The 271,882-nt window shown below is 43.2% G+C and overlaps 10 protein-coding genes and 1 non-coding gene across 24 annotated transcripts; 3 read left to right on the top strand and 8 right to left on the bottom strand.

The window, feature by feature from the left end:
* Positions 1–14,191: 14,191 nt before the first annotated feature.
* On the bottom strand, positions 14,192–19,844 carry LOC121543728 (phosphate carrier protein, mitochondrial-like). Of its 2 annotated transcripts, none has more exons than XM_041853878.1 (8): positions 19,737–19,844; positions 19,176–19,333; positions 16,967–17,097; positions 16,313–16,492; positions 15,919–16,100; positions 15,122–15,294; positions 14,706–14,816; positions 14,192–14,355 (listed from the first exon to the last, which is right to left on the bottom strand). In XM_041853878.1, the coding sequence occupies exons 1-8, from the start codon at positions 19,748–19,750 to the stop codon at positions 14,195–14,197; spliced, it is 1,110 nt and encodes a 369-aa protein (XP_041709812.1). In that variant the 5' UTR covers positions 19,751–19,844; the 3' UTR covers positions 14,192–14,194. The 2 variants fall into 2 exon arrangements, with proteins under 2 accessions (XP_041709812.1, XP_041709813.1); XM_041853879.1 differs by lacking the exon at positions 16,967–17,097 and adding an exon at positions 18,098–18,222.
* On the bottom strand, positions 15,433–15,673 carry LOC121543992. Its single transcript, XR_005996057.1, has one exon. It is a non-coding gene; the product is annotated as a small nucleolar RNA SNORA53 (small nucleolar RNA).
* Positions 19,845–23,837: 3,993 nt separating the features above from the next.
* LOC121543726 (lamina-associated polypeptide 2, isoforms beta/gamma) lies at positions 23,838–55,364 on the bottom strand. 2 transcript variants are annotated; one of them, XM_041853875.2, is made up of 6 exons: positions 54,758–55,351; positions 35,450–35,567; positions 34,863–35,012; positions 34,514–34,629; positions 25,226–25,329; positions 23,838–25,013 (listed from the first exon to the last, which is right to left on the bottom strand). In XM_041853875.2, exons 1-6 carry the CDS (start codon positions 54,986–54,988, stop codon positions 24,644–24,646), a joined length of 1,089 nt encoding a protein of 362 aa, XP_041709809.1. In that variant the 5' UTR covers positions 54,989–55,351; the 3' UTR covers positions 23,838–24,643. The 2 variants fall into 2 exon arrangements, with proteins under 2 accessions (XP_041709809.1, XP_041709810.1); XM_041853876.2 differs by lacking the exons at positions 23,838–25,013; positions 25,226–25,329 and adding an exon at positions 26,434–26,836 and having other exon boundaries at positions 54,758–55,364.
* A 261-nt stretch (positions 55,365–55,625) lies between these two features.
* Positions 55,626–62,799, bottom strand: LOC121543727 (serine-threonine kinase receptor-associated protein-like). Its single transcript, XM_041853877.2, has 9 exons — positions 62,263–62,799; positions 61,895–62,030; positions 60,059–60,140; positions 59,785–59,857; positions 59,602–59,701; positions 59,118–59,255; positions 58,714–58,850; positions 58,337–58,486; positions 55,626–56,388 (listed from the first exon to the last, which is right to left on the bottom strand). The coding sequence occupies exons 1-9, from the start codon at positions 62,372–62,374 to the stop codon at positions 56,321–56,323; spliced, it is 996 nt and encodes a 331-aa protein (XP_041709811.1). The 5' UTR covers positions 62,375–62,799; the 3' UTR covers positions 55,626–56,320.
* A 10,545-nt stretch (positions 62,800–73,344) lies between these two features.
* LOC121543725 (polycystic kidney disease protein 1-like 3) lies at positions 73,345–81,850 on the top strand. Its single transcript, XM_041853873.2, has 4 exons — positions 73,345–73,583; positions 74,523–74,719; positions 76,517–76,802; positions 77,116–81,850. Exons 2-4 carry the CDS (start codon positions 74,591–74,593, stop codon positions 79,050–79,052), a joined length of 2,352 nt encoding a protein of 783 aa, XP_041709807.1. The 5' UTR covers positions 73,345–73,583; positions 74,523–74,590; the 3' UTR covers positions 79,053–81,850.
* An 865-nt stretch (positions 81,851–82,715) lies between these two features.
* On the bottom strand, positions 82,716–103,136 carry LOC121543724 (regulator of nonsense transcripts 2-like). Of its 8 annotated transcripts, XM_045208959.1 has the most exons (24): positions 103,071–103,136; positions 101,832–102,200; positions 100,909–101,688; positions 100,569–100,729; positions 100,181–100,369; positions 99,935–100,090; positions 99,654–99,737; positions 99,339–99,442; positions 99,095–99,180; positions 98,701–98,809; positions 98,441–98,554; positions 95,021–95,137; positions 94,284–94,469; positions 92,741–92,944; positions 92,008–92,283; positions 91,622–91,805; positions 89,901–90,061; positions 89,415–89,573; positions 89,244–89,342; positions 88,955–89,128; positions 87,919–88,060; positions 84,738–84,858; positions 83,717–83,764; positions 82,716–83,544 (listed from the first exon to the last, which is right to left on the bottom strand). In XM_045208959.1, exons 2-23 carry the CDS (start codon positions 102,197–102,199, stop codon positions 83,758–83,760), a joined length of 3,981 nt encoding a protein of 1,326 aa, XP_045064894.1. In that variant the 5' UTR covers position 102,200; positions 103,071–103,136; the 3' UTR covers positions 82,716–83,544; positions 83,717–83,757. The 8 variants fall into 8 exon arrangements, with proteins under 8 accessions (XP_045064894.1, XP_045064893.1, XP_045064889.1 ...); XM_045208958.1 differs by having other exon boundaries at positions 82,716–83,764; XM_045208954.1 differs by lacking the exons at positions 82,716–83,544; positions 83,717–83,764 and adding an exon at positions 83,779–84,418 and having other exon boundaries at positions 99,947–100,090.
* Positions 103,137–110,358: 7,222 nt separating this feature from the next.
* Positions 110,359–120,637, top strand: LOC121543723 (calumenin-A). Of its 4 annotated transcripts, none has more exons than XM_041853868.1 (7): positions 110,359–110,464; positions 111,312–111,533; positions 115,905–116,098; positions 116,303–116,469; positions 116,577–116,637; positions 119,028–119,227; positions 119,356–120,637. In XM_041853868.1, the coding sequence occupies exons 2-7, from the start codon at positions 111,313–111,315 to the stop codon at positions 119,458–119,460; spliced, it is 948 nt and encodes a 315-aa protein (XP_041709802.1). In that variant the 5' UTR covers positions 110,359–110,464; position 111,312; the 3' UTR covers positions 119,461–120,637. The 4 variants fall into 4 exon arrangements, with proteins under 4 accessions (XP_041709802.1, XP_041709803.1, XP_041709804.1 ...); XM_041853869.1 differs by having other exon boundaries at positions 115,905–116,086; XM_041853870.1 differs by having other exon boundaries at positions 110,364–110,468.
* A 572-nt stretch (positions 120,638–121,209) lies between these two features.
* On the bottom strand, positions 121,210–124,541 carry LOC121543722 (putative violet-sensitive opsin). The gene is made up of 5 exons (XM_041853867.2): positions 124,137–124,541; positions 123,809–123,977; positions 122,043–122,208; positions 121,677–121,916; positions 121,210–121,507 (listed from the first exon to the last, which is right to left on the bottom strand). Exons 1-5 carry the CDS (start codon positions 124,492–124,494, stop codon positions 121,418–121,420), a joined length of 1,023 nt encoding a protein of 340 aa, XP_041709801.1. The 5' UTR covers positions 124,495–124,541; the 3' UTR covers positions 121,210–121,417.
* Positions 124,542–130,783: 6,242 nt separating this feature from the next.
* On the top strand, positions 130,784–149,688 carry LOC121543720 (transportin-3). The gene is made up of 23 exons (XM_041853864.2): positions 130,784–131,061; positions 133,942–134,142; positions 134,526–134,599; positions 134,839–134,995; positions 135,565–135,708; positions 136,001–136,176; positions 136,406–136,544; positions 136,639–136,785; positions 136,988–137,095; positions 137,198–137,289; positions 137,502–137,641; positions 137,949–138,140; positions 140,518–140,609; positions 140,766–140,842; positions 141,000–141,060; positions 141,319–141,459; positions 143,358–143,474; positions 143,588–143,682; positions 143,846–144,002; positions 147,599–147,766; positions 148,053–148,165; positions 148,857–148,948; positions 149,122–149,688. The coding sequence occupies exons 1-22, from the start codon at positions 130,948–130,950 to the stop codon at positions 148,915–148,917; spliced, it is 2,766 nt and encodes a 921-aa protein (XP_041709798.1). The 5' UTR covers positions 130,784–130,947; the 3' UTR covers positions 148,918–148,948; positions 149,122–149,688.
* Positions 149,689–150,664: 976 nt separating this feature from the next.
* Positions 150,665–159,251, bottom strand: LOC121543721 (interferon regulatory factor 6). The gene is made up of 9 exons (XM_041853866.1): positions 158,918–159,251; positions 155,692–155,925; positions 154,063–154,249; positions 153,884–153,909; positions 153,725–153,752; positions 153,103–153,582; positions 152,138–152,527; positions 151,596–151,717; positions 150,665–151,473 (listed from the first exon to the last, which is right to left on the bottom strand). The coding sequence occupies exons 2-9, from the start codon at positions 155,866–155,868 to the stop codon at positions 151,285–151,287; spliced, it is 1,599 nt and encodes a 532-aa protein (XP_041709800.1). The 5' UTR covers positions 155,869–155,925; positions 158,918–159,251; the 3' UTR covers positions 150,665–151,284.
* A 62,758-nt stretch (positions 159,252–222,009) lies between these two features.
* Positions 222,010–270,080, bottom strand: LOC121543717 (putative helicase mov-10-B.1). 2 transcript variants are annotated; one of them, XM_041853861.2, is made up of 23 exons: positions 269,806–270,079; positions 261,367–261,466; positions 260,566–260,798; positions 260,161–260,257; positions 257,587–257,731; positions 251,453–251,702; positions 250,994–251,119; positions 250,721–250,883; positions 250,388–250,542; positions 249,566–249,739; positions 249,290–249,402; positions 246,797–246,993; positions 246,589–246,686; positions 243,668–243,765; positions 243,080–243,178; positions 242,846–242,954; positions 241,400–241,517; positions 239,354–239,545; positions 236,499–236,570; positions 233,408–233,533; positions 231,392–231,480; positions 223,727–223,845; positions 222,010–223,562 (listed from the first exon to the last, which is right to left on the bottom strand). In XM_041853861.2, the coding sequence occupies exons 1-23, from the start codon at positions 269,928–269,930 to the stop codon at positions 223,501–223,503; spliced, it is 3,060 nt and encodes a 1,019-aa protein (XP_041709795.2). In that variant the 5' UTR covers positions 269,931–270,079; the 3' UTR covers positions 222,010–223,500. The 2 variants fall into 2 exon arrangements, with proteins under 2 accessions (XP_041709795.2, XP_045064896.1); XM_045208961.1 differs by lacking the exons at positions 222,010–223,562; positions 223,727–223,845; positions 231,392–231,480; positions 233,408–233,533 and adding an exon at positions 235,889–235,928 and having other exon boundaries at positions 269,806–270,080.
* Positions 270,081–271,882: the final 1,802 nt, after the last annotated feature.

The raw sequence follows: 271,882 nt of genomic DNA on the forward strand, positions 1-271,882 counted from the left end.
GAGTCTCCAGCTTCAGAGATTTTTGCAGTTCGTTCCAGTCATTGGCAGCAGAGAACTGGAAGGAATGGCGGCCAAAGGAGGTGTTGGCTTTGGGGATGACCAGTGAGATATACCTGCTGGAGCGCAGACTACGGGTGGGTGCTGCTATGGTGACCAATGAGCTAAGGTAAGACAGGGATTTGCCTAGCAGTGATTTATAGATGACCTGGAGCCAGTGGGTTTGGCGACGAGTATGTAGTGAGGGCCAGCCAACAAGAGCGTACTGGTCACAATGGTGGGTATTATATTGGGCTTTGGTGACAAAACAGATGGCACTGTGATAGACTACATCCAATTTGCTGAGTAGAGTGTTGGAGGCTATTTTGTAAATGATATCGCCGAAGTCAAGGATCGGTAGGATAGTCAGTTTTATGAGGGCATGTTTGGCAGCATGAGTGAAGGAGGCTTTGTTGCAAAATAGGAAGCTGATTCTAGATCTAACTTTTGATTGGAGATTCTTAATGTGAGTCTGGAAGGAGAGTTTGCAGTCTAACCAAACACCTAGGTATTTGTAGTTGTCCACATACTCTAGGTCAGACCCGCCGAGAGTAGTGATTCTAGTCGGGTGGGCGGGTGCAAGCAGCGTTCGGTTGAAGAGCATGCATTTAGTTTTACTAGTGTTTAAGAGCAGTTGGAGGCTACGGAAGGAGTGTTGTATGGCGTTGAAGCTCGTTTGGAGGTTTGTTAACACAGTGTCCAATGAAGGGCCAGATGCATACAAAATGGTGTCGTCCGCATAGAGGTGGATCCGAGCTTCACCAGCAGCAAGAGCAACATCATTGATACACACAGAGAATAGAGTCGGCCCGAGAATTGAACCCTGTGGCACCCCAATAGAGACAGCCAGAGGTCCAGACAACAGGCCCTCCGATTTGACACATTGAACTCTATCTGAGAAGTAGTTGGTGAACCAGGTGAGGCAGTCATTAGAGAAACCAAGGCTATTTAGTCTGCCAATAAGAATGCGGTGGTTGACAGAGTCTAAAGCCTTGGCCAGGTCGATGAAGACGGCTGCGCAGTACTGTCCTTTATCGATCGCGGTTATAATATCGTTTAGGACCTTGAGCGTGGCTGAGGTGCACCCATGACCAGCTCGGAAACCGGAATGCATAGCGGAGAAGGTACGGTGGGATTCGAAATGGTCGGTGATCTGTTTGTTAACTTGGCTTTCAAATACTTTCGAAAGGCAGGGCAGGATGGATATAGGTCTGTAACAGTTTGGATCTAGAGTGTCACCCCCTTTGAAGAGGGGGATGACCGCGGCAGCTTTCCAATCTCTGGGGATCTCAGACGTTACGAAAGAGAGGTTGAACAGGCTAGAAATAGGGGTTGCGACAATTTCGGCGGCTAATTTTAGAAAGAAAGGGTCCAGATTGTCTAGCCCAACTGATTTGTAGGGGTCCAGATTTTTCAGCTCTTTCAGAACATCAGCTGTCTGAATTTGTGTGAAGGAGAAGCGGGGGGGGCATGAGCAAGTTGCAGCGGAGGGTGCAGAGCTGGTGGCCGGGGTAGTGGTAGCCAGGTGGAACGCATGGCCAGCCGTAGCAAAATGCTTGTTGAAATTCTCGATTATTGTAGATTTATCGGTGGTGACAGTGTTTCCTAGCCTCAGTGCAGTGGGCAGTTGGGAGGAGGTGCTCTTATTTTCCATGGACTTTACTTTTTTGGAGTTAGTGCTACAGGATGCAAATTTCTGTTTGAAAAAGCTAGCCTTTGCTTTCCTAACTGATTGTGTATATTGGTTCCTGACTTCCCTGAAAAGTTGCATATCGCGGGGACTGTTCGATGCTAATGCAGTACGCCACAGGATGTTTTTGTGCTGGTCAAGGGCAGTCAAGTCTGAGGAGAACCAGGGGCTATATCTGTTCTTAGTTTTTTGAATGGGGCATGCTTATTTAAGATTGAGAGGCAAGCACTTTTAAAGATCAACCAGGCATCCTCTACTGATGGAATGAGGTCAATATCCATCCAGGATACCCGGGCCAGGTCAATTAGAAAGGCCTGCTCGCTAAAGTGTTTTAGGGAGCGTTTGACAGTGATGAGGGGACCCATTACGGACGCAGGCAATAAGGCAGTGTTGCTGAGATCCTGGTTGAAGACAGCGGAGGTGTGTTTAGAGGGTAAATTTGTCAGGATGATATCTATGAGGGTGCCCATGTTTACAGATTTAGGGTTGTACCTGGTAGGTTCGTTGATAATTTGTGTGAGATTGAGGGCATCTAGTTTAGATTGTAGGCCGGGGTGTTAAGCATATCCCAGTTTAGGTCACCAAGCAGTACGAACTCTGAGGATAGATGGGGGGCAATCAGTTCACATATGGTGTCCAGGGCACAGCTCGGGGCTGAGGGGGGTCTGTAGCAAGCGGCAACAGTGAGAGACTTATTTCTGGAAAGGTGGATTTTTAGAAGTAGGAGCTCAAACTGTTTGGGCACAGACCTGGATAGTACGATAGAGCTCTGCAGGCTATCTCTACAGTAGATTGCAACCCCACCCCCTTTGGCAGTTCTATCGAGATGGAAAATGTTGTAGTTGGGGATGGACATTTCTGAATTTTTGGTGGCCTTCCTAAGCCAGGATTCAGACACTGCTAGGACATCAGGGTTGGTGGAGTGTGCTAACGCAGTGAATAAACCAAACTTAGGGAGGAGGCTTCGGATGTTAACGTGCAAGAAACCAATGCTTTTACGGTTACAGAAGTCAACAAATGATAACGCCTGGGGAGTAGGAGTGATACTGGGGGCTACAGGGCCTGGGTTAGCCTCTACATCACCAGAGGAACAGAGGAGGAGTAGAACAAGGATACGGCTAAAGGCTTTAAGTACTGGTCTTCTAGTGCTTGGGGACAGAGAAAAAAAGGGGCAGGTTTCCGGGCGTTGTAGAATAGATTCAGGGCATTATGTACAGAAAAGGATATGGAAGGATATGAGTACAGTGGAGGTAAACCTAAGCGTTGGGTAACGATGAAAGAGATAGCATCACTGGAGGCACCGATTGAGTCGGTCTCCGCGTGTATGGGGGGTGGGACAAAGGAGCTATCTATGGCAGGTTGAGCTGGGCTGGGGGATCTACAGTGAAATAGTACAATAAGAAATAACCGAAACAGCAATAAGCAAGGCATATTGAAATGGGACAGAGGCATAAAGCAATCACAGGTGTTATTCGAGAGCTAAGACAACAGCTGGTAATGGCGACAAAGTTTGGGCTGAGGCTAAACATAAACAGAATGCGGTACCGTATAAAGGAACAGTCCAGCAGGCATCAGCTGTATAGCTGAGTTATCATAAGGTCCGGTGAACAGCAATAGGAGAGTTCGGAGGTAGTTCGGGGGCTGCTATAGCACTAGCGAGCAAGAGGCCACAGCTAGCAGATGGATCTTCGTGGTTGACGTCGTAACGGGAAACCTGTTGTAATCACATCAGACGATTTCGTCGGCAGACCAGTCGTGTTGGATCGGCGGGGCTCCGTGTCAACACTAGGAGGTCCCGTCCGGTTGACAGAGAGGTAGATAGCCGGGAGAAGGGCCTGGCTCGCGGCTAGCTCGAGGCTGATTAGCCAACAACAATGTCCATTTGATTGCAGCTATCTAGCTACGATGATCCGGTGTTAAAGGTCCAGTGATTCAGTGATTCCGGCAGATAAACCGATATGTTCTGGGTCGATAACGCGCTGTGCAGACTGGCCGATAATAGTCCAGGCTAGAGCTGGCTGGTAGGTAGTGCAGGCCACGGACAATGGTGATAAACCGCTAGCGGTGGCTAATGGCAAGTAGCTAGTTAGCTGGCTACTCCCGTCCGGTAGACAGAGAGGTAGATAGCCGGGATATGGGCCTGGCTCAAGGCTAACTGGTGCTTGCTTCAGGGGCAGTGGTGATTAGCCAAACAGCAACATCCAATTCGGTTGCAGCTAGCTAGTTGAGATCCGGTGTTAATGTCCAGTGATTCAGTTATTCCGGCAGAAAATCCGATGTTCTGGGTGAAAACCTCTAACGGTGGCTAATAGCAAGTAGCTAGTGTCGTAGTAAATATAATTTGTTATAGATTGGTCTGACTATAATGTTCTGTAAGACCCATTTGGAGCCTGTTTTCAATAAATGCTGTTCCAGGTCAGAGAACAAAAGGTCAGAGAACAAAAGGACAGAGAACACCTTATCTTCTCACCAGATGGCCTAGGAATGCGATAATAGGACAACACCCCCACCTCCGGCCATAGATCAACAGATACTCCTCAACGAGTTCCCTGGACACACACAGACATTTCACTGCACGCACACTCATTCTCAACTCCCCTGTCTACTGGTCGGGTGCCAAGGGCAGAGGACTCTGCCGTGCACCAATGGGGCTTCTACTCTGGACAGAGCAGACCCGCCTCCTACGCCTCGGGGAACCAATCAAGGGACTAGAAGAAGGACCCCTCCTTTTGTGTTACATTGTATAAAGTAATGCTGTAAACTCTGTTTAAGCATCCTTCTCAGCTGACACTAATAGAGTGCTATATGATTAGGTCCATGCATGTTAATTAGCAGGATCCCATGCATGTTAGCTAACAGTAACAGATATCTCTGTGTTTAATAAACTGCCTTTTGCTTAAGCAAATTCCTCTCTGTCTAGCGTCGTTGGTTTTGTACTTCCTCTCTTAATTATGGTTTCACCAACACTAGTTAGCTGGCTAGCTGGTATCAACTGGAGATTCTAGATAAAAGGTAATAATAATAATAATAATATGCCATTTAGCAGACGCTTTTATCCAAAGCGACTTACAGTCATGCGTGCATACATTTTTGTGTATGGGTAAGTCAATAATAGAATCCGTTCCACATTGAGTGAGGCGGGTTGCAGGAAAGTATATTTTGTAGAAGGATGAAAAGTGTGATAGGGAAATATGTTCAAAAAATACAAAAAACAGGCTATTTACACAGACACACAACAAAGAACACGACTGCACTGCTATGCCATCTTGGATTCTCCCCCGATTGCTAGGTTTGGCCAGGCGGCCAGCTCTAGGAAGAGTCTTGGTGGTTCCAAACTTCTTCCACTTAAGAATGATGGAGGCCACTGTGTTCTTGGGGACCTTCAATGCTGCAGAAATGTTTTGGTACCCTTCCCCAGATCTGTGCCTCGACACAATCCTGTCTCTGAGTTCTATGAACAATTCTTTCGACATGGCTTGGTTTTTGCACTGACATGCACTGTCAACTGTGGGTCCTTATATAGACAGGTGTGTGCCTCTCCAAATCATGTCCAATTAATTGAATTTACCACAGGTGGACTCCAAACAAGATGTAGAAACATATCAAGGATGATCAATGGAAACAGGATGCACCTGAGCTCAATTTGAGTCTCATAGCAAAGGGTCTGAATAATTATGTAAATAAACGTTTTATGTTTTAATTTGTTTATACGTTTGCAAACATTTCTAAAAACCTTTTTTCACTTTGTCATTATGCGGTATTGTGTATAGATTGATGAGGGAAAAAATCAATTTATTCCATTTTAGAATAAGGCTGTAACGTAACTAAATGTGGAAAAAGGCAAGGGCTCTGAATACTTTCCGAATGGACTGTATATTGTGAGCGGACAAATTATTCTATCTGTTGCTCTAAAGCAGAAATGTGGAATAAACGAGTCGGGAGCAGGTTTTTTGATATAGAACCAAGTTCTCTATTGAGGTATCTTTTCTTCTCACACATGCCACACAACCAAGGATGATCTCAAAAGGATAACACAAATCTTATTCTTTACAGGAATAAGGTCAAGAAGGTGAGTAACTTTTAACTATAACATAAATCACGTGTGTGTCACCGTCTTAACTATACGTTCGTGGAGGGCTCATTTCTGGTGGTGGTGAGAATCCGTTTTTGCCATTCCCAAGAGGTAGTCCGTTCCTTTCTTCTGTCAGGTAAGTAATCAGTTTGGAGAATCAACACGTCCTTTTTCCACCGAGCTCCTCCCCACTACTGGTTCTCCCATATCTTATGTAGGAGGAAGAGAATAGGTGATTTGCTTAACTTAATTCGCCGCCAGGTTTGCTTAACTGCCTCTGATCCCCTCTACTCACATGCCAGGCTGGGCTACTATCAGTGGTCCTTCCACAATATATATATATATATATATATATATAATTATATTTGTGTTTGTGGATGAATGCTAGATGCCTTTTATTAAGTTTTTGTGCTGAAGACCATTGCGCTACGCTTTTGCCAATTGAATACCATTCAAAAAGCCTACAAAAGTTCAAAAAACTACAAGGCTACTTCCTGAAAAACGACACGTCACTTTCATATGTATTTTCTAAAATCAATATTTTGTGGGTCAATGAGGCTGACCCATATGTAAAAAAATAAAAAATTGAGATACAGTCAAAATTAATTGTTTTATCTAGCCAAGTAAAAAAATAAATATTTAAATTGAGTTGACTTCAACTCACTCAAAATGTCAAAACGTATTAAATCAAGTTGAGTTAGCAAAACAACTATGTGTTTACTCAACTTAGAAATGTACAACCTTGAAGTCAAATCAACTGAAGCAACATAACAGTAGTGTTGACTGAAAATGTCATGTTCAGATGACTTCAACTGATTATGTGTTGTTGTTGTTGTTGTTGTTGTTGTTTTTTTGGGGGGGGGGCGGGGTACATTTACATTTACATTTTGGTCATTTAGCAGATGCTCTTATCCAGAGTGACTTCAGTTAGTGCATTCAACAAAGGTAGATAAACAACCACATGTAAAAAGTAACAAGTAAAACGTTTCTGTAACCGTTATTGAGAATGCCATTGTAGTTAAAATGGTCTGTTGTTTGACATCATTAAAGAGTGCACTGACAGTTTTGAAACTGGCGAAAAAGCTCACACATGAGCAAGAGACAGATGGGAGCATAATCTTCCCTACTGAAATCTCTGTGACATAATTTCAAAGATTTTGTCAGTTCTGAAATGTGTAATTCTCTAAGTAGTTGTTTCAACTGTATAGGAAGTTGACATAATTTAACATTTTAAGGTTACAAACTTCGGTAAGATAAAACAAATAAAAGTTGTGTTTTTCTGAGTATCAAATACTTCCTCTCCACTTCGTGATTTGTCAAAACAACTTGAGTAGCTTTGTTAGGACAACTAAAAAAATCAGTTGATTTGACTAAAAGTATAAAGTTCACTCAACAAGTTATTAAATCAAAATAGTCAGTTCCAGTTACTTTACTAGGTTGAAGTAACTTTAGATTGAGTTAACTCAACACGAAATCCAGATTGTACTTAACATTTTTAAGGCAGCCAGGTAACAAACTTTTCTAATTTGACTTAACTTTTTTTTTTTTTACTGTGACATACAGTCAACTGTTGCCATTCCCTCGCAGTGTGATGGGTTAAGGGCATAGTAAGATTATGTAATATTTAAAGGGTCTGAAGGTCTCTTATTGTAACTACTGCAACAGGTCCAACGGTCACTCGGTTAACTGGAGAGAGAGGGGTGATGATGTCAGGAACCCAGACAGTGCAAAGACAATAGACACTGGTTGTCTCCTGTATAGACCACGCCCTGCCGCTAGGATGTTTACTTTGGCTCAGTGCTACATTGTTTGTCTTCCCCTTTGTCATGTTTTAGTGTTCCCAGGTTTTGGGGATTATGTAGGTGGAGGAAAACATGTCTTTAAATCATGTCATGCATTTTTATGATGACATTTATTAACATTGACCATAGGCCTATCTACTACATTTCTACAGTCCTCTGTACTAGCCTAAGGTTTTGGCGTTCCATTTCACTGTGCTCCATTCCACTTTGCTATAATCTATTCCACTGTCCTCCAATAGATTCATTTAACTGAGGAGGTAAACTCATGTATCACATACTGTATTAGATGGCTATTCTCCCTCCCTCCTCTCCTGATGTTGCTGCAATCCTATGAATCTCACACATGAAGCCACGGCACCCAATAGGGTTTAAGTCACTCCTACTTTCTCAGCCAATGAGGTGAGAGGACACTGATCCTGTTAAAGACATCCAATCAGCTGCAGCAAGGGCATTGTTTGGTGAACATGCAAGCAGGGAGTGTGTAGTGTGGTGCACCAAGCTCTCTCCATTCCTCTCTCTCTGTCTGTCTTTATCTCTCTCTCCCACCTCTCTCACTCTTTGTCTCTATCCCTACGTCTCCCTCTCTCCCACCTTCTCGCTCACTCCCTCTCTCCCTGTCAAATATCCTTATCATCACATACAATGTGGGTACATTTGACTACAGGGCACAATGACACACGGAACAGTCCAGCCCACCATTAACAAGAAGGTCATGAGCGGTAGCAATGCTTGTTGTAATGTGAAGCACTTGAGATTCGGCTTCAATTTATCCCCCAAAAATATTTGTAATGAATTTCATGGGAACGGGCCATATGACAGAAAAGGCCAACCTCTGTATGGCAACCTCTGTATGGTAGAAATGCTTTATCTGCCTTCCCAATGAAAACTAGTTTGAAAATTCTAACATATTTTACGGAAAAGAGATGTATGTTTCTGGAAGATGCACCATGCTGCCTTGTTGACAACATGACCGAGCGGCGCAGATCACTGTTCGATTTGAGAAGGGCGCTCCTCCCTCACCACTTTTACCCGTTCACATAACGGGCCTGCATAATCCAATCCGCCCAATGATAGCTATTGTTCCTTTTATTAAAGGACACACGAGTCAAAACTGACCCTTCAAAACACAATAGATGTGCACAGTAACCAGATTTGATTTCCTTTAGTCTATGACTGTGTATGGTGAATATAGATGTTTTTAATGTAATGAAGGACAATTATTTTACATTCACATATTGAATAACTGACCTCTATCTTGGCCACAATCCCTGAATGTGTATCACACAACTATATCATCACGTGCCATGATCAATTAATCAATCAATCAATGATCAATGAAAAACACTAGTCACATGACACACCTCAAGTTTCCCACACAGTAACTCATTAAATTGTTAGCTACTGCTAAAGCTTTATACTACACATGACAGAGGCCCATGAGACTCTGGCCTGAGGTTGTTAATTACAGAGAGAATAGGGTGCCATTTTGGATACACAAGACTCAGGGTCATCCCACCCCCTAACTCAGCCCAGCTCTTGTGAAACAGGAGCACTGGCTACTGTTTTAGAGTGACCTCCACAAAACCAACACAAGGGCAGAAACACAATGGACCGCACACACGTTCACACATGTGCACACACAGAGGAAGGATATGAATAGAAACTGTTTCCTGTGCTGTGGTCAGCTGTGGTGCAGTCAAATCATGAAGAGATGGCAATAAGTGCCTGATAGAAAATAGTTCCAATATCACCAGGGCAGGCTTAGACTATTTACAATATCCTGTGTTTCAAATGTTTTTCCATAGTACTACCTTTTAAGTTTTTCAAGACTTCTCTCAAATATAGAAGTCTTCAGTTCCGCATTGGGTCTTCAGTTTTATCTTCAGTTGCAGTATTAAAATAACATGGAAGATAGAAGTGGAAAAACATTGGCAGGCCTGGTTCTCTGGGGATTGGGAGAACTGCCACTGATGGGCTGCAGCTGTCGTCACCTCAGTAGTCCACAGTGATATATATTAGGGACCAGGGTAAAAATAGCAAACCGAGCTTGTTCCCTCAGCAGCTATCCTTTTAGAGTTTACACCCCAGGACGATGTTATCTTCAGGAAATGTTTTATGTTTATTCTATTTTACTGAGCCATTATGTTCTTATTCTTATATTTTATTATTTACTATTGTGTATCCTGTACATAGGACTAATACAACTTGAAAGGATAGCTAGTTATCTATAGCAGTACTTAGCATCTCTGGAATGTTACGCTGCTTGAGGTGGTAGTTAGTACTTGTTATGTACTTCCCAGGACTAATGGATGAAAGACAAAGTGTAGAAATATGATACATTAGGCTACATAACACCACAAGTAATAGAGTTAAGAAATGAATCAATTACTGACTGAATGAATGAATCATACCATGATATCAGTATCTGTACAGAGCCATTTCTGAATTTCACACATTTTGGGAGTATATTCCATGCTGATCAACATCCCCCCACTTTAAATAAACCATGTTTTTTTTCAAACAGCAGTAGCAGCAGAGTACATCCGAGTCATTACTATTTAAAAGCACACAATTCTTACCACATTATACAGAGGTCACCAAGGGGTCACAGAGAAATCCATATCCCATGACCCCCCCCCCCCCTCCCCAGTCAGCAGACCTGAGCTCCAGGTACGCAAACACAACACACATCTCATTTCCTGGAAACTTCGCTTCTATTGTGTGTCTGCTTTCAGGGAAGGGAAATGTGAAAAACCCATTATTAAGAGCAACCAAATGGATTATAATGACATGGTTACTGAATCACAATGCGGTCCGATTAACATTGGGAGGCCGTCTTGGGTTCATTGTGACACATGCTAGATACACTAGTCCATTAGATTCCCCAGCGCCTCAGGCAGTTCTGCTCACCTCCTAGCCCTGCACCCAAATCACATACTATCAATGCTCATTGCTGAGGCCTCCATTTTACAAAGCAGAACGATGCAGGCAACTTTGATGTTCTGACAAGATGCATTTTTCATAAATGGGGTGATCCTCTATTCAGAGACATTCATCAGATAAGAGCATCACTAGGGACATATTTTTTTTTGTATATCACAAAGGAATACAAATGTAATATTCAGGTCATTGAGACCCAACTAAATTCCATTCTGACACACGCTGTACCTAGTATATAGCTCCCTCTAGAGTTTATGTAGAGAACAGAAACAAATCCTGCACCTGTTTCTATTTCTGAGGGTATATAGCCACACGGTGGAGGTGTCATAATAGCCACAAAACCTAGCTGTCAAACAAGGAAATGGTTCCAATCGTTTATCCACCATTCATTTTTCCCATAGGGAATTTTAGAAACACTTAAAATAAGGGCTGTGTTTCGTGTAGGCTTACCCTGACATGATGTTTTGATAACCATGTAAATCTCTCCTGGACAAGGTGACTTTTATCAATATATTCAGCTCTATTTACTCTCAGATCCGAAAATGCTAATTAGCATCAAAGTAGACATCATGCAAGACTACAAATCCCTGCAAGCTCCTGTGCGTCATCTATAGCTGACACATTTGCTAACAGGTATTGTGTCAATTTAAAACTTGCACAAGACAGTTAACAGAATTGTCCATTTAAAGAAATGTAGCCAATTTATTCATTACTACATTTAGCTAAACATTAGATAGTAAATCCAGCGATTTTTACCTTTGCCTCGATTCGGCAGTCTTGTCCTGATCATCATGGCATTTGTAGTTCTTTATGATAGCCACATTAGCATATCATTTTTTGGTGGGGTAAATACAAATATATTGACAGGTCACCTTGTCCTAGAGAGGTTTACACAGTTATCAAAACATCACACCAGGGTAAGCCTACACAAAACACAGCCCTTACCTGTTTCTAAAATCCCCTATGGGAAAAATGAATGGTGAGAAAACTATTGGAACCATTTCCTTGTTTGACCGCTAGGTTTTATGGGTATTACAACTCATACTGTGGTACTCTATTCAGTGGTTCCAGCTGTCTAGGGGAGGTGCTGTTTATAATTTTTTAAAGGAACTCTGTCTGTCTTCAAACTTACTCTTGACAGTTTTAGTAGAAAACACAAGGTGCAATTTCGAAATGGGATAGTGCATCATCAGTTCCTCGCCATGTAAGTCATTGCATACCTTAGAGCTATTCCCAACTTGTCAGAAATGTCCAGATCGACTAGCCCATGTCAGCTAACATTTTTATATTTAGGTTTTTTAGCACATATTGTAATTTCTTTCACTCAAATATCACATGAATACATATTAGACATGGCAAAATGTATAGAATTGCAATAAAATGTGCTTTAAAACAGCAAAGCTCTTTGCACCCCATGACAAAATGTGTAGAATTGCAGGAAATAAGCTTTAAACCTGCAAAATTCTCTCCACCAAGAGGGGTGTGAACAGTTTGTGTCATGAACAGTGCTTGTGCCCATAGAAATAGACGTGGCACGTGCAGGGGGGGCGCGGGATGTTCCCCAATGCTAGAAGTTGCCGCCCCCGAGTGAAAACGTTTAGGAAACCCTGCTCTATATCATGTGTCACTCAGTATTGCATGAACGTAATTTCAAGTATTGAAGGTAATGTAAGTAATTCAAAGCTATTGCCAACTCACATTTGACTATGACACCACCCTGGAACAGTCAGGCAGCTAAAAAATTTATACACTACCGGTCAATTTTTTTTACTATTTTCCACATTGTAGAATAATAGTGAAGACATCAAAACTATGAAATAATACATATGGAATCATATAGTAACCAAAAAAGTGTCAAACAAATCAAAACATATTTTATATTTGAGATTCTTCAAATAGCCACCCTTTGCCTTGATGACAGCTTCGAACACTCTTGGCATTCTCTCAACCAGCTTCATGAGGTAGTCACCTGGAATACATTTCAATTAACAGGTGTGCCTTCTTAAAAGTTAATTTGTGGAATTTCTTCCCTTCTTAATGCATTTGAGCCAATTAGTTGTGTTGTGACAAGGTAGGGGGGGGGGTATACAGAAGATAGCCCTATTTGGTAAAAGACCAAGTCCATATTATGGCAAGAACAGCTCAAAGAGAAACGACAGTCCATCATTACTTTAAGACATGAAGGTCAGTCAATACGGAACATTTCAAGAACTTAAAAAGTTTATTCAAGTGCAGTCACAAAAACCATCAAGCGCTACGATGAAACTGGATCTCATGAGGACCGCCACAGGAATGGAAGACCCAGAGTTACCTCTGCTGCAGAGGATAAGTTCATTAGTTACCAGCCTCAGAAATTGTAGCCCAAATAAATGCTTCACAGAGTTCAAATAACAGACACATCTCAACATCAACTGTTCAGAGGAGACTGTGTGAATCAGGCCTTCATGGTTGAATTGCTGCAAAGAACCCACTACTAAAGGACACCAATAAGAAGAGAGCAATGGACATTAGACCGGTGGAAATTTGTCCTTTGGTCTGGGGTCCAAATTGGAGATTTTTGGTTCCAACCGCTGTGTCTTTGTGAGACGCGGTGTGGGTGAATGGATGATCTCCGCATGTGTATTTCCCACCGTAAAGCATGGAGGTATTATGGTGTGGGGGTGCTTTTGCTGGTGACACTGTCTGTGATTTATTTAGAATTCAAGGCGCACTTAACCAGCATGGCTACCACAGCATTCTGCAGCGATACGCCATCCCATCTGGTTTGGGCTTAGTGGGACTATCATTTCTTTTTCAACAGGACAATGACCCAACACACCTCCAGGCTGTGTAAGGGCTATTTTACCAAGAAGGAGAGTGATGCATCAGATGACCTGGCCTCCACAATCCCCCGACCTCAACCAAATTGAGATGGTTTGGGTTGAGTCGGACCGCAGAGTGAAGGAAAAGCAGCCAACAAGTGCTCAGCATATGTGGGAACTCCTTCAAAACTGTTGGAAAAGCATTCCAGGTGAAGCATGTTGAGAGAACGCCAAGAGCGTGCAAAGCTGTCATCAAGGCAAAGTGTGGCTATTTGAAGAATCTCAAATATAAAATCCATTTTGATTTGTTTAGCACTTTTTTGGTTACTACATGATTCCATATGTGTTATTTCATAGTTTGGATGTCTTCATTATTATTCTACAATGTGGAAAATAGTAAAAATAAAGAAAAACCATTGAATGACCGGTAGTGTAGTATACCAATATACCAGTGTTTACCCTATTACCCAAATTATTTTAATTGCAGTGGAAAACTTCAAGAAATTAAAACAACCGGACATGTTTTAGAGGGAATAATTTATTTCAATAATTATATAATTTCCACATAACTAATGACATGATTCGATAAAACCAGACCATGTTTCTACAGTACGTATATTCTCCTGTACCTCAGTGCAGAGGGGGAATGAACATGGATCCCTCCCTTCCGGTCTCTCTTTCTCTTAAATATACATGGGAGGAACAACCCTGGGCCTGGAGAAGAGGAGCTGCTTTAGGAACATAAATATAGAAAACAGAGCTGTGTGCTGCAGCCAGGGCGGTGAGGTGTGAGTTGAGAGGGGCCCCTGGAGATGATGTTAGGGGGTTGGAGTGTAGTTGGGTTTTTTCCTTTTTACTCAGTGAGCCCCAGCTTCTTCTTGAGGGACTCTGGCATCTCAGGGGGAGGGGGACGGGGCAGGCGGAAGTAGACCTTCACGGAGTCGTAGATGAACCACTGCAGGGCGGTCAGGGTACCGATCATGATGATACGGGCAACCAGGCCCTTCCACACACCTTAAAAGGGGGAGAGAATGGGAGAAGGGATGTTTAGCTGAGGTGTTGGAAGTGTATCAATAAATTACATCTGCTTTTATGTTTCTTTGAGTGGGCCAAACACCCAATGTTGGGCAGTCATACAATGCAAGATTTAAAAGACCATACTCAGTAGACTGACTGTTACAGGACCCTATCCAAAGGGAGTAAAACAAGTGTTATCCACCCCCCAGCCTGGCTGCAATGGTGGAACTGAGGGTTGCCAGTGCAGCAGTGGTGCTGGGGGACAGGTAGACTGCTCGCACACACCAACGACTCAAGCACCTCCAACTGCACAGCCAGTAAGACAAGCCCTATGGTTGTCCACTCACCTTTAGGTCCGAGCTTCTTGAGCACTTGGGCGGCGGTGCTGCCACTCTCCTTGTTCAGTACAGACACCACTGAGTCCGCTGGGTGGGACACGATAGCACAGAACACACCAGCTGCAGGGGACAGACAAATCATCAGCACACACTCTTATATAGGTCCATTATATCCAATCAAACAGAAGCCTGGGTGATCTTTGTTCGTCACCAAATGGAAAACGGAGGGACAACTACCGTTGCAAAACATGAATACGACACAGGTTTCTCTGGGTAGAAGTTGCCATTGGGCACAGATCTAGGATCATATTACGCTTCCCCCAATCCTAACCTTAGTTATTACAAGGACAACACAATCCTGACTCTAGGTGAGCTCCTAAACCTAGGGCCACCTTCATCCTATTTCCTGTGGTACTACTACTCACCGATGTAGCCGGCCGTGAAGGTGACGATCAGCTGCTCGCCCTTGGTGCACTCAGCGCGGGGTTTGGGCACCACGTGTTTGTAGAGCAGCTCCACGGTCCTCTCAAAGCAGGCAAACTTCATCATGGTATAGGGGATCTGCCTCATCCACAGGGGAACCACACCCTTGTAGAACCTGAGAGAAAGGAGGGGGTGGGGAGAGAGAAGGAAGAGTGTCAGTTCCATACAGATCAGAGTTCTCGTCTCTCTGATCAGAAACCATAGGTGAAAGCAATACGGTGGTTACTAACAAGGCACTGACTTTCCCCAGTCATTTTTCCCCACACAAGAGTGTAAAGGAGATGAGAACAAACTATGGTAGACTGAGGGTTGCCAGGGCAGCTGGGGTGCTGGGAGGCAGGTAGACTGCTCTCACACGCCAATGACTCAAGCACCTCCAACTGTACAGCCAAAAAGCTGCTGAGGGCCTCCAAGCTGGAGCTGCAGCACTCAAGAGACAACAGCCCCAGCACAGGAGTGCCCTCCAGAGGCACTCAGGATCTAAGGAGCGTGTTTGTTTGGTAACCTCACAAATCAGCTATGGGGAGCAATAATTACTTTTGCAGGCTTATGTTCCATACCAGCCAAGAAACACCCAATTACTCTAATCAAGGCTACAAGTTGACGCAAATTTGTTCACCTAGTGTAGGAACAAAAGCATACACACCTGGTAGCTGTCCATGAGAAGGGTTGAATACTTTTACAGGTTATACAGCCTCCAAAACAAATACAAACCAAACCAAATACAATATCTACTCACGCCCATACTCCCTCCTCTGCGAACATCTTGGGAGCACACTGTCTGAGGTTGTTGGCGTAGCCAGGGCAGGTCTGGATACGCACTTTGCACGCCTCCATGGGGGCCAGGGCAATGTCAGCGAAGAACTCTGCACTGGCAGACGCAGCCAGGTACAGGGATGTCCTCCACAGGTATGTGTTCTCCTGTTAGATGAGAGGGGGCAAGGTCAGTTGTGGTCCTGTGTGGGCTAGCAACACCAATGTCATGGGTTCAAAGTCACACACGGATTAAAGCGCCTGCTAATTAGCATGCAATTTACAATTTTTGGTGGGCGAAGTGTCCCTTTAACACACTGTAAACCAGGGAATCCAACCTTGTTGGTTTCTACCCACATTGGTTCCTACCCCTGACTGACCTCTCCAAGCATGTCGCTGTAGAAGATCTTGAACATCTCATAGAAGCCAAACTTGCAGAGACCCTGCATGGAGTAGCCGATGAAGGTAGGGGCCCAGCCCTTAGCCAGCCCTCGGGCTCCATCCTCCTTCAATGTGAGGGAGAAGCCTTTGCCAATGCTCTTGTACTTGTCAGGGTCCACCTAAGGAAGAAAAACCAATCGATTAGTAGAGTCAAAGGAACAATGGGGGTAGCCTAGACTAGAGCCCTACGGGCTGAAATCTAGGTAATTTTATCTAAGGGTTCTAGGCCATGTTTATTAAAAAAAAAATACTAGCTAGGTTTCAGGTTGTGAACTAGGGGGTTATCCAGGTGAACATTAGTACTGTTAGCTAGTGATTTACCCGATGGCTGCTAATCTACAGGAAACGTCTGCCCAATCCCAAATCGAGTTTTCCGCCCAATTTCTTCCTCATCTATTCAATTGTATAATAATTAAGGGTAAATTTGGACTGCAAGGTCTTGACGGAATGTAAGGCCACAATTGTGTAACAATCCCTCTGGGACAATAACGTTTAAACTAACTTCTTAGGAGTAGATTTAGGATTGGGCACCTTTTCTTACAGGAGCTATGGAGGCCTTCACACAGCAGACAGCTACAGGGGGTACCACAAACCTGGATGCGGCACTTGACAAGGTCGAGGGGTACAACAGCTGTGTGTGTGAGGCCGCAGCTCAGGATACCCCCAAAGCCACACAGGGCATAGTACTTTGTTGAGCCAAACTCACAGCTCACATCTGCAGAGTCTGCAGCAAAAAAACACAACAATACGTGCCCAACATGCAGTCACGACACATGCAACACAGGACAATAATCACCAACAAACATGCCACCATTACATTAGAACACACCAGGGAATGAGTCAGTTCAAATTTCAAACACTTGTGAATCAGGGTTTAGGTCAATTCCTTTTCAATTCAGGAAGTAAACTGACATTCCAATGTATCTCAATGGTTCTCAATGATAATTGTTTACAATTTGAATCAGTTTACAATGTACTTCCTGAATTGAAATGGAACTGACCCCAACCCTGCTTGTGATTTTAAATTGACTAACTGATTGTGATTATATACCCATGATTTATTTCACTCATTGATCAAATAATCATAACATAGGGATAAAAATCATTGGTTAAAAAAATAAAAATAAACATTGAGAATTCTAACTTGACTCAAATGTCTAACAGCTTTTACTTAAATAAAACAATTGTGTTGAAGCATCAGCTGTATAGTTAGTTGAAATAATACATATAGCCTGCATAAATCGTTTATTCTTTATTCACTTTAAAGCTGGAAATAATTCCATTGAGGTGTAAATTACTTGGGCCTTTGGACCTACTTACAGTATAAAGCTATTGGCTACATTCTAGCAATGCATAGCTGCACTTTGATCATGTTATAAATAGCAGGGTGAACATTCTGAACACATTTTCCCATTGTCACTCCTGACCTTCCAGTGACCTACAAGTCCTTTAGCTGTGGATTGAGAAGGGGAATGGTAGCAGGCAGGGAGGTTCATTAAACAATAACACTGGTGATTGTGAATCACACACTTAACATGCGATGTGGGTCATTCTAAAACAATAAAATCAGGTGATCAAGTGGGATAAAACAGGAGGAACAACAATGACAAACACTCCACCACAAAACAGGGCTGCTTGATACATCCATTCTCCCATGCAAATGAATGCATAAATATAAAAAAAACAGTGTGTTGGGTTTTAAGTGGCACCAGGGATAGACAGACCTGCATTCTGCATTTGACCAGATCGAGGGGCACTAGGGCTGCGTGTGTGGTGCCACAGCTGATGATGCCACCAAACCCACACAGGAGTAAATACTTCCGTGAGCCGAACTCACAGCTGTCTCCCTCTGAAGAAAGAGTCAAGCAATACTTTCAAAAAGGGGACTTGGTGTTGATGTTAGAAAAGTGGCAGTAAGTAAGAGCAACCTGCATCTTTACTAGGCTAAAGGGCAAATGCAAGTGGAGCTTAATTGTGTGTGTAGAACATTTACTCCTTGTGAGGGCAGACTGTTGTGCAACAGGCGCTGTACCAGCAGAGAAGACTAGCTGTATAACTAATCAACCAACCAGCATACAGTGTTTAGGCTATAAAAAAAGGACACTGGCCAGCAAGCTCTAAAACGAACCAAAAGCCTTACTCAAATATCGTGGTTAAATAATAGCTAATGTCACCTTTAGAACTAGGCTGGCTAATCCGTAAAACCAAAAAATATTCCATAGAAAAATGTAAAGCAACAAAGAAATGTCAGAATATGACTGAGGGGTTGTTAAAGGCCATGCTTTAGGCTTCAAAAAGGATAGCGTTTCAAGTGATCCTAAATCTTGACAAAACTTGTCAAACTTATCTGAAATGAGAACCAATGAAATGCCCCAGTCTAGGGGTCAGACGCATATCTTTAGCTGGTTGGTGTGCTAGAAAGCAATATAGACATTCGCCTAACTTCTACTTTGCCCATTTAAAATCAGGGGCCTCTCGCCTTAGTTTTAAACAGCGATTGGGGGACGGCATGAATTCAGTTCAAACACCTGCAGCATATTTCAAAGTTTACATTTGCCCTTCCATGTCCTCCATAGACTAGGCCTAGCCTGTCTTTGACATTACACATTTCAGTGGCTAGATTGCTAGGTAGTGTTAAACGTTTGACCAACACACAACTGTCACATCTATTAAATAACACATGGTGAATAAAATCGGTATCTCGTCTCATCATTGTCATTGATTCAGCTGGCTGCGTACTTGTTCGCTTGCTAGTTAGCTACTTGCTAACTGCACTTGTTAGCATGCAGAACCTTGATTTACCAGCGATTGCTGCGGCAGCGAGGTTGCGGCTCAGTCCATTTGCGGGAAGGCTCTGTTTGGGCTCCTCGATTTCTTGGAGGGAGAAGAGCGGGGCGTTGAAGGGATTAGCCCGGGACAACTGCGTTAGCGTGGTCGGATACATGGTGTCCAAAACCGGGCTGTAGAATGAAAGCGAATGTTAGCAAGCTATGGAAACACGATCAGACAACAGTCAGACAGCTGACAGGCTAGGAAGGGGGTTGGAATGTCACGTGGGATGTAGTTATAGTTTGACATCCAGACAACATTGAATGGAAAGGCAAACCGTATTCAATCATGTTATTGTTGGTGCTAGCAGCTATTCCTCTCTGGTTTGTTAGGTAAGTTAATTTAGCTAACTCACACTAGTACTAGTTAGTTAGCGGCTGATTAACTTTAGCTAGCTTTCCCAAGGTGGAACGGTTGCGCAACACAAGCCAAGTTACCAAAATAAAACATTCTAAACGTCCTAAACACAGCATTACAGTAAAGACAAGCTTTCATATTCCATTCTACTCTAACAATGTAAAATCGAATTGTTACGTTAAATATGTCATAGAACTCCACTCAGTCGCTCGCTCGGTGTCTTAAAATGGCGCCTCCGCTCTACTGCAACTGGCGGCTCACAGGGGCCGAACGACCTCGCGGTAAATCAATTTGTCCTTCCCTCACGTTACCGGGAAAAGTGGGAGAGTCCTTCTGCATACTGTCCTATCAGGGACGATATACGGAATGACATTGAGTTTTAGGAGAAGTGACAGTGCCACCAACCACATGGAAGACTAAACACATTTGCTGTGCTTGTTGCTTTCTTGTGTTCAAAAACTGTTCAAATGATTTTAGCTGTATAACATGTGTATTCCTGACACTTTAGTTAATACATGATGGAGTGCAGTGTGTGCATGTGTGTGTGAGATTGAGAGGGAGTGAGGGGGAGAGAGAGAGGCAATGTAAACATATGTTTCCCATGCCAATAAATTCCTTTGAATTTAATTTAATTGAGAGGTTGAGAGAGGAGGGAGAGAGGCAGAGAGAGAGAGAGCGATACAGAGAGAGCACGTGGGAGAGAGAGAGAGGTCTGAGGTCTAAATAGATTACTATGCCCTGGCAGTCTATTCTTGTCCATGGTAGTAATCTAGGCCTGTGGAGCAGGGCAGTCTTCCATCCCTACAGGTCATCAGTGTCAGGGCAGTCTTGACTTTTGCTATGTTCACATGCTAGTCGGAACTAGGAAACGCTTATATTTCCAACTTGCTATGGTTATAGTTATACACGTGCCACAAACCAGTTAGCAAGTCAGAAATGTCAGAGTTCCGAGTAGCATGTGAACTCGGCATTACACCTTGCAGTACCTGATGTATCCATTGCAGTTTAGCTCAATATTCCTATGAGCTCTTATCAAGAGGACTTCTGAATGATTGGACCAGTTTAATAAATATCAAATCAGAGAGCAGAAACCACAGAGAATGCCTTCATGCCTATACTACAACCTATATTTAACAATCCTTTGGCAATGGGCAGTCAGTAGGTAGCTTAATCCTGCTTCTGACTTGACTGTGTGTAGGTGTCTGGGTGAAGTTCAAATTAGTGTCAGGGTCCTATATGAGTGCAATAGGTGAAACTATTCCTGGTTTCCACTCTGAGCTAATTAGAGGGTATTCAGTGGGGCCTGTATTTTATCATTGACCGGCTCAGCTCCCCCTCTGCAGCTAGAAAGTACTGCTGTAAGAAAAATACTGTAGCTATTTTGGACAGGCTGGTCCAAGGAGTGCCTCAAGGCTCCGTTCTCGAACCTCTGCTTTTCATTATCTACATGGTTCCCCTGGGCCAGATCATCCGCCACCATGGTCTCAACTTCCACTGCTATGCGGATGACACCCAGATTTACATCCACACCAAACCCACCTCTCATCTCTCTCCCCCGTCTCTGATCAACTGCCTCCAGGAAATCAAAACTGGATGACATCCAATCTACTCCAACTCAACAGTAATAAAACAGGTCATGCTGGTGGCTCCCAAGGCTCTCCTCAAGAAAGTGGGTCCATCGAGGGATGTTCCATCTGCCCATCATCTGAGATCAGAAACCTGGGTGTCATCCTGGACCCCACGCTCTCCTTTGAGCCCCACTTCAAATACATCACCAAATACGCCTTCTTCCACCATCAATTGTTACATCACGTCTGGACTAGAGGTCTTCTCGGGTCCAAAAAGGGGGACCCGGACCTGAACGGACCTGAGAAAAATCTGATCCGAACCCGAATGGACCCGACGACAACCAGACCTAGACCCGACCTGACCTTTATATGTTGGTTAGGCCTTCTATAAGTCAATAAATTCACCTTATTAGCGTAAATTAAATATGCTACAAGCTATGCAGAGCTGTGGTTACATAGAACCGAGATCCGATCACAATCAAACAGGACCCGACCCGGACCCAAGGAAAAAGTTAGAATTTCAGGTTCGGGTGGACCCGTGAAGACCTCTAGTCTGGACTACTGCGGCTCCAGTACGTCCAGAACTCTGCTGCCAGGGTCCTCACACACACCAAACCCTGGGAACACATCACCCCCCACTCTGCACCACCTTCACTGGCTCCCAGTCAAATTCTGCATTACCTACAAGATCTTACTCCTCACCTACAAGGCCCTCCATAGCCTTGGCCCCTCATACCTCTCCGACCTCCTCCATACACACACACCTTCCCGCTGTCTCCGAACTACTCACCATCCATCCCTAAAACAAGAATGGGGGACCGGGCATTCAGTACCGCTGCCTCCAAATTCTGGGACTCTCTCCCCCCAAGCCACCTGCAACTCTGACTCTTTCACCACCTTCAAAAGCTGACTAAAATTCCACCTGTTCAGTCTGGCTTTCCCCTCAGCTTATCTCAGCCCTAGCTTAAGATAAGTAGCTTTTATTTATATTTGAATTTTAATTAGGGTTCACAGAGAAGCTTTATATCTTATATATAAAAAAAGTATTGACATGGTCAAATAAATCAAGCATAGATTGGTAACTTTTATATAATTTGGCACAGAAACTAGAGGACATAAATAACTCGGTCAAAAAGAATGGCACAGATTGGCCAATAGGTGGTGCTGTTATAAGCAGTCTCACGTAAACCCTCATATCTGAAGCCCCGTTTGACCTAGAGACTTGAAACTTTGTATGTAGGTGTTTTTCTTCATGCTGAACAAATTTACCTCAAGGACCCATAAGATCTGTCAGGATAGATTTTCCTACATCTTGGAAATTTGGGAAAACCTTTGAAAACTACATCAGTGTAATGGCTTTGAGAATGATTAGTTGCTGCATTCATAGTCGGCCACACTAGATGGCATCATATCACACCAGGGCTATAAGAACTGAACCGATGGACATGGGGCAATGAAATTTGGTATGTAAACCTTATGTCCCTTAGAAGCTGTGTGAATATAAAGTCACTGCAACCTTAGATGGTTGCACCAGACCAATTGGTGACACTATAGATGTTATTGGCACTAGTGGCGCCATAGGATACTAGAGCAATAACTATTGATCAAGTGGTCTTGGTCTAATGCAAATTGTTACATTTAAATTATGCAGACGCACAATGTGAAATATCGTTATTAGTATATCTGTATAATCACATATTGTTGCCTATTACAGTGAGGGAAAAAAGTATTTGATCCCCTGCTGATTTTGTACGTTTGTCCACTGACAAAGACATGATCAGTCTATAATTTGATGGTAGGTTTATTTGAACAGTGAGAGACAGAATAATAACAACAAAAATCCAGAAAAACGCATGTCAAAAATGTTATAAATTGATTTGCATTTTAATGAGGGAAATAAGTATTAAAATGCTAATCAATTCATAACATTTTTGACATCCGTTTTTCTGGATTTTTGTTGTTGTTATTCTGTCTCTCAATGTTCAAATAAACCTACCATTAAAATTATAGACTGATCATGTCTTTGTCAGTGGGCAAACGTACAAAATCAGCAGGGGATCAAATAGGTTTTTCCCTCACTGTGTGGTCTAAACGTAGTGAAAAGTAGATCTATTTTGGAAAATTTGAAACTGGAAGTCCTGCCGCTTGCGCAGTCAGCATATTACAGCTGTGAGAGTGTATTGAAGTATTCTGGAACGCTAATGTGGAGTGTACCAACAGATTTAAATCATTTACACTAACAAATATTACACTAACGCTGAAAATATTTAACTAATCTTAACATCAGTCATTAGTCAAATTGACCCCAGAATTGGTATATAAACTCAATACATTAATTAATGACTTTAAGAATGATTACCTGCTGCACTCAAAGATAACCAACCTACAGCACTAGACTAAACTTCACTTGCGTCCTCCTTGTGGTATTGAGAGATAAACTTGGTAATGCTTTCACTGATTGCACATAAAGGAAGATTGTTTCTACGTGATAGTGCTTGCTTTGTTATCCAACTGATCTTATTTTCTTTCTTTAATGCTGTGAACCCCGTTCATTGCTGCTCGCAGCTATAGTCGTATTATCCTTGTTTTGTTTTACCCTCTTTGCTGTACAGGGTCCTTGGGTTTTAAATCCCATGCATTATTATCGTTTCAAGTTTAGTAACAGCAACAAAAGTCTGATCCACAATAGACAAATTATCCTTACATATTACAATATCAACAGTTTTATTGAGAGGACATGCCATTATTTATTACAATGAATACATACATTATTAATTCGGCTACATAGACCATTTCAATAAAATTAACGACAAAAACAAAAAAAACTGGGTGGGGGCATACAAGAGCTATATGTTTACAATCCCTGTCACACACACACACCCGCTGTACAGATGATTCGATCAAGAAAAAAACTGATTAAAATTGTTTGAAATTCCTTCAGTCTTTTCCAGACAGTTTTAGCTAATAACTGCATTAGGTTACATCTAACTTCATTAGATTACAGTGACAGCATTACAAAAGCAAACTGTGTGAAACACATACATGACACGCACACAGGCAATTATCTCACACAGACTCACGCAAATGCAATCATACGACTACACCATGCAGAGATATAAAACAAAAACAATAGACCATATAAAGCAAGTTCACATAATTTGGAAGTCACTGTTTCGGTGTATGTATGCTATCTGGAGATGAGTGGTGTGACTGGCTTTCTCTCAGCCTCACAGGCTCAGAGATGGGAAAAGGACAAACTGAAACAAACAGAAGACAGTATTGTCATTTCAGAATGAGAAGCGGTTGTCATCTTCAATGTTCAATATATCATATTGGACATTGTCGTCTTCATGAGGTGTTGATACAGATTTGGCTACCGTACCAGACTATTTAACCAATTATAAGTGACAGAAACAGGGGAAGAAAAAAACAATAATGCCAAGGAAGCGAGGGACAATGACGATGATGAAAATGGTGGCAGTAACATTATGCTGCCAGAGAACCGTCATCCAGGCTTCACTTGCTGACCTCATTGTCACTGGTCTGCGTGGAATCGGAGGACCCTCCAAAGGGGGCCATAGCATTGGTCTCCATGGTCTGGTAGACGAAGAATATGAAGCCAGCTACAACGCTGAGGAGCAGCAGCTTCAGCCAGAAAGGCAGGCCACAGGGTGGTACTACGGCCTTGCCAGCAGGCCTTGCCACTGACGTTACCAGCCTGGTGGAGGGGGGCAGGGTGGTGACTCTGTGGACGGTGGCGGTGCGACTCTCTGAGTAGGAAGAGTTAGAGGTGGAGGAGGAACGCAGGAGGGTCTCATCTGTCCACAGGTCACCAGACTTTAGGGGCCTGCCGGCTGCACCTCGGATGGGTCGCCGACAGGTGGCGCTAGAGGGACGGGAGAGGAAGAAAGTTGAGTTTCATTATGACATTCCACAAATGTAAGTTGCCATTAGGCAAGTATTACTATCAAGCTCTTAACAAATTAGTTACAGGACACTGCTTTATAGGAATGACAAGACTGTGGGTGGCAGTCTGCCAGATATAGCAAGGATTTATCAAAGTTTTTGTATGTTGATAGAATAACGTGTGTGTCTTACTTGATTCCTGTTGGAGTGTTGGTCTCGTAGGGGAACATCTCCTTGAGGACATCCTTCTCGTCCACTCTGCTGGGTGTCTGCTCACCAGTTGCTATCTTCTCCACCTGCAACACACTTATTTTAGTACACATTCTTTAAACGTTGAGGCCGACACGGAGCGATTAGGGTTAGGATGAGACATTGTTCCACTTGCGTGTTACAAAGTCATTGCCAAAACCGCCACATTCAGATAAGGGCTAGAGGGGTATTATTTTTGGAATAGGCTAGAGTGTGTTACACCTAAAGACCATTAGGTGGCCCTGTTGCAGTCCTATGCCCATGTGACCACACCACCAGTAAACCTAAGGCTTGTGACCAACCCATTTGACCACAAACACCATTACCTTGTCTTGTGAATAATACCGCCTTGACAAACGAACCAGCACAGACCCTGGGTGATACATGCATAAGGCATAGCAATGGATTACTTTTGTACCCATGGTGCTGGAGGTGACACTGCCCTGCCCCCTCACTGGGGTGACCGAGGAGAGGAAGGGGGTGTTTTTCTGCTGTTTCCACTTAGGTTGGAGTTTTTTAGGGGGGGGGGGCAGGGCAGTGTACTAGTACAGGCAGACAGATGTGTGCCACACACACTACAGTAGCCCCATTCATAATCATCACCCATATGTTTACAACTATACCATGTCTGAGGAAAAACAGTGAGATCACTTTCACTCCACAATTAAGTTCCAATTTCCAGGTGCCACCACAACAAACCATTGTGAGGAAAACAGACCTCTATACAGTGAGAGGTCTGTTTTCCTCACAATGGTTTGTTGTGGTGGCACCTGGAAATTGGAACCCCTCACTGAGTAAAGCGATTGGACAGCATGTCAAACTGCATGTCAAACTTGGCAGAGAGAGATGATAGGGATTCCAGTTGTTCCTTCAGGACTTGAGGAGATGGAGATGAGGGGGTGCGTGAGACGTAGCTTACAGGCCTGACGGTGAAGGAGGCAAAGGGGTCACTTACAGACAAACGAGGTAGAGAGGAAGGCTTGGCTACTAGGAGCGGGCAGACTTCCTGTAGTACCCCCTTTAACATGGAGATGGTAAGTAACACACTGGATCAGTATCCTATACTAGTAGAGTTTGGCCATCACCTAAACAGGTGCATTTAAAATCCAGTGAGCAATATTACAGTAGTGGGTATCCTAAGAGGACAGTGTGATTAAGATCCTATACCCACCAGAGGCCATTGATTCAGGGGTCTAATGCTCTGTCCTACTGGAGCATGGACACTTGTTGCAGGTTCCTGAGTTGACCAGAAATATGGATTAGAAATATCAGTTATAGAAGAGGTTGGTTGATATCCATACAGACCCAGGAGAGAGACTGACAGCAAGGGAGTGAGACCAAAACGAATAGACAGTGATCAGAGCATTGAGCAAATTGTGAACAGATCAAAATCATACAAAACACCCAATACAGAGTGATGTCCCAAGTACAAAAGCAGGGGAGAGAGATGTCCCAAACCTCCATAAGAGCTGTATTGAGTAGGGAGGTTGGCTCATGACTGGGAGCTTTAGTAGTCAGAGTGAGAGGAAGACCACCATCCTCCTCACAGCACAGCTAGAAGTAGAATAGAAGAGAATGGCTTTATTTTTTCACAGAGGGGAAAGACCAGTTGTGGATTTCGGATTAGATAAACAATACACACACAAGACTGATACAAACATTATACAAGTCACGAGAATAGATTTTCGAAGTGGATGAAAAGGTCTTTGGTCTTGGTGGCAGAAAAATCTTCCAGGAAGTTCTCCTTACACCAGAGGTCAAACTTGTCCATCGAATTGAAACAGTCGAGGTGTTTTGCTTTGTGCTGCACTCGCCATTTACACATGGTAGGTATTGTTCCGAACTCATCCAAACTCAGTTCGAAGACAATCAATTCAACCAACCATGTTCAGTAAACCAAATCAGGCTGGCGTCAAGGTATGCCCATTGGAACGGAACTAGCTAGCTAGAACTATAAAAGGGAGCGGTGGGAATACCTTCCATAGTTCCTTAAGTTGACTCTCAGTCCCCCCTACTTCCTCTCTTCTTTTTTGGTTTCCGCTGTATCTCTTGCCACACCCCTCATTTGGCTTCCTCTAGGGCAGGACTGCCCAACCCTGTTCCTGGGTTGGGTAACCCTGCTCTAGGGTGTCCACCCACTCCGCCCAGAGTGAGTGAAAACACGGTTTGGTGATGAACTTTCACTTCCTTATTTTATAAAATGCATTTTACCAAGACAGATATGATTCTTCATGTTCTGAATCGTTCAGTGGGGTCTTTCTCTAACGTGACATCTAACATTATATCCAAAAAGTTGGATTTCGTAACCTAATACATCCGATAAGCACCGAGCTCCGTTGACAGAGCGGTGCCGCTTTCTCGCAGGAACTTTTGAGGATTTTACACGTTGTAGTGTTTGTCTGCAAAGATGTTTCTGCGGGTCGCAAAAAGCTAAATTAGCATGAAACGATACATTTAAAAGGCATTGAAAATAAAATTCATTTCACAGAGATATGCTTGTTTTTGTGAGATCTTCTGTCATGTCTCAAAAATGATATCCATCTCTATATTGTTTTATGTCCTCCAGATTCGGGAAGAAAGATGAGTTCAACAGCGAACCTGTTCAGTTTAGCTTCAATTCTCGCACAGCAACCAGCCTAGCTGACTCAATGCTATTTTCCTGGTTATGACCACTTTTTTCTCTGGCCTCCATTGATTTAGTCACCCTAATTTGGGCCATCCGACAATAACTTTTGAACAGATTATGATAGAGACATGAGGTTTGAACTATGAGTATCAACAATTACCATATTAATTTACCAATTGGTCAAAATATGCGTTTTTGATTGGACACCCTACTTCCTCCATCTGCCTGTTAGCAGGCAGAGAAGATAAATCGGTGACCCAAGCCATGGCCTGTTCTCCCCGCTTCCTTCACCCACCCACAGGACATTTATCATTGTTACAGCGTATATATATACAGTGGGGAGAACAAGTATTTGATACACTGCCGATTTTGCAGGTTTTCATACTTACAAAGCATGTAGAGGTCTGTAATTTTTATCATAGGTAAACTTCAACTGTGAGAGACGGAATCTAAAACAAAAATCCAGAAAATCACATTGTATGATTTTTAAGTAATTAATTTGCATTTTATTGCATGACATAAGTATTTGATACATCAGAAAAGCAGAACTTAATATTTGGTACAGAAACCTTTGTTTTCAATTACAGAGATCATACGTTTCCTGTAGGTCTTGACCAGGTTTGCACACACTGCAGCAGGGATTTTGGCCCACTCCTCCATACAGATCTTCTCCAGATCCTTCAGGTTTCGGGGCTGTCGCTGGGCAATACGGACTTTCAGCTCCCTCCAAAGATTTTCTATTGGGTTCAGGTCCGGAGACTGGCTAGGCCACTCCAGGACCTTGAGATGCTTCTTACGGAGCCACTCCTTAGATGCCCTGGCTGTGTGTTTGCGGTCGTTGTCATGCTGGAAGACCCAGCCACGACCCATCTTCAATGCTCTTACTGAGGGAAGGAGGTTGTTGGCCAAGATCTCGCGATACATGGCCCCATCCATCCTCCCCTCAATACGGTGCAGTCGTCCTGTCCCCTTTGCAGAAAAGCATCCCCAAAGAATGATGTTTCCACCTTCATGCTTCACGGTTGGGATGGTGTTCTTGGGGTTGTACTCATCCTTCTTCTTCCTCCAAACACGGCGAGTGGAGTTTAGACCAAAAAACTCAATTTTTGTCTCATCAGACCACATGACCTTCTCCCATTCCTCCTCTGGATCATCCAGATGGTCATTGGCAAACTTCAGACAGGCCTGGACATGCGCTGGCTTGAGCAGGGGGACCTTGCGTGTGCTGCAGGATTTTAATCCATGATGGCGTAGTGTGTTACTAATGGTTTTCTTTGAGACTGTGGTCCCAGCTCTCTTCAGGTCATTGACCAGGTCCTGCCGTGTAGTTCTGGGCTGAACCCTCACCTTCCTCATGATCATTAATGCCCCACGAGGTGAGATCTTGCATGGAGCCCCAGACCGAGGGTGATTGACCGTCATCTTGAACTTCTTCCATTTTCTAATAATTGCGCCAACAGTTGTTGCCTTCTCACCAAGCTGCTTGCCTATTGTCCTGTAGCCCATCCCAGCCTTGTGCAGGTCTACAATTTTATCCCTGATGTCCTTACACAGCTCTCTGGTCTTGGCCATTGTGGAGAGGTTGGAGTCTGTTTGATTGAGTGTGTGGACAGGTGTCTTTTATACAGGTAACGAGTTCAAACAGGTGCAGTTAATACAGGTAATGAGTGGAGAACAGGAGGGCTTCTTAAACAAAAACTAACAGGTCTGTGAGAGCCGGAATTCTTACTGGTTGGTAGGTGATCAAACACTTATGTCATGCAATAAAATGCAAATTAATTACTTAAAAATCATACAATGTGATTTTCTGGATTTTTGTTTTAGATTCCGTCTCTCACAGTTGAAGTGTACCTATGATAAAAATTACAGACCTCTACATGCTTTGTAAGTAGGAAAACCTGCAAAATCGGCAGTGTATCAAATACTTGTTCTCCCCACTGTATGTATGTATGTATGTATGTATGTATGTATGTATGTATGTATGTATGTATGTATGTATGTATATATGTATATATATATATATATATATATATATATATATATATATATATATACACACACACACAACCGTTCAAAAGTTTTGGGTCACTTAGAAATGTCCTTGTTTTCCATGAAAACATACATGAAATGAGTTTGAATAGGAAATATAGCAAAATGCATAGGAAATGTAGTCATTGACACGTTTAGAAATAATGATTTTTAATTGAAATAATAATTGTGTCCTTCAAACTTTGCTTTCGTCAAAGAATCCTCCATTTGCAGCAATTACAGCCTTGCAGACCTTTGGCATTCTAGTTGTCAATTTATTGTGGTAATCTGAAGAGATTTCACCCCATGCTTCCTGAAGCACCTCCCACAAGTTGGATTGGCTTGATGGGCACTTACATATGGTCAAGCTGCTCCCACAACAGCTCAATAGGGTTGAGATCCGGTGACTGTGCTGGCCACTCCATTATAGACAGAATACCAGCTGACTGCTTCTTCCCTAAATAGTTATTGCATAGTTTGGAGCATTGTCCTGTTGTAGGAGGAAATTGGCTCCAATCAAGCGCTGTCCACTGGGTATGGCATGGCGTTGCAAAATGGAGTGATAGCCTTCCTTCTTCAAGATCCCGTTTACCCTGTACAAATCTCCCACTTTACCACCAATAAAGCACCCCCAGACCATCACATTGCCTCCACCATGCTTGACAGATGGCATCAAGCACTCCTCCAGCATCTTTTCATTTGGTCTGCATCTCAAATGTTTTTCTTTGTGATCCGAACACCTCAAACTTCGATTCGTCTGTCCATAACACTTTTTCCAATCTTCCTCTGTCCAGTGTCTGTGTTCTTTTGCCCATCTTAATAGTTTCTTTTTATTGGCCAGTCTGAGATATGGCTTTTTCTTTGCAACTCTGCCTAGAAGGTCAGCATCCCGGAGTCGCCACTTCACTGTTGATGTTGAGACTGGTGTTTTGCAGGTACTATTTAATGAAGCTGCCAGTTGATGACCTGTGACGCGTCTGTTTCTCAAACTAGACACTAATGTATTTGTCCTCTTGCTCAGTTGTGCACCGAGGTCTCTCACTCCTCTTTCTATTCTGGTTAGAGACCGTTTGCGCTGTTCTGTGAAGGGAGTAGTACACAGCGTTGTACGAGATCTTCAGTTTCTTGGCAATTTCTCGCATGGAATAGGCTTCATTTTTCAGAACAAGAATAGACTGACGAGTTTCAGAAGAAAGTTATTTGTTTCTGGCCATTTTGAGCCTGTAATCGAACTCACAACTGCTGATGCTCCAGATACTCAACTAGTCTCAAGAATGCCAGTTTTATTGCTTCTTTAATCAGCTAAACAGTTTTCAGCTGTGCTAACATAATTGCAAAAGGGCTTTTTAATGATCAATTAGCCTTTTAAAATGATAAACTTGGATTAGCAAACACAACGTGCCATTGGAACACAGGACTGATGGTTGCTGATAATGGGCCTCTGTACGCCTATGGAGATATTCCATAAAAAATCAGCAGTTTCCAGCTACAATAGCCATTTACAACATTAACAATGTCTACACTGTATTTCTGATCAATTTGATGTTATTTTAAAATGGACCAAAAAAATGATTTTCTATCGAAAACAAGGACATTTCTAAGTGACCCCAAACTTTTGAACGGTAGTGTGTGTATATATATATATATATAAAATATATTACTGTTCCATTCACTTCTCACTCCCTCCCTGCTGCTCCCCCTTTGGACATTCCCCAACGGACTCTTCCCCTGCCCCCACCACCCAACGGTCATTTATCATTGCTACAGTTGTATATTATTATTGTGTATATTATTATCCATATTTTTCTTTTATTCACTTCTCTTTTATTTTTAATTTCTTTTGACCTGCACTGTTAGAGCCCAGAGCATGAGATTTCACTGTACCCTGCAATTACATCTGCGTCCCTGTACATGTGACTAATAAACTCAATCTAATCTAATGCCACACCTCACTTGAAACCCATTCCATCTTGGGACAGACATCCCGATTCTGAAGAAGCAGGCGCTCTCGACTATCTGATTACATTGTTTTGTTTCTCCGTAGTTAACGTTAAGTCGCACAGGCGAGAAGCACATCAAAACCAACAAAGTTAGTAAAGTATGCCCACACACAAATGTATACATAAAAATGTAGACTAACAAACCATTGTTAAAACGGAACAAATCATTTATATTTCCTAGTGATTGACCAAAAGGCTATTTCTATCTCCCAGTAAGTGAGGGAGGCAAGGAAAGCACCTTCCTACTAGTCTGCCAGGGAGTGAGGGAGCGGTGGCTCTCCGGACCTCTGTGGCCTTCAGGGACACCGTGCCTGGGGGTCTTGACTGGGGGGCTGCTGGGTTTGGCTTTGGGGACCCAGAGCACAGCAGCATTCACATTCAGGGAGAAGGCTCGTCAGGGACAGACTGAGGAGGGTCAGACACAGTAGAGACTTTAGAGTACTAGACTAAATAGCCAAAACATCAGGTGGGTGAGTGGCTCTTCAACATTAAGGTTTGGCAATAAGAAAACAAATATATCCAAAATGGCACAGTCCCACATATCTTACTATGACTATGAGACACCACTGTGACTATGTGCCTTGAACACAACAACCATTCATAGCACCAGTGAGTGACAAGTAACCATAGTGAACCCCACCACCTGAGCTGGGAACCTACAGGTACCTGAGTCTGTCTGGGTGAGGGAGACTCAGCCGTGGCTGTTAGAACAACCTCCTGATGGTAAGTCCTAGTGGACTGGGACTGGGCATGGGCTAGGCCCTGCAGTAAGGGAGAGGGCTTAGAGCTTGGCTTGTCTGTCAGTATAGGCTTAGGTTCCTTAGGGACTTCCTGGAACATGACAAACGGGGAGAGAGAGGCGAAGGGAAGTTAAATAGAGGACATCACAAACCCATGTCCATTGATGACAAACCCACCAGAAGCAGAGGTCCCTTGGTCTTTGCCTCTCTGGGAGGGGGAAGAACTACCTCACCAGCTGATAGCTCAGAGACATCCTGGAGCAGGAGGAGGATGATGAGGAGGCGGCGTAATACTGGAGGCAATCAGGCAGCTAGCCTTAAGGTGAGACATGCTATTCAATAGTGGTTGTAGAGAACCCAGTGAGTGAAGACATTGGTCTATGCCTTACTTTGTGAGACTGCTTAATGCTGCTTAACTAATCGTATACTACATCTAATTATTTTATTTACTTACTTAGGCCTATGTATGCTGCAATTCAGCTTTTAGCTGCAAATGTGTACAATTACAAATAAACCTTAAAATATATAACATGACTAACACCATCCACAAAAAATTGTAATTATCAAGCTAAACACTTCTCCAGTGCACCACAAACCCAGGGAGATGGATAGGTTCAGTGTATATTACAGTATCATCGCTGGCAGGGACCATCTGGTCGACTCCACGATACAACCTCCTCGATGGTCTCTATGTTTAACACAGGATGCTCTTCCTCAATATCATCATCATCATCATCATCATCGTCTGGAGCATAGATCTAAACACACACTTTTCTCAGAACACCCGACCTTCCAGCTCTTCACGAACACACCTTACAAAGCCAAGACCACAACTTCAGTGAGTAAAGTTGGCAGTGCACACACATGCTTTAAAGGGATAGTTTGAGATTTTGGCAATGAAGCCCATCGACTTCCCCAGAGTCAGATGAACTCTGGGATACCATTCTGTCTATGCGTCCAGTATGAAGGAAGTTAGAGGTGCGAGACAATGCTAACTAGAGTTAGCTCATGACTGGAAGCGCACAGCTAGCTTGGGGTAGTAGATACAGGGCTTCACTTACAAAATCTCAAACCATCCCTTTAATGTGGTTATAATATCCACAGCTTCAGTTGAGTAGGTTACCATCTGGAACGCTCTGGATTTCGACACCAGATGGCACCAACACCTCCCAGAGTATCAAGAAACCAGGAGGAGATAAGTAAAAGGGCTTGAAAATATAAAAACACTAAAACGCTAGGTTTTGCATAGTAGGAGTTGTGATTAAAAAAAAAAAATAAGCAAGGGCTTTAAGTATGTTCTTGTAAGGAAAGAATGAAAGAGGGATAGAGTGTGAAAGAGAGGGAAAATAAATAGTGGACTAGAGGCACCCAGTGGCCTTAGAGAAAACAAGCTAATCTAATTCATGTGGCCGGATCTGAAATCAAAGCCTGCTGCACTAACTCCCAGCAGACAGACACACAGAGACAGACACAGAGAGCGTCCTTCAGACAGACACATTCGGTGCTTCGTTTTCCACAGACATGTAATTTTCACCCCTATAGGCGTCTCATAAAGGACACACTTCCTCTCTCTCAAATAATATATTAGAGACAGGTTTAATCGACCCCAGATGTGCCGCTGCGCATCTTATAGCCTCTAATGTGACTACTAATCATTGCCAAATGTGTAGCACTTGGGGACAAATCACAGCTTGAGATATGCATGCTATTTAACTCAGATTTCAACACATTCTGTATGGCGAGCTTTGAAGGAATGCAAACCATGAGGTTGGCCTAGCGTGAGGATGTGCTTTTGTCCCCTGATTAAATAAAGATAATAAAATAAAGAGGGACTCACCCGGTTGTGCTGGCTGCTGCGGGTCCTGGTGGTGACTGGGGTCTTCCCTCTGCTTCTGACAGGTCTCTCCACCACGGGGACTGTGACTGGCTCTGGTTCTGGGACTGTCGTCACCTCTAAACACATACACACAATTTCCATCAATGTCATGCTCTGTCAGTCAGTCTATTAACCAACCAATCAATCCATGATTCGTATTATCCCAGAGGGCCAATTTGGTTTGCAAGTAGGCATCTCAGAAAAAAGGATATCATGTGTAATCTAATGTGCAACTGCCGAGATGAATCTGATTTGAATCTGTAATAAACCTGGTCTAAGAAAGAGGATGACTGAGTGTTACGTTTCTTACCTTCCTCCTTGTCGCTGTAGCGGTCTGAGTCAGATTTGCTGTTGTGGTTGCTGTCTACCTGAGTGATGACCACCGGTAGAGTCACGGTCTCAGGAGGACCCTGGTCCAACAGCTTCTGGAGCCTTCTCTCATACAGGTTACGGGTTGAGGCTGCCATGACAACAAGACATTCAAATAAATTCAATAGAACTATATTAATCCCTCTTCTCATACAGTTTATGGGTGGAGGCTGTCAAAAGTTCAGACATTTTTCAAATGAATTCAACACAACTTTATTAATAAACAAATTAAGACTGCAACAATAAATGGCCATTATTAAAATAAATTCAATACAACTCAATTAATTCCCTTCTGCAGAAATATAGAAGGCATTATATGTCTGGACCAAAGAAATTGAACCAATTAGTTGTATTTACATGGTCTGGACACAGGAGCACAGCAAAGTTACATACATATTCCACCTACCATACAATCAACATGTAATAACAGTCAATAACACAGATAACACTTGATAATAACACAGAATGAACCCAATGTTTTCTAAAAACAATGCCTTCAAAAAGGAACTAGCAGACTGACTGACTCACCCACGATGGGTCCTGCGTTGATTCCATACTTGAGCAGCTCGTCCTTCAGGCCCTCACTGGTCAGCTCAGTCACATCCAGGTCCTCCGGCCGAGGCTTGTCTGTTTTCCTCGTGGCTTTCTGTGAAAGAGGGATCACAGAGGTCAGATTGGTGTAACATGTGAAGTGATCTATAGTCACAGAATTAGCCTAACACCCATCACCGAACGATGACTTGAATGGGAATGCCCATTCTAGTAATTATATTTATTTGAGTTCCTTTAATGCACTTCAGATAAAAGGTTTGATTCGATTTGTGCTGAAGCTCGCCTAAACACAAATCCAAAGAAGCAAAGCAAAGAAATCCCTGTTGTGCTACTGAACATGCCTGAACATTACAGGGTTTAACATTTGAAATCCACAAACTGGAATGTCCAGATGACCTCTTTGTATTGGTTTTGTAAATCTGCAGTGTGTGTGTTTGTGTGTGTGCGTTGACTGATCTTTGGATTAGTGTATGCTTTACCCAGCTCCCTGGGCTGCTTTAGCAAGCAACACCACAGATGTTAAACCCCATAACAGGTTTCTAATCACACACTAATAATCAACAGAGCTAGTTTAAAAGCCATCTCCTGACCTAAACCATTGTGAGATTGATAAACTCTGTTCGTAAAGAAACAAGTCACTGCTTAGATTGAATCATCAGAAATATATGTTTGCTAACGCAAGACATGCATCATATACACTGAGTGTACAAAACATTAAGGACACCTGCTCTTTCAATGACAGACTGACCATGTGAAGGCTATGATCCCTTATCGATGTCACTTGTTAAATCCACTTCAAATCAGTGTAGATGAAGGGGAGGAGAAAGGTTAACAAAGGATTTTTAAGCCTTGAAACATGGATTGTGTATGTGTGCCATTCAGAGGGCTAATGGGCAAGACAAAATATTTAAGTGCCTTTGAACGGGGTATGGTAGTAGGTGTCAAGCACCGGTTTGTGTCAAGAACTGCAACGCTGCTGGGTTTTTCAAGCTGAACAGTTTCCCGTGTTTATCAAGAATGGTCCACCACGCAAAGGACATCCAGCCAACTTGACACAACTGTGGGAAGCATTGAAGTCAACATGGGCCAGCATTCCTGTGAAATGCTTGACACCTTGTAGAGTCCATGCCCAGACAAACTCAATATTAGGAAGGTGTCCTTAAATGTTTTGTTAGACACGATTGCCTCTATCCACGTAGTGTGTCCGCCTTGCCCTGAGGACGAAGGGATTTCCTCCTGTAGATATTCACAGAGATAACCTAAACAACAATACTCTCCACATTGTATGCTACATGCTGGCTGAACAACTCAACCATCAAAGGTGGTAAACAAAGAACCAGAGATCAAACAGTGGTATACTACGAAGCAAGCTAGATCTACCCAGGCTTTTATAAAGCAAGCCAGCTTCAGTTAGCGTCACATTCCAGGTCAGGCTTCATCCGTACTACTGCGGTGGATATTGTTCATCCACCTGCCGCTAACTCTAGCAGGCTTGTAACTACGCATGCATGTCACACATGGGTAGTCGAATGCAGAACTCTTAAATTGAGACAATGCTGAAACATCAATCAATGTGCAAGTCAGTGCCACATTTTCATTTGTGCCAAAATCAAAGAAAAGTGATCTTGCAAATTCAGCAGGCTTTGGTGTGAAATAGGCTTTTAGAAGTGCAGTCTTTATTTTATTACTTATCGTTAATGCCGTCTTTGGTGTGCTTATCAATGCACAAGCACTTTTTTCCTTCCATATGTGAAACAGCTTGTTGCATTGTGGGCATAGACATATAATCCATAGAAGGGTTTTGACTGTTAAACTCATGGGTACATTAGCAATGGCTGCCAGTCTTGACTAGAATGGGAACTCTCATCTATGGATTATATATCTATGGTTGGTTGCAGCTGCCAGTTTGCCTTTCTCAAATGTCAAAATAAAATTGTGCAAAAAACACAGTTTGGAAAGCGAATGCTGTCATTACTGAATGTGTAATGCGATAGACATTCCAAATAAATATTTGTCTTTCATTATTTTGTACGTCTTTTTACTTTTTTTTTGCTGAACAAAAATAAGTAAGGAGTATTTCTGTCTGTAATAAAGCCCTTTTGTGGGGATAAACTCATTCTGATTGGCTGGGCCTGGCTGCCAAGTAGGTAGGCCTATGCTCTCCAAGGCCCACCCATGGCTGCACCCCTGCCCAGTCATGTGAAATCCATAGAAAAGGGCCTAATGATTTTATTTCAATTGACTGATTACTTTATATAAAACAGTAACTCAGTAGAATCTCTGAAATTGTTGCATGTTGCGTTTATATTTATGTTCAGTGAAGCATTGTGGAGGAGGTGTGATGGTGCTTTGCTGGTGACACTGTCTGTGATTTATTTACAATTCAAGGCACACTTGTGGTCCTCTGTAGCTCAGCTGGTAGAGCACGGCGCTTGTAACGCCAAGGTAGTGGGTTCGATCCCCGGGACCACCCATACACAAAAATGTATGCACGCACGACTGTAAGTCGCTTTGGATAAAAGCGTCTGCTAAATGGCATATTATTATTATTATTATTATTATTACTTAACCAACATGGCTACCACAGCATTCTGCAGCGATACGTCATCCCATCTGGTTTGCGCTTAATGGGACTATCATTTGTTTTTCAACAGGACAATGACCCAAAACACACCTCCAGGCTGTGTAACAGCTATTTGACCAAGGAGAGTGATGGAGTGCTGCATAAGATGACCTGGCCTCCACAATCACCTGACCTCAACCCAATTGAGATGGTTTGGGATGAATTGGACCGCAGAGTGAAGGAAAAGCGGCCTACAAGTGCTCAGCATATGTGGGAACTCCTTCAAGACTGTTGGAAAAGCATTCCTCATGAAGCTGGTTGAGAGAATGCCAAGAGTGTGCAAAGCTGTCATCAAGACAAAGGGTGGCTATGTGAAGAACCTCAAATATATGTTGATTTGTTTAACACTTTTTTGGTTACTACATGATTCCATATGTGTTATTTCATAGTTGTGATGTCTTCATTATTATTATACAATGTAGAAAATAGTAAAAAGAAAGAAAAACCCTTGAATGAGTAGGTGTGTCCTAACTTTTGACTGGTACTGTATGTATGTACAGTGGGGAGAACAAGTATTTGATACACTGCCGATTTTGCAGGTTTTCCTACTTACAAAGCATGTAGAGGTCTGTAATTGTTATCATAGGTACACTTCAACGGTGAGAGACGGAATCTAAAACAAAAATCCAGAAAATCCCATTGTATGATTTTTAAGTAATTCATTTGCATTTTATTGCATACATAAGTATTTGATACATCAGAAAAGCAGAACTTAATATTTGGTACAGAAACCTTTGTTTGCAATTACAGAGATCATACGTTTCCTGTAGGTCTTGACCAGGTTTGCACACACTGCAGCAGGGATTTTGGCCCACTCCTCCATACAGACCTTCTCCAGATCATTCAGGTTTCGGGGCTGTTGCTGGGCAATACAGACTTTCAGCTCCCTCCAAAGATTTTCGATTGGGTTCAGGTCTGGAGACTGGCTAGGCCACTCCAGGACCTTGAGATGCTTCTTACGGAGCCACTCCTTAGTTGCCCTGGCTGTGTGTTTCGGGTTGTTGTCATGCTGGAAGACCCAGCCACGACCCATCTTCAATGCTCTTACTGAGGGAAGGAGGTTGTTGGCCAAGATCTCGCGATACATGGCCCCATCCATCCTCCCCTCAATACGGTGCAGTCGTCCTGTCCCCTTTGCAGAAAAGCATCCCCAAAGAATGATGTTTCCACCTCCATGCTTCACGGTTGGGATGGTGTTCTTGGGGTTGTACTCATCCTTCTTCTTCCTCCAAACACGGCGAGTGGAGTTTAGACCAAAAAGCTCTATTTTTGTCTCATCAGACCACATGACCTTCTCCCATTCCTCCTCTGGATCATCCAGATGGTCATTGGCAAACTTCAGACGGGCCTGGACATGCGCTGGCTTGAGCAGGGGGACCTTGCGTGTGCTGCAGGATTTTAATCCATGATGGCGTAGTGTGTTACTAATGGTTTTCTTTGAGACTGTGGTCCCAGCTCTCTTCAGGTCATTGACCAGGTCCTGCCGTGTAGTTCTGGGCTGATCCCTCACCTTCCTCATGATCATTGATGCCCCACGAGGTGAGATCTTGCATGGAACCCCAGACTGAGGGTGATTGACCGTCATCTTGAACTTCTTCCATTTTCTAATAATTGCGCCAACAGTTGTTGCCTTCTCACCAAGCTGCTTGCCTATTGTCCTGTAGCCCATCCCAGGCTTGTGCAGGTCTACAATTTTATCCCTGATGTCCTTACACAGCTCTCTGGTCTTGGCCATTGTGGAGAGGTTGGAGTCTGTTTGATTGAGTGTGTGTGGACAGGTGTCTTTTATACAGGTAACAAGTTCAAACAGGTGCAGCTAATACAGGTAATGAGTGGAGAACAGGAGGGCTTCTTAAAGAAAAACTAACAGGTCTGTGAGAGCCGGAATTCTTACTGGTTGGTAGGTGATCAAATACTTATGTCATGCAATAAAATGCAAATTAATTACTTAAAAATCATACAATGTGATTTTCTGGATTTTTGTTTTAGATTCCGTCTCTCACAGTTGAAGTGTACCTATGATAAAAATTACAGACCTCTACATGCTTTGTAAGTAGGAAAACCTGCAAAATCGGCAGTGTATCAAATACTTGTTCTCCCCACTGTATATCCACAGTAAAACGACATAACTTGAAAGGCCGCTCAGCAAGGAAGAAGCCACTGCTCCAAAACCGCCATAAAAAAAGACTTCAACTGTATATATATATATATATATATTTAAAAAACTTGTAGAGAGAATATATATACACACACACTACGCATTCGGAAAGTATTAAGACCCCTTGACTTTTTCCACATTGTTACTTTACAGCCTTATTCTAAAATGTATTAAATAAAAAAATTGTCCTCAATCTACACACAACACCCCATAATGACAAAGCAAAAACAGGTTTAGAAATGTTTACACATTTATTAAAAATACAAAAAACAGAAATACAGTGCTATGAAAAAGTATTTGCCCCCTTTCTAATTCTCTCTACTTTTGCATATTTGTGATACTGAATGTTATCAGATCTTCAACCAAAACCTAATATTAGATAAAGGGAACATAAGTGAACAAATAACAACAATTATATATTTATTTCATAAACAAAGTTATGCAACACCCAATTCCCCTGTGTGAAAAAGTAATTGCCCCCTTACACTCAATAACTGGTTGTGCCACCTTTAGCTGCAATGACTCCAACCAAATGCTTGCTGTAGTTGTTGATCAGTCTCTCATGTCGCTGTGGAGGAATTTTGGCCCACTCTTCCATGCAGAACTGCTTTAACTCAGTGACCTGTGGGTTTTCAAGCATGAACTGCTAGTTTCAAGTCCTGCCACAACATCTCAATTGGGATTAGGACTTTGACTAGGCCATTCCAAAACTTCCAATTAGTTGCTTTTTAGCTAATTTCATGTAGACTTGATTGTGTGTTTTGGATCATTGTCTTGCTGCATGACCCAGCTGCGCTTCAGCTTCAGCTCACAGACGGATGGTCTGACATTCTCCTGTAGAATTCTCTGATACAGAGCAGAATTCATGGTTCCTTCTATTAAGGCAAGTCGTCCAGGTCCTGAGGCAGCAAAGCATCCCCAAACCATCACACCACCACCACGCTTGACCTTTGGTATGATGTTCTTACTGTGGAATGCAGAGTTTGGTTTTCGCCAGACATAATGGGACCCATCTCGTCCAAAAAGTTGACTCAAGTTTGCCAAAAAGCACCTGGATGATCATCAAGACTCTTGGAAGAACGTTCTATGGACAGATGATTCAAAAGTATAACTTTTTGGACGACATGGTTCCAGTTTCTACAACTTGATTGAAGTCCACCTGTGGAAAATTCAATTGATTGGACATGATTTGGAAAGGCACACACCTGTCTATATAAAAAGGTCCCACAGTTGACAGTGCATGTCAGAGAAAAAACCAAGCCATGAGGTCGAAGGAATTATCCGTAGAGCTCCGAGACAGGATTGTGTCGAGGCACAGATCTGGGGAAGGGTACCAAACAATGTCTGCAGCATTGAAGGTCCCCAAGAACACAGTGGCCTCCATCATTCCTAAACGGAAGAAGTTTGGAATAACCAAGACTCTTCCTAGAGCTGGCCGCCCAGCCAAACTGAGCAATCGGGGAGAAGGGCCTTGGTCAGGGAGGTGACCAAGAACCCGATGGTCACTCTGACAGAGCTCCAGAGTTCCTCTGTGGTGATGTGAGAACCTTCCAGAAGGACAACCATCTCTGCAGCACTCCACCAATCAGGCCTTTATGGTAGAGTGGCCAGACGGAAGCCTCTCCTCAGTAAAAGGCACATGACAGCCCACATGGATGTTGGCCAAAAGGCACCTAAAGGACTCTCAGACCATGAGAAACAAGACTCTCTGGTCTGATGAAACCAAGATTGAACTCTTTGGCCTGAATGCCAAGCGTCACGTCTGGAGGAAACCTGGCACCATCCCTACGGTGAAGCATAGTGGTGGCAGCATCATGGTGTGGGGCTCTTTTTCAGCAGCAGGGAATGGGAGACTAGTCAGGATTGAGGGAAAGATGAACAGAGAGATCCCTGATGAAAACCTGGTCCAGAGTGCTAAGGACCTCAAGACAGGGGCAAAGGTTCACCTTCCAACAGGACAACGACCCTTACACACAGCCAAGACAACACAGGAGTGGCTTCGGGACAAGTCTCTGAATGTCCTTGTGTGGCCCAGCCAGAGCCCGGATTTGAACCCGATCTAACATCTCTGGACAGACCTGAAAATAGCTGTGCAGCGACGCTCCTCATCCAACCTGGCAGAGCTTGAGAGGATCTGCAGAGAAGAATGGGAGAAACTCCCCAAATACAGGTCTGCCAAGCTTGTAGCGTCATCCTCAAATAGACTTGAGGCTGTAGTCGCTGCCAAAAGGTCCTTCAACAAAGTACTGAGTAAAGGGTCTGAATAATATGTAAATGTGATAACGTTATTTATTTTTAATACATTTGCTAAAATGTGGAAAAAGTGAAGGGGTCTGAATACTTTCGGAATGCACTGTATGTATGTACAGTGGGGGAAAAAAGTATTTAGTCAGCCACCAATTGTGCAAGTTCTCCCACTTAAAAAGATGAGAGAGGCCTGTAATTTTCATCATAGGTACACGTCAACTATGACAGACAAAATGAGGAAAAAAAATCCAGAAAATCACATTGTAGGATTTTTTATGAATTTATTTGCAAATTATGGTGGAAAATAAGTATTTGGTCAATAACAAAAATGTCTCAATACTTTGTTATATACCCTTTGTTGGCAATGACACAGGTCAAACGTTTTCTGTAAGTCTTCACAAGGTTTTCACACACTGTTGCTGGTATTTTGGCCCATTCCTCCATGCAGATCTCCTCTAGAGCAGTGATGTTTTGGGGCTGTCGCTGGGCAACACAGACTTTCAACTCCCTCCAAAGATTTTCTATGGGGTTGAGATCTGGAGACTGGCTAGGCCACTCCAGGACCTTGAAATGCTTATTACGAAGCCACTCCTTCGTTGCCCGGGCGGTGTGTTTGGGATCATTGTCATGCTGAAAGACCCAGCCACGTTTCATCTTCAATGCCCTTGCTGATGGAAGGAGGTTTTCACTCAAAATCTCTTACATGGCCCCATTCATTCTTTCCTTTACACGGATCAGTCGTCCTGGTCCCTTTGCAGAAAAACAGCCCCAAAGCATGATGTTTCCACCCCCATGCTTCACAGTAGGTATGGTGTTCTTTGGATGCAACTCAGCATTCTTTGTCCTCCAAACACGACGAGTTGAGTTTTTACCAAAAGGTTCTATTTTGGTTTCATCTGACCATATGACACTCCCAATCCTCTTCTGGATCATCCAAATGCACTCTAGCAAACTTCAGACGGGCCTGGACATGTACTGGCTTAAGCAGGGGGACACGTCTGGCACTGCAGGATTTGAGTCCCTGGCGGCGTAGTGTGTTACTGATGGTAGGCTTTGTTACTTTGGTCCCAGCTCTCTGCAGGTCATTCACTAGGTCCCCCCGTGTGGTTCTGGGATTTTTGCTCACCGTTCTTGTGATCATTTTGACCCCACGGGGTGAGATCTTGCGTGGAGCCCCAGATCGAGGGAGATTATCAGTGGTCTTGTATGTCTTCCATTTCCTAATAATTGCTTGCACAGTTGATTTCTTCAAACCAAGCTGCATACCTATTGCAGATTCAGTCTTCCCAGCCTGGTGCAGGTCTACAATTTTGTTTCTGGTGTCCTTTGACAGCTCTTTGGTCTTGGCCATAGTGGCGTTTGGAGTGTGACTGTTTGAGGTTGTGGACAGGTGTCTTTTATACTGATAACAAGTTCAAACAGGTGCCATTAATACAGGTAACGAGTGGAGGACAGAGGAGCCTCTTAAAGAAGAAGTTACAGGTCTGTGAGAGCCAGAAATCTTGCTTGTTTGTAGGTGACCAAATACTTATTTTCCACCATAATTTGCAAATAAATTCATTAAAAATCCTACAATGTGATTTTCAGGATTTTCTTTTCTCAATTTGTCTGTCATAGTTGACATGTACCTATGATGAAAATTACAGGCCTCTCTCATCTTTTTAAGTGGGAGAACTTGCACAATTGGTGGCTGACTAAATACTTTTTCCCCCCACTGTATGTACAGTTGAAGTCGGAAGTTTACATACACCTTAGCCAAATACATTTAAACTCAGTTTTTCACAATTCCTGACATTTAATCCTAGTAAAAATTACCTGTCTTAGGTCAGTTAGGATCACCACTTTATTTTAAGAATGTGAAATGTCCGAATAAAAGTAGAGATAATTATTTCTTTCAGCTTCTATTTCTTTCATCACATTCCCAGTGGGTCAGAAGTTTACATATACTCAATTAGTATTTGGTAGCATTGCCTTTAAATTGTTTAACTTGGGTCAAACATTTCGGGTAGCCTTCCACAAGCTTCCCACAATAAGTTGGGTGAATTTTGGCCCATTCCTCCTGACAGAGCTGGTGTAACTGAGTCAGGTTAGTAGGCCTCCTTGCTCGCACACGCTTTTTCAGTTCTGCCCACACATTTTCTATAGGATTGAGGTCAGGGCTTTGTGATGGCCACTCCAATACCTTGACTTTGTTGTCCTTAAGCCATTTTGCCACTACTTTGGAAGTATGCTTGGGATCATTGTCCATTTGGAAGACCCATTTGCGACCAAGCTTTAACTTCCTGACTGATGTCTTGAGATGTTGCTTCAATATATCCACATAATTTTCCTTCCTCATGATGCCATCTATTTTGTGAAGTACACCAGTCCCTCCTGCAGCAAAGCATCCCCACAGCATGATGCTGCCACCCCCGTGCTTCACGGTTGGGATTGTGTTGTTCGTCTTGCAAGCTACCCTCTTTTTCCTCCAAACATAACGATGGTCATTATGGCCAAACAGTTCTATTATTGTTTCATTAGACCAGAGGACATTTCTCCAAAAAGTACGATCTTTGTCCCCATGTGCAGTTGCAAACCGTAGTCTGGCTTTTTATGGCTGTTTTGGAGCAGTGGCTTCTTCTTTGCTGAGCGGCCTTTCAGGTTATGTCGATATAGGACTCGTTTTACTGTGGATATAGATACTTTTGTACCTGTTTCATCCAGCATCTTCACAAGGTCCTTTGCTGTTGTTCTGGGATTGATTTGCACTTTTCGCAGCAAAGTACGTTCATCTCTAGGAGACAGAACGCGTCTCCTTCCTGAGCGGTATGATGGCTGCGTGGTCCCATGGTGTTTATACTTGCGTACTATTGTTTGTACAGATGAACGTGGTACCTTCAGGCATTTGGAAATTGCTCCCAAGGATGAATCAGACTTGTGGAGGTCTAAAATTTGTTTTCTGAGGTCTTGGCTGATTTCTTTTGATTTTCCCATGATGTCAAGCAAAGAGGCACTGAGTTTGAAGGTAGGCCTTGAAATACATCCACAGGTACACCTCCAATTGACTCCAATGATGTCAATTAGCCTATCAAAAGCTTCTAAAGCCATGACATTATTTTCTAGAATTTTCCAAGCTGTTTAAAGGCACAGTCAACTTAGTGTATGTAAACTTCTGACCCACTGGAATTGTGATACAGTGAATTACAAGTGAAATAATCTGTCTGTAAACAATTGTTGGAAAAATTATTTGTGTCATGCAAAGTAGATGTCCTAACCGACTTGACAAAACTATAGTTTGTTAACAAGAAATTTGTGGAGTGGTTGAAAAATGAGTTTTAATGACTCCAACCTAAGTGTACGTAAACTTCCGACTTCAACTGTATGAATGTATGAATACATATATACAGTGGGGAGAACAAGTATTTGATACACTGCCGATTTTGCAGGTTTTCCTACTTACAAAGCATGTAGAGGTCTGTAATTTTATTATAGGTACACTTCAACTGTGAGAGACAGAATCTAAAACAAAAATCCAGAAAATCACATTGTATGATTTTTAAGTAATTAATTTGCATTTTATTGCATGACATAAGTATTTGATCACCTACCAACCAGTAAGAATTCCGGCTCTGACAGACCTGTTAGTTTTTCTTTAAGAAGCCCTCCTGTTCTCCACTCATTACCTGTATTAACTGCACCTGTTTGAACTTGTTACCTGTATAAAAGACACCTGTCCACACACACTCAATCAAACAGACTCCAACCTCTCCACAATGGCCAAGACCAGAGAGCTGTGTAAGGACATCAGGGATAAAATTGTAGACCTGCACAAGCCTGGGATGGGCTACAGGACAATAGGCAAGCAGCTTGGTGAGAAGGCAACAACTGTTGGCGCAATTATTAGAAATGGAAGAAGTTCAAGATGACGGTCAATCACCCTCAGTCTGGGGCTCCATGCAAGATCTCACCTCGTAGGGCATCAATGATCATGAGGAAGGTGAGGGATCAGCCCAGAACTACACGGCAGGACCTGGTCAATGACCTGAAGAGAGCTGGGACCACAGTCTCAAAGAAAACCATTAGTAACACACTACGCCTTCATGGATTAAAATCCTGCAGCGCACGCAAGGTCCCCCTGCTCAAGCCAGCGCATGTCCAGGCCCGTCTGAAGTTTGCCAATGACCATCTGGATGATCCAGAGGAGGAATGGGAGAACGTCATGTGGTCTGATGAGACAAAAATAGAGCTTTTTGGTCTAAACTCCACTCGCCGTGTTTGGAGGAAGAAGAAGGATGAGTACAACCCCAAGAACACCATCCCAACCGTGAAGCATGGAGGTGGTAACATCATTCTTTGGGGATGCTTTTCTGCAAAAGGGGACAGGACGACTGCACCGTATTGAGGGGAGGATGGATGGGGCCATGTATCGCAAGATATTAGCCAACAACCTCCTTCCCTCAGTAAGAGCATTGAAGATGGGTCGTGGCTGGGTCTTCCAGCATGACAACGACCCGAAACACACAGCCAAGGCAACTAAGGAGTGGCTCCGTAAGAAGCATCTCAAGGTCCTGGAGTGGCCTAGCCAGTCTCCAGACCTGAACCCAATAGAAAATCTTTGGAGGGAGCTGAAAGTCTATATTGCCCAGCAACAGCCCCGAAACCTGAATGATCTGGAGAAGGTCTGTATGGAGGAGTGGGCCAAAATCCCTGCTGCAGTGTGTGCAAACCTGGTCAAGACCTACAGGAAACGTATGATCTCTGTAATTGAAAACAAAGGTTTCTGTACCAAATATTAAGTTCTGCTTTTCTGATGTATCAAATACTTATGTCATGCAATAAAATGCAAATTAATTACTTAAAAATCATACAATGTGATTTTCTGGATTTTTGTTTTAGATTCTGTCTCTCACAGTTGAAGTGTACCTATAATAAAATTACAGACCTCTACATGCTTTGTAAGTAGGAAAACCTGCAAAATCGGCAGTGTATCAAATACTTGTTCTCCCCACTGTATATAAAAATTGTAGGCTAATTTTGGATGACATGATAGACGTGTAGCTACAACTCTCTCCATTTGTTGTAACTAAGGATATTGCAGTAGCAAACATAAGCAGGATGCAGACAATCAATGTGGGGTAAACCAATTGCATTTAACCTATATGAAAACATAACATGCAGTCTAGCCCGGTTTACACATTGCATTGGGGGAACAAACCGTTTTAACCATAAATAACATAACTATTATTTAACTTTTCAATGATCATGCAACACCGCACGATTTGATAGACAGCACATCATTGAAATTTGCCAGAGTAGTCTGTTGTGCCTTGTACTTAAAGTAGCAAATGCGCATAAGGTACGGTTGTTTAGCTATCAGGAAGTCCAGAGAATCCGGTCACGCAGCTACTCAGTTGGCTCTTTAGTCTAGAATCTGTTTGGTTTGAAGCAAACACACCAGCCATGATAATATAGCACCATCCGATGAGTTTTGGATTCAACTCAATGTAAAAACGGTACTGACTGTAAGACATTTCATTTTATAAAGCACGTCGGCCTAATTTGTTTAGTAATACTCCCCCTCTGATAACAAATTAATTAAATTCCTTAACATCTCTGCCATGATCAGTTCAACCTGTAGGAGTTGGGAATAGTCTGGCTGACTGACTTATAATGATGCAAGCAAAAAAGTGGCAGGAATTGGGAAGTTCTAGCTTTTCCTATGGTTCTTGCCACATTCCATTGGAACTCTGCCATGGTTCTCCATTCCATGGAACATGTGATGGGGTGGGAGTAGTAAGGAGCGAGAGAGAAAGAACAGGAGAGAATCCCAGACAGACAGAGCGGGATTCAGCAGCTATCATTTTCCCACTAACCTATATGAGACTCCTCACTGTAGGCCTCAGTAAAGTTGGAGATGGATCTCAGCCCAGCTGAGCGCATTTCATTATCACAGCATTCCATAAGAAAAAAGTTCCAGCCTTCCAGTTTGTTTCCTCACTTTTCTTCCTCTCTGTGTCCACACACTCAGCTCATGGCTAGCCCCAAGGACCAGCCAATCCCTGTGCTTTATGTTTTGCGCTAGGCTACTTGCTGAAGGGTTGTAGACTAGAGGTTTAAATTACATGGAATTAACATTGCATCAATGCATTGCTGAACAATATGGATTAACATAGTCAGTCGCATGATCGCCTAGATTTTCATAATGCTCTCAGTCAGACTAAGTGGTTGTTTCTACTCAGACAGAAATCGTGGCTTGGTGATGTAATAGTGAAACTGACTATTTTGTTTGGCTTTAGGGGTAAACTATAACAAACTGCTAGGTTGTGAATAATGATGATGTGCATATGATTAATCACCGTTATGGATGGTTATGGCAGACATAACATTTACATTTTAGTCATTTAGCAGACGCTCTTATCCAGAGCGACTTAAGTGTTCATATCTGTGGTCCTCATGACCACTGCAAGCGAAAAACTCCTCCTAAACTCCCAATGACAATAAACCATTCAACCTTAGTTGAACTAAACTTGAGGAGAGAAAAACAGTACTGTTCTGAGTGTGCCAGTGGACGTTTGCCTCAAATGCTTCCTAAGCTTAATCAGTAAGCTATAATCACACAGACAGACATGCCTGGGAGTCAGGTGACTGTATGAAAACATCAGGAAGAGCACCGCTACGACATAATTTAAATCTAATGAAAAAAGTACTAGACTATACACCCCCACTCGTCGCACACGTCACACAGTTAACCAGACACATCTGTGCAGTGATAGTCTGTGCACACATTCCTCTCCCAGGGAAAGTATTTCCTCAATGAAGAGACCAAACCCAGTTGGAAAATGGCTACATCTGCCACATCAGGAGCCTCGATTTCCTTCAATCCCATTCCCTCTTCTTTAATCCCATTTACAGCACACTCAAAACTCCTTGAAGTTATTTTCCTCTTCATACATAGGCTACTCCCCCAACATAAACAAAACTTATCAGGTCCAGCTCCATCCCTTCTATGCATTCCACTTGACTCATTTTCAATACTATAGTGCTTTTAGCAACGCCGGTGTATTTGCATACACCATCGTTGCTTTCTATTGTATTGGGATGCACAAAAACAGTCCACGGGAAGTCAAATAAAATTCAATTTCAACTTACTGTATCGGTGGGCAGGACGGTTGGTCATTATAACAGGGAGAATGAGACAAAATATCTAAAAGAACGTATTATTCAAAATACTTTCCAAAAGTGGGTCTGTTGTCTTTTGTCTCAAATTCCCCCCTTCATAATGACAAACCGTCCTGCCCACCAGAACAATAACTTGAAATTGAATTTTATTTAACTTTGGCTTCCCACTGACTTATTTTGTGCAACCCAATACAATACAATAGGAAGCAACTCTAGAGTATGTAAATACCCCAGTGTTGCTAAAAGCAGCTACAGTGGGGGAAAAAAGTATTTAGTCAGCCACCAATTGTGCAAGTTCTCCCACTTAAAAAGATGAGAGAGGCCTGTAATTTTCATCATAGGTACACGTCAACTATGACAGACAAATTGAGGGGGAAAAATCCAGAAAATCACATTGTAGGATTTTTAATGAATTTATTTGCAAATTATGGTGGAAAATAAGTATTTGGTCACCTACAAACAAGCAAGATTTCTGGCTCTCACAGACCTGTAACTTCTTCTTTAAGAGGCTCCTCTGTCCTCCACTCGTTACCTGTATTAATGGCACCTGTTTGAACTTGTTATCAGTATAAAAGACACCTGTCCACAACCTCAAACAGTCACACTCCAAACGCCACTATGGCCAAGACCAAAGAGCTGTCAAAGGACACCAGAAACAAAATTGTAGACCTGCACCAGGCTGGGAAGACTGAATCTGCAATAGGTAAGCAGCTTGGTTTGAAGAAATCAACTGTGGGAGCAATTATTAGGAAATGGAAGACATACAAGACCACTGATAATCTCCCTCGATCTGGGGCTCCACGCAAGATCTCACCCGTGGGGTTAAAATGATCACAAGAACGGTGAGCAAAAATCCCAGAACCACACGGGGGGACCTAGTGAATGACCTGCAGAGAGCTGGGACCAAAGTAACAAAGCCTACCATCAGTAACACACTACGCCGCCAGGGACTCAAATCCTGCAGTGCCAGACGTGTCCCCCTGCTTAAGCCAGTACATGTCCAGGCCCGTCTGAAATTTGCTAGAGTGCATTTGGATGATCCAGAAGAGGATTGGGAGAATGTCATATGGTCAGATGAAACCAAAATAGAACCTTTTGGTAAAAACTCAACTCGGTCGTGTTTGGAGGACAAAGAATGCTGAGTTGCATCCAAAGAACACCATACCTACTGTGAAGCATGGGGGGTGGAAACATCATGCTTTGGGGCTGTTTTTCTGCAAAGGGACCAGGACGACTGATCCGTGTAAAGGAAAGAATTAATGGGGCCATGTATCGTGAGATTTTGAGTGAAAACCTCCTTCCATCAGCAAGGGCATTGAAGATGAAACGTGGCTGGGTCTTTCAGCATGACAATGATCCCAAACACACCGCCCGGGCAACGAAGGAGTGGCTTCGTAAGAAGCATTTCAAGGTCCTGAGTGGCCTAGCCAGTCTCCAGATCTCAACCCCATAGAAAATATTTGGAGGGGAGTTGAAAGTCCGTGTTGCCCAGCGACAGCCCCAAAACATCACTGCTCTAGAGGAGATCTGCATGGAGGAATGGGCCAAAATACCAGCAACAGTGTGTGAAAACCTTGTGAAGACTTACAGAAAACGTTTGACCTGTGTCATTGCCAACAAAGGGTATATAATAAAGTATTGAGAAACTTTTGTTATTGACCAAATACTTATTTTCCACCATAATTTGCAAATAAATTCATTAAAAATCCTACAATGTGATTTTCTGGATTTTTTTCCCTCATTTTGTCTGTCATAGTTGACGTGTACCTATGATGAAAATCACAGGCCTCTCATCTTTTTAAGTGGGAGAACTTGCACAATTGGTGGCTGACTAAATACTTTTTTTCCCCACTGTAGCTGCTTTTAGCAACACTGGGGTATTTACATACTCTAGAGTTGCTTCCTATTGTATTGGGTTGTGACACTAGTCTGACTACTACATTTTAGTCATTTAGCAGACGCTCTTATCCAGAGCGACTTACAGGAGCAATTAAGGTTAAGTGCCTTGCTCAAGGGCACGTCGACAGATTTTTCACCTAGTCGGCTCGGGGATTAGAACCAGCGACCTTTCGATTACTGGCACTACGCTCTTAACCACTAAGCTACCTGCCGCCCAGACAAGGATATAATTGGATTGAGAGCCACTAAAAGGCCCTTTGAGGCAAGCTGCAACCCATCTAGTTTCAGTGTGTTTTTGTTGGCAGAAGACAAAGTGATTGATATTCTCATTATCCACACCTCTCAATAAATGTAAATTGTTCTGTGTGTTCCCTCCCTAAAAATGAGCAAATACAGGTGAGGTGACGTTAACCTTACCTCAACGTATGAAGACTAGTGTGAACAACAAAAGTTGTTATCCGTATGACAGAAAGTCACTCTCATTCAGTCATTCACGACTGATGCATGGCGACAAGGTGTGTGCACCTGAATACATTTTTATTTGAAGCACGTATTAAATGCATACCAATTGTGTAGGCCTACTTTACAGTACACTAACCATAACAGTCTAAGAACAGCTGTCTCATTCATAAATGCTTTGCTTAGAAAAATCCACAAATATCAGTTCATTAAAGCCGCCCCACAACTTCCCCAAAGAAGAAAGGGGGTCTTGGTGGATTAGGAAAAACACCCAGACTGTTACACATGAAGGTAGCAGGTGTTACCTTGATAATTGACAACACACTGTAGAGTTGAGTTTTTTAAAAACTGCCATTCTAGTCTGACATTACATTAACAGGTACAGTGCCTTCAGAAAGTATTCACACCCCTTGCCTTTTTCCACTATTTGTTGTATTAGAGCCTGATTTTAAAATTGATTAAATTGAGATGTGTCACTTACCTATATACAAAACCCCATAATGTCAAAGTGGAATTATGTTTAGACATTTTTTTTTTTACTCATAAAAAATGAAAAGCTATAATGTCATAAGTCAATAAGTATTAAAACCCTTTGTTATGGCAAGCCTAACTAAGTTCAGGAGTAAAAATTAGCTTAACAAGTCACATAATAAGTTGCATGGACTGTATGCAATTATAGTCTTAAACATTTTTTAATGACTACCTCCCTGTACCCCACACATGCAACTATCTGTGAGTTTCCTCAGTCGAGTAGTCAATTTCAAACACAGATTCAACCACAAAGACCAGGGAGGTTTTCCAATACTTCACAAAGAAAGGCACCTATTGGTAGATGGGTAAAAATAAAAGAAGCAAACATTGAATATATCGCTTTGAGCATGAATTTATGAATTACAATTTGGATGGTGTATCAATACACCCAGTCACTACAAAGATACAGACGTCCTTCCTAACTGAGTTGCCGGAGAGGAAGGAAAACGCTCAGGGATTTCACCATGAGGCCAATGGTGACTTTAAAACAGTTAGAGTTTAATGGCTGTGACAGGAGAAAACTGAGGATGGATCAACAACATTGTAGTTATTTCACATTACTAACCGAAATGACAGATTGAAAAGAAGGAATCCTGTACAGAATAAAAAATATTCCAAAACATGCATTATATTTGCAATAAGGTACTCAGGTAGAACTGCATAAAATGTGACAAAGAAATTAACTTTATGTCCTGAATACAAAGTGTTATGTTTGGGGCAAATCCAACATCACTGAGTACCACTCTTCATATTTTCAAGCATGGTGGTGGCTGCATCATGTTATGGGTATGCTTGTAATCGGCAAGGACTAGGGAGTATTTTTAAATATAAACAAAATAGAGCTGGACAAGTATTCCTTGATCAGAGGAAAACCTGTTTCAGTCTGCTTTCCAACAGACACTGGGAGACAAATTCACCTTTCAGCAGGCCAATAACCTAAAAGTCAATTTATGCTTGATCCAAAATGTGTTGGGAGGCTCCATGTGGAGAGGGTGTGACGCAATTGCGGAGCTTCCGAAAGCATGCAGAGGCCAAATTTAGCTCAGTACCGCATCGCCTTGTGCCTCCCAAATTGTGTTAACAATGCGGAGGGCTCCGTATTGACATGATTGGTAGACGATAGGTGGGTGCAGGAGGTCCTGTATAAACATAAACTTACTTCCTTGACAACAGCTCTCTGCTGCTTGCGAAGCACAAGAACTATGAATGCCCTGACTTCTGCAGAGGCCGTATCACCCTAAATGCTGTACAGGCAACGCAGACGTCAGATTGACCATGTAACGCCTTTAAAACACAAGGTCAAACATACACTGGAGTTGCTTACCAAGATGACATCGAGTAGCCGAGTTACAGTTTTGACTTAAATCTACTTGAAAATCTATGGCAATACGTAAATGGCTGTCGAGTAATGATCAACAACCAACTTGATAAAGCTTGAAGAATTTCAAAAATAATGTGAAAATATTCTACAATCCAGGTGTGCAAAACTCTTGGGAGACTTACCCAGAAAAACTCCGCTGTAATCGCTGCCAAAGTTGATGCTAACATGCATCAGAGGTGTGAATACTTATGTAAATTTGATATTTCTGTATTTCATTTTAAATACATCTGCAAACATTTCCAAAAACATATTTTCACTGTCATTATGGGGTATTGTGTAGATGGGTGTGAGAGAAAAATATATATTTAATCAATTTTGAATTCAGGCTGTAACAACAAATGTGTAATAAATCGAGGGGTATGAATACTTTCTGAAGGCACTATGTTCTATCTACATTTCGAGTTAGTATGGCCATGTTTACTTACATATCTCGAAATTTTTTGATAGTATGGACATTAACACAAAGAAATGGGTGGCAAGAAAATGTTTCCATGATGATGCATTCAGTAGTGACACTGGCAGATATTTTAAGCGGGAAATTTACAGCTTATTTGTAATACGATACAGCTAACATGTGTTTGTTTTTATATTTAAACGAGATGGAACTCGCTGTAATTTAAAATATGGAGATTTTAGTTGTATGCATTTAAAACAATCTTACAGAAAATGTAATTACCTAGAAGTCCAAATTACATCGATAAGGGAGATTAAAAACACTACAAAACAGTAATGTCTTTCCTACAAAAATGTACTTGCAAAATTCACACTGGAAACATTGTTACAAATATTATATTCGCGCGCGGGAACGTAAAATCTTTAACAACTCACCCTGCCCGAGCGACTTTTGTTTGAGACTACGGGGAATGGCAACTCCTCATCGCTAGAAAAGGCGTCTGTAGAGGGGATCTTCTTGTTCTGCACGGTCAAGTTTTTCAGATATAGCTGCACATAAATGTCCTTTCGCTGGTCTCCGGTCGGGAGAGCAACATTGTTGGCTAAAAGCTCGCTCTTGAGTCTATCTTTGGTGAGAACAGATGGGTCTTCCAGATATTCCGGCATGTTGCTCGCTATGAAAAAGCAACTCCGCTTCGGTAACAACAAAATGAAGTATTTAGCTGGCTATGTTAGCTAACTAGCGCCTCTTGGTGGATTACATCTGCACAACTACCCGTGTACACAAACTTGATACTTCAAGCTTCCTATAACAATTTTAGCACGTTAGCTTACTAGTTTCGGTTCCTCTTTTGTAAAGCTCTTCTCAGTAGAATGAAGATGTGAAAGCGCTAAACACAAGACAAACCTCCCATTTGAACTACGTGGGTTTGGGCTATCATACCAATATCTGCTAGCTTGCTAGGACACCAGCCCTCTGCGAACATTGAAAGAACACAGCTATGGGGTGAGAATGGAACCATCCGTGTGTAAAACCACTGCCCTGTGAAAGCAGACACTATTGGGCAAGAGCGGTAACATCGGCCTTTGCCATTGGTAGAGGATACATGCACGTTTTAGGCGTTCATGAGCTACCGAAATACATAGATTTATATTTTCCCTCTATTTACATTTTAAACGTATACAGCACATTCATCTGTGAGTCAAGCCATTTGCACAATGCACTGCAAAGCACTATCATTTAATTGATACAAGAACTTGTCGTCTTGCCACAACAAAAAGCATTTTTTGTGCTTAAAAAAAATAAAATGTATGCATCTCTTTTATTTAATTACATAACTGCAACGTTGCAACCAAGGACAAAAATACAAAGCAAACAACTTAAGTAATTTTACTCTCTGCCTGTTACAGAACATTTCCCCATATACTAGTTTAAGGTACACCTATGGACAAAATACCACTTTTACTGAATTTAAGATCATTTCATTGAGAAAATTAACATAATTTCTCAAAGATAGCATTGGTTTCCCTCCCCCATGTAACTATGTGTGTATTCCCTTATTGTAAAATGGAGAGAAAAAAATCACCGAAAGCCAAATTGCCCCTGTAGTCAATACATTTGAAACAAAAATTGCTCATGGGGTCACAGTGTTGAACAGACAGACCAGGGGGGACAGACTGAGCTGATCAGAGAGAAAGCAGGCAGCGATGAGCCTGATGCTCATAGGTCTACTACTTTCCTCTGGAGCCCAATCTCTCTGTGTGTGTATTCTTCTAATTACAACTAGTTACCATTTTGTATGTGTATTAGATGAGTGTGTGTTGGGTCTGCCTGAACATGTGTGTAAATCGGGAGCTCAACTCCAGATTAGTTCCTGGTGAAGAGGAGGGGCTCAGGTCCTTGCTGGGGCTTGGTGTTCTGAAGAGACTGGAACACCCTGCTCTTCTCCTCACCTCCTTCCTTCTTCTGCTCTCCTTTCTTTGATCTCCTCCCCTGGCTCAGGCCTTGATCTCAGGAGCAGCAGGAGTGCAGTATATTGTGTCAGAGTTCTCGGACACCAGCTCTTCTGTTGAGGAAAATAACACTCAATGACATTTGCCTAGCTATTAGTGTGTGACAGATGCATGGTTGGTTTCATTTCAGTTTCATGCATCTTAACGAAGTCAGTACCCCTTCCGATAAGATACAGTGCATTCGGAAAGTATTCAGACCTTCACTTTTTCCACATTTTGTACGTTACAGCCTTATTCTAAAATGTATTAAATTCATGTTTTTCCTCATCAATCTACACACAATACCCCATAATGACAAAGCAAAAACAGGTTTTTGAGATTGAAGGATTGTCTGTAGAGCTCCGAGACAGGATTGTGTCGAGGCATAGATCTGGGGAAGCGTACCAAAACATTTCTGCAGCACTGCCCAATAACACAGTGGCCTCCATCATTCTTAAATGGAAGAAGTTTGGAACCACCAACACTCTTCCTAGAGTTGGCCGCTTGGCCAATCTGAGCAATCGGGGGAGAAGGGCCTTGGTCAGGGATGTGACAAAGAACCCTATGGTCACTGACAGCGCTCCAGAGTTCCTCTACCAGAAGGACAACCATCTCTGCAGCACTCCACCAGTCAGGTCTTTATGGTAGAGTGGCCAGACGGAAGCCACTCCTCAGTAAAAAGGCACATGACAGCCCGCTTAGTTGTCAAAAGGCACCTAAAGGACTCTCAGACCATGAGAAACAAGATTCTCTGGACTGATGAAACCCAGATTGAACTCTTTGGCCTGAATGCCAAGTGTCACGTCTGGATGAAACCAGGCACCGCTCATCACCTGGCCAATACCATCCCTACGGTGAAGCATGGTAGTGGCAGAAAGCTATAGAAAGCTGATGAGATCCTCCTCTTTTTAGTAGAGGCCATCACTCTCTTTTCTCATGCAATTGCATAGCCTATAAAAATGTTGCGCAACATGAGCTTTCATGAAGTGTTTGATGAGATTTTCAACACATTTGCATTGATGTCAGAGTGATTAGAGGGACAATAGAGTGTTGACTACCAGGCAGTTAGCAAGTTTGGTAGGCTACTAATGACCAGCAGCAGCATCAGAGCTTGGAGAAGCCTAATTACCGTGACTAAACGGTCACATGGAATTTGACTACCTTCATGACTCGTGACCGCCAGTGTGGCGGTAATACGGTCACCGCAACAGCCCTAGTCACGTCTGGAGGAAACCTGGCACCATCCCTATGGTGATGGCAGCATCATGCTGTGGGGATGTTTTTCAGCGGCAGGGACTGGGAGACTAATCAGGATCGAGAGAAAGATGAACAGAGCAAAGTACAGAGAGATCATTGTTGAAAACCTGCTCCAGAGCGCTCAGGCCCGCAGACTGGGACGAAGGTTCACCTTCCAACAGGACAACAACCCTAAGCACACAGCAAAGACAATGCAGGAGTGGCTTCGGGACATGTCTCTGAATGTGCTTGAGTGGCCTAGCCAGATCCCGGACTTGAACCCGATCGAACATCTCTGGAGAGACCTGAAAATAGCTGTGCAGCGACGCTCCCCATCCAACCTGACAGAGCTTGAGAGGATCTGCAGAGAAGAATGGGAGAAACTCCCCAAATACAGGTCTGCCAAACTTGTAGCGTCATACTCAAGAAGACTCTAGGCTTTAAATCGCTGCCAAAGGTGTTTCAACAAAGTACTCTGTAAAGGGTCTGAATATTTATGTAAATGTAATATCACTTTTTTATAAATGTGCAAAAATTTATAAAAACCTGTTTTTGCCTTGTCATTATGGGGTATTGTGTGTGGATTGAGGGGGGGAAATCATCAATTTTAGAATAAGGCTGTAACGTAACAAAATGTGGAAAAAGTCAAGGGGTCTGAACACTTTCTGAATGCACTGTAGGTAATTTTATTTGCCATATTGCTTATACCTACCTAGTCATTTCAGATACTAAAGTTCCTAGGAACTAGTAGTCCCTATTAATTTGGAATTAAACATGAAAACTCACCAGGAAGGACACACTTCCACAGGCCATAGGTTTTGCCGACCGCAGTCTGCCACAGCCGGAGCGTTCCATCCTCAGAGCCACTTGCATACAGCTCCCCGTCTGGACTGAACCGCACGCAGTGGACTGGCCCAAAGTGGCCCTTGTACGACTCTACAGGAGGAGTGGCGAGAGAGCCACAGCAGTGTTAAACATGACCTGAACCCTAAACATGTCCACACACAGGTTATAAAGCCATACATGTGAAGCAGCCACTCATGTCCTACAGTATACGGTCAATGTCAGCGAGATCGTTAGGATTGAGTGAGCATTCTCATATAAATTGGTGTGATTTTATTTGACTCCTTGTGAAGTTTTTTGTAGTGTGAGCTGCTGCTTACCCAACTCCTCCTTGGTGCCGTAGTCAAATTTGTAGAGCTTGAAGTCGTCTCCCCCGGCAACAAAGAAGTCCTTATCTGGATGCAGCGAGGCAGAGTGAATGGAGGCAGGGGCATCCACAGTCTTGATCATGTCAAGGCTTGGGAGAAACACAAGTCAGAGTAAGGTAACACACAGCTTTAGCACTAGCAATTACAATAAAATATGAGCTAAATCAAACTATAATGGATGTCAATACTGTATGCTATGACCACCCCTGAGGAGTAGGTAAAAGTAGTCCCTAACCAATGAAACAGGGTCAGATATTTTATCACTCCCCTAATGGTTTAGGCTAGGATCTGTGGTTAGTGGCAAAGTCTGCCTCGAGCTATGCCTGAGGTCAATGCCTGGGTTTTCTGTACTGTACCTGAGGGCATTGTAGAACGCTATGGTCTTTCCATAGGTGATGACCAAAACCTCTCCGTCAGGGATGTACTCCATGCTGCTGACTGACATGTCGAAGGAGAGCTGCTTCACAACCTCAGTGGAATTCCTGTCCCACAGTCTACACAAAGGAATAGAGACCGTACATAGGAATAGCTATTTTTGATCAATAGATACAGTACTTTATTAATTGAAAAGTCATCAAGAAATGACAGCAAAAATCTAAGAGAGAGTGATGGCCAGACTTGTATGACCATAGAATGTTTAACACTTTTCAATGTTGATAGTCACACACTGCCCTCCTGTGTTCATAGTGGGCAGAGACGTTTGGCCCCAAGGGAAAATGACTGCAAATGCTTCCAAATGTTCCCGATAGGATATAATGTGTGTGGTCATCCTATCAGCCTTTTGGCATCCTGAAAATATCCATGACAAATGTAGAACCAGGTAGATCAAAGAGCACTGACCGTACAGTTTTGTCATCAGCGGCAGAGAGGATCTGTGTGTCGTTGTTACACCACAGGGCTTTCTTTATGGCAGACGTGTGCCCCGTAATCTCTTGCGGTTCTGAGGGAAACAAAACACAATACTTATCTAAACACAACCAAAAGTTGACAAACAATTAAACAAGGGCTTGCATTGGTACAAACCTGCTTCAGGTTTGTTGAGGTCGTAGATGCGTATTATCTTATCATTCCCTCCTGTTAACAGACAACTGCTATCCTACCAGAGAGGAATAGAGGGGGAAGAATTTGACTCAAATATTAAATACATGAAAGTCCAGTAAGAATATCCCCCCCAAAAAATAAGATACGAGACATGTAAACAGCTTTACACTGTCATGACAGGGATAATTGAAGTCCTCAATCTCATAAATTTGACACATACAGTAAAACCCATATTAGTACCAAGTAACCGTAGTACCTGAGTAAAATTGACAGACTTGACAATGTGCTTGTGTGCCAGCGTGAGGACCTCATCTCCAGTCACGGCATCCCACACCTTCCTGAAGAGCAAAGAGATACAGTCATTATCAGTATATCAGCCAAGAAAAATAATACAGTAGCCTAGTTACCACTTGCCAGACATGCTTTTGCTTTCACTAACTATGTTGTTGAAATGACAAAGTAGTTGGCTAAAGCAGACAGACAAGCTCCCAGGCTACGAGAGTAATAAGCTAATGTCAGAAATCTTGGAGATCTCTCATTGAACAATCTGAATAATTGGAAGACTTTCCACTCATTCTGTTTTGAAGTACAGTATAGAGTTATAGCCTGGTTCTATACTGTATTTGCTGTATCCAACTCTTATAGAGCCAGCCAGCTTGTAGTCCTAAAAATCAGAAATGAGTTGGCATTTTCTACCTATGGTTCGTTCACCATTCCTCTGGGGGAAATACTGGGGTTTTGGGATATACGCCGAAAATAAGGTCTGAGGTTAACACAGGCTTAGGAGATCTTATATGTTTTGTTCTATGAGATAATATCAGTCAGTTAACATGACCTTTATGAATTATGAAGCCTTTATGTGCTCAAAATAAGTTAGTTGCTAACTGTCAGAGAAATGGAACTACAACAGGTGGCAAAATGTCTCACAACCACGCAAACTAGTCTACGCTATACTAGTCTGTCAAAAAGCTAGTTAGCTACCTGCTCAAACAAAAATGCAAGGATGGTATATTGTTTTGCTCCAGGCTGCAACCATATCTCTTCAGCGGGAAGGTGCTTGTTTTATTGGTTCCCAAACGATGTTGTCCAGAATTGACTCTGATAAGGTAAGCTAAGCCTGTTAGCTAGACATCAAAGGCATGCGAACTGAGGTGTAGTTTGATCTTTTACATGTTAGTATATTGTTAGCTTATTACTTGTTTTCATTACAGAAATGCTTCATAATAAACTCATAGAACAAAACGTATAAGACCTCCTAAGCCCTTGTTTACCACAGGCCTTATTTTCGCTGTTTATCCCCCCAAAAACATTAATTTTCCCATAGGCGTTGGCCAACAAGCCATGGTCGAAGTTAGCCTCCGTTATAGCCCTCAAAAACTCTAGGCGGCATTCTGCCTTCTCCCTACAGTTTTCAGCCATAAGTTGCGCCCACGACTGGCTCATGTGAACTACAATCCTGAGGCTTTGTTTTAACGTTTAGAAATGCCAATAACCATCGCTTGCAATACAGCTTTTGAAACATATGGCCTTTATCTTTCATCAGCGAGAAAGGATCCTTCAAATCAAATATAAACTTACTGTAACAGTTTTGCACTGATCCATACAGCTATGGGTGCCTCCATCCGACAAAACTACACTTTCGCTACACCCCCCGAGTTAATCTTACACACAGGTGTTCGGAGAATGCTAGATAGCCAATTAGTACAGGTGGTCGCCACTTGTCTTCCATAAGCAAGCGCTGTAACATGGAAATATGGCAACACTAACCCTATCCCTATCAAGGTGTATCAATTTAACCTTTTTTTTTATTTTTATTATTTCTCACTGATATGAAAGATAAGGTCCTTATTCTTCCAAAACCGTACCGCAAGCGACACGTGTTAATGTTCAGATTGAGCGTTGCTGCTCTTAACAAAACTCCCCCATACAGAAGATGCCTTTGTCCAATGACTCTTATGTGTAATGGAACTGAGAGTCATGATCAAGAGCTAGCCTCCGTTAGTGCCTACAAAAAGACACCATTACTATTGCTCTCTATATTGTTGTCATAACATGGTCATGGCCAGGCTATGTTGTAGGCCTAAATACATACGCAGTGAAGTCTGCAGCAGCAGTGGCTGCCTTGGTGGCTTCATTATTCAGAGTGGCCCCCCAGACAGCACCCTTGTGACCCAGGAACGTTCCGATCCAGTCCCCTGTGTCTCCCTGGCGCAACATGGGTTTGCCATCTACAAGAAGGAACATTAATAAGTGGTTAGACAACTACAGTACCTCCAACTGTAGCACATACATAAGTGAAAGTCTGATGATCATTTTCAAAATACATCTATTCAATTCCCCTCTCTATTCTGACTCCCACCTAAGAAAAGGGGGTGATGCAACTTTACATTCAATATTTTCTAAACAATGATCTATGGTTATCTACTACAACAAGGACCGTATCTAGGAAATATATCTTACCTTTGCAGGCACTGATGAGAAAATACCCGTATGGGGTGATTCCACTGAAGGCTAGATCCACCACAGGTCTTGTGTGGCCAGAGCAGGTGAGTGGTGTCTGTCTCATTGCCATGCTCACCTTGGTTTCAGACTGACTAGCTAGTTAACAATACAAAATGATAAATAAAATCGCCAAAAGTATGGAGCTAGTTAATTAATATAAATCACAGCTTGCAACTGGCTAGCTAACGTTGGCTAGCTAATGTATGGAATGAGATAGCTATTCAGCACTAGCCAGAGTTTTAGCAAACGTTAGCTTCCAATGGAACCAAAGTTAGCTTGACAAACATTAGCTAGCCAACGATTCTAGCTAGTTTGAAGTTAACGCAACCACCGTTAACTAGATTTTATGAAAAAAAGAGAAAGAATTAAGCGAAGATATTAATGTTTCAGTGAAGGCAAAGGGCTTCTCTCCCAGCTAGGAAATAACGCGCTAATAGCTACAAAATTGCAACTAACTAGCAACGTGTAGTTAGCGGCCTTAGGTATTTAAAAAACATTGTAAATATAGAAATACTTCCGGTATCATGAACGCTGACGTCTTTTCAAAATAAAAGTCCCAAATCTAAGTTATTGATCAAGATCATTGGTGGTACAATGAAATCATCTATCATTTAGCGCTTTGTCAAATATTTGTAAAATTTTCACCAACTTTTTTGGACAATATTTGATTAATTACATTTAGACTCCAAATGATTGATCCTCCTGTCTGTATTTATCTGTATCATCAAGACTCTTATTTTAATGTGCTACATTTGATATTATAATTTTATAAAATTTACAGAACTGTTTTGGGGGACCTATGAAAATCTAGAGCATCAGGTGTGTGAGAGGTACAATTTGTGAAAAGAAAGCTCTTAGAGCTTTATGATGTTGGAAATAACATGTAAGCTTGCCTTAGATGGTTTTGCCACACATATAATATTAAATAATATGCCATTTAGCAGACGCTTTTATCCAAAGCGACTTACAGTAATAATATAATATGCCATTTAGCAGACGCTTTTATCCAAAGCGACTTACAGTCATGCGTGCATACATTTTTGTGTATGGGTGGTCCCGGGGATCGAACCCACTACCTTGGCGTTACAAGCGCTGTGCTCTACCAGCTGAGCTACAGAGGAAGCTCAGCTGGTCATGCGTGCATAAATTTTTTGTGTATGGGTGGTCCCGGGGATCGAACCCACTACCTTGGCGTTACAAGCGCCGTGCTCTACCAGCTGAGCTACAGAGGACCACGCATAGATTGTACATGAAACATAGAAGTAAAAAGAGGGCTCTGGATTAAGGCCCCCAGGGTTCTGGTCTAGAAGCACACTTTCCACTGTACTCAGAGGACAAATCAAATTGAATCAAATTGTATTTGTCACATGCTTCGTAAACAACAGGTGTAGACTAACAGTGAAATGCTTACTTACGGGTCATTTTCTAACAATGCAGAGTTAAAGATCATTTAAAAAAATAGAAATAGTAGCACGAGGAATAAATACACAGTGAATAATGAGTACAAATAACATGGCTATATACAGGGAGTACCAGTACCGAGTCGATGTGCAGGGGTACAAGTTAATTGAGGTAGCTATGAACAAGTAGGTAGGGGTAAAGTGACTAGGCAACAGGACAAATAATAGACAGTAGCCGCAGCATATGTGGTGAGTGTGAAAATGTGTGTGTGAGGGTGTGTGTGGCGTCAGTATGCAGTATGCATGTTTCCAGACTTGGTGCGCTGGTACAACTTGCCATGCGGTAGTAGAGAGAACATACGGCTTTGACAATCGCCTGGTATAGAGGTCTTGGATGGCAGGACCTCAGATGGTACTCATCACCCTCTATAGAGCCTTGCAGTCGGGTGCCTTGCAGTTGTCGTACCAAGCGGTGATTCAGCCAGTCAAGATGCTCTCAATGGTGCAGCTGTAGGACTTTTTGAGGATCTGAGGGCCCATGACTAATCTTTTCAGCCTCCTGAGGGGGAAGAGGCGCTGTCGTGCCCTCTTCACAACTGTGTGGGTGTGTGTGGACCATGTTAATTCCTTAGTGATGTGGACACTGAGGAACTTGAAGCTCTCGACCCTCTCCACTATAGTTCCAAAGAATGTGGATGGGGGAATGCTCGCCCCTCCGTTTCCTGTAGTTCACGATCAGCTCCTTTGTCTTGCTGACGTTGAGGACACAGTTTCACTATAGTCCGGCTGTCACGGATTCTGCCGAGGCTGCTCCTCCTCCTAGTTCGGGCAGGCTTCGGCGTTCGTCGTCCCCGGAGTACTAGCTGCCACCGTTGAATGTTTCTATGTTTGATTGCTTTTGTCTGTCTATTACACCTGTGTCCGTTTGTGTCTGATTACGTGTTCTATAAGTTGCCTGTTTCGTATTGGTTAGGTTGTGTGTTGTTTTTTGCCTGTCCGTAGTGCTGCGTGTTTTTTCTCTGTTTTGTTGTTTTATTGTTTTACGCATAGCTTGCGTAATTGCTCGCCTCTGTTTTGTTTGAGGCCGTTCATTGTATCTTTGCCTTGTGGTTTCACAAGTAAACTTTGTTGGACTAAGCTTTGGTGTCCTGCGCCTGACTCCCACACCACATACACCTCAGCCTTGACAGAACAACACACCAGTATGGAGTCAGCAGGAGCAGCGGCGGCACCCAAGTCGCTGGAGGATCGGATCAGCGACCAAGACACCATGATCCGGCAACTTGGGGCCGCCATGAACGAGGTGTCCAACACTCTGCGCCGGTTGGTTACGGGAGAGGTTCCCACGCCTTCTCACACCATACCATCACCAACGGCCAGTCCTCCTCTCCCAGCACCGGAACCCAGTGGCATTCGGCTCTCGCTCCCGAGGGCATATGATGGTTCTGCAGCCGGGTGTCAGGGGTTCCTCCTGCAGGTGGAACTCTACCTGGCCACCATACACCCAGCGCCCTCGGGATACGAGAGCGTCTCCGCCCTCATCTCCTGTCTATCCGGCAAGGCGTTGGAGTGGGCCAACGCCGAATGGAGGGGAATAGACGGCGCTACCATCACCTACGCGGAGTTCTCCCGCCGCTTCAGGGCTGTGTTCGATCATCCACCTGAGGGAAGGCGGCGGGGAGCGTCTGTTCCACCTCCGACAGGGGGAAGAGGAGCGCACAGGAGTTCGCCCTGGAGTTCCGGACTCTAGCGGCGGATGCGGGGTGGAATGAGAGGGCCCTCATCGACCATTACCGGTGTAGCCTACGAGAGGACGTTCGTCGTGAGCTGGCCTGCAGGGACACCAACCTATCCTTCGACCAGTTGGTGGACATCTCCATCCGTCTCGACACCCTGCTGGCTACCCGCGGACGTCCCCGAGTGGGGGTCGTCCATTCCACCCTCCAGCACCTCCGAGCCGATTCCCATGGAGCTCGGAGGTGCTGGCGCTAGAGAGAGGAGGAGAGAGAACCCGAGGGGGGCCATCCCCTGCACCAACTGTGGCCGTGGAGGACACACTGCGGCCAGGTGCTGGGGAGGGTCTCCTGGGAGAGGGGACAACAGGTCACGCACTGGGGAGTCATTTCAGGTGAGTAGGCGCCCCACTTACCCAGAGCTCTCTGTTGGTCACATGTGTATACCTGTGAGATTTCCACAGGTGGCACCTCATTCCCAGCATAAGGCGCTAGTAGATTCAGGCGCAGCTGGGAATTTTGTTGATCGTGAATTTTGTTATAGGTTAGGAATTCCCCTTCGGCCGGTAGAAGCCCCCTTTCCTGTTCATGCCCTAGACAGCCGGCCGTTGGGGTCGGGGGTTGATCAGAGAAGTCACAGCACCACTTAAGATGACGACGCAGGGGGGTCATGAGGAGATCATTCAGTTTTATCTGATTGACTCTCCTGCGTATCCCGTGGTGCTGGGGCTTCCCTGGTTAAGCGCCCATGATCCTACCATTGCGTGGCAACAGAGGGCTCTTATGGAGTGGTCTGCCCAGTGTGTAGGGAGATGTCTAGGTGTTTCCTTAGGGGCGACCTCGGTAGAGAGTCCGAACCAAGTGCCCGCAATGCGCATTCCCCCTGAATATGAGGATTTAGCACTTGTGTTCAGCAAAACGAGGGCAACACGGCTACCACCTCATAGACAAGGGGATTGTGCGATAGATCTCCAAACAGGAGCGGCACTTCCGCGGAGCCGTGTGTATCCCCTGTCTCAAGAGGAGACAGCGGCTATGGAGACTTACATAGCCGAGTCCTTGGCACAGGGATACATACGGTCCTCCACTTCCCGGTTTCTCGAGTTTCTTCTTTGTGAAGAAGAAGGACGGGGGTTTGCGCCCGTGTATTGATTACCGTAGTCTCAATCAGATCACGGTTAAGTACAGTTACCCTCTTCCACTGATTGCGACTATGACAGAGTCATTACGCGGGCGCGGTTCTTCACAAAGTTGGATCTCAGGAGCGCGTACAATCTGGTGCGCATTAGGGAGGGGGATGAATGGAAAACAGCATTTAGCACCACCTCGGGTCATTACGAGTATCTCGTCATGCCATACGGGTTAATGAATGCTCCTTCAGTCTTCCAATCCTTTGTTGACGAGATTTTCCGGGACATGCATGGGCAGGGTGTGGTAGTATACATCGACGACATCCTAGTGTACTCTTCTACACGAGCCGAGCATGTAGCCCTGGTGCGCCGAGTGCTAGCGCTATTTAGCAACTTCCTTCAAACTGCACGCAGAGACATAAAAATGCTATCCACGAGTTCATCTGACTCTGGGGAAGTAGATAAAGGGTATTACCATTACTCATTACCAAAATCCCGAAGTATCCCTTCAAGGAAAAAACTGCTGGTCCTCGATGCTCGATTCAAATAATGCATATGTGACGAAGTGGATGATTCTAATGCATAGAAAATGTTGTACAGGTCTATACAATATACAATATTTAGGCCTAATAAACTTGATTATTAGCCAGCAGTGTGATTGTCTACAAGGTTGAAGAAAGATGCAGTACTATAAGAAAGATACATGTAGGTGGAAACAGGAGACAAAAGGCTGTGAGACATGTGTTTGATCCTAGACACATGAAAAGTGGGATGTATACGGAGGGTACGGGGCAACAGAAGAAGAACAACAGAGGGGCTAATGATCTTGGAGATGGGAAAGGGCCGATAAATCGGGGGGAAAGTTTGCGGGACTCCACCCGGAGGGGCAGATCTCGGGTGGACAGCCATACCTTCTGCCCGAGACGATACCGGGGTACCGGGGTCCGGTGGCGGTCCGCTTGTTGTATATACCTGGAGGTGGTCTTGAGAAGGGCCGACCGGGCTCTTCTCCAGGTACGGACAAACATCTGGGCTGAGGGTATGCCGACCTCTTCCTCCGGGAACACTCAAAGGGAACACTCAAAGGGTGAAAGACCCGTGGCAGAGCAGGGAAGGGTGTTGCGGACGTATTCGACCCACACTAGTTGCTGGCTCTAGGTGGTGGGGTTGGCGAAGACCAGGCAGCGCAGAGTCGTCTCCAGGTCTTGGTTAGCTTGCTCCGACTGGCCGTTGGACTGAGGGTTTAAACCGGAGGACAGGCTGGCCGACGACCCAATGAGTGTGCGGAACGCCTTCCAGAACCGGGACGAGAACTGAGGACCCCGGTCGGAGACCATGTCCACTGGGAGTCCATGGATCCAGAAGACGTGCTGCACCATGAACTGGGCCGTCTCTTTGGCGGAGGGTAGCTTGGCGAGAGGAATGAAGTGGGCGGCTTTGGAAAACTGGTCCACAACTGTTAGGATGGCGGTGCTGCCATCAGACGGGGGAACTCCCGTGACAAAGTCCAGGGATATGTGAGACCAGAGACGGTGAGGAACAGGCAGAGGTGGGAGGAGACCAGCCAGAGCTTGCCCAGGAGTCTTGTTCTGTGCACAGATCGTGCAGGAACGACGAACACGGAGACGTCAGGAACCATGGTAGGCCACCAAAAGCATTGTGGCACAAAGGCCAGGGTCTGACAGGAGCCCGGCTGGCAGGCAAGCCTGGAGGAGTGGGCCCACTCCAGGACCGAGGAGCGGACAGCGTCAGGAACAAACATCCGGTTATCCCCATTCTTGGATTCTGGTCGGTATGAGAGGGAGAAGTTGAACCGGGTGAAAAGCAGGGCCCACCTAGCTTGCCGGGAATTGAGACGCTTGGCGGTGCGGAGATATTCCAAGTTCTTGTGGTCTGTCCACACAATGAACGGATGTTCCGCCCCCTCCAGCCAGTGCCTCCACTCCTCCAACGCCATCTTCACCGTGAGAAGCTCACGATTCCCCACATCGTAATTCCTCTCTGTGGTGTTGAGGCGATGGGAGAAGAAGGCGCAGGGATGTAACTTGAGGTCCAGGGCCAAACACTGGGACAGGACCGCCCCCACTCCGACATCTGAAGCATCGGCCTCCACCACGAACTGGCGGGACGGGTCAGGATGAACCAAGATGGGAGCAGTGGTGAAACCGTGTTTGAGGTCCCGGAACGCCTGGTCAGCAGCTGGGGACCATGTGAACGGAACCTTGGGAGAGGTGAGTGCAGACAGGGGGGAAGCCAGGGTGCTATAACCCTGGCTAAAGCGAAGATAAAAGTTTGCAAATCCCCGGAAATGTTGCAGCTGCACTCTGGACGTAAGCTGGGGTCAATCCACCATCGCTCTCACCTTCCCGGGATCTATCTGTACACTCCCTGCAGCGATGATGTAGCCCAGGAAGGGGATGGTGGAGCGATGGAATTCGCATTTCTTCGCTTTCACAAAAAGCTGGTTCTCCAGGAGGCGTTGGAGGACCTGTCGGGTGTGGAGCACGTGTTCTTGGGCGGAGCGGGAGAAGACGAGGGTGTTGTCGAGGTAGACGAAGACGAACCGGTTCAACATGTCACGGAGTACATCATTAACCAGGGCCTGGAACACAGCTGGAGCATTGGTAAGGCCAAATGGCATGACCAGATACTCATAGTGACCGCTGGCCGTGTTGAAGGCAGTTTTCCACTCGTCCCCCTCCCGTATCCGCACCAGGTGGTAGGCGTTCCATAGGTCCAGCTTGGAGAACACGTTGGCCCCCTGGAGTTGCTCGAAGGCCGAGGAGATGAGTGGTAGTGGGTAGCGGTTCTTCACCGTGAGGTCATTGAGGCCCCGGTAGTCGATGCACGGGCACAGGGTTTTGTCCTTCTTCTCCACAAAGAAGAACCCTGTGCCAGCGGGGGAGGCAGAGGACGGATGAACTCGGCAGCTAGGGATTCCTCAATGTAGGTCTCCATAGCCTTGGTCTCCGGACCCAACAGCGAGTACAGTCGTCCCCGGGGCGGAGTGGTGCCTGGGAGAAGGTTGATTCCGCAGTCATAGGGTCAGTGTGGTGGAAGCAAAGTGGCCCGGGCCTTACTGAACACCTCCCGTTGGTCCTGGTACTCCGTGGGAATGGTGGAGAGGCTGAGGCAACTTCCAAGCCCCCAGGAAGACATCCCGGGGTAGGCTGCACTGACTTCAGGCAATGAGCGTGGCAGAACGGGCTCCAGCCCATGATGGCACCAGTAGACCAGTCAATAAAGGGGTTGTGTCACTGGAGCCAACAGAAACCCAATACCACAGGAACCTGAGGAGACTTAACTAGTAGGAATTGGATTGTCTCGCTGTGGTTCCCTGACACTCGTAGGTTGATGGGGGTGGTATTGTGGGTGACCGGGCCTATAGAGCGCTCGTCCAGCGCTCTAACATCCATGGGAATGGAGAGGGGCTGAGTGGGGATGCCCAGCTCGGATGCCAGGGTAGCGTCCATAAAGCTCTCATCAGCCCCAGAATCGATGAGTACCCGGAGAGATTTCGAGTGGTTCCCCCACAGCAAGATGGCATGCGAGTAAGGGGAGAGGAAAAGTTATCCGTATGGCCCACCAGAGTACTCGCTCCTACCGGTGAGCCTGGTCTTTTAGTGGACAGGTGGACACAAAATGACCAGTAGTCCCACAATACAGGCACCTCTTCGTGTGAAGCCTGTATTGCCGTTCGGCTGGAGACAGCCTAGCTCTGCCTAGTTGCCAATGGGGGCTCCTTGGAAGGAGATGGCGTTGTGGAGCTGGTCCGAGTCTGCTGGGTCAGTCATGGCCAGTTCGTACTATCAAGTTTCAGGAGAAGACCCAGGTGCAGACAGTGTCGAAGTAACAAATGTTTATTACAGTGGGCAGGCAAACGACAGGTCAAGGTCAGGCAGAGGTCAGTAATCCAGATCAGAGACCAAAAGGTACAGAACGGCAGGCAGTCTCAGGGTCAGGGCAGGCAGAGGTCAATAATCCAGGGTGGTGTGACAAGGTACAGAACGGCAGGCAGGCTCAGGGCAGGCAGAATGGTCAAAACCGGGAAAACTACAAAACAGGAACTTGAAAAAGACAGGGGCAAGGGGAAAACAGCTGGTAGGCTTGACGAAGCAAAATGAACTGGCAACAGACAAACAGAGAGCACAGGAATAAATACACTGGGGATAATGGGGAAGATGGGCGATACCTGGAGGGGGGTGGAGACAATCACAAAGACCGGTGAAACAGATCAGGGTGCGAACTGGAATTCTGAGTTGGATGACCGTTCATATCTTGTTTTAGCATGGACATTGCCATTGAGGGCTTCTTGAGTGTCTTTCAGGTGGTGACATAGAGGTAGAAAGAGGGCTCTAGATGGACATATCTTGTTTTCATCATGGACAAAGTAGTCAACTGGGTGGGGATTACTATGGGTTGGGAGCAATCAGCCAATGATTGTAGGCTAAGTTATGAGGGAGAAAGGGACCAAATTATTAGGGTGAGGCACATGGGCTACTAACAGCTTACTACACAACATACACTTAGACTTGATTTCTTAGCTACAGTATACATATCTCCCTGGCATATTACATCATTTATGCAACAGCACATTAGACATTTTTGGACTCACCGTTGTGCTGTGCTCACTTGAACAGGAAGGTGGCGCGGCGGTCCTTCTTGTGGGCAAATTTTGTCATGAAACTTTGTCATCAAAGTCTGCCATTCTCTGGATTGATGGTGCTTTCAACACAACTGGGAACTCTGAAAAAAACAAGGTTGAATCATGACGTCAGTGATCTTCAGGTCGGAGCTCAAGAAAGAGGCCGAGTTCCCGAACTGGAATTCTGAGTTGGATGACCGTTCAAAATGTATTTTCCCATTCAGAGCTAGTTTTTTTCCCGAGTTCCCAGTTGACTTGAACTCACTGAAGTCTGAGATTTCCCAGTTCCAACTTTCCAGTTGTTTTGAACCCGGCAGAAGTCATACTGGATTGACAGCATGGCCAATGTATTCAACCTTTTCTGGCCTATGGTGTTGCGTGTGAATGTTTATCCTTTTAAGCTTGGAAAATAGACCTTTAAACCCAGACTTGGACCACCGAATAGCAGGGGAAGCAAAATAGTGATTGCTTTGCAACACTTGCAGTTAGCCACTGATTCCTTCCAAACCACTCATTGTTGAATTTGTGATTTCCAACTTGTTGTGTAATGTTTATGACCAATGGCCGATGAGCACTGATATGTTTTATCTATAATTTATCTTCATATGACAATGATTGAAAAGGATTTGCCAGTAGATTGTCGACGTGATTCATGATGATGACTGCTTGTCTAGCTGGCTAGCTAAGATTTAGAAAGTATGATGTAGACGTGATCAGTCCAATCAAAGCTACGGTAGATATAACGTTATTTGATGTCCTTTTATCTGTGGCCAATGACCTTGAGCCTTCTTGGATGGGCACTTCTAATGTAAATATATGGCAGCACCCAAGGGGGCTTGAACTTTCTAGCTCTCCCTGTAGATTTTGCAGTGACTAGTGTCCCCATGAGTGACAGAACACTGAGCCAATCACGGCGCAACTAGAGAAGATTACCATCCCCTACGTTCTGTATTTTCCGCTGGCTGCCCCTCCACCACAGAAAGCCTTACTCAAGAAAGCAAAAAAGAGACCATGTTTGTATGCAGCTTTATTAACTCAATACATTATTTTTTACATTGTTTGCAAACTGATTTGTGACACGTATTAATTCCAAAATAACATGCAAAACAGGCAAAAACAATAATAAATAAAATATTGTGTATATATATATATATATATATATATATATACTTTATTTTTTATTTAATTTGAGCTAAACAGGTGGGGCTCCCTCAATGACAGATCGCCACTGGGGACTCCAGCACTGCAGGTGGCGTTAAATCCCCAAGATTAGCTTTACGTTTTTTTCCTTTAGATTAGGAACATTTAAATTAAAATGGAGATAGCGTTCAATGGTGCTGCACATGCGGTCACAGAAGCAATTATGGCACAGATACAAAGATGAACCCTCTTTCTATTATGGGTGGCGACTAGTGTAAGCCAGCAGCAAAAACTGCGACCAAAGACTTCTGGGTCATGACAAAATAAAAATTGTCCTCAAATTAAACGCAATGTTCGCACGTAAACCAAATGACATAACAATTCTCCAATTGTCTTGCATTTTAAATTTGGAGTGGCTATGATGATAACAGTTCTTTGGAATTTCAATACCAGGCTAGAAAAAAAGAGAGGCACTATGATTCATGAAAATAACAGACATGCCTGCCTATGAATGAACTGTAAATAACAATGCTAGGATATGGCGTGCATTGAGTGCCAACCTCATTTGTGCCAAAGCTGAAACAAATGAAACTCTAGTCTAGAGAGTCGGGTTTGTTAAGTTTTGGTCCCAACCAGGGCAGGGCAGGGCAAAAGCGGCTACACGGGATATGTAGGCTAAACAGGATTATTAATTACATCCCGTGCATGATATTAGCTCATATGTAGGCTATAGGGTCTGTAGCAAAAGGTTTGCAGAACAGTCCAGATGTGACACGTTAGTGCGTGCGTTAAGTTCAAGGGCTGGCCATGCTGTCATTAGCCAAGATTACTTAATTGTTTAAGTGAAAAAGCCTATAATAGCCTACATATTTAACTGGGACTCAAAGAAAGGCGTTCTTAATCATTTCTATGAGTCAGTGGGCAGTCTCCAGCACTTGAATAAAAGCTCCAGTTTACTGCTCAGCTGCCGTATTGGATGGAGTTCTGTGCGCTTGACGCTCCACTGGAACAGGAGACCTGCCAGATTACGCACGGGGAGTTCGCCAAGTACGCCTGTACCGCGAGGAGACGGGAGGGCAGAGAATTTTGAGAACAAAGCTAACGATTTTATGTTTTTTGTTCTACGAAAGGGAAGAGTTTGTTACTTCATCCCTGTATACAGAGTGAAGTTTTGAGACATTTTAATATATTTTTATCTGTACCATGTGGTCCTTTTGAGATTAGTATAAAGGTAAGTGCATATCTCAATTTTAAGAAAGTGAAGTAAAGTACATTCATGTGTCTACCATACCGTGTGTCTATGGAAGCCTATTTTGGACTCACAGGGTATAATATTTCAAATCTGCCAAGACAATACTGGGACTGGGAATATGAAGTCTTCCTTTTAGGCTTTGTTTGTTCATGACATAAACTCATAGGCTACGTCGAAACTAGTGGCGAGAATGGAATGTGTCAAAGCAGTCACCTTGACAAATGACTCATCAACATTTGAGCATACAATTGAAGGTCCTAAACAAGGAGGGATTGTCAGGTGGAGCCTGTTTGCTCGTCGCTAACATACCTGATCCAGAATAACTCGTCTATCAGTTTATGAGCTCTGTACTAGTGATGCTGTGCCATGACTACCCACGGAGTGACAGGTGCTAGGTATATTGTAATAACTACCTGCTATAGAGAGTGTAATAACTGTGTTATAAATGACAAGGACTCACCAGTGGAGGGACCTACTGAACAAGGTGCGCATTGTTCTTGGCTATGCTTGGGGATAACCTGTTGCAAAATGACTGATACTTCACTTCAGCTGAGATGGTTGAGTCAGTGTCAGTTTGGAGTTCAAACTTTGGGTTGAGAGTTTGGTATTTACATTAAATAGATTTACACTGAAGAAGTGTTTGGGGAGGGAAGGAAGGAGGAAGACATTTTCCCAGGGGAGCTGTGGGAGAGTGTTCTGTTCTCACCAGCTGTCTCCCCTGAGATTATTGAGAGTCAACAACATGATATTGATATTATAGTAAACCGAAACATCACCGTATTATTACATTCATTCTATTACTGTACAGCCATTGTTCAGGCTATCAGGGAAGTAGTCTTATACTGTACACCTACTATTGTGTTATTGTTTGACCTGGCCTCCTTTCCTTAAAGCGGTCCCTCCTCTCTCTGTTTTCAGAGTGAGAGCAGACACGTTCCCAGACTTTCTCTCCAAGGACTGCTCGGAAACCCCTGACCCTTCATGAGATGCCCACGAGTCGCCTGGCATTTGACCCGATAATCATGGACGCCCGGGAGCAGGCCAATCCGAACCTTCACTTCGGGGTCAACGGGGGTCACGATGGCACTAAAAGAAACTCCCGGAGTAGACCATGTGTGAGTATAACTTATATGAAACCCTTTTAGTTAATGGTTTATTCTCTTGGTATCTTAGGTTAACATTTCTAAATATTTCTCCCTTTGTTCACAATGTATGCACCCATGTTAGGGGGGCATGGCGTTGAAGTATTCACCCACCTGTTCCTGGTTTAGAGCAGTTGCTTTTCATTGTGTGACTGTAAAAAAAACCTGACTGTGCTGTTTATACAGAAAAGTCTGTCTCCATGCCCCCCTCTGTCATGCTGTCAGTGAGAAATTACACAGGATTAACCACTACATCCTGTTGCATGCCTCGGGGATGACATACACACACACACACACACCACGGAGACTGATGGAAACCGGTTAAGGTGCAGTTTTGTAGGTCCTGCTTCACACAACAAAAGTCAGTGGTCTTTGGGTTTGGTTTCGACGGGGTTGGTCTGCAGGTGTATGCGTGCGTGAGTGCATGTGTGTGTGAGTGTGCACATGGGTGCGTGTGTACATGTGTGTGTGTATGTGTGGCTCAGTAGAACAGGTAGGTCTGTGTTGTGGTAAAGATTTACTCTGGTAAAGGTTGATCTCTCCATCCCTACAGTGATACCTAGCAACGAGATGGCATCCTGCTGCTGTGGTAATCTGTTCACGCTAGTAATCACAGGCACAGGGTCGTAACCTGAAACAGCAAACAAAAATATTTGGTTTGTCACTGATTGACAGTGGTGGTAATTGTCGATGAAAGGTGTATGGGTGCATCTGTATTTTCTTTTCTTGTTGCAATAAAAATTGGCCATTGTCAGCCAGGTATTTGGGTCTGTGTGCGCTTCCCAGGTTTGTGTGTCTACTGCCTACGTGTGTATTTAGATGATACACACGTAGGCCAAAAAGGTATTAGGTCATTCTGTTGACCTAATACCTTTTTCCTAAACCCATTTAAGGTTCATTTTAAACAGTCTAACCAGGATGCCCTTTGATTCAGCGCATTATCTTGAGTGAAACAGACCCCAGGGAGAAGTGGAAAAATCTATAGTCAGTGTCATCCAGCAGCCGTCAAAGCAGCCCTATCATTGGATACCCTATGCCTATTCTATTGTGTTGTGTTCGTGGCTGAATGTGCTCTGTACAGAGGGACAGGTAGTGATGTAACATGTAGGCAGTGAGGCCTCCCTGTGGGAGGGGCTGGAGGGTGTAGGCTCCTCCCTCCAGGACGGGGGTCTCTGAGCTAGGTTGGGGGCAGGACGGGGGTCTCTGAGCTAGGTTGGGGGGATTAGAAGGTTGGGAGGTGGGAGAGCATAAACAAGCAGCCCTGTGTTCTCACCGTCGCACATACATACACAAACATACGAGAGATGGCAGGCAGCTGGATGGATTGGGACACAGGGTCTCTCAGTTAAGAATCGTGCAAAAATGTTGGCAGTCAGATGTCCACCCGCGGGTGGTCCCTAAAACACAGTGCGCCGAACGAACGTCAGACGAACGGCAGATCATCATTCGATGTAGTGTGTGTGGTCCTTTAGAGTACGAGGGGAAAGGCTAAACGAACAAGATCTGTGTTTGTTTCCATCCTTTACATAACTTTTTTGGGCAACAGGAAGTATATTCCATACACTAGACCTGAGATGGAATAGGAGAGACATTACTGTGACATACAGTATAGTATAACAGTAACTCATGTGTGACCCATTACCCCTTAACCAAAGAGCACCTTTAACCTATGTTTTTGATGATCTACTAGTGTGTCCCTGTAGCCGGCGCTTCCCATCCAAGTAACTCATGTGTGTTGTGTTGCCCTGTGCTCTGTGTCGACCTCTACAGGAGGATAAGGCGCTGCAGTTCCTAAGCCAGGAGGAGCAGGATTGTATCCTGTTCTTTGAGGAGACCATCGACTCCCTGCTGACTACCCCAGCAGTAGCTGAGCTTGATGGACCAAGACCCCCCATCCTGGCATCCACCCCCAGCCCCAGCCCCAGCCCTGTACCACCCCTTTCAGCCTTGGACAGACCCACCAGCCCCAAGGACCAGGACATCATAGACCTGGTTCACCCAGCACAGCCTGATCTGGTCCAGCCCATACAGGCACCGTTCAACCCCCCCATGCCAGGTACAGCACAGTCCACTCCTCGCTCCACCCTTAACAGTACTGTTTACATTTGATTATGATTATCAGTCCCTTGGATCATTAGAATTGCTACAGTCAAATGAGATCAGACTTTATCACTATCATCAGAATGACAGATTACTCAGCATTGACATTTGTACTACAAGATTTGTGATTCTACAAGAGATATGATTCAGACTTTCCATTGACCCAATGTTTTTTTGAAGATATAGACTTGCCATTGACCTTGTCTTTTGAAGATACAGAATGTATAGAGAACTGATGAGTTTACTTCTCAAACTCTTTCTCTTCGCAGATTTCACCCAGAATATGGTGATGAACAACCCTGAGAGGCATTTTGAGAACAAGCCGAGGCGCGAGGCGATGGAAAACTTTCCTACAGAGTACAACCTGCCCCTCCCTGGCAAGGACAGTGCCCCCTATGGCCACGCCCTGTACCAGCCTGTAGGCTCCGTCCCCACCCCCGTCCTCATCGCCCAGAAGATCGCAGAGCACCAGGGGAGCGGGGGGAACACTAACATCCTCTCTTCCTCCCTCCTGTCCAACCGCCATAGAAGCCTCGATTTAGAGAACATAAAGAGACCACCTACCTCCCCGGATTATCCAATCAAACAGGGCCCGAACACCTCAGCCAAGCCCACCCATTACCCCGGCAACATCAGCATGATAATGGGCAGCAACCATCACCACAGCCATTCGCTGGCCAGTGTGAACCTCCAGGACAGGAAGTCTCAGATGCTGGCTAACCTATCAGGGACGTCCCACCCTGTGGAGGCGGAGGAGCTCCATGAGCTGCAGAAGGTCCGGGTAAACCTTCCCACCCGCAGTGAGTCCTTCAGGGATCCCACTCCAAATAAATCCCGGATGGAGGCACTGTCCAAACTGGGCTTGACCCGAAACCGCTCCCCGTCAGGGGATCTCTCTCTCCTAATCACCCCCAACAGCAGCACAAACACCAAACCCGCTGCTGCCCCGATTCCGGTTGCCACCCCTACACCCGTTCCTACGCCTACCCCTACACTGACACCCGTGAGTAAACCAGATGTGGCCAGACAGGCAAATCCCTTGCCACCAGCAACAGTCAACACCAGCTTTCACGCCAGTATCCATGACAACAAGCCTGCTTCTCCCCCGCCCGAAGTCTCATCCAAGGACTTTAACAGCTATGGCGGGAAGACCATCGTGGTGAACCCCTCTAAGGCTGCTGCTGCTGCTCCCTCCACCGGTGGCCATGGCAATAAGGCCCACCCAGTGACCTCTCACAGTGACTTCAACCCTTACGGAGGTAAGACTAAGGTAATGACACCTGCTCCTGTTACCACAACCAGGGCTGACCCACCACAACCAGACATCCAGAGCAGGGCCATGCCTCCCCCAGCCTCCACCTCCACCCCAGCCAGAGTGATGCCTCCCACAGTCTCCACCTCCACCCCAGCCAGAGTGATGCCTCCCACAGCCTCCACCTCCACCCCAGCCAGAGTGATGCCTCCCCCAGCCTCCACCTCCACCCCAGCCAGAGTGATGCCTCCCCCAGCCTCCACCTCCACCCCAGCCAGAGTGATGCCTCCCACAGCCTCCACCTCCACCCCAGCCAGAGTGATGCCTCCCCCAGCCTCAACCTCCAACCTAGCCAGAGTGATGCCTCCCCCAGTCTCCACCTCCTACCCAGCCAGAGTGATGCCTCCCCCAGTCTCCACCTCCTCCCCAGCCAGAGTGATGCCTCCCCCAGTCTCCACCTCCTCCCCAGCCAGAGTGATGCCTCCCCCAGCCTCAACCTCCAACCCAGCCAGAGTGATGCCTCCCCCAGCCTTCAACTCCACCCCGGCCAAAAGGATGCCTCCACCAGCCTCCACCTCCATCCCAACCAAAGTAGAAACCATGCCCTACGAGGTCAACAGCTACAGGGAGAAGACCAGAATGGTCACGCCATCCCACACCACCCCCTCCCCCATTACCACACCTGACATCCTCGCATACACCTTAGTGAGGTCCCCCAGCAAAGCTTCAGCCCCAGTGCTTTCTCCAGCCCCCAGACCTTTCCGCTACAGCACTCCCCCTAGCTCCAACGGGGTGGTGGCGTCTCCCCCTTCTACGCAGTCCCGGCGGAAGTCCATCTCCAAGCCGTCATTCCGCCCCCAGGGGATCACTGTGCAGTTCTCCGGACGTGGAGTGACGGATGAGTCGCGCAGAGAAGCGCTCCGGAAACTGGGATTGCTGAAAGACACTTTCTAACTCTCGGATCGCACCGCTGTCTTCCCTCTTTCTCTGTCTCCTCCTCTGCATGACCTCCATTCAGCTTCCAGGTGGACAGACATAGCTAATGCCTCTGGAGTTTTTCTGAAAGGGTGTGAGGCGTGGCAGGAGAGGATACCTACATTACTGTGGAATGAAACAGGATCCGGGCTGAAACCTGCACACCCGGTTCTGAGCGCTGAATGCTGACAAACGAGTCCGACACGTCACATGGCCTGGTTGACAAATGAAAACACATACATTTTTCAAATACACACACACACTCATCAAACACACATACACGCACTCAATAAACACACATGTGCACATGCACTCATACCCACAAATACATACAACCAACAATTCCCACGAAGCTGTTATATGCATCAAAGCTCTGTCTTTTTATTGTGCTCTATTTAACTGTATCCTATTCAGTGTTTTACATTGCCTCTGATCCAATACATATTGTACTTTACAGTATACATGTACCTCTATTGTTCTCTGGGCCAAAACAGACAAAAAACAGACCTGTGCAAAGGGGAATGCAGACAGCTGAATGTCTTTGGCATTGGCACATTTGGCAGAGACGTACTTTTTACTACCTTTGCCTCCTTCTGATGTCACATACTCAGCTACCAGTGAGAATCATTCCTTTCATGCTCTCACTCTCCAAAGATGGATTTATATACCCAATATATTTACATTTACTTTGTATGATTGATTACTGATCAGTTTGAGGCTGGTACTGCTGGTACTGATTTAAGTGAACTTGAATCATTATAAACTGACTGTGAAGTCACCTGAGAACTGAAGAGCCTCATAACATGTTATTTTGTTTACCGATTTGAGCATTGTTGTTATCCAGGAGGTTATTATGAGTGTGATGTATCTAACCGTGCAGCTGTTATGAGCATGAACAATGACATAGTTTGAAGCACTTTCCTGGCAGAATAAGGTTAAATTAACTTCACTCACTAATCTATTAGAATGTACCTATATTCCCTGTGAGGATGGTAACCATCCTACTCATGCATATTGATGATATTCTACTTTATAGGTATTTATGCACCCATTGATTTCCACTGCTGCCTTATGGTATGTTAAAGACAGGTCACTCAGAAGGGGCAAGAGCAAAGCTTAGAAACGCAACAATTGATTGACATACCAAGCAAACTAAGCAGCAATTAAAATAGTTTACATTCATGTACCTCATATGCTCAGCTCTAAGGATATACAATTATTGGAAGTTCTGAAGTGACCCCATGTGTTTATCTCCTTATATGACATTTTTGTGAATGTAAGTTACAGAAAATAGTTTCTATGAAAGGAGTGATATGTAACTACAGCGCTGGCTAAAGGGTATTTTTACTCCATGGACATGCCTCCCACACAAAACCACTAAATGTGGTTTGCAATGTAGACTTTTATTACTTTGAGGGGGGAAAAAACTTCACTTAGTGAGGACGGGCAAGGGCTTGCAATGTCCAAAACACAAACACTGAAGCCACAGAATCCAGAAATACTCACAAGGACAATCCTTTCTTGTTTTGCCCTTCTTTTAATCATGTATGCTGAACTTGCATTTGCAATATGTAATTTAACTGTCATCATAACTGTTGTTGTTTTTTTCGCTGGACTGCAGATATATTGGTACATAACCCTGTGTGTGTGTTTGTGTGTGTGTGTGCGTGTGCGTGTGCGTGTGTGTGTGTGTGAAACATGTTTGTCCATTTAAAAGTTTTATTTAATGAAATAAGTCAGACTCCGGTTTTGTAGTTAATCTACAGTAACTCATGAAGGATCCTGTGTTACACCATGCACACATTATTGTGGTTGTGTGAGTGAAACATATTTAACTATTAATATCTTGACTCCGGTTTTGTAGTAAATCTACAGTAACTCTTGAAGTATCTAATACACACAAACACACTGGGGAAATATACCTGTAGTTTGCAGACCCAGAAAGAGAAACCAAAAAGCCTCATGGACAAAATCTTTATTTGACATTCAATTAACATTTACAAATTGTCAACTAAAGTTACTGCTATGGTACAGCAGCGCCTTTATCTTTTTTGCTCAGTCATATTGTACACAAAGTTTAATGCACATCTGTGTCACTTAATAAAGAGTAATATACATTACTTATCCTATCCAGAGAGTTTGTTATTCTTCCCAGGGCATTTACTATGGAATGTTACAGATTAGTAGAATCTCAGTATATGGTTTATAATGATTGACCTTCCCTGGGAAATAATTCACCATGGTTTTAATGGAACAGTAAACAGACACGCTTTCCAGGGCATCAACTCACCTCAGCCTACACTCTAACCCCTAATTCTATAAATTTTTTGACTGTCCATCCATGAAGGTCATGATTCCAAAGATCCTTGTCTCCTTTCTGCCACTAAGATGAAATAACTGGACAGTCAAATTCCCATAAGCCTTCCTCAATATTGTTTTTGTCTTTCCCTTTTTCAGATCTGACGACAGAGGAAGATGTAAGACTATTGAGATACTTTCTCTTACGTACAGAATATTTCCTAGAGAGCTGTAGCCCACTGTGTACTCTCTCTGCTAGGTGGACGGCCGCTCCCAGTTTCACATGGGTATGCTGTCTACACTGCAGAGTCAGACCACTTTACCTTTCTTTCCCTCTGTGGGGCATGTGTCTAAGTCTGTATCTGAGTGTGTGTGACCAAGATCTGGAGCATTGGCTTCTTCGGGAGTGTAATTAAAGCTGTGGTTTGGTAAGGAGTGTGTGAGTGTGTATTGAGGGGAGGTACGCAGGCAGGAAGTAAGGAAATAAGCATGTTTAGGGTCTGTAATAAGAGCCAGCAGACAAACCCTTTAAGAGTGCCCTCTTTTTCTTACACACAGATGCACTAATACAGTCTTGCACTCCCTCTTATACACACATAGGTACATCAATGGAGGAGCTAAGGCTCCAAGCCATATAGGTGGGATGCAGATCATGGACACAGTAAAGCAGTCGAGCCAGAGGAGTGAGTCACAAACTGACACTTTTACTGAAACTACAGGCAGAAATTGGCTTACAGAGCTGGTGCAGAAAGGCCCATGCAGTAGAGTACAGATTATCTATCTATAGATTCAACAGACAGAATAAATCAAACAGAAATTATCATCACTGAGTAGGACTCAGGAGGCAAGAGCACAGATAAGTATCTTATCCATTTGTCAAAAACTACAATACGGCCCACAAATTCCAAATGAACATAAACTCTGTATATCACCCAAAAAAAGATATTTTTCATGAAAATAAAGGAAACATCTAGAAAGCAAAAATGCTGAAAAAATAAATGTATATTTCATTTTTATTTCTGATGATGAAACGCTGGTCAGTCAACACTGGTCTCGTACCCGCCTCCGGGTCAGGGTCATCACCATGACAACAAGGTGTTCCACTTCCAACAGGGTTAGGAGGAGCAAACCATCTCTATGGTACAGATGTAGGATCTTAATTTTATCACCCTGTTGCAGAATAACTTTCCTGCAATGCAGGACATTTTAAAACTTGTAGTGTATGAGGTTTAAAAAGGCTTCTGAAGTTTGTAATTTCCACTTAGAAATGTCAGACTTCATTTTCCCTTACAAAAATGTATCAACCCCTACAAAAATGTCCATTAATCATAATCCAAATAGTAATTCACATTTCCTGTTGCTGCAGGATTATTGTCCTGCTGTAGCAAACTGGCTCAAATTAAGATCCTACATCTGTAACCCTTCCTCATATGCACACACAAGCAACCACGCCTTTCTGTACATCATCCTGTCCTCCTTGTTCCATTGTTTTCGAGTCATTTAGTAGTGGTGACCCCGTCTGTGTTCCTTCTCCTCCTCCTCCATCAAGCTACCTTTGAACAGTGTGTGATTTAGCTAGATAAAGAGATAAAGACTGAACAACAGATCTGTTCCCAGTAAGAGAAGCACAGTCCATCTCCAAAGATGTCACACCCTCACCCGTCCCCTTTGCTTTCACACACATTCTGTCCATTCTCCTCCTCTTGTATTCTCCTCCTCGTGAGCCCTTGTACACCATATCCTCATCCTGCACGGGAGCAAAGAGAAGAATACTGTAGTCCCTCGTCCTTCTGTCTGTCCGTGCGTCTGTTTGTCTGCGTCCATGTCTGTCCGTACATATGTCCGTCAGCTGGTCGGTTGTTCTTTCATTCATCTTTTGGTTCGTTCTCGTTCTTGTTTGTGCTGCTGTGCTGGTGTCGTCCCGGGCGACGCACAGAAAGGAAGGGGTGTTCTCTGGAACACCTTAGCTGGGTGAATGGGGTGCCCCCCTCTTCCCCACCCCTCGTTGATGCCCCTTCTCCTTCTCTTCCTACGGCAGCGGGGTTAGGTGTGGGGGTCTGCGCTTGCGTCAGTGGGCGGCTGGCGGACTCACACCCTGCTCAGGCGAGACCGATGGTCCGCTCGCTCTCTGTCTCTCATTCGATCGCTCCCTCGGCCAGACTCCAATCAGCGTCTCTTAGGGGACAGAGCAGGGCTTTACTGTAGTAGCTGTCTTCCAGAACACTCACTGAAGTATTTATCCCCTCCTCAAATCCCCAAAACATCCATCCAAGATCCACCTCCTTTTCTCCACGCATCCCTCCACCTCCTGCCCCAATATCCATCCCCATTCACTCCTTCAGTACCATCATTACTGCAGCTCCTTCCATCCATAGGTTGCAAGTGTCTAGCGTCTGTTCGTGAGAAAATGCATTGTGAGTGACAATACCAAATACATTTTTGTTATTCGTCAAAAACATAATTGTGTACTTTGCCATCAGTATCATGTAAGCATCTGTCAAATGTAATGTAGGTATGAATATGATGCGTTATGTTGACGTGGATCTAAATATCTCCTTTCTGAATTCTTTAGTCACTTTTCCAAGAAAACATGAGAAGAGGAGGACAAAGAACCACAAGCTACTTTTGTTCTGATGAAAATAGAAAGTTCATGCAATCTTTATTTCCAAAAATAGAAAGCAATCTTTACAGCTTTTAAGGAAAAATAATATTAAAACTCACTTTAGTGCCTGCAAAGCAAAATATATATATATTTTTTCACATCACAAAAATAAAAGGGGGACACATCTGTCTCTGATCAGAATACTCATATGCCAACAAAATATCGTTTGACAGCTGGGAGACATTAACCCTTTCCCGTCTCAACATTAGCAGGCCTGAGTGCAGAATGCAGAGTCTGTCAGTATCGTGTCCGGCTGAGCTGGCTGGCCCTAGCCTCCTGGCCCTCATATCTGTCGTTTCTCTCGTGTTTCTCTTGCCTCTCTTGCCTCTCTTGTCTGTCACGCTTTTCGTGCCTTTCATTTCTCTCCTGCTTTGTTTCCTGCTTTCTGTTCAGGTGCAGAGAACAAGGAGGAAGTGTAAATAAGTTCACAAGCACCACGTCCTTCTACAGGATCCCATTCTAATGCCAACCCTATTCCCCCCGCAGTGAATACAGGCTGTGTGTGCTTGTACTTAGGTCTGGTGGTGATTAGGGCATAAAACAAACTTTTAATTCCACCACTGTCCCAGAATTAAAGAAAGTTCACCAGTCCCTCAGACTTTCTACCAGCATTTGGCTGGTGGTATGCTGTTAATTCCAGGCCCTGGTGGTGTGTGTGTGTGTTTGTGTGTGTGTAGGTAGGTAGGTTGAGGAGCGAGTCTCACCTTCCTCCGGTCTTGAAGATGAGGTCGGCGTTGGGTGCCCCTTTGGGGTGTTGGTAGCGCGGGCGCCGCTCCCGGTTGGTGTTGGCAGGAGCGGGCCGCTGGGCCAGAGACGCCATCATTTCTATGTAATAAAAACCAAGAAGGTTAACACAATGCTACACAAACCATGAGAGTTTAAGACAATGCTACACAAACCAATGCAACACAAACCAACAATGTTAACACAATGCTACACAAACCAATATACTTAACATAACTCTATACAAACCAACAAAGTGTTGGCATGTTGAATTTTACTCCTGCTAATGTCTCTTCCCATCTCTTTCCCTAATGCATGCCTCACTCTCCATCTGCCCCTCTTCTTATCAGTACTGTATAATATTAGGGTGTCCAATCAAAAACGCATCTTTTGACCAACGGGTAAAATAATGTTGTGTAGATACTCCTCTAAGAAAACCAATTGTCCAAACCTCACGTCTCTATCATAATCCGTTACAAAAGTTTTTGGAGTTTTTACTCTTGTAGGATGGCCAGAGCTAAATCAATGGAGGCGCGAGAAGACAAGTGGGCAAAAGTCAGGACAATTGCATCGCGTCAGCTAGGAGGATTCTGTGCAAGAATTAATGCTACTGCTACCTGACAGGCTCACCTTCCCATTGAACTCGTCATCTTTCTTTGAACCGGCAGGACATAAAACAATAGAGGTAAGATGGATATCGGTTTTGAGACATGACATGTAGTATTTTCATATTTTAGTATACGCATTTCATTTAGAAGATTTCACACAAAAACAAGCGTATCTCTGTGAAATGTCAACGGAACACTGAGCATATACCAAGTTTTTTATTTTCAAGGCCTTTTACATTTAATTCAGCTCGTGTCATGCTAGTTTCGCTTTTTTGCGACCTGCAGAAACAACTTTAAAGTTGTTACGAGAAACCTGCACCGCTATGTCAACAGAGCTCGTGCTTATTCAAATCAAATCAACGTTTATTGGTCGCGTACACAGATTTGCAGATGTTATTGCAGGTGCAGGGAAATGCTTGTGTTTCTAGCTCCAACAGTGGAGTAATACCTAGCAATACACACATAATGCACAAAGTATGTGTGTGTGTGTGTGTATATATATATATATATATATATATATATATATATATATATATATATATATATATATATACACATACATATACATACAGTGAGGGGAAAAAAGTATTTGATCCCCTGCTGATTTTGTACGTTTGCCCACTGACAAAGAAATGATCAGTCTATAATTTTAATGGTAGGTTTATTTGAACAGTGAGAGACAGAATAACAAAAAAAGAATCCAGAAAAATGCATGTCACAAATGTTATAAATTGATTTGCATTTTAATGAGGGAAATAAGTATTTGACCCCCTCTCAATCAGAAAGATTTCTGGCTCCCAGGTGTCTTTTATACAGGTAACGAGCTGAGATTAGGAGCACACTCTTAAAGGGAGTGCTCCTAATCTCAGCTTGTTACCTGTATAAAAGGCACCTGTCCACAGAAGCAATCCATCAATCAGATTCCAAACTCTCCACCATGGCCAAGACCAAAGAGCTCTCCAAGGATGTCAGGGACAAGATTGTAGACCTACACAAGGCTGGAATGGGCTACAAGACCATCGCCAAGCAGCTTGGTGAGAAGGTGACAACAGTTGGTGCGATTATTCACAAATGGAACAAACACAAAATAACTGTCAATCTCCCTCGGCCTGGGGCTCCATGCAAGATCTCACCTCGTGGAGTTGCAATGACCATGAGAACGGTGAGGAATCAGCCCAGAACTACACGGGAGGATCTTGTCAATGATCTCAAGGCAGCTGGGACCATAGTCACCAAGAAAACAATTGGTAACACACTACGCCGTGAAGGACTGAAATCCTGCAGCGCCCGCAAGGTCCCCCTGCTCAAGAAAGCACATATACAGGCCCGTCTGAAGTTTGCCAATGAACATCTGAATGATTCTGAGGAGAACTGGGTGAAAGTGTTGTGGTCAGATGAGACCAAAATTGAGCTCTTTGGCATCAACTCAACTCGTGTTTGGAGGAGGAGGAATGCTGCCTATGACCCAAAGAACACCATCCCCACCGTCAAACATAGAGGTGGAAACATTATGCTTTGGGGGTGTTTTTCTGCTAAGGGGACAGGACAACTTCACCGCATCAAAGGGACGATGGACGGGGCCATGTACCGTCAAATCTTGGGTGAGAACCTCCTTCCCTCAGCCAGGGCATTGAAAATGGATCGTAGATGGGTATTCCAGCATGACAATGACCCAAAACACACAGCCAAGGCAACAAAGGAGTGGCTCAAGAAGAAGCACATTAAGGTCCTGGAGTGGCCTAGCCAGTCTCCAGACCTTAATCCCATAGAAAACCTGTGGAGGGAGCTGAAGGTTTGAGTTGCCAAACGTCAGGCTCAAAACCTTAATGACTTGGAGAAGATCTGCAAAGAGGAGTGGGACAAAATCCCTCCTGAGATGTGTGCAAACCTGGTGGCCAACTACAAGAAACGTCTGACCTCTGTGATTGCCAACAAGGGTTTTGCCACCAAGTACTAAGTAATGTTTTGCAGAGGGGTCAAATACTTATTTCCCTCATTATAATGCAAATCAATTTATAACATTTTTGACATGCGTTTTTCTGGATGTTTTTGTTGTTATTCTGTCTCTCACTGTTCAAATAAACCTACTATTAAAATTATAGACTGATCATGTCTTTGTCAGTGGGCAAACGTACAAAATCAGCAGGGGATCAAATACTTTTTTCCCTCACTGTACATATAAAGTTGGTAAAACAGTATGTAAACATTATTAATGTGACCAGTGTTCAATGACTATGTACATAGGGCAGCAGTCTCTAAGGTGCAGGGTAGAGTACCGGGTGGTAGCCGGCTAGTAACAGTGACTAAGGTTCAGGGCAGGGTACTGGGCGGAGGCCGGCTAGTGGTGACTGTTTGTTTATTATCGGCTGTATTAGGTTACGAAATCCGACATTGTGGACATAATGTTAATGATATGTTAGAGAAAGACCCACCGAATAATTCAGAACATTAATAATCATATTTGTCTTGGTAAAATGTATATCTAGTGAAATTTCATCACCAAAGCGTGTTTTCACCCACTCTGGGCAGAGTGGGTGGACACCCTATATAATACCTTGGTAGTCCTCTTGCTCCTGTCTCTCGTTGATGTCCAGAGTGAGCTTCTTCATCCTCATCCTCTCCTCCTGCTCTGCCTGCTGCTGGTTGAAGTGGTTGGCAGCCAGGTGGGAAGACAGAGGCACGTTCAGGATCTTAAACTACAAACAAAACAGAGACACATTCAAGAACTTTAACTACAGTTAGGAGATCTGAAACAGGCACATTAAGCATTGAGAAGGAGCAAGAATTACAACTCATGCTGTATGCAGACAATGGGACCAATGCTCAGTATTCACACTGCAGAAACATGCTCTCCTGGCTTACTATACAACATTCCCTGTGATCCCTTCCCTGTTTTCTCTCTGTCTGTGCTAAAACTCAAATGTGTTTCCCGGGCGGAGGACCAGGCAGCAGAGAAAGTGAGGGAGGGTCACTCCCATGGTGTGGAGCTGACAGTGGAATGCAGTGAATGTGTTTTGACAGGGAGGGGTCCAGGTACGTCACATAGAGAAGCTGTGACACCTACTAACACACACTGAACCACTTTCCTCACCTCAGGAAACGCACTACAGGAGGGGATAGTGTGTTTACCATGTGGGCGTACGTCATCTACAATGCATTAAGTCATATAGCTTCATTTTACCGTCTATAACCGGTACTGTTATTTGGTCAAAACATAATGTTTACATAAGGTTTGTAATCCGGTAAATGTCCTTTAAAAGCAGTTGCTGGAGATGTAGTTGATTGAGTTTAGTGAGCTTTACATTAACGTCTTGATTTTCTGGGCAGAGACAGTGGACAAACCTTGACCCTAATACAGTACAAGAGCTTGTTGTCTCTACCCCAAAACCATACATTCCACCCGCGGACTGGGCCTAAATACACACACACACACCTCAGAGTCAATAGTATCGCTGGGTCTGTCTGACAGTGCTGATTCTGTGGAGGGATCTGACTGAACTAACAGCGAAGGAGACCTCAACAAGTTTGTATGTGTGTGCGCGTGTCCGTACTCTGTGTGTTTGTGTGTATGTGTGTGTGTGTGTGTGTACCTGCTGCTTGTTGCCCTTGCGTGTGAGCATGACAAACTGCATAGTGTCTGAGATGTCTGCGTCTCCCTCTCCAGAGCAGACGGGTCCTCCAGGGCCTTTCTTCAGCTGGCTCTTCAGCTGCAGGGGGATGGCCACGTCCAACTGGTGCACCTTCACCGCCTCCCCGCTCCGCTGCTACACACACAGACACCACTCCTGTTAAAACCCATTTATTTAACAAAAGTAGTACAGTACTACGGACATACTGACTATGGCACACAGATGAGAGAGAATAGGAGAGATACTGTACCTGCAGGTTCTCCAGCATCATCTTGTCCAGAGCCTGGATGAAGTCCTCATCCTCAGCACATGCCACATGCTTCAGACCGCCACCACGGATGGTCACCTCCTACAGGACAAGACCGTCAGTAACACAATAATCTCTCTCTCTCTCTCCCCTCACACAATGACATCTTCTTACATTGTTCTCCTCGTCCGTCTCGTTCTCCTTGTTGGAGTCGGTCAGATAGTCAGTGTTCTCCTCCTCCTCCTCCTCCTCCCGCTCCTCTTCCTCATTCTCAGACCCTTCCTGGAACACACAGCAGGTTCTTAGATGGGGGGTGTGATTGTGTGCTAGCTTCTGTAAGGTAGAAAAACAAACACTAAACCTGGAGAGCTATGTGGTAGGTCTGGCGTGATGGAGTTGATTTATGAAGGAGGAACAAAGAGTTAATGAAGTGACACAAGGTTGACCCGTCATGCTTTTCTGATCGTGGAGTCACAATCTAGCATCACAACAAGATGACCCGCTTCCTTATACATATCCTGCTTAGGACTGGGCTTCTGTCCTCAGTTTGCCCCTACAAAACTAGGGGTGAGGGCCAAATGAATGAATGAGTGAGAGATCTAGTATCCACCTATAGACGTGCAATGAATGAATGGATGAATAAAATATTGATATAATCACTTCTTCCTCTGGCTCGTTCATCTCGCTCTCATTGCCAGATTGTTCCTCTGTGTCCGCCCCTCCCTCTTCATCGTCGTCATCGTCATCCTCGTCTAGAGCCTCCCCTTCACTCCCCATGGCACTGGAGGGCCGGCCGTCCTTCTGTCCATCCATGGCCAGACCTGCAGGACACAAACACATGCGCACGCACACCTTTATTAGAATTGGGCAACGTCAGGTTGCAAGACTAAGTCTTGAAGCTAGAGACTTTGAGAGAAAACGCTAAAACATTTGCATAATAGTAATTGATTACAGTCCTTAGTAAAAAGCTCCTCTCGTGAGCCATCGTTCCATATTCTGAACAGGCTTTTCCCTGGCTCTTTACATAATAATCAGATTATACACAAAGCATAGACATTTACCACAAATTATATCCCAAACTACTTTAAGTATGTCCAGGAGTGAGGACAGATTTACGCAAACAACAAGCCCATTTAGAGACATAACACTTTGTTAGGCTGGAACTGCAGGAAAGGCAAGTCATTGCAAGAAATACAAGTCATCGCGACATTCATTGTGAAACTAAACAGGTGCTTCAACACAGAGCTTGGAGAGACCATGAATGTAACTTCAGAAGCCTAATGAGCTGAGAGCAGTAGAGGAGCAGATAGGTGTATAGTTAAGAGACGCTACTAAGCAGTAGAACTTAGGTAAGCAGGGTTCAACAGAGGCAGAGGAATGCCTTCATTGCCTTATCTTGGTTAAAGGATGAAAGGTACAACAATGAGGCCACTGTTCAGCCTGTGGCTTACATCACCCTCATCAATCACTCAGAACACACACAGTACAGACAGACACACGCACAGGGTTTTCAAAAGCGTTCTCTCACATTCCATGTCAACACCTTGAAACCTTGAACAATACTCCTTGTCTGTGTTAATACAGCTGACTGTACTTGTTCTGTGACTCAGAATGCATTACACCTGCTAAAGGACTGCTTCCCTCTTCCTCCTCTATGTCTCTCAGGGTATTTCCCTATCTACATCCTGTCTTCCTCTTGATTGTTTTTCTATCTCTGTTTATTTCTTTGCTTTGCTCTCAATCAGACACTGATCAACTGTGTAGAGAGTACTACAAATGAGCATTTTAGCTAAACAAACACTTTCAGTATTGTGCCACATGGAACAGCAGGTGCAATAGGGCAACGTTATATTTGACATATCTTGTCATTGGGATGTCAACTCGGGTATTGATTAATATTCCCCTTTAACCCTGAAGTGAACACTTACTTGAGTAAATATGTTTTTGTTTGTGCAGACTTAAGCGCGTGTGTTTTAAGTGGCAGTCTACAGCGCAGGCAGGTCTGACTGCTGTGTGTTTGTGGTATGTGTGTGAGAGGGCCAGGTACGTGTGTTATTATGACGGAATTAGACCTGTCTGACAGACAAGACAGACAGAGAGTTGTGGGAGCAGAAGCAGCCTCCTACACACAGGGGAATGTTGCTCAGCAGGGAGGACAGAGAGCAGGAGTGGGCCAACCTGAGGAACTAGCTGCTACAGAAACACAAGCACACTTCCGAGGCCTGCAGGCATACACACACACACTGTAGAAACATGTGGGGGACTGATGTATGACAAGGATCTTTAACAATCTTGTTGTAGTGTGTGTGCATGTGTGTGTGCCCCTTTGCATGCGTTCCTGTGTGTGTGTCAATCTCTCTCTCTCTCTCTCTGTCTCTTACCCAGTTTAACGAGGAACTCCCTCTCCAGCTCGGTGACCTGTCGTATGGAGTCTTCCAGGGAGATGCAGAGCCTCATCTTGGGCCGGAGCAGCTCCAGGGTGTCACTGATCATGTAGTCAATGTCGATGGGGAACTGGTGCTCCGCACTCCACACCTCCACACTCTTCTTCCACCAGATATACCTCTGAAGAGGACACACAACAACACATCAGAATTTAGGGACAGTCTTGTAATTAATTAATGTAATTGACATTATGTCACAACAGTATCAACACCCTTCATAAAGGAGAGAGAGAGAGAGAGAGAGGAAAAGAGAGAGAGAGGATAGCGAGACAGAGGCTGAGAGGAGTGAAACAAGGAGAAGTCAAACGGTCATACAGACTGACCTGGAAGTAGATGAGGAAGCAGTCCAGCTTCCTCTTGCTGGAGCCGCGGTCAAAGTACTGCCCGCAGGTGTCCAGCAGGGTGCAGACCATGCGGATGCGGAACAGATGATCGGGGGGGTCCAGGGGGCTGGGGCTGCCGTCCGGGTTCACCCCGAACGAGATGAAGGAGAAGAGGGTGCGGAAGATGACAGCCGACTCCACCATGCGGTAGTTGTAGAGCTCCCCCAGGAACTTGGCACTGCTGATCCGACGCTGGTTGAACTTGGGCTGGTTCACCTGCAAAGGAGAGGGGGAGAAGGAGCGACAATGGGGGGAAGCGAGAAAGAGGAGAAAAGGGGGTGAGATGGAATGGCAGAGAGGTGTTGAAGTTGAGTACATCTGTGCTCAGAAACACCATAAATATGAAGCCCGTGAAGACTTTACCCACATGAACCTCAGTTTGTCACTCAAATTGTTACTGCGTGCCACGCAAACCACATGCCTGAACCAGAAACATGCAGTTTGACAGCCTGTTCACACGCTATACAACACGTAGCCTCAACAATCAATCATTCAAGTAAACCATCAATCTCTCACGCAAGGGCTCTTCATATGGCCCTTACATCCAGGAATGAACTAGAATCTGGGCCTGACTCCAACCAGCTCCCCCTCCCCGGTCCTCACCTCCAATCCCAGAAACAGCTCACCACCCTAGGCTTGCCATCCCCTCCCCAACCCCTGCCATGGTGCTCACCTCCATTCCCAGGCGGATGTCCTCCAGGACCCCGTCCACAACGTGGATGCCCACGTCCTCCTGGTAGGCCACAAGGCCGGCCAGTAGGTTGGCCACACAGTGGATGCTGTTGTACTTGACGTTCCAGATGTTGACCATGCAACAGATCAGGTAGCCTTTAGACTCTGGGTCCTGCCAGGGGAGTTTACGCATCTGCCTCAACACCTAGGGTAGGTGAGGGAGGAGGGAAGAGGATGGAGAGGAGCGAGAGTTGGAAGAGGGAGACAAGGAAGCGGAGAACGAGAAGGGAGAGGGAAGTTGATAATGGGCAGGTGTTTGTGATACTTCTGTTGTGTTTTATGATGAATATGCATTAGCCAGTGACTGTATAAATGAGGCACCATAAAAATATGTATTTTTAAAGCCTTTCGTGAACTAACACTTGCACGTTACTTTTTTTCCCCCATTACTAGTTTCAAGTTTTATTAGTCGTATGTACGGGATACGCATGGTATACATCGTCCAACTAAATGCTTACTTACAGGTTCCTTCTCGTAAATGCAACAAGAATAAGAAATAATAAAAGATAAGAATACGAAAATAAAGTAAATGGCAGTAGAATAGAATAAACATTTTAGCATAAGTATAATACAGGAAGGCACAATTTATAGTCCAATATTTACATGTGTATTGGGGGGGCAAGTGTATAAACAGAGCAGTATAATAAGAGACTGGTAGCAGCAGTTGTGATGTGTGTGTAGCATGAGTGTACAAAATATTAGGAACACCATCCTAATAGAGTTGCACCCCCTTTTGCCCTCAAAACAGCCTCAATTTGTTGAGGCAAGGTGTCGAGACTCTACAAGGTGTCAAAAGCATTCCACAGAAAGTTATAGAGTCCTAAATATCATACCCCCCAAAAAATGCTAACCTCCACTGTTATTGTAATGGTGAGAGGTTAGCATGTCTTGGGGGTATGATATTTGTGCGTCTGTCACTTTCTCACTTATTACGATTCATTCAGGATTATCCATAATCAAGGTAGCAAGTGTTTAGAAACACATTCTATTCTTATTTACAATAAAAGTGACTCCAAAATGACACAATACATTATGTACCATTCATTTCTATTGGGCACAAAATAATCTGAAACACATCAGATGCATCCAACAAGTTTGTACAGTCATTGCGTGCTAGGAATATGGGATCAAATACTTTTTACTATTTTCTAATACACATAAGTGAATTTGACCCAATACTTTTGGTCCCCTAAAATGCAGGGACTATGTACAAAAATGTATATAAAAAATTCTCTAAACGGTTCACCCGATATGGATCAAAATACCCTCAAATTAAAGCTGACAGTCTGCACTTTAACCTCATAGTCATTGTATCATTTCAAATGCAAAGTACTGGAGTACAGAGCCAAAACAACAAACGTGTCACTGTCCCAATACTTTTGGAGCTCACTGTATCTTAAGATTAATGCACTAACTGTAAATTGCTTTGGATAAGAGCATCTGCTAACTGACTCAAATGTAAATGCTAAATAAACTCTTCATACCTTCTCTGTGGTGACCTTGGAGAGGTCCTTGTAGAGCAGTTTGCGGATGTACTCCTGCAGCGGGGGCCTCTTCTTCCTGACGGTCTTCTCCATGGGCGGGGGGTTGCAGTAGTAGTAGGCATTCTCTACCATGGTCACGTAACGAGCATCCAGGTGCTGCGCCTGTTTCTTACGCATCATTTGCTCCTGAGATACGCAAATATGCAAAACAAGTGAGTCATTCAATATAGACCAGAACATAGCTAAAAGCCCTCAAAAAGGTGTGTTATCTTATTATCTTGCTAAAAGTAACCTAGAAGATATGGCAGCTGTGCATGCGACATGAATAACCTCGTCCAAAAGCAATTTAGAGACAATAAAGCTGGATTAATAGCGCTTTATAAACCAGATTTAAGCCTGGATTTCGGCACCAGTTAGGAAGGCCAAGACAGGTCACTCTCCAGGACTTTGGATGCACTCCAAAACCTTTGGGGAATTCCAGTACAGTGTTTCATAGGTGTGTGTGTGTGTGTACACCAGTGGAGGCTGTTGAGGGGAGAACGGCTCATAATATTGGCCGGAATGGTGCAAATGGAATGGCATCATACACCTGGAAACCATGTGTTTGATGTATTTGATACCATTCCACTGATTCCACTCCAGTCATTACCACGAGCCCGTTCTCCCCAATTAAGGTGCCACCAACCTCCTGTGGTGTACACGTGCGTGCATTGCCGTGTGCATGTGCATGCGTGTACCAGGAGGACGCTGGTCCGCAGGTGGGAGTCGGGGGATCTGAAGAGGAAGCGTCCACTGGTCTCCAGAAGGGTGCAGGCCATCTCTATGTGGTGATGGGAGAAGTCTGACAGCAGCATCTGTAGAGCAACACACATCACTCAGTAACATGATGATGACAGTGTAATACAATAATTGTAACAGTAACCACGTTTCCATCCACAGTTTTTATGCAAGTAAAGTCATGTCATATGTTAAAAAAATATCACGACAGGTGTGATGGAAACAGGAAGTGTCGCTATAATTTCATAAATGTCGACAAACAATGTGTTCGTTTGACGTGGTGGGATCTTTTTGTGTCTGTAAAATTAATTATGTGACAATTGCAGTGGAAACTCCCTTATGCGCAAATATTGATATAATAAACCATCATGTTGATGTAAACTTGGGGAGTCACGAGATATACTTGATATGCTAAGTTGTACTACCACTACGAATTGTACTACACTGGCTCCGACGCTCGTCGGATGTGGCAGGGCTTGCAAACTATTACAGACTACAAAAGGGAAGCACAGCCGCGAGCTGCCCAGTGACACGAACGTCCCAGACGAGCTAAATCACTTCTATGCTTGCTTCGAGGCAAGCAACACTGAAGCATGCATGAGAGCATCAGCTGTTCCGTGTGACTATGTGATCACGCTCTCCGTAGCATATGTGAGTAAGACTTTTAAGCAGGTCAACATTCACAAGGCCACAGGGCCAGAAGGATTACCAGGACGCGTACTCCGAGTATGCGCTGACCAACTGGCAAGTGTCTTCACTGACATTTTCAACATGTCCCTGTCTGAGTCTGTTTCAAGCAGACCACCATAGTCCCTGTGCCCAAGAACACTAAGGTAACCTGCCTAAATGACTACCGACCCGTAGCACTCACGTCTGTAGCCATGAAGTGCTTTGAAAGGCTCACATGGCTCACATCAACACCATTATCCCAGAAACGCTTGACCCACTCCAATTTGCATACCGCCCCAACAGATCCACAGATGATGCAATCTCTATTGCACTCCACACTGCCCTTCCCCACCTGGACAAGAGGAACACCTACGTGAGAATGCTACTCATTGACTACAGCTCAGCGTTCAACACCATAGTGCCCTCAAAGCTCATCACCCTCAAAGCTCATGACTAAGCTAAGGACCCTGGGACTAAACACCTCCCTCTGCAACTGGATCCTGGACTTCCTGACGGGCCGCCCCCAGGTGGTAAGGGTAGGTAAAAACACATCTGCCATGCTGATCCTCAACATGGGGGCCCCCATCAGGGGTGCTTGCTCAGTCCCCTACTGTTTGGCCAGGCACGACTCCAACACCATCATTAAGTTTGCAGACGAAACAACAGTGGTAGGCCTGATCACTGACAACGATGAGACAGCCTATAGGGAGGAGGTCAGAGACCTGGCCGTGTGGTGCCAGGATAACAACCTCTCCCTCAACGTGATCAAGACAAAGGAGATGATTGTGGACTACAGGAAAAAAAGAGGACTGAGCACGCACCCATTCTCATCGATGGGGCTGTAGCGGAACAGGTTGAAAGCTTCAAGATCCCACAACCCTGGCGTTGCAAATGCCATGCTCTACCAACTGAGCTACATCCCTGCCGGCCATTCCCTCCCCTACCCTGGACGACGCTGGGCCTAATTGTGCACCGCCCCATGGGACTCCCGGTCGCGGCCGGCTACGACAGAGCCTGGATTCGAACCAGGATCTCTAGTGGCACAGCTAGCACTGCGATGCAGTTCCTTAGACCACTGCGCCACTCGGGAGGATAGTATTAACTATCATGGTCCAAACACACCAAGACAGTCGTCAAGAGGGCACGACAAAGCCTATTCCCCCTCAGGAGACTTGGCATGGGTCCTCAGATCCTCAAAAAGTTATACAGCTGCACCATCGAGAGCATCCTGACTGGTTGCATCACTGCCTGGTATGGCAACTGCTCGGCCTCTGACCGCAAGGCACTACAGAGGGTAGTGCGTACGGCCCAGTACATCACTGGGGCCAAGCTTCCTGCCATCCAGGACCTCTATACCAGGCGGTGTCAGAGGAAGGCTATATAAATTGTCAAAGACTCCATCCACCCTAGTCATAGACTGTTCTAATAATAATAATAATAATATGCCATTTAGCAGACGCTTTTATCCAAAGCGACTTACAGTCATGCGTGCATACATTTTTGTGTATGGGTGGTCCCGGGGATCGAACCCACTACCTTGGCGTTACAAGCGCCGTGCTCTACCAGCTGAGCTACAGAGGACAAGTTCTCTCTGCTACCACACAGCAAGCGGTACTGGAGCGCCAAGTCTAGGTCCAAAAGGCTTCTTAACAGCTTCTACCCCCAAGCCATAAGACTCCTGAACATTTAATCATGGCTACCCGGACTATTTGCATTGTCCCCCACCCCCCACCCACCCTCTTTTACGCTGCTGCTACTCTGTGTATTATCTCTGCATAGTCACTTTAACTCTACCCACATGTACATATTACCTCAATGACCTCGACTAACCGGTGCCCCCGCACATTGAGTCTGTACTGGTACCCCCTGTATATAGCCTCCCTACTGTATTTTATTTGCTGCTGCTCTTTAATTATTTTTTAACTTATCTCGTTTTTACTTAACACTTATTTTTCTTAAAACTGCATTGTTGGTTAAGGGCTTGTAAGTAAGCATTTCACTGTAAGGTCTACACCTGTTGTATTCGGCGCATGTGGCAAATAACATTTGATTTGATTTGACATGGAAAAGTATTAAGAGTTTATAGGCAGATGAAATAAGTTCTGATGAACTTCATGGTGGTTAAGTGATGGATGGTGATGAGCTTCGAGGGTATTATTTGAATGCTGGTGACATGATGATCGATGCATGGCAGCCAATTATCAAATACAAATTATATTGCTCTTATCCATATCTCATCATACGGGTCCCGTGTAGCTCAGTTGGTAGAGCATGGCGCTTGCAACGCCAGGGTTGTGGGTTCGATTCCCACGGGGGGCCAGTATGAAAATGTATGCACTCACTAACTTTAAGTCGCTCTGGATAAGAGCATCTGCTAAAATGTAAAAAATATATAAATTATAACCTACCCTGTCCACTTTATCAGCAAACTGTTGTCTAGAGAGCATGTGCTAAAACCAGATTGGGCAAATTAGCGATTTATCACAACAGTTTTGGTGACAAAACCATTGGTAGAGTTAAAAATGAGATGGAAACACATTGAACTTTTTTAAAATCACGCACAGCATTTTATACGCAACAAGTCAGTTTGAAGGAAACACGTGAATATTGTTTTTCTACAGATTTTTGAATAGTCGCATGAAAATCTGTCACCAATTGGATGGAAACCTAATGATAGCATAACTTCCTGGTGAGAGAGAAGCACCCCCTACCTTCAGACAATGCAGAGTGTCCGTTTTTGAGAACAGCTTGAACTTGGCCAGCTCCCCAATAAACCTTACAGTTTTATTTTTCGTTTCGATGTTGATCTGGTCCTTCTTCCGGATCTACAAACACAGCAAGCATTCTGTATTGAAATCTCCTTCAAAACTTTTTGTTTCATTCAGTATAGGTCCTATTTTAATGAGGCAGGTATGAAAGACACAACAAGGTGTGAAGGTGTTAATAGTTGTAGTAAAGTCTTGGGACCTACATGGAACCTGAAGTCGCCTTTGAGTATGGAGCACAGGTCATCGGCAACATCTGACATGCAGGGGTGAAGGGTGGCCACCAGACGGGAGTAAAAGGGCAGCAGATCCAACCTGGAAGAACACAACACAACCATGAGTTTAACAATGCCATAAGTACCATTTACTTCCTTTATGCCATTTCAAATTAAATGAGGAGCAACAGCACCACCTACTGGGGAAATGGGACAAAAAACACTTATTCCCACACAAATCAATACATGATCAAATCCTTCCAAATTAACTATCTGCGTGTGTGTGCATGCATTTTGTCTGGGAACGGTGAAGAGAGCCCGGACCAGCTTCCTGATCAAATCCTTCCAAATTAACTATCTGCTTTAAAGTGTGTGTGTGTGGTACCTTTGTCTGGGAACGGTGAAGAGAGCACGGACCAGCTTCCTCCTGTTTGACTTGGTGTTCATGTTCATGCAGAAATCCATGGCAGCCTGTGAACAAACACATACAGTCAGACTAATTCACTGCACAATTGTGTATTTAGTACTACATTCACTGTGAATCATTGCCTTTGTGGCTAAACTCAAATTGTCACAAGCTGGGAATACATCCTTCTGGTATGCTGAACGTGTATGTGTTCTCTCCTTGCCTTGTCTATGAGGTCTCTGTTGACACAGTTGGGAAGCTGCTGGATGAAGGCGTCCACGATGAGCTTCAGGTGGGACCCGGTGCTTGCCTCCTCATCCTCTTGTTCTTCACACAGAAACAGGGAGGACACAGTCAAACATGTATACAATACAGCCATGCACCAAATATCTCCTTAGCTAATTTAGAGTCACTCACCTACAGAAACAGAAATAGCAAAGCCATAGCATAGGTATAGGTCTAAGAATGGGTTTGATACATGTGGAATATTAGAAACCTTGTGAATGACTGTCTTGTTTCCACATGCTCAGCAACACACCTCTGTTTAGTTGATTGGCCCTGAGCACCCATGAATGGGCCCTAGCTCTGTTTCCCTGACCTCTCTCATACCCTAACTTGATCCCTGAAAAAGACACACAAACACCAAGACACTGTCCATGTCAATAACCAACATCCTTCCTTTATCTAGAGGTTGTAGATATTCAATTATTTCCGCCCTCTTGTTGTCTTTGTGAAAATAGAAAGCTGGCTGTGCAAAGCGCTGGGTGGTGTGTGCTGCTTGTTGGCTGGCAGGCAGGCTGGTGGGTGGGTAGAGAATACCTTCATCTTTACCTTGCTCGTCCAACAGTTTTTTGGCGAGCTCTGCCTCGTTCTCTGCCTCGTCAGGTCCATCCAGCTCCAGAGGGTCATCAGCGATGTCTAGAGCCTCGAGCTCCGACTCCAACTCCTCTGTGGTGGCCACAGCATCTTTAGCCTCTGAGGAAAGGATACAGCAACAAGAGCAGGCTCAGTCAGACAGTGTGAGTGTGAGTCTGTGCATGCGTGTATGTGTGTATGCGGTTGTACCTTTAGCAGCAGCCTCCTCTTTGTCCTTGCCCTTCTCGTTATCTTTGAACAGGATGGCGGGGACGAAGGCCTTCAGGTCCACCATGTTCTCGTAGAAGTTCCTGGCGTCCTCGTCCTCCCAGATGCCCCCCTCCAGGTCATACTCCCCGGGCTTCCCAGGGGTGAAGATGTCAATGCCAGGGCCGTGCTCTATCACACAGAGAGGATAGGAGACGGTTAGATACACACAGACACCAAAAACTGAAGGCTACATCTAACCAACAGCAATAAAACATGATAACAATGTGTCTTTATAACAAAATCACCCAAAAGTACAACAAAAAGCTCAGTCTTTACATTGTTCCTATAACATAGTAATAAACAGTATACAAGGGTTGTTACTCTTTACCTTCCTGCACAGTCTTGTCCAGTGGAAGCTCTGGCATGTTTTCATCCAGAAAGTCAGCTAGAGACTGGGTGTTAGCCAGCAGCTTCTGGTAGGACGTGGCAAACTCCTCATACTGCTTGTGTCTATCCTCACTCAGCTCCCCTTTGGAGTGGAGGATACGCCTGTTGGGAGAAAAAACATGGAGGTGTCAGTATGTACACTCAAACACATTTAGCATGTTACTCAAAATGGCTGTACGTCATGTACTGTGGCAGGAGTATACACTGAAACCAATAATACGAGAGAAGACGTGAGATAGGTCATGTTGAAAAGTTTCTCCAGGTAGCCTAGGCCCCATCACCTGTTCTGCCTCTCGATGTTCTGCAGCTCGCGGTGGTCCTTCTTCAGGTGCTTGGTGAGCGAGGTGAAGTACTCCCTCAGAAGGTTCTGGAAGGGATGCTGCTTCTCCGTGTTGATGATCTCACTGGGAGGGAAGGCCAGGCCAAACTTCTCCCGTGCAGCCTTCACCTTGCGAGGCACCAGGCCTGCGATATCATCTCCGCAGTGTTTACAGAAGCTGATGACCACCGATACATGTGTGTGTGTCTCGCGGTCCGTCCCGATTATGCTCTTCAGCTGCTCGTAGATGAGCGACAGGCCCTCCTTGTCTGTGAACAGGCCCACGATGGTGAGCTCTGCGATGAAGCGCAGGTCGGTGCGCAGCTTGCTCACGTTGGGTGCCTTCTCCTCCTTGCGCGCCTCAAAGTGCCTCTTCCAGGCCTGGAGGAGCAGTGGGGCGAATTCGGCGTAGCGCTGGTGGAAGAGGGAGCACAGGTGCACGGCGCAGCCCACGTCAGAGATCTTCAGCTTGGCCTCCACCACCGAGCCCACTGCCTCGCCGATGTACTTGCTGAGGTTGAGCGAGCCAAAGTCATTGGAGAGGGCTTCGCGCTGCTGCTCGGTGAGCGTGCGCAGCTTCTTGACAAAGGCCGTGTTCTTCTTCAAGCTGGAGTCAAGGCGGCTAAAGAAGGTCTCCTCGGGACGGCCCTCGTGGGCATTCTGATTGCGGACACGCAGCTCCTTCCGGCACTGGTGCCGCTCCCAGGCCTCCTGGTGGAGCTGGTGGCCCTCCTCCTTCTCCCTGGAGTGGGAAGAAATATGGAGAATTAAGTTAGCGATCATCTCAATTCAAAAATAATAACCACACACAAAGTTTCTGATGTTGAGAGCACCTACAGTAGAACATGATACATTATTATGGTGGTTCCTCCCCTGAGCTCTTACTTGAGTTCAGCTGCCTCCTCTTCACGCTGTCTCTTGGCCTCCTCCTCCTGAACTTTCCTCTCCTGCTCCTCCTGCTGCTTCTTCTCCTCTTCCTCCTTCTTCCTCTGCTCCTCCTCTGCCTTCTGTTTCACCTCCTCTTTCCGTTTCCGCTCCTTTTCTTCCTTCTTTCTTTTGTCCTCCTCAAGTCTCCTCCTCTTTTCCTCTGTGGCCTTACCAATATCTTTCTTGCCACTCACCTTTGCTTCATCCTTCACTTTATCCCGGGAGGAGGCGGGCCGTCTATCACCATCCCTGTCTTTCTCCTTGTTACTAAAGGAGCTCACCTCTTTCTCCTCCATGTTTAATGATCTCTTGCCCTCAGCAGGCATTCTAGAAAAACAAAAAACTAAGTTGAGTCATTCTCATTAGCAGTGTTACACATATCTGAGCTAGGCAAGTTAATAACAAACTTTGAATTAACGTTAATATTCGCTGATCATAACATTAGCTAATTCACATTGCTAGCTACACATGTATCACAAAATGTCGATATAACAGTGCTAGCTGTGCCTGACCGAGTTGCTAAAAGTTTTAGCCAGCCGTTGGTGATAGCGTCACAAGATTGAAATGTCAGTGATTGAACATTTAAATAGTTAGTAGCTAGTTATGTTTCTAATCCCCGCGAACTACCATATCTAGCTAGCTAGGTAACGTTAGAAAATGCACCCCCCAACAAGTTGACTACACGCCAATTAAATGTTTATCAACGTGCGTTATGAGCCTATTTTCATCTTAAATTGCAGTTATTTGATAGTGTTGTTAAGGTAACGTTAGCTTTGTTGACATTGTCTTACCTACAACGCACGTATAGCTAGCCTAACATAGCATGCTAACTTGCTGAACACACGTTAGGTAAGAACCGTTAGCCGTACAATTGCTACATTTACGACGATTACGTGAAATCATTTAAGAACAATGCGACAAATTGTACAATTGTTTAACCACCAGTGTCGACAAAACAGTACACATTACGCCAACGTTACGTTGCTAACGCGTTAGCTTGCTAACTGTTGTTAGCTAGGCCGCTTCGGTTTAGTCGAGATGTAAACAAATGGCTTGGTAGCCCGCTAGCAGTAAGATCGTCGATGTCAATCGTCTGCATAAACCAAAAATAAGCGGCAATATATATATATATATATATATATTAGTAATAATTACATATAGTTTATTATAGAATATAGTCTAAAACCACATTATTACCTTCGATTTATGTCAACATAAACATCGGACTTGTGTTGATAAGTAAAAATGATTTCCTTGTGCGGGAAAGGACCCCTTGGATTAGGCACCAAACATTCTGCCTGAAAGGAAATGTAGGACTAATCTTCTTTGTTTATTTAATCGAAATGCAGATCGAATGTCTTTAAGACATTTTTACAGTAGTATTTTATCAATAGATAATAGTTGATCTACACAAATGATATACTTTAGTTATGTATTCATTGTACATTAATTCAGACAGGCAATGTCGCAGATGACATTAGGGAGTGTGTCCCTGTTGTAACAGAGAGGGAGGGTTCCAGTCAATAATTTATATATACATTACATTTCAGTCATTTAGCAGACTTACAAGAGCATGTATAGTTAAGTGCCTTGCTCAAGGGCACATCTACAGATTTTTCACCTAGTCGGCTCGGGGATTCAAACTAGCGATCTTTCGGTTATTGGCCGAACACGCTTAACCGCTAAGCTACCTTCCGTGTGTAAATAATTATTTTGGTTCAGTCTTCACTGATACATATTCGGTTATCACGTTTTATATTTCACTTTACTGTCAGATCTCTGCATGCATAATAGAAGACACAACTAATCGTACGAAATATTATAAATATTCATAAATCATTATCCTATTATCCATTATATACATTTATAAAAATGTGTTATGGTTTCAATAGTCTAAAAGTTTCCTCTCTATTTTGTCAGTTTTCCCTCATCTATTACTGATAAGAGAACAAATTCTATGGAGAGCGCTTTCAGGGGATTTGCTTTACCAGCATGTAAGTCTTGGTGGGGCAGAAAAATTATAATATGGGGGATGCATGCCAGCAAAGCCACTACACTACTCAACACAACACTAAACAATACATTAATTGCACTATAACGGTGACAAATGGTTCCCACAAACTGTTAGGGCCAACATCAGGGTTCTTCAATTCCGGTCCTGGAGGGCCGAAACACTTCTGTTTTTTATTTCGACCTGGTAGTTAATTGCACTCACCTGGTGTCCCAGGTCTGAATTAGCCCCTGATTAGAAGGAGAGGATGAAAAACAGAGGTGTTTCGGCCCTCCAGGACCGGAATTGAAGAACCCTGGCCTACATAAAGCTGTCCCAACAGCAGAGCTTTCTTTTCAGCACCATGGAGTGAATCCTTACCTCTGCTACACCTGGCTATCAGCGGAGCCTTGTCTGGCAGCAAAACAGTTAATTCAGCCTAATTTACTGCCTTTAACAAAAACATAGCTGATATGGCAGACTTTCTTAAACAAATGTGGTTTCTACTGACAATTGAGATGTACAAACTATGGCATAAGGGGACGACGAGCGGATAAGAGGCAATCAGTAATTTTGTTTAAGACATTAATGAGCGAGCTAGGATGGACGTAGTCAATGTAACTATTTGTTCAGCACTTTTGAAATGTACAGCGACAAAATTCAGAACATGGGCCGTTCTTACAGTATTCTCCGTGTACACAAAGTCTAAACCGTAAGATAAATAAAGGGGGCATATAAGCAGACAATGAAATCTCTTACAATATTCGATGATTACATTTCTCTAAAACAGGCCTTAGGCTACATGTTCACCACCAAGTCAGAACAGTAGGCTAAGTTATGAGGGGGAAAGGGAACAAATTATTAGGGTGAGGCACATGGGCTACTAACAGCTTACTACACAACATACACTTAGTATTACTTTCTTAGCTACAGTATACATATCTCCCTGGCATATTACATCATTTATGCAGCGGCATGCAATACATTTTTGGACTCACCTTGTTGTGCTGTGCTCACTTGAACAGGAAGGTGGCGCGGCGGTCCTTGTGGGCATATTTTGTCATCAAACTTTATCATAAACATCTGTCATTCTCTGGATTTATGGTGCTTTCAAGACAACTGGGAACTCTGAAAAAAACACGGTTGAATCATGACGTCAGTGATCTTCAGGTCAGAGCTCTAGAAAGAGGCCCGAGTTCCCAACTTGGAATTCAGCGTTGGATCACTGTTCAAAACATATTTTCCCAGTCGGAGCTCGTTCCCAGTTGTCATGAACTCACTGAAGTCTGACATTTCCCAGTTCTGAGTTTCCGGTTGTTTTGAACGCGGCAGAAGTCATGCTGGATTGACAGCATGGCCAATGTATTCAACCTTTTCTAACCCATGGTGTTGAAAAATACCCTTAAACCCAGACTTGGACCACACACCCACTCCACTGAATAGCTAGCCACTGATTCCTTCCAAACCACTAATTGTCAACGTGATTCGTGATGACATGGTCCTCTGTAGCTCAATTGGTAGAGCATGGCGCTTGAAACGCCAGGGTAGTGGGTTCGATCCCCGGGACGTAAAAAGGTATGCACACATGACTGTAAGTCGCTTTGGATAAAAGCGTCTGCTAAATGGCATATTACTATTATATTATGATGACTGCTTGCTAGCTAAGATTTTGAAAGTATGATGTTGACATGATCAGTCCAATCAAAGTGACGGTAGATATAACGTGATTTGACGTCATTTTATCTGTGGCCAATGACCTTGAGCCTTCTTGGATGGGCACTTCTAATGCAACTCTATGGCAGCACCCTAGGGGCTTGAATATTCGAGCTCTCCCCATAGATTTTGTGGTGATGTAGTGTCCCCATAAGTGACAGAACACTGAGGCAATCACGGCACAACTAGAGAACATTACCAACCCCTACACTCCGTATTTTCCACTGGCTGCCCCTCCACCACAGAACGCACTGAGATAGGCTGAAACACCTGCATTTTGGAGCTGCCTTACTCAAGAAAGCAAAAAAGAGACCATGTTTATATGTAGCTTTATTAACTCAAAGATTTAAAAAATATATATTGTTTGCAAACTGATGTGTGACACGTATTAATGCCAAAATAAAATGCAAAACAGGCACACAAAATATATACTGTATATACATATACAGTGGGGAAAAAAAGTATTTAGTCAGCCACCAATTGTGCAAGTTCTCCCACTTAAAAAGATGAGAGAGGCTTGTAATTTTCATCATAGGTACACGTCAACTATGACAGACAAAATGAGAAAAAAAAATCCAGAAAATCACATTGTAGGATTTTTAATGAATTTATTTGCAAATTATGGAGGAAAATAAGTATTTGGTCAATAACAAAAGTTTCTCAATACTTTGTTATATACCCTTTGTTGGCAATGACACAGGTCAAACGTTTTCTGTAAGTCTTCACAAGGTTTTCACACACTGTTGCTGGTATTTTGGCCCATTCCTCCATGCAGATCTCCTCTAGAGCAGTGATGTTTTTGGGCTGTCGCTGGGCAACACAGACTTTCAACTCCCTCCAAAGATTTTCTATGGGGTTGAGATCTGGAGACTGGCTAGGCCACTCCAGGGCCTTGAAATGCTTCTTACGAAGCCACTCCTTCGTTGCCCGGGCGGTGTGTTTGGGATCATTGTCATGCTGAAAGACCCAGCCACGTTTCATCTTCAATGCTCTTGCTGATGGAAGGAGGTTTTCACTCAAAATCTCACGATACATGGCCCCATTCATTCTTTCCTTTACACGGATCAGTCGTCCTGGTCGCTTTGCAGAAAAACAGCCCCAAAGCATGATGTTTCCACCCCCATGCTTCACAGTAGGTATGGTGTTCTTTGGATGCAACTCAGCATTCTTTGTCCTCCAAACACGACGAGTTGAGTTTTTACCAAAAAGTTATGTTTTGGTTTCATCTGACCATATGACATTCTCCCAATCCTCTTCTGGATCATCCAAATGCACTCTAGTAAACTTCAGACGGGCCTGGACATGTACTGGCTTAAGCAGGGGGACACGTCTGGCACTGCAGGATTTGAGTCCCTGGCGGCGTAGTGTGTTACTGATGGTAGGCTTTGTTACATTGGTCCCAGCTCTCTGCAGGTTATTCACTAGGTCCCCCCGTGTGGTTCTGGGATTTTTGCTCACCGTTCTTGTGATCATTTTGACCCCACGGGGTGAGATCTAGCATGGAGCCCCAGATCGAGGGAGATTATCAGTGGTCTTGTATGTCTTCCATTTCCTAATAATTGCTCCCACAGTTGATTTCTTCAAACCAAGCTGCTTACCTATTGCAGATTCAGTCTTCCCAGCCTGGTGCAGGTCTACAATTTTGTTTCTGGTGTCCTTTGACAGCTCTTTGGTCTTGGCCATAGTGGAGTTTGGAGTGTGACTGTTTGAGGTTGTGGACAGGTGTCTTTTATACTGATAACAAGTTCAAACAGGTGCCATTAATACAGGTAACGAGTGGAGGACAGAGGAGCCTCTTAAAGAAGAAGTTACAGGTCTGTGAGAGCCAGAAATCTTGCTTGTCTGTAGGTGACCAAATACTTATTTTCCACCATAATTTGCAAATAAATTCATTAAAAATCCTACAATGTGATTTTCTGGAGAAGAAAAATCTCAATTTGTCTGTCATAGTTGACGTGTACCTATGATGAAAATTACAGGCCTCTCTCATCTTTTTAAGTGGGAGAACTTGCACAATTGGTGGCTGACTAAATACTTTTTTTCCCCACTGTACACTACCAGTCAAAAGTTTGGACACACCTACTCATTCAAGGGTTTTTCTTTATTTTTACTATTTTCTACATTGTAGAAATAATAGTAGTGAAGATATCAAAACTATGAAATAACACATATGGAATCATGTAGTAACCAAAAAAGTGTTAAACAAATCAAAACACCCTTTGCCTTGATGACAGCTTTGCACACTCTTGGCATTCTCTCAACCAGCTTCACCTGGAATGCTTTTCCAACAGTCTTGAAGGAGTTCCCACATATGCTGAGCACTTGTTGGCTGCTTTTCCTTCACTCTGCGGTCCAACTCATCCCAAACCATCTCAATTGGGTTGAGGTCGAGTGATTGTGGAGGCCAGGTCATCTGATGCAGCACTCCATCACTCTCCTTCTTGGTAAAATAGCCCTTACACAGCCTGAAGGTGTGTTGGGTCATTGTCCTGTTGAAAAACAAATGATAGTCCCACTAAGCGCAAACCAGATGGGATGGCGTATCGCTGCAGAATGCTGTGGTAGCCATGCTGGTTAAGTGTGCCATGAATTCTTAATAAATCACAGACAGTGTCACCAGCAAAGCACCCCCACACTATCACACCTCCTCCTCCATGCTTCACGGTGGGAACCACACATAGGAGATCATCCGTTCACCTACTCTGTGTCTCACAAAGACACGGCGGTTGGAACCAAAAATCTCAAATTTGGACACATCAGACCAAAGGACAGATTTCCACCGGTCTAATGTCCATTGCTTGTGTTTCTCGGCCCAACCAAGTCTCTTCTTCTTATTGGTGTCCTTTAGTAGTGGTTTCTTTGCAGCAATTTGACCATGAAGACCTGATTCCCACAGTCTCCTCTGAACAGTTGATGTTGAGATGTGTCTGTTACTTGAACTCTGTGAAGCATTTATTTGGGCTGCAATTTCTGAGGCTGGTAACTCTAATGAACTTATCCTCTGCAGCAGAGGTAACTCATAAGAGCCAGTTTCATCATAGCGCTTGATGGTTTTTGCGACTGCACTTGAAGAAACTTTAAAAGTTCTTGAAATGTTCTGTATTGACTGACCTTCATGTCTTAAAGTAATGATAGACTGTTGTTTCTCTTTGCTTATTTGAGCTGTTCTTGCCATAATATGGACTTGGTCTTTTACCAAATAGGGCTGTCTTCTGTATACCACCCCTACCTTGTCACAACACAACTGATTGGCTCAAACACATTAAGAAGGAAATCAATTCCACAAATTAACTTTTAAGAAGGCACACCTGTTAATTGAAATGCATTCCAGGTGACTACCTCATGAAGCTGGTTGAGAGAATGCCAAGAGTGTGCAAAGCTGTCATCAAGGCAAAGGGTTGCTACTTGAAGAATCTCAAATATAACATATATTTTGATTTGTTTAACACTTTTCTGATTACTACATGATTCCATATGTGTTATTTCATAGTTGTGATGTCTTCACTATTATTCTACAATGTAGAAAATAGTAAAAAATAAAATAAAGAAAAACCCTTGAATGAGTAGGTGTGTACAAACAAAGGGCTCAAAACAGGTGGGGCCAGGAAAATAACCTCTTTCTCAATGTCAACAAAATGAAGGAGCTGATCATGGACTACAGGAAACAGCAGAGAGAGCACGCCCCCATCCACATTGAAGGGAGCCGCAGTGGAGATGGTCAAAATCTTCAAGTTCCTCTGCGTGCACATCACTGAGGACCTGAAATGGTCCCTTCACACCGACAGCTTGGTGAAGAATGCGCAGCAACAGCACCTCTTCAACTTCAGGAGGCTGAAGAAATTTGGCTTGGCCCCTAAGACCCTCATGAACTTATACAGATGCACCATCGCGAGCAGCCTGTTCCCCCCTCTAACAGAAGATGGAGACAGTACAGGGGCATCAAAGCTGGAACCGAGAAACTGATAAACAGCTTCTATCTTCAGGCCATACTGAACAAAAATATAAACGCAACATGCAACAATTTCAAAGATTTTACTGAGTTACAGTTCATATAAGGAAATCAGTCAATTGAAATTAATTCATTAGGCCCTAATCTATGGATTTCACATGACTGGCAGTACAGATACCTTTAAAAAATAGAAAGTAGGGGCCTGGATAACAATTCATGTTAGGGCGAAATCTAATCCCACAAAAGTTAAATCTCAAATGTTAAACAAGATTTATTATACTGTAAATTAATGTATTTATTTACCCTCTACCATACCCATCTCCCCATAAATGTAAAACTTGATCAGCTGCATACATTTAGGTCTTGTCCAAGACACTGAAGCCAGCTAGTTAAAGCTGTCAGGTCCACTCAAGACAGATGACTGATAGATAGACTGAAACACAGTATGGAGAGAATACCTTTTTTGTACTTTATATGTTTTTCTATCTTATACAATGTCCACCAGCAACTGCAAAACATGTTCGTGTAAACTTCAGTGGATGATGACAGCGCTAGAAAGATTTACTCAAATTTGGAGACGTGGCAATTAGTAGCCAATCAGGTGCCCAGGATGCGGTTTCGGGCAAACGGACCACAGCGAAGATTTTACCCAATGTAATTACATACTCTAAAACACGATTGGTTCAAACGCTACAAACTTTTCGTGTAAGCCAATCAAACGTGAATGCGATGAATAAACGTTTTATTATGGAATATGAGGTCATCGGCCAAACGTGCCTTTTTGCTGAAGTGGACCAATCAAAGCTCGTGAAGGCTCATATCTGTAATGTCATTGGATCTCCTTTTAGAAGGAAAGGGTCAATACTTGGGTGTGTTCATTAAGCTGTTGGCTTGTGAAACAGACATACTGTACATATTGTGTCTGGAATCATCAGCCAGGTAGGTAGGTAATACAATGATATTACTTCTCTTACAAGCTAATATTGATGCGTTGATTGTGTTACTTTGTATGATCAGCTAACCCTAAATGGTAGGATATGCCATTCAGGCGCATTCCAATAGTCTGACAAGAGAGCTAGCGGCTAGCAGGCGATCTTGTTATGATGAAGAAGAGACTGAAGACAAAATATTTTACATTACTGTCAACAACTGATTTCTGTTTTATTGTTCCACATTTGGTAATGTAGCGAAATGTGACATTTTACATAAACATTGTAGTCCGTGTGTGAATGGTGTATACGTTGATACATTGTAAGTTAACAAGCTGTGCCTTTATTTGTGTTCAGACAGCCAAACGCTACATTCTTTCCACTTTACCGTTATAGTGAGCAATTTTGTTATTGCGTTCCCCTTATCTGCGTTCAAGTACTGTTAACTATTTAAACATCTCAATGTTACAAATACCACATCATGACATCATGAATGCAATGCCATGCAGACATGTATTTGGCTTTCCTGCCTGACTCATCTGTCCTATCCTGTCTACAGGACTATCTATTTTCTTCCGTTTTAAATGTCCCATCACAAGTCTATGCTGACATGCTGCCAGCAGCAGCAGTTTAATAAACAACCAACAGTTGAACATGTGAAACAAGTCCTGTAACAACTTAATGTCAAAGAGCCCGTCAGAAATGTTTACATTCTGTAAGACTTGGAACAGCCCTAATGAGCAGCAAATACAGATGCTGCCTGTGAGCTATTCACAGGCTTTGATGTTAACACACTGGAGGAGGTGTCTTTAATCTTTCTCTCTCTCTCTCTCTCTCTCTCTCTCTGTCTCTCATAGGATGGAAATCAGGCCGTTGCTCATGTGCTTTGCCCTCTGCGTGGTCTATGCCACCAGTAAACCCACCGAGAAAAAGGAACGCATTCACCACGATGCACCTCTCAGCAGCCGCGAGCACGACGATGCTCAGGGCTTCGACTACGACCACGATGCCTTCCTGGGACAAAAGGAGGCCAAGTCTTTTGACGACCTCAGCCCAGAGGAGAGCAAGCGCAGGCTAGGGTGAGTAGGCTCAAGTCTCTGTCCGGCTGCGTCTCAATAGTCCAATGTGGCCACCTTTCCTCGGCTAGGCTGTGTATCAATAGTATCAAGTTGAGGGTAGGGCTGTGACGGTAATTGAATGACCGTGTAACTGACGATTATGGATGAAGAGCATCATGAAAATAAAACAGTCAAAACCGTTTAAACATTCATTTTAGGATTTACATTTTTTAAATTAACATTATTTTCATGTAGATAAAACTTACTTAATAGCGGGAGTGTTTACTAATGATTATAAGCAAATGTTTTGTTAACTTAGTTTGTCTATTAAACTTTCTACATCTTCTCCTCTTTACAACTTTCCTTTGATGCTTGAGCAGCTAATTGCTTGATGAGCGGGATGTAGAGTGCTATAGGCTATGGCACGTCATTAAAAAAATTGTTTGATGTGTTGACTTTTCATTGCTTGCTAGTAAATAAAGACAATTCGCCAAGCCTTTCCAACCTGGCATGGTATAATTTGATACAGAATATTTTCTTAAGTTATAGACTAATCAACGCTGATCAGGCCCGATTCTGGCCGATATGCTGCCCTAAACGAGACCAAAGAAATTGCCGTCCTCCTATCCCAACAAAGTAGAATAGTAGCCTAGGCCTATACCATCATTTCTGCGCTCCATGTGAGCAATGAGCATGTGTCTGGTTTCTCTGACCTATTAATGTTGACGGAGAGCGTGCGCCTGAACACGCATAGAAGTACCTGGCCTGCTTCTCGCAAATGTCAAAAGTAGGGAAGTGCCCAGCTGGGCTTCTAAGTCATATTTTCTTCACCTCACACAGTAAGACAACGAAGTCCATTATAATAGTTCCTCACAGTATTTGAAAAATCTTTCTAACACTCTCCCCCTCGATAATCAACGTCGCTGATAAATAGGCTATGGACATGTTGCGTGTATTTGTTTCTATGTTAATGATGGTCGTTTTCATCTTCATTCTATAGCATAGCTGTCCCTTCATACTTTCATTGTCAATTAATTACACTACCGGTCAAAAGTTTTAGAACACCTACTCATTCAAGGGTTTTTCCTCATTTTTACTATTTTCTACATTGTAGAATAATAGTGAAGACATCAAAACTATGAAATACCAAATATGGAATCATGTAGTAACCAAAAAAGTGTTAAACAAATCAAAATAGATTTTATATTTGAGATTCTTCAAATAGCCACCGTTTGCCTTGATGACAGCTTTGCACACTCTTGGCATTCTCTCAACCAGCTTCATGAGGTAGTCACATGGAATGCATTTTAATTAACAGGTGTGCCTTCTTAAAAGTTAATGTGTGTGGAATTGATTTCCTTCTTAATGCATTTGAGCCAATCAGTTGTGTTGTGACAAGGTAGGGGGGTATACAGAAGATAGCCCTATTTGGTAAAAGACCAGGTCCATATTATGGCAAGAACAGCTCAAATAGGCAAAGAGAAACGACAGTCCATCATTACTTTAAGACATGAAGGTCAGTCAATACGGAACATTTCAAGAACTTTGAAAGTTTCTTCAAGTGCAGTCGCAAAAACCATCAAGCATTATGATGAAACTGGCTCTCATGAGGACCGCCACAGGAATGGAAGACCCAGAGTTACCTCTGCTGCAGATGATAAGTTCATTAGAGTTACCAGCCACAGAAATTGCAGCCCAAATAAATGCTTCACAGAGTTCAAGTAACAGACACATCTCAACATCAACTGTTCAGAGGAGACTGCATGAATCAGGTCTTCATGATCAAATTGCTGCAAAGAAACCACTACTAAAGGACACCAATAAGAAGAAGAGACTTGCTTGGGCCAAGAAACACGAGCAATGGACATTAGACCGGTGGAAATCTGTCCTTTGGTCTGATGTGTCCAAATTTGAGATTTTTGGTTCCAACCACTATGTCTTTGTGAGACGCAGTGTAGGTGAACGGATGATCTCCTCATGTGTGGTTCCCACCGTGAAGCATGGAGGAGGAGGTGTGATAGTGTGGGGGTGCTTTGCTGGTGACACTGTCTGTGATTTATTTAGAATTCAAGGCACACTTAACCAGCATGGCTACCACAGCATTCTGCAGCGATACGCCATCCCATCTGGTTTGCGCTTAGTGGGACTATCATTTGTTTTTCAACAGGACAATGACCCAACAAACCTCCAGGCTGTGTAAGGGCTATTTTACCAAGAAGGAGAGTGATGGAGTGTTGCATCAGATGACCTGGCCTCCACAATCCCCCGACCTCAACCCAATTGAGATAGTTTGGATGAGTCTGACCGCAGAGTGAAGGAAAAGCAGCCAATAAGTGCTCAGCGTATGTGGGAACTCCTTCAAGACTGTTGGAAAAGCATTTCAGGTGAAGCTGGTTGAGAGAATGCCAAGAGTGTAGAAAATAGTAAAAATAAAGAAAAACCCTTGAGTAGGTGTTCTAAAACATTTGACCGGTAGTGTATCTTATAGCCTACTCTCAGGAAAGCCTAAGATAGGCCTAGGTATTTTATTATGTTTTAGTGAAAGGATAAATATTTGCTCTTGTTTCTGACATACAGTACGCTGGTGGTTTTGATTGATGGGTGCTTTTATGGGTGTGTGCATGTGTGAGCTCGCTGATTCTCTCTATAGGCCTAAATGTCCATTATGAAAGTTTCCTAAAGTAACCTGTCTGGACTCCATCTCTTTAATAAGAATCAAATGCTCCTGTCTTGATTTAATCTAGTAAAATGCCTCTTTTCAGTAGCTTAGGCTACATTATTTCTCTCATTACGGCATCCTCTCGTTGAAGAAAATATGTCAATGCCACTGCCATCTAATGATCGCAGCAGCAGAGTTTGTGACGTTATGCAAATATTTTGGGAAAAGTGGGAGTTAGGTAGAATGGTTTTGTGCGTCGAATTAGTATATGCAGAAAAGCCAACAGACAAGGACAAGGTAGGCATTTATCTTTATTTTGGCTCCGTTAATGTTGTGTCAATACGAAAATGTGACAGATCCTCTCCAACCTGGCATTTCTTACGTTTTTTTAATTTTGTATTTTTTTGGGCCCTTTTGCTGTTACATGTACATTCTACACACATTTTATATACATGGCACTTTTTTTCTCACAGTAGTTACATAGCAAGAATAAAGTAATTTGATATACATTACATCTGGATAGATAGTACTTATACATTATACATCGTGTTCAGTCATAACTATTATAGAACACCCCTCAGCTACTCTCAGTCCATCCCACCTATCTCCGTAAACCACCCTCTTATGATTTCCATGTGCCATATACAGTGGGGGAAAAAAGTATTTAGTCAGCCACCAATTGTGCAAGTTCTCCCACTTAAAAAGATGAGAGAGGCCTGTAATTTTCATCATAGGTACACGTCAACTATGACAGACAAAATGAGGGAAAAAATCGTGCTTTGCTGCAGGAGGGACTGGTGCACTTCATAAAATAGATGGCATCATGAGAAAGGAAAATTATGTGGATATATTGAAGCAACATCTCAAGACATCAGTCAGGAAGTTATAGCTTGACCCCAAGCATACTTCCAAAGTTGTGGCAAAATGGCTTAAGGACAACAAAGTCAAGGTATTGGAGTGGCCATCACAAAGCCCTGACCTCAATCCTATAGAAATTTGTGGGCAGAACTGAAAAGGCATGTGCGAGCAAGGAGGCCTACAATCCTGACTCAGTTACACCAGGTCTGTCAGGAGGAATGGGCCAAAATTCACCCAACTTATTGTGGGAAGCTTGTGGAAGGCTACCCGGAACGTTTGACCCAAGTTAAACAATTTAAAGGCAACGCTACCAAATACTAATTGAGTGTATGTAAACTTCTGACCCACTGGGAATGTGATGAAAGAAATAAAAGCTGAAATAAATCATTCTCTCTACTATTATTCTGACATTTCACATTCTTAAAATAAAGTGGTGATCCTAACTGACCTAAGACAGGGAATTTTTACTAGGATTAAATGTCAGGAATTGTGAAAAACTGAGTTTAAATGTATTTGGCTAAGGTGTATGTAAACTTCCGACTTCAACTGTACCTGTATGATAACGTGGCAGAGTAATATACATATAAAAGTACTCATTGCAATGTCAAACTGTCACTCATACAAGGAAGTATGTCCTCTTTTCAGTAAAAGTTAATCAACTTATAGACTTGTTTGCCAGTAAATGGAGAGGAGGTAGAATTCCCCCTTTCCCATCATCAGATTAAACTAATAGGCTGTCACTTTCACATAGACTGTACTAGATATTGGTGTTGACTGTTATTACATTGGTATTATAGTAAATATAGTTTGACCTCTTTTGAATTTTTTTTTTTTTTAACAGTCTCGCTCTCTCGCTCTTCCCCTTTCTGAGACAGTGTGATTGTAGAGAAGATTGATGGTGACAGTGATGGTTTTGTCACTGAGGTGGAGCTGAAAGCTTGGATTAAGAAGGCTCAGAAGAAGTACGTCTATGAGAACGTGGACCGCCAATGGAAGGACTTTGATGTCAACAATGACGGCATGATCTCCTGGGAGGAATACAGGAACGTAACTTATGGTACCTATCTGGGTAAGAAGGGCATGACGTGAGCATGCATGAGCCCGGGAAATGCAATTGGTCCAAAACATAAATGTGTTTGTTCTGATTGGTTGGAAAGTTGCAGGGCCTTTAGTATTAGTTTCACTGATTGGTTGATTTACCGTATCAATTCAGGTCAGGGTGTATCATGTGGGATTAACTAGAGATCATAGCCGCTTCCCTTTGACCCCACAGATGACTCGGAACCAGATGACGGTTACAACTACCAGCACATGATGGCGAGGGACGAGAGGCGTTTCAAAATGGCCGACCAGAACAGAGACCAGATCGCCAACAAAGAGGAGTTCACCGCCTTCCTACACCCAGAGGAGTACGACCACATGAAGGACATAGTGGTGCTAGTATGTGTGTTTCATTCTCTGTGTTCATTAGATTAAGAGGTATTTGGAAAAAATGAAACACGGGACCTCTCTAACCATCCTCCTCTTTCTCCTTGTTTACCCCACAGGAAACCATGGAGGACATTGATAAGAATGGTGATGGTTTCATTGACCTGAGTGAATACATAGGTAAGGACTGAAGTGGACATACTCTGAGTATACAAAACATTATGAACACCTGCTCTTTCTGTGACATAGACTGACCAGGTGAATCCAGGTGAAAGCTATGATTTCTTAAATCAAATGAAATCAAATTGTGTTTGTCACATGCGCCGAATACAACTGGTGTAGACTTTACAGTGAAATGCTTGCTTACGAACCTTTCCCAACGATGCAAAGTTTTAAAAATGATAATAAATAAAAAAATTGTAACTAACACGAGGAATAAAATAAAATACACAATAGTGGAGCTATCAGATCAATGTGCAGAGGTACAAGGTACTTGAGGTACAGTGAGGGAAAAAAGTATTTGATCCCCTGCTGATTTTGTACGTTTGCCCACTGATAAAGAAATGATCAGTCTATAATTTTAATGGTAGGTTTATTTGAACAGTGAGAGACAGAATAACAACAACAAAATCCAGAAAAACACATGTAAAAAATGTTATAAATTGATTTGCATTTGAATGAGGGAAATAAGTATTTGACCCCCTCTCAATCAGAAAGATTTCTGGCTCCCAGGTGTCTTTTATACAGGTAACGAGCTGAGATTAGGAGCACACTCTTAAAGGGAGTGCTCCTAATCTCAGCTTGTTACCTGTATAAAAGACACCTGTCCACAGACGCAATCAATCAATCCGATTCCAAACTCTCTACCATGGCCAAGACCAAAGAGGTCTCCAAGGATATCAGGGACAAGATTGTAGACCTACACAAGGCTGGAATGGGCTACAAGACCATCGCCAAGCAGCTTGGTGAGAAGGTGACAACAGTTGGTGCGATTATTCGCAAATGGAAGAAACCCAAAAGAACTGTCAATCTCCCTCGGCCTGGGGCTCCATGCAAGATATCACCTCGTGGAGTTGCAATGATCATGAGAACGGTGAGGAATTAGCCCAGAACTACACGGGAGGATATTGTCAATGATCTCAAGGCAGCTGGGACCATAGTCACCAAGAAAACAATTGGTAACACACTACGCCGTGAAGGACTGAAATCCTGCAGCACCCGCAAGGTCCCCCTGCTCAAGAAAGCACATATACAGGCCCGTCTGAAGTTTGCCAATGAACATCTGAATGATTCAGAGGAGAACTGGGTGAAAGTGCTGTGGTCAGATGAGACCAAAATGGAGCTCTTTGGCATCAACTCAACTCGTGTTTGGAGGAGGAGGAATGCTGCCTATGACCCCAAGAACACCATCCCCACCGTCAAACATGGAGGTGGAAACATTATGCTTTGGGGGTGTTTTTCTGCAAAGGGGACAGGACAACTTCACCCCATCAAAGGGACGATGGACGGCGCCATGTACCGTCAAATCTTGAGTGAGAACCTCCTTCCCTCAGCCAGGGCATTGAAAATGGGTCATGGATGGGTATTCCAGCATGACAATCACCCAAAACACACGGCCAAGGCAACAAAGGAGTGGCTCAAGAAGAAGCACATTAAGGTCCTGGAGTGGCCTAGCCAGTCTCCAGACCTTAATCCCATAGAAAATCTGTGGAGGGAGCTGAAGGTTCGAGTTGCCAAACGTCAGCCTCAAAACCTTAATAACTTGGAGAAGATCTGCAAAGAGGAGTGGAACAAAATCCCTCCTGACATGTGTGCAAACCTGGTGGCCAACTACAAGAAACGTCTGACCTCTGTTATTGCCAACAAGGGTTTTGCCACCAAGCACTAAGTAATGTTTTGCAGAGGGGTCAAATACTTATTTCCCTCATTAAAATGCAAATCAATTTATAAAAAAATTTACATGCGTTTTTCTGGATTTTTTTGTTGTTATTCTGTCTCTCACTGTTCAAATAAACTTACCATTAAAATTATAGACTGATCATGTCTTTGTCAGTGGGCAAACGTACAAAATCAGCAGGGGATCAAATAGTTTTTTCCCTCACTGTAGGTATGTACATGAAGGCAGGGTAAAGTGACTAGGCCTTATTGATGTCACTTGTTAAATCCAGTTCAATCAGTGTAGATGAAGGGGAGGAGACAGGTTAAAGAAAGATTTTTAAGCCTTGAGACAATTAAGACATGGATTGTGTATGTGTGCCATTCAGAGGGTGAATGGGCAAGACAAAAGATTGATGTGCCTTTTGAATGGGGTATAGTAGTAGGTGCCAGGCGCACCGGTTTGTTTCAAGAACTGCCACGCTGTTTCCTGTGTGTATCAAGAATGGTCCACCACCCAAAGGACATCCAGCCAACTTGACACAACTGTGGGAAGCATTGCAGAAGGTGTTCCTAATGTTTGGGATACTCAGTGTATAGTCACTTTATTCTGAGGTCCCCATTCAATACATGTACAATATTGATGTTTCTACCTCCTCAGACACTCTTTCATCCCCCTCTCCTTTATTTCATAGGTGACATGTACAACCATGAAGATGAGATGGAGGAGCCAGACTGGGTTGCGACGGAGCGTGAGCAGTTCTCAGAGTTCCGGGACAAGAACAAAGACGGGAAGATGGATCGGGAGGAGACTATGGACTGGATCCTTCCTTCAGACTACGACCACGCAGAGGCCGAGGCCAAACACCTCGTCTACGAGTCTGACTCAAACAAGGTGAGACAATCTCTCTCTCTCTCTATTGGTTCTCATTCTATCTTTCTCCCCCTTTCTCTTTCCCTCACAATGTCTGTGTCTGTTTAAGCATTCAATTGACTAAATAGCCTTTTTGTTTTTGATTTCAGGATGGAAAGCTCAGCAAGGAAGAAATCCTGAACAAGTACGACCTGTTTGTAGGAAGTCAAGCAACTGACTTTGGCGAGGCGCTAGTACGGCATGATGAGTTTTAGATTATTTAGTCCTAGCTAGATAAAACAGTTTTAAACTTGATTTGATAAATGATAGAATTTATTTTGTACGAAACCTATTCATACACTACATTGTCTCCAATTAGTTTGTGGTTGATAGCACACAATAGTTGTGTGTGTTTATAGTTACTGACTTCCCATCCCAACACTTCATTTTGTTGTTCTGTTACATACATAGGTAGTTTAGATTGGTCATTATGTTTGAAATATGATGATATACTCACAAGCACTGAATATTCCTTTTGGAGTTGTAATAATTTATCATTTTTCCACCAAACCCTTCATATGTGGTAATTATTTTGTGTTTTTTACAGTCATGTTTTGAATGACACTGATTGTAGTGATAGCCCATAATTTCTTAGTATAGTTAGTAGATGAGAGATGCTACCCAACGTTAGCCTCATACATTTCCTTTTACCCAGTGTGTGCCTTCTCAGAGTAGTCTTTTGGGAGCTCAACCTATGAAGCTGACACTAAATATCAGTGGATCAGAGGGTCATGGGAACATGAGTCCACTACAGTGAAATCATCCCTCACCCTGCTCTGTTTCTCCATAAACACTCTGTTTGACCCCCTCTTCTTCAGATGTACTGTATTTGTCTATCATGACTAGGGCCGTTATTACAATGTTACTAAGTTCATCACTGCTTCTGTAGCCTTCTCTCCTGTCAATCACTGCCTCTCAATAGTCTACAGTGGCTTCCTCTCCTTCTCTTCTGTCAATCACTGCCTCTCAATAGTCTACAGTGGCTTCCTTGCCTTATCTCCTTGTCTTCATCTGCATTGATCTAGAAACAAATGATAGGTGAAAGAAATATGTTAGATGACCAATGCGAAACAAGAAAAGGAAACCATTTTGGACTATTGAGAAGCACAAGTGTGAGAACGCATCTGTTGTTCTATTGGTTAGAAATAAGAGCGGTTGTACTTCCTTCCTGTGGGGCATGCTGAACTGAAAGGTTGGTCCATTGCAGCGTTGTTACTGAATTATCCTTGCTCGAAATTAAATTAAGATTATATTGAAGTATTTACATACTTGGCAAGTGTTTATTTTATGGATTTATGCACAGAATGTATGGACATTCATATTTTGGATTAAATGCTGTACTTTCGATTCCACAGCCCATTTCTCAATAAAAAAACGAATTGAGTAAACTTATTTGTTGAAGTTTGAGCCTCAGTGCACATCTTCTTTTGAGAGTTTGTATGTGTAGTTGTGTTTGTGTTAATGATTTTGTTAAGATATCCAGTAAATAGTGAGTGTGGTTGAAATAAAACACTGTCCACCACTGTATTTTAAAAGTGCATCGTAATACAATATAAATCTTTATTTACCTTAGATATGTTACAATAAATCAACATGATCAAGGAGTAGATTCAATAAACCCTATTTGCCCTGAACTCACAATTTCAAAAAAGTGTTAGGGAACCTTAGATGGTTTATTGAATCCACCCCAAGACCCCCCCCCCATACCAGAGATACAAAAATAAAAGTGCTAAACTAATGTTTTTTCTTCATTTTTTTCATGCATTGCTATTTTTGGACTGCAGCTTTGGTAAGCTAATATAAGCCATCATCAGACAGGTTCGGTCAATATTCAGAATGAAATGTACATGATTCATAACTTTCTTAAACAGGGTGCGATTTGTGGGGGAGAGGAGAGAGGAGAAAATAACCCCCTTCTTTTTGGCTATTATGGTGTCCTAAGGGGTGTTCCCATTTGAATTAAAAAATAAAATGGCCAACAATACCACCGCAAACCCTATACAAATCGCACACTGATTATGATAAGAATAATACTATGGAGTTTGGAGAAGTTCTCTGACAGTAGGACCTTCCTGGTATGAAGCAGTGGAGGTAAGGGGCAGTCAGGTCTTGGCTGTTGGGGATGGGGCTGTTGGGGATGGGCTCCTGATGGACTGAGACCAGCGTCACAGCTTATGCTGTGGAGACCTCAGTCTTGGAGGCTGAAACTGAAGTCTCCTCAATCTGCTTTCCAAACACGGTCTCCATGATGCAGGCGTTGAACTGAGGAGAGGGAAGTAGATTTATATGACAGAGAATGAACATGATAAGGTTGTGTGTTCTGTTCTGACTCACCTCTGATGTGCTTCATTTCTGAGTGTTTGTCAATGACTGAGTGTGTGTCTGCCACTATGTCGGTGTATATCTATGCATTTGGGGGTTATAGACTCACCTGTTTGTTCATGAAGGCGTAAATGAGAGGGTTGTATACACAGGAGCTTTTAGAGAAGAAAGCAGGGATGGTGACCAGGCGGTAGTCTTTGTTCTCCTCTGTTGAATAGGCAAAGTACAAGGCTGCCAGGGCGTAGGGGCCGTAACACAGAATGAAGGAGCACACCATCACAATCACCATCCTGGATACTTCCTTCTCTGCCTTCTGGGTGGAAACTGACTCAGCCTGCGCAGCTGCCACCTACACATACACACACACAGAAACACACACAGGACAAGCTGGTCACGTCTGGGTTCCAAATCATGACTATTCTGTACTTTGTTTTGTTTTTGTACGTTTTTTAAACCCAGAATGCATTGTACTCACAGCCCGTAGTGCTCCCAGTAGCTGGGAGTAGGAAAAGAAGATGATGATCATGGGCAAGATGAAACAGGTCACCATGAGGAAGTTGGTGTAGCTGGCACAGTGGAACTCCTCGTTGTTTGTGTACCAGTCAGGTCCACAGGAGCAGCCCAGACCCTCAGGGATATACCTGTAAAATAAACCCAAGTTACAGTAACTAAAGCCCCACACAGTGTCTGTCTGCAGGTTTTCATCCTTGCCTATATCAATCAGCGACTTATCTAGACTTGGAAAGCAGCGAGCGATGCAGACTTTGAAGCCAATTAGTGACATTAATTGCAAACTCAGAACCTTGCACGTGTACGGCAAAACCATTTTAGGATATTTACCATTTTCCCCAATGTGAACCAAATAGCCTAATAGTAGCCAAATACAAATAGTATTTATTCATCCAAACTACACTGAACAAAAATATAAACGCAACATGTAAAGTGTTGGTCCAATGTTTCATGAGATGAAATAAAAGATCCCAGAAATGTTCCATGTGCACAAAAGGCTTATTTCTCTAAAATGTTGTGAACAAATTTGTTTACATCCCTGTTAGTGAGCATTTCTCCTTTATCAAGATTATTAATATTTTAGTCATTTAGCAGACACTCTTATCCAGAGCGACTTACAGTTAGTGAGTGCATACATTTTTCATACTGGCCCCCCGTGGGAATCGAACCCACAACCCTGGCGTTGCAAGCACCATGCTCTACCAACTGAGCTACACGGGGCCTAATCCATCCACCTAACAGGTGTGGCATATCAAGAAGCTGATTAAACATCATGATCATTACACAGGTGCACCTTGTGCTGGGGACAGTAAAAGGCCACTCTAAAATGTGCAGTTTTGTCACACAACATCTGCCACAGATGTCTCAAGTTTTGAGGGAGCGTGCAATTGGCATGCTGACTGCAGAAATGTCCACCAGAGCTGTTGCAAGATAATTTAATGTTCATTGCTCTACCATAAGCCGCCTCCAATGTAGTTTTAGATCATTTGGCAGTACGCCCAACCGGCCTCACAACCGCAGACCACGTTTATGGAGTCGTGTGGGCGAGTGGTTTGCTGATGTCAACATTGTGAACAGAGTGCCCCAAGGTGGTGGTGGGGTTAGGGTATGGGCAGGCATAAGCTACAGACAACGAACTCAATAGCATTTTATCAATGGCAATTTGAATGCACAGAGATACTGTGACGAGATCCTGAGGCCCATTGTCGTGCCATTCATCCACCGCCATCACCTCATGTTTCAGCATGATAATGCACGGCCTCATGTCGCAAGGATCTGTACACAATTCCTGGAAGCTGAAAATGTCCCAGTTCTTCCATGGCTTGCATGCTCACCAGACATGTCACCCATTGAGCATGTTTGGGATGCTCTGGATCAACGTGTACAATAGCGTGTTCCAGTTCCTGCCAATATCCAGCAACTTCACACAGCCATTGAAGAGGAGTGGGACAACATTGCACAGGCCACAATCAACAGCCTGATCAACTCTATGCGGAGGAGATATGTTGCGCTGCATGAGGTGTCACACCAGATACTGACTGGTTTTCTGATCCACACCCCTACCTTTTTAAAAAAGGTATTTGTGACCAATAGATGCATATCTTTATCCACAGTCGTGAAATCCATAGATTAGTAAAATCTTTGAAATTGTTGCATGTTGCGTTTATATTTTTGTTCAGTATATAATACAGTACAAGATCAAAGTGGGTGTGAGAGGCTGGGGATCAGTACCTGCTCCAGCCGAAGAATGGTGGGGTGGCACATCCGATCCCCATGACCCAGGTGAAGGCAACAGCTGCCAGAGCCTGGTTGTTGTCAAATTTGAAGGTGCCGAAGGGTTTGCAGATGACCACGTATCTTTCAAAGGCAAGGACAGCCAGGGACCAAGCTGACACCAACCCTGAGGAAGAGGGAAGGAGACATCAACATGTTAGGAGACATCAAAGACATCGAACACAAGAACTTTGCAAATAGTTTGCATGCATATAATCAGAAGGGTAAAATGAATCACTAAAGTTGTTGTTGCTTTTTTTGTTCCTATGATGATGTTTGAATTTACCTGCTATTGAACCCATGCAAGATTCCATTGCACACAAGGTGTGACCCATGAAGAAGTATCCTCTCGTACTAGCGATGAACACCTGACTCACAGAGAACGTCACAAAGATGAAACCTGCTAACGAGACGTTGACCAGGATGTAGTTCAGCGGTTGTCTCAGCTTCTTGTACTTCACTGTCACCAGGAGAATGACAAAGTTTAGGGGTGTTCCTGCAAAGAACACAAAGCCCATGAAAGCGGTCTGTAGGTAGAAAGCCCATGCTGGGGCCAGGTGATACTGTGGCCCCTCGAATGGGCTGATTTTAGAGATGTTCTCATACAGATAGAAGTCCTTTGCCATCTTGGCTCCTCTCTGCATCTGACCACCACCCGTACGTTCCTGAGATGTGCCCTGAGATGCTGGAAGTCTCCCTTTTATATGTCCATAAACCACATATAAACCTCTTATAAGTGATGCCAGGAACAAGCTTCTCCTGCGGATCTTCCTGATCTTGTTGGTGGAAGAATAAACTTTAGGATTAAGTTGCCCCCGTGACAGTGACCTTCTGCCAGAAGAGACCTTACTTTGTTGGGCGCAGTAATCCATTTTAAAGGAGCCAGTGAGAAAGAATTGAATAATTTAATTTGTAGTAGAGACATGCTGTTTTTGTTGGTGCGGACAGTGCTAGGATGGAAAACATCGCCATACTTTTGGAGTTTGTAACGTATATCACTGATTCAAGCTAGGCTGTGTCGGCTGCTCTTATGAGGTGGTAACTGCCGTTTCCAGTTCCCATTAATCTCTGAGGGACTAATCTTTGAGGGACATTAACCTTCCTTCGAACATAACCCAGGGGGAGCGGGAAAGGGATGTGGCGAACGGGGTAGAAAGAACAAGCTGACTGGGCAGTGGCACTTACCTCCACAATGTTTGGAAACTCCACTTTAAAAATGAATTATGTTAAGTGTTAATCCATCAACACATTTACTCATTCATTACAGATTCTAAGCAAACCTAGAGAGCCTTGATCTCATTGTCTACCTTTCTACAGGGAAGCTCTTGCACACTGAGCACAGTGTGAAAGACTGTTTAAATGTCAATTGATTTTTCAATCTTACATTTAAAAGTCACATTCAGGTCTAAATGTACCAATTGGCATCAAGATGTAGCTTGCATGGAACAAAAAAGGAGGGCCATATAACAAACAGCAGTAGGTTAGAGTGGTGGAACAGCAACCTGAGGGTTTCCAGTTTGAATCCCCAATTCGTACAGAAGAATCTGGCCCTTGAGCAAGGCATGTAACCCTTAAACTGCTCCTTGGATTACACTATCTGAATTGATGACCTTTGACGAGGGACAGAGATTACGGTTTAGAGTTAGAGATAAACCTTGATCGGGTGAAAACAGAAAGCTTACGACTATCCGGCAGCAAGCCAATAAGTCCCCTATACACCCCACCCCCCTAGTCCATTCCTCCCTCCTTCACTGGAAAGGATGTCTAGTAGGTTTCTGAGAGTTGAAATCAGGTGAACTCTGATCAACATACCTCACTAACAAATAATATATTTTCACTACCATGATTCTTCTCTGAACAGGACATGGATATTCAGAACATTCACATTTTAGTCATTTAGCAGACACTCTTATACAGAGCAACTTACAGTTAGTGAGTGCATACATATTTTTTTTATTTTTCATACTGGCCCCCCGTGGGAATCAAACCCACAACCCTGGCGTTGCAAACGCCATGCTCTACCAACTGAGCTACATCCCTGCCGGCCATTCCCTCCCCTACCCCGGGCCAATTGTGCACTGCCCCATGGGTCTCCTGGTCGCGGCCGGCTACGACAGAGCCTGGATTCGAACCAGGATCTCTAGTGGCACAGCTAGCACTGCGATGCAGTGCCTTGGACCACTGCGCCACTCGGGAGATCTTCCACCAGAACGTTTTGTATATTTTTCCTCTTCACGATATCATAGCATATATTGTCAGGGATGGCAGCCGCAGACCTTGGATCTGCGAAGTGTCTCAGCTACTTTTTTCAGTTACTGTCTTTTTGCAATAACTCATGCAGACACACCAATAGGCAAACATACTCTCATGACACCACCCCACTATGTAAACATGGAAAAGTGTTCCCCATCTTATTGATTTCCTTGATCAACTTTATTCTATAGTAGTTGGACTTATTTTTTTAACTCATACATGGTCATGACTAACAGGTAGAGCTAATGTTAGCTACATAAGATGCTTAGTTTTGTTGTCAGTTGCCCTTTCCCTGAGCTTCATCACATGTGAACCCTTTCTTCCATCAACCTGCTGCCTGGTGCCTGCCATGTATCGCTTGACATTGTGGTCTTAAAATGCCACAATACAGGGATGAGCCTTAATCTGGAAACAAGATTTACCTGAGATGTACCTGGCAAATCCTTAGAATCTCTGCAAACTGCAGGGATGTAACATGGGATTAGGATCAAACTACAGGATCATCCCTTTAGCCACAGATTGTGGGGTCAAATGACTAATTTGAGGAAGGATCAAGGGTCGGTTTACTGGTAAATCTCCCTACTCCTCACCGCGCCCCCCGTCCTCCTTTTTATATACCTGCACACAGTCAGCCTATCCTCTTTTCCTTGGAACCTTTCCAAGGAACCTTTTCCTCTTCCATCCTCCTCCTCTGTCCTCCTCTGTCGCTCATGTCTTTTCAGATCAGTGCTACTCTAGTTAAGTTTAAGGCAGTAGGGACCAGCTAGTTTGATCTAGTTTTGATCTAGTTTTTGCTTGAAAACCAGAGCTTCTTCCAATTTACCAGCAGCAATAAAGGTATGCTTTTTTAATTTCCAGTATTTTTGTATGGGTGAGTAGGCTTGTTTAACTATATTTCACCTTAGCGTTTGGGTAGGTCATTTAATTTGAGGTATATTGATCAGTTTAAGATTTTAGCTTTAAGGATAAATCTCAGTCGACAACGCTTATTTGACCGAGATTGGATCTTTGGAAAAATGTATGTAACTTTTAGCATTAAAAATTATTTTATATAGTTTGACACTAATGACAAAAAAAACTGTGTTTGTACTGTACAGCAAACCGAAGTGCATGCATTGTGATTACCCTTATCTTGAAAGATGTTTTCCTCAAACTAGGTGAAGATGAAGGACCACTACCCTTCAAGATACATGGTGAAGAAAAGATGGAGAGCAAGTGAGAGAACGGGTGCAAGATAGATATCATCCCCAGACTCAGGGTTGTATCATAACCAAGCTGTATGGTTTAGACGTATGGGTATGATACGACCTGGGTTTGGCGGTGGTCTGCTGCTGCCTTCAAACAGAGGATGCTAACACCAATGGCTCTCTATAACTGAGTATTTGGCGTGTATTTTCTTCCCTTTTACTTTTTCTTTCCATTTTGCCAAGAGAAGAATGTAATAGCAGCCAAAATGTAATTGTTTTAACAGCTGTAAAATTGCTTAAAATGACACTCTTTACTTTTGTATTTTGTGTTTTGTGACAAAAGTATTCTCCAAAAAGTGATCCACAAAATAAACTGAATGGAACGACCCTTGTACTTCTGTCCACTCTGCCCTTGTGAGATCATGGTCAATAGAAACGCATCCATTTGAAAACCCTTAGATTAGCAGTTGTGGGGGTTGGTGACACCAGTGGGATCTACCCGGTACAGCCAGAAGAGGACTGGCCACCCAGTTTTTCCTAGCCACTGTGCTTCTGCCTCTGCATTGCTCGCTCTTTGGGGTTTTAGCCTGGGTATCTGTAAAGCACTTTTTGACAACTGCTGATTTAAAAAGGGCTTTATGAAATAAATGAAATCTTGTGAAGTAACAGCATAATGATCCTAAAGGGGCAAACCACATCCTCTTGGTGCGCCAGGTAAACTAAATCAAGTGCATCTAAGAGTTGATCTTTTAAAATATAGTGATGCTTTAATCAAAGCTTTCACACACAGGCTTCTAAACACCCATAGTAAATGTAAAACAACACTCCTTATAAAGCAAGTAACAATTAACAAACTTGAGATACACTATATATTCACAAGTATGTGGACACCCCTTCAAATTAGTGGATTCAGCTATTTCAGCCACACCCATTGCTGACAGGTGTATAATCTCCATAGACAAACATTGTCAGTAGAATGGCCTTACTGAAGAGCTCAGCGACTTTCAACGTGGCACCGTCATAGGATGCCACATTTCCAACAAGTCAGTTTGTCAAATTTCTGCCCTGCTAGACCGGCCCATGTCAACTGTAAGTGCTGTTATTGTGAAGTGGAAACGTCTAGGAGCAACAACGGCTCAGCTGCGAATTGGTAGATCACCATGCGCAATGCCAAGCGTCGGCTGGAGTGGTGTAAAGCTCGCCGCCATTGGACTCTGGAGCAGTGGAAACGCATTCTCTGGAGTGATGAATCACGCTTCACCATCTGGCAGTCCGACAGACGAATCTGGGTTTGGCTGATGCCAGGAGAACACTACCTGCCCGAATGCATAGTGCCAACTGTAAAGTTTGGTGGAGGAGGAATAATGGTCTGGGGCTGTTTTTCATGGTTCAGGCTCCTTAGTTCCAGTGAAGGGAAATCTTAACGCTACAGCATACTATTACATTTTAGACGATTCTGTGCTTCCAACTTTGTGGCAACAGTTTGGGGAAGGCCCTTTCCTGTTTCAGCATGACAATTCCCCCATGCACAAAGCGAGGTCCGTACAGAAATGGTTTGTCGAGAACTTGACTGGCCTGCACAGAGCCCTGACCTCAACCCCAACAAACACCTTTGGGATGAATTGGAACGCTGAGTGCGAGCCAGGCTTAATCACCCAACATCAGTGCACTACCTCACTAATGCTCTTGTGGCTGAATGGAAGCAAGTCCCCGCAGCAATGTTCCAACACCTAGTGGAAAGCCTTCCCAGAAGAGTGGAGGCTGATATAGCAGCAAAGGGAGGACCATCTCCATATTAATGCCCATGATTTTGGAATGAGATGTTCGACAAGCAGGTGTCCACATACTTTTGGTCATGTAGTGTACTTACACCCATGAAGCATGCCTATAGTGGCAGGAGTTTTTCTAACCATGTGACCTGACCAGGAAAAACTTGGGGTCCAATGTCTCCTTTGCATCAGGTTACTCTCCTGCAGGGCAACTATTGACAACTGCTCGGAAGACGCAAACCTGTAATGAGCCACTATCTGGTATCTATCTTTGTTACTAGTACCCCCATTTGAGAACAACTGTTGTAAATCATGCACTTTGCTTACATCTAGTGGTCTTTCAGTGTATATTGGGATTCTCTTACAAAAACATGTACATACCGCCTAGCTACATAGTTATACATTGTAACCATAAATTAAATTAAATTAAATCAAAATTAATTGAATTAAATGTGTTGTTACCTACCCTTACCACCTGGGGGCGGCCCGTCAGGAAGTCCAGGATCCAGTTGCAGAGGGAGGTGTTTTGTCCCAGGATCCTTAGCTTAGTGATGAGCTTTGAGGGCGCTATGGTGTTGAACGCTGAGCTGTAGTCAATGAATAGCATTCTCACGTAGGTGTTCCTCTTGTCCAGGTGGGAAAGGGCAGTGTGGAGTGCAATAGAGATTGCATCATCTGTGGATCTGTTGGGGCGGTATGCAAATTGGAGTGGGTCTAGGGTTTCTGGGATAATGGTGTTGATGTGAGCCATGACCAGCCTTTCAAAGCACTTCATGGCTACAGACGTCAGTGCTACGGGTCGGTAGTCATTTAGACAGGTTATCTTAGTGTCCTTGGGCACGGAGACTATGGTGGTCTGCTTGAAACATGTTGGTATTACAGACTCAGTCAGGGGACATGTTGAAAATGTCGGTGAAGACACTTGCCAGTTGGTCAGCACATGATCGGAGTACACGTCCTGGTAATCCGTCTGGCCCTGCGGCCTTGAGAATGTTGACCTGCTTAAAAGTCTTACTCACATCGGCTACGGAGAGCGTGATCACATAGTCATCCGGAACAGCTGGTGCTCTCATGCATGCTTCAGTGTTGCTTGCCTCGAAGCGAGCATAGAAGTGGTTTTGCTCGTCTGGTAGGCTTGTGTCACTGGGAAGCTTGCGGCTGTGCTTCCCTTTGTAGTCTGTAATAGTTTTCAAGCCCTGCCACATCCGACGAGCGTCAGAGCCGGTGTAGTACGATTCAATCTTAATCCTGTATTGACTCTTTGCCTGTTTGATGGTTCGTCAGAGGGCATAGCGGGATTTCTTATAAGCGTCCGGGTTAGAGTCCCGCTCCTTGAAAGCGGCAGCTCTACCCTTTAGCTCAGTGTGGATGTTGCCTGTAATCCATGGCTTCTGGTTGGGGTATGTACCTATGGTCACTGTGGGGACGACGTCATCAATGCACTTATTGATGAAGCCAGTGACTGATGTGGTGTACTCCTCAATGCTATCTGAAGAATCCCTGAACATGTTCCAGTCTGTGCTAGCAAAACAGTCCTGTAGCTTAGCATCTGCGTCATCTGGCCACTTTTTTATTAACCGAGTCACTGGTGCTTCCTGCTTGATATGGTGTTTCTCGTTTTTACTGCTTGTTTTACAATAACAGTAAAAGAGACCCGCCCATTGTGTCCCTCGAATATGTGAAGTACAGCTTTTAGTTCCTGTATCTGTATTTCTAGACGGGGGCGTTTGTCGGCAACACACACGGGGAACCTGTGTGCGATTGAGATGGCGGTCGGAACAGCGAGCACAAGGAACGAATAAATATTACCCCGTCTAAACATAAACTGTGGAATTTATAGCGCCTTCGCATTTACCCTAAACTGTAACCCGCAAAGTAGCATAGCGCTATGGAGAAACCGACAGTCGCACTTGTGTATCAAGCTGTGCAGGCTCTTTATCATGATCCGGACCCCGCCGGTAAAGAGCGAGCCTCGGTGTGGCTGGGGGAGCTACAGAGATCGGTAAGTGAACTCGAGAGATGGTGGGGACTTGGAATGGGCCTAGAACTAGACATGGCTAGGCAGGTCGTGTGAGGCCGTAAACAAAACATTGCATCAGAATGCGTAATACCATGGTGATAAAAAAACATATATTTGTGTATGTTAAACCAACAACGAATGAATGAGCATAGCTAGCTAACAACAAACGCAGCATAGCATTAGCTAGTTAGCTATCTACCAAACTAGATTGACTAAGGTAACTAACTAGTTAGCATTAGCAACACCGTTCCTTTTTTCTACTAGCCTGCTAGTAACTGTCAAGTGGAAACGGGGATAAATATATGTGGATTTCTAGGTGGAACGAAGATAATGAAGGCAAACATTCGCTAGCTTTCTCTCGCGTGTAGTCATAAACAATCCATGGTGTTTGAAAATGCTAGCTAGTTAGCCACACATAGCAGATAACTAGTTAGCAACAATTTATTGCTATCTAGTTGTTTAGTTAGCTACTGTAGTTAACCGTCCCTAGTCAACTACAGTAGTTATCTTTACATAATTAGTAACTCGCGCTAATTACAGTAACATTAGCCGGCCATAGCACAGGAAGAGCGCGAGGCGAGGGTGGCTACCTAGCTAGCGTCCAATACTTGCTAGCAAACTTGCCGTTTTAGCCACATATGGCTAAATTGCTTAGTAGAGGGGCGTGTTGTCTTGCTAGGTAGCTAACGATATTGCCAGGGATGCTTTTGCTTTGAGTTAGTTAACGAACGTTAACTTGGCTAGCTACACTAACAACTTCCATTTATGTTGATAATGTTGTGTAAATGGTATGTGCCACTTAGTTGTTTGCTGTTGGTTAGGGTTAACGTTAGCCGTTTTATTTCCGCATTTGTTTGTTTTTTCCTCCGGTGGTGCTGCATCGGTCTGGTTTCCGCATTTTCATTGGTTACTACTGCCTTAACTCCTGCAGGAAATGCAATCTTTGTCTGTCATCGGACATTTAATGATTGAAATATAATATAATAATAATAATATGCCATTTAGCAGACTACATGTTGCTGCTACGTATTCCTACCAACTTTAACTTATTATTGTGATAATTTCTATAATAGATGGCCTTCCCGCAGGTTGCATTGAGAGACAGCCTCAGGGTAACTGGATTCAAAACGGTTATTTCTCCCCACTATCATGCAGTTCCCACATAAAGCCCCCACAAAGCCATGTATTGATTCCCTAAGAAAAAATGCAATGTCGCATAACACGTTTTAAAACACGTTAGACTGTGACACCAGCAACTTCCTAAGTTTGCTGGCACTTGGGGATCTGAATGGTCTAATTTGGGAGAGAAGGAGCCATCTGAGTGATGAACACTGTGTGTGCTCTGTGCTGTCAGCAGCTTTTTCATCCAGACTGCCAGGACATACTGGACACTGATGGACAAATGGGGAAGGGGCTTGGCTGTTTCACTTTGCAATATAAATTCTCATACACACTTTATCAGGTTTTACTTTACAGTCCTTATACCATACTCCAGCATATCTAACAGTTGACCAACTGTTGGTTAAGGAAACACGCCCTCTATCAAGGCAGCTAGCTACAGACACCTGATGGTGTTGCATAGGAAGGATATCAGATTTGGCCTACTCTATTTGTAAATAGGCCTACTCCCTTTGGTCTTTGCGTGTATAGGGTGGTTTTGAAATCATTTGAGTAGGTTGGGACGCAGACGTGAGAATGTAAGCATAGTGATCCATTTACCAGGGATGGGCATTTGACTTTTTTTTTGACTGTTCGAGTACTCACTTTATTTTTTCCCATAGATCTCGAATGGGAAAAATATATTTAAAAAATACACTAAAAAAATATGTTCAAATTTTTCTGTAGGCCTATGCCAACAGTGCGCAACAATGCCTAATTTATCATAACCATTACAGATAACCAATCCTAATTGCTAAATTGCCCCATATATATTCAGTCCGTTTAAAAGCAAGGTAAGTTATTGAAGCCTTAATATCAACTGATTATATTATATTGTAGAACACAATCTTCAAAAAGGCAGTAACCTCAGCAGTGGCGCTTGCTTGTAGAAGCCTATGGCTGTGCAATGGCATAGCCTTGCTTTGTTAATTTAGCAGACAAGATACTTATTTCCCGAGCACTTATCACAGTCGACACCTATTTTATAGTTTTAAAAAAAAAGGTAATATAACAGAATATAATATAGCCACATATTGTTCCAAATGAAAAAAGTTGCCAGTGCGAAGTGATGCGCATCTCAAGTCTGGAACAGTTATTCTCAGTGATCATTTGAAACTGGGCTCAATTTGGCGAGTTGAAATACCTTCTTTTTTTTCAGGGTTACAGGGGAATGGTTTAAACAATGACACGTGGTGTTTTTTTTTGTTTAATTTGGAATAAGCTTTGAATTTCATATTTACCACTGTAGCAGTTACACATTCATTTGAACAAAAAAAAGGAAAATGGTTAAATTAGTATTATTTAGAATTTGACTTTTGCTGCATTTAGGGGGGCTCATCTCTCATTCAGGGTGGTTGCGCTCCCACCCCCCCAAGCTGGTAATTCCCACTATGTTTTCAAACCACAAGCACAAAACATAAGGCTATGCCTTCTTATCCTCATTCATATAACTAACAAAAATAGTATACAAAAAGGAATGAGTCCTACAAGTAGCAATGTGCCTCCTTTCCATCCTGTTTGGTCAGTTGATTGTTCCTGGGTATCCTTTACAGACAATTTAGGTGTGTAGGCATGTGTGTGTAAAACTGGCGGATTTACCAGTATCCCTGTGTTTGACTTCCTTGTTTCGGTAACCTTCCTTTCTGAATAAAGTTAATGGTGGCGCTAACTGTTCTCCCCCTGTCCCGTCTCCCCTCCCCACAGATGTACGCGTGGGAGATGGCAGACCAGCTTCTCCAGCTGAAACAGGACGTGGAGTCTTGTTACTTCGCCGCCCAGACCATGAAGATGAAGATCCAGACATCGTTCTTTGAGCTCCCCCCAGAGACCCACATCGCCCTCCGAGACTCCCTGCTCTCACACATACAGAGCCTCAAAGACCTCTCCCCCATCATCGTCACCCAGGTAATGGCCTCCCCGCCCATTGATGTAACCTAGGGTAACGCCCCTCCCATCCAATTATTGTCCATCTGGTATCACCCTCTGTCACAGTGACTACTGAAACTCCAAGAACTCCAGGATGACTTGGATCTCTGTCTGTAGCCTTTATGCTCCTAGAATGTGCTCTAGGAATGTCCCACTGCCCATCTAAATGTCCCAAAGGCTTAGCAATGCACAGTAGCAATAGAACTCTAGCATTTACCCCAATGTACCGCTACCACTACAGAGGAGTAGTTGTTGTAGCTGTGGTACAATTTAACAAGTACAATATTACGTGGCATTAAGATACTCTAATCCCTACTAGTTCTTCCTGGTTTCTTGTCTAATTTCTCTCCTCCCTCTCTCAGCTCGCTCTGGCCATTGCAGACCTCGCCCTACAGATGGCCTCCTGGAAGGGCTGTGTCCACACCCTCATTGAAAAGTAAGGCCCCTCCCATTACCACTCAACCACCCATCTCGGATCACACCTGTGGATAACAGAATGCAATAGTTACAGGATATTAGACCGTTGTAGGTGGTTCTATAAAGTCGAATGCCATTGAAAATAGTTGATGAGTTGGTATGTTTGAGGTGACATTAAAGCTTCAAAAACATCTCCTTCATGCTAATGTTCTCATAAATGACTGCTGCCATCTCTCTCCTCCACTCTCTCTCTCTCAGGTATAGCAATGACGTCAGCTCCATGACGTTTCTGATAGAGATCCTTACAGTGCTCCCCGAGGAGGTCCACAGCCGCTCCCTTCGCATCGGAGCCAATCGCAGGACAGAGATTATCGAGGACCTGGCCTATTACTCCAGTACCGTGGTCACTCTACTGGTGAGAGTTCTCTCTCTCTGGTCGACACACACACTATCCATTCATCTTTCTCTCGCCAACACTCTCACAGACTAACCTATTTTACCCACCTGATTAAGCTGGTCTAAACTAGAGCACCCGCCACCACTCCCCCTTACTGGATAAGCAGACCTCCCATGGGTTCATCCTCTCATTATAAAACTCTGGGGTGTACATCCTCATTATCACAAATATATTCAACTACTACCACTACCTTAGAGGGACAAACTGAACCACTCACTTTGTAGTATATTTTTCTCTGCAGAATGTCCAAGTTTGACTGTAGATGTTTTTGAGGATTAAGCTTAAGAATGTAGGAGTTGTCCTCCCAAAACCATCAGAAAAGAGACAAACTATACTGTTTGTGTTGAGGGTTACCTCAACCTACAATCAACAATTTGCCTTGACTCAATATTGATAACACCTGTCGTGACTCCTGTTGTTTCGTTGGGTGAACTTCCTCGTGCGTTTGGCTTCAGACACAGCATTGTGGTTTTGATAAGGGTCTGTGTTGTTGATGGCACGTGTGTGTGTTGTCTCTCTGTCTCCAGGTGACGTGTGTGGAGAAGTCTGGCAGCAATGAGAAGATGCTGATCAAGGTGTTCCGCTGTCTGGGCAGCTGGTTCAACCTGGGAGTCCTGGACAGCAACTTTATGGCCAACAACCAGCTCCTCATGGTCCTTTTCCAAGTGCTGGTATGTCTCTGTGTCTTTCTCTCACGCTCTCATGGAATTTTGGAAGCACAAATAAACAGTGCTAGTGACAAACATTCCCAAAAACATGAACAACTTTTAGAATACTCCCAAAGTCTCTCAATATTGTAGCAGCATTCGTTCCAAACCCTTATTTGTGCAACAACCACAGGGGGGCAGGGCAATAATTTATGCCGGTTTAGAATGCTAATCGCTTGTATACATAATGCATGGTTTTCAGCCACGGAACATCTCTTTGACGTAGTGTTCTTTTTTGTCTCTGTTTGTTTGGCAGCAGAGAGACGAGACGTCCACTAACCTGCACGAGGCTGCGTCCGACTGCGTGTGTTCAGCGCTGTACGCCATCGAGAACGTGGACACACACATGCCCCTGGCCCTGCAGCTATTCCAGGGCGTCCTCACGCTGGAGACAGCCTACCACATGGCTGTGGCACGGGAGGACCTCGACAAGTACGAACACACACACATGCCTACTCCCCTCCTCATACATACACCAAGATCACCTATCCAGTCACTGCATCACCACACCCCTTCTCCCACTCCTTCCTGCCCCAAACCTATCCTTCCTCTCCATTGCTCATGATGTTAAACTCTTCTGACTCTTCTCCACACTGTCCTCTGTGTGGAAGAAAATAATAACTTTTATCCCCAACTCTCTCCTTCTCCCTTGTTCTGTCAGAGTGTTGAATTACTGTAGGATCTTCACTGAGTTGTGTGAAACGTTTCTGGAGACCACAGTCAGGAGTCCAGGCCAGGGCATGGGAGACCTGCGGACGCTTGAGCTACTGCTCATCTGTGCAGGACACCCCCAATATGAGGTACACAACACATGATAGACACTCACAGACAAACACACACACTGTCGCTTTGGGTGGATTTCAAGTGTGTGTGTTCTCTTCTGGTGCATCTCAGGTTGTGGAGATCTCCTTTAACTTCTGGTATCGTCTGGGAGAACACCTGTATAAGACCAACGACCCTGCCCTCCACGGCATCTTCAGACCCTACATCCAGAGACTGCTGCACGGCCTGGCCCGCCATTGCCAACTAGACCCCGACCACGTATGGACCACCCACCACATGACAAGGAGTCCTTAACCAACTCCAATGATGCCAACCATACTCCCAATACTCTTCTTATGTCATATCTGATTGTAGAATCCCTTAACCATGTGCACATTTTACCAAGTAGTTCAGTACATCATTTAGCTCTGGCAGTATTATATCATTCACTCACGGTCTGATATTTTGTGTTGATCTACAGGAGGGCATCCCAGAAGATACAGATGACTTTGGGGAGTTCAGGATGAGGGTGTCTGATCTTGTGAAGGATGTCATTTTCCTTGTGGGCTCCATGGAATGTTTCTCCCAGGTAGCTACCTTCACAAGATAGCTACCGTCGCAAGTTAAAATGATGTCATTAAGATGACAAACTATACCGACTGCCTTCTCTTTCTCCCTCTCGCTCTCTCAGTTGTACTCCACTCTAAAAGAAGGGAACCCTCCCTGGGAGGTGACTGAGGCTGTTCTCTTCATCATGGCCGCCATCGCCAAGAGTGTAGACCCGTGAGTGTCCTCTTCATTCTATTAATGAGAAATAATGTGCAATGACTAAATCCCTTCCTCACCACGTAGAATGTGTGCAACTACTTGTAGATTTGTATATCTTTCCCCCAGGGTGTTTGTGTGTAACGTTTCAATCTTTAATTTGTGCTTGTGTGTAATGTATAAGTCCTTCCCCCGGGGTGTTTGTGTGTAACATGTTAATGCTTTCCCAGTGAGAACAACCCCACCCTGACAGAGGTGTTGGAGCAGGTGGTGCTGCTGCCAGAGACGGTCCATATCGCTGTGCGCTACACCAGCATTGAGCTGGTGGGGGAGATGAGCGAGGTCGTTGACCGCAACCCGCGGTTCCTAGGTAGGTTCAGTGGTCACGTTACGGTCAATAGCTTAGCTCGGGACCTGAGTGATTGAGTTAATCAATTTAGAGGTTCATCTTAATCTGTGTGTTAGTGTGTATACCCCTCGTTTTGAGCACATCTCTATTTCCTTGTTATTTTTCCATTCCTTGTTCCTTTCTGTGTCAAATGCCTGTGTCACTCTGTTTTGTTACGTCCCTGCTGCGTTAAGAATGTGTGTCTCTGTGCCTATGTCTCTGCATCGCTGTGTCTCTGTTGGCTGTATACTTTGGATGTGTGTATGACCTTAGCCCCGCTCTGTCGCAGACCCCGTGCTGAACTACCTGATGAAGGGCCTGAGGGAGAAGACCCTGGCTTCCGTGGCGGCCAAGGCCATCCATAACATCTGCTCTGTGTGTCGGGATCACATGGCCCAGCACTTCCAGGGCCTGCTGGACATCGCCCGTGCCCTCGACTCCTTCGCCCTGACCACCGAAGCCGCCGTAGGCCTCCTCAAAGGTAACTTAATGCCACCCTTCTTATATTGTAAAGTATTTTTATGGGGTAGGTCAGCTTTAATATTACAGATAGATTGTGGCTTCTATCATTGTAATTGTCTGCATTATTTTCAATCCCCCATATTTTTTTTGTGTATCTATATTATTTTCCCCAAACCCAACAACCCCACCCCTAATTGGAGTAAACTAATGGACAACAATACTTAGGCTTCTACTTCCAGCTTATACATACTATATACATTTTACGGATACAATATATTTTACATTACTTATCTTTTGTTTTTAGTCCCATCCTTCAGCTACACTCAACCCCTCCATCTATCTCTTGAAGACCATCCAGTTTTGATTTCTAGCTGCCATATATTTTTCCGCTGTGATGTTTCACAAAAGTGCTGAACCTTTCTATTCTTATAGTTTCTACAGATTGTAAATTAAAGATAAACACCTTTGCTAAGCGTATTGATCGATTGACAATGACTTTTCAAATTGCCCAGCAGTGCTATTTGCAGAGTTAGCTCCAGGTAAATGTTGGAATTCCAGGTAAATGTTGGTTCTCATGAGGACCGCCACAGGAATGGAAGACCAAGAGTTACCTCTGCAGCAGAGGATAAGTTCATTAGAGTTACCAGCCTCAGAAATTGCAGCCCAAATAAATGCTTCACAGAGTGCAAGTAACAGACACATCTCAACATCAACTGTTCAGAGGGCACTGTGTAAATCAGGCCTTCTTGGTCGAATTACTGCAAAGAAACCACTACTAAAGGACACAAATAAGAAGAAGAGACCTGCTTGGGCCAAGAAACACGAGCAATGGACATTAGACAGGTGGAAAGTTGTCCTTTGGTCTGGAGTCCAAATTTGAGATTTTTGGTTCCAACTGCTGTGTCTTTATAAGACGCGGTGTGGGTGAACGGATGATCTCCACATGTGTATTTCCCACCGTAAAGCATGAAGGAGGAGGAGGTGTTATTGTGTGGGGGTGCTTTGCTGGTGACACTGATTTATTTAGAATTCAAGGCACACTTAACCAGCATGTTTTTTTCGTTTTTTTAATCAATTAGTATATTTGAGTTTAATGATAATATTTGTTGTAATATTTGTTCTGTCTTTTCTGGTGGATTAAACTGAAATTGCAACCAGATTTCTATATCTTGTTTTAAAAATAACCAAAAGTGAGAGGTTGTAATCTGAATGAAGAGCAAAATGCCGTTCTTGAACACTGGGTGAGCCATTCTTACTGATCTGCTAGAGAACCAGTTCGGATACAAGTATAGTTTTTGTATATGACTGAAGCCTTGAGTGAGAGGTCCAATGCTTTAGTAATTTCTGCCCTCTGAATTCATACTCATTATATAAATAGGCCCGTTCCAAATAAAGTGGAATAGTTTTTTAAAAACAAGTTGTTGAGTGTAGGCGGGGCCATAAGTAAATAGGTGAACTGGGATATGACTAAATAATTAATCAGGGTTATTTTTCCACAAAAGACAGTTGTCCATTCCATGGTACCAAGATCTTATCTAATTTGGGTAACTTTCTATTAAAATGTATTGTAGTGAGAATTTCTTTCTTTTTGGATATGAATACAGAGTATTTCCACTTCACCGTCGAACCATTTTATTGGTAAACTACACAGTAATGTAAAAGTTGTATTTTTTGTGTGATTTTAATACGTAATATGGTGCACATAATTCGGTTGTAATCCAGAGAGGTTCGAAAAAATATCTATATCCTCTGAGGCTGTGCATGGATCCAAATTGCAGATTTAAAAGAAGACATGAATCGTCAGCGTACAATGACACCTTTGTTTTTAATCCCTGGATTTCTAGCCCCTTGATATTATTGTTGGATCTGATTTTAATAGCTAACATTTCAATGGCCATAATAAATAGATATGCTGACAGTGGACAACCTTGTTTTACTCCTCTTGACAATTTAATACTTTCTGAGAAGTGGCCATTATTTACTATTATACACCTGGGGTTACTATACTTACATTTAACCCATTCTCCAAAATGAATATAGTCCAGGCATTTAAATTATGCCACCCTTCTTTATAATAATAATAATAATATGCCATTTAGCAGACGCTTTTATCCAAAGCGACTTACAGTCATGTGTGCATACATACTTTACACTTTTTTGGTCTGGTTTTCTTTCTCTGCTCTACTCCTTCTCTATTCCATCTCTCACTTTCAATCTCTTGTCTTATTGTCTGTCTCACTTGCTGGTCCTTTTCTTTCAGCAACTTGTTCTCTCTGGACTGTGGGTCGATGTTCAGTTCTTTGTCTTTTTATTTGATTGCCTAATGAGGTTGATTTGTATTAAACAGAGTGGTGTTGCTCTGTCACCATGGTAACGCTGGTTGTTTTGCCCTGCAGGGACAGCCCTGGTCCTGGCTCGTCTGCCCCTGGAGAAGATCGCTGAGTGTTTGAGTGACCTGTGTGCTGTGCAGGTCATGGCCCTCAAAAAGGTGTGTTTTATTCTGCCATTTGTTTGGTGGTAGGTTGTGTGAGTATGAGATACTTTGGGTAGAAGTGTGTAACCCACTACAATAGTGTAACAGTTTTGTGGATTGGGTATTTGTGTGATACCAACAAGTTTGCTTATGTTTGTCTGCTATCTTCAGCTTCTCTCTCAGGACCCCAGCAATGGGAAAGCTGCTGACCCCACTGTCTGGCTGGACAGACTAGCAGTCATCTTCCGGTACACTCAACCCATTTATAATACGTTATACTGTATATACATATCCTGATTGCACAGGTCATGAACTGTCTCATGTAACTATACTGATATGATGATTTGGGCTGATGATTGTTTATTTTAAGCAGACATTTTAATCGTAATGTTTTTTTCCCCCCAGACACACAAATCCCATTGTAGAAAATGGACAGACACACCCATGTCAGAAAGTCATCCAGGAGGTAAAGCAACTGGCAGTCCACATTGTTTTGCTATTTTTTGTATTTGGACAAGGCTACCATTGCATACAACCTGCTTTGTTCAACCCATTAATTGGACTGAGTTTGAATGGGACTCAAGTGAGACTATTTTGGTGCTCAACTACCCTGATTCTTCTCCGTTGCAGATTTGAACTTCAATTTAAGGCCTTGATTGCGTACAGTCATTCCCACAGCTTCTCATGCTAAACCTATATTGGGTGTTTTCTTGGTTCTCTGTAGATCTGGCCGGTCCTATCAGAGACTCTAAACACACACCAGGCTGATAACCGCATCGTGGAGCGCTGCTGTCGCTGCCTGCGGTTCGCTGTGCGCTGCGTGGGCAAGGGCTCTGCCTCGCTACTACAGCCACTCGTCACACAGGTGCGTGTCCCTGTGTTTGGGTCATGATACGCCCCATATACAGATGGATAAATTTAGGTTGGAGTCTGTTATTTGTGTATACAAATTCCATCGCCACCAGGTGCTTGTTGAGCCCATGGCAGCTGGTGACTGATGGCAAAGTTAGGCTGAATGTGTACAGTATAGGATTGCAAAATTCCAGAAACTTTTCTTAACTCATGGGTTGAAGGATTCTCTGGTTTCCTGATTATTCCCTCCAGAATCTAGATTATTGGGAATTTGTGGAAAGTTACTGGAATTTTGCAACCGTAGTACAGGTCTTTAACAGAATGGGTGTATTGTTTCAGATGGTCAACAGAACTCGACATTAATGCCCAGGGCAAGTAAAAAAAAAAATAATAGTATTGTTGGACAAGCAGATAACAGATTGAAGTTGTCCGAATGGACAAGTAAAAAAAAATCACGCAGAAATCACAATATCAAACAATAAGGTTACTCCAATCATAGTTGGATCAGTTTCCTCCGGATGCAATGTTTTGCTCACTGTCCTCCCAATCTCTGCAGAGCGCATCGGAGTACAGTATAATTATTGTAGGCCTGCATTGACAGGCAAAGCGGTCTTTCAATCATGCAGTCGCGAGATGCGTTTTTGAGATCAAAGCGAGCCCGCGTTTGCACATTTGTTGATAATAATTGCTAGTGAGTTATTTGCCCGGTTATAGCAATTTTTTGGTCAGCAATAAGAATCCTGGAAAAGTCATGGTGTGCATCACGTGTGTGTGTGCCAGTGGGCTGTTGCCAGAGGAGGGAGGGAGAGAGAGAGATTTGTGCAGCAGGTAACAATAATGATATGCAAAAGACTAACTTGATAACCAGCCAAACTACACTATGTTTAGAATTTGAATCTCTCTAGTTAGCTATTTAACTATTAGCATGAATTAAATGTAATGTCCGACGTCCTAAAATAACTTTCCACCGGCGCTCATGTATAACCGCAAATGGCCAACACGCATTTGATATGGGTGCGGAGTTGATGAAACCAATGCTGCATACTCCGGTTGTAAAACCGTCTCTTAAGCGATCAAAATTGGCTAGGATTCTCCTCTATTCAATACTGGCCATGTAATTCTGACAAAGATAACAAATATTCTTAGCATAGCCTAATTGACAAGTAACTCCTATGCTGTCAAGATCTCCCCTGAACACTGAATATTTTAACATTACAAATAGATAAACTTCTTAGTTGGCTACCTCGCCCACCATAACCATTTAATCCCTGGTTCACTGAATGAGGGAATTATTTTATAAAGACAAAGTATTTGGTTGTAATTGTAATGTTGCAGGGTGGCCAACGCTTGTCCAGGAGAGCTACTGGGTGTGCAGGCTTTTGCTCCAGCCCTGCTCGAACATACCACATTTCTCAACAGGACCTTATAAGCTGACTGGTGTGTGAGCAGGGTTGGCTAAAAAGCCTGCACACCCAGTAGTTCTCCAGATGGAGGATTGACAGACCACATGTGTTTTATACAGTAGCCTATCAGTGCAGTATTTTACTTTGGGTGGGGGGGTTAAGTGCCTTGCTCAAGGCCACAACGGCAGGAGATATAATACATGGGATCAGAGACCAGCAGCCTTCCATTGTCAATACCAGTGATGATAATTAATGTTATTTTGTGAAGTGGTTCCTTGCATCATACACAACAATTTTCAGTCACCTTTTTGGCCCATGGTGTTAGATCTTTTTTATTTTTTTGTGTGGGGGGGGTGGGGACAGACAAGTGACTTGAGCTTTCGGACAGGTAAAAATTCAGTCCCAGAAGTTCATGTCAAGCCCTGGTTAGTGTGTACCAGGTGTAAAGATGTGTTTCAGATGGTCAGTGTGTATCAGGTGTAAAGATGTTAAATGTGTGTTATTTCAGATGGTCAGTGTGTACCAGGTGTATCCCCACTCCTGCTTCCTGTATCTGGGCAGCATCCTGGTGGATGAGTACGGCATGGAGGAAGGCTGCAGACAAGGTCTACTGGACATGCTACAGGTAGGGGAAACACACACCACTTTCATAGGTACTCATAGTTCACGAGAGTGGCAGTGGAACTCTGGTTGTTTGCTATTGGTTTTGAACTGACTTTGTCCCATCTCTCCCCGTAGGCTCTGTGTATGCCCACCTTCCAGCTATTGGAGCAGTCCAACGGTCTCCGTAACCACCCAGACACAGTAGACGACCTTTTCAGACTCGCCACCAGGTATGATCAACTGGAACACAGTTCAGACAGTTGCTCCTCTCCCTTGAAATAATAAGTTCACTTACTTTTAAGTGGCAAGAATAAAAACTAACCATTGTATCTCTCTCTGCCATGTCCTTCTCACTCTTTATTTCCGTCTCTCTTTCGCTTCTTCTCCCTGCAGGTTTGTCCAGCGTAGTCCCGTCACCCTGCTCAGCAGTGGCATCATCGTCCACATCATCCAGTGTGCCATCGCGGCCACCACATTGGACCACCGGGACGCCAACTGCAGTGTCATGAAGTTCGTCAGAGACCTCATCCACACGGGCGTCATCAATGACGTGAGTCACCCCCAACAAACAGTCAGTCTAATGTTAGCTATTAAAATCAGATCCAACAATAATATCAAGGGATTAGAAATCCAGGGCTTAAAAACAAAGGTGTCATTGTACAAAGATGATTCATGTTTTCTTTTAAATCCACAACTTGGATCCCTCCACAGCCTCAGAGGATCTAGATACTTTTTCTAACCTCTCTGGATTACAACCAAATTATGATAAGTGTACTATATTATGTATTGGATCACAAAAAAATACAACTTTTACATTACCGTGTAAAATAAAAATGGTCTGATGGTGATGTGGATATACTCTGTATACATATCCCAAAATAAATAAATGATCTCACTCTAATACATTTATATAGAAAGTTAACAAAAAATTGATAAGGTCTTGCTACCATGGAAAGGTAAATACCTGTCTATTTGTGGAAAAATCACCCTGATTAACTCTTTAGTATTATCCCAGTTTACCTATTTACTTATGGTCTTGCCTACACCTAGCAAACAGTTTGTTTTAAATTACATTAGAAAAATATTCAATTTTATTTGGAATGGCAAGCCAGACAAAATTAAATGTGCCTATTTATATAATGAATATGAATTATTAAACATTAAAGCTTTACATTTTTAGTCATTTAGCAGACGCTCTTATCCAGAGCGACTTACAGTTTAGTGAGTGCATTCATTTTTCATACTGGCCCCCCATGGGAATCGAACCCACAACCCTGGCGTTGCAAGCGCCACGCTTTACCAACTGAGCTACAGGAGGCTGAGCTACATTAGACCTCTCACTAAAGGCTTCAGTCATACAAAAGTTATACTTAAATCCAAACTGGTTCTCTTGCAAATTTGTAAGAATGTCTCACCCAATGTTCAAGAATGGCCTTTTCCCCTTTATTCAGATTACAACCTCACTTTCAGTTATTTGAAAAGGAAATCATCTCCCAAATATCGCTATTTTTAAACAAGCCATAGAAAGTTGGTTGCAATTTCAATTTAATCCTCCAGAAAGGACAGAACAAATAATGCAACAAATATTGTGGTCAAACTCAAATATACTAATTGATAAAGAAACCCATTATTTTTTGAAAAAAGGTAGGACTGGTGGAGTTATGTCGCACATGCAGCTAACAAAAACATATGGAAATGTCTGCTCTACCCAAAATTACAACCAACTAATTGCAGCGTTACCGCAAAAATCAAAGAGGAAAGTGGAAGGGGGGAAAAGTAAGGAACTGTCGGCCCTGCATTAAAGACCATAATTGGTTAAAGAAAATTGTGATTAAGAAAAAAGTATATCAGTTTAATTGAAGGACCAAAAAATTGACAGCCGTGCCATATAGATTGCAAAATAGTTGGTAAGAGATTGTTTTACGTACCGATTCCATGGCACATGGTTTATGAACTGATACGCAAAACGACGCCGGATTCAAATCTTAGAATCTTTCAATTTAAATTATTATACAAAATTCTAGCATCCAATAGAATGTTATTGATATGGGGGATACAATCTTCCCAGCTCTACAAATTTTGCTGCGAGGAGACCGAATCATTAGATCATTTGTTTTGGTACTGTCCAAATGTAGCTTGTTTTTGGTCACAGGTCCAGGAATGATGAAGAATTAGTAGGGTTAGAAAGTAATAAAGGAAAATATATATATATATATATTTTTAGAAGGGTGTATGTATATATTCTCTGTCTCTCGCTCTGGCAAAAGTTTTAGAACACCTACTCATTCAAGGGTTTTTCTTTATTTTTACTATTTTCTACATCGTAGAATAATAGTGAAGACATCAAAACTATGAAATAACACTTATGGAATCATGTAGTAACCAAAAAAGTGTTAAACAAATCAAAATATATTCTATATTTGAGATTCTTCAAAGTAGCCACCCTATGCCTTGATGACAGCTTTGCACACTCTTGGCATTCTCTCAACCAGCTTCACCTGGAATGCTTTTCCAACAGTCTTGAAGGAGTTCTCACATATGCTGAGCACTTGTTGGCTGCTTTTCCTTCACTCTGCGGTCTGACTCATCCAAAACCATCTCAATTTAGTTGAGGTCGGGTGATTGTGGAGGCCAGGTCATCTGATGCAGCACTCCATCCCTCTCCTTCTTGGTAAAGTAGCCCTTACACAGCCTGGAGGTGTGTTGAGTCATTGTCCTGTTGAAAAACAAATGATAGTCCAACTAAGCCCAAACCAGATTGGATGGCGTATCGCAGCAGAATGCTGTTGTAGCCATGCTGGTTAAGTGTGCCTTGAATTCTAAATAAATCACAGACAGTGTCACCAGCAAAGCACCCCCACACCATAACACCACCTCCTCCATGCTTTACGGTGGGAACTACACATGCAGAGATCATCCGTTCACCCACACCGCGTCGCACAAAGACGCGGCGGTTGGAACCAAAGATCTCCAATTTGGACTCCAGACCAAAGGACACATTTCCACCAGTCTAATGTCCATTGATCATGTTTCTTGGCCCAAGCAAGTCGTCTTATTATTGGTGTCCTTTAGTAGTGGTTTCTTTGCAGCAATTCGACCATGAAGGCCTGATTCACACAGTCTCCTCTGAACACTTGATGTTGATGTGTCTATTACTTGAACTCTGTGAAGCATTTATTTGGGCTGCAATTTCTGAGGCTGGTAACTCTAATGAACTTATCCTCTGAAGCAGATGTAACTCTGGGTCTTTTTCTGTGGCTGACCTCATGAGTGCCAGTTTCATCATAGTGCTTGATGGTTTTTGCGACTGCACTTGAAGAAACTTTCAAAGTTCTAGACATTTTCTGTATTGAATAACCTTCGCTTTGCTTATTTGAGCTGTTCCTGACATAATATGGACTTGGTCTTTTACCAAATAGGGCTATATTCTGTATACCAACCGTACCTTGTCACAACACAACTGATTGGCTCAAACGCATTAAGAAGGAAAGAAATTCCACAAATTAACTTTTTAAGAAGGCACACCTGATAATTGAAATGCATTCCAGGTGACTACCTCATGAAGCTGCTTGAGAGAATGCAAAGCTGTCATCAAGGCAAAGGGTGGCTACTTTGAAGAATCTCAAATATAAAATATTTTCTGATTTGTTTAAAACTTTTTTGGGGTTACTACATGATTCCATATGTGTTATTTCATAGTTTCGATGTCTTCACTATTATTATACAATGTAGAAAATAGTAAAAATAAAGAAAAACCCTTGAATGAGTAGGTGTGTCCAAACTTTTGACTGGTACTGTATATTGCAAAAAAGATATGGGGGGTTGGAAGTGATGCTGACAATTACATTGATGGAAGCTACAATCTATCTGCAATATTAAAGCTGATCTAACCCCCTAAAAAAGGAAAATCTATTTCAACAGTCAATGTTTGTTTCTCTGTTGCAGAATGCGCAGAATCACTGATCTACAAATACATTTGTATCACAAATTATTCTTTATGTCATCAAGACTATCAAATCTGTGCCTCACCTTGCTCAAACTGTTCCCCTCAAACATGCAGATTCACTCAGTTTGATCTATAAAAAGTATCCTCTGAATAACAACAATCTGTCAGTCAGATTGTCATGTGTTTTCTTCCCGTTGCAGCACGAGGATGACTTTGAGCTGCGGAAGCAGCTAATAAGCCAGGCCATGGGGCAGCACGGGCAGCAGTTGGTCACCCAGCTCATGCACACATGCTGCTTCTGCCTGCCACCTTACACACTCCCCGACGTGGCTGAGGTGCTCTGGGAGATCATGGTGTTCGACAGGCCGGTGAGACACACACACACACTTAGCTCTTTCACTCCTGACAGTACTTGTACATATGCAGTTGAACGTACACATGCACTGGTGTCTTCAACGGGTGCTCGCTGTCATACCACAAGATGGCGCTAAGAGAACATCTTTCAACAGGGACCACAATTCATATTCACACACACTTCCAATGACATGGGCATGACAGGACTTTCAATCATGAGATAAAAGTGTGTTGTAGTACTACGATTGCATTGCCTCCTGATGTGAGTTTGATGTTTAACGTTGCGGATATGTTTTCTAGACGTTCTGCCGCTGGCTAGAGAATGCGCTGAAGGGGCTTCCTAAGGAGACGTCAGGCGGGGCGGTGACCGTCACAAACAAACAGCTCACAGACTTCCACAAGCAAGTCACCAGGTGAGCATATCACAGCCACGCCCCTTCCATGCTTTTCAAGTGTAATCTGGTGCAGTCGTACCCATCAGGTGCATTCCTTCCTGCCAGAAATGATCTAACTAGCCACATGTTGTCCTCATAGGTTCAGGAGTTATGTCAGGTGAAACTCTGCATAGTAGCTGACTCCCTGTCAGCTGTTTTTCTACTAGAAAATAGCTAGCTGTTTATGTTCTGACTCTGGGAAGAGCTCATGTGTCACTGGGCATGCTCAAACGAGCTGCTCCTGTGGCAGTGGAACGCTGGAAAACCGGTGTAGGGAAACCTCATGGATTCCCTGCCACAGGTTCAGGCATGCCTATAAGCGTTCCTTCCCCTTTTCAGCGATCCACCCTCCCTCCCACGCAGTCTCTCTGAGGGAATGGGAGCTTCAGACAGAAATACTATCTAGCTGTCATCTGAGGGAGCACTTTGAGTTCACAGTAGGAGTCTTGTGAGACAAACCGCAGGCTAGACATGGGTTAATTTCAGTTCAGATTAATTTAAAGTGAACTTGAATAAATGGCGAGTCTGAATGTGTTGAATTACCTTTTTCTTTTCCTATTTCATTTGATATAACCTTTACCATGTAAATGCACCACATTAATAACATTGCCCTTTCTCGCTCCCCTCTCTTCCTGCCACCCCCTCTTTCTCCATCTGTCCATCTCTCCAGTGCGGAGGAGTGTAAGCAGGTGTGCTGGGCCATCCGGGAGTTCACCAGATTGTTCCGATAGCCACGCCCAAAGAGCTCTGCCAGAACACCAGGCAAGGCATCAACACAGAAACACAAACAACCCCCCGCACTGGGATCTGCAGACTCATCTCACCCCATGTCTTTAGATGGTTCCAAAAAAAACATCTGATCATATTTAGGTTGGCAAGTGTCAGTAAGATCTCTATTGATTTCTTATTGTCCTTTCATTGTTTTTCTTCCTCAGGTTAAATATTTTGGCGAACATTCAGAGGTGACGGCAAAGAGGCTGAAGACCGCAGCAGATGAGAATCTAAAGGGATCTCCTACTGGACAGATGGGCGGGACTTGGCACTGTGGAAAGCCAATCAAGACGCATCGCAAGGATTGGAGTGACAGGGTGAACCCGTAAACGAAACGCGCTTTCGACTTTGGCCGTGTGAGAAGAGAAGCCCCCCTTTCCGCTCCCTCTCGCTCACTGTCGCCACAGTAACAGGTGGCACAAGGGTTGAAAGGGGGTGGGGCGGGGGGGGGCAGGTCCGAGGAGGAACGAGAATTCACCGACTCAAAGAAATGGAATGGGGTTAGTTCTGCGTCAGTTGGATTTCTACAGGATCCATCTTCAAAAAGAACAAGAGAAGGGAAGGGGAAAAAAACAAAGAAAAAAAAAACAAAGGATGTGCCTGGTTGCAAATCATAATGCATCAAAAAAAGACTTGTACGTTTTTAAATTGAGAAATGATTTATTTTCATGGATGTGTCTTTAGAACTTTAACATGGTCTTGCTGTCGGTGCCATATAGAAAAATAAATAGCAAACCCACGATGCCCTTCACAAAATGGTCACCACTGCCTTGTGGAGGCATTTAGGAAATGGTTGAAGGGAATGCTGGGAGATTTGGCGTCACCTTTGCCCTTTTTAAACATGTTGGCTGGAGTTTTACTGTTCTCTATTGCCAGGGAAGGAGAGTTGTGACTGGTCGAGTGGGACTCTGGCAAATAGTATATATTTTCTTTTTCTTTTTGTTCTTCCACATCTGGCATCGTCCATTCTTGGGGAGGCAGACACCACGGGATGCGGTAGCCATGTTGTGAACAACAATAAAAACGACCGTGAGGAACAAACGTGCCCTTGTCTGTGTATCATGTTTTAGAGTTTAGACTTTTGTTCATACCAGACCCCTCACCCCCACTCATTCTCTGGATGAAACCAGTTGGTCAAGGTGTTCTTTGTTGCAGAGCCACTGTAGTATGTCAGACAACACACACATACACACACTGATATTATGCATTTGTTGTATTCTACTTAGATAAATGTCCAGACAGATGCCGACATGCATGCATTTAAGTAGCTTCAACTCGGCAGAAATATATCCAGAGACACTTCCACACATGCAACCATACCGTTAACATGCACAAACACAAGCCCCTAATTTTCTCGATCCCATTCACACTAATCAAAATCCAATTTCCAGTGAATGCGTGTAGAACTCCGTATAAGCCACATAGCTGATGTCACTCACCACCCTTCCGAGGGTAATTTGCTGACAGGTTCAGCTGTAAACGGAACATGGAGGCAGGCGTTTCTCACTGTTCTGGAATTCTCCCCTAGAATTACCTATGAAATCTGAGGGTGAACTGCGACAATACCAGTGGATGCTTTCACCCATTCTCAACTGCATCCTTACAAAACCTTGACTTAAACACCCTCATTGACAGTTATTTCACAGCAAAATCTCAAGTACGAAATTCTTCGTTTTGGTCAGGGAAGAAATTACCACTTCGCTGATGTAATGTATTCATACGTAGTATTTATTAAAAATAACATTCCACATTGCATTTATGGCTTTCAGAGTCCCATTTTTGGCACAGCATCAGTGTCCGTTCTCGAGAGAAAGCCAGTAACAATACATTCATTTAAAGATAGTGTTGTGGTTGCTCTAGTACAGTATATTAAAAGGTGGCTGCGAAAGGAAGAAAATTGATACATTCAAAAGTAACAATTGAGGGAGGAGGGAATAATACCTGCCAACATTAGAAAATAAATACTGCAATGGTTTTTATTGCAATTCATAAAAATAATTTAAGGGACCAAAAAGCATTGACACAGCTCTACAATTATGACAAAATAGGAGTTAAGATACAGTAGTCTGGGTTTTGACAATGTAGTTAAGAAATATAAGATTCATGGCTCTAGGCTGGATGGTACGGATGAAGATTCTATTGATGGTGTCTACCATAGAATGAGGGAGGCTCAGGGTTGAAAGAATGCTAATATCCCTACACACAACATTGAAGGCAGTTGAACAAGGTTATTGATCCAAGAGCAGTGTGCCATCATGTCCCTGTGTTGTGAGGCCATGATCCAGGACCTGTTGAAGACCCAGCCTCCCCAGCAAGAGGCCCCTGACTCAGGGTCTGTTGGTGGCCCAGGGTCCCAGGCCGTGCTGGCTCTGGAGAAGTCTCTGGAGCTCCTTGAACTGCTCCACCGTCTGGTCCTTCAGGTCTGGGTTGGAGATCTGTAGCCGGATGCTGTCTGTGGACCAGGACAGCTCTCCAGAAAACATCTCTGTTAGGATCCGTGCCACCACTGGAACCACCTGGACATGAAATGGATGGAGGAGATGGGAGGGTCCCTGTTAAGTCAATGTGATCATTTCATGTGTGTGTACTGTATCTGTCAATGATCAACTAGGGTATGGGGTCAATTCGTTCTGCTCACCTGCACAACGATGAGCTTCTTCTCCTTGGGTTTCCGTTGGTCTGGCCAGTCCTCCCCGAAGCAGAAGTAAAGCTCAAACGGGGGTGGGGTGGGAGTTTCACCCTTCTGGAACAAGATGAGCCCTGTTGTTGGTGTGTATGTGTGTGCATGAGAGGGAGAAAGAAAGAGAAAGGACACTTGAGCAACAGAATCTCCTGTAATGCGATAATCACTGTGTATATGATATCTGTTCTACAGCTAATCCATTTAGATGCCTGGGCTGTGCAACAATAGCAGTACTACTCAAGCGCTTACTCACAGAAAGGGCATGTGACTGAAATATTCAGGGATCAATTGAAACTCAGAGAGCCTCAAGTGAACTGAAAAATCATGGCAATGGAGTCCAGCATTGTTATCTGACAGGATAATTTGGTGTTATGTGATTATTTGATCTCAATCGAAAAACAAGGGGTTTTGAGGGATCAGATGGGGATTCAAACACTATGAAACTGCTGCCTTAGTTGACAAAAATATCCAGCAATAAAATGGATTGACTGACTCACCGTGCAGGAAGTTATTGAGGCAGAACACTTTGTACTTCCTCTCCCTCTCCATAGGGTTGGGAGGCCCCTGCTCGTCCACTCCCGGCCCAGACCAATACACCTTGCACTGACACAACCTGATAGCGTATATATCCTGTTCCCAGATCTCCAGGATCAGGCCTCGGTCCATCACGTCCAGCAGGTGCTCTGTGTAGAACCGTTGCTTCTCGTTCTGGATGTCGGCCGAGCCAGGGAAGAGAACTTGGTTGAGGGTGACGGGGCCGAACAGTTCCACCTGCTCCGGGGTGGGTTCCAGGTGGCCGTAGTACAGCCGGCAGCCCTGGGGGTTACTCACGGTCAGGGAGCCCATCTTACGACCCCGGTACTGGAACTTCATGTCCAGGTCAGTCACTGAAACCAGAGTCAAATAATGTAGTGTTAGAAGAATTGTGGGCACTTCAAAAATAGTCAACATTTTATATGGCTCTTTCTAACCATGCCTAATAGTATTATGATACCAAGTTATCATAAGACTGAAAAAGGAAGTGAATCAATGAATAACACATTTTCTCTTTAGCTATAAAAGGGTAAACTCGATTTTGCCTATTACAATTAACTACAGAACCTGTCTTACCATCCCCCACACTTTCAGACAGCTGCCAGTGTGTGCCATTTGATGGGTGTGACAGACAGACAGGTATTCCAGACTACTTCACTAATGCCTGATAGCCTATAATCCATCGAATGAGTCAATTGGAGGCAGCTGTTTCGAGTGAATGTATTACAATGTCGGCATTGTGCTGCATGCAGCAATAACAAATAAAGTTGACACCCTGTTTTTATGGTAGGGGAATTACAATGAATTATTTTTTGGATAACATGCAAGAAACTATTGCAGAAGTGCCTGACTGCCAAAGTAAAGCCATAGTACATAAAGCAGTATTCTTCTCAACACAGCATGGACCTATAGGTGCTATTCCACTCACATGGCAGGCTGTTCAGCAGGTCATATTTGTAGGGTGGTACCGCCTGCCCTTCTTCCTGGTTCTGGACTCCTGACATGGCCTCCATGGGGGCGGCGCCTGGGTTAGGGGCAACCGGAGCCACAGATGCAGCAGAAGGAACCATGGGGGGCATCTCAGTGACCACAGGAGGGTGCATGCTCCCTCCACCCATCCCCAGGCCATTGGAGGGTCCTGCGGGTCCAGGGTGCACAAAGACCCCATGTTCCAACTTCACCACCAATGGAACGTGGGTAGAAAACTCTGGGGGAGCCATGGTTGGCTGAGGGAGATCCGTTGCCATGGTAATGCCCCCGTTGGGATTGGAGCGCATGTTGGGACTGGGGTACATAGGTGTGTGGTGGGGGGTGCCATATCTGTCATTGAGGGGGGAGCTGAAGGGAACGTCTATCCTATGTGCAGTAGGGAATGCCTGAAAACTGGGTGGGTCACAAATTCTGGGGTCTGGGAGAGACATGAGGAACAAACACATAAGACCTTGTATAATGTCAATAGTGACACATTCCAAAAGGTTAACCTTCCAAGCGATTTCTGCTTAATTCACCTATGGCTCAGTAACAAAGGTGCATTGACAGTATACACTTACCAATGGAGAGACCAACAATATTCGGCATCTGAAAACAAAGCCAAGATGTAATGTTTATGTAAAAAAGCTGATATATGGGTATTGTTCTCAAACTATTCTGAGATACCACATTGTTCTCAGATAATGGAAAAGTAATTTGTCTACTTTTCTACACCTTACCTCCTCCTCATCTTCGTCAAATGTGTCTGAAACCAAATCAAAAGGAATATGCCATCAACACGGGGGAGAAAATTTCACAAAACATGAATATCTGAGGTTATTCTAAAGACCTAATCAGATAAGACTTGCAAAGCTGCCAATGAGCCTGCATGCTTACACACATGCACACACACACTTACCTCCATTGCAGGGCTGGTCACAGACCTCGTAGATCTTGTAGGGCTGGACGGGTGTCTCCTTGGTGCCGTCGTATTTCAGTTTGAACTCCCGGCTCTTGTTGAGGGCACAGCGCAGGTTGGCCTTCCACTTGGCAGGGTCAGGCTCATCCAGACCCTCCTGGTACTTCCCTGTCTCCAGAGCCCAGGCCTGGGGGAGAATGAGGTTACATTTTAATGAATGGGAGAAGGGGTCACATCTGGATGGAATCAAATGGGTGGGGGTTAAATTTAATGTAAATCAATATAATGTATTTATTAAGGGTAGCAGTGCTAATGGAAGTGCCCTGGAACAAATTATAAATAAACCATTTAATTTCGGCATTATGTGCCTGTAAAAATGTTGGCTACTGCCGAGCATTCCTCTCTCCGTTGTTTCATAAGCCTACATGGGTCATGGTTGGGTTTCTCCACTGCAATTAACCAACCACATTACTCACATCTACGGTGCATTTTGTTACGTTACAGCCTTATTCTAAAATGGATTAAATTGTTTTCCCCCCCTCATCAGTCTACACACAATACCCCATAATGACAAAGCAAAAACAGGTGTTTAGAAATTGTAGCAGAAATAACACATTTACATAAGTATTCAGACCCTTTACTCAGTACTTTGTTGAAGCACCTTTGACAGCGATTACAGCCTCGAGTCTCCTTGGGTATGATGCTACAAGCTTGGCACACCTGTATTAGGGGAGTTTCTCCCATTCTTCTCTGCAGATCCTATCAAGCTCTGTCAGGTTGGATGGGGAGCGTTGCTGCACAGCTATTTTCAGGTCTCTCCAGAGATGTTCTAGATTTGTGCCTCGACACAATCCTGTCTCGGAGCTCTACGGACAATTCCTTAGACCTCATGGCTTGGTTGTTGTTCTGACATGCACTGTCAACGGTGGAACCTTATATAGACAGGTGTGTGCCTTTTCAAATCATGTCCAATCAATTGAATTTACCACAGGTTTGTCATTATGGGGTATTGGTGTAGATTGATGAGGGAAAAAAGTTATTTAATCAATTTTAGAATAAAGCTGTAACGTAAAAATTTTGAAAACGGTCAAGGGGTCTGAATACTTTCTGAATGCACTGTAAATGGAGAACAGAGTAATGGCTAATGAGGAAATGACTCTAGCCAAAAGCATTTCTGAGGTAGGGAGCTGTTACTGCTGTTAGTGCAGTGGATATCATGTGGACATCCTTATACACGAGGTCAGGAAAACCCGAGAGGTTTGACACTAGCGAAGCAGTGGAAATGAAACTGTCTCTTTCAGTTCACTAAAACAGTTGATACATCTACACCGATTGGGATAAGGAAGTGTGTGGGTGACATAGTAACTGAGTTCCTTAGAAATACTTTTTGAAATGTGCTACTTGCAGTTCAGGGAATAATGTATGTGTGCTGTTTTGATTAAGCACTTCTGAAAATGGTTTAGCTTGTGACAAATGCCTGTTCCTCGACTTGCCAGTAGTGATCATAGAAAAAGTAGATCTAAGTAGACATAACTTAGATCTAACTACAGTGTGATATCAAAATGATGGCATACAGAGTTTAAGTATTCAGATCTGTCATGCCATTCTCAACATGGACCTCCCTCTTACCTTGAAGATAGTGTTCTCTTCCTCAGAGGTGGGCAGGTGTCTTGTGGCATGTCTCCAGGGGATCTGGAAGAGCCGGTGGTCGGGGCTGAGCCACTGCAGGCCAGGGTACCTCCCGCTGTTCACCTGGGCTAACAGCCAGGGCTTTAGGCGGATCCTCCGAGGCTGCACACTCATCATGGGGCAGGGCACCACGCAGGGAGGAGAAAGGGGCTTCAGAGGGGGTGAGTGAAGGGGCTGGAAAGGTGAAGGGAAAAGTAATGGTTAAGATGATGGGTGACGGGCACTGGGGGTAGGGGACAGAGTGGGTACTGAGGGGGTGTCTCGAAGCGTGATACGAGAGTAATGGTTCAGATGGGTGATGAGGCAATGGGGGTAGGGGAATGTGGTGAGGGTTGAAAGAGAAGATACTCCCTACCATCTACAGGAAGAGAGCTGGGGTGGGGTGGATGAGGAGAATGGAGAGAGAGGATGGGTGGGGGAAAGAGAGGTATGAAGGTAGAGAGAGTAGTCAACAACTCAGAATGCCCGTTTTTATTCATGATGGCAACAGGCCTGTTTAGGAAATGATCTGAGAAACAAAAAGTGTTCTGTGCCTGAAAAATACAGAACAAACACACTTCCAAGGCAATAAAAAACAAACATCATAGAGTTGGGAGAATTAACATACACATCATGTAACAGTTGTAGGCTATTCCTTAATCCTTTAATCCATTTCATGACAGTACCAAATTTGCTTTTGTCATCCTAAAATGATGGATTTGTTACTATGACAACAAGCCTAGGCCCTCCGGGCACAGAAGCAGAGTCCACTGTCACACCAGTGTATTGTATGAGATCACAGAGGATCATATGTATGCAGGTAACTCCTTTACAGCCAAAGAGCAACTTGTCTAAAGTAGCACATCAGAGGCAAATACAAGGCCAGCTTGTACGCGCTGAGACAAACAGATGCATCTGAACAGATGTCCTCGTCCTGAGGCTTCCACACATGTCCTTCTGAGCCCTTGTACCAACACCACACACACACACGAGTGAGTTGAAAAGGGCAATGAAACTTGAAGGAGTATGTAACACAGAACAACAGCTGGGTGCAGAGGCATCATGCCCATAGGGGGTACAGGGGCACGTGCCCCCTCAGATTTGTCATGTTTAAAAAAGTAATAATTATTTTTATTTTTTGGCTTTAACTAGTCCATATAGGTTCCCAATTTTCCAACCTCATAACTAGCTACCAATAAGTTTTTCAGGCTATCAATCAAGTTAGAGTAGCTAGCTTGTCTATCTATCTTAGCTGGCATTCCTGCTGGCAAGGTCGATAGACTTTAGAAAAGCAAGTATTTACTAAATGTACTGAATAAGACTCGCATTCCTTTCAATCTTTTACCCAGATTTCTGCAGAAATCCAGAGAAGCATATTTAGTTTCTTAAAATAAAATAAAACACCAGTCAGGAGGATACAGGCAGCTCAATATACTGTATATGCTTAGATATGCAGAAAAATATATATGTATATATTTTTTTTACATAGAATTAAGAATAATGATTATGGCTCTAGATTGCTGGAAAAGGCTGTTTCAGGTGTTTGAAAAATGCTAAATTCTCCAACTTGCGGACAGGGACTCTAGCCATCCTTGCATACTTTGCACCCCCTTAGGTTTTTGGGGTGCATGACACCCCTCGCTGGGTGCACAGAGGTGTCTTGTGATGCAGTACACACACCTACACATTTATCTTTAGTTGTTCATTCAACACTTTGTGAATGAAAAACATGTAATGCTATAGGCTACCACCCAGTGAGCAGTGGTGGTGAGGTGAAAATTGAGTTTGATTTAATTCACAAGGAATGAGTGAATAACAGATGGCAGAGTAAAAGCTCAATGGGATTCAAACCTGCTAAATTACCACAGACTAAAAAAAGCACTATAAGCACTTCAGCAATACATAATGAATTGCCTTTATACCGGTGCGCCCCTATGCGCTTTTCGCTGGTGCTTAAAGCACTTTACATTGTACCGTGCCTTCAGAAAGTATTCACACCCCTTTACTTTTTCCACATTTTGTTGTGTTACAAGATGGGATTAAAATTGATTTAATTGTCTTTTTTTCTTCTTCTACAAACTACAAAAAATACTCTAATGTAAAAGTGGAAGAAATTGTTTAACATTTGTAAAAGAAATAATGAAATAAAACACTAATATATCTTGATTACATAAGTAGTCAACCCCCTGAGTCAATAAGTTAGAATCACCTGGCAGCGATTACAGCTGTGAGTCTTTCTGGGTAAGTCTCTAAGAGCTTTCCACACCTGGATTGTACAATATTTGCACATACATTTTTTTTAAATTATTCTTCAAGCTCTGTCAAGTTGGTTGTTTATCATTACTAGACAGTCATTTTCAAGTCTTGCCATAGATTTTCTAGCAGATTTACATCAAAACTATAACTAGGTCTCTCAGGAACATTCAATGTCGTCTTGATAAGCAACTCCAGTGTATATTTGACCTTGTGTTTTAGGTTATATTCCTGCTGAAAGTTCCATTTGCCTCTCAGTGTCTGTTCGAGAGCAGACTGAACCAGGTTTTCCTCTAAGATTTTGCCTGTACTTAGCTCTATTCAGGGTCTTTTTATCCTTAAAAAACTCCCTAGTCCTTGCAGATGACAAGCATACCCATAACATAATGCAGCCACCACCATGCTTGAAAATATGAAGTGGTACTTAGTAATGTGTTGTATTTGCCCCAAACATAACACGTTGTATTCAGGACATTGTTTTGTTTTTTGTCTGCAGTTTCACTTTAGTGCTTTATTGCAAACAGGATGCATATTTTGGATTATTTTTTATTCTGTACAAGCTTCCTTCTTTTCACCCTCATTTAGGTTAGTATTGTGGTGTACCTACAATGTTGGTTGGGTAATGGTGGGGATAAAAAGGGGATGTAACAATAACAAGTCTGGATTCTATTGTCTAGACTCTATAGATTGTATGTTTAAATGGAAATTGTTTTAAAACAGGAATAGCTTCACTAGGTTTCATTCAGGGTGTGCAGAAGGCAGGTTGAGAAAAAAAGCAACATAAACCGACAACAAAAGCTGAAAATAGGCTGCCTGACACTGACATATGTAAACAATCTTCAAAAAATAAAGATTAGTTAATCGGTCTGAAAACAATCTCAGTAGGCTACTATAGTTGTTTTAGGAAACAAGTACAACTTTAACCGGCACCCACCTTTTAACGATAGGTCTTCTCCACAAAATGTTTTTCGCTCCCTTGTATCGAAGAGTTCTAGAACGCTGACTGTAGGGATCCCTCCTTCCACAAACAGAAAAAGGCCAGGCAGAGTATGCGCGCTGCCACAGGGAAGCTTTTTACTAGGTAGGCTAACTGACAAAAACCTTGCCCAACACCGTCACAACTTCAAGGAATGTGTGGGAGAATGACAGTCAGAAAGTCCAAGGCTTATTCAGAAAACTTTCCACAAACAGCGGCCAAACATTATTTAAGGTTAAACATGAACAAACGTGGTACATGTGTGTTTGCTGAACTTGCTCAGGTCCCACCCTTCCGGGTGACAGTCAGCGCTCTAAAGTAGACAGAAGCAGTATGCAAACATTGTTTCATTTTCGATAGGCTACTAGTACTAGCCTAGAGGTTGTAAAATGTATCAATTTTCAGTGTTGGAAAAAGTACGGTAATGTCATACTTGAGTAAAAGTAAAGATACCTTAATAGAAAATGACTCAAGTAAAAGTGAAAGTCACCCAGTAAAATACTACTTAAGTAAAAGTCTAAAAGTATTTGGTTTTAATATACTTTAATATAATATACAATCAAAAGTAAATGTAATTTCTAAAATATACTTAAGTATCAAAAGTAAAAGTAAAAGTATAAATCATTTCAAATTCCTTATTGTAGGCAAATCAGATGGCAAATGATTTTTTATTTTATTTATTTATTTATACTACAACACTCAGACATCATTTACAAATGAAGTATGTGTGTTTAGTGAGTCCGCCAGATCAGAGGCAGTAGGGGTGACCAGGGATGTTCTCTTGATAAGTGTGTGAATTGGACCATTTTCCTGTCCTGCTATAATAAAAAAATGTAACGAGTACTTTTGGGTGTCAGGGAAAATGTATGGAGTAAAAAGTACATTATTTTCTTTAGGAATGTAACGTTAGTGAAGTAAAAGTAAAAGTAGTCAAAAATATAAATAGTAAAGTAAAGTACAAAAGGCTGTGAAGTATTTGCAGTTAATCATTTCATTAATGTTAGTTAATATATCAGAGCTCCGCGGTGAAGTGGGCGATCTCCACCTCAAAGAAGATGAGCTCTGGAGAAGTCAGGTGAGAGAAAGTCCCAGCCATTCTTGTGTTTTGCCACCAGTTACATTTCATTGTGTTAGCCAAGGCCAGTGTGCGTCCTTGTTGATATGTAAGTACATATTTCATATCTTTCAGGTGTTTATGTATGAAGACGCACTCTGCGACAATAATGTAATATTTATGGTTATGCTAATTCGTAGTTTCTACTGTGAGCTAGCTAGTATTGTGAGCTGGCTAACGTTTGGTCTGTTTTGGTTGTCATATCATTTCGGACATTTAACCCTGTGTTTGTATAGCTAGGATAATGTCCCCCAGTGCCTCGTTTATATGCCCTGTAATTGTGTATGTATGGTACATCATTATATGGGTATTCAAGTTTATTGTGCGGTTGTAGCCCTGTACTGAAGATTTTTTATTTTATTTTATTTCACCTTTATTTAACCAGGTAAACCAGTTGAGAACAAGTTCTCATTTACAACTGCGACCTGGCCAAGATAAAGCAAAGCAGTGCGATAAAAACAACAACACAGAGTTACATATGGGGTAAAACAAAACAAAGTCAAAAATACAACAGAAATACATATAATATACAGTGTGTGCAAATTTAGCAAGTTATGGAGGTAAGGCAATAAAATAGGCTATAGTGCAAAATAATTACAATTCGTATTAACAATGGAATGATAGATGTGCAAGAGATGATGTGCAAATAGAGATACTGGGGTACAAATGAGCAAAATAAATAACAATATAGGGATGAGGTAGTTGGGCGGGCTAATTTCAGATGGGCTGTGTACAGGTGCAGTGATCGGTAAGGTGCTCTGACAACTGATGCTTAAAGTTAGTGAGGGAGATAAGTGTCTCCAGCTTCAGAGATTTTTTGCAATTTGTTCCAGTCATTGGCAGCAGAGAACTGGAAGGAATTGCGGCCAAAGGAGGTGTTGGCTTTGGGGATGACCAGTGAGATATACCCGCTGGAGCGCAGACTACGGGTGGGTGTTGCTATGGTGACCAATGAGCTAAGATAAGGCGGGGATTTGCCTAGCAGTGATTTATAGATGGCCTGGAGCCAGTGGGTTTGGCGACGAATATGTAGTGAGGACCAGCCAACAAGAGCGTACAGGTCACAGTGGTGGGTATTATATGGGGCTTTGGAGACAAAACGGATGGCACTGTGATAGACTACATCCAATTTGCTGAGGAGAGTGTTGGAGGCTATTTTGTAAATGACATCGCCGAAGTCAAGGATCGGTAGGATAGTCAGTTTTACGAGGGCATGTTTGGCAGCATGAGTGAAGGAGGCTTTGTTGCGAAATAGGAAACCGATTCTAGATTTAACTTTGGATTGGAGATTCTTAATGTGAGTCTGGAAGGAGAGTTTACAGTCTAACCAGACACCTAGATATTTGTAGTTGTCCACATACTCTAGGTCAGACCCGTCGAGAGTAGTGATTCTAGTCGGGTGGGCGGGTGCAAGCAGCGTTCGGTTGAAGAGCATGCATTTAGTTTTACTAGTGTTTAAGAGCAGTTGGAGGCTACTGAAGGAGTGTTGTATGGAATTGAAGCTCGTTTGGAGGTTTGTTAACACAGTGTCCAATGAAGGGCCAGATGTATACAAAATGGTGTCGTCTGCGTAGAGGTGGATCTGAGAGTCACCAGCAGCAAGAGCGACGTCATTGATATACACAGAGAAAAGAGTCGGCCCAAGAATTGAACCCTGTGGCACCCCCATAGAGACTGCCATAGGTCCAGACAACAGGCCCTCCGATTTGACACATTGAACTCTATCTGAGAAGTAGTTGGTGAACCAGGCGAGGCAGTCATTTGAGAAACCAAGGCTATTTAGTCTGCCAATAAGAATGCGGTGGTTGACAGAGTCGAAAGCCTTGGCCAGGTCAATGAAAACGGCTGCACAGTACTGTCTATTATCGATCGCGGTTATAATATCGTTTAGGACCTTGAGCGTGGCTGAAGTGCACCCATGACCAGCTCGGAAACCGGATTGCATAGTGGAGAAGGTACGGTGGGATTCGAAATGGTCGGTGATCTGTTTGTTGACTTGGCTTTCAAAAACTTTTGAAAGGCAGGGCAGGATGGATATGGGTCTGTAAGTTTGGATCTAGAGTGTCACCCCCTTTGAAGAGGGGGGATGACCGCGGCAGCTTTCCAATCTCTGGGGATCTCAGACGTTACGAAAGAGAGGTTGAACAGGCTAGTAATAGGGGTTGCGACAATTTCGTGGCTAGTTTTAGAAAGAAAGGGTCCAGATTGTCTAGCCCAGATGATTTGTAGGGGTCCAGATTTTGCAGCTCTTTTAGAACATCAGCTGTCTGGATTTGTGTGAAGGAGAAGCGGGGGGGGCATGGGCAAGTTGCAGCGGAGGGTGCAGAGCTGGTGGCCGGGGTAGTGGTAGCCAGGTGGAAAGCATGGCCAGCCGTAGCAAAATGCTTGTTGAAATTCTCGATTATTGTAGATTTATCGGTGGTGATAGTGTTTCCTAGCCTCAGTGCAGTGGGCAGCTGGGAGGAAGTGCTCTTATTTTCCATGGACTTTACAGTGTCCCAAAACTTTTTGGAGTTAGTGCTACAGGATGCAAATTTCTGTTTGAAAAAGTTAGCCTTTGCTTTCCTAACTGCTTGTGTATATTGGTTCCTAACTTCCCTGAAAAGTTGCATATCGCGGGGGCTATTTGATGCTAATGCAGTACGCCACAGGATGTTTTTTGTGCTGGTCAAGGGCAGTCAAGTCTGAGGAGAACCAGGGGCTATATCTGTTCTTAGTTCTGTATTTTTGAATGGGGCATGTCTATTTAAGATTGAGAGGAAATTACTTTTAAAGAACAACCAGGCATCCTCTACTGACGGAATGAGATCTATATCCATCCAGGATACCTGGGCCAGGTCAATTAGGAAGGCCTGCTCGCTGAAGTGTTTTTGGGAGCGTTTGACAGTGATGAGGGGTGGTCGTTTGACCGCGGACCCGTTACGGACGCGGGCAATAAGGCAGTGATCGCTGAGATCCTGGTTGAAGACAGCGGAGGTGTATTTAGAGGGTAAGTTAGTCAGGATGATATCTATGAGGGTACCCATGTTTACGGATTTAGGGTTGTACCTGGTAGGTTCGTTGATAATTTGTGTGAGATTGAGGGCATCTAGTTTAGATTGTAGGATGGCCGGGGTGTTAAGCATATCCCAATTTAGGTCACCAAGCAGTACGAACTCTGAGGATAGATGGGGGGCAATCAATTCACATATGGTGTCCAGGGCACAGCTGGGGACTGAGGGGGTCTGTAGCAAGCGGCAACAGTGAGAGATTTATTTCTGGAAAGGTGGATTTTTAGAAGTAGAAGCTCAAACTGTTTGGGCACAGACCTGGATAGTATGATGGAGCTCTGCAGGCTATCTCTACAGTAGATTGCAACTCCACCCCCCTTTGGCAGTTCTATCTAGACGGAAAATGTTATAGTTGGGGATGGAAATTTCAGAATTTTTGGTGGCCTTCCTAAGCCAGGATTCAGACACTGCTAGAACATCAGGGTTGGCGGAGTGTGCTAACGCAGTGAATAACTCAAACTTAGGAAGGAGGCTTCTGATATTTATGTGCAGAAAACCAAGACTTTTACGGTTACAGAAGTCAACAAATGATAGCTCCTGGGGAGTAGGAGTGATACTGGGGGCTGCAGGGCCTGGGTTAGCCTCTACATCACCAGAGGAACAGAGGAGGACTAGAATAAGGATACGACTAAAGGCTTTAAGAACTGGTCTTCTAGTGCGTTGGGTACATAGAATAAAGGGGGCAGTTCTCCGGGCGTTGTAGAAAAGATTCAGGGCATTATGTACAGAAAAGGATATGGAAGGATATGAGTACAGTTCAGGTAACCCTAAGCGTTGGGTAACAATGAAAGAGATAGCGTCATTGGAGGCATCGATTGAGCCGGTCTTGGCGTGTATGGGGGGTGGAACAAAGGAACTATATGAGGCAGTTTGAGAGGGACTAGGGGTTCTACAGTGAATGGTGCTATGCTTTGTAGTACACGTGCGGCGGCACCCCTTTGATCTCAAATTAGTGCAGTCAAGTCAGGTTTTATTGCGCTGTATGGTCCTGTATACCATTAAGTCATCATAGTCATGTTATAGCCATGCATATTGTTTAAAAGAGATGTGTATTGTATTCTGTCATTCACTATTGTATCTTTATTTCTCTCTTTGTTTGCAGACCACACACACACTTTGGTTGAAGCAAGTTGCCAGACCACTAAGTACCTTAGCCAATCCATACTACATACACTGTGCAGTGCTGTTCCGTGCCTGTGCATCTACAGCGTTATTAAACCACCTCAACTGGAATCCTACCTGTCTGTCATCTGTGCCCTTACCAGTACACAGGAGCGAACACATAAAGTAAAACCTAACCTGAAGAATGTACAGTCCACGGAGTCCTCACTTACAGTAATAAAACATCTGCAAGATTTGAGTAACACAAATGCGTCTGTTGTTGAATATTGCAGGCAATATTTTTTGGAACATTTCCCACAGTCATGATACACCCCTATGGATAGGCCTAGTGATGGGACGATTGATACCGGCGCTCCGACGTAGTTTTCAAAGGGGTGCTGAATAATTTTTTTTGTCAAGATACAGATGGCTATATCAGTCCACTAATACAGGACTAGTAAAGGCCCAGTGCACTACTTTTGTGAAAAAATATTTATTTAACTATTATTATTATTATTATTATAATATATATATATATATATATATAAACTAATTTTAGGGGGTCAGCACCCCTACTTCCTGCGGCTATGTCCACTGGTAGGTAGCTAACTATAGTTGGTCATGAAAGGAATTAAGATGGATCGTTCAATTGTTCAATCATTCAGTTATTCTCAATGGTAATTAGTGAGTATATCTGTACTACATCTGCACCACTGGGTTAGATTGAAGCTGGCAGTGTTGACAGTGACACTACACATATAGGCAGGCAAAACACTTCTGCCATTCCCTGCCTTGCATGGTATGGCTTTGTATATACTATTGCCCTCAAACTACACTCGGGACCTCGAAACCAGTTCCATTGTGTTTTTTCATTGTTCCCCTTCTAATCGGACTGATTTAGACCTGGGACACTGTGTAATATGCGATTAACTAAATTGACTTTTTGTATTTGACTCGCTGTGTGTAGAATCTTAATTCTCCATAGAGACACTGGATGCAGAATTACAGTCCCTTACAATCCCTCACATACTACACATTCAGTAGAGAAGAACATCCATAGACATGGAGCTGCTGCAGCAACTAGATCACTTCCTACAGGTAACACGCACACACAGGAATGGATGAGCACACATTGTCATCATTTCCACATAGAAAGGCTTAAAGTCTGTACTGAGAATCTTATGAGGTTTATTGGTGTGTGTGTGTATATGTGCGCGCGCATGTGTCTGTGTGGTGTGTACAGTTGAAGTCGGAAGTTTACATACACTTAGGTTGGAGTCATTAAAACTCGTTTTTCAACCACTCCACAAATTTCTTGTTAACAAACTATAGTTTTGGCAAGTCAGTTAGGACATCTACTTTGTGCATGACACAAGTAATTTTTCCAACAATTGTTTACAGACAGATTATTTCATTTATAATTCACTGTATCACAATTCCAGTGGATCAGAAGTTTACTGTGCCTTTAAACAGCTTGGAAAATTCCAGAAAATGATGTCATGGCTTTAGAAGCTTCTGATAGGCTAATTTACATCATTTGAGTCAATTGGAGGTGTACCTGTGGATGTATTTCAAGGCCTACCTTCAATCAGTCAGGAAGTTAAAGCTTGGTCACAAATGGGTCTTCCAAATGGACAATGACCCCAAGCATACTTCCAAAGTTGTGGCAAAATGGCTGAAGGACAACAAAGTCAAGGTATTGGAGTGGCCATCACAAAGCCCTGACCTCAATCCTATGGAATATTTGAGGGCAGAACTGAAAAAACGTATGCGAGCAAGGAGGCCTACAAACCTGACTTTTACACCTGCTCTGTCAGGAGGAATGGGCCAAAATTCACCCAACTTATTATGGCAGGATTTTTAGTATGACTTATGTGTATAAAAGGATTGTACCACCATTTTGTTTCAGAATTCTCAATGAATAAATATCTCTGACTATGCAGACCGGGACTCTGGCCGTTACTTAAATCGCAAAAGACTTACAACCTTTTGGGAGACGCACAGAGACACTAAAATAGTTTGTTAAATAATTCACTTAACAGCTTGGTCCTTCTGAGCCGGACTCCAATACCCTGTTTCTGTCATTCCAGGTAACTCTGAAAACCGTCGACGGGCGAATGATACATTCGTAAATAGAAAGTCCTGCCCTTTGACATTAAGGGTTAAAACAGGCCAGAGGACACCTGATTAATGACAGAGACGGTGACGGAATCCAAACCTACATTGAATCTCGGCTGCAAGGATAAGGTCAGTAGTCTTTATTCATTACTTGGTGAAATTGATTTGAGAACTTGCTAAAATATTGAAAAGTAGCAAATTGATCAATGCGTAGCCATTTTAAGTGAAATGTAGGGGACTGTCAGGAATTATCAAGATTACATTGTGAGGATAGACTCCTCCGTAGAGTAGGAGATAATTCTGGGGGACTAGTCAACCTGTTGGTGGGTCCGTAACGATTCACGGTAATAGGCCATTACCAAAAGAAACTACCCGGTGTTGAAATAGAAGGAACTATTAAAAGTACACCTATGGGATGGAACCTGTAAGAGATTATTGAACAGTCAACAAATAATCCGGGTTAAACAAATACAAAAAGTACACCAGAAGGAATTAAAATAGCATGTGTGAGAAATAGAATATTAGTAAAGTCAAAAGTCACAAACAACTGTAGATTTTGCTGTAAACTCTATCCGTTCTGGAGCCTTATAAACTCCATGTTACCGATATAACACCAATAATCATGTAAGGTTGTATACGTGTGAGACCTAATGTTTACTCAGAAGTCACATCTATGAATAATTCCAGGTGGTTGTATAGAGGAGGGAGAACCCATTCCTGTTGTATGAGACTGTCAGGAATTATCAAGATTACATTGTGGGGATAAAATCCTCCGTAAAGTATGAGATAATTCTGGGGGACTAGTCAAGATTACATATACAGGAAGGGGTGATTCAAGGTGTTGTTGTGTGAAGCTGTTTTGTATTACTTGTTAAATTGACTTGTTATATAGAAGAGGTGGCTAAGGGATTTTTAACAGTACCAACCATGGGGGGCAAATCCTCACAAGAGGTCCCAGAATTTACTGGGGACGAGAAATTCATGGAAATGCGAGACAAACGAAATGTGTATTATGGGCATATTTGGAGAAAGAAATATGGCTTTAATGGGCGACTTGATGTAATTAAACTGGAATCCATGATTAAACAAATGCATGTAAATTGTGGTACTGATCTAAAGAAACAGAAAAGAGAGGGCTTAGAAACAGCCAGGGTGTGGCTAGTAGAAGCTAGAAAGCGGGAAGAAGGCAGCAAGAAAAGAGAAGTGAGTGAGAGGGAAAGAGAAGTGAAGGTTGAGGTCTCCGTGCCTCCCCCAGAGCAGAGGGCAGAAAGGTTATATCCAAACTTGGCAGACCAGGCATGGAGAGAAAATCCAGATGATGAATACGTAGGGAGGAGAAGGAGAGTGGAGGGGAATAATGTCGCCCCCCCCACCGGCCCCACCTCCCTATGAGGAAGAAGGGGCTGGAGGAGGAAGGGAAGATGAAGGTGAGGAAGAGCCAGAGGTAGAGGAGTACAGGACAAGGGCAGAGAAAGTCAGACAGGAGGCTAAAAGGGAGAAAGAGAAAAGGAAAAAGCTAGAGAGGCACAGGGCTGAGGCCAAGAGAAAGGGGAATGATGAGTCAGAAGGGGAAGAATCAGATGGGGCTGGCAGTGGTAAGGGTAAAATGGAGCAATCCTATCCCTTAATAGCCCTGCCAAACCCCAGAGCAGGAGAAGACAACCAGCCTGATACATTACAAGTATACAGAGCATGGACCCAGAGAGATGTAGTGAGAGCAGTGGAAGGGATACCCCACCCCAAGACGGGGGGTACACCAGTTCAGAAGAGATATGGAAGGGCTGACCGCCAGCTTTAAGCTGAATACAGGGGAACTAGAGAGGGCAGTCAGACAGATAGTGTTAAAAGACTGGGCGGCAGTGAGAGGGAACTGGGTTCCCGGAGACGGGAATGCGCAGGTCCTAGAGTGGGCAGAAGGAGGGGTTTATGGAGATAAATTGGCACAACTCTGTGATAATCTGAGAGAATATTATCACAGACATGCCGACTTCTCCAAGGTCCATGAGTGTAAACAGGGAGACAGTGAGACTATTAGTCAATACCTAGAGAGACTGAGAGATGTGTTCAATGCAAACAGTGGGCTAATAGATCCAGGACCAGGGGCACCAGAGGGTCCGTATCACCAACAGTTAAAGATTGCCTTCCTAAGTGGAATGAGGCCAGAAATCTCTCAAACAATAAAAAATACCCTAATTGGCTGGGGGACGGCTACCTTAGCTGAGGTTAAACGTTATGCAATCCATCATGAACAGAATGTAAAGGAACGAAACAAGAGAAAGGAAGCGAAGGGAGCTGAGTACCTAGTGGCAGTCCTAGGGGAGATGGGAGGTAGGAGAGACTGGAAGAACCTAGGAGAGAAGAGAGGCAACGGTAATAGTGGAGACAGGAGTGAATGGAAGTGTTTCAATTGTGACAAAACGGGACATTTTGCTAGAGAATGTGAGGAACCGTGTTATCACTGTGGAAGGAAAGGGCACCAGTCAAGAGACTAAGAAGAAGGGGAAGAGAGGAAAAGGAGGAAAGTATAATCCAGGCAGAGGAGGAAGAGACAGGGGGAGAAAGCCAGAATCAGAGGAAGAAGAGGAGGCATGACTAGAGTGGGAGGAAGAGAGAAATCAGGAGAAGCAGGAGAGAGAACTGGAGGTGTTTGATCTGTCTCTTGTAGATTTGGCATTACAACAGGAACATAAACCATACCTAACATTGACAGTAATGGGTAAAAAGATAACATTTCTCTGTGATACTGGGGCAGACCGAACCTGTATTTGTAAAGATAATGCACCAGAGGGAATTGACATTAATGGAGAAAAAATTATAGTGCGATCAGCCTCTGGTCATAAAGGTATTGAACAGCTGTCTGCACCAGTAACACTGAAACATGTAAAGACAGGGAGTGAAGCTACTCTGCCTGTACTGATTTCAGTACAGTGTCCTGTTAATCTATTGGGAAGAGATGCGATGACGCAGTTAAACATAGAAGTAAGACCGACAGTGAGGGGAATGCAGGCTCATGTGATAAAGGATAATATGGTTGTAAGTGGTGAAGGGGAACCATGTTATTGGTATAGCCAGGACCTGTTGAGGGGAGGTAACTCAGACATACCAAATACCTTAGTAGACTTGACTAAAACCCTAGTACCTGACTCACCTAAAATGACTGAGGATGACTTACATTGTACTCTGTGGTATAATACACACTCTGTCCCTAGTAAAGAATATGAGGAAGCTCTGTTTAAAACCACAGAAAGGACAATAGGCTTGAAATGGTTTCATTATGATGACACCCATGCAGCAGCAGAAGTCGAATTGGGGCCACAGAGTCAGCAATTCTATAGAGAGAGATGGAGCCCACATGTCTCCTTGGCAAAGGAAGCTCAAGAGGAGTGGTTAGATCTGGGGAAATGGGTGACACAGGCAAAGTATGTTAAAGACTGGCAGACCGCTCCTAACGTGGGGACCAACATAGCCAATCAACCGGCCGATATCGTAGGAAGTTGAATTGGAGAGCAGGTTGCACACCCGCTGTGCACCTAGACATAGGATGTGATAATTGATGACCAGATATTTTCCTCACAGAGGAACAAGAAAGAGACCTTGAGATAGATTGTGGTCTAAGGGACCAGCCGATGTGGGGTTAATTAAAGGGAGTAACTCCAGTCCAGGTGGTTCCGCGGTCAAACCATAGGCCATACCAAAAACAATATCCAATGAAACCAGAAGCCATTATAGGGATTACTCCCACATTTGACCACTTACTCAAAGGTGGAGTGATAATCCCGGGGATGAGGCACAGTGTAATTCACCTGTATTTCCAGTAAAGAAGGCAGCTCCAAGCAATGATTGGCGAATGGTAATGGACCTACAGGGGGTAAATAAGAACATCATTCCAAGAGCACCCTGTGTTCCAGACCCACACACTCTATTGAACCAATTGAAACCAGAACATTCTTACTTTACTGTGATAGACATAGCTAATGCTTTCTTTAGTATACCTGTACATCCTGATAGTCAAGGATGGTTTGGCTTTACCTTCAAAGGTCAGAAATACACATACTCGAGACTTCCACAAGGTTATTCGGAAAGTCCTAAAAAAATTTCCCAGGCTATCACACGTAACCTGGGAATGTTTGAACCCCAAGAGGGGAGCCAAATTTTGATATATGTCGATGATATACTGGTAGCAAACCCCTCGAAGGAGGTGTAAAAAGGATACTCTCCAGTTGTTAACTTTTATGGCAGGACAAGGGCACAAGGTCAGTAAAAAGAAACTACAACTCTGGCAGAAAGAGGTAATATATCTAGGTCACACGATAACGCAGGATGGGAGAACCCTAAACTCCTCAAGAAAAACAGCAATATTAGAAGCTCCTAAACCTCTGAATAAGAAACAAATGATGAGCTTTTTGGGAATGATAAATTACTGTCGAGCATGGATTCCCCATTTATGCATTACACACTGGAAAATTGAATGATCTTATCTATGGAAAAGCTATGGCAGCACATGATAAAATAATCTGGAATAACGAGGCTGATTTGCAATTTGAGGAAATTAAGCAATTATTGACCTCTTCAACGGTGCTGGCGTTCCCTAGATATGACAGACCATTCACTCAAACTGTGGATTGTAGAGAGGGATATATGACATCAGTACTGACACAAAAACATGGGGACAAAAATAAACCGGTAGCATATTTTTCTTCAAGACTTGATGAGGTGGCTCAGGCAATGCCTGTCTGTTTGCAATCAGTTGTGGCAGCTGCTAATGCAGTGCAGGACTCAGCTTCAATAGTACTATACCATGATCTAACCTTAAAAGTTCCACATGCAGTGTCAATTCTGCTATTGGAACACAAGATGGCGTACATGTCACCAGCACGACACCTATCTTGTATGATAAGATTGCTGAACATGCCAAATCTAACTATTGAACGATGTACAATGCTGAATCCTGCAACATTGGTTCCAGTTGTGAATGATGGTAGTCCCCATAACTGTATTGAAGAAACTGAAAAAATTGTACTACCCAGGCCTGACTTAACAGACTTAGCTATACCATGTTGTGAAGTAACAATGTTTGTTGATGGATCTTCTAGGAAGAATCCTGATGGCACGAATGCAACTGGTTATGCTGTAGTGACAGAGAACAAGGTTCTAGCTGCTGAACCCTTACCAAGAAACTACTCTGCCCAACAGGTAGAGATAGTGGCATTAACAAAAGCATGCCAACTGGGTAAAGGGAAAAGGTTATAACTATCTATACCGACAGTGCATATGCCTTTAATACCGTACACGTCTTTGCTGCCCAGTGGAAGAATAGAGGAATGGTTACGACTTCGGGTAAACCAATAACACATGCAGAGTTGATTCTTGACCTCCTAGATGCAGTACTATTACCAAAAAAGCTCGCAATATGTAAGTGTGAGGCGCATACTACAGGGAAGGATAGCATTACTTTGGGGAATGCAAAGGCAGATGAGGAAGCTAAGAAGGCTGGGTCAAAACACTTCTCTGGTTCCAGTCAGCTGTCAAAAGAGGAAGTTTCGATAGACAGAGATCTACTTATAGAGAGCTACAGTAGGGCCCCAATTAAGGAAGTTCACAGATGGGTAAAGCAAGGCGCAGTAAATAAGGAAGGAATATGGGTCAAAGACAGCTTACCAATTCCCCCGAAATCACTGTTTAGATATGCTGCAATATTGACACACGGGCAGAGCCATGTGTCAACCGGAGGGATGGTAGAGCAGATTAGACAACACTTTGTTGCATATGGGATTACAAATTATTTAAAAAACTTTTGTTCAAGATGTGTTATCTGTGCTCAAAGTAATCACCAGGGTAGACAAAGGGCACCTCTGGGTGAGTACCCTCCGGCTAAGTACCCCTTTCAACAATTAGAAATGGACTTTATAGAGCTGACCAGGAGTGAGGGAAAGAAGTGGTGTTTGACTATAATAGACAAATACACTAAATGGGTAGAAGCTTTCCCTACCTCCTCGGCAGATGCTATAACAGTAGCAAAAGCAATATGCCAGGATATAATACCAAGGTTCGGCCTTCCAGAAACTATTTTTTCTGATAATGGATCCCATTTTTCTAATCAAGTAATATATAATATTGGACAGAAGTTGCAAATAAACATGAAGAAGCATTGTTCGTATACCCCGAAATCGGCTGGACTTATCGAACGCATGAATCAGACAATTAAGGCTAGATTACGAAAAACTCACATGAGCACAGGGAGGAATTGGGTACAATGTCTGCCAATCGTACTAATGACTATCAGAATAACGCCAGATAAGAATGGATTGTCCCCCTTTGAGAAAGTGTTTGGAAGACCTTACAGGATGCCACAGTTGGCAGGGCCAGAACAGGCAGACATAGAAGTAGAAGACACGTTGGCACAACACATGAGAAGACTGTTCATTAACCAAACACGTATGTCAAAGATTTTGTGCCCCACAGGAGAACTAAAGGAGAAGGTAACCCACTCCATCCAACCAGGTGACTGGGTGTGGATCCAATCCTTGAAGAAGAAAGACTGGAAGCAGCCCCGTTGGGAAGGTCCATATCAGGTCCTGTTGGTGACGGCCTTCGCTGTAAGAATTGCGGAAAGATCCACCTGGGTGCATGTCACACACTGTAAAAAGGTAAACCCAGCTACACCTGACGAACAAACACAGAGTTAGGAGAAAGAACCGATCACCACTAGGGCTCGGGGGTTGGCTCCTTAACGAAGATTCCCTTACCCTGTCTGATCATCCCTGTGTGAGTTCGATAGAAGGTAAAGCAATGGGTTGGCCTCTGGCATCTGACATGTTCTCAGGGCGAGGGTGGGGATTCACAGGTCTCCTGACGGTAGGTAGCTGTCTGATTGTGGGGGCCATATTCCTAACACACTCAAACCCTCCTGATCCGCCAGAAGTAGTAGTTAACCTAACACAAGTTGATAAAATAATACCTGAGCACAGTCTACGAAGGCATAGGAGACAGCTAGACGTAGGGAAAGGGGAAGTACTAGGGACTGTAGGGAAGGACATCACCTTTGAGGTCTTTCGGACCAGTTGGGAAGTTGGGGACTACTGGCTGGTAGTATCATAAAGGATGGGAGATATATATGTATGTCACCATGTACATCCTGGGACCATGTAGTTGCTCATACCGAGCGAGGGGGATATGTCAATCTCCATACGCAGTTTAAGGACAGGTGGAGTATTGTGAAAGTAGGGAATTACCAGAAATGGCAGTGCGACCCATATAAGGGTAGGTACTGTCTGAAAGTCCGAATTACGCTAAAACAGGTAAAGGCTACGGATGAGGGAATGTGGTACATAGGATTTGACCGCAAATGTTGTGGAGACCCATTAGTGGCTTTCTGGGTAGTAATCAACCCAGCAGATGTTACAGACCTGACAAGTGAGATATCCTCTTCAACTGGGGCACCCTATAGAGTAAACCTCTCTGAGGGAGGTAGTGAGACCGGGGCCGTGGTGAAGATAGTGCAAACTATAGACCTGAAGGAAGTAGTACAGGTGGAGACGGGGTACAGGGATCCTAACCTGTGGTTTGAATGGATTCAGTATACGGCAAGAACTATGTCTAAAGAGGACTGTTATGCCTGTGGGACAGCCAAACCAAGGTTAACAACTACTCCGTTCCCCTTGACGGGCTTTAACTCTCCGTCAGGTTTATCTTGCATGATTAAATTGTTCAAGCCACCTGGGAATGTGGTGAAGGAGTCTTGTAGTAACTTGCACTATCTGTATCCCCCGATAACAAAGTCACCCCGACCTAGGTTACCTCCGTTTGAAGTCTTAAGGGAGTCTTACTATTGTTTCTCTAGGACTGATAAAATAGGATACAGGGTAGGGCATCTTAGCTCCTGCTCCCACACAGAGAATGTCACAACTAAAGAGACCATGACTAATCTCTCCTCTTTGTTGCAGCCAGAGGATTTTAGGAACCAAAACCAGGCCCGTGCTGACATCTGGTGGTTGTGTGGTGATGACAGACTGTGGCCTCACCTACATACTAATTGGACAGGAACCTGTGCGCTAGCTCAGCTGGTAATGCCCTTCACTCTCATCAAACAATCAAACGTGTCAGAGACTGGTGAGTTGTCACGTAGAAAGCGGGACCTCCTCCCGCAATCCTTTGATGAAAGGATATATATTGATGGGATAGGAGTACCTCGAGGGGTTCCAGAAGAATTCAAAGCTAGGAATCAGATCGCAGCTGGGTTTGAATCAAGTATTTTCTGGTGGTCAACAATTAATAAAAACGTAGATTGGATAAATTATATTTACTATAACCAGCAAAGATTTATAAACCACACTTGTGATGCAATAAAGGGATTGGCTGAGCAGACAGCGGCAACTAGCTTAATGGCATGGCAGAATAGAATAGCTTTAGATATGCTTTTGGCTGAGCGGGGCGGAGTTTGTGTTCTGTTTGGATCTATGTGCTGTACTTTCATCCCCAACAATACAGCACCGGACGGGTCCGTGACCAAAGCGCTTCAGGGACTCACCACGCTGGCGAACGAACTGGCTGAGAACTCTGGTATTGATAGCTCCCTAAACGGTTGGTTTGATAACATATTTGGTAAATGGAAAACTATTGTTGTAACTATTCTGGGTGCAGCTATAGCTTCTATGGGTATGCTTGTTCTTTGTGGATGTTGTCTTATTCCCTGTGTCCGAGGGTTGGTGAGCAAGGCGATGGAGAAGGCAGTTTCCCAACAGATGGTGAGATACGGCCCAATCCCGGACTCCGACCTAAGGAATGAAGGATATGACCTACCAGGCTTGGTGGAGGATGACGACGATTCAGATAGTTTGAGACTGGATGAAACTTTTCTTAGTTCTAATGTGTGAAGGTTGCAGTGAAAATCTAACGAAGAGCTGTGATTGGATGTTAACCTAGAACTACAAATCTCTAGTTTAAAAGTTATTGTAATGACTTTTGTGAATTAAAGTCTCGTTTTAAGTATGATGTACTAATTAATCAATATTGCAGGATGTGATGAAGCAAATGTTCTTCACTATAGGCTTAGACTGTTGTTTCCAGATAGTGGGTAAACAGGTTAGGTACCATTGCTAAATAGTAACATTACGCTTTTAATCATGGGGTAACCCTGATGAACCTGTATTGAATGAGACACTTTTTAATGTTTTTATATGCAAACCAACTTATATACTTCAATGAGTGTGATTTATTTCTATAACAACATATATTTTGTATGTGCGTAATATTTAGTCAAAGGGTGGATTGATAGATTAATTATTAATGACTAATTATTACACCCTGAAACTGTGTATAATGTGTTAGAAATGTGTGAGTGTAGGACCAGTAAGCTACCATTGAGCTACTATTTAGCAATGTGAGTAAGAGTTAGACCAGACAACAATGGAGAACTGTCTAAACCAAGATAAAGGGGCCTCCCAATTTAGGGAGGATGCGATATCTGCACCTGGCCGAGCAAGGAGTGGGAAAAGATAAGAACAGTGATGGTCAGGAGAGCAGAGGAAAACATGAGCTGAGCCGAGGTGTGTGTGTGTTTACAAGATGTGTATAGTGGAAAAATACAGGCCTCCTAAGGGGGGGGGGGGCAGGATTTTTAGTATGACTTGTGTATAAAAGGATTTTACCACCATTTTGTTTCAGAATTCTCAATGAATAAATATCTCTGGACTATGCAGACCGGGACTCTGGCCGTTACTTAAATCCCAAAAGACTTACAACCTTTTGGGAGACGCACAGAGACACTAAAATAGTTTGTTAAATAATTCACTTAACAAGGGGTGAGTGTGCGAGGGCTCTAACCTGCTGCTTCTGATGCTGCTCCCTCTGAGGAAGAATGTCCCGAAAAACCTGACCTTCCTCTCCTTTCACAAGGACACACGCATCTTAACCTCCACATATGTGAGTGTGTCCGTGTGTGCGCTTGTGTGTGGGTCAGTTGTTTTAGTCTGCTCTACTCATAATACTCATAGAAGTGTGTTTTTTGTGAGAGATGAGTGTGTTCACTGTTCTATGAAGTTGATGCACCCCAATGGTGGAACAAGCTCCCTCACGACACCAGGACAGCGGAGTCACTGACAACCTTCTGGAGACACTTGAAACCCTACCTCTTTAAGGAATACCTGGGATAGTATAAAAGTAATCCTTCTACCCCCTTCCCTACCCCACCGCCACACACAAAAAAAAAAAAAAAAATAATAATAATAATTAGGAAACATTTATAAATATACTTAAGAATTTAAAAAATAGAAAAATATTAAAAAATAAATTGTAAAGTGGTTGTCCCACTGGCTATCATAAGGTGAATGCACCAATTTGTAAGTCGCTCTGGATAAGAGAGTCTGCTAAATGACGTAAATGTAAATGTAACGTGTGTTCTCAGTTGTGTTTGATTTAATCTCGTTCCCAGACACTTTCGCCCAAATGTGTGACGAGTCTGGTGAGTCAACGCGTCAAACTGTGGTCAGGGGGAGCTGGGGTGCAGACGGCAGACAGCAGACGGTGGGAGTGAAACTGGTGGAGAGGACGGTGGACTCAGCCACTTGGCAGTTTTGGCACTGCTACTTCCTACCTGACGGGTAAGTGCACATTACTTCTACATATACAATCAATCAAGCAAAATGACATATGGGCATTTATTTATTTTTTTACATCGGCATTCAAAGTGCATTTACAGTAACCAGGGGAACCCGGGACATACAGGCCACCACTGCTCCTGCCATCTCTTTCTCCCTGTGTGATGTCATATCCAATTCCTGTTTAGTAGTGCTGAGCTAATGGTGCTTTTTGAGGTCGTTTCGGTTAGATTATTATTTTACAATCACGGTTTTCGATTTCGGTTTCAATTATTTGGGTTGAATGCTGTAACAACACATAATAAAGCAATTAATAAAAGTCCCATGATGGTAGTGACTGCCCATCACTGCTTATCAATTATTAACCATAATTTATTCACATTGTTTTACTTTAATAAAATATTTCAGTTGTTGTGTACGTATATTACGTTTGTTTTATTTGATGACTTTATTATTTCATTTCAAGCCATCATCTCATCTCTATAAAGCTGCTGCATATGCTGTCTGGGAAAATCACTATTTTGTAGTTCTTCAAAGTAAATAAGGCATAATTTTATTTACATTTACATTTGACATTTGAGTCATTTAGCAGACGCTCTTATCCAGAGCGACGTACAGTTAGTGCATACATATTTTTTTATTTTTTCATACCCCCCGTGGGAATCGAACCCACAACCCTGGCGTTGCAAACGCCATGCTCTACAAACTGAGCTACATCCCCTGCCGGCCATTCCCTCCCCTACCCTAGACGACGCTGGGCCAATTGTGCGCCGCCCCATGGGGGGTCTCCCGGTCGCGGCCGGCTACGACAGAGCCTGGATTCGAACCAGGATCTCTAGTGGCACAGCTAGCACTGCGATGCAGTGCCTTAGACCACTGCGCCACTCGGGAGACATAAAAGTAGAACAACAGCTGCTCTTTATATCCCCTCAATATCGCAAATTCTTCTGCCTCTTCCGTAGCAGGCATAAAAGAAACAGACCTGACAAGTAGATGCACAATGGATTATGGTCATTGTAGTTAATTACCACGTTTTATGCACTAAACTATGTTGAATATTGACCTGTTGGAAACTACAAATCCCTACTACATTGCACAGTTCAGGCTGGATCAGATTTATCTCTAGAGAAACTGTGCAATGTGGGAATTGAGCTCACAGAAAAACTCTGAAAGAAATGGAATTCAAATCATTGAACGTCGGTCAATTAGTTGTTTAAAAAAACATTAAAACTGAAACTGAAAAATAATTGCTCAGCACTACTTTTTAGGCACCTGGCCAGCCGAGTACAGGTGGGCTCTACCGTTAACATGAGTCTCCTGCTGCTCCTTCCCCAAATACACACAGGTGTACTCACACAGACACACACACACACACACACACTATTAACCTCTACGGGATCGGTGTCCCTTATACAGGACGGTTGTTGCTCAATATGCGATATGTGACTAGAATGGTGTTGTAAACAACAACCAACTTTCTGGGACATAGACATGTCTTATATGGGCAGAAACTTAAATTCTTGTTAATCTAATTGCAGTGTCCAATTTACAGTAGCTATTGCAGCTAAAAAAATACCATGCTATTGTTTGAGGATAGTGCACAACAACAAAACACTTTTATCACGGCAACTGGTTTGGTACATTCACCTCTGAAGATAAATAATGTACTTACATTCAGTAATCTTGCTCTGATTTGTCATCCTGAGGGTCCCAAAGATAAAACACTAGTGTAGTTTTGTTTGAAAAATCAATTTTTATATTCAAATGTAGGAACTGGGTTCTACAGTTTGACCTCTGACTCCACACCCACCCCGCCCAGCCATCTAGATGTGTGAAGGTTAGTGTCTTTTCTGTAGGGAAGCTAATGATCCATCATTTATGACATTCCTGGGAGTGTGCAAACTTACATTTTGTATTACCATAGCATTTTTGTATGTTCTCTATAGTTCTCTATAGAAAACCAATTTGGCACATTTGGGAAAACTCCTGGCAGACTTGATACAAAATATTGTGTAGTGATGTAATTCTTCACTGGATCAGTCTGAAATGTTGCACACACACTGCTGCCATCTGGTGGACAACATCTAAATTACATACAGAATCCTACATTACTGTCTGGCCTTTCTCTTGCATTTCAAAGATGATGCAAATAAAACGTTTGTATTGTCTTTTACCAGATCTAATATGTTATATTCTCCTACATTAATTTCACATTTACACAAACTTCAAAGTGTTTCCTTTCAAATGATATCAAGAATATGCATATCCTTGCTTCAGGTGAGGGATAAGGCAGTGTTTGAGAAGAGGTGTCTGGTGTGGGACGACATTGAAAGAAGACTTGAAATAGACAAGATGGCGGAGTACACTTTGCTGGATTACTTTGAGCAAAAAAAGTATTTATTTTAATAACTGAGCATTTTCTACATTCAAACAGACCCTCTGCAACTGGACAAGGACATTTTATGAGACTCCTGTTTCTACAAATTGAGGACAAAGACATTATTGCCAAGCTAAGGTTGGTTGAAAGTTCTCTGTACTACACCAAACAGTACCTTTCCTGTAACTCCCAGTAATGGATACCAAAAATATTTGGTTAAATCAAATCATCTGGTGTAACAATCTGTAGCTACAGTTCTTTGCACTTTACAACACCTGAGACAGACTCGGACACACTGAACTGTACTACATTGTTCATACTGTATTTTCTAAAATTATTTTACCATATAACATTCTTGTTGAATACCCAGTTCTCTTTTTGAGTTAGCATTAAATAGTGTACACTCCCCTGTATTTTAGATTTGGACAAATAAACATTATTTGGATATATCTGAATGTCTAACATCTGTTTGATGCTACAGAGCTCTGTACAGCTGATGTAAATATATAATGTGAATCCATAAAGGCAGACAACTTTTGAAGATTGATAGAAAATATCCATATTTATTTTATGGTGGTTCTACATGGTCTTATGCTGAGCCACACTGGCTGTGTTTACACAGGCAGCCCAATTCTGATCTTTTTTACACTAATTGGACTTTTGACCAATCACATCAGATATTTCTCAGAACTGATGTGATTGGTCAGAAGAAATATTTGGGAAAATCTTAGCTGTCAACTTGTAATTATTTTTGACAATTTACCTTCACCTTGTGCAGAGCTAGGGGTTGAAGGCACATGCTGGTGGAATCAGTTTCTTTACCACCTACAACAAAACACACAAAAATACACAATTTAACCACCCCACTAATTGTATTGATCTCTATTAGACTGGCTAGCTTAGCGCACCTAATATGGACATTTCAATCTTGTCAGCTTGCTGTTAGCTAGCGTCACTAAATTGGCAGCTGAGAACCAACTAACCAACCATAGACAATTTATACACATTCATCATTGCTACCAACACACAAACAGAGAGTGAGTTAGCTATATCGACAATTCTGTTTTTAGTAACAAAGTGTTTTCCAGACAAGGGTGGAATAGATGGCTACCAGATTGAGATACTCTTATTTGCTAACGTCAGCTAGCTTACGTTAACTAACAGTAGTCAAAGATAGATCAAACAAACAAACAAATGTTTACTCTGCTGAATCTACCAGTCTAGCAGTGACTACCATGGCATAGGCGAAATTGATTGACAGTGTGTATCCAATAGATAGATACCTATATGATTTAGCTGATGGTTTTAGCTAGCTAGCTAATTTACCTAGTCCAGCTACGCTAGCATGCTAGCTAACGTTACCGCTAATCGAGAATATTCCGTTTTGTTGTGAAGGAAAAAAACGATGGTATCGCATCACTTATCAGCTGTCGTCGAAATTGATTCAGCCTGAAAATCCCTCTAATAATATTTGGTCGCCGTAAGCATCATTGTTGATAGCCGCAAGCCACTGGCAGCATCAGGGTGCATTTCTGGTAGGTAGAACGGTGAAAGATAACACATTTTGTGCGCTTGTTTGTAATTAGCACAGCCAAACACAGAACACCACACGGGCATGATGAGAAAGTTTATTTATTAATTTTTTTACAAATCTTGCCTAGAGAAGTTCTGAGATTACTGCATGTTGGTCGTTCGACGTAAATCATTATCCAAGTTTATGGGCACGCCCCATCTACATAGCGGGGCGGTATCTGAATTCGCTATGAATGCTGGACTTTGTGATTCAGGTGGACGATTATGAGATGGAGGTGTCGGGATACCGGGCCGCAAGCAAAGACGTGTGAAGAGGAATGTTGGGACAGGGACACAGAAAGGTAGATTTCTGAGGAGGGACAGAGGGGAAAAAACACGAATAAGAGGTCGAAGAGAATGAGGAAAGCAGAGGTTGGATTTGAATTTGAGGAAGATGGCGATAAAAATGGAGATGTGGTGTCAAAAAAGACTGGTTAAGTGCAAACAGTGAGCTGTGCGCCAGGCTGAGTTCTGGAGGTGAAATGGAAGTGAATGAGGGCGAGTTAAGTGAGGTGGAAGTTGTGGTGAAGAGCTCAGAGCCCAAGCCTGGCATCAGTGGACATGATAAAGAAGAATCTGGTCCAGTAGGAGTGAAATTTCTGGAGAAAGTGAATGCTTACCTTTTGGCGGATCCATTTGTGGTTTCAGGGTGGTTGGGAAAAAGAGTTGGGTGCAGTTGAATCAGTGAACAGAACCTGTAGTGGACTTGTGATATTTGTTTATGTTTCTTCGGCCTAGAGGGAGCGGGATCTCTTCTGGATTAGTGTTAAGTGTGTAGGTAGAGCAATTGATGTTAAAAATTCCTGGTGTTTGTGATGCCCGCCGTTTGGTGCGACGCATACCCGGTGGTGAGCGTGGTGAAACAGAGGAGTCACTGTCAGTCCTTTTGAGTTTTACCCGACAGTCATGTTAGGATATATCAGTTAACCTGTTGGAGCCTTTGTGCTGAATCTACTGCGGTGTTTCAGGTGCAAAGTTTATGGTCATGTTGCAGCAGTGTGTAGGAGGGAGATTCCAAGATGTGGGAGGTGTGCAGGAGGGCATGGGATAGAGGATTGTGTAGTTTCTGTGGATAAAGTTGTGTATGTCAACAGTACGGGTGCCCATGTTGCTGGTGTGGGAAATTATTATCTTATATTTTAGATGTGCTGTTAGCTTAGAAAGAATACATTAATGATTAAACATAATAGGTTTGTGCTGTACTGATATAGACTGTTTAACATAACAAGCTGTGATTAATGTGGGGAACTATTAGGGGGTAGGCTGAGATAAGACTTGTGTCTCACATACACACACACACTGCCTCTTTGTTAGAACGCTCAAGGACATGTGTTCTGCTACAAAGATGTCTGAGGTTGCTGACTCGAGACAAGTTGCAAAACAACTAAACACCTGGCAACAGTGAAGCGCCAAGGGTCTGGGACCAGCCTGTGCGCCAACGATAGGCTGAGTAAGTCTAAACCACACTCAGTCTCTACTCTGATAGGCCAGCATCTCTGTCAGAGTATTTAAAGAAGAACTTATAACAATGGACCAGTTCTCTGTCTGCCCTGTGTGGTATTTCAGTGGACCCGTATATACGAACATCATATTTACCATTGAAGTGTTTTACATTAATTAAAATACTAGTCTATTTTAGAAGACGTGTATTGACCTCTTTTTGTTCCAATACCAGATTTGAATTGACGCAACTTAACACTGGGGATCGGAAATGTCCAGTGCGAGAGAGGCAGGTGGAGGTGGCCAGAGTCAGAGTAGTGCTGAGGCAGTGAAGAAAGTAGAGGAGGATGGGTTAAGGGTAAGGGATCCTGAAAGGATCCCTGTGAGTAGTGGATCTGTACAAGCACAGAGGGATAGGCCAAGTGATACAGTATATGCTTCAGTAAGATTGGCTTCTTAGCGTTCATAGCAGTGGTTATCAACTGTACTGCAGAAATGGACCATAAATCACAGAAATGTTGATGTTGTGGTGGCATGGTGCAGGAGCAGATAGGGTCAAAGTAGTGGGGTTTTAATGCGTGTAGGGTTAGTTGGAAGTGTGTTTTTTAAATATATATTTGTATTATTATATTTTGTATCACAAAGTATTATGGATTTATATTACATTCCAGTTGGGGGCAGTAATTTTTTACATTTACATTTAGTAATGCAACATATTGGATGCCAACCTCTGTTAAACATTTACTTTACATTTACATTTTAGTCATTTAGCAGACGCTCTTATCCAGAGCGACTTACAGTTAGTGAGTGCATACATTATTATTATTAATATTTGTTTTTTATACTGGCCCCCCCTGGGAATTGAACCCACAACCCTGGCGTTGTAAACGCCATGCTCTACCAACTGAGCTACATCCCTGCCGGCCATTCCCTTCCCCAAAGAAGAACACTATGAGCAGCCAAATACACAGGACAGTGTTGCCAACTTAGCGACTTTGTCGCTATATTTAGAGAGTTTTCAGACCCCTCTAGCCACACATTTTCAAAAAAAACGACTAGCGACAAATCTAGCGACTTTTTCTGGTGTTATTGGAGAATTTTGGAGACTCTGATGTGAAAGCACGTATCGTTCTTACTCTTCTCAACGAGGGCCCCACCCCTGTCCCAAAGCACTCACAGGCAGCCCAGTCCTCGCGCAGCAGTCCCTCCCAGCTGCAGTCAGAGCAGGAGATGTTCACCTCGCCATGTCCAGACTGCAAATGAATCGCGCATGCGGGAAGCCGCCGCTGGCTGATCCCGCCCTGGCTTACATTCAGGGCGGGATGTAAATGTAGGGTGTTTTTTACTCACTTTTTGTCTCTCCCACGATGTTATTCCTCTCTCCTACAGCGTCCATCACAATTACATGCACATGGCCAATTATGCAAATTAGGTGATGACGTCATTTAGCGACTTTTAGGACAGCCAATAGCTACTTTCCTTACTGAGGAGTTGACAACACTGCACAGGAAGTCAAAACATGCAAAACCTGCATACAACTGCAACCCAAACTGGCCATTGTTTTATTAGAAAAAATATGGCCCTTTATAATGTCAACGCCATGAACCAAGTTTGTGGGCACGCCCCATCTACCTAGCGGGGCGGTATCTGCATTCACTATAAATGCTTGACTTTGTGGTTCACTATGAGCAAACAAATACACAGGAAGTCGAAACTTCCTGATTCTACCAGTGAAATGAAAACGCACTTGTTCTAGCTTGTGGTTTGGATAATGTTGATGTTTTTGACAAAAACGTCATGTTAATATAGTATTGACTATATGCCATGCCAGAGCCAGGGTGAAATGTCCCTTTAATTCAATCTTGTGGATGACATAGAAAAATGTATTCATGCAGTGGAAATGATTATCTGTCTTCATTGTTTAAGTTCAGATATTTGATTGAACAAACTGTACACTGATCCACCCCAAACCACTAATTCTAACTCAAGGTGTCATTTTAACAAATGCACCACCCTCCCCAACTTCTAAAATATTTTCACATGACCCTCCCCTTGTACTGTAAAATAAATTGAACACCCTCCCCCCTCATAGAATTAACTCAAAATAATGTTTAGACCACAAATAACAATAACTGTAGCGACCCTGTGTTTATAAACATGGATATCAACTTTGCCACTTCAGCATGCTTTTGTGGCACAGTCGGTGCCACGCAGGGAAGGTTGAGGGTTCCTGACCACCACAGACGACCTCACTCTCCCTGCTTGTTTCATTACTTCACGATCAGAGCCGGTTGCAGACAATGATCAGCTAGGGGGAATCAGATTTTCAACATTTTGATGCCATATTTATAATTATATAAAATATATGCAACACATTTTCCACTAACAGGTTTCTGTGCCAATGCACCACACAACCAATAAACAAAACATACCGACTTCGGGCACTTCAATATCATAGGTTGCGTTTTCAACACCACAATAAATAGACTATGTCAATCTCGACAAACATAGAATGCATCCCTCCTTATCTTGTAGGCTTACCCAGTATCGAAAGCTTGGCTTGACAATCTTCGAATGTCATTCAACTTTTTGCTGTTTCATCAAATTGCAGCTGGACAGTTTGGATTTATTGATTGATTTTTATTTGTCAGTAAAAATAATACATATATACACATCATTGTTTAAGTGACGGGGATTGCACAATAAAGTAGGGGACTTATTTTCATTGTGGTCCCTATACATTTACTGCAGCATATGCTACAGTAATATAAGGACTAAATGCAAGTCTAATTTAGACATCTCTCCGTCTGGCTTTCGGGGTCACGTTAGTTTTTAATTGTAAAGATTCAGCGGTAGAGTTTTAAAACGGCATATAACTTGAATATTGTTGCTTTAAATCAGTGTGGGAGCACTCTGTCATAGATTCTCTCTATCTCTATCTCTCTATCAATTCCATTCAAATTGTATCCAAAATATAATCTCCTAGCTTACCTCTTTCAGATAATAATTTCAGGTAATAAATTCAATGAAGTTATTAGCCTTATATTTAGCTAATGAATGATGGGCTAAATAAGCTAATTTATAGCCTCTGTCTCTTGCGCAATACGCACCATGCCCTCTGCTGGCCTCTCCTTAGCCCCAGGAAAAGCTAGACTAGAATAGCTTGCTGGAATAATTTATTTGTAGCATTTCTTATACTAATATACTTTTGGAAGAGGGATGCAATCTCTTGTTTGCTGAATGTTAAATACAGCAGCCAATAGAACTCAGGGCCGCAGGCGGGGGAGTTTGAAAGAAGAGAGAACGCGGGATGGCGGTAGGCTATAGCAGTTATTTGTTCAGACCTGTAACCGTTCAATCTTCATGAAGTGAAAAGAAAGCCATCTGCATCTTATTCTAGTTCTATATTATTCAAGCATGTCATTACAATGATGAAGATCAGGACAACGAAACTTATTTCATTTAACTGTTGAAAGCCAGGAAGGAATTAAGCAACAATAGAGAAAGAGGAGGTAGGCTAATAAGCATGTTGAAAAACATTAGGGGAAATATGAAAGGTATGCATGCATCAGCCTACTAATTATAAAAATGTAAAATAGGGCCTATTATATTTCAAAAGTAAAATCTAATTTGCTTGCCTATAGCCCAAATGTAACTATGTAAGCAGCATGTCCTGCACCAGGATCACATGTTCTGTTCCAGGTTCATGGTTCGAAAGAGGTGCATATAAAACAATATAATACAATACAGTAAAACAGTCTTATATATGGGCTTTTATGTTTTTCTGTCTTGCGTAATGTGCGGTAGCCTATCATAGGTTATGTATTGGTACAAAAAATATAGATTAAATTTTTTTTGATAATGCACAATCATTTGGCCCTTTTTGGGCTTGGGCTCAAAATGTATTTAATGTAGGGATTATAAAATGTATTTAATGTATGGCTCATCAGGCTCAGGTATCATCAGACTTGAATTTTCATGTCGATAAAAGCTCTAATCAAATCCAGACATATGCTTTATATGCTTTAGAATGACACTTCCGGTTTGGGAGGGAAATACCAGGTTACCCAGGAGAAAAGTGATTATTATTGGGATGGAACATTTATAAAATACAGGGAAAATATTCAACCCTAATCTGTATCTTATTCTTTAGATGTTTGGGGCTGCTGGTGAACCATGATGTGCAGGCATAATCAAAGTGACACTGGACTAGCACACTTGCCACAGTCTTTAGGGTGTCTATAGCTAAATTATATGTTTCCATCCATCTGCGACAGATTTTCATGTGAATATTCTAAAATCAGCATATAAACAATGTGAGCATTTCAGGGTTTCCTTTAGGAAAATGTGCCGCCTGACAACATGACTGAAGAAATTTACCAAACATCCATATGCATTCAGATCCGACTTAGCTCAGCCAGCCCGTCAATAAACAGGGATATTGGCAACATGTGTCCTTAAAAACAACCTATAACAAATTATGAAAACACTATTCCTTGTGATTTGATGTGTAGCATATGCTAAACTTCATAGCATATTTTTGTTCTTGTTTTTTTTAGGCTCATTTCCTAAAACAATCATTGACAATTTATTTTACAACGGACCTACTTATAAACTATCTTAAACTAAATATGGAGCACACAATTAAAAAGACAGATTGAATTGAATTTAGCCAATGAAAATGTCTCAACAGGATTAAACAACAGATTTTGCATATTAAAAAATCTGGTTTCCATTAATAAATAGGCTTACAATAATAAAAATTATATACAATAATGATAAAACAAATTATTATAAATAAATGTACGTTTATTTGCCTGCATTTGGCCGTGCCAATGTTCTTCTCATCTTCCACTACAATTTTAAAACATATTAAATTCCCCTTATAGGCTTTTCACTATAGGCACTATATCTTTTTCCTCTAAATTTTGTTTTACTTCAATGTAAAAGGCCTCCATCTTGAAAATAAACTGTGGCCTAGGCCAAGGCTCCTCTCTTGCTTGCTCTCTCCTAAAAGGGTCTACACAGTTAAGCAGCGCAGCATGCTCCGGTGTGCGCAAGGCATGAGAGAATGGTAATGAAGCGCGGGGTGTAGGCTATGATAGACAGTCTCTCCTGGACAATTTGGCCCACTACAATTGAATTTATTGGCTTTTTGTTTTTAAGGAAAAACCCTTGTGCATTTCCCATCAGACTTGTGTTTCCATCAAATTGACTTGTTGCAGATAAAAATAAATAGGTAGTGCACATAAAAATTACTTTTGAGGTTAAATTCCCATGTACTGAATAAAAAATACAAGTTAAATGGGTTTCCATCCATGGTATTTTCAACCGGAGGTCTACTGATGGTTTTGTCACAAACTGTTGTGTAGGTATATCGAATGTGCCCACTCTGGTATTGGCACGTGCGCTCTAGCCAACAGATTGCAGATACAGTGCAGGTATAGCCTACTACATGATAAGCATCGATCATCATGTCACACGAATAAGACCACTCTGTGAAGTTCATCATCATTTATTTAATCTGTAGCCTAATAAACTGCATGCTTTCCCATGATATCGTGACATTTTCTATCTAACATGTAGGCTACTTTACTGCATTAAAAGGGTGGATGGAAACCTGGTTAATGTTTTGAGGATGCTGGAATTATATTTTGGATGGTCTGCATGCCTACAGGATACTTTTGTAGCAGCCTAATAAGACTAAAACATTGTGACTAGTTGTGTTCATGCCACATATATAAAATGTAATACATTTAAAAAGTTAAATGATAAATATTTAGGCTATATTGAAAAGTTAGGTAGGTGTGTGAGGAATAGCCGCTTGGATTGGAGAGGAGGCAGAGCGAATGTTGAGCTTTCCTGAAAAGCTGGGTCTGCCGGGAGGGAGCATATGGGGCCACATTATTATTATAGGACTACTTAGAAGAATGATGATCTGCAACAGACAGCGCATTCAGTGTCAGAAGTAAAAATACAGCCAGACTGGCCTGCTACTGTCCTTTTCTACACCTTATAAATTGTCAAGAGCAGACCTACAACTGATCAAAATCGAATGAAACATTCAATTCACAGGGCTTTTGTGCCGATATTCAAATGACATTTTCACTGCAGCCTAGAGTAGAATGTTGTACTCACTTGAAAACAATAATGCAATTATTCATTGCATTGTGGTGGTGTAGGCTACTATAGTCTAGGTAGGATAATTGTACTGTCCCAAAATAAGATCAATAAGGGAGCTTTCGGAGCTTTGTGTTTCATGTCTTCACTGTTCTTTCATGCCCAATGATGCACCTTCCCTGTCCGCTGCATATCAACTGTTCCTATTTGTTATTGTCGATTCAAATTGAAAATTGATGCAGCTTTGGAAGCTTTTGCATGATTCTAGTTAGCCTATTGCAGATCTGGATGAACGATCCACCATGAATGGTGGATAGAGGGCAGGATAGACCATTCGACTGGTAGACTATAATGACCTGTAGTATAAGTTAGCACAGGGAAAAGCGTAGTGCATAAGGGAAGGACCAAAACACCTTGAAATAGGGGAAGCGCATGCAAGCAGATGAGGACATTTGGCTAGGATGGAAGAAATTAAATAGTAAAAGATTAAATGTTAACCAGAAAAAAACGCACTACCCTCCCTTGCCCAATAAAAAAAACACACAATCCTCCCCAAAGCAAAATAAAAAGTTTGACTAGTCCCCTGTAGCTCAGTTGGTAGAGCATGGCGCTTGCAACGCCAGGGTTGTGGGTTCGTTTTCCACGGGGGGCCAGTATGAAAATGTATGCACTCACTAACTGTAAGTCGCTCTGGATGAGAGCGTCTGCTAAATGACTAAAATGTAAATGTAAATGACAACCCTCCCCTATTTTGGACCACCCCTCCCCCCCAGTAAATTGCAATCTGTCCCCTAGCTAGCTGTAAAATCGCCTAAACAAATTGCACGATCAATTTAGGAGTCTCTCACAGTTCAACTTGCAGTTTGTCTCTGTCACTGAGCTGTAAACGGGTTCTCTGCCCAGAGAGAGCGCTGTATCGCATTAGTGGAAACCAAGACGCCCAGAGCGAGAGCAGAGTATTGCTTTCCAACAGACACACAAGGCGCATTGTAAGATGAAACTGAGTTGAATAATTTGGTACACTGTTTAGATTGAGCACATCTAAGCGAGACGATCCACCTACCACTATTTTCACTATGAATGGTGGATATATGGATATACTTTGTCATGTATGCCCTTTCCATTTATTGGCTGATTTGGCGATGTGGAGTGCAGGTAATTGTTTTAAAAGCGGTATGAAATGTGATAGTAAATTATCACCTGTTACGAGAATCGTGTAGCTGCGTTCCTACACCATTTCCTGATATTCACAGACGGACCACTTAGAAGTTAAATAATTGGGAAATGTTTTATTTTACTCACTGATAGAACATAGGCTTTCATCAAATTGACAGGAGTGGATTATTCCTTTACGTAAACATGGCTTCCGCTCTCATCTGGATTGTGTTTCTCCTGCATGCTGTGGTGGGAGACATCTGCACACAGGTAAAGCATAACTGGAGACAGGTTATTGTTGAATCACTTGAAATTTCATTTTTTTTGTTATTGGAACACAATTGAAGATATTAAATCAAAGTTGGTGACTTGAGTGGTCATGTCAACAGAATATGATACATTTTGTTAATGAAATATTTCCAGTTTCCAACATTGAAAAATAGTGAATTGGGTAGCTGTATCCATATTTTTACCCTGGATTTAGATGATTTATAAATTACAATATAAATAGGTGAAAATACTAAGGTATATTGATAGCATTAAACCTTTGCATTACTGTATCAATAACTGTTGTCTTCGTAACATGTAATTTTTCTTAGGTGATCCAACACATGCACTACTTATGTGCAGGGAGAAACCTCAGCTACAGGTAACTGTCAAAATAAAGGAAACACCCAACAAAGTGTCTTAATAGGGCGTTGGGCCACCACAAGCCAGAACTGCGTCAATGCACCTTTGCATAGATTCTACAAGTGTCTGGAACTCTGTTGGTGCGATGTGACACCATTCTTCATAGACAAATTCCATCATTTAGTATTTTGTTGATGGTGGTGAAAAACGTTGTCTCAGGCGCCACTCCATGATATCCCATTTGTTCAATTGGGTTGAGTTTTGGTGACTAGACAGCCATGGTATATGGTTTACATCGTTTTCATGCTCATCAAACCATTCAGTGACCACTTGTGGATGGGGGCATTGTCATCCTATGGGTGCATAGCCATGGTAGCCAAAAGAAATGCCAAAATAATGGCCTGCCTAGCATGACCCTAAGCATGATGAGATGAAAATTGCTTAACTAACTCAGAAACCACACCTGTGCGGAAGCACCTGCTTTCAATACACTTTGTATCCCTTATTTACTCAAAAGTGTTTTCATTATTTTGGCAGTTACCTGTACATACCAGCACTTCCCACTGGGCAAAAACTGGTTGAATCAACATTTCCACATCTTTTCAACAACAACAAATTCAATGTGATGACATTAAATAAATGTGGAAAAAACCTAAATTTTAACCTCAATCCAATGACATGGTGAAATGTGTTGTTGATTTCGCGTTGAATTCACGTTAGTTGACAACTCAACCAAATGTAAATCAAAACTGGACGTTGAAATGGGTGGGTTCCTTCCTACATAGAAACTCTGGATTTCAGTTTTAACTACCTGACATATTTACACCACAGTATTTCCCCCTCAATTATTGGATTTGCAAGTCCTTGATCTCACAAGGTATTTGGAATGATATTTTTGTGAACTATTTAAAAATTCATATCGGTTTTATATGTTAGTACACTACCGGTCAAAAGTTTTAGAACACCTACTCATTCAAGAGTTTTTCTTTATTTTTACTATTTTCTATATTGTGGAATAATAGTGAAGACATCTAAACTATGAAATAACACATATGGAATCATGTAGTAACCAAAAAAGTGTTAAACAAATCAAAATATATTTTATATTTGAGATTCATCAAATAACCACCCTTTGCCTTGATGACAGCTTTGCACACTCAGCATTCTCTCAACCAGCTTCACCTGGAATGCTTTTCCAACAGTCTTGAAGGAGTTCCCACATATGCTGAGTACTTGTTGGACTTATTTTCCTTCACTCTACGGTCCAATTTATCCAAACCATCTCAATTGGGTTGAGGTCGGGTGATGTGGAGACCAGGTCATCTGATGCAGCACTCAATCACTCTCCTTTTCTTTTTTTTTTTTCTTTAAAAACATTTTTTTTTTTTGTTGGGGGTAGATCAGCTTTAATATTGCAGATAGATTGTAACTTCCATCAATGTAATTGTCTGCATCATTTCCAATCCACCATGCTTTTTTCTTGCATATATATATATATATACACACACACAGTGGGGAGAACAAGTATTTGATACACTGCCGATTTTGCAGGTTTTCCTACTTACAAAGCATGTAGAGGTCTGTAATTTTTATCATAGGTACACTTCAACTGTGAGAGACGGAATCTAAAAAAATCCAGAAAATCACATTGTATGATTTTGAAGTAATTAATTTGCATTTTATTGCATGACATAAGTATTTGATACAACAGAAAAGCAGAACTTAATATTTGGTACAGAATCCTTTGTTTGCAATTACAGAGATCATACGTTTCCTCTAGGTCTTGACCAGGTTTGCACACACTACAGCAGGGATTTTGGCCCACTCCTCCATACAGACCTTCTCCAGATCCTTCAGGTTTCGGGGCTGTCGCTGGGCAATACAGACTTTCAGCTCCCTCCAAAGATTTTCTATTGGGTTCAGGTCTGGAGACTGGCTAGGCCACTCCAGGACCTTGAGATGCTTCTTACGGAGCCACTCCTTAGTTGCCCTGGCTGTGTGTTTTGGGTCGTTGTCATGCTGGAAGACCCAGCCACGACCCATCTTCAATGCTCTTACTGAGGGAAGGAGGTTGTTGGCCAAGATCTTGCGATACATGGCCCCTTCCATCCTCCCCTCAATACGGTGCAGTCATCCTGTCCCCTTTGCAGAAAAGCATCCCCAAAGAATGATGTTTTCACCTCCATGCTTCACGGTTGGGATGGTGTTCTTGGGGTTGTACTCATCCTTCTTCTTCCTCCAAACACGGTGAGTGGAGTTTAGACCAAAAATCTATATTTTTGTCTCATCAGACCACATTGCCTTCTCCCATTCCTCCTCTGGATCATCCAGATGGTCATTGACAAACTTCAGACGGGCCTGGACATGCGCTGGCTTGAGCAGGGGGACCTTGCGTGCGCTGCATGATTTTAATCCATGACGGCGTAGTGTGTTACTAATGGTTTTCTTTGAGACTGTGGTCCCAGCTCTCTTCAGGTCATTGACCAGGTCCTGCCGTGTAGTTCTGGGCTGATCCCTCACCTTCCTCATGATCATTGATGCCCCACGAGGTGAGATCTTGCATGGAGCCCCAGACCGAGGGTGATTGACCGTCATCTTGAACTTCTTCCATTTTCTAATAATTGCACCAACAGTTGTTGCCTTCTCACCAAGCTGCTTGCCTATTGTCCTGTAGCCCATCCCAGCCTTGTGCAGGTCTACAATTTTATCCCTGATGTCCTTACACAGCTCTCTGGTCTTGGCCATTGTGGAGGTTGGAGTCTGTTTGATTGAGTGTGTGGACAGGTGTCTTTTATACAGGTAACGAGTTCAAACAGGTGCAGTTAATACAGGTAATGAGTGGAGAACAGGAGGGCTTCTTAAAGAAAAACTAACAGGTCTGTGAGAGCCGGAATTCTTACTGGTTGGTAGGTGATCAAATACTTATGTCATGCAATAAAATGCAAATTAATTACTTAAAAATCATACAATGTGATTTTCTGGATTTTTGTTTTAGATTCTGTCTCTCACAGTTGAAGTGTACCTATGATAAAAATTACAGACCTCTACATGATTTGTAAGTAGGAAAACCTGCAAAATCGGCAGTGTATCAAATACTTGTTCTCCCCACTGTACATACAGTGGGGGAAAAAAGTATTTAGTCAGCCACCAATTGTGCAAGTTCTCCCACTTAAAACGATGAGAGAGGCCTGTAATTTTCATCATAGGTACACGTCAACAATGACAGACAAATTGAGATTTTTTTTCTCCAGAAAATCACATTGTAGGATTTTTAATGAATTTATTTGCAAATGATGGTGGAAAATAAGTATTTGGTCACCTACAAACAAGCAAGATTTCTGGCTCTTACAGACCTGGAACTTCTTCTTTAAGAGGCTCCTCTGTCCTCCACTCGTTACCTGTATTAATGGCACCTGTTTGAACTTGTTATCAGTATAAAAGACACCTGTCCACAACCTCAAACAGTCACACTCCAAACTCCACTATGGCCAAGACCAAAGAGCTGTCAAAGGACACCAGAAACTAAATTGTAGACCTGCACCAGGCTGGGAAGACTGAATCTGCAATAGGTAAGCAGCTTGGTTTGAAGAAATCAACTGTGGGAGCAATTATTAGGAAATGGAAGACATACAAGACCACTGATAATCTCCCTCGATCTGGGGCTCCACGCAAGATCTCACCCCGTGCGGTCAAAATGATCACAAGAACGGTGAGCAAAAATCCCAGAACCACACGGGGGGACCTAGTGAATGACCCGCAGAGAGCTGGGACCAAAGTAACAAAGCCTACCATCAGTAACACACTACGCCGCCAGGGACTCAAATCCTGCAGTGCCAGACGTGTCCCCCTGCTTAAGCCAGTACATGTCCAGGCCCGTCTGAAGTTTGCTAGAGTGCATTTGGATGATCCAGAAGAGGATTGTCATGCTCCCCCAGCTAATCATGGCTACCCGGACTATTTGCACTGCCCCCCACCCCATCCCTTTTACGCTGCTGCTACTCTGTTAAGTATTTATGCATAGACACTTTAACTCTACCCACATGTACATATTACCTCAACTAGTCGGTGCCCCCGCACATTGACTATGCAACGGTACCCCCCTGTATATATAGCCTCCCTACTGTCACTTTATTCTATTGTATATATAGCCTCCCCTACTGTCACTTTATTTTTTACTTCTGCTCTTTTTTCTCAACACTTTTTTGTTGTTGTTTTATTCTTACTTTTTTGTTTAAAATAAATGCACTGTTGGTTAAGGGCTGTAAGTAAGCATTTCACTGTAATGTCTGCACCTGTTGTATTCGGCGCATGTGACCAATAAAATTTGATTTGATTTGATTTGATTTGATTTGATTGGGAGAATGTCATATGGTCAGATGAAACCAAAATAGAACTTTTTTGGTAAAAACTCAACTCGTCGTGTTTGGAGGACAAAGAATGCTGAGTTGCATCCAAAGAACACCATACCTACTGTGAAGCATGGGGGTGGAAACATCATGCTTTGGGGCTGTTTTTCTGCAAAGGGACCAGGACGACTGATCCGTGTAAAGGAAAGAATGAATGGGGCCATGTATCGTGAGATTTTGAGTGAAAACCTCCTTCCATCAGCAAGGGCATTGAAGATGAAACGTGGCTGGGTCTTTCAGCATGACAATGATCCCAAACACACCGCCCGGGCAACGAAGGAGTGGCTTCGTAAGAAGCATTTCAAGGTCCTGGAGTGGCCTAGCCAGTCTCCAGATCTCAACCCCATAGAAAATCTTTGGAGGGAGTTGAAAGTCCGTGTTGCCCAGCGACAGCCCCAAAACATCACTGCTCTAGAGGAGATCTGCATGGAGGAATGGGCCAAAATACCAGCAACAGTGTGTGAAAACCTTGTGAAGACTTACAGAAAACGTTTGACCTGTGTCATTGCCAACAAAGGGTATATAACAAAGTATTGAGAAACTTTTGTTATTGACCAAATACTTATTTTCCACCATAATTAGCAAATAAATTCATTAAAATTCCTACAATGTGATTTTCTGGATTTTGTTTTCTCATTTTGTCTGTCATAGTTGATGTGTACCTATGATGAAAATTACAGGCCTCTCTCATCTTTTTAAGTGGGAGAACATGCACAATTGGTGGCTGACTAAATACTTTTTCCCCCCACTGTATACAGTTGAAGTCGGAAGTTTACATACACTTAGGTTGGAGTCATTAAAACTAGTTTTTCAACAACTCCACAAATTTCTTTTTAACAAACTATAGTTTTGGCAAGTCGGTTAGGACATCTACTTTGTGCATGACACAAGTCATTTTTCCAACAATTGTTTACAGACAGATTATTTAACTTATAATTCACCCTATCACAATTCCAGTGGGTCAGAAGTTTACATACACTAAGTTGACTGTGCCTTTAAACAGCTTGGGAAAATTCCAGAAAATGATGTCACTGCTTTAGAAGCTTCTGAAAGGCTAATTGACATCATTTGAGTCAATTGGAGGTGTATTTCAAGGCCTACCTTCAAACTCAGTGCCTCTTTGCTTGACATCATGGGAAAATGAAAAGAAATCAGCCAAGACCTCAGAAAAATTATTGTAGACCTCCACAAGTCTGGTTCATCCTTGGGAGCAATTTCCAAACGCCTGAAGGTACCATGTTCATCTGTACAAACAATAGTACGTAAGTATAAACACCATGGGACCACACAGCCGTCTTATCGCTAAGGAAGGAGACGCGTTCTGTATCCTAGAGATGAACGTACTTTGGTGCGAAAAGTGCAAATCAATCCCAGAACAACAGCAAAGGACCTTGTGAAGATGCTGGAGGAAACAGGTACAACAGTATCTATATCCACAGTAAAACGAGTCATATCGACATAACCTGAAAGGTCGCTCAGCAAGGAAGAAGCCGCTGCTCCAAAACCGCCATAAAAAAAGCCAGACTACGGTTTGCAACTGCACATGGGGACAAAGATCGTACTTTTTGGAGAAATGTCCTCTGGTCTGATAAAACAAAAATAGAACTGTTTGGCCATAATGACCATTGTTATGTTGGGAGGAAAAAGGGGGTTGCTTGCAAGCCAAAGAACACCATCCCAACTGTGAAGCACGGGGGTGGCAGCATGCTGTGGGGGTGCTTTGCTGCAGGAGGGACTGGTGCACTTCACAAAATAGATGGCATCATGAGGAAGGAAAATGATGTGGATATATTGAAGCAACATCTCAAGACATCAGTCAGGAAGTTAAAGCTTGGTCGCAAATGGGTCTTCCAAATGGACAATGACCCCAAGCATACTTCCAAAGTTGTGGCAAAATGGCTTAAGGACAAGCAAAGAGGCACTTAAACTTCTGACCCACTGGAATTGTGATACAGTGAATCACAAGTTAAATATTCTGTCTGTAAACAATTGTTGGAAAAAGTACTTGTGTCATAAACAAAGTAGATGTCCTAACCGACTTGCCAAAACTATAGTTTGTTAACAAGAAATTTGTGGAGTGGTTGAAAAATGAGTTTTAATGACTCCAACCTAAGTGTATGTAAACTTCCGACTTTCAAACACAGGTTCAACAGCAATGAGTAGGGAGGTTTTCCAATGCCTCAGAAAGAAGGGCACATATTGGTTGATGGGTAAAAAAAAAGCAGACATTTGAGCATGGATACGTTATTAATTACACTTTGGATGGTGTATCAATACACCCAGTCACTACAAAGATACAGACGTCCTTCCTAACTCAGTTGCCGGAGAGGAAGGAAACCGCTCAGGAGAAAACTGAGGATGGATACACATTTTTAGTTACTCCACACTACTAACCTAATTGACAGATTGAAAAGAAGGAAGCCTGTACAGAAATTAAATATTCCAAAACATGCATCCTCTTTGCAATAAGGCACTAAAAGTAAAACTGCAAAACATGTGGCAAAGAAATTAACTTTATGTCCTGAATACAAAGTGTTAAGTTTGTGGCAAATCCAACACAACACATCATGTTATGGGTATGCTTGTCATCGGCAAGGATTAGGGAGTTTTTTATGATAAAAAAGAAACGGAATAGAGCTAAGCACAGGCAGAATCCTAGAGGAAATCCTGGTTCAGTCTGCTTTCTAACAGACACTGGGAGACAAATGCACCTTTCAGCAGGACAATAACCTAAATACACTGGAGTTGCTTACCAAGACGACGTTGAATGTTCCCGAGTGGCCTAGTTAGTTTTGACTTAAATCAGCTTAAATATATGGCAAGACTTAAATGGTTGTCTAGCAATGATCAACAACCAAATTGACAGAGCTTGAATAATTTTTTTAAGAATAATGTTCAAATATTGTTCAATCCAGGTGTGCAAAGCTCTTAGAGACTTACCCAGAAAGACTCAGATGTAATCGATGCCAAAGGTGATTCTAACATGTATTGGGGTGTGAATACTTATGTAAATCATATTTCTGTATTTCATTTTCAATAAATTAGCAAACATTTCTAAAAACATGTTTTCATTTTGTCATTATGGGGTATTGTGTGTAGAAGGGTGAGATGTTTTTTTTTTTAATCAATTTTTATTTCCAGCTGTAACAATAAAATGTGGAATAAGTCAAGGGGTATGAATACTTTCTGAAGGTACTGTATTCCTTTACACCTCAGTTTATTTTGTTTAATATTTACTTTTTTTGCATTTTCCAAATAAGGACATTCAAAACAAAAATGAGAAGATATTAGACAACAATATAAAAAAAGTGACAACCTTACAAGACAACAGTAAATGCAATAAAAAAATATATTTTTAAAAAAATACATTGATCCATAGCCATAGGCTACATATTATACATTAAGTGTAAAACATCACATGAGGATTATACAGATATGCGTTAATGTGAGGGGAGATTCTCCATATAATCAATAAAAAGGTTGCCAAAATGTCTCTTAACTTATTCCTCAAGCAGTAAGTAATTTTCTCCAGTGGGACACAACTGTTAACTTCCGATAGCCACATTACAGCTGGCAGGGGGGTGTCTGATTGCCATTTCAAAGAGCTGATGGAGGAAATACAATTTGATCAGTCTGTATCTGGAGTTCAACGTAGATATAACACCATCCCTGCATAGGTCACTCCATAGTCCCTCATCAAGATTAATACCCAGATCTTGTCCTCATCTAAGTCAGGGTTTATCTAGCTCAGGCAGTGGTAGTCCTGACATAAGAGCATCGTAAACACGGGGAATGGCCTTGAACAGTGGTTGGTCTGCATGGCAGAGTTGTTCAATAGGTGACATCTTACGTAGGTTCCATTGGCCCTAGAGATTCACCCATATAACATTTCGTAGTTGTAGGTAACTAAAGAAGTCCTTGTTAGACATGTGGTATTTCTGTTTCAGCTGTTCAAAGGGCATACGAATTCCCTCTTCATAACAATGTTCCAGAAGAGTGATACCCTTATCAGGCACGTGTCCTCATGTACCTCAAACTTTTCAATGTTCAACCATAAGGGGGAAGGACGATTGACAAACCTCTGAGCCAGAAATCTAGACTGCGCAGCCCAGTAATACATTCTGAAATTGGGGAGGTTTAAGCCCCCTTGACCGTAATCAAGGGTCAGTTTGTCCAGGCTAACCCTAGGGGTTTTGCCGTGCCAGATAAACAGTCTCATCAGCTGGTCGAGAGAGGAATAGAATGCTGGGAGCACAGGGATGGGGAGAGATTGAAACAAATATAGAAATCATTGATTTTAATTACATTAATTCTACCCAGTAGAGTGAGAGGCAAGTCCATCCATTTACCCAGGTCACCCTCAACCTTTTGCAACAAGCTGGCCAGATTGAGTTTATAGAGGTTGTTCAGGTTACCATCCACCATTATGCCCAAATATGTGAAGCCCGTAGGCGACCATGTAAAAGGAAACTTATGCTTGATGGTATGACAACGGTAACATTTCGCTTTTATGAAAATGGGCCTTATATCCAGAGAAATAACTATAATACTGTAATAGGTTCTGTAAGTGAGAGAGGGAATGTGCTGGGTTTGTTAGAAATAAGTTAAGGTCGTCCGCAAAAAGTGATAACTTGTGGGTATGGGGGCCCACCTCAAAGCCATTTATGTCAGGGCACGTTCTAATGGCCTCAGCCAACGGTTCGATGGCAAGGGCGAAACGGTGGGGGCTGATAGGGCAACCCTGTCTGTTCCCCCTATAGAGAGGGAAAGAGGAGGAAGTAATCCCATTGGTAGAAATCCTAGTTTTAGGAGATTTGTAGAGTGATTTTATCAAGTTTACAAACACGGTGCCTAAACCAAACTTTTCCAAGACACGAAAGAGATAAGGCCATTCGACCCTATCAAAAGGCCTTTTCGGCTTCGAGGGAGACTGCGACACTAGATATTTTGTTTTTGTTAGCAAGGGGAATTATATCAAAGAACCTTCTGAGATTATTGGAGGACAATCTATTAACTATGAAGCCAGTCTGATTTGGGTTGACCAACAGGGGGAGGCATGACTCCAGTCTCTTAGATAGCATCTTGGTGACCAGTTTACAATCTGTATTAAGGAGAGAGATTGGTCTATAGGAGGCGCACTTTAGCAGGTTTTTCAATTTCTTGTGAATTACTGTACTCACAGTTTGAGAGAAATACTCTGGAAAGCAGTTGTCCTCCCCATCTTGTTTAAGTACCTCCATAAGGTAGGGTACCAGCAGCTCCTTAAATTATTTATAGAACTCTGCAGGGAAGCCAACCTCCTCCCCAGGAGATTTCTAAGGAGGGAAAGATTTAATGGTCTCCAACAATTCAGGGACTGAGAATTGTTCACCCAGGCGCTCTCTGTCTTCCTCTGACAGGCATTGGAGGTTGAGAGAGGAGAGAAAAATAATCATTCTCTGATAGATCATCGCTTGATTGGGAAGAATAGAGGTCCTCGTAATATAAAATAATTCCAATACAGGGTAACTAACGCCCAACGCTGAAACAACAGCGTAACAACAAAATAAACATAATAATAATAATAATAATAATATAATAATATGCCATTTAGCAGACGCTTTTATCCAAAGCGATTTACAGTCATGTGTGCATAAATTTTTACGTATGGGTGGTCCCGGGGATCAAACCCACTACCCTGGCGTTACAAGCGCCATGCTCTACCAATTTGAGTTTGCAAGAAAGTCATTTCACTGTACTTGTGCATGTGACATTAAAACTTGAAAAACGTTGCTGTAATAGGCCTACATGTTTCTCCTTTGCATGGTGTTTTGTTGCAGGTTTAGTTTTTTGGTTATTCATTGTCAAGCTTTAACAACCGAAGCGGTTTAATGTGGCTCTTTTGTGTGTGTGTGTGTGTGTGTGTGTGTGTGTGTGTGTGTGTGTCTTCGTGTCTTCGCACGTGGCAAGCGTTTGTACATGGGTCTTTCTATAAACTAGGGTACCAGCAAGCATTTCTTGTAGTGGACAACTGTTTGGAGCTGTTACAAAGTAATTAATAATATATATATATATTTTTTTTTCTTCTTCACATTAATACATTAAGTTATAAAGGGGGAACATAGATATTCAATATAATTCAGGAGTTGAATCAAAACCTGTTTAAACCAGTTCTCATGTTGGAGTCTTCACAGATTTGGCAAAAATCGTGTGACATAAAACACTACATTTCTATCCTTACATTTTTGATACTGCTGTTTGTCGTTATATCATATACTAAGCATTAAACAATTTAATTACACATTGAACTTGATCCTGTAAAATTCCTGGATATTGCTGTCGGACCCTTTTTTGTATGGAGATCCCGGAAGTGCACTGTAACCTCGTAACATTTCGTATCACCCTATGTTACGGTGTGGAAACAGTTTTCATGGGCACACATATCCAAAATAATGTATGGATTGCAAAATCTAATGCTTCTAACAGAAAGAGTAACTTTAACAAGATGAATCAAACAAAAATCGATACTGTCATTAACGGTGTTCTTCAATACATGTAAAGTGTTGATCCCATGTTTCATGAGCTGAAATAAAAGATCCCAGAAATGTTCCATATGCACAAAAAGCTTATTTATCTCCAATTTTGTGCACACATTTGTTTACATCTCTTTTAGTGAGCATTTCTACTTTGCCAAGATAATCCATCCACCTAACAGGTGTGGCATATCAAGAAGCTGATTAAACAGAATGATCATTACACAGGAGCACCTTGTGCTGGGGACAAACAAAGGCCACTAAAATGTGCAGCTTTGTCACACAACACAATGCCACGGATGTCTCAAGTTTTGAAGGAGCATGCAGTTGGCATGCTGACTGCAGGAATGTCCACCAGAACTGTTGCCAGAGAATTGAATGTTTAATTTCTTTACCTTAAACCGCCTCCAACATTGTTTTAAAGAATTTGGCAGTACGTCCAACCGGCCTCACAACTGCAGACCACGTGTAACCACACCAGCCCAGGACCTCCACATCCGGCTTCTTCACCTGCGGGATAATCTGATATCATGCACCTGAACAAATTATGAAACTGTGGGTTTGCACAACCGAAAGAATTTCTGCACAAACTGTCAGAAACCGTCTCAGGGAAGCTCATCTCTGTGCTCGTTGTCCTCACCAGGGTCTTGACCCGACTCCAGTTCGCCGTTGTAACCGACTTCAGTGGGCAAATGCTCACCTTCAATGGCCACCGGCACGCTGGAGAAGTGTGCTCTTCACGGATGAATCCCGGCTTCAACTGTACCGGGCAGACAGCGTGTATGGCGTTGTGTGGGCGAGTGGTTTGCTGATGTCAACATTGTGAAGAGAGTGCCCCATGGTGGGGTTATGGTATGGGCAGGCATAAGCTACGGACAGCGAACACAATTGCATTTTATCGATGGCAATTTGAACACACAGAGATACCGTGACGAGATCCTGAGGCCCATTGTTATGCCCTTCATCCGCCACCATCACCTCAGGTTTCAGCATGATAATGCACAGCCCGATGTCACAAGGATCTGTACACAATTCCTGGACATGTCACCCATTGAGCGTGTTTGGGATGCTCTGGATCGACGTGTACGACAGCGTGTTCCAGTTCCCGTCAATATACAGCAACTTCGCACAGCCATTGAAGAGGAGTGGGACTTGAGGGAGGCACGTACGGTCCTGGTGAAATATCTTCTGTACACCCGTGAATGGTGTATCATTGTTCAGGACATAACATTTGACACAATGGTACCAAACACAACATGTTTTCATGGAAATAGAGTAGTTATTAAAAACTGAGAGAATATACATATTAAACCTTTCTATAACACACAAGAATCATGGCATCAGTAAACTTTCTCGCCTCCCATACTAGATCCTTTTGTAATGATTTTTCTGAAAAAAGGCAACGTTTTGACACTTCCCAAAAGTGTCCTAATAATTTCATAGACCCTGGGCTCTGTCCGTTGCAGTTGGCGGTAACCATTTGGTGCTTCCCTGCGGTCACGGTGCGATTCTGTCTCTGAGAGATCCTTTGAAATGTATTATTTCCAATGTCTCACCATTTAATGGCGATAGTGAGTGGTGGGAAATGGGGGAGAGAGTGATTAGGTCCTGTTCTGTCTTTTCATCTCTGCCGTTGGTGGGCAGATCCAGACAGGTAGATGTGTATTCGGTGAGCTCCACTGGCTCCAAACACTTTGAATTGGTAGCATTGCAGATCTTTGTGACAGAAAAATTATGTATTTACCTCATTTGTTAGATATTTAACAATTATTTACCTAACAAACAGTAAGACATTTCTGTTCTACTAATGCTGTATTTCATGGTTCTCCTCAGACTTGACTGCCCTTGACCAGCACAAAAACATCCTGTGGCGTACTGCATTAGCATCAAATAGCCCCCGCGATATGCAACTTTTCAGGGAAGTTAGGAACCAATATACACAAGCAGTCAGGAAAGCAAAGGCTAACTTTTTCAAACAGAAATTTGCATCCTGTAGCACTAACTCCAAAAAGTTTTGGGACACTGTAAAGTCCATGGAGAATAAGAGCACTTCCTCCCAGCTGCCCACTGCACTGAGGCTAGGAAACACTATCACCACCGATAAATCTACAATAATCGAGAATTTCAACAAGCATTTTGCTACGGCTGGCCATGCTTTCCACCTGGCTACCACTAACCCGGCTACCAACTCTGCACCCTCCGCTGCAACTTGCCCATGCCCCCCCCGCTTCTCCTTCACACAAATTCAGACAGCTGAATTCAAAATCTGGACCCCTACAAATCAGCTGGGCTAGACAATCTGGACCCTTTCTTTCTAAAACTAGCCGCCGAAATTGTCTCAACCCCTATTGCTAGCCTGTTCAACCTCTCTTTCGTAACGTCTGAGATCCCCAGAGATTGGAAAGCTGCCGCGGTCATCCCCCTCTTCAAAGGGGGTGACACTCTAGATCCAAACTGTTACAGACCTATATCCATCCTGCCCTGCCTTTCGAAAGTATTTGAAAGCCAAGTTAACAAACAGATCACCAACCATTTCGAATCCCACCGTACCTTCTCCGCTATGCAATCCGGTTTCCGAGCTGGTCATGGGTGCACTTCAGCCACGCTCAAGGTCCTAAACGATATTATAACCGCGATCGATAATAGACAGTACTGTGCAGCCATCTTCATCGACCTGGCCAAGGCTTTCGACTCTGTCAACCACTGCATTCTTATTGGCAGACTAAATAGCCTTGGTTTCTCAAATGACTGCCTCGCCTGGTTCACCAACTACTTCTCAGATAGAGTTCAATGTGTGAAATCGGAGGGCCTGTTGTCTGGACCTATGGCAGTCTCTATGGGGGTGCCACAGGGTTCAATTCTTGGGCCGACTATTTTCTCCGTGTATATCAATGATGTCGCTCTTGCTGCTGGTGACTCTCAGATCCACCTCTACGCAGACGACACCATTTTGTATACATCTGGCCCTTCATTGGACACTGTGTTAACAAACCTCCAAACGAGCTTCAATGCCATACAACACTCCTTCAGTAGCCTCCAACTGCTCTTAAACACTAGTAAAACTAAATGCATGCTCTTCAATCGAACGCTGCTGGCACCCGCCCACCCGACTAGAATCACCACTCTCGACGGGTCTGACCTAGAGTATGTGGACAACTACAAATACCTATGTGTCTGGTTAGACTGTAAACTCTCCTTCCAGACTCACATTAAGAATCTCCAATCCAAAGTTAAATCTAGAATCGGCTTCCTATTTCGCAACAAAGCCTCCTTCACTCATGCTGCCAAACATGCCCTCGTAAAACTGACTATCCTACCGATCCTTGACTTCGGCGATGTCATTTACAAAATAGCCTCCAACACTCTACTCAGCAAATTGGATGTAGTCTATCACAGTGCCATCCGTTTTGTCTCCAAAGCCCCATATAATACCCACCACTGTGACCTGTACGCTCTTGTTGGCTGGTCCTCACTACATGTTCGTCGTCAAACCCACTGGCTCCAGGCCATCTATAAATCACTGCTAGGCAAATCCCCGCCTTATCTTAGCTCATTGGTCACCATAGCAGCACCCACCCGTAGTCTGCGCTCCAGCAGGTATCTCTCACTGGTCATTCCCAAAGCCAACACCTCCTTTGGCCGCCATTCCTTCCAGTTCTCTGCTGCCAATGACTGGAACGAATTGCAAAAACCTCTGAAGCTGGAGACTCTTATCTCCCTCACTAACTTTAAGCATCAGTTGTCAGAGCACCTTACCGATCACTGCACATGTACACAGCCCATCTGAAATTAGCCCACCCAACTACCTCATCCCTATATTGTTATTTATTTTGCTCTTTTGCACCCCAGTATCTCTATTTGCACATCATCTCTTGCACATCTAGCATTCCAGTGTTAATACTAATTGTAATTATTTTGCATTATAGCCTATTTATTGCCTTACCTCCATAACTTGCTACATTTGCACACACTGTATATATATTTTCTGTTGTATTTTATGACCTTATGTTTTTTTTACCCCATATGTAACTCTGTGGTGGTGTTGTTGTTTTTATCGCACTGCTTTGCTTTATCTTGGCCAAGTCGCAGTTGTAAATGAGAACTTGTTCTCAACTGGCTTACCTGGTTAAATAAAGGTGAAATAAAATAAATAAATAAAATAAAAAAAATAACTCCCTGCAGCTAATCTGGTCACTAGAGATAGCTTGAGCTGGCAATTGATTTACAGCCTGCATTCCATAGACAAGATGTGGTGTATGTTTAACCAGCTAGAGAGAGCCTGGAGGAGCAGAGCATAGGCCTCAGTATTCCTATTTATCCTGGCATCTGGGAAACTAAGATGAGGTGGGGTTAAAAATAACACCAGAGGCAATTTGACCAGGAAATTAACCCTAAATTAACCTTAATCATGGAACCAGCCATGATTAAGCATTTTTAGGTCCCCTATATAAGATCTCTGTGTTTTCATTATTAGTTAAGCTCTCGGCAACACACATTCAGAGTGTGTGGTCGACGGCATCATTATTGCAATAATTAATCAATGTTAAATAAAGATGATTGCTTGAATAGTTGTCTAAATCTCTCTCAATACTAAAATGTCTGCGACATCTTGATACACTCAAACTGGTGCGCCTGGCACCTACTACCATACTCCATTCAAAGGCACTTAAATGTTTTGTCTTGCCCATTCATCCTCTGAATGGCACACATACACAATCCACGTCTCAATTGTATCAAGGCTTAAAAATCCTATGTCATGGAAAGAGCAGGTGTTCCTAATGTTTTGTGCACTCAGCGTATATACACATACAGTACCAGTCAAAAGTTTGGACACACCTACTCATTCAAGGGTTTTTCTTTATTTTTACTATTTTCTACATTGTAGAATAATAGTGAAGACATCAAAACTATGAAATAACACATATGGAATCATGCAGTAACCAAAAAAGTGTTAAACAAATCAAAATATATTTTATATTTGAGATATATTTCAAATAGCCACCCTTTGCCTTGATGACAGCTTTGCACACTCTTGACATTATCTCAACCAGCTTCATGAGGTAGTCACCTGAAATGCATTTCAATTAACATGTGTGCCTTGTTAAAAGTTAATTTGTGGAATTTCATTCCTTCTTAATGCGTTTGAGCCAATCAGTTGTGTTGTGACAAGATAGGGGTGGTTTACAGAAGATAGCCCTATTTGGTAAAAGACCAAGTCCATATTATGGCAAGAACAGCTCAAATAAGCAAAGAGAAACGACAGTCCATCATTACTTTAAGACATCTTCATGTCAGTCAATACGGAACATTTCAAGAACTTTGAAAGTTTCTTCAAGTGCAGTCGCAAAAACCATCAATCGCTATGATGAAACTGTCTCTCATGAGGACCGCCACAGGAAAGGAAGACACAGAGTAACCTCTGCTGCAGAGGATAAGTTCATTAGAGTTAACTGCACCTCAGATTGCAGCCCAAATAAATGCTTCACAGAGTTCAAGTAACAGACATCAACATCAACTGTTCAGAGGAGACTGCGTCAATCAGGCCATGGTTGAATTGCTGCAAAGAAACCACTACTAAAGGACACCAATAAGAATAAGAGACTTGTTTGGGCCAAGAAATACGAGCAATGGACATTAGACTGGTGGAAATCTGTCCTTTGGTCTGATGAGTCCAAATTTGAGATTTTTGGTTTCAAGGCACACTTAACCAGCATGGCTACCACAGCATTGTGCAGCGATACGCCATCCCATCTGGTTTGCGCTTAGTGGGACTATCATTTGTTTTTCAACAGGACAATGACCCAAAACACACCTCCAGGCTGTGTAAGGGCTATTTGACCAAGGAGAGTGATTGAGTGCTGCATCAGATGACCTGGCCTCCACAATCACCCAACCTCAACCCAATTGAGATGGTCAAGGCAAAGGGTGGCTACTTTGAAGAATCTAAAATCTATTTTGATTTGTTTAACACTTTTTTTCCCCATATGTCATTTCATAGTTTTGATGTCATCACTATTATTCTACAATGTAGAAAATAGTAAAAATAAAGAAAAACCCTTGAATGAGTAGGTGTGTTCAAACTTTTGACTGGTACTGTATATACAAAACTTACCCTCATAGCGGTCACATTCTTGTTTCCTCTGTCCTTGTTTCCTCCACTCCTTGCCTCTCCTTGAAAGTGCATTGTAGCCTGAGGGTAGGAACCTTCACTACTCTCCCCCAATGTGCTTTGAGAGGGAGGTGAGGAATGGGGGAAACAAGGGAAGAATCTCAATTGAATTTCCTTGATTCCTCACATCCTCTCTCCTTCTCAAAACCAATTGGATAAAAAGTGAGGGAAAGAACCTCTGACCTTCTCATCCAATGGGTTTTGAGGAGACGAGGAGAGAGGATGCCACGAATCAGGGAAATGCAATTGAGATTCTCCCAAGGACAGAGGAAGCAAGTACAGTATTTGACAGCCATTAAAGCCCCATGCAGTCTTTGTAATTTTATTTTTAAATCATCACTGTATGTCTAATAAATCACTGTGTTTATTTAATGAAAATAACTCAAAAATATACTGAACAAAAATATAAACGTTAACATGCAACAATTTCAAAGATTTTGCTGAGTTACAGTTTATATAAGGAAATCAGTCAATTTAAATAAATTCAGTAGGCCCTAATCTATGGACTTCACATGACTTGGAATAAATATATGCATTGCATTAGCCTATTGCAGTCATTTGTTGGGTAGGCAATCGCCTTTGTTGGTAATAGCTGCAATATAAGCCTGCTCAAAACTGTGTGCAATATAGGCCTAGCCTGTTCAAAACTGTTTTGAATGTTTCATTCTGTTGAGTGATTTTCATTGGCAAAATTAAGTTCCAGCTGTATTGTTGTGTTTGGCACAATGTAATATAATTACCAGTAGGTGTACTATGCGAGCTCATGCTCAAACCATTGAAAGGAAAAACCAAAGAGTGCAAGACGCAAAACGTAGTTTAAGTCTGTTCATATTTTACCGATAAACAATGACTTGACTTACTTTGGATATTACACTAATAAAGAACCAACTTTTGTGAAGGTTTTGTGTGGTATGGCTATTATTACCTTTAGCTACTGCAGGCCGGTGAAGGCAGTGCGCAACCGCACTCGAAATGACTCCGGCAGTTGAACTGAAGGTGAGAAAGAATGTTTTAGGACTACCAGAGTTACTAATTTAAGCTAACAATATAATGCTTATCTTCATAAGGAAATATTTGGATTCGCCTCCTTCTGTACGCCTACATCCTGTATAGCAGTAGTAGCCTATCTGACAAGAATAAAGAAATCCATGTCGATGTCGGGAACATGGCGCGGCATCTCTATCTTTCTTTGTCTTTCTAGGGCTAGGCCTAAACTTGTCTCCCTCAATATTTATTTTTAAAATATGAATATCATACAGTGGAGCCTAGGTCTACAGTGAGGGAAAAAAGTATTTGACCCCCTGCTGATTTTGTACGTTTGCCCACTGACAAAGAAATGATCAGTCTATAATTTTAATGGTAGGTTTATTTGAACAGTGAGAGACAGAATAACAACAAACAAATCCAGAAAAACGCATGTCACAAATGTTATAAATTGATTTGCATTTTAATGAGGGAAATAAGTATTTGACCCCCTCTCAATCAGAAAGATTTCTGGCTCCCAGGTGTCTTTTATACAGGTAACGAGCTGAGATTAGGAGCACACTCTTAAAAGGAGTGCTCCTAATCTCAGCTTGTTACCTGTATAAAAGACACTTTTCCACAGAAGCAATCAATCAATCAGATTCCAAACTCTCCACCATGGCCAAGACCAAGGAGCTCTCCAAGGATGTCAGGGACAAGATTGTAGACCTACACAAGGCTGGAATGGGCTACAAGACCATCGCCAAGCAGCTTGGTGAGAAGGTGACAACAGTTGGTGCGATTATTCGCAAATGGAAGAAACACAAAAGAACTGTCAATCTCCCTCGGCCTGGGGCTCCATGCAAGATCTCACCTCGTGGAGTTGCAATGATCATGAGAACAGTGAGGAATCAGCCCAGAACTACACGGGAGGATCTTGTCAATGATCTCAAGGCAGCTGGGACCATAGTCACCAAGAAAACAATTGGTAACACACTACACCGTGAAGGACTGAAATCCTGCAGCGCCCGCAAGGTCCCCCCACTCAAGAAAGCTCATATACAGGGCCGTCTGAAGTTTGCTGAATGATTCAGAGGAGAACTGGGTGAAAGTGTTGTGGTCAGATGAGACCAAAATCGAACTCTTTGGCATCAACTCAACTCGCCGTGTTTGGAGGAGGAGGAATGCTGCCTATGACCCCAAGAACACCATCCCCACGTCAAACATGGAGGTGGAAACATTACGCTTTGGGGGTGTTTTTCTGCTAAGGGGACAGGACAACTTCACCGCATTAAAGGGACGATGGACGGGGCCATGTACCGTCAACTCATGGGTGAGAACCTCCTTCCCTCAGCCAGGACATTGAAAATGGGTCGTGGATGGGTATTCCAGCATGACAATGACCCAAAACACACGGCCAAGGCAACAAAGGAGTGGCTCAAGAAGAAGCACATTAAGGTCCTGGAGTGGCCTAGCCAGTCTCCAGACCTTAATCCCATAGAAAATCTGTGGAGGGAGCTGAAGGTTCGAGTTGCCAAACGTCAGCCTCGAAACCTTAATGACTTGGAGAAGATCTGCAAAGAGGAGTGGGACAAAATCCCTCCTGAGATGTGTGCAAACCTGGTGGCCAACTACAAGAAACGTCTGACCTCTGATTGCCAACAAGTACTAAGTCATGTTTTGCAGAGGGGTCAAATACTTATTTCCCTCATTAAAATGCAAATCAATTTATAACATTTGACATGCGTTTTTCTGGATTTTTTTGTTGTTATTCTGTCTCTCACTGTTCAAATAAACCTACCATTAAAATTATAGACTGATCATGTCTTTGTCAGTGGGCAAATGTACAAAATCAGCAGGGGATCAAATACATTTTTTCCCTCACTGTATATGCATGCAATGCCCTGTTGCATTTAGCGCTCAAATCTCTTGACAGTTTAACCGTGAGGTAGACAATTATTGTTTTAGGAAAGTAAAACCCATGATTAGGAAAGTAAAAAACCAATAAAACAATAGACTATAACGTTTTGAATATGCTACACATCAAAACACAAACAGTTTTTTTGTAATAGGGAGTTTTTAAGGACACGTAACTGTGGATCATTTGGCCAATATCGCTTGTTTATTGATGGCGCTGTGTTAAATTGCGTAAATTCAAATCTGGTATAGGAACAAAAAGAGGTCAATACACGTCTTCTAAAATAGACTAGTATTTTAATTAATGCAAACACTTGAATGGTAAATATGATGTTCGTATATACGGGCTCACTGAAACACCACGCAGGGCAGACAGAGAATTGAGCTATTGTTATAAGTTCTTCTTTAAATACTCTGACAGAGATAGTTCCCGCTCCCTGCTGGGCCTGTCAGAGTAGAGGCTGGGTGTGGTTTAAACTTACCCAACCTATCGATGGCGCACAGGCTGGTCCCATCCCCTTGGCGCTTCACTGTTGCCGGGCATTAGTTGTCATCTTTACAACTTGTCTCGAGTCAGCAACCTCAGACATAGTTTGTTCTTCTTCATTGTAGCAGAACACATGTCCTTGAGCGGTTTAACAAAGAGGCAGTGTGTGTGTGAGTCACAAGTCTGTCTCAGCCTACCCCCTAACGGTTCCTCACATTAATCACAGCTTGTTATGTTAAACAATCTATATCAGTACAGCACAAACCTATTATGTTTAATCATTAATGTATTCTTTCTAAGCTAGGCATCACATCTAGTTGTAATAGAATAGATCCCCACAATCCCCCTTTTCACACCCGCTGGGTGTGAACCCAAAATAAGAAATTTCAGGGAAATGTAGGATTCCCCCTTTTGACACCCACTAGGGTGTCACTCATTAAAATACAATACAAACAAAAATAATCACACTTTTATTAATAGGCAATAATGATAATAAAAAGGCCTTCAGTCCTTCCATCTACACCTAACTTGTACTAGGTTGGCTACCAGCCACCCAGGAACTTCAAACCTTCACATAAGGAAAGACAAACACAATAGTTAAAATGGATTTATAAAACATAAAAACACAAACAGGGAATTTTGATTCCCCCTTTAGACACCCACTAGGGTGTCACTCCACCACCTCACCAATAGCAAACCAAGGGTCATCCTCAGTCAGCTTCATCTCAGTGTCTGCATCTCCTTCTTGAGCCCCTAGGAGGGGCATCATACCAGCCGTATGCACGACATCTGTAACAGACTTTCTCAAACAAGGAATTACACAGGCAGCACAGCACATTAATATTAGAAACACAACTACTAGGGTCAGAAATCCAGTAACCACCAGTGCAGCATACTTACCAAACCACTCCCCCAACCAGGAGAACAGTCAGTTTCCCTCCATTCCAGCCATGCTCTTCATTTCAGCTGTAGTTTATCTAAACCAACTAGGGCTTTAGAGATACTCCCGTCAGGACTGGTATTGTTAGGGATAAACGTACAACAATGGCTTACCATTCTATAGACACCACCCCTTTCTGCCTGATCTAGAGCCAACCTCTTTTTACTAAGTCATAAGAGTGAGATGGCGGATAACTGTTCAAAGATCCCTTTTGTTGCATCCCCTAGTCTAGACAATAAATCGTTGTTGGTCGTAATAGATATAATTAATCCAATCCACAATTTTGCTTGTCACCCACCAAAAGAACGTGGTAGTAAACCCTTCCCCTAATTGTTTCATAGCTCGGTATCCATCCGATACCCCCCTTGGTATCCCAATCGCATCCATCTAAATAGGGCTATTCTCCTTCTTGTTAAAACTCCTCCTACATCTGTTTAATCCTTGGTTCCTGGTGACTAATTCTAACTAGCTGAACCAGTAGAACCAGGGCGCACGTATCTAGCCACCCTTTTGGAATTCTCTGCCTTATACTGCCTTTACTGGCACACGCCCACCACACATCGGTTACAGGGGCTGTAAGGTTTAGAATTCTCTCCTGTGCTTCCGAACTTAAGTCCGTCACATTACTACTATCTCCAATTGATAATTGGTGATGTCTTTGTTTCTCTTTACCCCCCATCTGGATGTTCAGTCCCCCTCGGTCTCATATCCCCGTCCCCAAGTGTTTTTAAACACTTGAGTCTAGGAAAAACACTTGAGTCTAGGAACAATCCGCCGTGGGGGCCGAACACGAATATAATGGGATTTTATAATCCCAATTTGCTTATTGACATGTACCCCACCCGTTTGCTACGTCCCTAACCCTTATTCTGAATCTGACAGTCTGCCCTTCTCCGACTCCCATTTTGTAGGCCACTCGTCCTTGACGGTCAGTATGTCGGGTCGCTTCTCTTCTCTTTTACTTCTTAACAATGGTAAGGGCATAGCACAATTGGTGGTGGATCTTGACATATCAAGACCATTACCGAGACTATGATGCAACTCAAGTTATCCATATTCCCAAAAACCGCCAACCCTCTCCTGTCCTCAGTCTTTCTGCTTGGTACTACCCCATACTCACACCCTGAGAACACACTACAGTGATGATAGGTCGGGGTAGGAGATCTTCGTTAACAGAGGTGATCCCCAGACCCTATTTGTCCAGTTCTTCTCTCTAACTCTGCATGTGTTCAGTGGTGCTTGCATGTGTTCTTACCTTTTTGCAGTGGGTAACGTGGACCCAGGTTGCTCTTTCTGCTATTCTAATGGCAAAGGCAGTGACCAATATAACCTGATAGGGCCCTTCCCAACAGGCCTGCTTCCAGTTTTTCTTCTTTAGGGACTGGATGCTCACCAGTCACCTGGTTAGATAGAGTGGGTCACCTTCTCCTTTAGTTCACCTGTGGGGCACAAAACCTCTGACATACCGCTCACATCAGTATTCTCTTTCTAGACTGTATCTAAAAAAAAAAAAAAATGTTTTAAGTATTTTGTCCTCTCCTTCGTATATATTTATTATTTAATCCTACCATCTACTATCATCCCAATTTTGACACATGATTCTGCTCATGTGTCAATATTATCACCTACCTAAACAATCACTTAGGTAATATTGGTAATTTATCATCCAATTGCCATCCCTTATTTTTTCCCGGGCTTGACCTGAAGACTGATGGTTGGACAAGACAGGTCCATACTTAAATCTTTCAAACCTAACACAAACCCCCTAAATCTAACATAACAACCCATTATAACCATCATACTAGGTGTGTTGTTTTTTTATTTGAAAAACCCAATTTGAAAAACAACAACCACAAATAGCCAGGCCCCACTTAATTTGGTAGCTCACTTTTACGACCTAAATACTGCCTAACTTCACTACTGCTCCCCCTAGCCCTGGGCAACATTCCAATGAGATAAGCTAATCTCTTTCTCCTGGTTATACATTTTGTTAACCTTCAATTACCATCAGTAATCTAAAGATGGTAGTACACACAAAACATGATAAAGATATCCCCAGTCCTAACCCATCAATAATTGTTTGTATCAATCTAATTCCTCATAACTAATCCATAAAACCACTCAAAATTCCTTGAGTATACAATGATTATTTAATTGATTACCCTAAATCTGCTACATGTGATCTCATCTCAAATGATCCATTATCAATTATTAGATCAACCCCCTAGGAAAATCTGTCTCCCCTTCTATTGTTCCTGTCCCCCCTGTAAATGTCATATTTCATTTTTTAGCCAATACAATCACGGTTACATCAAATGTTCCCTCCTTTGGCCATTTAGTTACTATCTTTCTGGTCCTTTTTCTCATTTGTTAGAGATATTACCAATATTTTCACTATTTTCTGGGAACCTTCTCCTCATGATTGCTACTGGTGATCCTGCCATCTCTACTTCTGGTGTGGTCTAATGTCTATATTAGGGTGTAAGGTAAATTATTCCTGTTGTCTTTTTCAGCTATACGTTTTATATCCCTCAGTTAATGGTATTTTCTCCCTAATATATCTTCATACTCCTCTTCTTTCCCTAAATGAGATTTAATCCCTTGCCTTTCCTCTACTATCCTTCAATCATTACTGGATCAATGATAATAACTGTAATAACTATTAATAATAATTGTAATAACTATTTCACATTAAATTGTGCCTTTTCCTGATAATGTTATAATTGTAGCCTAATGCATTACTTTAGTTTAAAATATAAGTTTGTTTATTTAACAAATCTAGAACCACTATAGGTTGGTGCTATTCCCTCAGCATAATAGCTAAAGCTACTTGCATCCCCTGGTCCCCGTAACAAAAATAAATTATCGTTCTAGAATTCACCAACTATTTGCATACACCACTGGTGTTAAGCAACATATCGAATAAAGTAATAACAATTAGAATTTATCAAAGCACTGCCTTCCAGTCAAGTATTTAGACCTCTACTTGAAATCTTACACCTCAATCTAACTCGCTGGACTGTCTCTATTTATTTTTATTTATTTTCGCTAACCAGAGCCATAAATTATTCTCCTTTGTCCTCAACTCAATTTTCACAGCTCTATTGCCATTTCAGTTCGCTATTCAATCTCTTTAACTGTTTTCTCTGATTAGGCCCTAATTAATAAAACAAATACTTGCTATCGTTGATAAGCATACATTTAATTATATTCCTATCATTTAAACTATGTACTGTCTCTCACCCCTTCTTCATCATGCTCTTCTCCCATGTCTATGAAATGTCCTCTGGGAGGAGAGGCTGCTCTACTTCCTTGTTTCCTTTTCTCACTCAGATCTCGCATAGTTTTCTCAATTTCTTTCAGCTGCTTTGCGCCTCTTATCACTTCCTCTTCCATTCTTTTAACTTCCTTTTTTCTTTCTTCTCTCTCTCTGTCCTCTCTTTCCTGATTCTTCAGTTCTGTTTGGGTCAAACCCCCATCAAGCATCAGGCTTCCCCTGTCGCCGTCACCCATCAGGCTCTTACGACTTTCTTCTTCCTGTAATCTGGACATGTTCTCAACCCCGTCTCGTATAGCTCTTGCTGCTTCTAGCAGTGCCCCACAATATCCAGTGTTGGAGCCATTAGCTTTGGTGCCTCGTATGGGGGTGGAGACGTAGGCAGTTCTGGGTATAATCTTGGTGGCGGTTCCGTAGGAAACCTGGATCCTTCCTTCTTGTCCTGCTTCTCCTTATTGTTCTGTTGTTCTTCCCACATTTTCTTAAGTTTTCCCAACATTGCCAGTCCTATTCTTTCCTTCAGCCTTACTTTCTCCATTGCTTCCTTGATTTTACCTCTTCTGGGTTCTCCTTCTTTCTTCCATTCCCCCTCTGTTTTCTGGGTTTTCCGCTTCAACGTTTCCAGTATTCTCCCTGGTTCGCCTCCTACAGGCACTCCATCGGGGGATAGTATACAACCATCCTCTATCCATTCCTTATAGAGTTTCTCTCCTCGCCTGCTCCATTCCTTCCCGTCCTTTCCTCCATTAGTTTCAAGTGTGGATTTTAGAACCTTCAATATTCTTTCCGCTTCTCCACTGATAGTCATGTTTTTCGTTTTAATTTGTAATATTCGTCCGTTATTTAATTATTTAAAGTACGTCTATCTATTTATTTAAATCAAATTATTCCCACCTAATTAGTTAAAGTCGGTGCATATTTATATTTCAACGATAAACCAAATTATTTCAGTCTAATTATTTAACCAGTATTTTGCAGGGTCAAACATCAAACGTTAAATTAAATAATAAACCAAATTGCTTCAACTTAATTATTTAAAACCAGTATTATGCTATGTCAAACATCAAACGTTAAATCAAATAATAAACAAAATTGCTTCAACATAATTATTTAAAACCAGTATTATGCTATGTCAAACATCAAATAATAAACCAAATTGCTTCAACATAATTATTTAAAACCAGTATTATGCTATGTCAAACATCAAACGTTAAATCAAATAATAAACCAAATTGCTTCAACATAATTATTTAAAACCAGTATTATGCTATGTCAAACATCAAATAATAAACCAAATTGCTTCAACATAATTATTTAAAACCAGTATTATGCTATGTCAAACATCAAATAATAAACCAAATTGCTTCAACATAATTATTTAAAACCAGTATTATGCTATGGCAAACATCAAACGTTACAGTTCAATTATATCAGTTAAAACGTTTCAGTTTAGTCATACTCGTTATTCATTATTTTTACCTTTATATTCCCAATTTACTATTACTCCTTCCAACCTCGCCTCCTATCGCCCTTCTTACCTACAAAATACTTCGCCGAACCTAGCCGTACCCTCGTAGTTACGGACCTTGCCGGTCGCCAGTATTTATCAAAAATTTCCCGAACCTAGCCGTACCCTCGTAGTTACGGACCTTGCCGGTGTAATTCCTCGAACCTAGCCGTACCCTCGTAGTTACGAACCTTGCCGATACCAATTACTAATTCAATTATTCCCTATATTATCTAAAATTTCCCGAACCTAGCCGTACCCTCGTAGTTACGGACCTTGCCGGTGTAATTCCTCGAACCTAGCCGTACCCTCGTAGTTACGAACCTTGCCGATACCAATTACTAATTCAATTATTCCCTATATCCTCGAACCTAGCCGTACCCTCGTAGTTACGGACCTTGCCGGTAGAACAATACTCTATGGTACCATGGTTTAACATCACATTCAACACAGGTTTGCATGTCACAATATGGTGCTTATCTACTCATAATAATTCATATAATAATTCATAATTTAGTTCACTTACATCAAACAGGTGTTTCACAAAATTAACTTGGATAAAGCCAATGTGCAGAACTTTAGTTATATAACAATAGGTGTCTGCTTACCTGTTTTTAGTTGTCCGGACTATTTGTGAAACACACCGTCCAACGACAGCGATGTCCAATCGGCCGGACAATACCCAGCGAAGTCCCTCTACCAGATCACGTCGGCGGTCACCAATTGTTAAATTGCGTCAATTCAAATCTGGTATAGGAACAAAAAGAGGTCAATACACGTCTTCTAAAATAGACTAGTATTTTAATTAATGCAAACACTTGAATGGTAAATATGATGTTCGTATATACGGGCTCACTGAAACACCACGCAGGGCAGACAGAGAATTGAGCTATTGTTATAAGTTCTTCTTTAAATACTCTGACAGAGATAGTTCCCGCTCCCTGCTGGGGCTGTCAGAGTAGAGGCTGGGTGTGGTTTAAACTTACCCAACCTATCGATGGCGCACAGGCTGGTCCCAGCCCCTTGGCGCTTCACTGTTGCCGGGCATTAGTTGTTATCTTTACAACTTGTCTCGAGTCAGCAACCTCAGACATAGTTTGTTCTTCTTCATTGTAGCAGAACACATGTCCTTGAGCGGTTTAACAAAGAGGCAGTGTGTGTGTGAGTCACAAGTCTGTCTCAGCCTACCCCCTAACGGTTCCTCACATTAATCACAGCTTGTTATGTTAAACAATCTATATCAGTACAGCACAAACCCATTATGTTTAATCATTAATGTATTCTTTCTAAGCTAGGCATCACATCTACTTGTAAGAGAATAGATCCCCACAGCTGGCAGCGCCCAGTTGGAGGCAGTGTTGCCAACTCCTCAGTAAGGAAAGTAGCTATTGGCTGTCCTAAAAGTCAATTAATGACGTCATCACCTAATTTGCATAATTGGCCATGTGCATGTAATTGTGATGGACGCTGTAGGAGAGAGGAATAACGTCATGGGAGAGACAAAAGGTGAGTAAAAAGCTGCGCGAGGACTGGGCCGCCTGGGAGTGCTTTGGGACCACGGCAGCACCCGCTGCTCGTTGATAAGAGTAAGAACGATACGTGCTTTCACGTCAGAGTCTCCAATAACACCAGAAAAAGTCACTAGATTTGTCACTAGTGTGGGAAATTCTCTTATATTTTAGATGTGCTGTTAGCTTAATAAGAAAGCATTAATGATTAAACATAATAGGTTTGTGCTGTACTGATATAGACTGTTTAACATAACAAGCTGTGATTAATGTGAGGAACCATTAGGGGGTAGGCCGAGACAGACTTGTGACCCACACACTGCCTCTTTGTTAAACCGCTCAAGGACAAACTGTGTCTGGGGTTGCTGACTCGAGACAAGTTGTGGAGATAACAACTAATGCCTGGCAACAGTGAAGCACCAAGGGGCTGGGACAAGCCTGTGCGCCAACGATAGGCTGAGTAAGTCTAAACCACGCTCAGTCTCTACTCTGATAGGCCTGCTTGGAGCGGGAACTATCTCTGTCAGAGTATTTAAAGAAGAACTTAGAACGATGGCTCAGTTCTCTGACTGCCCTGCGTGGTGTTTCAGTGGACCCGTATATGCGAACATCATATTTACCATTGAAGGGTTTTGCATTAATTAAAATACTAGTCTATTTTAGAAGACATGTATTGACCTCTTTTTGTTCCAATACCAGATTTGAATTGACGCAACTTAACACTAGTCACTTTTTTGAAAATGTGTCGCTAGAGGGGTCTGAATACTCGCTAAATATAGCGACAAAGTCGCTAATTTGGCAACACTGGTTGGAGGTTTCTTTCTCCTCTCAGATCTGAACGAGTCTCTCGGATCCGAACCAGCATGGGTCTGTTTTTCACGGTCCTTTTCGGAATGGGTGTGACTGTCCTATGCATATTGGGTGGGAAAGCCATGGATCCATTTTGGAACGGGTCCAACTTTCTGGACCCATGAAGACCTTTACCTTGGACTATTTTTCCTTTGTGCACGAAAGGACTAATTCAGACTTTGATTCAATGTTGTTTTCTCATTGCTACGATCTCTGCTTGGTTTGAGCATGTAAATCTGTGTGTACCTCTATATTATTCAGGCTATTTTTCTCTTAGCAATTAATTCCTGCCTTGTTTTGTTTAGAAGTATTAGAATAACTGCTTGCCTGACCCTTTTCGGCCATCTAATTCCCCTTTCCCCAGTTGAATCTTGAGTCTGTAACCATATCGTATCATTTTGCCAAAAGTCCTTCATTAATCATTAATCCTGTAAAAAATAATTGCTTCATATTGATGTTTTTATAATAAATCGTCATTCTAAAGTATACTGGCCTCTGAGATATGCATTGTCTTGTCGTTTTAAAGAACTCTGATTACCTTCACCTTCAGATAAGAATTATGCGATAAGGATAGTTTCCTACCACTTATGCATCAGTTGTAGGAAACTATCCTTAAGTGGTGCCCCTGTTCACTATAAAATATAAATCCATTTTTAAAATTCCATAATGAATAACCAAAAGAATTAGACCTAATCACATTATACCATTCCTCTACACAACTACACTGCTCAAAAAAATAAAGGGAACACTTAAACAACACAATGTAACTCCAAGTCAATCACACTTCTGTGAAATCAAACTGTCCACTTAGGAAGCAACACTGATTGACAATAAATTTCACATGCTGTTGTGCAAATGGAATAGAGAACAGGTGGAAATTATAGGCAATTAGCAAGACACCCCCAATAAAGAAGTGGTTCTGCAGGTGGTGACCACAGACCACTTCTCAGTTCCTATGCTTCCTGGCTGATGTTTTGGTCACTTTTGAATGCTGGCGGTGCTTTCACTCTAGTGGTAGCATGAGACGGAGTCTACAACCCACACAAGTGGCTCAGGTAGTGCAGCTCATCCAGGATGGCACATCAATGCGAGCTGTGGCAAGAAGGTTTGCTGTGTCTGTCAGCGTAGTGTCCAGAGCATGTAGGCGCTACCAGGAGACAGGCCAGTACATCAGGAGACATGGAGGAGGCCGTAGGAGGGCAACAACCCAGCAGCAGGACCGCTACCTCCGCCTTTGTGCAAGGAGGAGCAGGTGGAGCACTGCCAGAGCCCTGTAAAATGACCTCCAGCAGGCCACAAATGTGCATGTGTCTGCTCAAACGGTCAGAAACACACTCCATGAGGGTGGTATGAGGGCCCAACACCGTGCAGGACGTTTGGCATTTGCCAGAGAACACCAAGATTGGCAGATTCGCCACTGGCGCCCTGTGCTCTTCACAGATGAAAGCAGGTTCACACTGAGCACATGTGACAGACGTGACAGAGTCTGGAGACGCCGTGGAGAATGTTCTGCTGCCTGCAACATCCTCCAGCATGACCGGTTTGGCGGTGGGTCAGTCATGGTGTGGGGTGGCATTTCTTTGGGGGGCCACACAGCCCTCCATGTGCTCGCCAGAGGTAGCCTGACTGCCATTAGGTACCGCGATGAGATCCTCAGACCCCTTGTGAGACCATATGCTGGTGCGGTTGGCCCTGGGTTCCTCTCCTAATGCAAGACAATGCTAGACCTCATGTGGCTGGAGTGTGTCAGCAGTTCCTGCAAGAGGAAGGCATTGATGCTATGGACTGGCCCGCCCGTTCCCCAGACCTGAATCCAATTGAGCACATCTGGGACATCATGTCTCGCTCCATCCACCAACGCCACGTTGCACCACAGACTGTCCAGGAGTCGGCGGATGCTTTAGTCCAGGTCTGGGAGGAGATCCCTCAGGAGACCATCCACCACCTCATCAGGAGCATGCCCAGGCGTTGTAGGGAGGTCATACAGGCACGTGGAGGCCACACACACTACTGAGCCTCATTTTGACTTGTTTTAAGGACATTACATCAAAGTTGGATCAGCCTGTAGTGTGGTTTTCCACTTTAATTTTGAGGGTGACTCCAAATCCAGACCTCCATGGGTTGATACATTTGATTTCCATTGATAATTTTTGTGTGATTTTGTTGTCAGCATATTCAACTATGTAAAGAAAAAAGTATTTAATAAGATTATTTCATTCATTCAGATCTAGGATGTGTTGTTTAAGTGTTCCCTTTATTTTTTTGAGCAGTGTATATGGGCTGGTTCCCCAGACCTACACTAACCCTAGCAGATTACATTACATTTTCCTGCTGTTGTGCGCTTGAGCAAGGCACTTAATCCCCCACAATTACTCTACATCCAGGGGTGCTGCACTGCAGATTATGCGTTTGTGTATCTGGGGGTGTTGGGAAAGGCAGAAGACACATTTCCATTCTATCCAATGGACAATAAAGTTGTATTCTATTATATTCTGGTTTCCCAGACTCACATTAACCCTACTCTTGGATTATTAAACCTAGTCCAGGACTACGGAGCAGTTTAAACCTAGTCCAGGGGGCCGTATGTATCAAGCGTCTCAGATTAGAAGGGCTGATTTAGGATCAGTTTGGCCTTTTACATCATAAAGAATAAGATTACATGGACCGAGGGAACCTGATCCTATATCGGCACTCCTACTCTGATATGATACATACGGACCCTGGACTCTTTAGGCAGGCTTTATTTAGAATTAGAAATACCCTTCATGCTCTGCTGCTCTACAGCTTGCCAAGACCAACTGGGTCATACTCATTAGGGCACAACGTAGCAAAATGTTATGCAAATGAAAATGGAAAATATTGTTTCTTATTAGACAAGTTCCGGTAGTCCCTCCATGTTTGCTGATTATTAATCGTCTTGACAAGTTGAAAATGTTAATCAAGTATTTTTAAATGGTATTGGCTTACTGATTCCCTCTAACTGAAGAGAGCTGGTGATGTGGTAATAAATAGCTTCTAGCAGTGGAACTTTGCAGATAGAAATGTAATTAATAGACCTAACATGATTCTTTACGCTACAAGTCAGTGAGACATGTATGTTCTACATGCAACATTTGTATCTGAACATCCCGCAAAATGTTGCCCTACTTAACGCACCATGGAAGGAGAGAGAAACATCTTAACAAGTTAAAAGCATAGTAAGTAATTAAATAGGATCTCTGTGGTTAAAAGCTTGACAATAGATCAGACATATAATAATGATTTATTCCAGTTTATCTTAGATTACATCAACAAGGTCAGACACACAGAGAAATAGTTTGATGAATTCAAGGGGAACTGAACCTCTAGGCTAACACTGTAAAGGCCTGAACCTCAGACATACAGACATCCATGAGATGAACTCATGGATACAATTTTTATGTCTCTGGGTGTAGTTTGAAGGATGTTGCTAACTAGCGTTCATTGCACAAACACTAGTTAGCAATCGCCTGCGAAATTACCTTAAACTTCCTTCAAACTGCACACAGATACATACAAATGGTATCCATGAGTTCATCTGACTCTGGGTAAGTAGAAAAAGGACTTGATTGCAAAAATCTCGCACTATCCTTTTAAATCTCAAGCTTAATTGCCAAAATCTCTTTAAAGACGTCCTCCAATGATTTATTTTTTAATGCTTCCTGTTGAAAAGCGACATCCAAGAATAAATACAGTAAAGTACACATACTCCAGGTTTAAAAAAAATATACTTTGAGCAAAATAGTTTTTTTTTTTTACAAAACTGCAAACTTCAAGGAGTAGGGCATTCACGGAGTTGGTATGATGGGGACTTTGTGGTGTCATCGGCCTCCCCCTTGCTTGAGGAGCAATAGAGAACAAAAGAGGAAAGGCCCACCCCCCAACTTGTGCAATGTCATGAGGATACCTGGTCCACCCATTGAGATGTGCCTTTTGTTAAGTAAATCAGGTTATACATTTGGGGAATGGAGACTGGAGTAGGCCTTAAAATATTATTTCTGATTGAGCTGACATATGCAGCTATTACCATTCATGCAGTCTCCGCGAATGCAGGAACATTGCCTTTAAAAGGTGCATAGCCAACAAAACGTGATGGGATTGAATCCTGGCCTCAGTCTCTGTCTATAAGACTACATACAACAGACTCAAACTAATAAAACTAGCACCAGCATAGATGGAGGGTACAAAGTCATTGTATAAATTCATTCACTTTATCCTAGAGGACTGGTCCTGATAGATCTCATAGGAAGTTCACCTGGTATTAAGTAGGAAACTATATGGTAACAACTGCTGGATCTGGTATTGAAATTATACAATAAATAACTTTGGCCTGGTATCAAATGTTACTTAGTGCAGTAGTACTAGGGCAGACGCTTTCAAAGTCTGAGACAGTGGGCATTCATTCAGAGAACAGCAAGACAACCAAAAGCTGGGACAACCCTCTTTTTAAATGTAGCCATTAAAACTGCTTAAAAAATGTGTGTTTTCCCCCCCTGCCTATAGTTAGAAACAGGCTTAATATTTATTCATTATTAGAGAACTGAATACCGTTTTATTTAGCTTTCCTTACATGAAACTCTCTGGAGGAAGCGTGCCTCACACTTTGAAAACATCTGTTCTAGGGATGATGTCATTGGTGTCTCTAGCTGTTAGCAAGAAGAGTACTGTTGTTGGGTCTCCTCTATGATGTGCCTGCATGAGGTGTGTGTGTGTCTCTCACTGCTCGTTCCTCCACTCTGGTTCAATCTGTTGCTGAACCTCACTCTCCTCTGTCTCCACTGGATGACCATGTGTGTGAGTGAGAGAGTGAGTGAGTGAGTGAGTGAGTGAGAGAGAGAAAAAGAGAAGCAAACAGTTAACCTCCAAAATTAAACATTTATTTTATATTTCTGAACAGTTTGAAGTGTATGTGCATTTGTGTGTGTTTTTCTGTGTGTGTTACCTTGGGGCTCAGCCTGTAAGCAGAGGGCAGCTAGTCGTTCCACCACCTCCTCCTCTCCCTCAGCCTGGGAGGAGTCAAACCCTGTCTTCCCCCCCGCCTGGGAACAGAACTGGAGGAACCTGGAGGGGGAAGAGAGAGAGGTTAGAGTTCCTTAGGTGATTTCTTTTTTTCCAATTCAACAGTTTAAAAGTCCCAGAGGATGACGCTTGAAAGTGTTTAATACACTTATTTCCTTTTTTTTTGGTAAGATATATACACCACCAGTCAAAAGTTTGGACACACCTACTCATTCCAGGGTTTCTCTTTATTTTTACTATTTTCTACATTGTAGAATAATAGTGAAGACATCAAAACTATGAAATAACACATATGGAATCATCAAAAAAAAAGTGTTAAACAAATCAAAATATTTTATATTTGAGATTCTTCAAATAGCCACCCTTTGCCTTGATGACAGCTTTGCACACTCTAGGCATTCTCTCAACCAGCTTCATGAGGTAGTCACCTGGAATGCATTTCAATTAACAGGTGTGCCTTGTTAAAAGTTAATTTGTGGAATGTATTTATTTCTTAATGCATTTGAGCCAAATCAGTTGTGTTGTGACAAGGTAGGGTTGGTATACAGAAGATAGCCCTATTTGGTAAAAGACCAAGTCCATATTATGGCAGGAACAGCTCAAATAAGCAAAGAGAAATGACAGTCCATCATTACTTTAAAGACATGAAGGTCAGTCAATCCGGAAAATGTCAATAACTTTGAAATTTTCTTCAAGTGCAGTCGCAAAAACCATCAAGCACTATGATGAAACTGGCTCTCATGAGGACCGCCACAGGAAAGGAAGACCCAGAGTTACCTCTGCTGCAGAGGATAAGTTCATTAGAGCCTCAGAAATTGCAGCCCAAATAAATGCTTCACAGAGTTCAAGTAACAGACACATCTCAACATCAACTGTTCAGAGGGGACTGTGTGAATCAGGCCTTCATGGTCGAATTACTGCAAAGAAACCCCTACTAAAAGGACACCAATTAGAAGAAGAGACTTGCTTGGGCCAAGAAACATGAGCAATGGACATTAGACCGGTGGAAATCTGTCCTTTGGTCTGGAATCCAAATTGGAGATTTTTGGTTCCAACCGCCGTGTCTTTGTGAGACGCAGAGTAGGTGAACGGATGATCTCTGCATGTGTGGTTCCCACCATGAAGCATGGAGGTGGTGGTGTGATGGTGCTCTCCTTGTGACACTGTCAGTGATTTATTTAGAATTCAAGGCACTCTTAACCAGCATGGCTACCACAGCATTCTGCAGCGAAACGCCATCCCATCTGGTTTGTGTTTAGTGGGACTATCATTTGTTTTTCAACAGGACAATGACCCAACACACCTACAGGCTGTGTAAGGGCTATTTGACCAAGAAGGAGAGTGATGGAGTGCTGCATCAGATGACTTGGCCTCCACAATCACCAGACATCAACCCAATTGAGATGGTTTGGGATGAGTTGGACCGCAGAGTGAAGGAAAAGCAGCAAACAAGTGCTCAGCATATGTGGGAACTCCTTCAAGAATGTTGGAAAAGCATTCCAGGTGAAGCTGGTTGAGAGAATGCCAAGAGTGTGCAAAGCTGTCATCAAGGCAAAGGGTGGCTACTTTGAAGATTCTAAAATATTTTGATTTGTTTAACACTTCTTTGGTTACTACATGATTCCATGTGTTATTTCATAGTTTTGATGTCTTCACTATTATTCTACAATGTATAAAATAGTACAAATTAAGAAATACCCTTGAATGAGTAGGTGTCTAACCTTTTGACTGGTACTGTCTGTATATATATATTTTTAAACAATACAAAACATACACATACAAACAACAAGATCACACAATCATCAACTATATCATACCTGCCCAGACCCACATGCTCACTCCTCCATCTCCAGCGCCCGCATCACTTTTCGCCACATGGCCTCAAACGGCACCATTTTGTTTCTCTCTGTCGCCCACGCACTTTCAACATTTATATAATAAAGCATTTGAACTTTCCATTGTTTTAACAATGGAGAATTGGTTGATTTACAGTGTTTAAGTATACATTTTTTCAAGATGATTGACGAGAAAAGTATCATCCAACCCATCGGGTATCTCACTGCACCCTCATATGCCATGTCTTGAAATATGCAGACAGACTGATTAAAAGTAAAATACACTTATTTCCAATGTGGTCCTCAGTTAGGGTCAGTATGTACCTGCCCCAGGTGTAGTCTCCTCTCAGCCCTAAAGGTTAGGGGTCAGGACGTACCTGCCCCAGATGGGCCTCCTCTCAGCATTAAGGGTTAGGGTCAGTACGCACCAGTGGCGGTCGGTGCCGTTTAAGATGAGGGAGGATGATTATGATTTTTTATGAGCATGGCCTTATTTCTATTACAGCATATTGGATGACTGTCATTCATATTCCATTCACCCAGCTCAATGTAACGTCGATAGGTTTACTACATGATACTCACATTTTCCCTGTACCCATCATGAGGTTGCTACAACCTAGCCTATTAATGAAAGTTTACAACGTAGGTACACAGGTCGAGAGAATTTTGAGTAATGAAGGTGACAGACAGTGACACATTCAATACCGCCTTGCACACTCTTGCCTGCATCTATACTGAACCAAAAATATAAAACGCAACATGCAACAATTTCAAAGGTTTTACTAAGTTACAGTTCATAAGGAAATCAGTCAATTGAAATAAATAAATTAGGCCCTAATCTATGGATTTCACATGACTGGGCAAGCGCACAGCCATGGGTGGGCATAGGTCCATCCACTTGGGAGGTAGGCCGACCCACTGGGGAGCCAGGCCCAGCCAATCAGAATGAGTTTTTCCCCAGAAAAGGGCTTTATTACAGACAAATACTCCTCCCCAGTAGCCAGCTAGCTAACATAGCATCCCTCTTTGTTTGAGCAGAGTGTTTAAGTAGGCTAAACTAGCTAGCTGCATAAGCATTTTAGCAGTTACACTGGCAAGCCCCGGTGGCAATACATTTATAAAACCAAAAGCTTACCTGGACTTGGAAGAGTTCTAGTGTTGGATAGCCATAGTCAGCTAACATAGTATCCCTCTCTTAGCCGGGTGTTTGAGTAGGCTAAACTAGATAGCTGCATTGGCTAGCTAAGTGAAAATAAAATACAACCAAATCTCTCCCTCTCGCTCCTGCTTCTCCTTAATTTTGGAAGAAATAAATGTGTTCAAAACTGTGCAACTATTTTATTTCTCTCTTTGAGTCAACAACTCACCACATTTTATTCACTGCAGTGCTAGCTAGCTGTAGCTTATGCGTTTAGTACTAGATTAATTCTCTGATCCTTCGATTGGGTGGACAACATGCCAGTTCATGCTGCAAGAGCTCTGATAGGTTGGAGGACGTCCTCCGGAAGTTGTCATAATTACTGTGTTTGTGGCTGGGGAATTTAATGCATGGATACTTAAATCCATTTTACCTAATTTCTACCAGCATGTTATATGTGCAACAAGAGAAAAATTAAATAAAAAATAAAAACTAGACCACTACTCCACACACAGAGATGCGTACAAAGCTCTCCCTCGCCCTCCATTTGGCAAATCTGACCATAATTCTATCCTCCTGATTCCTGCTTACAAGCAAAAACTAAAGCAGGAAGTACCAGTGGTCAGATGATGCAGATGCTAAGCTACAGGACTGTTTTGCTAGCACCTACTGGAATATGTTCCGGGATTCTTCCGATGAAATTGAGGAGTACACCACATCAGTCACTGGCTTCATCAATTAGTGCATCGATGACGTCGTCACCACAGTGACCGTACGTACAGTGAGGGAAAAAAGTATTTGATCCCCTGCTGATTTTGTACGTTTGCCCACTTTTTTTTTTTTTTTTTTTTTATTTCACCTTTATTTAACCAGGTAAGCCAGTTGAGAACAGGTTCTCATTTACAACTGCGACCTGGCACTGACAAAGACATGATCAGTCTATAATTTTAATGGTAGGTTTATTTGAACAGTGAGAGACAGAATAACAAACAAAAAAAATCCAGAAAAACGCATGCCAAAAATGTTATAAATTGATTTGCATTTTAATGAGGGAAATAAGTATTTGACCCCTCTGCAAAACATGACTTAGTACTTGGTGGCAAAACCCTTGTTGGCAATCAAAGGTCAGACGTTTCTTGTAGTTGGCCACCAGGTTTGCACACATCTCAGGAGGGATTTTGTCCCACTACTCTTTGCAGATCTTCTCCAAGTCATTAAGGTTTCGAGGCTGACGTTTGGCAACTCGAACCTTCAGCTCCCTCCACAGATTTTCTATGGGATTAAGGTCTGGAGACCACTCCAGGACCTTAATGTGCTTCTTCTTGAGCCACTCCTTTGTTGCCTTGGCTGTGTGTTTTGGGTAATTGTCATGCTGGAATACCCATCCACAACTCATTTTCAATGCCTTGGCTGAGGGAAGGAGGTTCTCACCCAAGATTTGACGGTACATGACCCCGTCCATCGTCCCTTTGATGCAGCGAAGTTGTCCCTTAACAGAAAAACACCCCCAAAGCATAATGTTTCCACCTCCATGTTTGACGGTGGGGATGGTGTTCTTGGGGTCATAGGCAGCATTCCTCCTCCTCCAAACACGGCGAGTTGAGTTAATGCCAAAGAGCTCGATTTTGGTCTCATCTGACCACAACACTTTCACCCAGTTCTCCTCTGAATCATTCAGATGTTCATTGGCAAACTTCAGACGGCCCTGTATATGTGCTTTCTTGAGCAGGGGGACCTTGCGGGCGCTGCAGGATTTCAGTCCTTCACAGCACAGTGTGTTACCAATTGTTTCCTTGGTGACTATGGTCCCAGCTGCCTTGAGATCATTGACAAGATCCTCCTGTGTAGTTCTGGGCTGATTCCTCACCGTTCTCATGATCATTGCAACTCCACGAGGTGAGATCTTGCATGGAGCCCCAGGCCGAGGGAGATTGACAGTTCTTTTGTTTTTCTTCCATTTGCGAATAATCGCACCAACTGTTGTCACCTTCTCACCAAGCTGCTTGGCGATGGTCTTGTAGCCCATTCCAGCCTTGTGTAGGTCTACAATCTTGTCCCTGACATCCTTGGAGACCTCTTTGGTCTTGGCCATGGTGGAGAGTTTGGAATCTGATTGATTGATTGCTTCTGTGGACAGGTGTCTTTTATACAGGTAACAAACTGAGATTAGGAGCACTCCCTTTAAGAGTGTGCTCCTAATCTCAGCTCGTTACCTGTATAAAAGACACCTGGGAGCCAGAAATCTTTCTGATTGAGAGGGGGTCAAATACTTATTTCCCTCATTAAAATGCAAATCAATTTATAACATTTTTGACATGCGTTTTTCTGAATTTTTTTGTTGTTATTCTGTCTCTCACTGTTCAAATAAACCTACCATTAAAATTATAGACTGATAATTTTTTTGTCAGTGGGCAAACATTCAAAATCAGCAGGGGATCAAATACTTTTTTCCTCTCACTGTACATACCCCATGGATTACAGGGAACATCCGCACTGAGCTAAAGGGTAGAGTTGCCGCTTTCAAGGAGCAGGACTCTAACCCGGACACTTATAAGAAATCCCACTATGCCCTCCGACGAACCATCAAACAGGCAAAGCGTCAATACAGGACTAAGATTGAATCGTACTACACCGGCTCAAACGCACGTCGGATGTGGCAGGGCTATTACGGACTACAAAGGGAAGCACAGCGCGAGCTGCCCAGTGACACGAGCCTACCAGACGAGCTAAATAACTTCTATGCTCGCGTCGAAGCAAGCAACACTGAAGCATGCATGAGAGCATCAGCTGTTCCAGACGACTGTGTGATCACGCTCTCTATAGTTGATGTGAGTAAGACCTTTAAAACATGTCAACATTCAAAAGGCCGCAGGGCCAGACGGATTACCAGGACGTGTACTCCGAGCATGCACTGACCAACTGGCAAGTGTCTTCACTGACATTTTCAACCTGTCCCTGACTGAGTCTGTAATACCAACATGTTTCAAGCAAACCACCATAGTCCCTGTGCCCAAGAACACTAAGGTAACCTGCCTAAATGACTACCGACCCGTAGCACTCACATCTGTAGCCATGAAGTGCTTTGAAAGGCTGGTCATGGCTCACATCAACACCATTATCCCAGAAACTCTAGACCCACTCAATTTGCATAACGCTCCAACAGATCCACAGATGATGCAATCTCTATTGCACTCCACACTGCCCTTTCCCACCTGGATAAAAGGAACATCTACGTGAGAATGCTATTAATTGACTACAGCTCAGCGTTCAACACCATAGTGCCCTCAAAGCTCATCACTAAGCTAAGAACCCTGGGACTAAACACCTCCCTATACCTCCTGAGTGGCGCAGTGGTCTAAGGCACTGCATCGCAGTGCTAACTGTGCCACTAGAGATCCTGGTTCGAATCCAGGCTCTGTTGCAGCCGGCCGCGACCGGGAAACTCATGGGCGGCGCACAATTGGCCCAGCGTCGTCCAGGGTAGGGGAGGGAATGGCCGGCAGGGATGTAGCTCAGTTGATAGAGCATGGCGTTTGCAACGCCAGGGTTGTGGGTTCGATTCCCACGGGGGGCCAGTATAAAAAAAGATAGTGAATACATATATATATATATATATATATATATGTATTCACTAACTGTAAGTCGCTCTGGATAAGAGCGTCTGCTAAATGACTAAAATGTAAATGTGGTAAGGGTAGGTAACAACACATCTGCCACGCTGATCCTCAACACGGGGGCCCCCTCAGGGGTGCGTGCTCAGTCCCCTCCTGTACTCCCAGTTCACCCATGACTGCATGGCCAAGCACTAAGTTTGCCGACGACACAACAATGGTATGCCTGATCACCAACAACGATGAGACAGCCTATAGGGAGGAGGTCAGAGACCTGGCCGTGTGGTGCCAGGATAAAAACCTCTCCCTCAACGTGATCAAGACAAAGGAGATGATTGTGGACTACAGGAAAAGGAGGACCGAGCACTCCCCCATTCTCATCGACGGGGCTGTAGTGGAGCAGGTTGAGAGCTTCAAGTTCCTTGGTGTCCACATCACCAACAAACTATCATGGTCCAAACACACCAAGACAGTCGTGAAGAGTGCACGACAAAGCCTATTCCCCCTCAGGAGACTGAAAAGATTTGGCATGGGTCCTCAGATCCTCAAAAAGTTATACAACTGCACCATTCGAGAGCATCCTGACTGGTTGCATCACCGCCTGGTATGGCAACTGCTCGGCCTCCGACCACAAGGCACTACAGAGGGTAGTACGTACGGCCCAGTACATCACTGAGGCCAAGCTTCCTGCCATTCAGGACCTTTATACCAGGCGGTGTCAGAGGAGACTCCAGCCACCCTAGTCAGACTGTTCTCTCTGCTACCGCACGGCAAGTCTAGGTCCAAAAGGCTTTTTAACAGCTTCTACCCCCAAGCTATAAGGGTTAGGGTCAGTCCTTACCTGCCCCAGGTGGGGTCTCCTCTCAGCACTAAGGGTTAAGGGTCAGGGTCAGTATGTACCTTCCCCAGGTGTGATCTCCTCTCAGCACTAAGGGTTAGGGGCAGTATGTACCGGCCCCATGTGGGGTCTCCTCTCAGAACTAAGGGTTAGGGTCAGTACGTACCTGCCCCAAGTGGGGTCTCCTCGCAGCACTAAGGGGTTTCCCACCACGATCAGCAGGGCTTTGGCTCTGGTCACCGCCACGTTGAACCGCTGGACAGATAGAGGAGAGCATGAGGTCAGAACTATCACTGTGGTGTGTGTGTGTGTGTAGATCAAAGTGTTTCTGCACAAAACTCCAAATTGACACTAGAAAATTATATTCCTTAGTTAACGCTGTGTATAAATCACTCAATTTTAGGTCCTGCAGGCTGTCCCAAACACACAATAATGCCATGAAAGCACATTCTAATAGTGTAAAAGGCCCTTATTTGACACTAGAAGGTTGTGTTCTATACCAATTTGAAGAGAGAAAAGTTATTTGTTTGATAAGATTACAGATTTTCTCCTCAGGGGACCCCATTTTAATCTCAGGGTACCCACATAGGGTTCAAACCCCGAATTTGGGAACCACTTGTGTCGATACATGGTGTGTGTGTGTGCAGTATTTTGTGACACTGCCACATATATAACAGTGCACAAATAAAGTGATATACACTACCGGTCAAAAGTTTTAGAACACCTACTCATTCAAGGGTTTTTCTTTATTTTTACTATTTTCTACATTGTAGAATAATAGTGAAGACATCAAAACTATGAAATAACACATATGGAATCATGTAGTAACTAAAAAAAAAGTGGTAAACAAATCAAAATATTTTATATTTGAGATTCTTCAAAGTAGCCACGCTTTGCCTTGATGACAGCTTTGCACACTCTTGGCATTCTCTCGAGCAGCTTCATGAGGTAGTCACCTGGAATGCATTTCAATTAACAGGTGTGCCTTGTTAAAAGTTAATTTGTTTCCTTCTTAATGCGTTTGAGCCAATCAGTTGTGTTGTGACAAGGTAGGGGTGGTATACAGAAGATAGCCCAAGTCCATATTATGGCAAGAACAGCTCAAATAAGCAAAGAGAAACGACAGTCCATCATTACTTTAAGACATTAAGGTCAGTCAATCCGGAAAGTTTCAAGAACTTTGAAAGTTTCTTCAAGTGCAGTCGCAAAAACCATCAAGTGCTATGATGAAACTGGCTCTCATGAGGACCGCCACAGGAAAGGAAGACCCAGAGTTACCTCTGCTGTAGAGGATAAGTTAATTAGAGTTACCAGCCTCAGAAATTGCAGCCCAAATAAATGCTTCACAGAGTTCAAGTAATAGACACATCAACATCAAGTGTTCAGAGGAGACTGTGTGAATCAGGCCTTCATGGTCGAATTGCTGCAAAGAAACCACTACTAAAGGACAAGTAGAAGAAGAGACTTGCTTGGGCCAAGAAACATGAGCAATGGACATTAGTCCAAATGTCTTTGTGAGATGCAGAGTAGGTGAATGGATGATCTCCGCATGTGTGTTTCCCACCGTGCAGCATGGAGGAGGAGGTGTGATGGTGTAGGGGTGCTTTACTGGTGACACTGTCAGTGATTTCTTTAGAATTCAAGGCACACTTAATCAGCATGGCTACCACAGCATTCTGCAGCGATATGCCATCCCATCTGGTTTGCGCTTAGTGGGACTATCATTTGCTTTTCAACAAGACAATGACCCAACACACATCCAGTCTGTGTAACGGCTATTTGACCAAGAAGGAGAGTGATGGAGTGCTGCATCAGATGACCTGGCCTCCACAAATCGCCCGACCTCAACCCAATTGAGATGGTTTGGGATGAGTTAGACCGCAGAGTGAAGGAAACGCAGCCAACAAGTGCTCAGCATATGTGGGAACTCCTTCAAGACTGTTTGAAAAGCATTCCAGGTGAAGCTGGTTAAGAGAATGCAAGAGTGTGCAAAGCTGTCATCAAGGCAAAGGGTGGCTACTTTGAAGAATCTCAAATCTCAAATATATTCTGATTTGTTTAACACTTTTTTATACTGCATGATTCCATATGTGTTATTTCATAGTTTTGATGTCTTCACTATTGTTCTACAATGTAAAAAATAGTAAAAATAAAGAAAAACCCTTGAATGAGGTATGTGTACCTTCTCATTTTTGACGAAGCCGAGGCTGAAGTGTTGGTCTGTCTGGACGTACTTGGCGCTACTGCGGACCGTTGAGACCAGTATCACCCTCCTCTCCTGACCCTGGAACTCCTCCACTGATCCCACCTGACAGACAGACACACACACAGTTTAGCTCCGAACACAGCCCCGCACACACATGCCTCACAATAAGCATGGAAGGTGCATCACAATAGCTAAATGTAAACAACTGGAGACATGTTATTGACATGGCAGTGCTACTGTAGCTAGTAGAAGAGTGTAGGGGAGATGGTTTACAGTTTGTTAACAATTTTAGCTGCTAGTTAAATATGCTGGCTAACTGTGGGGTGAAACAATTCACTTATTTACCGTTGATTAGCCACCGCAAATATCTGTAGCCCTTTACACTCACAACGGGTTGAAAATGGCAGACTAAGTCACTGATAAGCGCCTAAATTAAGCACCTAAATTGGAACACAGTGGCTGTACAGTAACATGTGATACATTACGTCAGAGTTCAGGGTCTCCGCTTCACAGCGCTGTATGGGATTCAACTGACAGACGCTTTAAATGTGAGCACCAAGCACAACAAGATGCCCCAATCCCGCCCCCTAATGTTTTGTTGTCTGAGAAAGGGGAATGCTGTAATTCAAGAGGACTTGATATGTTCTGAAAGATGAGACGTTGACGACGATAATAAACACCACTTTGATGTCAAACAAGCAAACCACACACCCGTGAGTCCAAATGTGCACTTCACATTTCCATATTTATAAAACTCATGTAATCTACAGAATCAACATTTAGGATCGCTATGTTTGATTTACAGTTATAAGGATGACATGACGTCATTTGTCCTATTGTGAAGAAAATTTGCAGCGGAACACGCGCCTGAATGCACTCATGAATCCATTCTAAGCGCACCAAAATTCATATCTGTTTCTCTGAAGTGCCTTGTGAAAGCCTAGCACTGTAAGATTGTATTTTATAATTTAGCTAGTCATGTTGGCAATAGAATAAGCTTTCAAATGATGACCTCCTACCCAGATTGCGATTTATGAATGGACCGTTTTTGGATTGCGTAAACAACAGTAATTGTGTGATGATGGGGATGCAGGGTTGTATTCCAAACCAAAAAATACAAGTGTGCTTGCTTCAGTTCCTCAACGGCACAGCTAGGAGAGCTCAAAAAAGCACCTAATAGTTGAAGGCTCTTTCCTTGGATTATAAAAGTGCATTGAAATTATTTAGTAACTGTCCACACTTTGGAGAGGTGTGGCCACTTGAAGACACCAGTTACACCTCTTATTCAAACCCTTGTAATTTTTTTGTCTCATGTTGCACCTACCCCAGATTTTCCCATGAATATTCTTAATATGTTACTGAATGTATCCAGACATTTTTTTGGGAATTTGTTTGACAAATGCTGCGAAAAGTACATTAAATATAAATTGCACATAAAATCAACAGTGTAATTTTTGGATTCAGTCTTGTGTCAGGTGAACTGTCCTCACCTTTGGTCTTATAATTTCCCCATAATCTCCAAAGTGTTCCCTTTCAATTGCTATATTTTACATTTACATTTTACTCATTTAGCAGACACTCTTATCGAGAGCGACTTACAGTTATTGCATTCATCTTAAAATAGCTATGTGGGACAACCACATATCAGTCATAGTAAGTACATTTTTCCTCAATAAAGTAACTATCAGCAAAGTCAGAGCTAGTAAGGGGGAAAAAAGTAAAGTGTGAGTGTTAGGGTGTGGGGAGGCGGGAGGGGGTGTGAGAAGGTGTGCTGTGGGATTATTTAAGAATCTCTGAAGAGGTAGGGTTTCAGGTGTTTTCAGAAGATGGGCAGGGACTCTGCTGTCCTAGCTTCAAGGGGAAACTGTCGACCTCACTAGTCGTAGCATTTCCTCTGGAGAGAGACGGGAGAAAGAGGTCAAGGCATAGGGTAGTTCTGTGTGAGTGGGACCAGTGGACTCAATATGCTGAGTGAATGAGAGGCAGATGTCATCAACCTTCTTTTCAAAGTGGTTGATGATGTCGTCTGCAGAGAGGGAGGAGGGGTGGAGGATTAAGGAGGGAGAAGGTGGAAAATAGTTTCCTAGGGTTAGAGGCAGAAGCTTGAAATTTAGAGTGATAGAAAGTGGCTTTAGCAGCGGATACAGAGGAAGAGAAGGTATAGAGGAGGGAGTGAAAGGATGATCGGTCCTCCGGATATTTCGTTTCCCTCCATTTTCGCTCAGCTTCCCCAGCCCTGTTCTGTAAGCATGCAATGAGTCACTCTGCCATGGAGCAGGAAGGGAGGGTCGAGCCGGAAAGGGGACAGTGTCATAGGTCGAGCCGGACGGGAGGAAAGGGGACAGTGTCATCGGATGCGGAAAGGGAGGAGAGTAGGGTTGAAGAGGCAGAATCAGGAGACAGGAGGGAGATTTAGCAGAAGGGAGAGATGATAGGATAGAAGAGGAGAGAGTAGTGGGAGAGAGAGAGCGACAGTGCATTAACATCTGGGTAGGGGCTGAGTGGGTAGGGTTGGGGGAGAGGGAGACAGAAAAGGAAACAAAGTAGTGATCAGAGACCTGGTGGGGGGTATGCATATACTTCTCATATCAATATAGGCCTATTACCACAAGTGTACAGGGTTAAAGATAACAGATTGACAGAGATTCAGTAGTGAGAAGAGAGAGAAAGAGATAGGGACAATTCCACAGTAACAGAGTGATGCTTAAGACTCAGATCTTTCACTTTAAAATGTATGTCAAACAAAAACCAATGATTGCCAAGTTAAACATACATCTCTAGCACAAGGACTACTTGTAACAATTTCCACAGAAAATTGTAGAAAAACACATTTACTTGAAAAACAGAATTACGGTTTGTGCTGTTGGTGCCGTCATTCTGTTACCAAACAAGTAAATGTGGTTTGTTTAACTTTGCAATCATTGGTTTTTGTTTGGCATACATTTTAAAGTGAAAAATCTAAGTCTCAGCATCACTCTGTTACCGTGGAATTGCAGCGACAGAGACAGACCAGACACAGAGAGACAGACAGACACAGAGATTGATTGATTTAGTAATGTCTCCATACCTTCAGGTCTTTGATGCTGGTAGATTTGAAGTCTTTCTCCAGCGTCTTCAAGGCTTTACGGATCTTCTCCACCTTCACACAGATACAAACACTATATGAGCTACGATAGTGTGGGGGTGCTTTGCTGGTGACAATGTCTGTGATTTATTTAGAATTCAAGGCACACTTAACCAGCATGGCTACCACAGCATTCTGCAGCGATACGCCATCCCATCTGGTTTGCGCTTAGTGGGACTATCATTTGTTTTTCAACAGGACAATGACCCAAAACACCTACAGGCTGTGTAAGGGCTATTTGACCAAGAAGGAGAGTGATGGTGCTGCATCAGATGACCTCGCTTCCACAATCACCCGACCTCAACCCAATTGAGATGGTTTGGGATGAGTTGGACGGCAGAGTGAAGGAAAAGCAGCCAACAAGTGCTCAGCATATCTGGGAACTCCTTCAAGACTGTTGGAAAAGCATTCCTCATGAAGCTGGTTGAAAGAATACCAAGAGTGTGCAAAGCTGTCAAGGCAAAGGGTGGCTACTTTGAAGAATCTCATATATAAAATATATTTTGATATGTTATGATATGATACTTTTTTGGTTACTAAATGATTCCATATGTGTTATTTCATAGTTTTGATGTCTTCACTATTATCTACAATGTAGAAAATAGTAAACATAAAGAAAAACCCTTGAATGAGTAGGTGTTCTAAAACATTGGACCAGTTGTGTGTGTGTGTGTGTATATATATATATATTTTTTATCCTATAGGGTGGGTTCCCACCTGTATTCTATAGGTTGCGATGATGCAGATGTCGCTGGGTCATATGGTGACCAGGCCCTCTATATGGTTAGGGTTATATACATTATATAGGGTTAGGCTGTTGGTCCTATAGGGTTAGAGTTAAAGTTGAAGTCGGAAGTTTACATACACCTTAGCCAAATACATTTAAACACAGTTTTTCACAATTCCTGACATTTAATCCTAGTAAAAAGTATCTGTCTTAGGTCAGTTAGGATCACCACTTTATTTTAAGAATGTGAAATGTCAAATAATTCTCTCTACTATTATTATATTTCAGCTTTTATTTATTTCATCACATTCCCAGTGGGTCAGAAGTTTACATGCACTCAATTAGTATTTGGTAGTATTGCCTTTAAATTGTTTAACTTGGGTCAAACGTTCCGGGTAGCCTTCCACAAGCTTCCCACAATAAGTTGGGTGAATTTTGGCCCATTCCTCCTGACAGAGCTGGTGTAACTGAGTCAGGTTTGTAGGCCTCCTTGCTCGCACATGCTTTTTCAGTTCTGCCCACAAATGTTCTATAGGATTGAGGTCAGGGCTTTGATGTCCACTCCAATACCTTGACTTTGTTGTCCTTAAGCCATTTTGCCATAACTTTGGAAGTATGCTTGGGGTCATTGTCCATTTGCAAGACCCATTTGTAAGCTTCTGACCCACTGGAATTGTGATACAGTGAGTTGTAAGTGAAATAATCTGTCTGTAAACAATTGTTGGAAAAATGACTTGTGGCATGCACAAAGTAGATGTCCTAACCGACTTGCCAAAACTATAGTTTGTTAACAAGAAATATGTGGAGTGGTTGAAAAACGAGTTAATGACTCCAACCTAAGTGTATGTAAACTTCCGACTTCAACTGTATTTGTACTGAACAAAAATAAATGCAACAATGTCTTGTTCCCATGTTTCATGAGCTGAAATAAAAAATCCCAGAAATGTTCCATATGCACAAAAAGCGTATTTCTCTCAGATTTTGTGCACAATTGTGTTTACATCCCTGTTAGTGAGCATTTATCATTTACCAAGATAATTCATCAACCTGTCAGGTCTGGTATATCAAGAAGCTGATTAAACAGCATGATCATTACACAGGTGCACCTTGTGCTGGGACAATAAAAGGCCACTCTAAAATGTGCAGTTTTGTCACACAACACAAAGCCACAGATGTCTCAAGTTGAGGGAGCGTGCAATTGGCATGCTGACTGCAGGAATGTCCACCAGAGCTGTTGCCAGATAATGTAATGTTAATTTCTCTACCATAAGCCGCCTCAAACGTCATTTTAGAGAATTTGGCAGTACAACCACAGACCAAGTGTATGGCGTCAAGTGGGCGAGCGGTTTGCTAATGTCAACATTGTAAACAGAGTGCCCCATTGTGACGGTGGGGTTATGGTATGGGCAGGCTAAGCTATGGACTACGAACACAATTACATTTTATCGATGGCAATTTGAATGCACAAAGATACTGTGACGAGATCCTGAAGCCCATTGTCATGCCATTCATCCGCCGCCATCACCTCATGTTTCAGCATGATAATGCACGGCCCCTGTCGCAAGGATACAGTATGTACACAATTCCTGGAAGCTGAAAATGTCCCAGTTCTTCCATGGCCTTCATACTCACCAAACATGTCACCCATTGAGCATGTTTGGGATGCTCTGGATCGACGTGTACGACATTGTGTTCCAATTCACGCCAATATCCAGCAACTTCGCACAGCCATTGAAGAGGAGTGGGACAACATTCCACAGGCCACAATCAACAGCCTGATCAACTCTATGTGAAGGAGATGTGTCTCGCTGCATGAGGCAAATGGTGGTCACACCAGATACTGACTGGTTTTCTGATCTACAACCCTACCTTTTTTAAAGTTATCTGTGACCAACAGATGCATATCTGTATTCCCAGTCATGTAAAATCCATAGATTAGGGCCTAATTAATTTATTTAAATTGACTGATTTCCTTATATAAACCGTAACTCAGTAAAACCTTTGAAATTGTTGCATGTTTCGTTTTTGTTTTTGTTCAGTACATATTATATCCTGTAGGGTGCATTCCCACCTGTTTCCTATAGGGGGCGATGATGCCGATGTCTTTGGGTGAGATTGTGGCGAGGCCCCTCTTGCCCTGCCCCTGCAGCAGCTTCTTGAGGTAGTCCATCAGCACCTCGACCTCCGCCACGTTAAAGAAAGATGGACTGGTGTCCTCTCGCTCATCACGACCAGCTACACCATGGAACACCACCGGGAAATTCTGGAGGTACAGTGGGGAAAAAAAGTATTTAGTCAGCCACCAATTGTGCAAGTTCTCCCACTTAAAAAGATGAGAGAGGCCTGTAATTTTCATCATAGGTACACGTCAACTATGACAGACAAAATGAGAAAAAATATCCAGAAAATCACATTGTAGGATTTTTTATGAATTTATTTGCAAATTATGGTGGAAAATAAGTATTTGGTCACCTACAAACAAGCAAGATTTCTGGCTCTCACAGACCTGTAACTTCTTCTTTAAGAGGCTCCTCTGTCCTCCACTCGTTACCTGTATTAATGGCACCTGTTTGAACTTGTTATCAGTATAAAAAAAGACACCTGTTCACAACCTCAAACAGTCACACTCCAAACTCCACTATGGCCAAGACCAAAGAGCTGTCAAAGGACACCAGAAACAAACTTGTAGACCTGCACCAGGCTGGGAAGACTGAATCTGCAATATGTAAGCAGCTTGGTTTGAAGAAATCAACTGTGGGAGCAATTATTAGGAAATGGAAGACATACAAGACCACTGATAATCTCCCTCGATCTGGGGCTCCACGCAAGATCTCACCCCGTGGGGTCAAAATGATCACAAGAACGGTGAGCAAAAATCCCAGAACCACACGGGGGGACCTAGTGAATGACCTGCAGAGAGCTGGGACCAAAGTAACAAAGCCTACCATCAGTAACACACTACACCGCCAGGGACTCAAATCCTGCAGTGCCAGACATGTCCCCCTGCTTAAGCCAGTACATGTCCAGGCCCGTCTGAAGTTTGCTAGAGTGCATTTGGATGATCCAGAAGAGGATTGGGAGAATGTCATATGGTCAGATGAAACCAAAATAGAACTTTTTGGTAAAAACTCAACTCGTCGTGTTTGGAGGACAAAGAATGCTGAGTTGCATCCAAAGAACACCATACCTACTGTGAAGCATGGGGGTAGAAACATCATGCTTTGGGGCTGTTTTTCTGCAAAGGGACCAAGACGACTGATCCGTGTAAAGGAAAGAATGAATGGGGCCATGTATCGTGAGATTTTGAGTGAAAACCTCCTTCCATCAGCAAGGGCATTGAAGATGAAACGTGGCTGGGTCTTTCAGCATGACAATGATCCCAAACACACCGCCCGGGCAATGAAGGAGTGGCTTCGTAAGAAGCATTTCAAGGTCCTGGAGTGGCCTAGCCAGTCTCCAGATCTCAACCCCATAGAAAATCTTTGGAGGGAGTTGAAAGTCCGTGTTGCCCAGCGACAGCCCCAAAACATCACTGCTCTAGAGGAGATCTGCATGGAAGAATGGGCCAAAATACCAGCAACAGTGTGTGAAAACCTTGTGAAGACTTACAGAAAACGTTTGACCTGTGTCATTGCCAACAAAGGGTATATAACAAAGTATTGAGAAACTTTTGTTATTGACCAAATACTTATTTTCCACCATAATTTGCAAATAAATTCATTAAAAAATCCTACAATGTGGTTTTCTGGATTTTCTTTTCTCAATTTGTCTGTCATAGTTGACGTGTACCTATGATGAAAATTACAGGCCTCTCTCATCTTTTTAAGTGGGAGAACTTGCACAATTGGTGGCTGACTAAATACGTTTTTCCCCCACTGTAAACCAATGCTTTGCAGGCTATTAAGATTAATTAAATTTAATCAAGTCTTATTTTGGACCACAAGATGTGCATTTCATCCCAGAGGATGACACATGAAAGCATTAATTAAAACACTCATTTACAAAGTGGTCCTCGATGGTGCTCCTAGTGGTTTAAATGGTGTTGGGCTTTACGCTGAGACCTCAGCGCACGTGTGTGTGTGTTTGTCTGTGTAGTGTGTATACAGTGTGTGTGTACATTCTGAGGCAGGTGTTCCCAGGTGCAGTAGGAGTTCCGGATCATCTCGTTAGCAAACACCTGCAGCTCCTCCTCATAGAACAACTCGTTAGGCACCTTCAGGATAGAGGGATGAGACCTGGGGAGGGAGGGGAAGGGAAGGGAAGAGAATGAAAGGAAACACACTGAGTTTCAATTAGGGATGCTAACGGTTAACCCACAAAAATATATTTGACTGGTCATACTTATCGGTCTATAGGTTAATTAGCATAATTAAATTGGCATGTGTGTATTTTATTAGTCGTCATGTATCTTATCACGTGCACAGCATACAGAACCTAATTTGAGGAGCGGAATAGCCTATCACCTGTCAGACAGCGCGATAGCAGCTACTCAAAACGCTTGTACTGGAGTGAATTGTCCTTTTGTAAGCACAGTCATTGCGCAACAAATAATTCCAAATGCAATCGCATGTTAAAAACTGTGCTGATGGCCACGATAACATATTGCTATTTTTATTTCTCAATCTCAACTCGTAATTAAAGCTTTCTTCCCATTTGCCATTCAAGTGTATAGGTAATAACATTAGATAGTTCATCCAGAGATTCTTATCTTTGCCTCGATTCGGCAGTCTCGTACAGATCATCATGGCATTTGTAGTTCTTTATGATAGCCACATTAGCAGCTAATTCGTATTTTATTTTGGAGGGTAAATACAGGCGAATATATTGAGAAGTCACCTTGTCCTAGAGAGATTTACACGGTTATCAAAACGTCACGCCAGGGTAAGCCTACACTAAACACAGCCCTTATTTTAAGTGTTTCTAAAATCCCCTATGGGAGAAATGAATGGTGGAAAAATGATTGGAACCATTTCCTTGTTTGACTGCTAGGTTGTATGGGTATTATGACTCGTACTCTATTGGTCTTCATATATTAACATTGTCCAGAAGCCAAAGGCACAATCCTAGTCATATTAGCAACACATTCTAGTTGTTGCTATTAGATTCCCCCTCTTTCTAAGTTTTGAATGGAGATTTTCATCTGTCACATATGGAACCGCTCGCATTAGGTGTGCTGTTTAGTGCAGTGTTTTCCCCCAAATTCCTTTTTGGCAAACGTTTGAAAAGGACGTTTTTTTTGCTGCTTCATTACAGGAGTTGCATGTTCAATAATAGGCTATAGCCTTTTGACTGTTAGATAATAGGCTTGCTATTATTGCATGTTGCCATTAAGCTCTTAATGAACAATTTAAGTTCCTAGTATGCACACATATTATTTTCTGTTGGTCACGTCATTTTACTTGTTTGGAAAAAATTTAACCATTTGTTGACAGGTTAATGAGGGTTGGTTAGTCTGCAGCAAAATTGACCGAAATTTGCCTCCCTAGTTCCAACACTCATCCTTTTCTCCCAAAGTGCTCGTGCTAGCCTCATTAAACCAGCCTGATCTGGAGAGCTTACATACCTATAGTTTCTCAGTAGTTTGGTGACGTAGCAGTTGTTGAACGCTCCTGTCTCCTCCTCCTTCTGATACAGACTCACACCCTTCATCAGCCTCTCCAACAGAGACACACCTAAAAGAGAAGGGGAAAGAATGTCCTCAGAATCATAGCGGCCTCTACCATCTGCTCTTCTATGTCAAAGGATTTTCAAGGAGTAAGGGAGAGGAAGAAGAGGAAGAAGAAGAAGAAGAACTGACCCATGCCGTGTTTCAGAGCCAGAGGAGACCTGAGGATGGGTCCCAGCTGTTTAGGGTCTCCAGCCAGAACCACCTGACCCGTCTCTGGTTGGAGCAGCCCTACACGCACACAGTTAAATTATTGGGCTTGTTCGACATTGCAGCCGACACAGTGCAGGTGACTGCCGACTGACTGATTACAAATCACCTTCCATCATAAATAACTACTCACTATTATTTGTCAATCAGTCCGTCAGTCACAATTGACCCATGATACATTTAAGCAATAAGGCATGAGGGGGTGTGGTATATGGCCAATATGCCACGGTTAAGGGCTGTTCTTATGCACGACAATGCGGAGTGCCTGGATACAGCCATTAGCCGTGGTATATTGGCCATATACCGCAAACCCAGAGGTGCCTTATTGCTATTATAAACTGGTTACCAATGCAATTAGAACAGTAAAAATAAATGTTTTGTCATACCTGTGGTATATACTGATATACCACAGCTTTCAACCTATCAGCATTCAGGGCTCGAACCACCCAGTTTATAACACGGCCATTGTCTCCCCTCCCCCCTCCTTCTCTTCATCCATCCCTCTCTCACCAGCCAGTGGTATGATGGTCTCTGTTTCAACAGCGTGTCCTGCCTCGTCGACAAACACGTGACTGAAATGACCCAGAGGAACACCACCTGTCACCAACCTGGAGAACACACACATACACGAGACAGACGGAGGACAAAAGTTAGCTTAGCATTAGTATCTCGCTATGGGGATTCCTAGTATTAGCCTAGCATTAGCATCCTTCTATGGCAGTAGTCACCAACCGGTCGATCGCGATCTTCAGGCACTCCTAGTCGATCAACAAACATTTTTCTTTTTTAATTTGTCTTGCGCTTTTGGCAGTAGGTGCACTTGATTCAGAAGCCCTGCGCGCCGGGTAGCCAAAGTGTTCCCATGTTGAACCATTTAATTTGTCTGAAGGAACAAATTCTGCCTACCCGGCGGACCAGGAGCTGTGGCTAAATCAAGTGCGCCTACTGCGCTGGCCAATCGGACAGCTCAAATCACAATGCCTAGTACATCTTCCATGACCCCACAGCACAGTCTGATACTAGCCTAGTCGAGATTTCATAACGTTTAAAACCATGGCCAATGAGAAACTATCAAAAGAATACAGCAAAGAGCTGCTGTTTTTATGAGTGAGTTCATGTTTACGTTTTTATTCTACACTTACAAAAACATAAAATGCACATCTCCCTACTTCCACTCGTGCTGCAGCTGCAATTAATTATTAGCTAAGATGTAGCGATAGGCATTTTTATTATTAGAAGCTCATTGTGTCTATTTTAATATCAAGGAATATTTCACTTCTTCTGATCATAGGAACAACGTTGCGACTCAAGTGTCGCCATCAGGTGGATGACGTGTCCCCTCTCTCTGGCCAGTCTCACCGGAGGAAAGGAGAGAGCAGGGACCGTGAGAGGCAGACACTGTGCTGCTCTCTCCTTCGCTCTGCTGAGACTGACCATCAGATGCAGGTACCATCAGTCCAGTAAAATAAAAAGGCAAATTATTTACATTTTTCTTCAGCTGTGCCTCGCAAGTGATTCAACAACTGATCTATTTTGATATCAAAGCTTGAGTTTTTAAATATATACTGTATATATGGTCTGAGAAGAAAAATGATGGCAGGCCAAGCATGTACAGTGAGGGAAAAAAGTATTTGATCCCCTGCTGATTTTGTACGTTTGCCCACTGACAAATAAATGATCAGTCTATAATTTTAATGGTAGGTTTATTTGAGAGACAGAATTACAACAAAATCCAGAAAAACGCATGTCAAAAATGTTATAAATTGATTTGCATTTTAAATGAGGGAAATAAGTATTTGACCCCCTCTCAATCAGAAAGACTTCTGGCTCCCAGGTGTCTTTTATACAGGTAACGAGCTGAGATTAGGAGCACACTCTTAAAGGGAGTGCTCATAATCTCAGTTTGTTACCTGTATAAAAGACACCTGTCCACAGAAGGAATCAATCAGATTCCAAACTCTCCACTATGGCCAAGACCAAAGAGCTCTCCAAGGATGTCAGGGACAAGATTGTAGACCTACACAAGGCTGGAATGGACTACAAGACAATCGCCAAGCAGCTTGGTGAGAAGGTGACAACAGTTGGTGCGATTATTCGCAAATGGAAGAAACACAAAAGAACTGTCAATCTCCCTCGGCCTGGGGCTCCATGCAAGATCTCACCTCGTGGAGTTGCAATGATCATGAGAACAGTGAGGAATCAGCCCAGAACTACACGGGAGGATATTGTCAATGATCTCAAGGCAGCTGGGACCATAGTCACCAAGAAAACAATTGGTAACACACTACGCCGTGAAGGACTGAAATCCTGCAGCGCCCGCAAGGTCCCCCCTGCTCAAGAAAGCACATATACAGGGCCGTCTGAAGTTTGCCAATGAACATCTGAATGATTCAGAGGAGAACTGGGTGAAAGTGTTGTGGTCAGATGAGACCAAAATCGAGCTCTTTGGCATCAACTCAACTCGCCGTGTTTGGAGGAGGAGGAATGCTGCCTATGACCCCAAGAACACCATCCCCACCGTCAAACATGGAGGTGGAAACATTATGCTTTGGGGGTGTTTTTCTGCTAAGGGGACAGGACAACTTCACCGCATCAAAAGGGACGATGGACGGGGCCATGTACCGTCAAATCTTGGGTGAGTACCTCCTTCCCTCAGCCAGGGCATTGAAAATGGGTTGTGGATGGGTATTCCAGCATGACAATGACCCAAAACACACGGCCAAGGCAACAAAGGAGTGGCTCAAGAAGAAGCACATTAAGGTCCTGGAGTGGCCTAGCCAGTGTCCAGACCATAATCCCATCGAAAATATGTGGAGGGAGCGGAAGGTTCGAGTTGCCAAACGTCAGCCTCGAAACCTTAATGACTTGGAGAAGATCTGCAAAGAGGAGTGGGACAAAATCCCTCCTGAGATATGTGCAAACCTGGTGGCCAACTACAAGAAACGTCTGACCTCTGTGATTGCCAACAAGGGTTTTGCCACCAAGTACTAAGTCATGTTTTGCAGAGGGGTCAAATACTTATTTCCCTCATTAAAATACAAATCAATTTATAAAATTTTTGACGTGCGTTTTTCTGGATTTTTGTTGTTGTTATTCTGTCTCTCACTGTTCAAATAAACCTACCATTAAAATTATAGACTGATCATGTCTTTGTCAGTGGGCAAACGTACAAAATCAGCAGGGGATCAAATACTTTTTTCCCTCACTGTAGCCAATATGCTGTGATAGTATTAGGCTCATTCTCCTACAGAACTGTTTTTATTAGGTTAATGTTGCATAGGCTTACATTTAAGTCATGTAAAAAAACAAAAACAACTGAACAGTAGATATTGGCTTGCTTTTTGACTGCGAAAGTGATCTTGACTCAGAAAATGTTGGTTACCACTGGTCTATGGGGAACTCCGGTGTTAGCGGCTAGTGGCTATCCTTACCGTCCGGCAGTGATTAGGGTGGTGACCATGACGCTGTACTTCATCAGTTCCTCTTTACAGGGAAACACAAAGCAATCTTGATCCAGGTTACAGCAGGCCTGTAGAGACACACGCACGAGAGACGTGTTACACACACAGAATACAAACCTCACACTGATGTACACACACACACACACACACACACACACACACACACATACATACATACCCGTATTTCATTGGGCACATCATTAGGGTTACGGGACGCGGCATACATCCGGAACAGCTTCCTGTGTTCCAGGTGTTGTAGAAGCTTCAGAGCCAGCAGGTCTGCCGCGCTATTGGACGGAGCACACGCCAGGATGTGGCCGTGGGCCTGTGTCTTCAGCACCTGTTTGATAGCTTCAACCACCGTCACAGTCTTACCTGGGGGGAACAAACACACACACAGCGTAAGTAAGTCAGAACTGCGCATAAGGCATGAGACCGTCTCCTGTTTTTGTAGTGTGAGGCAGCTTGATGTACAATTACATCCCCTGGACAGGAAGCTAGTCTATCGCAGCGTCTTACTATCTCCTTAATCTATCCTTAATGCTGAGTGCCAAGCAGAGACGCATCGGGTCCCATTTACATTCTTTGGTATGGAAGCCGGGGATCGAACTCCCAACTTTTCAATCTCAGGGCAGACACTCTAACCACAAGGCAAAAATAAAATCTACTGAACAAAAATATAAACGCAACATGCAACCATTTCAAAGAATTTACTGAATTACAGTTCATAGAAGGAAATCACTTTGTCTGTTGCATTTATATTTCTGTTCAGTATAAAAGATGGCGATGCTGAGGAGGGCACGCGTCTTGCCGGTTCCTGCTCGACTTTGCTTTTTTATGGCTATTTTTGCGTTAATTATTACTTTACCCCAACCAAAAACCCTGGATGAATGGAGATATCTGTACAATGCTGAGAGCCCGTACTGCAGCATTGAAGTAGAATTAACCCTGATGAGGTGGCGTGCGACGCGTACAAGGCAAGCAGGTACGAGCTCTGCAAATCGGGGATGCAAAAAGACAATACAGACTCAAACTTGAATTGATGTGCGAAAACTCAGACTCGCGTCGCATGTGGCAAGGACTACAGACATCACAGACTACAAAGGAAAATCCAGCTAGGCGGTACCCGCTGAAGCCTCCCTCCCAGACGAGCTTAACACATTCTATGCTCGCTTCGAGGCAGACAACACTGAGCCATCCAGGAAGACCCTCGCTGCTCTGGACGACCAGGTGCTTTCTGTCTCTGAGGCTGACATGAGGAAAACTATCAAAAGAGTGAATCCCTCACAAAGCTGCCGGCCTAGATGGCATCCCTGGTCGCGTCCTCAAGAGTGTGTGCTGACCAGCTGGAGGGCATCTTCTCAACCTGCCCCTGTCCCAGGCTGTAGTCCCACCTGCTTTAAGAAGACCATCATCGTCCCACATGGCCGTAACACATCAATCTGGACAAGAGGAACATCTATGTGAGAATGCTGTTAATTTACTACAGTTCAGCATTCAACACTATTGTTCCCTCCAAACTCGACACCAAGCGCAGAGCCCTGGGTCTGGACACCACCCTCTGCAACTGGATCCTGGACTTCCTGACGAGCAGACCACAGGCTGTGAGGATTGGCAACAACACCTCCTCCACACTGACTCTTAACCCAGGGGCCCGCCCCACGGGTGTGCCCTCAGTCCTCTACTGTACTCCATGTTCACCCACGACTGCGTGGCTTTGCACGACACCAACTCCATCATCAAGTTCGCTGACGACACCACGGATGTAGGCCTGATAACCAAATACAACGATGAGTCAGCCTATAGGAGGAGGTAAGTGAATTGACTGTGGTGTCATGACAACAACCTCTCCCTCAATGTCAGTTGACTTCAGGAAGCAGAAGAGGGAACATTCCCTGATCCACATCAATTGGACTGCAGTAGAGAGTCACATATTTTAAGTTCACCGGTGTCTTGTTATGGACAGCACCACCACTCTTGTCAAGAGTCTCTACTTCCTAAGGTGTCTGACCGGTTGCATCACGGCCTGGTACAGGAATTGCTCCATCCACAAGGCCCTCCAGCGGGTGGTGAAGACTGCCCAGTACATCACTGGGACTGTGCTCCCACCCATCCAGGACATCTAATCAAAACGGTGCTTGAGGAAGGCACGCAGCATCATCAACGACCCCACACATCCTAGAAACGAGCTGTTCTCTTCCTTACTGTCAGCAGCCATCAGACTCCTGAACACTTGAACTGGACTGACCACCTGCTCGGATTCTCTGCACCTTAGCACACATGCACTCACACACACCACAACTACTGCTACCAGACTCTTACTTTACTGCTCAATTTATAAGTACACTTGCCCCCCCCATCCCCAATATACATGTAAATATTGGACTATAAATTGTGCCTTCCTGTATTATACTTATGCTAAAATGTTTATTCTATTCTACTGCCATTTACTTTATGTTCGTATTCTTATCTTTTATTATTTCTTATTCTTGTTGCATTGTCGAGAAGGAACCTGCAAGTAAGCATTTCGTTGGACGATGTATATGCAGTACCATGCGTATTCCGAACATACGACTAATAAAACATACACTTTAACTGAGTTCGTTAACACCCTGTTAACACACACACACACACACACACACACACACACACACACACTAACATATATTACCTGTCCCAGGTGGTCCAAACACCAGGTAAGGAGCCGGTCGGGAGGATCCAGCTACGATGTTCTGGACTGCTGTGTACTGTTCTGGGTTCTGCTCTAGAGCCTTGTCATATAACCTAGGGAGAGGGGGAGGTGGAGAGAGAGAAAGAGGGACATAGAGAGAGAGAGAGAGAGAGGGGTTATATATCAGGGTTTTTGGATAAGGGTTAGTGTGTAAGGCTCGGTGGTCAAAGGTCAAAAAGGAAGTGTGGGTCGGGCAGATGGGTGGTGTGAGCTCACTTGAGAGGTTGTTTTTTGGGTAGTTTGATAGTTTGATCTCCAGAGGGGAACAGTACGTTCCCCAGGCTGTGTCTGTCAGCCAGCTCTGTTGCTCTCTGCTGAAGCCTAGTGGTCAGACGGTTCATTGTGAACTCCACATCAAACCTCAGACCATCCACGAAGGAGGACAGCAACCTGGAGGGGGAAGGTTGGGGGGATAGAGAGACAGAGGCTACATTCCGATTCTCAGCCCTTCTCCCCCGAAGTGTACTTGCCTGGCTACTCAGAATCCTTCATCCGTTCAAACACTATGCCACGCCCACAGACGAATGTTTTAGACCCTTCACTGAATGTGAACACATTTGGGCTGTCTGATTGGTTCCAGAAACTGATGTGTTGGGCCATAGCCAGAACACACGTGGGTAAAGCTGCGTTTTCGAAGTACGTTATTGGCTTTGATACTGTGATTGGTTAGAGACGATCCAATCGCTGATGACCTTGTTTTCACCGCAAACGACGTCACCCAAACGACTTTCAATGATGGCAGATTCAGACTAAAGTCTGTAACAAACGACAGAGCAAGGTAATAATTTAGTGTGAGGGGTCAGGGTAGCAGTGTAAAAGGAATTAACTGGTGTAAGGAATATGGTGGAAACTCCCTCCAGCCATGCTTGCACTAATCCAATGCTTTTAAATGCATGAGGTGGAGTGAACGAGTGCACACTTTTGAAGAAAGAGTAGAGAATCAGAATGTAACCAGAGAACCATGGTAACCATGAATAGAGAGAGCTATTGACTAATAAGATCCCTTCAGGAAGCAGCCTCCTCCAATCATGTCCTTACTTGCTGTTGAATCCCAGTTTGACGGAGTCCAGCTCCACACGGTGGACGTAACCACGGTATTTGACCACGTCCCGCTTATTAGCGTCATCTGACCTCGTCACCAGGAAGGAGTCGCCCCGCAGGACAGACGGACGGTTCTCTGACACACCTGGTACCTGCAGGAGCACACAACACACTGGGCTGGAGATAAACCCTGCACCATCTAGTAGAGGAGGAGCTACGTTCCTAGTGTTTGTTTTTGTGTGTGTGTGTGTGTGTGTGTCCTGATCTGCAGCACCAGTCTTGTTGGTCTTGTCTCTGACCATGTGTGCGTGCATCTGTGTTTGTGTGTACCTCTAGCACCAGTAGTTTCTTGTTGGTCTTGTCTCTGACCATGGGAGTGTTGGGCTTGTTGTATCTCTTAATGTCCACCTCCATCTGTAGCTCCTCCAGATACAGCAGCAGCTGGAACCGTTTAGAGTAATTCTCTCTACTCAGACCTGACTCTAGGACAGACCTGGGGGAAGAGGGGGAGGAAGAGAGAGAGAGAAAGTAGAGAGAAGAGACATTCACAACACCCATATTGTACACCGGCAGGATGATCTACAGACAGGAGGAGGTACTCACTGAGCATCCAGTAAAGGAGTAGAGGAGGAGTAGTATCCATTGAGGAACTTGATCAGATCTCTGACATATCCTGGAACCTTGTAGTCCTGGAGACGCACCATGGGCTTCAGGTTGTTGGCTGAGAGACTGAACACACACACACGTTAGGGTTAGGGTCTGGAACATAGTCGTCTTGGAGGTGCACCATGGCCTATGGGCTGTTGGCTGAGAGACTGATGGGGAGAGGCGGAGAGAGGAGAAGAGTGTTAGTGGTGGACCAGGGTGAACCAGGGAGAGAGAGAGAGAGAGAGAGTCAGGGTTTTAAAAAAAGTATCTGTCTGCTCAGGTGTGTGTTACCGCTCAGGTGGTTCTCCCTGTAAAGCAGATAGGCTGTAGAGGTAACGGTTCAGGGTCTATAAGGTGTTTATCAAGTGTGTGTGTTCTGCCAGATGTGTGTTACCAGGTGTGTGTGTTACCTACCTCTCAGGTGGTTCCCCGTCCTCTACAGTGTAAGGCAGAGAAGCTGTAGCGCTGATGATAGCTCTAGGTCGGTAGGGCGCAGTCGGGGCCAGCTCCCTGGCCAACCCCGTCACATACTGGGCCTCGATGAACCGCAGCAGGTGGAAGGCAGGAGAGGAGGAGAGGGAGGGTTTAAACTCAAAGACCAGAGTGGCTGGATAGAAACCCAGGAGGCTGGACCGGAACTGGAGCTGCACCTCATACTGGTCACCTGGGGAGGAGAGAGAGAGGGAGGGGGAGAAGAGAGGGAGGGAGGGGGTTAATAACATTAGAAGAGAGAGTGTGTGTGTGTGTGTGTGTGTGTGCACCAGCATGCGTCAGGCTCCCTGAGCCTTCTTTTGGCCCTAACCCTTTAATGCTTGTAGATCGGTAAGGTGTTAGCAATATGGTGGAAACTTCACCACTTATAGCTGTCTAGACCCGACAGAACTGTAAACATTGAAGGGTTGGCGCCAAAATGAAGGCTGAGGGAGCTATTTGGGTTGTGTAACTCTTGCCTGGTTGGAGCTGTAGAGGGTTGTTGCGGGTGATTTTGTGTGTGTGCCTGCCTATATATAGTAGCTAATTTTCCCCAAACATCAGACACCCCCTGACCTCGGACACTCTCTAGCGGTTTGAGGACTGAATCACCTCGAGCTCAACATTTCAATGGACTGAAAAATAACGGTACGTTTTGTGACTAACGACACCCTTTTAGCTAGCTGACCACCGATTTTCAGTGCAATTTATGTAAGTTAAGTTAGGTTTTGAGAGTTTTCAAAAAAGTTATATGTACACATTTTGTGGAACACGCTGCATATTGTAAAATTCGACTGCGCGACAGACCACACCTAATTTAATATCCAACTTTTTACCTCTGAAATATAGCTAACGGATTTTCTAATGTTGCTATCTTAGTTGCTAAATGTTGATAGAACTGCTAAGTAAGCAAAAAGGAAATACATTGTAAGTGTTAGATAATACATATCACGAAAACAGCTGCATGTTGTCAAGCTTTACCGTATCAAAATTGGAGTCCTCTGACGGAGGCGTTTTGCACAATCTGCAAAGATGTATTTGGAACTTTGAACCATGAACTTTTCAACACCTATCACTGTTGGCTATGTTTCATCTTACAACAGCTACATAGAGGCAGTATTTAGTTAAATGGTACAATGTATGCATCAATATTACACTAATTGGGACACAAATTTTCATTACAGATAACATCAAACAAAAAACGTGGGTACACTTTTAGTTATTGTGAAAACTTTCATCACCTTTCAATGCCTTAGCTTTGAAATGTAAATGTTTATACATATTCAGATTGAGTTATCTTTCTAAAATGTGTATAGTATGCCAAGTTATTTAGCTACATGTATTTACCACTGCAGCATGGAGAAAGTCAAGAGGAAGCAGTGGAGTGAGGTGGACATGTTCCATGCCATGGAGGACTGCAGGGCAGGGATGGCTATCTGCCAGGCTGCCAAGGTTAGGCATCTTTTGTTTTTAGGAGATTACCATGTGTATGTGAATTTTATCTGCTAGTAACAGTTTTCTTTTCTTATCTACCAAGGTGCATGGTGTACCTCGGCAGACGCTGGCGGACAGGCTGAGCGGCCGGGTGACCCATGGTTGTCGCAGTGGACCACCCACATTGCTTGCACCAGAGGATGAAAAGTCTCTGGTGCAGTACTGTATCTACTGCGCCAGCCATGGGTTCCCCTTCACCAGACAGAGGCTGATGAAATACGCCGACAAAATACGCAGGTATTTGGTGTTCTATGTGTTTATGTATGTAGATTGGTGGACTGACTGTTCTCAATGTGTGTGATGTAAATGTGGATGTGTATGGTGATGCCAAAACAAACATTTTCATCTTGGATGGACAATTATATATTCTATTCTATTGTAGGTTTCGGCACCCAGGGGAAACAATCCCACCACTGGGGAAGAGGTGGTGGGAAATGTTCAGGAGGAGGCACAAGAACCTAAGCATGAGGAGGCCGGACACCCTGGATAGGGGGAGAGCTGAGTGTGCCACACGTCCGACGATGGACACCTTCTTCACTTCTTATGAGAAGCACTTGGAGGAGAGTGGGTTGAGGGAGAAACCAAGACAAATCTATAACTGCGATGAGTCTGGGTTTCGTAGCGACCAGAGCAGGCACAAAGTGCTGGCTCCCCGGGGCGCAAAACACGTGTTCCAGCAGGCTCCGGGGACCAAGGAGCACATCACAGTGCTGGCCTGCTTCAACGCAACTGGGGAGGACGTCCCCCCGTTTATCATCTACCCCAAGTGTTTCCCCGGTGGCCACTACACACTGGGAGGACCCCCCCAAGCCTTGTATGGACGGTCAAGCAGTGGCTACATTGACGGGGACCTGTTCAGGAAGTGGTTTCAGCACTTCATTAAGTATGCAGTGAAAGAGCGCCCTCTCCTTCTATTCTTCGATGGGCACAAGAGCCACATGGACCCGGAAGTGCTCGCGGTGGCACTAAGGGAAGGGGTTATACTTCTTTGTCTTCCACCACACTGCACCCATGTCCTGCAGCCGCTGGACGTGGCATACTTTGGCCCTTTAAAGGCTGAGTTCTCCAAGGTAGCTGGAGACCTTAGCCATTTTGACCACTCCTACATGGTAAACAAATCAGAATTTGCCAGAGTATTCCGCTACCCGTACCAGCGATGCAAGGACATGCGCTGTGGTGGAAGGGTTTAAGAAGTGTGGCCTCTTCCCTTTTGACCCTTCAGCCATTGAAGGGTCCCGTTTAATGCCGTCTCGGACCCTACCGGGTCCCAACACCGCATCTACTGGAACCAGCAGCACTGTGCCATCCATCAGCACCTCCTCCCCAGCGACCACAGGAGGACCCTCAGCCCCTGCCCCAGTCCCAGCCGCTGCTCCAGTCCTATCCCTAGCTCTAGAAGAGCACCCCCTAATAGAGGGGGGGCTGATAGCGAAGGACCTGGGGCACATCCTTACTGTCCTGAAGTATCGGCTGGACCGATACAGAAGACTCCCTGTGGTCGCCACATGCCTCACCGGGGAGGAATACACGCGCCAGTGGCAGGAGAGGGGTGAGAAGGAGAGGGCCGGGGCAGAGGAGAAAGAGCGTCGGGCAGCCCTCAGAACACAGAGGGCACAGGAGAGGGCTGCCATGGATGAGACCATTGACGCCATCGCCTCTGCTGGACCCCCTGCTGGAACCACTCCTGACAGCTGCATCACCACTGCCAGTGCCTCCCAGTGTGCAACACCTGTAGGAGCCGCCGGAGTCCCCAGCTGCAGAAGAAGGCCACATGCCTACTCTCCCGGTCACACCATCGTCGGCCCCTCAACCCCACCATTACAAACACCAGCTCCTCCAAGCCATCGTCGGCGGTTTTGTCCACCACCACCCCAATGCACACCACCCCCATGTCTGTCACCACCAACACGGCCTCCTCTGGACCAACTGCCTCCTCCGTCTCCCCTGGTCACACCACCATAGCAGCCTCGTCTGGTGTCCCTGCCCCCTGCAATTTGAATACCACCACCTCCACAGGTAAACACATGTTAAATTACTAAAAAATGACTGTTTGTTATCTGTTTTATAAAACAGCAATGTAAAAAATATATATATATATATTACAGTACACCAGCCCTCAAGTCATCTCCGCCTCCTCCAAAACCTCTGCAGCTTCCTCCAGAGGTATTGATGTAAAAAAGTTGAAAAGGGTTTTCATGCAACATGCTCTGTCTAACACTACTTTTTCTCAAACTGCAGCACAGAAAAGGAAGAGAAAAGCTACACCGGTCACATCTGTCACACCACCCATGGCACCACTCTCAGGTACTTCATAATCTGTTTTTCTCGCTCTCTCAGTTGTATCAATTACTATTGTTGTTGAAGAACTTCTACATTTTGCAAAACCATATTAATCAATTTGTATTATTATTTAATTTTTTATAAAAGGAGACACCACCTGCTGTGCTCGCTGCGGGGAGCGTGATCCGCCTGCAAGCTCCTCTCAGGAGTGTAGATCCGAGGTGCCATGGGTGTGCTGTGACTTTTGCCAGCACTGGTTCCACTGCAGGTGTGTGCAGTGGGATCAAGAGGTAGCGGTGGAGCTGGATTTTTATTGTGTTTTTTGTGACAATATAGGGATGGAGGTCGAGATTTAATTGTTTGTTTTGTTTGTGTTCATATGAAATTATTTATTTGTTCAAAAAAATAAATGTCTAAAATATAATATATATATTTATTGAACCCATCTTGTGTATTTCTTCCTTTACTTTCCAAGTGCACCTCTGCAACACAAACTCCAACAGTGTTTTCATTGTTTTATGTTAATGCACATAACTGAAATTAAAGTGTATTTGATGTAAATTATTAATACTCATATTTCATTTGGTTACAACACTGAATATGTTGGTGAATATTTTTTTTTAAAGAATCCACAAGAGGGCGCACCGGGCTACGCAATGAAAAGTTGACAGGCAAATAATTATTTTTTACCGGAAGACTAGCCAACTAGTCAACTATCTAGTAAACACTTCGGGTACGTGGTTGGTGTCTCTTTTTTCAACAAAATTAAACGGATATATCTTGTAATTGAACAAAATAGTAAGGTGCCCAATAACTGGGGGCCGTATACAGATAATACGGGACGTATTTTTTTGCTAAACCGCTTATCAAAAGCAGATAACAGTAATATTTCAAATGAAATGTCAAACTTGCTAATTGCTAAACCGTTAGCAAACATTTTTACGACACCAATAATCACAAAACATTGAAGGCTTGATCACAAGATAACACTTGAAGGTAATATATTTCTTAAACGCTGTTGAATATGCCGATAATACGGGATTCTACGCTATATATATATTATATCCTGTATGTAGTATATCTTTTATATTGTTTTATTGCAACCGCCAACCACAGGAAGACTCAGGAGCCCGCTCTCAATGAGTTAAGACAGCCTGCTACTGCCTGCTGCCGCTCTGCTAATCATCAGATGGGGGGAGGAGAGGAGGTAGGGCGCCCTTGTGGGTAATTGGGGGGCCCTGCCTTTATTGGGTAACTGATTAAAGAAAATATTTAAATGAAATGCATAATAAATAAATGTGACTGGTCAATTGATTCAGGTGGCCCATAAGGCAAAAACTATTTTTTTTTTTTTAAATACAACCACAGGAACCCGCTCTCAATGTTCAAAATACACCAAAGAGCATAATTTAGCCACAGAGGATCAATAATTTAAAAAAAAATGGTGGATTAAGTTTTATCACAAGCACATACTGGTATCTGCAAAAATTAAGATAGCACCAACATAAAGTCCATTAAAAGGGTGTTGCGCCACCACGAGTTGCCAAAACACCTTCATGCGCCTTGGCATAGATTCTACAAGTGAACCTAAACCATGCCAGGAAAATGCATCCCACACCATAACATATACTTTGTATTCCTTGTTTACTCAAGTGTTTCCTTTATTTGGGCAGTTACCGGTATGCTTACAGGCAGCAGTTTGGGCAGCATGCACGCCAAATATAGGCTACAACTTGTTGTGTTGTGGCCATATATATATAATCCATAGAAGGGTTTTGTACCCTCTTACACTGGCAATTTGACTGTTAAACTCATGTGTACATTAGCAATGGATGTCAGTCCTGTCTTGAATCTGAACTGCCATCTATGGATTTTATTTATATGGTTGGTTGCAGCTGTTGGTTTGCCTTTTGCAGATTTCTAAATACAATCGTGGGAAAAACATTCAGTTTGGAAAGCAAATGCATACTTCTGAAAAGAGATGACTAATCTGACTGTAGAACCAATTTTTTCTCAACAACTCCCAATTTGTAACTAACAGCAGCACTGCTTTCAAAGTAGCTCATCTTGAGATAGGCTATTGCCACGACAAGCGCATCGGCCATCACCGAATGACGAAGATGAAGCCATAGGTGAGTTAGTGTGCCACTGGAAATTGTATTTAGTAGCCTATGATCTAGATACTGCCTCCTAATATTGTACAATCTTTGTGTCGCTTCATTGGCCTGGGCTATTGTTTGTTTGAATTCAAGACAGTAATTTCTTAATCCGGCCCTGCCTGTGTGTATGTGTGCGTGTCTTGCCTGGTCCCAGCTGTAGAGGGTTGTTGCGGGTGACTTTGTGCATGTCCTGCAGGTTGAAGCAGGTCATCCTGTGCAGAGCAGAGTAGTAGGTGAAGGAGAGAGGACTAGAGGAGGAGTTCTTTAGGAACAGACGAACTACGTACACCTGGGGGGAACGAGAGAGAGAGAGAGAAGAAAAGGAGGGGAGTGGAGGAGGGGAGGAGTATGTTAGTTTCTCCTGTAAAGTCATTGAAAGAAAACAGCTACTATGTTGTCACAGGTCTTAGGGTCTTAGGGTTAGGGTAAAAGTAGATTTACAGATGTGGGACGACTAACTACCGTCTCTTATACAGTGGGGAAAAAAGGTATTTTAGTCAGCCACCAATTGTGCAAGTTATCCCACTTAAAAAGATGAGAGAGGCCTGTAATTTTCATCATAGGTACACGTCAACTATGACAGACAAATTGAGGAAAAAAACCCCAGAAAATCACATTGTAGGATTTTTTATTAATTTATTTGCAAATTATGGTGGAAAATAAGTATTTGGTCACCTACAAACAAGCAAGATTTCTGGCTCTCACAGACCTGTAACTTCTTCTTTAAGAGGCTCCTCTGTCCTCCACTCGTTACCTGTATTAATGGCACCTGTTTGAACTTGTTATCAGTATAAAAGACACCTGTCCACAACCTCAAACAGTCACACTCCACTATGGCCAAGACCAAAGAGCTGTCAAAGGACACCAGAAACAAAATTGTAGACCTGCACCAGGCTGGGAAGACTGAATCTGCAATATGTAAGCAGCTTGGTTTGAAGAAATCAACTGTGGGAGCAATTATTAGGAAATGGAAGACATACAAGACCACTGATAATCTCCCTCGATCTGGGGCTCCACGCAAGATCTCACCCCGTGGGGTCAAAATGATCACAAGAGCGGTGAGCAAAAATCCCACAACCACACGGGGGGACCTAGTGAATGACCTGCAGAGAGCTGGGACCAAAGTAACAAAGCCTACCATCAGTAACACACTACGCCGCCAGAGACTCAAATCCTGCAGTGCCAGACGTGTCCCCCTGCTTAAGCCAGTACATGTCCAGGCCCGTCTGAAGTTTGCTAGAGTGCATTTGGATGATCCAGAAGAGGATTGGGAGAATGTCATATGGTCAGATGAAACCAAAATAGAACTTTTTGGTAAAAACTCAACTCGTCGTGTTTGGAGGACAAAGAATGCTGAGTTGCATCCAAAGAACACCATACCTACTGTGAAGCATGGGGGTGGAAACATCATGCTTTGGGGCTGTTTTTCTGCAAAGGGACCAGGACGACTGATCCGTGTAAAGGAAAGAATGAATGGGGCCATGTATCGTGAGATTTTGAGTGAAAACCTCCTTCCATCAGCAAGGGCATTGAAGATGAAACGTGGCTGGGTCTTTCAGCATGACAATGATCCCAAACACACCGCCCGGGCAACGAAGGAGTGGCTTCGTAAGAAGCATTTCAAGGTCCTGGAGTGGCCTAGCCAGTCTCTAGATCTCAACCCCATAGAAAATCTTTGGAGGGAGTTGAAAGTCCGTGTTGCCCAGCGACAGCCCCAAAACATCACTGCTCTAGAGGAGATATGCATGGAGGAATGGGCCAAAATACCACCAACAGTGTGTGAAAACCTTGTGAAGACATACAGAAAACGTTTGACCTGTGTCATTGCCAACAAAGGGTATATAACAAAGTATTGAGAAACTTTTGTTATTGACCAAATACTTATTTTCCACCATAATTAGCAAATAAATTCATAAAAAATCCTACAATGTGATTTTCTGGATATTTTTTCTCATTTTGTCTGTCATAGTTGACGTGTACCTATGATGAAAATTACAGGCCTCTCTCATCTTTTTAAGTGGGAGAACTTGCACAATTGGTGGCTGACTAAATACTTTTTTCCCCCACTGTATGTGAATTAGAGTTCAGAACAGTCTGACCTCGTGTTGGATGCCTTTTATTCCCATTCTCCCAGATCTTGTCGCCCGACCTGCTATCACTTTAGATTTGCATGTGCCGCACCAGTATAAATTGCATGTCGACTTTGTGGGGAAAAACTCTGGTGTTGGGTGCTGAGCGTTCCCTGTGTGTCCCCAATTTAAATGATGCTAGGGTAATGCTGCGTTCATAACAAGTGGGAAACTCGCAAAATACTACTTGTAAACAGGGAGAAACGAGTTGTGTGCGTTCACGTGCTTTTAAGTTGTCGAGAACGCCAATTGGCTGATATGACAAACATAAACTAAAAGTACAGCAATTATGCTGGCAAAAATTAGTGTTCAAAAACCATATGAATAGATATTTATAAAAAACAAATGATTTGTTGTTGCAATTAACTGCCGAAAATGCTGTTATCGAGGTAATTCACTTAGTATGTGACTTCAGAGTTCATGTGGGAGAAGTCGGAGTTCAGAGATGATCGACGAGTTTCCCACTAGTAATTACCAGTTGGAGGGGCGTTCAAGTGGATTTTTCCCAGTCGTATGCTGGAATTTACGAGATGTTATGAACGCAGCATTAGGGTCAGAGTTAGAGTCAGGGTTAAAGGTCTGGTCTTACCTCTGTCTCACTCTCCAGACTGAACTTGATCAGGCCGTCTACAACAACGTGATCAGAAGTGATGCTTATACCGCCACGGTCTGAGATCAACTCCGCTCTGAGGGGGTAGGGGTCAGGGGTTAGGATAGTCACATTACACAGAGGCCCAATCCCAAGTGGAACCCTAGACCCTATGCACTGGCCGAGATCGGAGAGGATTTGAAAGGTGTGAGCAATATGATAACTCCACATGCTCACTGAAAGGGGGAAGTTTAACCATATTGCATATACCTATCAAATCCTGGCAGTCCATAGGGCATATAGGGTCTAGGGGTCCATTTGGGATTGGGCCACCGAGGATCCATAAGGACCTGATGAATGTAGAATAAAGGTAAAGACAAACAGCTCCATGTCTGGACCAATCACCTGTCAGAGTTGAACTTCCTGAGGATGTAATTGGCCAGTCTCCAGTCTCTCCTGGGGGTGTGTGATGTCTGGGCTGGGCCAGGTGAGGGCGCCACACACACCCCATTCTTCTGCCCCACCCCGTTCACCTGGCCTCCATTCTGAACAGGAAAAGAACTAGACGCCCCCTGCTGCTTCTGGCCACGCCCCTTTCCCCGGGGTCCTTGCCACTGGTCCTGACAGAACTCCCTCACCTGCAGACCAACACACACACACACACAGGGGTCAAATTCAATCCTCCGTCTCTTTAGTCTAGTGCCATGCCTATATCTGCCATCACAGCAGAGTCATTTGGTAATTTTTTTCAGTCTTCTTTTTTTCCCTTTCTGTTTGGCTTCGACAATGTTGACGCTGTAACATACTGAAACACACACCCCAGGATGTGGTTGGTATCGATTGCCAGGTTGCTACAGGTTGTAAAAGCTGAGCTGGACAGGGTGTGGGCCGATCATGAACCAGGACTTGGGACACACACGCACAACTGGTGAGCTGGTTGAGGAACACAACAGTAACCCAATGACCCTTATGAGTCAGTAGTTCCACGTCTTAACATGTGACCATAAGACACAATGGACCACAGTGTGTGTGTGTGGGGGGGCTCTGCTAAACCTAACTGGCAACACCATAAAGTGGCGCTGTACACCCTGGAATCCCCATGGCACACTGTATAGTTAAGTAGGCCTACCTACACCCTGTCCAAAGCTACCAGGCCAGGGGCATATGTTAATATAAGTCTGTACCAGGCTAGTGTTGTAGGCCTACCTTTGGTTTGAAGTGCACCACTCCTGAGTAGACTTTGGCATTATTGGACAGCTTGAGAGCGTAGAGGATCGAACTGAAGTTAGGGTCTCTCACTCCATCCCTAAGAGAGAGAGAGGTTCAAATTCAGAAGTGTTCATCAACACCTCCCATCCATTCAGACAAGTCACGTCCAAATACAAACGGGTCGTTCTACCAATTCTGTGCCTTTTGAGAAGTGTAACTTGGTCAAAAAAAACATTGTCATAAAGAGCACATGTTCAACTTTGTAAAAAAACATGTTTTCAAATGTATTCTCCAAATGTGGGCTTCTGATTCCTCTCCTACGTTTAAAATGTGGATTGACCAGTTTCTTGACTTTCTTCCTCTTGAAAAGCTAAATTATGACCTCAGCAAGAGACAACCCAGGTTCGATAGACTCGGTCTCCACTACTCAACTATATTTCAAACTGGACAGAGTGAATGTGGTAATTAAGGAAATGTGTCTGTATACATGATGTGTAAGGTGCTGTAAAACTAATTATGTTCTAGTTATCGCAGCTAAAGCTGGAAATATCTAACATGATCACTGATAATGCTGTTGTTTCATTTTTTATTAATGTCTGCCACATCTGTGAATGTTGATTGCATTTTCTTTGTTGACTGAAAAACAAGAAAACGTAATAAAACTGACTTGTTTTCACATCTCAAGAGGTAAATGTTTTAAAATACTTTAGTAAGTGCCTATAATTAAGTGATAATGCCTGAGAAGCCTGTGTTTGGAGGATATATTGGCACGGGTGTTGTTAGGCCCGAGACGAAGCCTCCCAACACGTTCATTAGGCTACTATTGGACAGCTGGAGGTCGAATTTGAAAATTGAAACAATGTTGCAAATGTCGGAGAGAAAGACAGCAAGGTTTATACAAATCTCCGCTGTTGAAAACAAAATGTTAGTCTAAAAGAAAATGTGAGATAATGTCTAGGGCTGATGAGACAGTGGATTACACAGTCAGATGGAACAGAGTAAATAGGCATTTTAACGTCATAGATTTAGCCAGTGGTAACTCGAAGCTATTTGTGTACAACCGGGAGTGGCAATTGAATGCAAGCTTCACCCATAAAATGTTTTATACTCGACCCGGTCAGTTTTCCACCACAAAACACCAGCATATGGCCAAAAAAAGTAGAACCAGCTCATGGTTTGACTATGTTCAATGTTTCTTTTGAAGAAAATATTTTAAAAGGAAGTTTCACCATATTAAAACGAGAGTTCAGTTCATGTAACAAGGTTGAACTTAAAATGAGGGACAGATGTATACTTAACAAAATTATAAAAGCAACATGCAACTATTTCAAAGATTTTACTGAGTTATAGTTCATATAAAGGAAATCAGTCAATTGAAATAAATTCATTAGGCGCTAATCTATGGATTTCACATGACTGGGCAGGGGTGCAGCCATGGGTGGGCCTAGGCCCACACACTGGGGAGCCAGGACCAGCCAATCTGAATGAGTTTTTCCCCACAAAATACTCCTCAGAAGCTGGATGTGGAGGTCCTGGGCTGGTGTGGTTACACGTGGTCTGGGGTAAAACTATTTTGGAGGCAGTTTATGGGAGAGAAATTAACATTACATTCTCTGGCAACAGCTCTGGTGGACATTCCTGCAGTCAGCATGCCAATTGCATGCTCCCTCAAAACTTGAGACATCTGGGGCATTGTGTTTTGTGACAAAACCACACATTTTAAAAGTGGCCTTTTAATGAGCACCTGTGTAATGATCATGCTGTTTAATCAGCTTCTTGATATGTATGCCACACCTGTCAGGTGGATGGATTATCTTCGCAAAGGCAGTGCTTAATTTGAGCCAGATGCCCTCTCAGATTTGACTGTTTTTCCGGCACCTATTTGCCCAGATCCGGTACCTCTCGCGGCATGATTTATTAATTATTTCACTGTTCGCACTGTAGACATTCTAATAAAAGCGATAAGCGTTAAATCACGTTGCCTCCATGTTATTTCTCCCACCCCCCAGAAAGACCATAATGTAAAAGCGCGGTGATCCTTCTATGTAATCATCCTATCCTGCCACACTGATTCCAGACCTGCTCTCTTATTCGTACATATAGGTTATGGGGAGGGCCAGTGGGGTAAGTAACTGATATTGATACAGGTCTTGGTAGTGGTGGTCAGCTAGTGAAGAGGTCCCTACGGAATCACGTCACGTAGCCTAGTCTAGTCGTCTCCCTACTGAATTTGAATCGTGGGAAAGCCAAATAAAAAATGTATAAGGAAAGACAATCGAGTTTGACATTTTTCAAGTCCAAAAATCCTGAGAAAGATGGTGTATCGAACCCAGAACGAGCCAGAGAACTGTCAGTGCTGGAGGAGAGGAGTGAGGGGCAAACTGTTCCTGATGGCGATGCTAATCCCGCCAGTTCAGCATCACCACCGGCACCTCCACTAGCTAGTAGGCCTACTAGCGAGTCAGACTCAGCGGGAGAGGGAGACTGGGGGCGAGGGGGGCAGTGCATCCACCAACAAAGTGCTCGGAGCAGGTGCAATTTGCAGTTCAAGAACAAGCAAACTTATAACCCCTGGCTTGTCATGCAGAATTCAAAGTTGGGCTTGACAACATGCAAAAAGGTAGGGAGCTTGGGTCTAGAAATGACTGGATGGATTAAACTAGCAAAAGAATGGGTGGAATGTAGAGTAAATGAACATCCTATGCATCAGACGTAAAAAAAACAAAAAACAAAGAGCCCTCAGAAAAAAGGTTTTTGAACATGCCTGAATGGCGCATTTGGTGGCAGCAAGCCAGGTTAACATTTTTTTTTTTTTAATAGACACTACAGTTAGAGTCTTCAGAACAGCCTTAGGAGGCTAAACATCACAGCCACATGCCCGCTCATGGCTTTGAGCAAGAAGTTGACTCTCAGGACTTGACATGGGGAGAGTCATTGTGGGAGGTTTTGAAAACTACGGTAGGACATTTTTCTTCCTTTACCTTCACAGCACAGAACAAGTTTGTAATCTGAATATGTGCTTCATATTATCACATAGGCAGGAGGCCTATAAATTCTCATGTGTGTGTTCTGCTGTAGCCTACATCGATTTATTTTATTTGAAGTTATATTCCGATATTGGGATATTTGTTCTACGGCTACATTGATGTCTTGAAAATTATATGAAATGCAGGTCTTGTAAGCCCCACAGCGGAGTATGTGTGCATATGGCGGGTGTTCTGCAGTGTCGTCTAAAAATGTTGCTGTACATTGATGTCTCGAAAATTAGGCTATAAGAAATTCGGATTTGTGTAAGCCCCGCAGCTATACTCAAGTATGTGGACATACTGCAGTGACGTCTAAAATGCTTTGAATTAATTAGCACCTTGGAGAGTGCTGTCCGTTTCACCACCATAGATAGTAGGCTACTTGGCATGCTACGTTGTGTTTGACACTTTTTTCCCCTCAACGTGTTCCGGTAACTCAAAGCCCCCCGGATAAGCCCCCCCCCCCCTCCTCTCGTGCTTACTATGTGTTCCGGTAACTCAGAGCCCCCCCCCCCCTCCTCCTCTCCTCTCCTCTCCTCTCGTGCTTACTATGTGTTCCGAGACCTCCCGATTTACAAATTAAGCACTGGGCAAAGGACAAATGCTCACTAACAGGGATGTAAACAAATTTGTGCTAAAAAAATAGAGAAATAAGCTTTTGAAAATGGGACCAACACTTTACCTGTTGCGTTTAAATTTTTGTTCAGTGTAAATAATCACTAATCACATGAAATAAATTATAATCTTCAGAAATGACTTTGTAGTAGTAGTAGTAGTATAGACCTTTTGACAAAAATTATAGAACTGTTGATTGTTGAATCGTGGCCTCTGACCACTTCCTGTTGCGTGGCACAAGATTTTTGTTTTTAATGTAAAGAGAGCCATCAACAAGTTATAGCCAGTGGTTATAGCTAGCTCCCCTCTTTTGTCCAGGGGCGAGTTGAGGGAAGATGCCTGGCTCGGCCGGGAGACCGCATAGAAGGAAAATGGTGGCGAGTAGTGTGGACGAAATGGAAGAAATGGAGAGAAGGTTGGAGAACCAACAGCTGTGCTGGAGTGCGATCAATATGGGTGACCGTTCTGATGATATGGAGTGGGAGGATGAGAGTCAAGGATCTGAATGGTCTGTAGTGGAAAGACATAGGAAGAAGAGAGATCATGATACTGAAAGTGGTGGAGTGTCTTGTATTGAAAGCAAAAAGTGGGTCACGGTAGGAAGTAAGATTCATAATGTGTCGGAGTGGAACGTTGTGATGGTGTTTGATGAGACCACAGGGCCTCATTTACACCCTATCTGACTAACTAATGCTTTAGAGGAAGAGATAGGTGAAGTTAAACTACCCCGGTTAATTGGAAATGGTAGATTGCTAATATTGTGTGGTAGCCAGGCTCAGCAAGGGAAGATTCTGCAAATGGAAAAGGTTCTGCAAAACCTGGTGCTTATGCTAGGTTGAGGGGAGTCATCAATGGGGTTCCAATATCTATGTCCATAGATTATATGAAAGAAAATGTGAAGAGAGGCAGAGTGATTGAGGCCAAAAGGTTGATCAGTAGGAAAGAGGGTCAAAGAAGTGAAAGCTTATCAGTGATGCTGAGGTTTGAGAATGTTTTGCTGGGAAGAGTACAGATAGGATTCCTTAGTTACAATGTTAGAGAATGTGTCTAATATGCACTGCGGTGTTTTAAATGCCAAAGAATGGGACATGTGTAAAGGAAAGAAAAGATGTACCAAGTATGGAGGGAAACATGATTACGGTGAATGTGGAAGCAATGTGAAGGTTAAGTGTTGTAATTGTGGGGGAGAGCACAGTGCAGCATTTGGTGGATGCCAGGTGCAGAGAGGGGCTAGAGAGGCTCAGAGATATAGAGTCAGTCATGATGTATCATATGCAGAGGCTGTAAGACAGATTGGTAGAACTACAGTGCGGACTGATGGAGCTTACATGGATGTTCCTGTACCAAGTGGACCTACTGTCGGGACTGGTGCTTCTGCTGTTCCTGGCATGGTCTCAAGGCCTGTTCAGAAATATTGCGCTCATGAATGTGTGGTGTCAAAGGACACTTGATAATGACTAAAGTTGACGTCATAGCTTTTATTGGTACGGTTATCAATATGACTCGGGTTGTGGAAAGCAGAAATGCCAGGTTGAAGGTTATTGTGGAGATGGGGGTAACAGATGTTACTGTTGAAATGGTTGTTGACATGCTGAACAATCCTAAGGGTGGAGTGTTTCAGCATGATATAGATAAGGTTTAATGGGGTAGGGGGGTTTGGGGGAAGGGTGTGGTAGAAGTTAGTAGGGATTTATTTGGTTTTACATTTTATTTTCATGGTAGTACAAAATTGGACAGATCATGATTGATCGTACATTCCAGCACAGTAGGTGGTGTCATGCACTTTAAACGTTTGTTTGCGGACCGCCATGATAACATAGAAGAAGACGACGCAGCAGCTTCTGCTTCTTCCCTCTTTCTGTCCCAAATGTGTCATTCGCACTCCGACCTGTGAAAGTCAGCAATACACCACAAAGCGTCTAGTCTGCTGGAACGTTACAAGAAGAAGAAGTTTTGCTAGCTGCTACTAGGGGTAGCTAAGGGTTGAGTGTTGTGTTGGGGTTTGTTGAAACAGGACAACGACGTGCGTGGATCAGCTGCATTTGGTCCTCTGTAGCTCAGCTGGTAGAGCACGGCGCTTGTAACGCCAGGGTAGTGGGTTCGATCCCCGGGACCACCCATACACAAACATTTATGCACGCATGACTGTAAGTCGCTTTGGATAAAAACATCTGCTAAATGGCATATATTATATATTATTATTTCAGGTAACATGATTGTGTTATTTGTCTAGCTAATCTACTAGCTAGCTATCTATCTGTTCCACTCAGTGTCAGAAGGCCTAGCAATAGCTGTATTTTCTGTTTAAAGCTATGCCACCCAAAAAGCTAACTTTGTGCAACAGGAATTTGATTTGATTTGTAGGTAAGCTACCATAGGGGCTTGCCCAGTTAACCCTGTAACGGACCCTAGCTAGCTAGCTAGCTAAATAACTAAAAGAGAGGGCTAGGCTAGCTACATTATTTTATATTAGGCTTAACTTTAGGCAAGCTAGCTAGCTAGATACAGTATCTATCGAAATGCCATCCCATAATCATAAGCCTAATGTATCTACTACTACTAGGAGAAAGTGGCATGCATATCTGTCCAGTATTATTATTATATATTGATGAGGACGAGTAACTTGGACGATTTGGCTTAGACAATTTATTAGCCTAGGCAGCACCATCAGATGCCTAGGCTATCAATTCATATTCATCTTGGGTGTCTGTGGGTTATAATCAAAGTGAAATGTGTCCCATCAACATTGTGTTGATATATTTAAACAAATGCCTGTGCAGAGGAGTTGAATGTGTTGTCCTTTTTTTCAGACAATAATGCTCGATGGCAGACATATTTTTCCTGGAGTGTCACATGGCGAGTCAGCTTGTGTTGTCAGGGCTGTCTATCCCTCTCTAGATGGACAATATGCTGGATAAAGACATGGATGACTCCATATAATCATTTAATTCAACTTTATAATCTATTGGTGAGAATGGAAAATGTATCTTCTCCCTTTCCCAACACAAACAAATACACACAAGTTGACACAGGGTCAGCAGCAGTGTAGAGCCCCTGGATGGAGAGCAATTGTGGGGGGTTAGGTGCCTTGCTCAAGGGCATATTGGCAGGAGATGGTACCTTCCAGCTGCCAGTTCAGTTCCATTCCTATTTTTGTGTTGCCGGGCCTGGGGCTTCAACCAGCAATCTTCCAGCTGCTGATTTGCCTCTCCAAACTGTATATTTTGTCATAACACTACACAGCTGATTCAAATTGTCAAAGCTTGATATGTTGATCATTTGAATCAGATGGCTAGTGCGAAGGCAAAAACAAAAATGTGCACCTCTTTGGGTCTCTAGGACTAGGAAACACTGATCTAGGTCTAGGCTACTACAGGAACAATGAATGAGTGGGGTGCCATGACTACAATGGTTCAAGCCCAGGATGACACAAAAATGGGTATGGAACTAAAATGGCAGCTGGAAGGCTCCCATGTACCATCTCTTGCCACTGTGCCCTTGAGCAAGACACTGAACCCCCCACAATTGCTCTCCACCCAGGGGTGCTGCACTGCAGGGTGTTGGGAAAAGCAGAAGGCACATTTCCGTTCTAATGGACAATAAAGTATCTATTCCATCCATGTTCTTGTCACAAGATGACTCTTTGCATATCTCTACACCCACACCACAGTTGCCTCTATTGCGCCACTACAAGTATTAACTGTATTGTACTACACTGCCATTACTGAATGTATAGCTACTATTTAATTATGTAAAGTATGCTGTATGTTCAGAACAAATAAACGTTAAGTTTTACTATGCCTACTTAAATATGACACTGAAAGACTAATGTCGTTATTACTATGCCTACTTTGAGTATTGTTAATGACTTGTTTATTGTGAAAGATTGTGATATTGTGAGAGACTACGAAATCGCATTAGAACATGTTTACTTTGCCAACAAATGAGAGCTGATACGAGAGAGCTAAAATGATCACTTTGAACTTGAGATTGATTCAATGGAATACTAACTGAAATCTGGAAACTGACAGGCCTATAACATCTCACATGTAACCTAATAAGAAATGAACTCGTGCAGTACAATGACGCACCAAATGTTATTTTTCTGTCTGGGTTAAAGGAGTGGCGCAATATAGTAAGCTTGATTTCTTTCAGTACCTCGAACAAATGCAAATATGGGTGTCTTATTCAGCGGTTGTCCATTTACATAACAACTCAGTATTTCAACCACGTAGAATATGTATCAATGACGAAGTTCATTCTTATTAGAAACATGAATGTTTGTTTTCACTGCTTTTAAATCAACATGTTTGCAAGGGAAGAATATTTTGGCTACCCTGTTTAGAGCTATTGCGTTCTCCCTGGTGCGGTCGAGAGGAACAACTATGAAAGAGAAAGCTTTACAGATGTCAGATGATTGCATTAAATTATATCATTTAAGACATTCTTGCGAGTACCGATTTATGCATTGTAATCTATTTGTCTTCTAGGGCAAGTTGACTGAAGAGAAGCTGCAGGCCTAGCCTACGCCTATCTGACTAGACAAGTTGACTAAAATATAAAAATGTGGCTTAAAAGTGTATTTTTTTCCCAACACCCCTGTGAATAAAGGTCTTATAGAAACAATAGCCAAACTAGGGATTTACAATGATGGTGACATTTTTGAGAAATATTGGGGGTTAAAATCTTACTAGAAGTCAGAGGGTGCACGAAGGGACTTGTCAACAAGTCTCTCCAAGTTTGAACAAATTGTTGGACAAGAGTCAGGTAGAGAAATTGATGACGATACATTTACCTGTTTCGAAACTCTGAGTTGTAGATGTCTCGGAGTTCACTTTTGTCATTGACTGATGTTCGATTTGTTTCTTGCAAGAATTCATAAAAATCCAGTCCAATTTGTCTCCGCGTTCTTAAATTCATGGTGATATGTGATTGGGAGCAGCTGGTGAGATTTGGTGAAATAGCTATATTGTTTCAAAGTAGCCTATTTGAGTTTCATTGTGTAGTAAACGTAAGTGATCATCCAGCCACTAAAGACGATATGCGGAAATCGTGTCAGCCTCAAGAAACGAAACCGAAACCATCAACACATCACTACACTAGGGGCGGGGAGTTAAGTATAAAATATATTTATAACTTTATAAGGTTAACCCTTCTGTAACGTCTATGCTATTGTTGGTAATGATCGAATGGTAAAGAGGAAACCTAAATAAAAGCCAACATTTAAAAACATTCCAGTGTAGATAACTCCTTCAAAATATATTTAATTTTAATCAATGGAGGAGAGACTTGTTGACAAGTCCCTCCGTGACTTCTAGGAAGATTTCAACCCCCAACATTTCTCACCATCACTGTAAAGCCCTCGTTAGGCTATTTTGTTTATTTGACAAAGTTGTTGTGTTACATTGAAGTAGTCCTGGTTCTATAGTAGTTACCACTTTTTTTAAATCCCTTATTTTACCAGGTAAATTGACTATGAACACATTCTCATTTACAGCAATGACCTGTGGAATAGTTACAGGGGTGGGGAGATGAATGAGCCAATCGGAAGCTGGGGTCGATTAGGTGGCCATGATGGTATGAGGGCCAGATTGGGAATTTAGCCAAGACACCGGGGTTAACACCCCTACTCTTACTCTTATGATAAGTGCCATGGGATCTTTAGTGACCACAGAGGACACCAGTTTAATGTCCCATCTGAAAGACGGGACCCTACACAGGGCAATGTCCCCAATCACTGCCCTGGGTTATTGTTTTATATTTTAGACCAGAGGAAAGAGTGCCTCCTACTGGCCTTCCAACACCACTTCCAGCAGCATATGGTCTCCCATCCAGAGAGCAACCATGCTTACCAGACCGCGTGCATCCACGTGCATGTTGATTTTGTCCACCCACACCAGACACGATCAGGACACGCAGGTTGAAATATCAAAACGAACTCTGAACCAACTATATTAACTTGGGGACAGGTCGAAAAGCATTAAACATGTATGGCAATTTAGCTAGCCAATTTGTCCTGGGATATAAACATTGGAAGTAGACTATGTCAATGGGCTACATGGACACTGAAAAGACAATACAAAAGAGGAAATATAGCATGTATGTCAATAACTGTTCTATGGATGTGTGTGTGTGGGCATATAGGTGTGAGTGTAGGTGGGTGTATGTGTGTCTGTGCATATGAATGGGAGTGTGAAGGAGGGTGAATATTGTCAAAGTTGCGTCAATTCAAATCTGGTATTAGGAACAAAAGTGGTCAACACGACTTCTAAGATATACTAGTTATTTTAATTAATGTAAAAACCTTCAATGGTAAATATGATGTTTCGTATATACGGGCTCTTTGAAATACCTCGCAGGGCACTTCAGAGAACTAATCCATTGTTCTAGGTTCTTGCTCAAATACTCTGACAGAGAGAGTTTCCCACCTCTCTGCTGGCCAATCAGAGTAGAGACTTGAGTGTGGTTTAGACTTACTCAGCCTATCCGTTGGCGCACCGGCTGTTCCCCGCCTCTTCTGTTACCAGGCATACGTTTATCATAACAACCTGTCATAGTGAGAAGAGCCAGCTCCCTTAGACACCATTCCTACGTCCAAGGAAGGTTCACAGATCACAAAGAACCAGTATATTCTAGTATTTGGAGACACAAATCCTTATCTCATTTTACCCCCTAAAACAGCTCTTCACATCAATCACAGCCTGCCAGGTGACACAACCTACATTAGCCCAGTCAAGAATGCATTCTTTCTAAGTTAGTTATCCCATCAATTATAAAAATAATAAATCTCTCACAATATGAATACGTGTAGGAGGGTGGGAGATATTTGTGAACGAAGGAGAATGGATTAGTAAATCGATGTATGGATGGTG

This window comes from Coregonus clupeaformis, chromosome 28, assembly GCF_020615455.1.
Source record: "Coregonus clupeaformis isolate EN_2021a chromosome 28, ASM2061545v1, whole genome shotgun sequence".
Classification (NCBI taxonomy): Eukaryota; Metazoa; Chordata; class Actinopteri; order Salmoniformes; family Salmonidae; genus Coregonus; species Coregonus clupeaformis.

What these genes read in the sequence shown, in the direction of transcription:
- LOC121543727 (XM_041853877.2), bottom strand. Translation starts at nt 62,374, where the DNA reads ATGGCAATGAGACAGACACCACTCACCTGCTCTGGCCACACAAGACCT. An exon ending in GCTGCTGCAGACTTCACTGC is followed by an intron (nt 60,141 to 61,894) that starts GTATGTATTTAG and finishes TTTGCTCTTCAG; the next exon opens with GAAGGTGTGGGATGCCGTGA. An exon ending in AGTCTGTCAATTTTACTCAG is followed by an intron (nt 59,858 to 60,058) that starts GTACTACGGTTA and finishes CCTCTCTGGTAG; the next exon opens with GATAGCAGTTGTCTGTTAAC.
- LOC121543728 (XM_041853878.1), bottom strand. An exon ending in CGCTGCCGCAGCAATCGCTG is followed by an intron (nt 17,098 to 19,175) that starts GTAAATCAAGGT and finishes TTTTTGCTGCAG; the next exon opens with ACTCTGCAGATGTGAGCTGT. An exon ending in TTGTCAAGTGCCGCATCCAG is followed by an intron (nt 16,493 to 16,966) that starts GTTTGTGGTACC and finishes TTTCTTCCTTAG; the next exon opens with GTGGACCCTGACAAGTACAA.
- LOC121543725 (XM_041853873.2), top strand. Translation starts at nt 74,591, where the DNA reads ATGCCCACGAGTCGCCTGGCATTTGACCCGATAATCATGGACGCCCGG. An exon ending in ACTCCCGGAGTAGACCATGT is followed by an intron (nt 74,720 to 76,516) that starts GTGAGTATAACT and finishes CGACCTCTACAG; the next exon opens with GAGGATAAGGCGCTGCAGTT. An exon ending in GTTCAACCCCCCCATGCCAG is followed by an intron (nt 76,803 to 77,115) that starts GTACAGCACAGT and finishes TTCTCTTCGCAG; the next exon opens with ATTTCACCCAGAATATGGTG.
- LOC121543722 (XM_041853867.2), bottom strand. Translation starts at nt 124,494, where the DNA reads ATGCAGAGAGGAGCCAAGATGGCAAAGGACTTCTATCTGTATGAGAAC. An exon ending in TTGCATGGGTTCAATAGCAG is followed by an intron (nt 123,978 to 124,136) that starts GTAAATTCAAAC and finishes CCTCTTCCTCAG; the next exon opens with GGTTGGTGTCAGCTTGGTCC. An exon ending in TACTGGGAGCACTACGGGCT is followed by an intron (nt 121,917 to 122,042) that starts GTGAGTACAATG and finishes GTGTATGTGTAG; the next exon opens with GTGGCAGCTGCGCAGGCTGA.
- LOC121543724 (XM_045208953.1), bottom strand. Translation starts at nt 102,199, where the DNA reads ATGCCTGCTGAGGGCAAGAGATCATTAAACATGGAGGAGAAAGAGGTG. An exon ending in TTCACCGTTCCCAGACAAAG is followed by an intron (nt 98,810 to 99,094) that starts GTACCACACACA and finishes GTGTTCTTCCAG; the next exon opens with GTTGGATCTGCTGCCCTTTT. An exon ending in AAGGCGACTTCAGGTTCCAT is followed by an intron (nt 98,555 to 98,700) that starts GTAGGTCCCAAG and finishes CTGTGTTTGTAG; the next exon opens with ATCCGGAAGAAGGACCAGAT.
- LOC121543726 (XM_041853875.2), bottom strand. Translation starts at nt 54,988, where the DNA reads ATGCCGGAATATCTGGAAGACCCATCTGTTCTCACCAAAGATAGACTC. An exon ending in CTACAGCGACAAGGAGGAAG is followed by an intron (nt 34,630 to 34,862) that starts GTAAGAAACGTA and finishes GTATGTGTTTAG; the next exon opens with AGGTGACGACAGTCCCAGAA. An exon ending in GCAGCAGCCAGCACAACCGG is followed by an intron (nt 25,330 to 34,513) that starts GTGAGTCCCTCT and finishes AGTGTGTTGCAG; the next exon opens with GTGGAGAAGATAGCAACTGG.
- LOC121543717 (XM_041853861.2), bottom strand. Translation starts at nt 269,930, where the DNA reads ATGAATTTAAGAACGCGGAGACAAATTGGACTGGATTTTTATGAATTC. An exon ending in AGAAACTACTGGTGCTAGAG is followed by an intron (nt 250,543 to 250,720) that starts GTACACACAAAC and finishes GTGCTCCTGCAG; the next exon opens with GTACCAGGTGTGTCAGAGAA. An exon ending in ACCCTAATCACTGCCGGACG is followed by an intron (nt 243,766 to 246,588) that starts GTAAGGATAGCC and finishes TGTGTTCTCCAG; the next exon opens with GTTGGTGACAGGTGGTGTTC.
- LOC121543721 (XM_041853866.1), bottom strand. Translation starts at nt 155,868, where the DNA reads ATGATGAGTGTGCAGCCTCGGAGGATCCGCCTAAAGCCCTGGCTGTTA. An exon ending in AAGAGAACACTATCTTCAAG is followed by an intron (nt 154,250 to 155,691) that starts GTAAGAGGGAGG and finishes ATTCTCCCCCAG; the next exon opens with GCCTGGGCTCTGGAGACAGG. An exon ending in TATTGTTGGTCTCTCCATTG is followed by an intron (nt 153,583 to 153,724) that starts GTAAGTGTATAC and finishes TGTCTCTCCCAG; the next exon opens with ACCCCAGAATTTGTGACCCA.
- LOC121543723 (XM_041853868.1), top strand. Translation starts at nt 111,313, where the DNA reads ATGGAAATCAGGCCGTTGCTCATGTGCTTTGCCCTCTGCGTGGTCTAT. An exon ending in GAGAGCAAGCGCAGGCTAGG is followed by an intron (nt 111,534 to 115,904) that starts GTGAGTAGGCTC and finishes TTTCTGAGACAG; the next exon opens with TGTGATTGTAGAGAAGATTG. An exon ending in ACGAGTCTGACTCAAACAAG is followed by an intron (nt 119,228 to 119,355) that starts GTGAGACAATCT and finishes TTTTGATTTCAG; the next exon opens with GATGGAAAGCTCAGCAAGGA.
- LOC121543720 (XM_041853864.2), top strand. Translation starts at nt 130,948, where the DNA reads ATGGAGAAACCGACAGTCGCACTTGTGTATCAAGCTGTGCAGGCTCTT. An exon ending in GCCAACTAGACCCCGACCAC is followed by an intron (nt 136,786 to 136,987) that starts GTATGGACCACC and finishes GTTGATCTACAG; the next exon opens with GAGGGCATCCCAGAAGATAC. An exon ending in CTTTTCAGACTCGCCACCAG is followed by an intron (nt 143,683 to 143,845) that starts GTATGATCAACT and finishes TTCTCCCTGCAG; the next exon opens with GTTTGTCCAGCGTAGTCCCG.